This window comes from Haematobia irritans, chromosome 1 (genome assembly GCF_050003625.1).
Source record: "Haematobia irritans isolate KBUSLIRL chromosome 1, ASM5000362v1, whole genome shotgun sequence".
NCBI lineage: Eukaryota > Metazoa > Arthropoda > Insecta > Diptera > Muscidae > Haematobia > Haematobia irritans.
Window position 1 is genome coordinate 76520260 of NC_134397.1, and position 278501 is coordinate 76798760.

A 278501-nucleotide genomic window follows, 5' to 3' on the forward strand; every position below is an offset into this window, starting at 1 on the left:
AGGCGGCGTTTTCGTGAGTCGCTAATCGTTGTTTTTTTCTCTTCTCTCGCGAACGTTGTGAACATAGCCGTTTGACGTCGCTGCTATCGGCGACTGCTCTGCTATTAATTTTCTTTCGGTGAGATGATGCGTTTGGTGAGGTCGATTAGATTCAATGGGGAGGTGTGTTTAGACGAGCGCCACAGCTTTTGTTAAATCAGAATAGTAATTTTATGTTATTTTCTGTGTCGGTTTGTTTCAATATTTTCGTATATATTTCTAGTTTTCCTATTTTCTCATTCAAAGTGTTCGGTTCGAAAAGAAAAACCAGCGGCGAAAAATCGACGGAGGTGTTTTAAAATTGTTTTATAACATTGAAAACGGGCTCGATATTTCTGGAAAACAAAATAATAAATAAAAACCAATTTATTTATTTGAAAAAAAAGTAAAAAAGTGAAAAGGTAGTTGCAGATTTTAGTTCATTGCAAAAAAAATGTTTTTCTTACCATCCACTTTCGGAAAATTGTGATTTCTCACTTTATATTTTCTCGCATACTTATATATATGAATTTATTGTGAAAAATAAATGTAAAAGATTTGTGTTGTTGTTGTTGTTGTTGATATTGAACTTTTAATAAGGTGTAGTTTGAAACACAAACAGAATATTTATTTTAAGAATCTGTCATGATATTTTTATTTCGAAGTAAACACACCCCAAAAAAAAAATTTATAACCATTTGTTCTACGAAATTTTCCGGATAATAGAATTCGAATTCCCATATGTCTGCCTACACTATTAACTAAAAGTGTTCTCTGATAAAAAGAATAAGTGAAATAGACCAAGTGTGTGAGTAAAACCGAAAAATATATTTAATAGGATTTACCTTTAAGCAAAACTGAGTAACCACATGACATTCCTTTAGCATTACCTGGAATCACAATATTAAACTCGTAAAATTACCAAACCTAAGATACTGGTATAAGTAAAATTCCTTTAACATTATATCGAGCAAACACATCGAAAAAATTCCGTCGTTAAACTAATGCTAAATTTAACTTATTTTTATTGCAAAAAAAAATTGGTTACATTTTATTTTTTTTTGTATCAATTAACTTTTTAATTGACTTGATTGACTCAATGCTTCTATTTTGATTAAAAGACAAATAATATCAATTAATTTTTTAATTCGAACAGTTTTCAACTGCATTCAACTTTTTAATTGGGAATATTTTGGTGATATTTTTTTCTGTGTGTGGAGTACAATTTAGTTCAATTTTCTTTCGCACGGCGTAGTTTATTCTTGCTATAAAACAGTTTACTTTTTCTGCGCAAAGTTTTACTACTCTCAGCATTAGCAAAAAATGTGATAATTGAGTATGTTCTTGGTTTCCCTTCAAAAAGATTTTTGCCAGTGGTACCAAACCTCCCAAGTTTTTCAGCTAAAAAATTAATTTGACTTTGTTTCACGTCGAAAAAATTATTTGAAGTTGCCTGTCGAATTCACATATGTATGTTACATATACGCCACAAATTTGTTTTTATATACAATTTTGGGAAAAATTTGTAAAGCAATGCGAGGAAATGTATTTTCTACAATTTGCATCTTATATACTGAATTGTAAAGTATTTATAAAAAACCATACTCGTAAAATAGTTCTTATATGTTATCACTTATATTTTATTTACTTTAGAAAGTGTTCCGGACCTAGCTACAATTTGCAAGGACCAAGTCAGTGCGAACTGGATTTAAGGTCGTTATAAAAAAATGTTGATTTTTTACTAAAATCTGTTGAAAATCTATGAGTTCATATCGGCCCACAAATTCATGTCCTGCTCTAATTTATCGAAGGAGAGCTTTCTATCGTATTTCAAACGAAAGAAAATTGATTTTAGTTCCTCTATGTCGAAAGGCAAGTTACTTTACATTTTGTTGTCGAGTAGAAAACGACCGAATACAAAATGTGCTAAGAAAAAAGTAAAAACATTGTTAACATTTGAATGAATTCTCAGGCCAAAATTTTGAAAATACTCATTGTTGATAACCAATATATTCTCATACAAACGAGACGAACTTTCAAAAATACAAAAACGGAAATTGATTTGTATTCGAGTGACTGTTTTTCTTTCGGCTGGGTTTTCGTTTGATATTCAGGAGCAGTACTTCTTTAAAAAAATTAAAAAATAGTTTTGTCCATATACATACATTTTTTTTATCGATTGCGAAATCTTTGCACAGTTCATTATGTTATACTTGACAGAATCTTCGTTTGGTCGAAGCAGGAATCGAACCCACTACCTTGTGTTTGGTTAGCATGCCCGCCTTGCATACACAAGGTCGTGGGTTCGATTCCTGCTTCGACCAAATACCAAAAAGTTTTTCATCGGTGGATTATCCCACCTCAGTAATGATGGTGACATTTCTGAGGGTTTCAAAACTTCCCTAAGTGGTTTCACTGCAATGTGGAACGCCGTCCGAACTCGGCTATAAAAAGGAGGTCCCTTGACATTGAGCTTAACATGGAATCGGGCAGCACTCAGTGATAAGAGAGAAGTTCACCAATGTGGTATCACAATGGACTGAATAGTTTAAGTGAGCCTGATACATCGGGCTGCCACCTAACCTAACCTATGGTCCCAAAATACCTCTAGATTTCCCATTTCAGGCAAATCGGATAGTAAATACAGTTTCTAGAAGCCCAAGAAGTAAAATCGGGAGATCGGTCTATATGGAGGCTATACCAAAACATGGACCGATACACCCCATTTTCGACACACCTCTTTAAGGTCCAAAAATACTGCCAGATTTTCAATTTCAGGCAAATCGGATAGAAAATACAGTTTATAGAAGCCCAAGAATAAAAATCGGGAGATCGGTCTATATGGAGGCTATTCCAAAACATGGACCGATACGGACCATTTTCGACACTCCTTTTTATGGTCCTGAAGTACTTCTAGATTTTCAATTTCAGGCAAATTGGATAAAAACTACGGTTTTTAATAAGCTCAAGACTCCAAATCGGGAAGTCGGTTTTTATGGGGACTATATCAAAACTTGGACCGATGGGCACCATTTTTGGCACACCTTTTTATGGTCCTAAAGTACCTCTAGATTTTCAATTTCAGGCAAATTGTATAAAAACTACGGTTTTTATAAGCTCAAGACCCCAAATCGGGAAGTCGGTTTATATGGGGACTATATCAAAGCTTGGACCGATATATCCCATCTTCGAACTTGATCTGCCTGCAAACAAAAAACACATCCGTGCCAAATTTCAGGACGATAGCGCTATTATTCAAGGCTGTAGCGTGATTACAACAGACAGACGGACATGCTTATATCGTCTTAGAATTTCTCCCTGATCAAGAATATATATACTTTATATAGTCGGAAATCGATATTTCGATGTGTTAGACACGGAATGACAAACTTAGTATACCCCCATCGCCATTCTATGGTGGTGGGTATAAAAATGAGACCCACATAGGGTTTCAAAATTTGGCTCATCACCTGGTTAATATCTCGGCTCTAAACATACAAAATTTCATCGAAATTTTGGACAAAGGAAATTCCCTTTTCTTACAAAGTATTTTCTTTAAGGCAAGTAAATTCGAATTTATATCTTTATTTGCTTTTAAAGAAAATAAATTAGCGCCAAAGGAAAACTTTGCTTGTTTAATTCCTAAGAAAAGAAAACACTTCTTTCGGATTTTATCAGATCTCAAAAAAAGAAGAGATTGTGATCATTTTATCGGTTAAATCGGCAGTGCACTGAAAGAAAGCTTACCCGGTTCCAAAGATTTTGTCTTTACGATTTTGGTATTGATTTCCAGCCAAAAAAAATCGGTGAAATGAAGAATGGATACATTTAAAACACAATAATATTTTAAATTTAAGATTTGCATACCTGATACTAGCAAACAAATTATGCTACGTTTCTAGTAAAAACGTCTTTAAAATAAAGTGTTGAAGAGTGAATTCTTCGGAATTATTAAAGCCAAATTGACCATAGTCAAACATAGTTCATGTAATAATATCAATTTTGAAGTCACTAAATCAAAATCACTAAACAATAAGAACAAAATGACTTCATTGAAAAGTTGACGTTTTTAGGAGGAAAAATACCTAAAAACGATCTCTCTTGTTATACCCTGCGCCACACTGTGGAACAGGGTATTATAAGTTAGTGCATATGTTTGCAACACCCAGAAGGAGACGAGTTAGACACATGGTGTCTTTGGCAAAAATGCTCAGGGTGGGCTCTTGAGTCGATATAGCGATGTCCGTCTGTCCGTGAACACATTTTTGTAATCAAAGTCTAGGTCGCAGTTTTAGTCCAATCGACTTCAAATTTGGCACAAGTATGTGCTTTGGCTCAGAATAGATCCCTATTGATTTTGGAAGAAATCGGTTCAGATTTAGATATAGCTCCCATATATATCTATCGCCCGATATGGACTAATACGGTCCCAGAAGCCAGAGTTTTACCCCAATTTGGTTGAAACTTTGCACTAGGAGTACAATTAGTAGTGTAGTCAAGTGTGCCAAATTTTATTGAAATCGGTTTAGATTTAGATATAGCTCCCATATATATCGTTCGCCCGATTTACACTCATATGACCACAGAGGCCAATTTTTTGCTCCGATGTAGTTGAAATTTTGCACAGGGAGTAGAATTTGAATTGTAGCTATGCGTGTCAAATTTGGTTGAAATCGGTTCAGATTTAGATATAGCTCCCATATATATGTTTTTCTGATTTCGACAAAAATGGTCAAAATTCCAGCATTTTCCTTGTAAAATCGCCACTACTTAGTCGAAAAGTTGTAAAAATGACTCTAATTTTCCTAAACTTCTAATACATATATATATCGAGCGATAAATCATAAATAAACTTTTGCGAAGTTTCCTTAAAATTGCTTCAGATTTAAATGTTTCCCATATTTTTTACTAACATTGTGTTCCACCCTAGTGCATTAGCCGACTTAAATTTTGAGTCTATAGATTTTGTAGAAGTCTATCGAATTCTGTCCAGATCGAGTAGTATTTAAATGTATGTATTTGGGACAAACCTTTATATATAGCCCCCCAACACATTTGACGGATGTGATATGGTATCGAAAATTTAGATCTACAAAGTGGTGCAGGGTATAATATAGTCGGCCCAGCCCGACATTAGACTTTCCTTACTTGTTTTGAAATAAATGATGGATTTCTCCAACTAACCATTATAAAGAAACGATGTACTCAACATTTCACACAACTCGAAATGCTGTTGCCACTTGAACGAATCAAGATATGTAAAATTGAATGGAATTATTTCCACATAATATTCTCGAAATTTATCAGAATTGGTCGATGTTTATTAAATAACATATAGTGTTCTGGTAAAATTACATTAATCAATTATGAGTAAAATTTATGTTGCAAACACACATTTAAAACATATTTGTGAAAAAATTTAAAGAGTAAAAAGCCCTTGACCAAAATTCGACAAAAAAAATTGTTGCATATATTCACTATATGTAAAATATAAAAAATGAGGAAAATGTTTTTTGATGTTCGCATTATTTGGTCTACATAGCAATGGTGTCATTCACCAAATGACTGTGGTTGGTTGTGTCCACGCGAACATTTCAAACACTACTCAAGTAGTGTAATTTTAACATTTTCGTTTTCTTATACGTATTCATTTCCTTCTAGTTTACGTGGGTTTCGAAGTGGTGCAGCGCCATTACGATGCCGCATTTCGTTTATTACAAAAATTTTAAATGTCAAAATTTCGAAACTATGAAAGCATTGTATTTCAATGTGATCGAATGCGGGCCATATTTAAGTGGCAATACGGAATAAATGCAAATATAAACCATTGTAGATGGCCGAAATAGTGCCTTTTGTACCTGTAGTTTAGGCTAAGTTGTAGTGTGAGCCTGATTTTCTTCGATACTACACAAAGTTTTCTTTTGTTGCTACAAAAGTTTCTTTAAACGCATATGAAAAAAGATTACAACGCTTAGCATAAATTCGGGGTTATTTGTTTTTAAAGAAAATACTTTGTTTGTCCAAAATTTCGTTACGGAGGAATGTGTTTTTTTCCATCCAGAATATACCAATTTAACCCACCGAATAGGGCTCCTCTGGTAAACCAACCTAATTGTTTTAAACACCATAACAGATGTAAGTTAGTCAACATGGTCCAATTCCCTATTTCTTGCAATATACGCCTAAATTCCTTTTACGCTGATAAGGAATGTCATAGTTCCGAAACGATCGTCCATTTATCCATCTTGCAGTCTAAAGGGCTTTGCCCAAATCAATTTGGAAAACATACTTTTCGTCTGTTCGTCGAGTTACTCTTGTAGTTTATCAACGCATGGCTTTAAGTTGAAATCAAAATAATAATGTTTTTAGGAATTTATATATTTATTTACGAAACATTTTCGTTTAAATTACGAAGAAGTTTCATTGAAGTTGAAAATTTTTCGGTTGCGACATAAAATTGTCTTTAATAAAGTTTTTGAGTGTATTTCTTTATTAATGTCTACACCCATAGAGGGAATATGATCACCCCAAACATGTTTCAAGAGCAAAGTGTTATTTTTGGACGATGAACATGGAGCATGTTTGTCGCACCCGTTCTATGTTTTCAAAAATTATGTATCTGGTTTGGGAGCCACCGTGGTGCAATGGTTAGCATGCCCGCCTTGCATACACAAGGTCGTGGGTTCGATTCCTACTTCGACCGAACACCAAAAAGTTTTTCAGCGGTGGATTATCCCACCTCAGTAATGCTGGTGACATTTCTGAGGGTTTCAAAGCTTCTTTAAGTGGTTTCACTGCAATGTGGAACGCCGTTCGAACTCGGCTATAAAAAGGAGGTCCCTTGTCATTGAGCTTAACATGGAATCGGACAGCACTCAGTGATAAGAGAGAAGTTCACCAATGTGGTATCACATTGGACTGAATAGTCTAAGTGAGCCTGATATATCGGGCTGCCACCTAACCTAAACCTAATGTATATGGTTTCGGTAACTATGTAAATATTCCGTTCGTTTATTGAAAAGTTTCTTGGAATGTAAAACAATGACACATTTCGTACTTTTATCGATTATTCCCCCTTATTTTACGAAGAGAATTCTTTCGGTGTAGGTATCACTACAATTGTGAGGGTGTTCAAGCGTTATTATGTTCGTGAGCGGTATCATTTTCGTGAGTGTATTTTTCCGAATTTTACTACAGTCTTGAAGAAATTATTTTCATGACTCATGCTCACTCTCGACATTTGGTTGGTTAATCACGCTCACTCCCGCCATATCCATCAGCGTGACTCCTCTGCACATGATGATCAGAAACATGGTTGGGTCCATCTTGAACTTCGTATGACACTAAAGACATTTTTGCAATTTTGAACTCCAATTTTTTCTTTCAAACTACAAAATTTTATTTAACAAGTGAAAAAATTTAATTATGTCAAATAAATTTTCTTAAATTTGTCGAAAAATATGTATTAGCTAAAATTTTCAAAAACTAATCTAAATTTTCTAAAATTAACCAAAATATTTCTTCCTGGTGGGTTCACTGTTTTTTCAGTGTAGTGAATGATCACGGAAGAAGTACACGACCTGTCACACCATGTTAAAGTATCAAATTTAATTATATAAAATTTTCATCGAGTTCGGGGAGAATGCATATTGCCACTATACACGCAAAAAAATAATTGTTTTCCTCTTAAACAAAATTGTATACAAACAAGCATCGTTTGCCATTTGTTTTTCACCGTAAGAAAGTTTGTTTTGAAGAAAATTATAGCATTTTTGTAATAAACGTTGACTCTTTTACAGTATGTGAAAACTAAGGACAAGAACAAAAATATTTTTAAAAATAAATTTTGTAACAAAGAATGTTTTTTGGTGATAAAGGTTTGACCTTTTCGAAGAAATTCAATAAAATGTAACAAGATCGACGTTTGCGATGCCCGTCTTTCTTTTATTTGCTTTAAAATTTATTTCACAAATACAAAATACATGGTTTTCAAAAAAATCAAATATTATAAATAAAATCCATGCATATATTTTTTCTGTGTGCACTTCATATTAAAATTTTTTGTGTAAGCTTTATGTTGCAAAATTTAAAGATAAACAAAAAACATGAAGAGGATCACACAGGAGAAATAAAACAAAAAATAATTAATATTATATTCTCATAAATTACTTTTTTTTGGGGTTATTATTGTAAAATAACATAAACTATTGAAAAAATCGAAAATGTATGATCGCATCGACAATTGGTATGACCACAGCCAATTTCTCACCTCCTTCCTTTGTTGTTGCTGATTCAAAAAAGAGATGTAGGAATAGAAATAGCGTTGAACAACGGCTATAGCAATTTTTTCAAATGGCATCAACCTGAAACATATTTGAAATATGTTCGATGTCTTTGTACCCAATTGACCAAGAACTAGTACAAACCGGCCGGATCTTGATAGGTTATGTGCAAATGTTGTTTATTTATGTCAATGTACTTATTTATACTCTTAATCTCTCATTCTGTAGTACATATAAAACAAATATGACCAAATTTTATTCTAATGAATCTTTATTAGGGATGTCATTTGGGATATCATGTAATCACGGGATTAATAAGTAGAATCCACTATTTAAGTAAATCTGTATATCCTTAACATATTAACTTTTTAGTACAAAATATTATGTGTTGGTAGTTAAATTTTATTATTTTTTTTCGAAATTTTCCACAGCCCATTAAAATGTTCGTTGTCCCAAGAATGTCTCAAAAACTTTATACATTAAACGTGGGTTCTTTTCTGACTTTAAGTCTTTAATAAGACACATTTTGAAGTTTCATAGTAAAAATTTAATACAGTAGTATGTAATATCGAACATCTTTTCGGAATCTTCCGAACATTTTTATATGCAAAATTACATTATTTCCGTTTCCAAAAAAAAAAACTTTTTGCTGTTCGATCGAAGCAGGGATTGAGCCCACAAGCCTTTGTATGCAATGCAGGCAAGCTAACCCTTGATACACGGTGGCCAACTAAAGGTATGTTTTTGGTAGGTAAAGTTTATTTACATGGGCTCGTGAGCGCCCAAAACTGCCCAAAACGATGTAAATATAATCGTATTATGTGTTGCTTGTACGTTAATGGCTACAGCGATAATTCATGACAATGACAGCTAAGTAGACTGTGGATAGTGGCTTACAAACTCCGTTCAATTCTCAGTCCAGGCGAAAGGTACAATTAAAAAAAAACAACAACAAATAATGTCTTCCACATTGTTTGTACTTCAGAAAAAAAAAACTTGTGGAAGTGGAAAAATGTGAGGGAAGATGCTATATTATTAGCCAGAAAAAAAAAAATTTTTTCAGTTAGTTTTTATGAAATTGTTTTTACATCCTGCAAAAGAATCGACATTTATCACAAAAAATATATACAATTTCTTCCAAATAAATCTCTTTAAAGCGAAAAGTAAATGGGAAACGTTTGTCTAAAAGAAAGAATTATTTTTGCATGTAAGATCAAGTAAATAAACTTTTTTTCAGAAAAATACGTCTTCAATGCTGCAAAAATTGTATTCGAAATATCTGCGCTTACGACAATATTTTTTTCAGTCTGTTTAATTAACTCAAAATGAAGACAAGAAAAAAAACAAAATTTCCTAAAACTTGTACATTTTACCAAAAAAAAGCTTCCATCATGAACTTCCTACGGCGTAAAGACATTTCTGCAATTATATTTTTTTTTGTTTAATTAAAGCCGCTCATCATCGATCGTCCAATAGTATAAGTTCCTGTAAATCAAATTTTCCTTAATTTACATAAGCCTATGAATGGTTCATAAGAATATTCTTTAAATTACCTTTGATTTTGAATCATTGGTATAAAGATAAAAAACTGCAAATACGGCTTAATAGGGATGTTGTACAAGCCAAAAATAGAAGTTTGGAAAACGGGTGCAACAAACATTTATCGTTTGTTATAGTTTTTTTTTTAACACCCCGTCGATTTCGTTTATATAAGGCGCTGTTCTTTTCTGAAGAACTAATGACTTTACGTTGTAAATATGAGACATATTCGCATTTCGTAGTAAAAATTTAACAAATTACAATGCAATGACACACATCGTAAATCTACCCTCTCAACATTTTACAAAATGTTTAGGAATATATTGAAAAATTGCATTATTTCCGATTTTTTTCTACCCAAAAGTTGTATCGTATTTAAACAACGAAGCATCCGATGTTACCAATTAAAGTTGTTTGTTGTCTTTAAACGAAGTTTCTTTAAATGCATTTTGTGTGTGCATTACACACTAGTTTATTGATAGATCTATTTGTGTGTTGAGCTACATGGCCCAGTATAGTGTATGTGTGTGTTGGGGCAAAAGTTAAAATTTAAATATAATTTATGAAATCTTATATTTGCTTCTACATTCCTTTGAATTACAGAAGAGTAAGTGGTGAGAGCTAAATAAATCACGTGGGAGTGAGAGAGATATAGGGAAGATACGATTAGCCAGAAAATTAAAAGGCTAATTTTAAGCTAGTATTTATGAAAATGTTTTTACATACTATAAACGACGTAAACGTTTATCGTAATATAAGATACTTACTGAATAAAAAGAATTCCAACCCATTTTCGTTAGTCTACAATTTGGTTTGGGAGGAAACTATTTTTATGCGCGCAAAGCATGACTGTTTTAACCGTGCATTATTACATTCTTATTATTTTTGGAAATCGTACGATATTGTTCTGTTGGTTTAGTTTATATTGAACTTATGTTATTTATACTCATCATTGAATTTTCTACCCACGTTTAGTTCATAAAATTTTTAAGACCTACTTGAGATAAGAAAAAAAAAATTAAATTAAACTAAACTAAAACCAAATATGCTTTTGCAATAAAAATAAGTTAAATTTAGAATCAATTTAAAGATGGGCTTTCTGGGTATTTGAGAAAATCAAAATTTTTTGATACAAGTAAACTTTTCCTATGAATAATGTAATTACCTTCTGACATCAGGCAATACTTTTTTTGGGTGTATTTAGGAACGAAAGAGTTTAGTATCTATACGAAAAAATATCACTATATTTTAATCAGCACTTCAAATTCGTATCAAATGCATCAAGACCCCTCCCGCCAATGCGATAAAAGCTATTCCCATAACATCTGTAAGAGACTACAACCCACCAAAAAGTAATCACAATCCGAATTATAAAGTGGAATATTTATTGACTTTATTTTTGCGGGAGGTCTACTTGCTGCTTATCAGTATCAGATGGATTCAATTTGGGAATAGTCAGAGTGATATGATGAGGAACACAAACGTATTGCTGTCAAAATGATTAGTATCAATTAGCACTACCCCGGAGGAAGGTTCATATTATTCGACAAAGATATAGTGTGAATGTGAATTTTGAATAGTATTATTATCATACGTACATACATATATGAACTGTTTTTTAAGACAAGTGAAATTCAAAAGGACATAAAGATTTTTTGTTATTTATTTTTGAATAATTGTGTTTGGCAAAGATTTTAAAGGAAATCTACACCCTTAGAAAAAATACTTTCTTCCGGCACGAAATTTTTGGAGAAGTGAAATTCACCTTTGTTATAAATTATTTTCTTTAAGAGCAAATAAAATTTTGAATAATTGTGTTTGGCAAAGATTTTAAAAGAAATCTACACCCTTAGAAAAAATATTTTCTTCCGGCACGAAATTTTTGGAGAAGTGAAATTCACCTTTGTTATAAATGATTTTCAAGCGGTGCACTAATTGTTTTTAATCTTTTTTATTTGCTTTGAAAGAAAAAAGTTAGTGTCAAAAGAAATCTTCGTTTGCCTGAAATTTTGCTCCTCCGAAAAGAAAGTGTAAATTTCGATTTTTTCTAAAATCAAAACGTTAAGATATAACATCATTTAATGAAGCCATAAAAGTTTATTTGATAAGACTATCTAAATTTGTTTTTATTGAGACGTTGCTGATACAATTACATACACTGAAAGAATAGTTTTCTTTTTTAGTTATTTGTGTGTTTGCCAAGCTTTATGATAACAAACAGGGTAGATTCCACCAAGTGCACGCAGAGAAGGAATATGATCACCCCAACCATGTTCCAAGAGCAAAATGTTACTTATGTATCTGATGTCGGAAAGCATATTATGTTTGACGAGAAAAGAATATTTTTGCGACAAAAATGCTATATGGTCGCTGTGAAAAGGTAACATGGTGCTCTTGAAACATGTTGGAGGTGATCATATTCCTTCTCTGCACTGTTAGAAAAATATGTTTTTCATATGTTCCGATATAAACAAAATGTGTTTCGGGCACGATTTTAAACCACAATATATTTAAGTGCGAACATGTAATTTTCCTAAACTAACACTAAATGTTTGGGACATCTATGTTAATATGTTAGAATATATTATGTTTGGGGCATGAATGTTTCATAAAAATCATATGTGTGAATACAAACATATATAAATTTACAAATTTCAACTAAACATACATATGTTGTGATATTTTATTCAAAGCGACAGAGAGAGTATAGAGAGAAATAGAGATGGAAACCGGGAGAGTTGACGAAAGATATCAATATAACAAAGCAAAAGAGTCAAAAGAGAACAATTTCTGTGAAACCGCTTGTATGTTGTTTCGGAAAACTGTTTTATGATAAGGCCAAAAATTTGATATGTTTAAGTCTAAATATTATTTAATTTGAATAAAGAGAATATACATTCTGAACCAAGAGAATAGACATTTGAAAAACAAACAGCTTATGTTTTCGCCTTGAGAGCAGCATTTTATGTATGTGTGGACATGTGTTTTGTTTATCATTTTGGCATTATGGGCACAATTTTTTTCTTGGTTCGTTAAAAGAAATCAGGGGTCTTCATAAAAATAACGAAAGGGCACTATACTCTTTTTAGAGTTGGGACGGTAAAATGAAATAAGGAGGAAATAGTGAAAAATTACACAGTAAAATGTAAAAAAACAAAGTTTAGTTTCTCTTTATTAAAAAGTAGTCCACGAGGAGTTGACGGACACCATCAAATATAAAAGCGGGCATTAAGTTCGACTTTTACAGCTAAAACAATTTAAAAAGTTTATTTTCTTTAAAATGAATTATTAAAGAAAAATAAAAGGAATTTTAGAGCGATGGTGTTAAATGCTAGTAAAAAACTGTTCACTCCTAAATAAATTTATGTTTATATTATAAAATTATGTATGTATGTTTATACTCGACTCCACGTTCTTCTTTTGTTAGTTTTTGAATTCCTTCCAAATTTTAAAGTTTTGTACAAAAACAGTTTTTTATTACAAGATTGTTATTTTTGCAATAAAAAATAATATTTTATCCAAAAATCATTCAATTTCGTTTATATCAAGCACTGTTACTGACTATAAATCTTTAATAACGCACATTTCGATGTTTCATTTAAAAAAATTAATATAGTATAAATGTAAATGTGTAAATTAAAAAAAAAAAAAAAATGTTCGGTCGGGGCAGGGATTGAACCCACGACCCTTTGCATGCAAGGCAGACATGCTAACCACTGCTCCACGTGGCAAATAAATGTATGTTTCTGTTAAATAATGTTATGTTTGCATGGGCTCGTGGGCGCTGCAAACTATGCTATATAAATGTAACTTAAAACGATAATTATCTACTGGTGACTATAACAGGTACGTAGCCCAGTGGATAGTGTGTTGGCTTACAAACTGTATGGTCCTCGGTTCGATTCTCCGTGCAGGCGAAAGGTAAAATTTAAAAAATTTATAAAAGTGAATAATTTCTTCAACATTATTTGTATTACAGAGAAAGGTGCCAATAACTAAAAAAATTCGTGGAAGTGAAAATTACGAGTATGTTAGGGAATGAGCACAATCGTGTTTGGGAAAAATTCTTCCAAGCATATAATATTTTTGGCTCAAAATGCTTCCAAACATGTAATATGTTCACATAAAACAAACATATTAATGTTTCGGCAGTATGCAATAATATATGTGCTTCCTGCAAAATATGTTTGGAACATATGTTAAAGAAGCGATTTTTTTTGAGGGTGTGGGTGTGTTAGAAATTGAAGTGACTGAATATGTTATATGATGTTGTTGATTCCAATGCCAAAATAAATGTGTGGAAATAAACGAAATTTCAGATGTCAGTCTATCTGGTACACTCAAAAAAAAAAAAAAAAAAAGATTACTTAGATCCAAAGACTTTAACCCTTAAGGATTTTGGTATTGATTCCGAGCCAAAGATGCTGCTTCTTTAAAATAAGGGAGCTATCTAGTAGAGGTGTGGGCGTGAGTAATATTTTACTCACGACGGTCAAATCTTACTCACGCACATTCACACACGATATTGTTTGGTAGGACTCACGCACACTCACGAAAAGAAACTTTGTACTCACGCATAATCACGCACGAAAATGTCGTGACTCACGAAAAATATCGTAACTCATGAGAAATTTCGTGACTCATGAATAATTTTATGAGTAATTTACTGTATCGGTGTGTCTGAAAACATGAGCATGATTAAAACCAAGAGCGTTATTAAACTCTTACCATCCCATGTGTCACTAAAATTGAAAATGAATTCAACTCGTAAACGTTTTATGTCCGTGGGCGGGATTATTTTCGTGAGCGTATTTTTCTGAAATTCGGTACTCACGCACACTCACGAAGAAATTATTTTCATGACTCACGCTCACGAACGACATTTGGCTTGTTAATCACACTCACGTCTTTGCCATCAGCGTGACTCACGAATCGCGCGTTATTCACGAAAATTTTCGGGAGTCACGGCATTTTCGTTTTATGCCCTTTACAGACTATCAGTTATTCCGGACGACAGTGCTCGTGTCGAACATATCCCATATATTGTGCACATTATAAGTTAAGTCCGAAGGCATAATCGATACTGCTGCATGTTTATGGGATCGATAACACATTTACCGATTATTTAGTTATCGCCGACAAGTCGTATCGATCCGACACACCGTAAGATTCTTTACAAACACCGACATTCCGTCCGGAATTACAGATAGTCTGTAAAGCGCATTACGTGCACATCTCTACTATCTAGACTTAACCCTCTAATGCCCAAGCCCGCCTATAGGCGGGCTTTATTTAATAAGGAAGCTTTTAGTAAAACACACCTTAAGACAAAAAAAATAGGCAAAATAAAAAGAAATATTATTTGAAACTATTCAAGAGGCTTTGCAGCATATGCTGAATTTTACGGTATTAATTTTTCTTGCTTAGTTCTCTTGCTTTTGTGTCGTTAACATTGAAAATGTAATCAGCTGGCAAACAAATTGGGGCATTAGAGGGTTAAATCTACACCCTCACAAAAAATCGCTTCTGTAACATATACTCCCAAACATATTTTGCTTCAAGCATATACATTTTTGGGTATTGCCCAAACATTTATATGTTTGTTCTCTTCCAATATATAATATGTTTGAAAGCATATTGGTCTAAACAATATATGTTTGGGTAGTCTAAGTTCCAAACATTTTGTATTTTTGCATCCAAATTCAATAATGTTGTCTTCTGAAAAACAATATGTTATTATGTGAACATATAATATGTTTGGAAGCATTTTGCACCCGAAAATATTATATGCTTAAAAAAAATTTTGAGCACAATATTGTTTTGTGCTCAAAATTTTATTTATTTATTTATATATTTACAATCATAATTAATTATGAAAATAAACAGGTAATATAGGTGCTAACAACATAGGTTTTCGACCTGAATGCTCAACATTTTGTTTCTGCCTAATTGTATATTCCCCCACATCTTTCTCACTTCCACGAGATTTTTTAGTTCTTAGCACCTTTTTCTGTAATACAAACATTGTAGAAGAAATTATTCAATTTTATGATTTTTATTTTATTTTAATTTTACCTTTTGCCGGACGGGGATTCGAACAGCGGACCACACAGTTTGTAAGGATCAAAGAAGTAGCTGATCAATTGCCCAAGGAAAAATAAAATGTTAATTTTGTAATAACAAGCAACAACCACCAACTTAATTCAATATCGCTCCCTGTTAAATAGCGCTCCAACACGCAAAGAAAAAAAACGTTTGGAAAACGTGTACCGAAAACGTTTTTCTTTTGTTAGAGTTTTTTGAATTGCTTCGAAAATTTTACTCTTTTATCACCAAAAAAATTCGTTTGTTACAAAATTTTTATTTTTTCAATAAAAAAAGTTATTTTTGAAATAACAACACAGTCCATTTCGTTTATATCAAACACTGTTCTTTTCTGACTTTAGGTCTTTAATAAGACACATTTTACAGTTCAAAATTTAATATAGTACGATGTAATGTTGAACATTTTTTCGGAATCTTCCGAATATATCTGGAATATATGTAAAAAAAAACAAAAGCAAAAAAAAACTTTGGCCGAAGCAGGGATCGAACCCACGACCCTTGGCATGAGAGTCGGACGTAGCTACCACTGCTCCACGGTGCCAAACTAAATGTTTGTTTCTGTTAAATAAACTTTGTTTATTCGGTTCGTGGGCGCCGCAAGCTATGCTATATAAATATAACTTATATGGATATTTATCTATTGATGACCATAACAGGTACATAGCTCAGTGGTTAGTGTGTTGGCTTACAATGTGCATGGTCCGCGGTTCGATTCTCCGTCCAGGCGAAAGGTAAAAAAAATTTTAAAAATGTATAAAATCGTATAATTTCTTCTACATTGTTGGTATTACAGGAAAAGGTGTTAAGAACTAAATATCCTCGTGGATGTGAGAAAGATGTGAGGGACAATGCAATTAGCAAGAAAATAATGTTTTTTTGAGCTAGTCTTTATGAAATTGTTTTTACATCCTGGAAAAGAATAAACGTTTATCACAAAAAGTATATACTTTTCTTCCAAATACACTTCCTTACAGCGAAAAGCAAATGAGAAACGAACTTTGTTTGTCTAAAATTTCGTTTGGGAGGAAAGAATTATTTTTTTGCGTGAAGCTACTAAACACATATATGTTTATAGGCTATTTCTAAATTAATATATGTTTGCATTCAAGCATATTATATTTACAAACATTTTATGTCCCAAACATAATATGTTCTAACATATTAACATGTATGTCCCAAACATGTTATGCTAGTTTATGAACATTATATGCTTGCACTCAAAAATATTGTGTTTAAAAATTTGCGTTCCAAACATATAATGTTTATAGCCAAACATATGAAAAACAGTCTTTTTCAACCGTGTAGACTACCAGCCAAATTAAATAAGGTTAGGTTAGTTCCTTTCTACAAAGGGATTAATATTAACATAAGATATATTAAATATTTCATATAAAAAAAAAAATAAAATAAAAAGAAATAATAATAAAACTAATAAAAATATATTATTAATATTTAATTAGAGTAAATAAAGTTAAATTAAATTGGTTGTCGACATTCTCGTTGAAAAAAAGACTATGACAAGTTGTTTTCGACTAGAGGTGTGCGCGTAACACGAAATTTTCGTGACACGCGTGAACCACGTGAGTTGTGAATGAGGCGTGAGAAATAAAATCGGTTCGCGAATGTGCGTGAATAAAATTTCTGCAAAATCACGTTCACGAAAAAAAATCGTATGTTAACTGAAATTAATTTAGCTGCTGAACTCGTATTATATTTTTGAATTTTGTTACCTTTGCTCACTCCCATTTGAAAAATGTTGTGAGTCTCGTGAATTAGTCGTGATTCACGTGGATTGTCGTGAATCGTGCGCGAGCGTGAGTCTTTAAAAGCAGTTCGTGCGTGAGTACTGGTTCTCATTTCGTGAATGTGGGTGAATGTGATTGGATACCACACGAATAGTGCGTGAATAAACATTTTTCTTCGTGAATGTGCGTGAGTATGAGTGAAATTTCGCTCACGGGCACACCTCTATTTTCGACCCCTCCTAATATCTATAAATGCAATTAGTACACAATTACTTTGTTTACCTAAAAAGTTCATATACCTCTTTTTTGGATGTTTTGCAGTTTACACTATCATGTTAATAACACCAACATTGTTTACATTCTATATTAACAGCTAAATTTGGGCATAGTGAGAGAGGGAGTGGAAGAGAGTGAGAGAAAGACAAAGGCCATTGTTTGAAGCGATCGATTGGATAGCAATAGTAAACCGTTTACATTGATCGATTAAATCATGTTACATAGCCCAAAGCCAGTGAAGAAGGTACCTCTTCATCTACAGGTAAGTTCTCTATAGTGGAAATCGATTTTAAGTCTATTAACTATCCAATATTGTCATTTGCAGAGTGCCCAAAATCGAATCTACATAAAAAATGGACAGGTCGTTAATCATGATGGAACATTTAAGGCTGATGTTTACATTGAAGACGGTATCATTAAGTAAGTTTATCTTCTTCTAATTTTCCATATGTTTTATGCTTTTGTTTATTTGTATGAAACAAAAACAATTAAAAAGCCGGTTATGAATTGTGCCGGTCCGAAGTTCTTATAACAACAATTAATTTAAATAAATAGACGGCACATAGAATATCACTGGAAAAAAGTGTAAGTGCAAAGATGTTGTCTTTACAGTAATGATTTCGTATTGATCTCGGGACAAAGAAGCGGTAAATTGAAGAAATGATACCTTTAAAACGCAATTCTCTTTTAAATATGAGTTTTACGTACATGATTCTAGGAAAAAAAATAATTTATTCGTGTTTTAGCTTTCTTCTTCCTGTACTATCACTCGATTTGAAGTAAAAATTATGTGATGTTTCAAGTGAAAAACGTCCTTAAAGCCAAGTTGACCTTAGTCAAACAAAATATTCTTTCATGAAAAGATACCTAGATTTAAGTCGAATCATTTAATTATAAGGACAAAATGATTTAATTGAACTTTCAAAAATACAAGAACCCAAATTAATTCGATTGGCTGGTTTTCTTTCGAATGGCTTTTCGTACAATTTGCAGGACCGAGTCTTATATTTAAAAATTTTCTAAAATTGTTTTATTAATATTTTAAAACCTTTACTCAAAAGTTATTTGTGAACTGAAACTTTTGGAATAGAAATAGCCCCCGGGTAACATCTGAATCCAATTCCTTACGATCAGTCAAGGGAAACTCACTCATATATGATATCAAAGTGTCCTACGGAGTACTGGGGAATGGACGAGTGAGAAGAAAGTAAATCGTGGACTCGGAGAATTACAACCCAGCAAAAAATTTTGAAGTTCTTCCAAAGGCACAACTTTAAAAGCACTTCCAGAAGATGCACTCCCAATGATGTTCTTTATTTTAACTACCCAGGAAGTTCTTTTAATTCAATTTTTTATAACTTGGTTTTTTCATACTTTTAATGGGTAATTTTAACTTTTTTGTTCCAAATATGTTAAAAACAGAGTAAGAATTCATAAAATGGTACAAATCATTTAAATTTTGTCGAAAAAATGCTACATCCAATCTGAAAAAATTGTGCATTTTTGAAAATATTTCAGATCAAACGTTTCCGACAACCGTTAGAATCCATTAAAAATTATAAAAAAATTATAAAAATTATTTATTTGACAAAATATCACAGAATTTTTTAATTTACATCCAAAACATTGAATTCTGATCACACCTAAAGAAGTGATGCAAATTCAGTGCAACGGCTGTTGAAATGGAGGACTTCAGTCCTATGACAAGCCCATGTTAAATTCATCGCTTCTGCGTCAATTTTGCACCACTTCCGGATCCAAAAAGAACATTTTCATTACTTTTTTGGTGGCGCTTTTTTTGCTGGGAAGTTATATAATGTTAAAATCGTAGGATTTCCACGGTTAAATCTATCTCTCTAAGTGGCCTCAAAAGCCCTTTTGGCGAGTTCACAAAATACAAAGGAGTTATATTGGACTAGAGGCGGGACTATAACCTTAATATTGAAGAATGAACGAGAAAAGCAATAGCGAATTATCATACGGGATTCACAGCCTTTAATTATATTGACCACACAATTAGCTGCTACAATGGCAATAGGGTTATACAAGGTATCGCTGTACCTGGAATAAAGACATGGGCACAACGGGGTACTCAAAATACTGTCAGATCTGCCAAATATATTGGTTTACATATTGTTGAAAATCCCTTTTCTAAAAGTGCGGATAGTGCATAGTACACATGACACTCTCCAATCTTTGGAGTCTGTGCTCCTCGACTCGAATAAGACCATAATCTCTCAACAATATGGTTGCGCCGTTCACAGGGACATACAAGGAAAATACATATTACAGAAGAAATTCAATGGTTACAACGCCACCATTTACTCTAAGCTTAACGTCATTTATACCTCCTAATAACAGGTTGGCTGATAAGTCCCCGGTCTAATAAAGAAAAACACATTTTTTTGGTCAAAATTCGTTTTTATTATTCAACATAGTTCCCTTCAAAAGCGATACAACGATTATAACGACCTTCCAATTTTTTTATACCATTTTGGTAGTACTCCTTCGGTTTTGCCTCAAAATATGTCTCATTTTCGGCGATCACCCCTTCATTGCAGCCAAATATTTACCCTGCGATCATCCTTTTCAGGTCTGAGAACAAAAAAAAGTCGCTGGGGCCAGATCTGAAGAATACGATGGGTGGGCAAGCAATTCGAAGCCCAATTCATGAATTTTTGCCATCGTTCTCAATGACTTGTTGCACGGTGCGTTGTCTTGGTGGAACAACACTTTTTTCTTCTTCATATGGGGCCGTTTTGCCGCGATTTCGACCTTTAAACGCTCCAATAACGCCATATAATAATCACTGTTTATGGTTTTAACCTTCTCGAGGTGATCGATAAAAATTATTCCATGCGCATCCCAAAAAACAGAGGCCATTACTTTTCCAGCGGACTTTTGAGTCTTTCCACGCTTCGGGGACCTGAAAAATGTAAACTTAAGCCACCAAGTAGGGTTTTTAAATCTTATTGGTTCTACAGAGAACCTATAATTGTGTGGTAAACGATAAGGTGGTATCAAAATGAACAGAATCCATCACTATCACCATAACCAAACGGGCTGATTAACCGGTGGGCAACATCAGCTATTTCGAATATACGAATTCGCAAAGCCAAAAATTTTCTTCATTCATAAAGTACAAAAATTTATACATATTTCGAAATTTTAAGACATTTTAACGGGCGAAAAATTTTAATAAATACGTGGCGTACTTTACGAGTTTTTTTGGCTATACAAATTAATTCTTTTTGCTAATTCCTAAACCAGAACCTGGCGGAAAGACTTTTCGTGACCGAAACGCAATGCGTGTCCGACATAGAAATGCCAAATTTAGCCTCTTACATTGATTATTGTAACATATTTCCAATCCAGATTTGTTGGTCCCGCATCTGAAATCAATATCCCTGGCGGAGTTCGCATAATCGATGCTGCTGGACGTATGGTAATACCAGGTGGTATAGATCCTCATACTCATTTTCAATTGAAATTTGGTGGTGCAGTATCAGTTGATGATTTCTACCATGGAACTAAAGCTGCCATTGCCGGTGGCACTACAACCATAAGTAAGATTCCAACTATTTTAAATTACGGATCAATTCTTATATAGCTTTTTTGCCCCACAGTTGATTTTGTTTTACCGGATAAGGGTGAGTCTATGATCGATGCATATCACAGATGGCGCTCTTGGGCTGATCCTAAGGTTTGCTGCGATTATGCTTTGCATGTTGGTGTTACATGGTGGTCCAAGTTGGTATCCGATGAAATGAAAATCCTATGCCAGGATCTGGGTATCAACTCGTACAAAATGTTTATGGCCTATAAGGGTCTATATCAGTTAAATGATTCGGATCTGTTGGATAGTTTTGAACGTATACGTGAACTAGGTGCCGTAGCCCAGGTGAAAATATTAAGAGAACCTGGCGAGATGGAATGTTCTATTAAATTTACATGTTTGTATTTTAGGTCCATGCGGAAAATGGTGATATAATTGCCAAAAATGTTGGCAAACTTTTGTCGGCAGGTATTAATGGACCCGAAGGTCATGAGCTTTCACGTCAAGAAGAAGTAGAAGCCGAAGCTGTCCATCGAGCTTGTATTTTGGCTCACCAGGTAAAGATTTAGAGAGTACTCAGAGAAAAATCTAATTTTATTTTGTTTCCAGGTTGACTGTCCTTTATATGTGGTGCATGTTATGAGTAAATCTGCCGGCATTGAATTGGCCCGAGCCCGCCAACGTTATAAGAATCGTGGAATTTTTGGTGAAACTTTGGCTGCTGCCTTGGGTACTGATGGTACCCATTGCCATAACAAATGTTTCCATCATGCAGCGGCCCATGTTCTTAGTCCTCCTTTGAGACCAGACCCCACCACACCTGAATTTATGATGAAATTATTGGCCAAGTATGTTATTCTGTTTCTCGGAAGTTCAGTTCCATTATGGTTTCTAATGCTTACACATTTATCCACAGTGATGACCTCCAAACCACTGGTAGTGACAATTGCACCTTCAATAAGGAACACAAAGAACTTGGCAAGGGAAATTTCACAAAAATCCCAAATGGTGTCAACGGTGTTGAAGACCGTATGTCTGTGTGCTGGGAAAAGGGTGTACATGCTGGCATCCTAGATCCATGTCGTTTTGTCGCTGTCACCAGTACCAATTCAGCGAAAATTTTCAATCTCTATCCTCAGAAGGGTCGAATTGCTGTTGGTTCTGATGCCGATGTCGTTATCTGGAATCCTAATACGACAAGAACCATTTCCAAGGATACCCATCATCATCGATGTGATTTCAATATATTCGAGGGTATGGTATGCCATGGTGTCCCCGAAATAGTATTAGTACGTGGTCGTGTGTGCGTTGAAGATGGTAATGTACGTGTTGCTGAAGGTTTTGGTCGTTTCCTAAATACGCCCGTACGCCCACCTTTCGTCTATGATGCCATGGATGGTAAAGTTCCCACCACCGAGGAGAGTAATGGAAACGCCAATGATGTGAACGGAAATATGAAAAATTTGACCATAGAAACTTTGGATAATGAAGTCACTTATCAAAAGCCCATTGCTCATACTTTACTAAGTACAGCCAATGTTCCGAAAAGCGAAGCTGGTCCACATAGTCCCACAGGACTTGCTCATGTTGAAGGTGCCCGGAATATGCAAGAGTCCACATTCTCGATAAGTCGTAAGTGAATGAAACTCAAAAATCTGTCATTCCAACTAACATTCCCCTATGTCTGTTCCTTATGTATTGCTTTACTAAATTAATTGAAATAAAGTGCTGCTATCATAGACCACAACGGAGTTGTTGTCTCTATGTGAATTGTGTTTCAGACTATCAATCATAGAAGATCTATACAGACGTGTCTTCAAATTTATTTATAAATATTATTAGCATTGCCGTTAATTCTTTATTATGCTCTATCCAAATATGCATGCAAAAACAACAATAATTCTTTCCTCCCAACGAAATTTTAGACAAAAGAGTACACCGATTGCCATTTGCTTTTCGCCGTTAAAATGTGGGTTTGGAGAAAAATTTTGTGATAAATGTTGCTGATGTAAAAACAGGATGTGCAAATAATTTAATAAAGACTCAGAGAAACATTTCCACTTTCTCTTCGGTAATACAAACAATGTAGAAGAAAGTATTTGATTTTATACATTTTTTGAAATGTAAATTTTGTCCAGACGAAGAAGCAAACCACGGACCATACGTTTTGTGGCCAAAACCGCTATCCTCTGGGCCAAATAGTTCTTATTATCATCAACACACAAATAGCGCGATAGCCATGATCAAACTAGTAACGCATGCCATCAAGCAATTCTATTTATAGACCCGATTATTGAGCACACACAAGCAGATTTAAAGTAGCTTCATTTAAAGAAATTAAACTAGGTAAGTTACAAAGCTAACATGGTGCAATGGTCCGCCTTGTATACAAAGAGTCATGGGATTAATCCCAGTTTCGATCAAACATCAATAAATGTTCCAGTTCAATTCCGCTGACATTCTGAGTGTTTCGAAGCTTCTCCAAATAGTTTCATCGCAATGTGAAACGTGTGAGTGTCAAATTTTTTTCCAAGAGCCTTTGCGAAATATCTGGATACCGTTTTTGTAAGACGTTCTTATCGTGATGTAATATATCCAGTTTGTTTTAAAAATGTTTGCTGGTTTGACGCCAGTTACGAATTTTTTGGGCTGTCACAATATCTAACCTAACCTAAGTTTCGAATGTCAGATCCTCCTTTTATTACGATGTACAAATTCCAACATTTGCGTAGTACAAAAACAAAAAGGGTGTATTTTTAGTTAGCAGAGAATGTTCCACATTTCACAAAAAATAATGTTCTGTTTCAATCACGAAATTAATTGATTCAATTAATTTTTTTAATTGAAATGTTCAATCACGAAAATGATAGTATCAATCACAGTTTTAATTGGGCGTAAAAAATATTTGATTAAATATTAATTGATTTGAAAATTTTTAATTTTTTCATTGATTCAATTGAAAATTTAATTGATGTCAATGGTAAAAATCAATAAATTTTATAATCGTTACAATCAAAAATTCAATTGATGTCAATTGAACAACTTAATCGGTTTTTTAAATTGATTCAATTCATTATTTACATAAAATTTTTAATTAAATCATTTAAACAACTAACGGAGTTCTGCAATCACCATCGATTAATTTTTTTAAAATTAAATTGTTAGTTGGAACCATTAATTCTTTAATAAAAACCGTGAAAATTGTCACTCATTTTCTTAACCAACTTTGTGTTGTTAGTTTGATTTAAAAAATGATTGTATCAATTAACTAATTAAAGACGTAAATATTTTCAATCACTTTCTTAATTGACTATGTGTTTTTATTTTCATTAAAAAGTTAACTATATCAATTAGTTTTTTTAATTAGAAATTTAAAAAAAAAATTCAATCATTGACCTAATTGACTTAATGTTTCTAGTTTGATTAAGGAGTTACTTGTATCAATTAACTTTCTAATTGGAAATATTTTGGTGATATTTTTGTCTGTGTTCATGGTACTACGTTAAGTTTTTACCTTAAAATTTGTCACATTTGCGGCATAAACCACTCGTTTTACAGAAAAGAACAGTGATTGATATAAAAGAAATCCACTATGATTTTGCAAAAGAAAATGTGATCTTAGTACTAGGCTTAAGTTAGAAATGTATGACAGATTATGCAACCTAAATTTTAGGACACATTATTAAGGAACATTTTCTTTAAAATAAATAAATTTTAATTAACTTTCCAATAGTCTTTGCCAGGGCTGTGGAGTTGAGCCAATTTTGCTCGACTCCGACTCCAGCATTTTTTTTTATAAATGTTTAAGCAGTTTCGCAAAAATGCATTTATGATTCATCAGTCGATAGATATAACTGGTTGGCTGATAAGTCCCCGGTCTGACACATAGATGGCGTCGCTAGTATTAAATGCATATTATTTTTATATAGTACCCACCTTCAAATGATTCGTGTCAAAATTTGACGTCTGTAAGTCAATTAGTTTGTGAGATAGAGCGTCTTTTGTGAAGCAACTTTTGTTATTGTGAAAAAAATGGAAAAACAGGAATTTCGTGTTTTGATAAAATACTGTTTTCTGAAGGGAAAAAATACGGTGAAAGCAAAAACTTGGCTTGATAATGAGTTCTAATGAGACTCCTGAGTCCAATCGACAGTAATGTCCTCTGTTTTTTTTGGATGGGCATGGAATAATTTTTATCGATTATCTTGAGAAGGGAATAGTATTATATGGCGTTATTGGAGCGTTTGAAGGTCGAAATCGCTGCAAAACGGCCCCATATGAAGAAGAAAAAAGTGTTGTTCCACCAAGACAACACACCGTGCCACAAGTCATTGAGAACGATGGCAAAAATTCATGAATTGGGCTTCGAATTGCTTCCCCACCCATCGTATTCTCCAGATCTGGCCCCCAGCGACTTTTTCTTGTTCTCAGACCTCAAAAGGATGATCGCAGGGAAAAAATTTGGCTGCAATGAAGAGGTGATCACCGAAACTGAGGCCTATTTTGAGGCAAAACCGAAGGAGTACTACCAAAATAGTATCAAAAAATTGGAAGGTCGTTATAATCGTTGTTTCGCTCTTAGAGGGAACTATGTTGAATAATAAAAACGAATTTTTACAAAAAAAATGTGTTTTTCTTTGATACACCGGGGACTTATCAGCCAACCTGTTATATATGGGAGCTATATCTAAATCTGATCCGATTTCAATAAAATTTTGCACGCTTGACTATAGTACTAATTGTTCTTCTTGTGGAAAATTTTTCTGGGGCAATATAAGTCCATATCGGGCGAAATATATATATATATATATATATATATATATATATATATATATATATATATATATATATATATATATATATATATATATATATATATATATATAATATAAATATATATATATATATATATATATATATATATATATATATATATATATATATATATATATATATATATATATATATATATATAATATATATATATATATATATATATATATATATATATATATATATATATATATATATATATATATATATATATATATATATATATATATATATATATATATATATACATATATACATACATATATACATACATATATACACACACATATATATATATATATATATATATATATATATATATATATATATATATATATATATATATATATATATATATATATATATATATATATATATATATATATATATATATATATATATATATATATATATATATATATATATATATATATATATATATATATATATATATACAGTAGAATTCGGTTATAGCGACCGCCAAGGGACCGAAATTATACGTCGTTATATCCAAATAAGTGTACACAATATTTTTAAGTTTTTTTTATCATGTTTATTCATATTTATTGAGATTGGAAATAGTTTAGAATTTTGGTTTGTTTTCTATTTACAAGAACTTATTTTAATAATTTACTTTCAATAATTTGAACGGAACTATATAAACTCTCTGATATATCAGAACCCCCAAATCGTAAATACTGTTTTAATGTGTGCCCCGCACTCAAGGTTTCTGTCCTAGTTGGAATTTTGATTGGCTCATCTTCGTCAACTGGTTCATTATCGCTGTGAGTTTCATCATTTTCTTTTGTGTTCTCCACTATTTCTCTCAATGAAGGCTCTTCTGATGTCACGACGTTTTCATCGACATTTACGAACTCATCCCAAACTGGTTTGAATATTTCTTCTTTGTCATTTGCACCTCTGTTTGGGATAGTCGAAAACAAATTCTGTGATTCCCCGCAGTATATGTTTCTTAATTTAGTATTGGCTGACGACAAAAAATGGAATGAAAAAAATAAAAATTAGTAAACAGAACTTACATCGTCGTTATAACCGAATATCCATTCCAAAGCAGACGTGCAATTGGTCGTTAAAAGCAGATGGTCGCTAGAACCGGAGTCGTTCTAAGCGAATGCTTGTGCATGTACAAACTATTAAGAACCAAACTTGCTTTGAAAATCTGTCGTTATAAACGGATGGTCGTCATAACCGGGGTCGCTATAAATGAATTCTACTGTATATATATGTATATATATATATATATATATATATATATATATAATATATATATATATATATATATATATATATATATATATACATTTATTGATGTGGTGCCGGTGTAATATAGAGATAGAAATTTCTTAAGCGAATAAATCGAAGAACATAAACACAAATGGTAATGTTGACATTAAAATTGTATGTTGTACTGCGAGATATGGTTTCTAAATAAAATGAGCGTTTGCATGCAAATTTGTAATTGATTCAAAATTATACACCCTTACTATATATGAAGAAGTGTATGTAGGTTAGATTAGGTGGCAGCCCGATATTATCAGGCTCACACACACACACTCACACACACACACACACATATATATATATATATATATATATATATATATATATATATATATATATATATATATATATATATATATATATATATATATATATATATATATATATATATATATATATATATATATATATATATATATATATATATATATATATATATATATATATATATATATATATGGGAGTTATATCTAAATCTGAACCGATTTCTTCCAAAATCAATAGGGTTCTATTCTGAGCCAAAACACATACTTGTGCCAAATTTGAAGTCGATTGGACTAAAACTGCGATCTAGACTTTGATTACAAAATGTGTTCACGGACAAACGGACATGGCTATATCGACTCAGGAGCCCACCCTGAGCATTTTTGCCAAAGACACCATGTGTCTATCTCGTCTCCTTCTGGGTGTTGCAAACATATGCACTAACTTATAATACCCTGTTCCACAGTGTGGCGCAGGGTATAAAAACAAATAAGAAAGTCTGAAGTCGGGCGTGCCAACTATAATATACCCTGCACAACTTTATATTTAGATCTACATTTCAACAAAATCTAAAATCCTTCAAATTTGTTGAGTGCTTTATATAAAGGTTTATGTTCCCATTAACCAACATTTAAAACTGACCTGATTTGGACAATATTTTGTAAGACTTCTACAAAATCTTGTAGGGTATAAATGTGGGAAATGTTTATAAATTTTTAGGCAATTTCGCTAAAATGCATTTATGATTCATCAGTCGATAGATATGTGTTACAGGTATAGTGCTTTATCATTTTTACAAGTTTTCGAGTTAGCAGTGGCCGTCAGTAAGAAATAAATTGTTGGGAAAATTTACTATAGAAATAAAATTTTGAGAAAATTTTCTATAGAAATAAAATTTTGAGAAAATTTTCTATAGAAATAAAATTTTGAGAAAATTTTCTATAGAAATAAAATTTTGACAACATTTTCTATAGAAATAAAATTTTGAGAAAATTATCAATGGAAATAAAATTTTGAGAAAATTAACAATGGAAATAACATTTTGACAAAATTGTCTATAGAAATAAAATTTTGACTAAAATATTTATAGAAATAAAATTTTGAAAAAAATTTATATAGTAAATAAAATTTTGCAAAATTTCCTATAGAAATAAAATTTTGACAAAATTTTCTATAGAAATAAAATTTTGACAAAAATATCTATACACTCAAAAAAAGTGAACACACTATTTCACTAAAGCCAATTTAACTATATTTTAGTTCATGAACGTATTATATTTGGTGAAAGTTTCATTTACTCTAAAAATTTTTTGCGTACGTTAGTTAAATGAACTAAAAGGCGGGAAAAAATTATACACAAGTTAAGGATAGAGATTTACTAAATTCGTATTTGTTATAAAATAGTTCATTATTTCTTCAAATTTGTAAATTTTACTACAAAAGCGTCTATCATGAACTTCGTATGTCACTAAAGACATTTTTGCAATTTTGAACTCCAATATTTTCCTTCAAACTACACAATTTTCTTTAAAAAGTGAAAAAAAATATTTATGTCTAATAAACTTTCTTGAATTTGTCGAAAAATATTTACTTATTTTTGTGATATCGGCGTGATGCCAGCGCTTGTAATACTGTTTAGTTAAAAATTTCTAAAAATATTCAAAATTTTCTAAAATTAATCAAAAGTTTTCTTACTGGTGGGTTCACTGTTTTTTCAGTGTAGAAATAAAATTGTGACAAAATTTTTTATAGAAAAAATTATGTTGGTAGGCAATGCCTACTAGGCATTAAAATGGATCGATTCAGCCGATCTGCTAGTCTAACATTCTAGGAAACATAAAATAATCTCCGTAATTGGAAGTTGCTTTTCATTTACAGCCATATCGTACATTGATCGAATGAGTAACGCAATGGTAACTAATTTGCGTAAAAACTTGTTTAGCTTTAAAAATGTGAAGTGTTTTAAAAAATTTAGTTTAGCCGGAGTCGAGCAAAATTTGTACACCTCCGATTCCAGCAAAATCTTCACACTCCGACTCCACAGCCCTGGCCTTTCCTTTAAAAATGTTTTTCATTAAATTTACAATACATGATCTTAAGCCCAGTTTTAAGTTTTTTGAAAGTTTTTGAAAGTACCAATATACATAACTGCATTGCCGACATATAACATGAACTTTCATTAGAGGCGTATACCGACTTATGGAATCCATCACTATCTTCTAGTAGAGCCTAACGAAGCTGCACTGAAAAAATTGTTGACCAAACTTTTTTTTTTTAAATAATGAAATTTTAATTAAATTAAAGTTTATAATCTTTGCTTTAAAAATTCTTTTTTTTTTAATTTAGGACACAAATTATGGAAATTTGTGTCCCTCCGTTAATGTCATATGTCTTTGAACTAAGAAAAACTTTCTTTAAAGTAAAGAAAAACATTTTTAATTTAAAGAAATCATCTTTAAATTAGCTGATATATTGAATCTTTAGATTTAAGATAAAAAACTTCAAATATAGACTAATGGTGTTTTCTTTTCTGAAAAAAGTGCTTTGCCTTCATTTTGTCTGCACAGAATGTGCATTTTTAAAATGTTGCCAGCAACTTAAAAAAATGCTTTAATTTCAGCGAGCAGAAAATTATTCAAAGGAGAAGAATTCGAAGCCTTTTTGCGCTTTTGACTCTTGTTTTTAGAAAAGAACCTAAAAGTGCGCATTTTTTTTTTCAAGAAATTAAAACACCATAAGACTTATTTTGAGAATTTTGCATCATTAGTTTAAAGTTTTTTTTTTTTTTAATTAAGAAAACAGTTTTCACTTCGAAGTATCTGTTATAATTTGGATTTTTAAACAGTCATTTGTTTGTACCAGAATAGCTTATTATGAGATGTGTATCGTAATTTTAACTTTATTTATCCTAGATTTAAAGGTCCCTCAAAAATGTCTCTATTTTAAAGAAGTCGCATTTTTGGCTCGGAATCAATACAAAAATTCTTACTGGAAGGTCAAAATCTTTGAATTCAAGTAAACTTTTCTTGAGTGTACATAAATATAATAAAAAAATAAAAAAAAAACAAATTAATTTTCTGTGTATTGCTTTCTCATAAAGCCTATAATTTAAATAAACATATTTATAAACTACATTTGTCATTAAAATTTAGCCAGCGGAAAAAGTCGTAATTACTACTACATTTTTCGTTACTGCAGTGAATTTTCTATTTAACAACGAAGCATTTCATACTATCAATGAACATTCTAATTTCCTTAATAAAAAATTATTTTTCATGTTAGCCTGGTACTGAAACAGGCGATTAACGTCCAAATGCATTATATCTTAATTTACAAATTAATCTAATTTGTCCATATAGCTCGAATAATAATTAATTGTAAATTAATATTTAATACAAAATTTTCATGTCATTGAAAAAACTTACTTTCTATGAAATCAATTATATGAAAATTTTCTTTCTGTGTATTTGGTCTGGGTAACTCAGGTCTACCGAATACACCCAGGTGTAGACTATCCAGCGGACAGAACTTTTTACAATTTTATTACAAATTTGTGGAGGTATCAATAAAAATGAAAAACTTTTTTTGTTATTAGTTTCTGGTTTTATTGAACATTTCCGATAATTGGTTCTTAATTGTTGGATTATTTATAATTTATAGACTAATATGACTATGGGTTGCATTGTCATATATCTGGGCAATAGATAATAAATAAAATAATTATAGATGGCCATTTGATATCATTGGGTGTTTATGAATAACACTTGTTAATCGATTAAGTTTTTTTTTGATAAGCGTACTTTCATGAGAATTTCAATGCATCAACATATTTCGCAGTGATGTGCATGAATGGTAATTTAAATTCTATTATTATAAACATTATAAATATTGTATTTCGGATCGAAACTTTTTTTTTTTGTTTAACTACAGCTATAATTTATCCGTCGTTACATCAATTCTTACTGCGAACAGTGAAGTGAAATTTCTGTTTACATACAGATAAGACTGTCTTCATGAATCTGTAATCAACGTATAGATCGATTTTAACACCCACGGAATATTCGCTGAAAAAAGCTATGTAAATCCCTTGAAATCTTGTTTTTGAGAAGGTCTAACAATAACAAAAATAAAAAATAATAATCTCGTACAAAATTTAACTAAAAGTGTTTTTGCAGGAAGACCATCATGAAGATATTGCCAAAAATAATCTACCAAAATTTGAAGAAAATTTTGCCACAAATTAACCAAATTAAAAAAAAAGTCAAATAAATTTTTCCAATCAATGTATGATCAATGTATGATTCTAACAGGTTGGCTGATAAGTCCCCGGTCTAACAAAGAAAAACACATTTTTTTGTCAAAATTCGTTTTTATTATTCAACATAGTTCCCTTCAAGAGCGATATTACTATTATAACGACCTTCCAATTTTTTGATACCATTTTGGTAGTACTTCTTCGGTTTTGCCTCAAAACAGGCCTCAGTTTCGGCGATCACCTCTTCATTGCAGCCAATTTTTTTTCCCTGTGAGCATCCTTTTGAGGTCTGAGAACAAGAAAAAGTCGCTGGGGCCAGATCTGGAGAATACGGTGGGTGGGGAAGTAATTCGAAGCTCAATTCATGAATTTTTGCCATCGTTCTCAATGACTTGTGGCACGGTGCGTTGTCTTGGTGGAACAACACTTTTTTCTCTTCATATGGGGCCGTTTTGCCGTGATTTCGGCCTTCAAACGCTTCAATAACGCCATAAAATATTCACTGTTGATGGTTTTTCCCTACTCAAGATAATCGCAGAAAATTATTCCATGCGCATCCCAAAAAACCGAGGCCATTACTTTGCCAGCGGACTTTTGAGTCTTTCCACGCTTCGGAGACGGTTGAGCGGTCGCTGTCCACTCAGCCAACTGTCGATTGGACTCAGGAGTGTAGTGATGGAGCCATGTTTCATCCATTGTCACATATCGACGGAAAAACTCGGGTGTATTACAGCTGCAAACACCGCTCAGAATCATCAACACGTTGTTGTTTTTGGTCAAATGTGAGCTCGCGCGGCACCCATTTTGCACAGAGCTTTCGCATATCCAAATATTGATGAATGATGTGACCAACACGTTCCTTTGATATCTTTAAGGCCTCTGCTATCTCGATCAACTTCATTTTACGGTCATTCAAAATCATTTTGTGAATTTTTTTATGTTTTCGTCGGTAACCTCCGCTTTCGGGCGTCCACTGCGTTCACCGTCCTCCGTGCTCATTTCACCACGCTTGAATTTTGCATACCAATCAATTATTTTTGATTTCCCTGGGGCAGAGTCCGGAAACTCATTATCAAGCCAAGTTGTTGCTTCCACCGTATTTTTTCCCTTCAGAAAACAGTATTTTATCAAAATACGAAATTCTTTTTTTCCCATTTTTTCACAATAACAAAAGTTGTATTTCTATTTAAAATTTTGTCAAAATGTTATTTCTATTGAACATTTTGGTAACATTTTATTTCTATAGAAAAAATTTCTAAAAGTTTATTTCTATAGAGAATTGAAGTACCTCTTTGTTGAAGAGGAATGTTTTGCAAAATTTACCAAAACGTCAAGAATTCCACCAATCTACCAAACAGTAAAAATCTACCATTTTGGTAGAATTCTACCAGTGTTGGCAACCGTGGTTGCATTGCCAAGTATTTTCCGGTATGGAGTTCTTGTTAAAAATTCCTGTTGCATGCTAATAATACACACTGCAAACAAAACATGCCCGGTTCCAAAGATTTTTACTTTGACAATGTTGGTATTGATTCCGAGCCAAAGAAGCGCAGAATACAAGTAAGGATACTTTTAAGACACAATTCGCTTTTAAATTTGGGTTTTGTGTACTTGCTTCTAGGAAGCAAATTTTAAGTTTTTGTTTTTCTAGCTTTTTTCTTTTCATATGCTATCAAAGTCTTTTAAAAACGAGTTAATGACAAATTTATTTTCCAAATTCAGACTCGACTTCCAGTACAAATTATTATATGTTTCAAGTAAAAAAACGTATTTAAAAGAAAGTGTTGAAAAACATGTCCTATTTTTGAACGATTTTTTGCTTTGTAGTCAAGATGCAACAACAAATTTAAAGACAATTTCATTAATTTTAAAGATTTTCTGAATTATTGAAGTCAAGTTGACCTTTCCCCAGAAAGTTTTTCTTTCATGTTATGATACCCATTTTTAAGTCAAGTCACTTACGTATAAGGACAGTACGACTTCATTGAAAAGTTTATCGACTTTTGTACAAGGAAAAAACTTTATATAGAGAAATGTGTCTTCTACACGGATGAAAAAGACTGTTTTTCATATGTTTGGCTATAAACATTATATGTTTGGAACACAAATTTTTAAACACAATATTTTTGAGTGCAAGCATATAATGTTCATAAACTAGCATAACATGTTTGGGACATATATGTTAATATGTTAGAACATATTATGTTTGGGACATAAAATGTTTGTAAATATAATATGCTTGGATGCAAACATATATTAATTTAGAAATAGCCTATAAACATATATGTGTTTAGTAGCTTGGAGCGCTATTTAACAGGGAGAGATATTGAATTAAGTTGGTGGTTGTTGCTTGTTATTACAAAATTAACATTTTATTTTTCCTTGGGCAATTGATCAGCTACTTCTTTGATCCTTACAAACTGTGTGGTCCGCTGTTCGAATCCCCGTCCGGCAAAAGGTAAAATTAAAATAAAATAAAAATCATAAAATTGAATAATTTCTTCTACAATGTTTGTATTACAGAAAAAGGTGCTAAGAACTAAAAAATCTCGTGGAAGTGAGAAAGATGTGGGGGAATATACAATTAGACAGAAACAAAATGTTGAGCATTCAGGTCGAAAACCTATGTTGCTAGCACCTATATTACCTGTTTATTTTCATAATTCATTATGATTGTAAATATATAAATAAATAAATAAAATTTTGAGCACAATATTGTTTGGGAGAATTTTTTTAAGCATATAATATTTTTGGGTGCAAAATGCTTCCAAACATATTATATGTTCACATAATAACATATTGTTTTTTAGAAGACAACATTATTGAATTTGGATGCAAAAATACAAAATGTTTGGAACTTAGACTACCCAAACATATGTTGTTTAGACCAATATGCCTTCAAACATATTATATATTGGTAGAGATCAAACATGTAAATGTTTGGGCAATACCCAAAAATGTATATGCTTGAAGCAAAATATGTTTGGGAGTATATGTTACAGAAGCGATTTTTTGTGAGCGTGTATGCATTCGTATTTTAAGGACATGAAATCTTTGGCCTCACGACAATATTTTTTTCAGTGTAGTTTTGGGATATTTGTATTTCTTACGGGAGTCAAATGTGTACAATCGATAACACAGCTTCACTGAACTCTCGTTAGAAAATATAGCATTGCTATTTCCTTAGATTAACGCTTAGGTCGTTGTTATCGATGGTATGTATTTTCTCCCATAAGAAATATATGACAAAACTGAAGTATTGGTATGCAACAAGACTTTGGTCTGTTTTGTTAAAATTTTTTCAATAAGAAACACATGACAAAACTGAATTATTGACATGAAATCATAATTTTCGATAAACGAGAATGTTGGGCTTTAGGCAACCATGTATATTTCTTATTAGCGAAAATGCAAGTCGATAACGATGTGCTAAACATTTTTTATTAGCAATAAATATCTTATGGAGAAGAGAAAATTATATGACATGTAACCAATATTGCAGATAACTGCAACGTGTGTTCCAAGTATAATTAATTCAAATACAATATGGGATAAACAGCGTCTGTGCTACACCGAAAGAATTCTCTTCGTTAATTTTACGAAGAATTCTTCATTAACTATTCTTCCTGAATTCTTCATTAAAATAACGAAATTTTCATTCATTTTCGTAAATTTTACGAAGACCATTTTACGAATATACGAAACTTCTACGAAACATTCTACATTAACTTTTCTTCGTAAAAAGTTCGTACTTTTAACGAAACTTTCTTCATATTTCATGAATTTTGTGAAGAAGTTTTTACGAATATTTTACGAAACATTCTGCGTTAAAATTTCTTCATAAAAAGTACGAAACATTTTCTTTGAAATAACGAAGAAGTTTCATTGAAGTTGTAAAATTTCCGTTCGCGGCATTAAATTGTCTTTTATAATGTGCTTGAGTGTATTCCTTTATTCTATTTTTTATGCAAGTCTACGCTACTTCTCATTTGGGTGATAGCGCGCTATGAATAAAAGTGAAGCAATAAAACTAAAAATTATTCAAAAACTTAAGGTGTAAAGTAGTGATGTCATTTTTCACACTTGCAACTACAACCAAATGCACTTTCGACTATAATTTTTTTTTCTAAAAGTTCGAACATTTTTCAGAAAAAAGTACGAAAGTTTTTCATAAAAAGTACGAACATTTTTCATAAAAACTACGAAAATTTTTCATAAAAAGTACGAAACGTTTTCATAAAAAGAACGAAATTGTTTCATAAAAAGTACGAAGATTTTTCATAAAAAGTACGAATTTGTTTCTTACAAACTACGAAAATTTTGGAAGAACTTTTCTTCGTAAAAAGTACGAAATATTTCGTACTTTTAATGAAAAGTTTCTTTGGTTGTAAAACAATGACAAATTTCGTACTTTTAACGAAATTTTTCGTTCTTTTTACGAAGAAAATTCTTTCGGTGTAGTTCTACGTTTATAACTACTACTGCCATCTACATATATGTATCAGGTTGATTTGTTTTTGGACCACCTGCATGGACGAAAAATACTGTTTTTCATATGTTTGAGTGTAAAAATTATATGTTTGGAACTCAAATTTTTTAACACAATATTTTAAAGTGCAAGCATATAATGTTCATAAACTAGCATAACACGTTTGGGACATATGATAATATGTTAGAACATATTATGTTTGGGACATACAATTTTTGCTTGGATGCAAACATATATTAATTTAGAAATAGCCTGTAACATATATCTGTTTAAAAAGAGAGACCTAGAGAGTATGCTGCAAGTAAAAGAATGGAAGTAACCAATTGACACCCTAAAAATATATATACACAAAAGAAAATTTCATTAATTTTTTTTCTACTAGTGTATAACTAAGGTGAAACATAATATGTTTGAACAATACAAACAATATTTTGTTTGGACCCATCCTGAAATATATATGCTTGAAGCTGAATGTGTTAGGGGTATATATTACAGAAGCAATTTTTTGAGGGTGTGTGTTTGAAACAATTAATTATTATCTTCACTGAAAAAAAAGCATGCCCGGTTCCAAAGACTTTGTCTTTACTTTAACAATTTTGGGAGCCACCGTGGTGCAATGGTTAGCATGCCCGCCTTGCATACACAACGTCGTGGGTTCGATTCCTGCTACGACCGTACACCAAAAAGTTTTTCAACGGTGGATTATCCCACCTCAGTAATGCTGGTGACATTTCTGAGGGTTTCAAAGTAGAGGTGTGCACGTGACACGAAATTGTCGTGACTCACGAAAATTTTCGTGATTCGTGCGTGAGTCGTGAGTCACGCTCATGACAACAGCGTGAGTGTGCGTGAGCGTGATTAACAAACCAAAATGTCGTGCGTGAGCGTGAGTCACGAAAATAATATCTTCGTGAGTGTGCGTGAGTAACGAATTACACTCACGAAAATATTCCTGTTCACCAACATAAAACGCTTAAGATTTAAATTCAATTACAATTTTAGTGACACCTGGGATGTTAAGAGTTTAAAAACACTCTCGATTTTAATAATGCTCATGTTTTCAGACACTTCGGTAAGGTAAATTAATCATAAAATTATTCGTGAGTCACGAAATTTTTCGTGAGTCACGATATTTTTCGTGAGTCACGGTATTTTTCGTGAGTCATGAAGTTTTCGTGCGTGAGTACAAATTTTCTTTTCGTGAGTGTGCGTGAGCGTGAGTCCTACTAAGAAATATCGTGCGTGAGTGTGCGTGAGTATGATTTTTAAATCGTGAGTGTGCGTGAGCGTGAGTAAACTATTACTCACGTGCACACCTCTATTTCAAAGCTTCTCTAAGTGGTTTCACTGGAATGTGGAACGCCGTTCGGACTCGGCTATAAAAAGGAGGTCCCTTGTCATTGAGCTTAACGTGGAATCGGGCAGCACTCAGTGATAAGAGAGAAGTTCACCACTGTGGTATCACAATGGACTGAATAGTCTAAGTGAGCCTGATACATCGGGCTGCCACATAACCTAACCTAACCTTAACAATTTAGGTATTGATTCCGAGCCAAAGAAGCAGAGAATACACATAAGGATATTTTTAAGACACAATTCTCTTTTAAGTTTAGGTTTTGTGTACTTGCTTCTAGGAAACAAATTTTAATTTTTCGTTTTTTCAGCTTTTTTTCTTCATATACTACCAAAGCCCTTTAAAAACGAGTTAACAACAACTTTATTTTCCAAATTCTGACTCGACTTCTAGAAGAAATTATGCTATGTTTCAAGTACAAAATGTCTTTAGAATAAAGTGTTGAAAAACATGTCCTATTTTTGAACGATATTTTGCTTTGTAGTAAAGATCGAAAAAGGCAACAAATTCAAAGACAATTTCATTCATTTTAAAGAATTTTTCTGAATTATTAAAGTCAAGTTGACATAACCCCAAAAAATATTTCTTTCATGTTATGATATCCATTTTTTTAGTCAAATCACTTATTTATAAGGACAATGCGACTTTATTGAAAAGTTTATCGACTTTTGGAAAAGGAAAAAACTCAATATTACACTCAAAAAAAGTTTACTTGGATCCAAAGATTTTTACCTTACCTTAAAGATTTTGGTATTGATTCCGAGCCAAAGATGCGGCTTCTTTAAAATAAAGAATTTTTTTGGCGCATTTATCGAATTTTCATTCTATTTTTTCTGTATATTAATAAAACTATTCACGTTCAAACAAGTGCCAGTTTAAAAATTCAAATTATAACGGATACTTCAACGTTAAAAATGTTTTCTTAATTCCAAAAAAAAAAAAAAAAACGTTAAACCAAAGACGCTAAATCCTCAAAACAAGTCTTAGACTATATTTGAAGCATTTTTATTTATCTAAAGTTTCAATATTTCAGTTAATTTAAGGACAACTTCTTTAAATCAAAAATGTGTTTCTTTACTTTAAGGAAATTGGCCTTAGTTCAATTCAATTTGCAATTCAATTTGCAAAATTTGTGTCCTAAATTTAATGAAAAAAATTTTGAAGCAAAGATTATAAACTTTATTTTAATTAAAATTTCATTGTTTTAAAGATATTTGTCCTTAATATTTGGTAAATTTCGCATCCTTCGCATCTTTAATATCACGTAAATATCCTTTTCAGTATAGAAAAATGCGCCTTCTATGCTAAGCAAAATTTGCATTCGTATTTTAAAGACATGAAATCTTTGGCCTCGCGACAATATTTTGTTCCGTGTTTAAACCTTAAACTTTATATATTAAATTTTATATTTCATGCAGTCTATTGTGATAATAATTTCTCTTTTATCTTTACAGAGGAAATGGACAAAAATGGACCTCGCTCATCAATAAAAGTACATAACCCTCCAGGAGGAAAATCATCTGGTTTCTGGTGAATGTTATTCACGCGAATAAAATTCATTATTTTATGTCTTTTTGTGAATTCAACTCATTTCTCATTGATTCTAATTTATAATTTGTATTATGTATTTTTTCCTAAGTTATTTATTTATTTTAAATTTTTACATCAATCAAAGTTTTGTATTAAACAAATAATAGGATATACGATGCTTTCTTAAAAATAAGAACCAAATTTGCAAATAAATATATATTTATTTAATTGAAGTTCATCTTCTACGTTTGGAATAAATTTTATGGCCTTATTTAACTATCATAAAATTGACAATATCTACCATCAAATGTATAACCTCACATCGACATCGACAAGTTGTTCAAAGTAGAATAAAATCATAATTTCTTTTGGCAAATTTTATTATAACTTGGTGAGTAATGATCCAAAGCAACAATTAAAAAATTTTTCTTCAAAATAAATTATTAAATAAAAGTTACCGTGAAAATATGGCTGTTTTAGCGCACTAAATAATGTGATGTTAATACCGGCGTTTATAGTCGAATTAATCATCAAATTTAAAAATGATTTTATTAATATTGGAGATTTACTACTAGTTTTTTAGAAAAAAAATTACCTCAGTTGAATAAAATTGTCTATTATGTAAAGTCATCAATTTTAAAGTCGAATCTCCTAAATCTACAAACAAAACGCCTTCATTGAAAAGTTTGTCGCCTTTTGGTCAACGATATAACATTTGTTTTGTGAGAAAAATGCTTCATCTACACAGAAAAAAGTAATCTGTTTTACAGGAAAAATAAACTACCTCGTGTAACAATTGAACTAAATTGTATTCTAATTTTGGATATTTTCATAAAATAACGACATATTACGGTTATTTTTAAGAGTTCTTTCTACACCCTCACAAAAAATCGCTTCTGTAACATATACTCCCAAACATATTTTGCTTCAAGCATATACATTTTTGGGTATTGCCCAAACATTTATATGTTTGATCTCTACCATTATATAATATGTTTGAAAGCATATTGGTCTAAACAATATATGTTTGGGTAGTCTAAGTTCCAAACATTTTGTATTTTTGCATCCAAATTCAATAATGTTGTCTTCAAAAAAACAATATGTTATTATGTGACCATATAATATGTTTGGAAGCATTTTGCACCCAAAAATATTATATGCTTAAAAAAAATTCTCCCAAACAATATTGTGCTCAAAATTTTATTTATTTATTTATATATTTACAATCATAATGAATTATGAAAATAAACAGGTAATATAGGTGCTAACAACATAGGTTTTCGACCTGAATGCTCAAAATTTTGTTTCTGCCCAATTGTATATTCCCCGACATCTTTCTCACTTCCACGAGATTTTTTAGTTCTTAGCCCCTTTTTCTGTAATACAAACATTGTATAATAAATTATTCAGTTTGTAAGGATCAAAGAAGTAGCTGATCAATTGCCCAAGGAAAAATAAAATGTTAATTTTGTAATAACAAGCAACAACCACCAACTTAATTCAATATCGCTCCCTGATAAATAGCGCTCCAAGCTACCAAACACATATATGTTTATAGGCTATTTCTAAATTATTATATGTTTGCATCCAAGCATATTATATTTACAAACATTTTATGTCCCAAACATAATATGTTCTAACATATTAACATATATGTCCCAAACATGTTATGCTAGTTTATGAACATTATATGCTTGCACTCAAAAATATTGTGTTTAAAAATTTGTGTTCCAAACATATAATGTTTATAGCCAAACATATGAAAAACAGTCTTTTTCATCCGTGTACACGTAATCCAAAAAAGATTTGTTGTCCTTAAGTTATGAGTACCAGTTTTGCTTAGCATAGAAGACGCATTTCTCTAATATAAAGGGTTTTTCCTAGTCTAAAAGTCGATAAACATGTCAATGAAGTCGTTTTGTCTTTCTAGTTAAGTGATTCGACTTAAAAATTAGTATCTTTACCTGAAAGAAAATTTTGTTGGACTAAGGTCAACTAGACTTCTGAAATATTTTTCAAAATAAATGGAATCGCACTGAAAAAATACTTGACCTAATAAAATGCAGAACAAAAAAGTATATACGGCCGTAAGTTCGGTCAGGCCGAAGCTTATGTACCCGCCACCATGGATTGCGTAGAAACTTCTACGAAAGACTGTCATCCACAATCGAAGTACTTGGGTTGTGGTATCTTAAAACCTCTTAACATCGTTTTCTAAATTGTGAGTTAGTCCATACGTGGTATATATGATTAGACAAAAAAGGTATGTATAGGTAAGTCTACAAATAATTACGAATCGATATGGACTTTTGCACGGCACGTAGAGAGCCAGAATTGAAATATGGGGGTCGCTTATATGGGGGCTATAAACAATTATGAACTTGATATGGACCAATTTTTGTGTGATTGGGGATCGATTTATCTGAGGGCTATATATAACTATAGAACGATATGGACCTAAGCATGGTTGTAAACGGCCATATACTAGCACAATGTACCAAATTTCAACTCACTCGGATGAAATTTGCTCCTCCAAGAGGCTCCAAAACCAAATCTCGGGATCGGTTTATATGGGGGCTATATATAATTATGGACTGATATGGACCACTTTTGGCATGGTTGTTAAATATCACATATTACCACCACGTAGCAAATTTCAACCAGATCGGATGAATTTTGCTTCTCCAAAAGGCACCGAAGGTCAAATCTGGGGATCGGTTTATATGGGGGCTATATATAATTATGGGTTGATATGAACCAATTCCTGCATTGTTATTGGATACCATATACTAACATCACGTACCAAATTTCAACCGAATCGGACGAATTTTGGTCTTCCAAGAGGCTCCGGAGGTAAAATCTGGTGATCGGTTTATATGGGGGCTATATATAATTATAGACCGATGTAGACCAATTTTTGCATGGTCATTAGAGAGCATATACTAACACCATGCACCAATTTTCAGCCCGATCGGATGAAATTTGGTCCTCTTAGATGCTCCGAAAGCCAAATCGGGGGATCGGTTTATATGGAGGCTATATATAATTATGGACCGATGTAGACCAATTTTTGCATGGTTGTTAGAGACCATGTACCAAATTTTAGCCGGATCGGATGAAATTTGCTTCCCTTAGAGACTCCGCAAGCCAAATCGGGGGATCGGTTTATATGGGGGTTACATATAATTAAAGACCGATGTGGACCAATTTTTGCATGGTTGTTAGAGACCATATACTAACACCATGTACCAAATTTCAGCCGGATTGGATGAAATTTGCTTCTCTTAGAGGCTCCGCAAGCCAAATCGGGGGATCGGTTTATATGGGGGCTATATATAATTGTAGACCGATGTGGACCAATTTTTCCATGGTTGTTAGAGACCATCTACTAACACCATGTACCAAATTTCAGCCGAATCGGATGAAATTTGCTTCTCTTAGAGGCTTCGCAAGCCAAATTTGGGGGTCCATTTATATGGGGGCTATACGTAAAAGTGGACAGATATGCCCCATTTGCAATACCATCCGACCTACATCAATAACGACTACTTGTGCCAAGTTTCAAGTCGATAGCTTGTTTCGTTCGGAAGTTAGCGTGATTTCAACAGACGGACATGCTCAGATCGACTCATAATTTCACTACGACCCAGAATATACATATTTTCTGGGATCTTAGAACAATATTTCGATATGTTATAAACGGAATGACAAAGTTAATATACTCTCAATTATATCGATATTAAAATTGTCTACCGTATTAAAACTTTTGGCCAGTGGAAGCTTTCATCATTCACTATCCTGGTATGGTATGGTACGGTAATTGATTTACCACAATCTCTTGGATATCGCTCTTACCTGTGCACTTTTTATATAATTTTTATACCATACACCAAAAAAAGGGGCGCTAAAGCCAACTGAACTTTATTTTAGTTTATGAAGACTAGTTGTTTTTAGTTAGATTTTGCACAATATGAGCAAATGTTCTTTATTTGAACAATTTTAACTTTAATGACGTGAACTTAAACAAGAAAAAAGTTGTATACAAATATGTTATAGTGCACAATTTTACTAAAAAATAAATTAGTTCATATTTTCCTAAAATGACAGAAGTTTGCTTAAAATTAGTAAATTTTACTAAATTTTTACCTGTCTTGAACTTCGTATAGCGCTAAAGACATTTTAACAATTTTTAAATCCAATTTTTTCTTTCAACATATGAAATTTTCTTAACAACCAGAAAAAAATTAATTATTTTGAATAAATTTTCTTCAATTTGACAAAACTTATAAACTTATTTGTAACATGTTGCAATTAGAAAACTATTTTAGTTAAAATTTTCTAAAATAAACCTACATTTTCTTCCATGGTAGGTTCACTTGTGTACAATGGGGGGTATATTAACTTTATCATTCTGTTTGTAACACATCGACATATTGCTCTAAGACCCCATATACACTGAAAAACAGTGAACTCACCAGGAAGAAAAATTTTGGTTAATTTTAGAAAAATTTGATTATTTTTAGAAAATTTTAACTAAACAGTATTACAAACGCTGACATCATGCCAATATCACAAAAGTAAGTAAATATTTTTCGACAAATTCAAGAAAATTTATTATAACATACATAATTAGTTTTTTTTTTCACTTGCTAAAGAAAATTTTGTAGTTTGAAGGAAAGGAGTTCAAAATTGCAAGAAAAATTCAAAATTGCAAGAAAAATTGCCATATGAAGTTCAATATGGGCGCATTTGTAGTAAAATTTACAAATTTAAAGAAATAATGAACTATTTCGTGAGAAGTACGAATTTAGTAAATATTTATGCTTCATTTGGGTATAATTTTTCCCGTGTTTTAGTTCATTTAACTAACGTACGTAAAAAATTATTAGAGTAAATAAAACATTCTCCAAAAATAATAATAACATGAAGTAAAATAAAGTTAAATTGGCTTTAGTGAAATAGAGGGTTCACTTTGTTTTGAGTGTAGTAAATATAAATTCCAGGTCGTGGTGAAAGTCGATCTAGTGATGTCCGTCTGTGGGACTTACGTTATCTTTCGAACAAGCTATCGACTTGAAACAAGCTATCGGCACAAGTAATTGTTATTGATGTAGGTAAGATGGTATTGCAAATGGACCATATCGGACCATTTTGCTTACGGATCCTCTTGGAGGAGCAAATTTCATTCGATCAGTTTGAAATTTGGCACGTGACGTTAGTATATGACCTCCAATACCCATGGAAAAATTGATTCATATTGGCCCACAATTATTTATAGGCTCCATATAAACCGATGCCTTCTACTCTTGGAGGATCCACCATGGTGCAATGGTTAGCATGCCCGCCTTGCATACACAAGGTCGTGGGTTCGATTCCTGCTTCGACCGAACACCAAAAAGTTTTTCAGCGGTGGATTATCCCACTTCAGTAATGCTGGTGACATTTCTGATGGTTTCAAAGCTTCTCTAAGTGGTTTCACTGCAATGTGGAACGCCGTTCGGACTCGGCTATAAAAAGGAGGTCCCTTGTCATTGAGCTTAACATGGAATCGGGCAGCACTCAATGATAAGAGAGAAGTTCACCAATGTGGTATCACAATGGACTGAATAGTCTAAGTGAGTCTGATACATCGGGCTGCCACCTAACCTAACCTAACCTACTCTTGGAGGAGAAAATTTCATCCGACTCAGTTGAAATTGTGTACGTTGTGTAAGTATCTGGTATCAAAAGGCAAAAATTGGTACATATCGGTCCATAATTATATATAGCTCCAAGACTTTAACTTCAGGCTATCTAATTACCGAGTAAAAATTGGTTCATATCAAAATTATTTGTAGACTCCGATCAAGGATTAAAGAGGCGTATATACGTATTTAATATGCCTTTTTTGACTAACATAGTCTCCATATGGACTAACTAACGATTTCGAAGATGATGTGAGGAAGTGTTCCACAACACACGTAATTCGATTGTGGATTACAGCCTTTAGTAGAAGTTTCTACGTAATTCATGGTGGAGGGTACATACCCAGCAAAAACTCTCATTACCCGGTAATCTTGTAGGTAAGCCTATTTAAAAATTAATAACCACTTATTAATTGGCATCGCTTCGGATTACATTTACATACGCATGTCCTAGAAGGAAAGTACTTCTCCCTAGGCATACTTTCGGCCATAAAATAAGTAGTGCATTTATTCGTAGATACACCAAAGCTTGCAAAATAGCCACTTATTGTCTCAGGCAACCAAATCTCAAAAAATATTGATTTCTATCGCCGATTACAATGGATCAAAATATGGCGAGTGATGCTGTAATAGGAGAACTACTTGAATAGAAACGAATATTGTATAAATAAACACAAAAATCTAATAAATAATCTCAATAAGATTACACGCAAATTAATTTTACACTTAAAATAGAAATAAATGTAGGTTGTTTAAGGGAGTTGGATTCGTGAAATACGTTATAATATATCCAATAGCCAATTCACATAAGGTACGAAATCTACTAAAAGTGGATTTTAAGTCTCTTTTTTATAAGGCAAATGTCATTTGAAATTTAGTTTAAGCGCATTTCGGAAGTGTAATGTGAATGAGGTATAAGAAAGCATTTATTTAAAACATAATATGATAACGTCATTAAACACAATTATTATGAAATATTTGTGATAAAAATTTCTTAACGGAAAATTTTTCAGAATTACCGTTACATTACAATTTCTTTTTGATTTTTATGTAAGTGCTCGATTATTTGAATAACTATACCTAATGGTACCATCATTTATTCTATTTTATTAATTCGTTAACTACAACTGCCTAAAAATTTGAGAATAACAATTCGAAAATTACCGAGAAGTATTTATTTTTGTCATTACAAGTTAGTCATTATAACTCGCCGCAATGTAATACAATGTGTAATGACAGCTTTACTCCTGGTAATGTCAATTGTAATGAGATGTGGTTACCTAGTTTTTGCTGGGAAAGATTCGGCATGGCGAACTTACGGCAGTTTATACTTGTTTTTTTTACTTTTATTCGAGTTGCATTAGTCCAAAATATTCAAAATATGTTCATTGTATGTAAATTTATTACAAATTTGCAACAATTCAAGCTACTACTCCTATATGGCGAAAATGATGTAAAAAACAAAAAAAGGTTTTGCGATAGCAATTTACCAATTGAAAAAATTTTCGATCAATAAAACTCGATATCGACTCTCGTGATCCGAAAATTTTTGATTTCGAGCAATAATTCTCGATAACGAATACCGTGATTAGCTCCCAGGTACACGGACGTAAAAATTTTGGTGTAAAATTTATATGTTTGGAACTCAATTTTTTTTAATACAGGTTTTTTAAGTGCAAGCATATAATGTTCATAAACTACCATAACATGTTTGGGACATATATGTTAATATGTTAGAGCATATTATGTTTGGGACATAACATTTTTGTAAATATTGAAAAAATTTTCGATCAATAAAACTCGAGATCGACTCTCGTGATCCGAAAATTTTTGATTTCGATCAATAATTCTCGATAACGAATACCGTGATTAGCCCCCAGGTACACGGACGTAAAAATTTTGGTGTAAAATTTATATGTTTGGAACTCAAATTTTTTAACATAGTATTTTTAAGTGCAAGCATATAATGTTCATAAACTTCCATAACATGTTTGGGACATATATATTAATATGTTAGAGCATATTATGTTTGGGATATAACATTTTTATAAATATAATATGTTTGGATGCAAACATATATTAATTTAGAAATAGCCAATGAACATATATGTGTTTAGAAAGAGAGACCTACAGATTATGCTGCAAGTAAAAAAATTGAAGTAACCAATTGACACCTTAAAAATACACAAGGAATATTTCATTAACACTTTTTTCTACCAGTGTATGCCTAAGGTGAAACATAATATATTTGAACAATACAAACAATATTTTGTTTGGACCAATCCTGAAAATATATATGTCTGAAGCAAAATGTGTTTGGGGTATATGTTACAGAAGCGATTTTTTTTTTGAGGGTGTAGAAAGTAGACGTGTGCGCGTGAGTGAAATTTCACGCAGATTCAAAAAATGAAAACCAGTACTCACGCACGAACTACTTATAAAGACTCACTTTCACGCACGATTTACGACAATTCACCTGATTCACAACAATTTCACGAGACCCACAGCATTTTTTAACTGGCAGTGAGCAAAGGTAACGAAATTGAAAAATAGAATATAGTTCGACAGCTAAATTAATTTCAGTTAACATATGAGTAAAAATAAATCTTGATTTCTTTTTTGTGAGCGTGATTTTACGAACCGATTTTACTTCTCATGCACGACATATTTCTTTTAGTCCCATTCACGAGAGTTGATTTGGATTTTGTTCACGACTCACGTGATTCACGCGTGTCACGAAAATTTCGTGTTACGCGAACACCTCTAGTAGAAAGTCAAGTTAAAGTGGATTTTGCCAGTGTAATGTCAATGCCGTATTAATTTGGGATTTTATTTATAACAAAGAATGTCGTTTGTAATATTCGGGGCACCCTTTGGTGGCATATATTGGAAATTCTCATCTCTAACGCTGGTCTAGACATATCCCATTTGAGCCATAGAGTTCCTTATTCTTGAGGTCTTTAGAATGGATTTATTGAAGCACCTTATTCCTGACTTAGTGTGCCAAATCATTGATTTCAAAAACGTTTTATTTGAGAATCGATAATATTTCACTATAAGTCTAATTAAATATAAATTGAAAAAAAAAAAACAATATTACAAAAACATCCACTATGTACACACAAAGAAAAAATACTTTTCTCGGTAACGAAATTCTAGACAAACGAAATTCCCCTTAGTTAAATAGTATTTTCGAATAAGACCGAAAGTATTGCAACGATTGTCTATAATATTTTTGCTTTCAAAGACACATTTTTTGCATTAAAAGAAAACTTTGTCTAAAATTTCGTTTCTCAGAAAAGCAAACCCTTCTTTCAGTGCATTATGTTTTGAAAATTGCTCTTTTCCTCTAGGTACTGCTTAAGCATTGGAGATGTCGTTGATAGGTGTCCAACCAATCCTCAACATATTTCTTTTTAGCTTGCAAAGTGCAATGCATGGTATCCTTTTGATAGTCTTCATTCTCGCTCAATTCAACCACAAGGGATGAAGCATTAAAGTGCATTGTCACAGATGTTTTGGCTGCTTGTAAAGTCTAAAGGAAAATATAAAAATAAGTAATGGCTCGATGGTTTGATATGTGGTTGTTAAATACACATACCGTCGTGGAGTAGCACTGCAAAAACCCTTGAGAATCGGGGATATCATTACAGCTTCTCATATTATCACACATATCCTCAGCAGCTTTTGCCAATATTAATTTTTCAAACTCAACATCAATATCCATTCGTAATCGCTTGATTCTGGATCTCAAAGCTGCCTCTGCTCCTCCGCAAGCTAAATGGGAATTTTTGTAAGTCAATGCATTGCTATGCTGCTCCTTAGTATAGCTGTCAAAACATTCCAAGTTCACTCGTGAAATTTCAGATCCTTGCGTCCATACCAGCAAAAAAGAAAAGATGAGGTAATTTCTTCCAGTAAATAGAATATCCATTGGAAACGTTGTGTCTGAACGAAAGATTACCCATGGAATGATACTTTTATGTGTTGTTATTAAATCGAATAATGTCGCTGAAATGGTTTTATTAATTTATTATTAAATCGCTTCATTACCGAGTATCTTATCGTCAATAGGCCGGCGATAGTGTAAAACTATGATTGTTTTGATGAATTTAATCGGCTGACAGAGGATTGGAATTTTGCACACATTAATGACATTCTCTTTTTGGTGGTATTGTCAGTTAAAAACTGTCTAGATAAAGAATGTTTAGAAAATATCGGGTGCCTAGCACAATAATTGTGGATATCTTTTTCTTATAATCTAAATACAAATTTTTTATAAAGTGGTAAATATACAAAGAATAACGTCTGTGTAGAGTAGAGGTGTGAGCATGAGATAAATTCTCAATCACTCTCACGATAGGGTTGCAAAAGATTAAAACCGAATTTGGAAATTTTCGGTTATTTGTCGAAGAGAAACAAAAGAACCATCATCTTTTCGCTGTAAAAAAGTTTATTTGAAAGAAGTATAGACTATGTATTGACTATGATAAATGTCTTATGTCTTTTAGAGGATGTACACTGAAGAAAATATTGTCGTGAGGTCAAAGATTTCATGTCTTTACGAGGGCAGTTTAGAAACTTCTTAGCCTAGCACAAAAAGCGCGGTTTAAACAGAAAAAAGTTAAGTGTTTTGGAAACTTCCATCTCTGTTATGAACACATATTAAATTTTGTTTTGATCTGGCAACTGCTCCATACAGAAACATGTGTTCAAAACAGACGTATCCGCAATTTTTTTACAATGGAAAAATTAGAAATGAGCACTGTCATTAAATATTTACATAAAAAAGGTTTATCGGGACAAAAAATTCATAATGGTTATGGTGAATGTGTTAGGTGAAAGTGCTCCTTCATATGCAACAGTAAAAAATTGGGTTGCTGAATTTAAACGTGGTCGTACAAGCATTGAAGATGAACCACGTAGCGGACGTTCAAAAACAGCAACAACAACAGAAATTGTAGCCAAAGTGCATGATATGGTATTAAATGATCGACGAATAAAAGTGCGTGAAATTGCTAATATCATGGGCATCTCAAATGGTACATGTAATTTTGCATGAAGAACTACAGATGAAAAAGCTTTCGGCAAGATGGGTGCCGCATTTGTTAACAGTCGATCAAAAACGCATGAGAATGAACATTTCTCAAGCTTGTTTGGATCGTTTTAAGAGAAATAAAATGGATTTCATATCTGTTGATGAGACATGGATCCACCACAATGCTCCAGAGACAAAAGAACAGTCCAAACAATGGACTGAAGCTGGAGGAAGTGCCCCAAAATAAGGCAAAAACAATTCAATCGGCTGGTAAGGTTATGGCAACGGTTTTTTGGGACTTCAAAGGTATTTTATTGATTGACTATCTGCAAAAGGGTAAAACAATAAATGATCAATTAAATGTACAAATTCGAGAATTTTTTCTCGCAGTTATGGACTCAATATAGTCCATAACGTCAGTCCAACTCATTATTGCATCCAGTCTCAAAGTTATTCCTTGATAGATTATTTTCTAGTGAGCAATAAGGGCTTGGTTACAAAAAACTGTCAATTTTCTTTTCCTTCTCTAATCTCGCATCATGCGGCAATACTGCTGTCATACCGTATCAGAAGGATTACTATGACATCCGAAATAATTTTTCGGGATTATTCTAATATTAACATCGAGGGTTATTTGCGGGATCTTAGAATCTCTGATTTCTCCTCCATCTACAGTACAAACGATTGCAACGCACAAATAGAGGTTTTCAATGACATCGTCCTTCAGGCATATGATAGATATGTGCCCAAGAGGATTATACGGTTTGGGAGAAACACACAACGTCATGGGGGGCAACAGAAACTGGGTAGACAAGGATTGCATTAGAAGCGCCCGTGAGATGCGTGACCTTGCATACAGGTCTTACTTGAAAAAAAAATGTTCGACTAGCTGGAGAATATTCTGCAAGTATAGAAATCGACTGAAAAGCATCATGAGAAGAGAGAAGATTAGACACTTCCATAATTTATTTTGCGCGACATCGCCTAGGGACATGTGGGCAGAACTTAGAAGGCTGGGTTACAGTAACGATAGACATGTTAATGTGGACGTGGATGTTAACTCTATTAATGATTTCTTCATAATGCCGGAGCTAAACAATCCACCCACCATTCTTTACCATACTAGCAGCAATGACCCATTTGAGGGGTTCTCTTTTAGTTGTCTTAGTGAGATGGACGTATGGTCAGCTTTTTATCGGAACAAATCTAACGCCGTAGGAGATGATGGTATCCCACTAAAGTTCGTTAAGGTTGTTTTTCCTGCGATTTCCTCGCATTTGACGCATATATTTAATACAATTCTTATGACTACAACCTTTCCTAGAGGATGGTCTATCGCCAGAGTTATTCCTAAAGTTAAATGCCCGAAGGATAATTCAGATTACCGACCAATAAGTATACTACCAACCTTGTCAAAAGTTCTTGAGATCTTGGTAAATGAACAAATTTCAGACTACTTCGCACAAAAGGCTTTTCTGAACGGCAACCAATCTGGGTTTAGGAAGGGCCACAGTACAACCACGATGATGGTGAATACCGTTGGTAGTATAAGGAAGAAGATGGATGAAGGGAGACGTGTTGCATTGATTAGCTTAGATTTTAGTGGGACTTTCGAATCAATTAGTCATGAGGTGCTACTGAACAAGTTGTTTTCGAAGTACAAGTTTTCTTTCGGAGCATGTCGGCTGATTGAATCCCTTCTTAATGGGAGAACTCAATATATTTGGAACAATAATAGTTCTTCTTCTACACGAAGAGTACATAGAGGAGTTCCGCAGGGTTCCATTCTTGGACCTCTGCTATTTTCTCTATACATGAATGATATTTTTGAAAATATTCACTTTATGGGCAGAACTTAGAAGGCTGGGTTACAGTGACGATAGACATGTTAATGTGGACGTGGATGTTAACTCTATTAATGATTTCTTCATAATGCCGGAGCTAAACAATCCACCCACCATTCTTTACCATACTAGCAGCAATGACCCATTTGAGGGGTTCTCTTTTAGTTGTCTTAGTGAGATGGACGTATGGTCAGCTTTTTATCGGAACAAATCTAACGCCGTAGGTGATGATGGTATCCCACTGAAGTTCGTTAAGGTTGTTTTTCCTGCGATTTCCTCGCATTTGACGAACATATTTAATACAATTCTTATGACTTCAACCTTTCCTAGAGGATGGTCTATCGCCAGAGTTATTCCTAAAGTTAAATGCCCGAAGGATAATTCAGATTACCGACCAATAAGTATACTACCAACTTTGTCAAAAGTTCTTGAGATCTTGGTAAATTAACAAATTTCAGACTACTTCGCACAAAAGGCTTTTCTGAACGGCAACCAATCTGGGTTTAGGAAGGGCCACAGTACAACCACGATGATGGTGAATACCGTTGATAGTATAAGGAAGAATATGGATGAAGGGAGCCGTGTTGCATTGATTAGCTTAGATTTTAGTAGAGCTTTCGACTCAATTAGTCATGAGGAGCTACTGAACAAGTTGTTTTCGAGGTACAAGTTTTCTTTCGGAGCATGTCGGCTGATTGAATCCTTTCTTAATAGGAGAACTCAATATATTTGGAACAATAATAGTTCTTCTTCTACACGAAGAGTACATAGAGGAGTTCCGCAGGGTTCCATTCTTGGACCTCTGCTATTTTCTATATACATGAATGATATTTTTGAAATTATTCACTTTATGGAACCTCACCTGTATGCAGACGATCTGCAGTTGATTGCAAATGATAGAACAGCTCCAGGGTTTAATTTCAATGGTAACGTTAATACCGAATTGGATATAATAGGAGGATGGTGCAACCGAAATTTTATAACGTTGAACTCTGCGAAGTCGAAATGTAACATTTAACACCGGCCGGGATAGGCAAATAAATTTCACTGTCAACAACATTGCCATCCAGAATGTTACCTCTATTATGGTCTTGGGACCTTATACCGGCTAGACTTAGAGCATATGCGTGGATACCTGCAAACCCTTCTGACCCTGAATCTATTTTAAATAGACTGAAACAATGCAATCCAGATCTTCCAACAGCTGATTGGAAGGTTGGTAGTTTGGATGAAGTGGATGGACCAAGACGTCATGCAGTGTTTATATTGAACACTCAGGGTCGTGTATGTTATGGCTTTCGTTATATCCAAATGAAGGTGTATAAAAACGATCAGCTAAAGGATTCAGAAATGGGCAAGCCTCTGTCTGAATCAGAAGTAAGCGGATCCTCTTGCGAAGTCGAAGGAGATACCAAAGTTGAAGACATGGATAGATACCGTATGCGTGAGGAAGACAGTACTTAGTTTCCTATTTTGAATTTGGCAGCTCACAGAGGACACGCTCTTTGATTGTTCCACCATTTCGCACTCTAGATATGCAACGTTCATTCCAAATTCGAGCTATACGAATCTGGAACATCCGTATAAATTATGAACACAGAGAGTTTTCGTGGTCATGTAGTAAATTCAAAGAACTTATAAACTCTTATCTCTAGCCCTATTTCTGATTCTCGCGTGCTAATCATTATTTAATAAAACTTTAATATCATGTTCGTGTTCATATTTAAGTTTATTGAATTATATTTTAATAGAATATTATATATTTTATATATATTATTTTAATAGAAATTAGGATATTTGTAAGTCTCATATTTTGTATGCTATGTAATCTGGATTATGAAAGTAAATAAATAAATGAAATGAAAAACGTCCTGGCTTACAACACAAAAAAATAATTTTTCATCAAGACAACGCACCAGCGCACAAAATTGTTTTAACAATGGCTAAAATCAACGAATTAAAGTACGAGTTGCTTGATCCCCCACCTTATTCTCCTGATTTAGCTCCCAGTGACTTTTACTTGTTCCCAAATCTAAAAAAATTCCTTGCTTGCAAGCGTTTTACCTCAAATGAAGATGCAATTACAGTTGTAAACCACTATTTTGAAGACCTTGATGAAAACTATTTCAATCAAGGGATATCATTGCTAGAAAAGCGTTGGACTAAGTGTATTGACGTTTCAGGAGATTATATTGAAAAATAAAAATATTTTTGAAAAACTAACTATTCTCTTTCATTGATAGGCTAAGAAGTTTCCGAACCGCCCTCGTATAGAATGAAAATTCGACAAATGAGATCTCTGTCCTAACTTAAATTTTATTGATCCTGAAAGGCTTAGTGCCACGATAGCCACTTATGGTTTTCCAGTCAAATATAAAGCAATCACACTATCACTCTTGAACCCCATCACAAATGACTTTATTTCTGAATATCTATAGCATTCAGATGTCTAAATTCCAAAGTACGCTAAGTCTAAAAATGAATTTAATAGGAAACAAGTTCAAAGTGTTTTTTTTTTGAAATTTCTCAAAAAACGTATAAGATAGAAATTCCCTTATTTTCGGTTTTAAAATCATATTTTTTTATAATTTTTTTTTGTATGTACGAACTCAAAATAGTGATAATAGAACATGGCTAAAAATGACTTAGACCACTTTAGACCGAACAAAGCTTTTTGCCGTTTTTGGATTGGACATTTTTTAAAACTTTAGTCACAGTCTAAGTACAATATAAACCATAACTTTTGATAGAAATGTCCAATAAATTCGAACTTTGCACAGGATGCAATTCCCATCAAAAACATCCAACTTCATCAAAACATCCCAACTCCATCAAAACTTGCTAAGTCGACTTCGCGTACTCTGGAATGAGGGCATCGATTTGCGATGGAGTTCAAGAAATGCGCTTGCAAGCCTGTAAACAATAAAATAAACTGTCACTGGAATAAATCTGTCAGTTGTCAGACTAGCTGTTTAGACATAATAACAAACCTTAGTTGGTTGCAATACATATCAGCCACCCTGTATATGTAGTGAACGTAAATGAAACGAACCTTGTGCAAGCACAGTAGAAGTTAGAGGCAAGGGCCTTAACTCCCAATTTTATTATAAACATACTTTGCCTTTGTACTATGCCATATATCTACTGCTTAGTTCTTAAAATATTTCCTCCATTTTAATTTAGTGTAAGATTCACTGTCAGACTAGCGACTTTTCACAACTTGCCGGTGGCGCAAGGTGTTCACTCACTACGGTTGGTATGGCAACTGCTACGCAAAAAGAAATGTTATTGCCATGGACACCATCGAAAGGACAATAAAACCCCCATATTGTACAAAACACTTTAGGGAATAAAACATTAGCGAGTGAAATACCATCGAAATGCTACATCAAGGAATAATTTTGCGAGAAGGACATATAACACGAACGATTTACAATTTGGTAGGAAAACCGTCTATAAGATTGCAATTATTATTAATTAAATGATTAATTCCCCTGTATTTTATATTTATCCCCATAGATTAAGGATAAACGCTATGAGGATGTCATTGAATGCATTATTAATTTGGGTGAGGCAGCAAATACCCGAGCCGGTTTATCCACCCTGGGCTATTGTTATTATCATGCCCAGAAATATGAGGAGGCCGCAACTTGTTATGAACAACTTTGTAATTTAATGCCGAAAATAGCCAAATATAAGTGAGTCCAAATACACAGAAAAACAAAGCAGTAGAAATCTAATCCAATTCTCCTTTCCTAGATTCTACTATGCTCAATCGCTGTATCAGGCTGGCATTTTTGGTGATGCCTTAAAGATATTGAAACAAATCGGTGATAATGCAGAGCTTAAGGAACAATGTCTGCAACTTCAAAGTGCTATACTCTATTCCAGTGAAGATTTTGCTGGTGCTCAAAGTGTTCTTAATCAACGCACTGGAGGCACTGCCGAAACTCTCAATGATGAAGGTTGCCTCCTCTATCAAGCCGATCAGTTTGATAACGCGGTGCAACGTTTCAATACTGCTCTTCAAGTTGGTGGCTTCAATCCTCTGATTGCTTACAATTTGGCTTTATCTCATTTTCGAAAGAAGGAAAAAAGCCAAGCCATTGACTATACGGGTAAGTTTCTATTGATTCTGCAAGAAAGTGGACCTGAGATATTTTGGTTCATCCCCAAAGAAGCGCCGTTGTAGAGAAGGACAACACTTTTGTTTCTTAGTGCCAACCTTACTCTCCAAAATACAACAGGCGCATAGGTCCGATAGATTGCGATGGCCAGTGTGCGGTAGAATTGAAGCAAGAAATTTCCTCCTTAAACCATTTTTGGTTGATGCGTGCTGAGTCCTTTTGTCTACCCAGGTATTCAATGCTACACCGAAAAAAAATATTGTCGTGAGGCCAAAGATTTCATGTCTTTAATATTCGAATTGCTTAGCATACAAGATGCATTTCTCTGATATGTAGAGTTTTTTCCTTTTCCAAAAGTCGATAAATTTTTCATTGACGTCGTTTTGTCCAGATAGTTAAGAGATTCTACTCGAAATGTGTATCTTAACATGAAAGAAAATTCCGTTCGACTAAGGCCAACTTGACTTTAATAATTCTGAAAAATTCTTTAGAACTTATGAAATCGTCTTTAAGTTTCTTGACTTTTGGTATCTTCACTACAAAGTAAATAAGGGTTCAAAAATAGGAGATGTTTTTCAACAATTAATTTTAAAGGCTTTTTTATACCCTCCACCATAAGATGGGGGGTATATTAACTTTGTCATTCCGTTTGTAACACATCGAAATATTGCTCTAAGACCCCATAAAGTATATATATTTATTATGGGTCGTGGTGAAATTCTGAGTCGATCTAAGCATGTCCGTCCGTCCGTCCGTCGGTCCGTCTGTTGAAATCACGCTAACTTCCGAACGAAACAAGCTATCGGCTTGAAACTTGGCACAAGTAGTTGTTATTGTTGTAGGTCGGATGGTATTGTAAATGGACCATATCGGACCACTTTTACGTATAGCCCCCATATAAACCGATCCCCAGATTTGGCTTGCGGAGCCTCTAAGAGAAGCAAATTTTATCCGATCCGGCTGAAATTTGGTACATGGTATATGGTCTCTAAAAACTATCTAGAAATTGGTCCACACCGGTCCATAATTATATATAGCCCCCATATAAACCGATCCTCCGATTTGGCTTTCGGAGCCTCTAAGAGAAGCAAATTTCATCCGATCCAGCTGAAATTTGGTACTTGGTGTTAGTACATGATCTCTAACAACCATGCAAAAATTGGTCCATATCGGTCCATAATTATATATAGCCCTCATATAAACCGATCCCCGGATTTGACCTCCGGAGCCTCATGGATGAGCAAAATTCATCCGATTCGGTTGAAATTTGGTACGTGGTGTTAGTATATGGTCTCTAACAACCACGCAAAAATTGGTCCATGACGGTCTTAATTATATATAACCCCCATTTAAACCGACCCCCCAGATTTGACCTCTGGAGCTATTGGAGGAGCAAAATTCATTCGATCCGGTTGAAATTTGGTACGTGGGGAAATTTGGTACATTGCGCTAGTATATGGTCGCTAACAATCAAGCCAAAATTGGTCCATATCGGTCTATAGTTATATATAGCCGATCCTCAAAAATAATATACAAAAATTGTATTTCTATAGAAAATTTTGTCAAAATTTCATTACTATACAAAATTTTATCAAAATTTTATTTCTATAGAAAATTTTGTCAAAATTTTATTTCTATAGAAAATTGTGTCAAACTGAATTTTTTACGTATTTAATGAGCCTTTTTTTAATGTTTAATGTATACCCCGTATGGACTAACTTACAATTGAGAAGACGGTGTTAAGAAGTTTTAAGATACCTTGTCATCGGCAAGTGTTACCGCAACCCAATTAATTCGATTGTGGATGACAGTCTTTAGTACAAGTTTCTATGCAATCCATGGTGGAGAGTACATAAGATTCGGCCTGGGCGAACTTACGGCCGTATATACTTGTTACTTGATACCTAGCTTAATTTCTTCTTGAAGTCGAGTATGCATTTGGAAATTTAAGATGTCGGTAACACGTTTTAAAGAATTTTAATAGCACATGAAGAAAACATTTTTTGTTACTATAACGAATTTTCGGTTAATCAACGTAACGTTTCGTACTATTAACGAATATTTTCATTGTATTAATGAAAATGTTTCGTTAAATCAATGACAAATTTTCGTTGGCTTTTTTCGGTGTGTCTTTAGGATATTTGCCCGATAATATTCGGCATTTATTTTGACCCCATGTCTAACTATTTTTGTGCATCGGTGAGCTTTTGCTCTTTCTGGAACTTTATGGCTTTAGTCCTTTTTCAATGTGTGTTTTATCCGTTCTCACGATAGGTTCAGCTCACGAGTAAATTTTGTTTGATCAAATCTGGCCTTCACTTTCGGGGTCATTTCTGGTAGTAAGCGGAGAATTGAAGTAAAGACTCTTTTAAGACACAATTCTCTTTTAAATGTTAGTTTTGCGTACTTGATTCTAGGAAATGTTGATTCATACGCTTTTTCAGCTTTTTTCTTTATATGCAATCGAAATACATTACAAACGTATTAACGACAACTTAAATTTCCAAATTCAGAATCGACTTCAAGTAGAATGTATGCTATGTTTCAAGTAAAAAAATTTCAAGAATTTTTCAGAATTATTAATGTCAAGTTGATCTTGGTCAAACAAACTATTCTTTCATGTAAAGATACCCATTTCTAAGTCGAGTCAATTCTAAGGGCGACTTCATTGTTTATCGACCTTTGGACAAGTAAAACAACTTTATATTAGAGTTGTTTAACTTCTTCCGTAGTTAAACTAACAGTAAATTTAACTTATTTTTATTGGAAAAAAATTAGTTGCTATTTTATTTTATTATTTTTTTTATTTTATTTTATTATTTTTTTTTATTTTATTTTATTATTTTTTTCGAAATTTTCCACAGCTTAATGAAATTTTACTTTTTTTAAGTATGTTTCAAAAATTTATGAACTAAACGTGGTTATAAAGTTCAATGAACGTACACATAAGTTCAATATGAACTAAAGCAAAAGAAGATTTTCGTACGATTCTCAAAAGTAGTAAGAATGAACTACTGTATGGTTAAAATTGTCATGGTTTGGCGCCAATGATTTTTTTCTTTACTTTTAGTTAATTTTTTCTTATATGAGTGGATGTAATTTGGTGAACTGCAGTTAAAAAGTACAACAGTGCATTAAAATTTCCCGGTTTTAACAACGCTATGTGGAAATCTCAAAATGTGGAGTAAAATTTAGTTCAATTTTTGTGCGAGATAGTTCATTCTTCCTATAAAACAGTCTACTTTTTTACGGTGTTCTATGTTAAGCAAAAGTCACATTTGTATTTTAAGAACATAAACTCTTTGACCTTATGGCAAAATTTTTTTAGTGTAATCACTTGGAACTTAAGTGGATTTGGTATTATTCAAATGTTCACAAATTTGACTTTTGATTGCTTAAAAAAATTATTTTTGTTTTCTGACAAAATTTTAGGCCAATTACATTTTTATACCCTGCGCCACACTATGGAACAGGGTATTATAAGTTAGTGCATATGTTTGCAACACCCAGAAGGAGACGAGATAGATACATGGTGTCTTTGGCAATAATGCTCAGGGACGGTCCCTGAGTCGATCTAATCATGTCCGTCTGTCCGTCCGTCCGTCTGTCTGTCTGTGAACACATTTTTGTGATCAAAGTCTAGGTCGTAGTTTATGTCCAATCGCCATCAAATTTGGCACAAGTTCCTGTTTTTGGTCAGAATAGAACCCTATTGATTTTGGAAGAAATCGGTTTAGATTTAGATATAGCTCCCATATACACCCAGAAAAAAGTGCCTTCGAAACTAAAGGAAAAATTCTTCATCAATATAGTTTATCCATTTTATTTCCATTAAGGTAAATTTTTGTGAGAAATAATAAAATTTACTCGTTTCAGTAAAAAAATCCTAAACTGTAAGCAGTTAGGAATAGTTCATTAACTAGAATAAGGCATGGAATTTTACTAATACTGTTTTCTTCGCTGGGTATAAGAATTTACTACTGAACAAGAAAATTTTATTCACCGATAACAAAGCATTCGTAAAAATAAACAAAATCCGAACTAAAACCAAGTTTCCTCAAAATTAGTAAAATTTCTTATAAAATGATAATTGCGACTTCCTTTATAATAGAAAGTTTTTCATACATACGAACAACACTTGGCATAGAAAAATATTTTAGTTCATTCGTACTAAGAAGTATGCAATCCTTTCAAATCTTAAGGAAACACACTTGTTAGAATATATGAAATTTTCCTATTGGGAGTGGTCGATATGTTTGCGCGTGGGTTGTTTTTTTAGTTGGAATCGCGTTGTTTTGGTATACGGAGAGATTGTTAAAAAATAATATGGTAAAATAATATAATAAGTAACAAATAAAATATATAAAATAATTATTATTTTAAATTAGTGAGAAAAATGTTCGTTTTTTGAAAATAAATCTATCAATGTTCGTGATGGTGTATAAAGAAAGAAAACACCAGCAGAATAACAACCCTTTCATTTGTCTTCATTTTGGAATCTTCAATTATCAGGTAATATTCAGTGACGCTAACCTTTTGTAACAAAAATGGTTTATGATTTTTTTATATTTGTAGGTATTGAAATTGTAAAAGGAGGACAAAATCGTTACGCAGCAACTTATTAAAAGTGAAAGGTACAAGAAGAAGAAAAAATGCGTTTTGCAGTTGATGACATTACATGGAAATTGGAAATAGTGGAATAATAAACTAATATTTTAAGGCCAGTCGATGCTGTTGATTCTTAATAAATATATTCAATATATTAATAAAACATGTCTTTTATTGAAGATAAAATTGCTTATATAAATAAATAAAATTGTATTTAAAAACGAAAGTAAGCAGTTCTAATTATGAAGTAAAAGTTTTACCACAAATATGTAAGATTTGTCCAAATGAATGAAAAAATTTCAATAAACTCATTCCATATATGAATTCAAATCAGTTAATTTTTTTCATTCTGTAGCATAGTGGTAAATAAATATAGGAAAATGTTAACTAATATATGGAATGCATTATACCTAATTTCTACGAAAATCACATCGTTCAAACAAATAAAAATGTCTTTGGCGCTATACGAAGTTCAACTTTCTTCACAGTAAGTTCATTTTAACTTAAAGAAGGGGTCACTTTTTTCTGGGTGTATATCTTTCGCCCGATATGCACTTATATGAACCCAGAGTTTTACTCTGATTTGCTTCAAATTTTGCACAAACATAACACTTGGTCGTATAGTCAAGTGTGCAAAATTTGATTGAAATCTGTTCAGATTTAGATATAGCTCCCATATATATCTTTCGCCCAATATGGACTTATATGGCCCCAGAAGCCAGATTTTTGGGCGAATTTGGTTGAAATTTTGCACTAGGAGTACAATTAGTAGTGCAATTTAGTATTGAAATCGGTTCAGATTTAGATATAGGTCCCATATATATCTTTCGCCCGATATGGACTAATATGGTTCTAATAGCCAGAGTTTTGGCCCAATTTGGTTGAAATTTTGCACAGGTAGTAGAATTATCATTGTAGCTATGCGTGCCAAATTTGATTGAAATCGGTTCAGATTTATATAGCTCCCATATATAGCTTTCGCCCGATATGCACCTCTATAGACCCAGAAGCCAGAGTTTTATCCCGATTAGCTTGAAATTTTGCACAAGGAGTACAATTTGTAGTATAGTCATGTGTGCCAAATTTGATTGAAATCGGTTCAGATTTAGATATAGCTTACATATATATGTTTTTCTGATTTCGACAAAAATGGTCAAAATACCAACATTTTCCTTGTTAAATCGCCACTGCTTAGTCGAAATGTTGTAAAAATGACTCTAATTTTCCTAAACTTCTAATACATATATATCGAGCGATAAATCATAAATAAACTTTTGCGAAGTTTCCTTAAAATTGCTTCAGATTTAAATGTTTCCCATATTTTTTTACTATGTTAACATTGTGTTCCACCCTAGTGCATTAGCCAATTTAAATTTTGAGTCTATAGATTTTGTAGAAGTCTATCAAATTCTGTCCAAATCGAGTGATATTTAAATGTATGTATTTGGGACACACCTTTATATATAGCACCCAACATATTTGACGGATGTGATATGGTATCAACAATTTAGATCTACAAAGTGGTGCAGGGTATAATATAGTCGGCCCCGCCCGACTTTACTTACTTGTTTTTTACTATCATAGTGTACCATCCCAGGGCATTAGCCGACTTAAATTTTAAGTCAGATTTAAATCTATGTATTTGGGACAAAAACCTTTATATATAGCACCCAACACATTTGATGGATTTGATATAGTATCGAAAATGTGGATTTCCCGTTATAACGGGAAAACGTTAAAAACTTTTTCTGATGTTTGACGAGCACTTTACCTTTGTTCGTTATGTATTTGAAATATTTTAATATTGTTTATTTTCTTGCAGCTGAAATCGTGGAACGAGGCATCAGAAATCATCCCGAGTTGGGGATTGGCGCTCAAATTGACACCGATGGTAGTGCACGAAGTGTTGGAAATCCAATTACTATGGCTCTTTCTGGCATAACGCAGGCATTGAATTTGAAAGCCGCCATTGAATATAATGATGGAAATGGTTAGTTGCAAATTAGATTTAAAATTTGTTTATAATACATTGACCTATATTAATAAGTAATGGTTAGCTGTTTTATATAATTTTAATAATATGAATCGCATTCACGAGTTATTCAACTAAAAACTTTTACGGTCATTTTCATGTAGCTCCGTTACGCTTTAACTGGCAGTTAACAGAAAGAAAAATGGAAATATTTTTTCTCCGGTTAACTTTAACTGAAAAATTTTCAGCAGTTAAGTTTCTAACTGGCATATTGAATATATACGCAAGATGGCATATATGTAGATATCACGGTTTAAAAGTTCGTTAGCTAAAGTAACACTAACGGAGCTTCATGAAAATGGGGGTTACACATAGAAATGAGAGTGAACACGCAAAAAAAAAACATTCCTCCCAAACGAATTTTTAAACACACAAATATCGTTTCCCATTGGCTTTTCGCTGTAACGAAGTTTGTTTAAAAGAAACGATGATTCTTTTAGAGCATTTTAAATTTATTTTTTTGGTTAATTGTATCTTCCCTCACATCTTTCTCATTTCCACAAGTTTTAGCTCTTAGCACCTGTAATACAAACAATGTGTAACAAATTATTTGATTTTATATACATTTGTTTTTATACCCACCACCATAGAATGGTGACGGGGGTATAATAAGTTTGTCATTCCGTTTGCAACACATCGAAATATCGATTTCCGACTATATAAAGTATATATATATTCTTGATCAGGGAAAATTCTAAGACGATTTAACCATGTCCGTCTGTTGTAATCACGCTACAGTCTTCAATAATGAAGCAATCGTGCTGAAATTTTGCAGACAGGTCAAGTTCGAAGATGGACTATATCGGTCCAGGTTTTGATATAGTCACCACATAAACCCCGATTTGGAGTCTTGGGCTTATGAGATCGTAGTTTTTATCCAATTCGCCTGAAATTGGAAATCTTGAGGTATTTTAGGAGGTGTGCTAAAGTTGGTGAGTATCGGTCCATGTTTTGGTATAGCCCCTATATAGACCGATCTCCCGATTTTACTTCTTGGTCTTATAAAACTCGTAATATTTTTCCAATTTGCCTCAAATTGAAAATCTAGAGGTATTTTAGGACCATAGAAAGGTGTGCCGAAAATGATGAATATAGATCCATGTTTTGGTATAGTCCCCATATAGACCGATCTCCCGATTTTTCATCTTGGGCTTATAAAATCGTAGTAGTTTTTTCCAATTTGCCTCAAATTAAAAATCTAGAGGTATTATAGGACCATAAAGAAGCGTGATGAGTATCGGTCCATGTTTTGGTATAGTCCCCATATAGACCGATCTCCCGATTTTACTTCTTGGGCTTCTTGAAACTGCATTTACTATTCGATTTGGCTGATATTGGAAACCTACAGGTATTTTAGGACCAAGAAGAGGTGTGCTGAAAATGATGAATATAGGTCCAAGTTTTGATATAGCCCCCATATAGACCGATCTGTAGATTTTACTTCTTGGGCTTATAGAAACCGTAGCTTTTATCCAATTTGCCTGAAATTGAAAATCTAGAGGTATCTTAGGACTACAAAGAGGTGTGCCAAAAATGATGAGTATCGGTCCATGTTTTGGTATAGCCCACATTTAGACCGATCTCCCGATTTTACTTCTTGGGCTTATAAAATTCGTAGTATTTTGTCCAATTTGCCTCAAATTGAAAATCTAGAGGTATTATAGAACTATAAAGAAGCGCGCCGAAAATGGTGAGTATCGGTCAATGTTTTAGTATAGCCCGATCTCTCGATTTTACTTTTTGGGCTTATAGAAACTGTATTTTTTATCTGATTTGCCTGAAATTGTAAATATACTGGTATTTTAGAATTAAAAAAAGTGTATGGGATTTAGTCTATACGGTCCATTTGGTAAAGCCTCCATATAGGCCGATTTCACTTCTTGAGGGTATAGAAGGCGCACTGATCATGAAAATTGCTTGAAACTGAATGTAAAATGTTTAGATTTTACTTCTCGTAATCATTTAAATAATGGGGTTGAAAATCTACAGATTTCAGATTTCAAATCAAGGCGTAATTTCATCATTATCTTGCACACTTACAAGAGATGTTAATGATTTCTCTAAAACTCAAACCAAAATGGTTCTTATAAATCCAGAAAATTGTATAGTCTTCATAGGTAAAATCTTTGAATTTATCTTCGTGAAGTGTACTGGTTGAACTGCTCTGCTGGGGAGAATATCTCTCATCAAACCCTCCTGAAATTTCAAAGGAATTTATAATATTTGATTCATGGTAGTGGGTATTTAAGATTCGGCCCGACCGAATACAGGTTGAAGGGATTGCTATAGATTGAAAACTGAATGGAAGGGAAGACTGAAAAGATTCACGTTCAAGTTGTATTTACTACATAGATTTAAGAAGTTCTTTAAATAAAGTTTCTTTATATCGTTTTGTGTTTGCCCAAAAAGTGGACTATAAGTATAATTGCTTGACTGTTGGCGTTACTTGTGCGTTTATGACAATAAGAGTTGCATAACCTAGTGGTCCGGTTCGATTCTCCGGACGGATTTCTTCAACATTGTTTGTATTACAGAAAAAGTGCTAAGAACTATCTAAACGTCGTAGAAGTGAGAAATATGTGAGGGAAGATGCAACTATCAAGAAAATCAAAACAATTTTTTTTTTGATTTAGTCGTTATAAAATTATTTTCACATTCTGTAAAAGAATCAACGTTTATCACAAACAAATTCCCTTACAGTGACAAGCAAATAGTAAGCAATGTTTATTTTTCTAAAATTTCGTTTGGGAGAAACGAATTATTGCTTTGTGTGTAGACATCGCTCACCTGTTGAACTTCGAGTTGCTGAAAAATGGGACAATATAGCTATGTTATTGATGAATAAAAATATAAATACATTTTGAAAAAAAAAAAAATAAATAAATAAACGATTATTTGCAAGTCTATGCGATTTGCATAATATTTGTTATAGAGGAGCTTTTTGTGTTGGATAATTTTTGCAATTGCAGCATTATTACACTCATACAGTTCCTGCCGACTATAGCTGTTTCCTATATGTTTAATATAATTTGTTCGTACGTTTCCTCCTTTCAGTTGATTCGGCCCGAGATGCTTTGTTGGATTTGCCACCAAGAGCTGAAAGTGAATTGGATCCAGTGACATTACATAATATGGCTTTGACAGATCCCCAGGGTCCGGTAGCAGGATTAAGGAAATTAGCTTTCCTCCTTGATTTAGGACCTCCATCGTGTCCCCGAGAAACATTTGCCAATATTTTGCTTATCTGTTGTAAACATGAAATGTATGATACAGCAGCAGATATTCTAGCCGAACATACGGATTTGACATACAAATATCTATCACAGGTAAATGGAGACAATGATCCAATCTGACCCAACTATTTATCGACTTGGTTTTTCACTTAGTACCTCTATGAATTATTGGATGCCTTAATAACTGCTCAAGCTTCGGCAGAGTCAGCAGAAAAGAAATTGGGAACCTTGGCCTCCAGTTTGGCTGGCAAATTACGTAGCCTGGCTGCCAAAGTACAAGAAGTCAGATCGACTACAGACCAGAATGCTTTAAGGACAGCTTTAAAGGATTATGAGAATGCTTTAGAATTGTAAATGTTTCTCAGCGAAGAGTTAATGGAGAATTATCAGTTAATCAAATTTTGCCTTAATTCATCTTTCAGATATTTACCCGTTGTTATGGCTAGGGCTTGGATATCCTGGCGGGATGATGATTTTGTAGGAGCCGAAAGGGAATTTCGTTCTAGTGCAGAATTTTGTTCGGAAAATCCTGTATGGCGTTTAAATGCTGGACATGTACTCTTTATGCAGGGTGACAAATACAAAGAGGCTGCAGCTTTCTATGAGCCCATAGTTAGGCAACATGGAGATGATGTAAGAAAATCCAATACCGCTTGATAAAATCGATTTCACAATTTTTCTTTCAGATCATGACCGTCTCAGCAGCTGTCTTGGCTAATTTATGTGTTTCCTACATTATGACCTTTCAAAATGAAGAAGCTGAGGAATTAATGCGCAAAGTTGAAAAGGCCGAGGAACTCAAGGGCAACATGGGCAAGCAATATCATCACTTGTGTATTGTCAATTTGGTGGTTGGCACTTTGTATTGTGCTAAATCGAATTATGAATTCGGTCTATCACGTATTGCTCATGCCTTGGAAAATGGTTCGGGAGCCCGTCTATATGCCGATACTTGGTTACATGTCAAGCGTTGTATATTGGGTCTATTGACGGGCATGGCTAAACAGAATATCATTTTGGCTTATCCTTCGGTTCATGAAGTAATGAGTTTCCTCAAGTCCTGTGAAAGTAAGTAAAAAAATGTTTTAACTGCAAGCGAAAATGACCCTTGCGCGTCAAATGACCCTTGATTACAGACGGGACTCACGCCAGCTACGCTGTTATCAATCACTGATCTAACTTTGACCAAAACTGCGCTGTTCTGTCGTGGGAGTTATATTTCTTTCGGTGCTATGGGCGGTGTTCGAACTCGGAGAACAGGATTAGTTTCTCACTACTTCATCTGTTGATCTAGAGGCTCTCCTTTGTAAAGCTTTAAGATATGGACCAATTTTTGCATGGTTGTTATAGACCATATATTAACACCACATACCAAAGTTCAACCGGATCGAATGAATTTTGCTCCTCAAAGAGGCTCCGGAGTTCAAATCTGGGGATCGGTTTATATGGGGGCTATATATAATTATGGACTGATATGGACAAATTTTTGAATGTTTGTTAGAGACTATATACTAATACCATGTACCAAAATTTCAGCCGGATCGGATGAAATTTGCTTCTCTTAGAGGATCCGCAAACCAAATCTGGGAATCGGTTTATATGGGGGCTATATATAAATATGGACCAATTTTTACATGGTTGTTAGAGACCATATACTAACACCACGTACCAAATTTCAACCGGATCGGATGAATTTTGCTCCTCTAAGAGGCTCCGGAGTTCAAATCTGGGGATCGGTTTATATGGGGGCTATATAAAATTATGGACCGATATGGACCAATTTTTGCATGGTTGTTAGAGACCATATACTTATACCATGTACCAAATTTTAGCCGTATCGGATGAAATTTGCTTCTCTTTGAGGCTTCGCAAGCCAAATCTGGGGATCGGTTTATATGGGGGCTATATATAATTATGGACCGATATGGACCAATTTTTGCTTGGATGTTACCAACACCATATACCAACACCATGTGCCAAATTTCAGTCGGATCGGATGAAATTTGCTTCTCTTTGAGGCTCAACAAGCCAAATCGGGGGATCGGTTTACATGGGGGCTATATATAATTATTGACCGATATGGACCAATTTTTGCATGAGTGTTAGAGACCATATACCAACACCATGTACCAAATTTCAGCCGGATCGGATGAAATATGCTTCTCTTATAGGCTCTGCAAGCCAAATTTGGGGGTCCGTTTATATGGGGGCTATACGTAGAAGTGGACCGATATGGCCCACTTGCAATACCATCCGACCTACATCAATAACAACTACTTGTGCCAAGTTTCAAGTCGATAGCTTGTTTCGTTCGGAAGTTAGCGTGATTTCAACAGACGGACGGACGGACGGACGGACATGCTCAGATCGACTCAGAATTTCACCACGACCCAGAATATATATACTTTATGGGGTCTTAGAGCAATATTTCGATGTGTTACAAACGGAATGACAAAGTTAATATACCCCCCATCCTATGGTGGAGGGTATAATTAGAGGAATCTTAGGTTAGGTTAGGTGGCAGCCCTATGTATCAGGCTCACTTAGTCTATTCAGTCCATTGTGATACCACATTGGTGAACTTCTCTCTTATCACTGAGTGCTGCCCGATTCCATGTTAAGCTCAATGACAAGGGACCTCCTTTTTATAGCCGAGTCCGAACGGCGTTCCACATATATAATATATATAATTATGGGACGATATGGACCAATTTGTTCATGGTGGTTAGAGTCCATTTATTGGTGTAATGTACAAAATTTCAACCGGATCAGATGAAATTTGCACTTCCAAGAGGCTCTGCAATCCTAATCTGGCGACCCGAATATATGGGGGCTATATATAAATATGGGCCGATACGGACCAAGTTTTGCGCGGTGCTTAGACATTACATACCAAATTTCAACCAGATCGGATAAAATTTACTTCTCCAGGAGGCTCAAGAAGTAAAATCTGGAGATCGGTTTAAATGGGGTCGAACGCAGTTTGGTGTTAGGTTAGGTCAGGTTAGGTGGCAGCCCGATGTATCAGGCTCACTTAGACTATTCACTCCATTCTGATACCACATTGGTGAATTTCTCTCTTATCACTGAGTGCTGTGCGATTCCATGTTAAGCTCAATGACAAGGGACCTCCTTTTTATAGCCGAGTCCGAACGGCGTTCCACATTACAGTGAAACCACTTAGAGAAGCTTTGAAACCCTCAGAAATGTCACCAGCATTACTAAGGTGGGATAATCCACCGCTGAAAAATTATTTGGTGTTCGGTCGAAGCAGGAATCGAACCCACGACCTTGTGTATACAAGGCGGGCATGCTAACCATTGCACCACGGTGGCTCCCGTGTTAATGCATCTTGAACCGAAATTCCATTAAACTTTTTATTGAATTGAAATGTATTGAAGTGAAATGTGTTGAACTGAAATTGTATATTTCTATAAAAATTAGCTATAGTTTGTAAAGCAATGAATTAAGAACAATACAACACTGAATTAAGATTTTTGTAATGACGAGTGGCAACTCCTTTTATCTTTTTTATCCGCTCTTATTTTATGAGAAGGTTCCTGTCATGTGAAACAGGATATCTCTTCCTTCTTGCCGCTTGACTGTCAACCAGATCACATCGTTGCCTCTCGTCGCTCATAAGAATCTCTCTCATCTCTCAACCATAATAAATGTGACACGAATTCACACCTGTTTTAATTTGGGTTGCCAGGAGTATTTCGTCGAAGCAAATTGGGGTATTTGCTAGAGTTCCCAACTTTAACCTCTGTTATTTATTGGAACTTAAGTTCCATTCACCTACCAAGCACTGGTGTATTCATGAACCTAAGTTCATTCTTGTTGCAAAACATTCGTTGTCTTGACGAACCTTAGTTCACCTCTAAATCTCGCCAATAGGCATATTACACAAAGATAAGTAAGTTCTTCAGGGGGCTATATGTAATTATGGATCGATATGGACTAACTTTTGCACGGTTATGTAATAATTTTGCACGGCAATACATTCGGTGTCTTGACGAACCTTAGTTCACCTCTAAATTCGCCAATAGGCATATTACACAAAGATAAGTAAGTTCTTCAGGGGTAATATGTAATCATGGACCGATATGGACTAACTTTTGCACGGTTATGTACTGTTGTCGTTGTTGTAACAGTTTATTGTGATTTCATCCATTTTTATGTTATACGCCTTGGTACTTCAGCTTGTGGCCAGATCGAGGAACTCTGCGACTAAGGTGGGGTGCGTCCAGAGTGACCTGGCGGTAAGTCGGGTTGTTTTAGCTGGACAAGAGAAAATATGGCGCGTGTCGTGTGGCCCTTGGTTGCAAATTGGACATACGTCAGCTACGCTGCTATCAATCACTGATAAATTGGAATTGAGGCGGCTGCACTTGCCTGATCTTAACTGGGCTAAAACTACCCTAGTCTGCCGTGGGAGGTCTCTTTCCACCGGTGCTATGGGCGGTGGACGGATTCCGAGAACAGGATTAACCTTGTAGATTCTCACCGCTTCAGCTACAGTATCCTCATGAATCCTGTTCAAACCAGCCTGGTACGCTGCTTGATCTGGAGGTTCTCTTTTGTAGCGCTGGATCTCGCGCTCTAGATTATGTATATCAAGCCTTACGTTCCTGGGTGATGGTTGTGCATGCATGAGATGGTGGTTTGGATGATTACTGCGATAACAACCCAGGAGATACTGCTTTGACAACATGTAGTTGTACTAATTTTGCACGGTTATGTACTAATTTTGCACGGCTGTTATGTTGACATCTCGTATCTAATTTGATGAAATTTGCTTATCCAGGAGGCTCAAGTAAAACCTGGTGAACGGGGGCTAATTATGGCCATATATTGACGTCATGCACAAAATTTCAACAGGATCAGATGAAATTTGCACTACCAAGAGGCTCCGCATCTGGGTATCCGTATCTATGGGGGGCTATATATAAATATGGGCCGATACGGACCAATTTTTTCATGGCGCTTAGAGGTCATATATTAATATCAAGTACCAACCGGATCGCATAAAATTTTCTTCTCAAAGAGGCTTCGCAATCTAAATCTGGGGATCGGTTTATACGCGGGCTATATATAATTATGGAGCACCATATACCAAATTTCAACCGGATCGGATTAAGTTTGCTCCTACAAGAGGATCCGCAAGTCAAATCCGGGGATTGGTTTATATGAGGGCTATACCGATATGGCCCATTTGCAATACTAAACTACTTTTTCCAAGCTTCAAGTTGATAGCTTGTTTGATTCGGAAGTTAGCGTGATTCCAACAGACGGACGAACAGACGGAAATCGCTAGATAGACTCAGAATTTCACCACGACCCAGAATATATACTTTATACGGTCTGAGATCAGCATTTCGATGTGTTACAAACGGAATGGCAAAGTTAATATACCACACATCCTATGGTGGAGGGTAGTTAGCGTGATTCCAACAGACGGAAATCGCTAGATCGACTCAGAATTTCACCACGACCCAGAATATATACTTTATGGGGTCTGGGACCAGCATTTCGATGTGTTACAAACGGAATGGGAAAGTTAATATACCACCCATCCTATGGTGGAGGGTATAAAAACATAACTGACGAAAAAACGATTTTTGACTCAATCCGTCGATTGGGGACCCAATTTTTGAAATGCTGATCAGTCAAGTCAGGCCATACGCCATCGATGGCAATAAGTGGTAATCAGTAAAAGCAATGTCTGGAGTGTAGGACTCTCCATTAATTTGATTAAATATTCAGAATACTAGTATCCAGTAGTCAAAGATCATATTACTCTATCACACCGATAGAGTAATATGATCCTTGTTTTTTTTTTTGTTTATTCACTTTCATTTATACCTCAAATGCTCAACAATTTATCCCTCCCTATCATTTCAGTCAACGGCATTTTTACACCAGCTAACATTTACAGTGCATCAGATGAAGTACCAGAACATCCATTGACCATAGGCTTGGAGGCACGTAAACTTCGACTCTTGTTGCTCAAACTAAGTGAATACGAGAATGAATAAAAACAAAATACTTAATTACATTATTAAATTGTTTATTGAATTTGAATATGAATTTTACATTATACACTACACTTTCGTTTAACAAAAAAATAAGGGAGTAACAATATTGTAAGACGAAGAAAAAAGGTATATAATTTTTGTTTTTGTATAATAAAATGCAATTAGTAGTGATATCAAGTATCAATGAATGTACGTAGGGTGGGGGTATGAATGTTATATTTTTATTTGAATATAAAAAAAGTATAAGAAAAAAAAACTAGATGAAAATTTATTGAGTGTGGAGTGGTGGTATTAAGTATGCGCAATGGTATGATTTGTATTGCCATGATGGCTGCACAAAGAGTTGTACAGCCACCACATATATGAGTGGATGCCAGGGTGAGACTGTTTTAAGAGGATTATCAGAGATTTTCATATTTTGCAAATAATTACCATAACCATCATCATGATGTTGGTGTTGGTATTTGTGAATTTATTTCACTTTCGCATTTTAATCGTTTGTAAGTAATCGTAATGTGTAAAATAACAAATTAATGTCACACTTGCATATATCTCTGGGGGATTAGTGTTTGGTTCATGGAAAATATGAAGAGTATATAGGGTTTGTATGCTTGTATGTAAGAATGAATAATGCACCATATTTGTAAATGTATATATCGTTATTGTGTGTATTTCGTTTTGATCAATTCTGGGGTTGACAAACATTTTCGTGTTGCGTTTGTGTGTAGATGGTGTATAATCATTTTTTTTTTTGTTTGGACCCAAGTATCTCATTAATCATCGGCTAGTACTGCACTACTGGCCATTTCGCTGACGCCACATGTATTATCACCACGATACACACGATAATAGCCCTGTTCACCCCATTTGCTGCCCCAAGAGTTCTTGATAATCCAATAGGGCAATGTTTTGTTAAACATTGGATAATCGGAGACACCATACCCTACAATTAGGACACCATGATCGAGATTTTTACGAGAGCATAATGGATGCCATGGATGGGAGACACCACCGCGATAGAATTGCATGGCATTAGCATTGATACCTAATTGGGGGAGGGACAAATCGATTAGCTAGAATAGATTCAAATTTGCATTAAATTAAATTAGCTTACCTATCGAGATGGGTCCATTAGCAATTAACCATTGAGCCATGGCAGTTTCGTTTTTGGGTAAATCAACGTGACCTTTTACTTTAACGTGGATTTTTGATTTATTGAAGCGGCATTGTTCTTTGCGTGCATGATAGGGATATTCATTTTCAAGTTCTAAACCTCCAATTTTCTCAATAGCACTGGAAAGAAAGAATATTAAAAAAATTACATCGAGCGACCATCAAATTATTTAAAAATTGTTTTTTTTTTCTCCTATCTGTAATTCAGCCGACAATACCAAGTATTTCAAAGCGTACCAATTTCGATTAAAAGAAATAGTGCAATTTTTTAAGGGAGGGATTTGGGATGCCTCACATTGTCTTAAGTGGGTCACACATAGTGTGACAAAACGTTAGGATTTGGTTCAATCGCAGTTTTGTCCGTACACCAAAAATTTTTCAATGGCAGTTTATAAGTGGGATGGCTCCCCACCCAGATTATAAGACTCGTGTGACACGAATTTTCCATGACTCAGGTAAATTTCTGTTATTCATGCATGAATCGTGAGACACGTATAATGTTAATACCATAAGCTTGAGATAGGGGTAGCATTCATTGATGAGACAGATGTTCACCATATGTGGAATCCTAGAAGAGCTAAGGTCCGCTATGCGCAGTCGACTGTATGCTATCCTACATCATAAGACAAATTTTGTACCGTTTAAAATTTTGTTCTAATGGTTTTTCGACTTTTCCGAAGTATTCGGAATGCTCTTCGTAAATTGCTATTGTATTCTAGAACACTCATAAGAAAAATTCTGCTAACGTCTGGTTTAAACAATAGCAATTCACAAAATTTTTAATTTTCAAAATGTTACCCGAAGGACTTTCAAAACCACAAATAGTTTTTTTATGTCTTCCAAACCACACTAATAGACCTAATCGTGAACGGACGGTGACAAATGAAACAAAGGAAACGTTCGCAAAAAATCAAAACAGAATGTTCACGATTTCGTCCAAGGGCGTTCACGATTTCATGAGCCACCGTGGAGCAATGGTTAGCTTGCCCGCCTTGCATACACAAGGTCGTGGGTTCGATTCGTGCTTCGACCGAACACCAAAAAGTTTTTCAGCTGTGGATTATCCCACCTCAGTAATGCTGGTGACATTTCTGAGGGATTCAAAGCTTCTCTAAGTGGTTACACTGCAATGTGGAACGCCGTTCGGACTCGGCTATAAAAATGAGGTCCCTTGTCATTGAGCTTAACATGGAATCGGGCAGAACTCAATGATAAGAGAGAAGTTCCCCAATGTGGTATCACAATGGATTGAATAGTCTATGTGAGCCTGATACATCGGGCTGCCACCTAACCTAACCATGAACGGCATTTGCCTTTGGCCATGAGAAGTCTTAATGTAATCATTAGACGTTGTTATAGCAACTCCCCCGGTGGTGCAATGTGGTAATGTTAACGCGTATGGTGCAGACAACACAGGTTCGAGTCACGGCAGGGGAAATCGTTTGTTTTTTTTTTTATTTTTCGGATCACGAACTCTGGTTATTGTTTTGACAACGCATGGTATAATTTTTGACAACGCATGATGCTATGAGAGCTCCTAGATTCCTTTTTTGTTTGTATCTGCCTAAACTATAATTATTTTAGTGTAAACGAGTTTACAAAAATATCAGACAATATTTGATATTTCAGCAAACAGCGACTGCTTTCATTTTTTAAGAATAAGTTTTTTTTTTTTTTTTTTGCAAATTTGAGGAGTCTCCGTATGTCTCTAAATAACTATAAAATTCCAAAAATACTTTAGACATGTTTACTTACTCATAAGCATTATCGGGCAAACCACCATTACAAGCTGAATCCGTTGTATCACAATCTAATAATTCCTGCTCGGAATATTGTTCCAGCTTACCAGTCCTGACAGCATGCAAACCTTCGACATTGCCGGTAACACTGAAAGCCCAGCAAGAGCCACATTGACCTTGATTTTTAACCTGAAACAAAAAAGAAGTGATTACTCATAGCATGAAGTTAGTACACTGAGATAATTTTTTTCATATTCCAGTTCTGCAATATTCTTAAAATCCTCTATATGCGATTACTAAACATTGTGACAAATACGAGACATAATGGGAATGAATTGCCTTCATTGTGTAACAGTGGCTGCTAGATTAAATCTTCTGTTTGTTTAAGCCAAACTAAAACTTGTTTTAGGGTTCTAAAAAATAGCAGACAAAGTTTGCTATTTTAAGAAACAATGACGTCTTTCCTTTTTTCAGCAGACATCTGCTGTGTTTACAACAAATTTCTTGTGTTTTAATATACCCGGCTGATGAGTCCTTCTCTGTAGCTGGTCAAATCCCTTTGCCTCCACCCCGCCATGGTCCGGATCATGGTGTGTACGCTGTCCCTACGTCATGGGGACGAGGTCCTCACGGTCGGAAGGGGCGGGGAAGTCGGCGATGGGACCGTTCGAAAAAAAAAAAAACAAAGTTCGTAGAGTTTTGCATTAGAGTTATTTTGCAACGATTAATTTTGTTATTTAACCAAGTGTATATATTCATTTGAAAGGGAGTTTTCTCTTCTACAAAACTCTTTTTTTAAATTAAATCGTTCGTAATTTTTCAAGATAAAAATCCGTATATCCATGAGGCAAAAGAATCGGGTTTCTGCTTTTTCATCGGACTAAGTGTCGAGAGTACGAAGAATGGTTCACGAACTTCAATATTACGGCTTTGACTTTGAAGCCTTGAAGCGGACGACATGAAGAATTCAACGAAGACAATATAATCGGGGCCAACAAAATTACATTAGTGCAATAACAATCTCCCGCCACCTTCAATCGATTGGCATGGATGCCTCTTTATGAGAAAAAAATCTACGAACTTATGTTACGACTGAATATCTTTTTTTAATTTTAACAAAATAAAAGATTGTACAAAAAGACTTATTAGGGAGGTACAAAATTCTACTTACAGGACTTATGACACCCTTTTCTCTCCAATCGAATTCTTTAGGCAATTCAATGTCTGGAATTTCAGCTTTAGGGGTTAAAGCAGCCTTGGCCTCATCTCGTTGCCACATGCCGGTACGTTGTTTATATTCGGTACTGGTCAAATCAGCAAATTCAGTGATACCATATTTGGCACTGCCTATATGGAAAGAAATTATATTTGAAATAAACTCAACATTTGCAGTGATTTCACTAAATACATACCACGCTCATTTGCATTCAAATCCTGAATTATTTTTAAATTTTGCTTGAAAATTCTCATACGCATTTGTCTTTCCATGGTGGTGTGATAACGACGCTTATATTTAATTTGGAATTTTGAGAAAAGATGTTCGACTTTATTCAAACTATGATGATTTTGTTTCTTGTGTGTCTTCTTTTCGGCATATTCCAATGAACGACTGTAGCGTTTTTTTACCAATTGTTTTTTGGGACAATTAACGGTAACCTCATTGCCATCGGGAAGCCATGATCTACTCCAAATCTGAACTTCACATCGATGTTCTTCGCCATCGGAATCTAAAAGATCACAATCGATTTTGGTTAAAGTTCCAGAAACTATTTGCCTGCTGGCCTTGTGGACTTTGGAGACTCTGAGAAATAAAAACAAGATTTTCATTAAACGAATTTAGCTTGTAGGAAATGGTGTAGAGTTGTCATACTTATAGGTGGGTGTATCACCACCGGCTATTTTTTCCAAAGATGTTGTAAGTACTTCTTTGGCTTCATCATTATCGAGGCTAGTGGTACCGCCAACAAGATTGGCACTACGTTTGGCACGAATCATTGGCTCCTCTTCAACCTGAAAATAAGAAAAAATGCAAAGCGTTAATAATCTCGATAAATTTTGAAAAGTCCTATCAACGGTAATTAATGGTTATTTTAAACTATATAAAATATTTTCTAATATCTATAAACTACATTAGAAACCCCTTTTGTTTTTAATTATGACACTAAACATACTCGTATTAACCATAACTCTCCAAGAAAAAAGGAAAGTGTTTATAATCTCGATAAATTTTGAAAAGTCCTATCAACGGTAATTAATGGTGTTTTAAACTAGATAACATATTTTCTAATATCTATAAAATACATTAGATAGCCTTTTTAATTATGCCACTAAACATATTCAAACCATAACTCTCCAGGGTATTCATTTTAAGCGTACCACATTGTCAAGCACCATTTAGTACTTATCTAGCTTAATGGTTAGATCTATATTTATAGAACGTATTCCATTTTCCTTGTGGACATTATTGAGCAATGCGGTATTGTGGCAGGTTTGTTGCCTCATTAGTTATATTAGAAAACGTTCATTACATAAATCACATGAAAAGGGTTTCCATCCAGTTTTTATCTAAAAATATCCCCATTCCACTAGAGTGGTGGAATATATTTTCAGTCTAATGACAGTCTTAATTGCCACTGCTTTTGTGTTGTGATTGCGATGTATCCGTACATAAGGGAGCACATATTGCCATTTTATAAAAGGTGACAAAAAACGGTGAATAAAGTTTAATCAGTGAATTATTTCGTTTTATAGTCGTCACATACGAGGTAGACATCCCAAAGGACACAAGGAGTTTTAAAAATGCAAAGGATTGTCACTTTCTATGCTTTAATTCCACATAAAGGGATTTGAGAGGCAGAAATCCACCGAAAACTTGTGCTATAAGACTTTTGGAAGACTACGTTAAAAAATATCTACATAGTACACTCAAAGAAATTTATTAGAAGGCATCTGCTAAAACAGCAAAAAGTCTACTAAAAAACAGTGAACCCGCCAGGAAGAAAAATTTTGGATAATTATAGAAAATTTAGTTTATTTTTAGAAAATTTTAACTAAATAGTATTACAAACGCTGACATCTCGCAGATATTACAAAAATAACATAAGTAAATATAATGATATCCTTTTTTTGAAAAGTTCGAAAACTAAGCTTTTCAAATATAATTTTTAAAAACATGTTTTTTTATTTTATTTTGAATGTGCAAAAATATGAGAAATAATTTTGTTTTCCACGCATTGAATTCAGCTTCATACACTGAAAAAACAGCATGCCTGGTTCCGAAGATTTAGTTTTACACTAATGATTTGGGCATTGATTTCGAGCTAATGAAGCGGTGAACTATAGTAAGGATATTTTTAAGACACAATTATCTTTCAAATTAAAAAAAAAATGAAAAATTTGAACTTATTAGTTTTGTCTGTTTTTGTTTGTTTTCTTCATATTCTATCAAAATCCTTTAACCCTTTCACAACCGATGTCCACTTAGAATGACATTCGAAAAAGACACAAAATTCTATTTTCCAACTTAGTTTCGATTCATTTCTCGATGTTGTTTTAAAGTAGATGCTTTAATCTAAATAAGCTTTAAATATTTTCCATATTGGTGAGCACTAAAATACATTTTTATAAACTTCTTTAACAATAAACGAAAAATATGAACATTTGAGACAATTTTTCTACTGTATGTCTCTAGCAAATGGGCATTTATACAAAAATTATAGCTGATACTTTTTCGGGATTTTTTGTATTTTTTCTCACACTTTGAAAGATATTATAGGCCAAATAGCGCTTCTTTTCGTAAGGCCATTTGGTTACAATTCAAAAATCAAGTTTTCAGAACAAGCTCATATAGCTCTTGAAGAAAATGAGGTAGGATCTCAAAATGACAATTTTTCTTTTACATGCTGTTAGTACTAGTAAAAATACATGAAAAATTAAAATTTTTAACTTTAGGTTTATTTCGGTAGTGAAAGGGTTAAAACCATGTTAACTACAGCTAATATTTCCAAATTCAGACTAGACTTTAAGTAGAAATTAGGCTATGCTTCAAGTAAAAAACTCATTTAAAATAAAATGTTGAAAAATATGTCCTACTTTTGAACGCTGTTTTGCTTTTTTGTCAAGATGCAAAACGACAACAAATTTAAAGGCTTTTACATAAATTTTGAAGATGTTTTCACTAGAATTAAAGCCAAGTTGACCTTAGTCAAAGATACCCATTTTTAAATCGAATCACATAACTATAAAGACAAAACGACTTCATTGAAAAGTTTATTGACATTTGGACAAGGAAAAAAACTATATATCAGAAAAACGCGTCTTGATTCAACAAATTTCAATAGTATCAATTAATGTTTTAATTGACTTTCAATTAATTTTTTAATTGACTTTCAATTAATTGACTTTCAATTAATTGACTTTCAATTAATTTTTTAATTGATACTATAATTACTGTGGTTGAAGACATTTCACTTAAAAACACTAGTTTACACTGAAAATGTACACTTGAGAGTCGACGTTTCTTATGTATTTTGATCTGCTGAATTCGAAAAAAATGTTAAAAAATTTTTTATGGAACAGTTTTTGAGATATTCCGTTATTTTTAGTTTTTCGCTCTTTTTTCACTAAACAAATTATATCTCGAGTTAGAAATGTCCGATTATATCGTTGTTGTCCGATTATATCGTTACTTAAACGAAAGGAATTAAGATGACGAATAATCGTGTATAATTGGATCTGTGAGAAGTTAAGTGGTTCAAAAAACTAAAAATAATGAGATATCTCAAAAATTTTCCATAATTTTTTTTTTTAATTTTTTTCGAATTAAGCAGATCAAAATACATAAGAAAAGTTGCCTCTCATCAAGTGTACATGAAAATTTTTTTTTGTAAACTAGTGTAATTAATTGGATCAATTAATTTCGTGATTGAAGACAAAATATATTTTTTTGTATGCAGTCTTAGAAAGTACTCTATAGCCGCAAAAAAGAATAGAAAATAAAAAAAAATATAAATAAAAAATAGTGAAAATAAAATTAAAAATTTCACTCCCACGGGGATTTGAACCTATCCCTATTGACATTTTCACTTCCATGGAAAATGTTTTGAGAAGGTTTTGGAAATTACCACAATATTCACTTTTTTGAATGAAAAAAACATATTTCTACAAATATGTATAAAAATTATGTAAAGCATAAAACAGAATTTCTAGAAAAAATATTTTATAAAAAAATTTCCCGCTGGTGAGATTTGAACCTGTGATCATTATTTTTTCATTCATACTAATAAAGAACATCTCGAGAAGTAGTTAGAATGTTATACCTTGGTGTCATATCACAAACATTTGAATTGACGTTTCGACGAAAAACATTTTTTGTTCGTTTTTATACCCACCCCTAGAGGTGTGCACGTGAGTAATAGTTTACTCACGCTCACGCACACTCACGACTGAAAAATCATACAAACGCACATTCACGCACGATATTTTTTGGTAGGACTCACGCTCACGCACACTCACGACAAGAAAATTTGTACTCACGCGCACTCTCGCACGAAAACGTCGTGACTCACGAAAAATACCGTGACTCACGAAAAATATCGCGACTCACGAAAAATATCGTGACTCACGAATAATTTTATGATTAATTTGCCTTACCGAAGTGTCTGAAAACATGAGCATTATTAAAATCGAGAGTGCTATTAAACTCTTAACATCCCAGGTGTCACTAAAATTGTAATTGAATTTAACTCTTAAGGGTTTTGTGCTGGTGAGCACTCACGAAGATATTATTTTCGTGACTCACGCTCATGCACGACATTTTGGTTTTTTAATCACGCTCACGCACACTCACGCTGTTGTCATGAGCGTGACTCACTACTCAGGAACGAATCACGAAAATTTTCGTGAGTCACGACAATTTCGTGTCACGTGCACACCTCTACCCACCACCATAGAATGGTGATGGGGGTATAATAAGTTTGTCATTCCGTTTGTAACACATCGAAATATCGATTCCCGACTATATAAAGTATATATATATATTCTTGATCAGGGAGAAATTCTAAGACGATATAACCAGTCCGTCAGTCTGTCTGTCCGTCTGTATGTATGTGTGTTGTAATCACGCTACAGCCTTCAATAATGGAGATATCGTCCTGCAATTTGGCACAGATTCGTGTTTTGTTTGCAGGCAGGCCAAGTTCGAAGATGGGCTATATCGGTCCAAGTTTTGATATAGTTCCATATAAACCGACTATCCGATTTGGGGTCTTGGGCTTATAAAAACCGTAGTTTTTATCCAATTTGCCTGAAATTTAAAATCTAGAGGTATTTGAGGACCGTAAAAAGGTGTGCCGAGATGGTGCCCATCGGTCCATGTTTTAGTATAGCCCCCATATAGACAGATCTCCCGATTTTACTTCTTGGGCTTATAGAATCTGTACTTTTTATCCAATTTGCCTGAAATTGGATATCTAGAGGTATTCTAGGACCATTAAGAGGTGTGCCGAAAATGGTGATTATCGGACCATGTTTTTATATAGCCCCCATATAGACCGATCTCCCGATATTACTTCTTGGGCTTCTAGAATCCGTAGTTTTTATCCAATTTGCCTGAAATAGATATCTACAAGTATTCTAGGGTCATAAAGAGATGTGCCGAAAATGGTAAGTGACGGTCTATGTTTTGATGTAGCCCCCATATAGACCGATCTCCCGATTTTACTTCTTGGGCTTCTATAATACGTAGTTTTTATCCAATTTGCCTGAAATTGGAAATCTAGAGGTATTCTAGGACTATCAAGAGGTGTACCGAAAATGGTGAGTACCGGTCCATGTTTTGATATAGCACCCATTAGACCGATCTCCCAATTTAACTCCTAGGGTTTCTAGAAATTTTAGTTTTTATCCCATTTGCCACAAATTTTAAATATACTGGGATTTTAGACCCACAAAAAAGTGTATAATCACATATCATAAATATTAAATAGTTTTTATCGGTCCATTTGGTAAAGCCTCCATATAGACCGATTTCAGATCTTGAGGGTACAGAAGGTACACTGATCATGAAATTTGCTTGAAAGTGAATGTAGAATTTCCAGATTTTACTTCTCGTAATCATTTAAATAATTGTGGTAAAAATCTACAGATTTTAGATTTCAAATCAAAACGTTATTGTATCATTTTTTTGCACACTTACAAGAGATGTTTATGATTCATCTAAAATTCAAACAAAAAATGGTTCTTATAAATCCAGAATCTGATCTAGTCTGCATATGTAAAATCTTTGCATTTATCTTGGGGAAGCGTACTGCTTGAACTGATCTGCTTGGGAAAATATTGGCATCAAACCCCCCTGAAATTTTCATAGGAAACTATTATATTTGATTCATGGTGGTGGGTATTTAAGATTCGGCGCGGCCGAACTTATTTGTTTTTTCAATTTCTTCATCCGAATGAACTTCAAAGGCAAAATTCATTGGAGATGATCTAAGTTTGTTCCACTTCCGGACCACAAGTTGGGAATCCAAACTACTTTTTTGGAAGCTCTTTTTTGCTGGGTAATAATTTTTTCTTTATTTAAATTCTTTAGTGACTGAAAGACTTCTGCCGTATGCTATTTTTTGTTTTGAATTATGTGAAACGGATTCAAAACCATCTCTTCATATGGATCCAAGACAACTTTTTGTTCAGTGTACCTATAATATGCGATGTTTATTTATACAATTATAAACAGTTGATAGAGTTTATCTAAAAACAGGCTCATCAAACGTGGAGATACATTTGTATTTTCAGCTAAAACAGTAAATGATTACTTTATATTCTAACCTCCTAAATTAAGGCATTGTTTGGGCTTTCTATGCACAGAAATTCTTCGAAAATTCCCATCTTTTGCCTCCGCAATTCGGTAACATTAACACGCTTATTTCATTATAAACCAAATAACTAAATGGGATGATATGATGGCGGGTGGAGTAGGAAGAGAATGGAATGGCGGCATGTAATGAAAAATCATTGCCTGGCTTAAGGTTTAATTAAAATAATCAGGTTATCATGTAAAAGTTTACCCTCTGCCCCAAGGCATCTTTATTTCATTCTTCCTTGTTTGTTGCTGTCGTCGCTTGAGCTTGGAAGAGCAAAATACTGACTCCTGCACTCCTTTTATGAGTGTGTGTGAGGGTGTTTGTGTGTGTGTGGTAGTAAGTCATTGTCATCGTCCTCATCGTCACCCATAGCTATTGTTGCAATGAATTTTGTACACCAAAACAGCAACAACGATAGACGAGATGGCGGAAGGACGGACATACGGTTCAAAGGACAAAACGGACGGACATGGTGTTCCAATACAAAACGAATATGCAGGAAAACGACACAAACGACAAATGACAAAAACGTACGCAACAAAGTCAAGCGACGACGAACAATTGAATGGCTGGTAGACGAACAGAAAAAATGGCATACAGAAGTCGACAGGACAACGTATCAAACGGAAGAACATTTCAAAACGAAGAAAAAAAATATTCGCAGGAAAAAGTCACATTCAGCCGTGCAGACCCCCCACACACATGATAACCTGAACCTCATATTAATACGGTCACCACACAGAGAATACGTTAGATGATGTCGAAGACACGCTTGTGGTATTAGAGTGCTAATGAAAACATTTTTGGGCCCTCAAAAACCATATGCCTATCATACACTTACAAAAATAAAAGCATTGATTTGAACTCAAAGATTTGGTCCTTGGCTCCCAAGATATTTATCTTATTATTTTTGCTTTATTTACCTAACATATGAGTTTCGTGCAAGCTAACAACCAGTTGATTTTGTTACACCCAAAATACTTTGAAACACAAAAATACTTTGAAGAAAAACCTAATATTAAATCTATTATTAAATTTTCAATTTTCTTTTTGGTATATATAATAAAGGGTGATACGGTCAAAATTTGGTCAAGGGAAAACGCGTGTAAATCGGTGAAATCTTTTATTTAAAAGATCAAATTAAATTTCTTTTTCAAGTTCAATTAGTATAAAATTCAGGAAAAATATTCAGTTAGGCTTTCGCCAGTTTTTTTGGTCTTCTTTAGGTTCCGCTTGACGATAGCCTAGTATTTCTCAATTTAGCGGAGCTCTGGCGTGTTGGGAGGGTTCTTGTCCTTGGGAACCACCTGCACGTACCACTCCATGGCCTTTTTACCGTAATGGCAAGATGCCAAATCCGGCAAAACAGTACGGAACAACCGTGTTTCTTCAGGAAAGGCAGCAGACGTTTATTCAAATACTCTTTCACGTAAATTTCTTGGTTGACAGTCCCGGAAGCTATGAAAATGCTGCTATGAAAAGCTATGAAATTGCTGCTTGCCAGCTTTGCGTGCGAGTAGCTCGGATTTTCGCGATGCGCGAGCAAAATTTTGATACGCTGCTCTTCTTGCCTGGACGGCATTTTGACAACTGAAGAGTGAATTCTAAAAAATTTTCTTGAATTTGTTGAAAAATGTTTAGTTATTTTTGTGATATTGTCGTGATATCAGTTTAGTTAAAATTTTCTAAGAATAATTTAAATGTTCTAAAATTAACCAAATTTTTTCTTCCTGGTGGGTTCACTGTTTTTTTCAGTGTGCCAGTTTAAAAATCCAAATTATAACGGATACTTCAAAAACGTGATTCCAAAAACAAACCTTAAACCAAAAATTCTAAATTCTCAAAATAATTTTTTACCTATATTTGAAGCATTTTTATCTTAAATCTAAAGATTCAATATTTATGTTAATTTAACAACGATTTCATTAAATCAAAAATGTGTTTCTTTACTTTAAGAAAATTTTGCCTTAGTTCAAAGACATACGATTTTAACGGAGGGACGCAAATTTCCAAAATTTGTTTCCTAAATTTAATAACAACTATTTTTGAAACAAAGATTATAAACTTATTTTAATTAAAATTTCATTGTTTTAATGTCATTGATATTTTGTAAATTGCTCAACCTAAAATTTAGGTTACGTTATCTTTAATATTATGTAAATATTTTTTTCTGTGAAATTTAAAGGAAAAATTGAAGTTCAAAAATTATTCAAATAAGGAACATTTACTCATAATGAGCAAAATTTAACTAAAATCAACAAATTTTCATGAACTAAACAGAAGTTATGTTGGCATTAGCGCCCCCTTTATTGAGTGAAGATTATGTCTTTAACTTAAAACTATTATTCTTTACAATTAGATACAAAGATCCTTTAAATTTTGTGAAACAAAGGTTTTGCAATAAATTTAGAAAACCTTCTTTTAAAATTGGTTTCCTAAGATTTACGTTGCATATACAGTGCGAGTCAAAGAGGGGATATTTTAAGAAACCAATCGATTTGGTTAAATCAAGTTTTTGTATACTAAAAACAAGGATATTTAGTTTAGTTATGAAGTTTCCCGTTTTCTTATCAGAATCTTCAATAAAAAATGTCTTTGAAGTTTTTAACCAAAAATGGTTTTGTTTACCTTAATGACAATCCGCCTCAAAGACATCTAACTTTATTTCAAGGACAGAAACTTTAAAGACGATTATCCGAAGTTTAACGTAAAAATTCCTGGCAAAAAATCGTGGCCAAAAAAAGCAATTAAAATGTTTTTGGTTTTTTTTTTGTTTTTCCGCCTAATTGTACATATTTCTCGAGGGTCTTTTACATAGGGCCTCATGGAATACAATTCAAGTTGTTTCTCTTCCAACTAATGGTATCTGAAGTATAATTGTACTAAAAATGAAATGTTCAACGTTGCCATGGCTCAGTTTTGGTTTTACAGGATCGAATGCAAACACATTTTTAAATGTGAAATGTGTTAGCCAAAGACGAAACACTCAACATCCATCACCGATTTGTCCTTTATGCCATGATGTGATGAACACAAATGTGATACTGCTACCAGCGCTGATGGTATTGATGACAAAAGTCCTGATGACGATGATGCAGATGCCGATGACGATGAGGATAATAATAAACCAACCATTAAAAAGGATTTAGGTGGATAGATGTATATCTGTACATTGCAAGATGACATTAACATCAAAGATCTAAATGACAGAGCTGGCGAAATGTACAAAAAGAAAAAAAAAACGTCATGGATTGAAATTATTTGTAGATTAGAAACTGGAGAAAATATATTTCAATCCATCCATAACGTTGTTAACTAAATTGAAAATCAAAACCTCTAAAAGCCATAGATTTCAACTCGGAACATATGTTTTTTATACCCTGCGCCACACTGTGGAACAGGGTATTATAAGTTAATGCATATGTTTGCAACACCCAGAAGGAGACGAGATAGACACATGGTGTCTTTGGCAAAAATGCTCAGAGTGGTCTCCTGAGTCGATATAGCCATGTCCATCTGTCCGTGAACACATTTTTGTAATCAAAGTCTAGGTCGCAGTTTTAGTCCAATCGACTTCAAATTTGGCACAAGTCTGTGTTTTGGTTTAGAATAGAACCCTATTGATTTTGGAAGAAATCGGTTCAGATTTAGATATTGCTCCCATATATATTTCGCCCGATATGGACTTATATGGTCCCAGAAGCCGGAGTTTTACCCTAATTTGATTGAAATTTTGCACTAGGAGTACAATTAGTAGTGTAGTCAAGTATGGCATATTTTATTGAAATCGGTACAGATTTAGATATAGCTCCCATATATATCGTTCGCCCGATTTACACTTATATGGCCACAGTGGCCAATCTTTTACTCCGATTTAATTGAAATTTTGCACAGGGAGTAGATTTAGCATTGTAGCTATGCGTGCCAAATTTGGTTGAAATCGGTTCAGATTTAGATACAGCTCCCATATATAGCTTTCGCCCGATTTACACTCATATGACCACAGAGGCCAATTTTTTGCTCCGATTTAGTTGAAATTTTGCACAGGGAGTAGAATTAGCATTGTAGCTATGCGTGCCAAATTTGGTTGAAATCGGTCCAGATTTAGATATAGCTCCCATATATATGTTTTTCTGATTTCGACAAAAATGGTCGAGCGATAAATCATAAATAAACTTTTGCGAAGTTTCATTAAAATTGCTTCATATTTAAATGTTTCCAATATTTTTTTACTAACATTGTGTTCCACCCTAGTGCATTAGCCAACATAAATTTTGAGTCTATAGATTTTGTAGAAGTCTATCAAATTCTGTCCAGATCGAGTGATATTTAAATGTATGTATTTGGGACAAACCTTTATATGTAGCCCCCAACACATTTGACGGATGTGATATGGTATCGAACATTTAGATCTATGGCACTAGATTTATGGCATTATTGCCACGCAAAAAGAAAATTAAAACGTTTGGAAAACGGGTATCGCAAACGATGTCTTTTGTTACAGATTTGTCCCAAATGAAAACATCTTACATCCTCCACACGGTGGGTATACTAACTTTGTCATTCCGTTTCTAACTCATCGAAATATTGGTCTCATAAAGAATATCTATTCTGAGTCGAGGAAAAATTCTGAGTCGGTCTAACGATGTCCGTGCGTCAGTTGAAATCACTGAGACATTGTTGATGACCTCAAACGAGCGACACGCAGTGGAATAACATACAGACCTGTCAGAACACTGCCCTTAGAACTGCAACAGGATGTCTCCGCAGTACACCCCTGGATCGACACAATTACATGTTGTCAAAGCAGTATCTCTTGGGTTGGTATCGCAGCAGTCATCCAAATCACCATCTTGTGTATAGACAACCTCCACCCAGAAATGTAAGGTTTGATCTTCACCTTCTAGAGCGCGAGATCCAGCGTTTTAAAAGAGAGCCTCTAGATCAGGCAGCATACCAGACAGGTCTGAACAGGATTCATGAGGATACTGTAGCTGAAGCGGTGAGAAGCTATAAGGTTAATCCTGTTCTCGGAGTCCGACTACAGCCCATAGCACCGGAGGAGAGGTAGTTTTGGCCCAACTAAGATCAGGAAAGTGATGCCGCCTCAATTCCTACTTATCAGTGATTGATAGCGACGTAGCTGACGTGTGTCCCGTATGTAATCAAGGGCAACGTGACAACTGTTACAACAACAACAACAACTGAGACTTGGTACAAGAAGTTGTTATATAGGTCGGATGGTATTGCAAATGAGCCATATCGGACCACTTTTAGGTCAGTTGCGACTTTAGACCTTTCTTATTTGTCGTTTGCCATGGCTCAACAATATAACATATGGTTGATTTATTACATGACAATATTTTATTCTAATGAAATACATTTTTTTGGCAACATTGAACATAAAATTTAAAGATCCCAGCAAAAAATAATTGTAAATTTGGAAGCAGTAAAACATAGTGTCCATACTGTAGTCACTACTTTTCCTCGCAACATTTTCAGTGCCGAATACAGCGTTTCATTCTACACATATAAGACGAACGACGTACTTAGAATATGTAAATAATGGTGGTGCTGAAATTAGCGCAGCTGAGTTGCACTAGGGTAAGCGGGTGCTTCGTCTCTCGCTTAGAAGATTGCACTCCTGTAAAGAAGAGTTGTTTGTGTATTTTATCACGACTTTTTGTGAACTATGTTATGTGGCAAGTTACGATTTCATGTTCTCCACATCCATATTTTGTGCTTCTGAAAGCGTTTAAATTCATACGTAGAAGAAGCGCATTTAAGTGGGACATTTCATTATAAATTCATCGATGAATTCCTTACAAGGGCAAGTGCTGCTTGACTTTTTTTTCATTTTCAAAGCTGCTGAAAATTCAGCAGGTCTTTTGCTGGGATATACATGCTTTAAAGTGATCTTTTTACTAACAAAACACTTTTTTAGAATTAGCATTAATTTTTGCATTTTTATATTGTGTTTAGCATTTTTTAGCATTATTTTAATCCTGATTAAGCTGCACAATTCTTTTAGATTTGGTCACACTGAGTAGAACATATCATCCATTGTTATTTATATTCACATATTTGTAATTTTACACTTAATCTTCGATTACTTAGCCATACATAACTAAGAGTATCTCGACTTATTTGGTCTTAGTTCTGATAAATCCTTAAATCCTGAATTTGCATATCTTCCATGTATAATCTCTGAAAATGGAAGCATCACTTTCTATAAAAACTGCTTACTGATACAAATATCCTTGAGAATACAGGACAATTCATTGGTTTACACTCCACTTGGGTTAGTTGTTCCAGCCGCTAGTAAATTCCTTACAGCGAATACTTACTGATGGAACTTTATTAGTGGTAGGTGGAAACAGAGACAAAAATCAGAAATCTGGTTCATTATTGTGTCGAAGAGAAAGAGAGATAGAGCGAGAGAATCAGAGGATATATTGCTATACACTAACATATGCACATACATAAATTTTTATTGTTCCTTTATCAGGCAACAACCACCACCACAACCAGCAGCAGCAGAATCATTTTCCGCTTTTGGCTTAAGGAAACTTTCCAACTATTTTAGCTACATCTTAAATGACAAGTTTCCTTGCCAAAAATGAATTATTCAAGACCCATAACCCATGGTGGCGGGGTCTGTGGGTGTTAAGTGTTGCACGGATAGTGGTATTACGGTTCGCTGCCAAGGTGGCAAGAAGTCATTAAACGATTCCTACAAAAATTGTTTACGTATCTAAGCCATCAAGTGAATGAATGGATGGATGGATGGCTGGTTGAGAATACTTTAATGGGAGCTTCGAAGTAAGAAAACTTGCAACTTTTTGGGGACGAACAAACAAATGTAACACCGTGTACTTAAGTGCTTACATTCAAAGGATCATAGCGAATAAATTAAAAATCATATTGTTTGTGCTTTTCACTCCTACTCGAGGACTATGAACCTCGAAAGGATGCACGACGAGGAATTCCATCTAAAATCGTCCATTCGAACATTATCACGTTTTATTATTTTTCAACGGCAACTGACACAAGAATATTTGTATCTGTGCCAATGGTGTGGCGATTGGGGGTGAGCGTAGTAGAGAGTTTTCATTGTGGCAACGAAAGGATTGGTGAACTCATACTCTTCAGGGATTTCACTGCACATGATTGAATTTAAAAATTGAGGATTAACACAATTAAGCATTTGCATAATCAAAACGGCTACCATGACGACAGAGAATAGATGAGGGAATGATGTTGTCTATAACTCCAGCACGTTCGTAATTTGATACAATTTAAAATAAATTTCCGTTCCCAGTATTACTTAGTCTAGGAAAGTCTAAGAGTTGATGAAGAGAATAAATGAAAATCATTAGCTTCAATTAATTTTAAAAGGGTATATTTTTGGGAATCGCAAATTCCAAATAAAATAAGTGAATGCAGAGAAAACAAGTATATAAGGCCGAAAGTTGGGCCAGGTCGAATTTTATGCGCTAACAATTTCCAATGGCAAGGTATCTTAACACTTCTTAATATTGTCTTCTAAATTGTAAGCTAGTCTTATGGAATTTATGCACTGGCCCGGTTCCAAAGATTTTGTATTTACATTAATGATTTTCGTATTGATTCTGAGCCAAAGAAGTCGGTAATTGAAGTAAGAATACATTTGAGGCAAAATATTCTCTTTTAAGATTGCGAACTTTGCCGCTTGTATCTTCATATGCTACATTAAAAGCGTATTAAAGACAGTTCAAATTTCCAAATTCAGACTCGACTTCATGTAGAAATTATGCTACGTTTCAAGTAAAAATCGTCTTTAAATTAACGTGTTGGAAGACATGTCCTATTTTTGGACACTTATTTGCTTTGTAGTAAATATGCAAAAAGGCAAAAAATTGAAGACAATTTCATTAATTTTGACGAATTATTCAGAATTATTAAAGCAAAGTTGACCTCAGTCAAACAAAATTTTCTTTTATGTTAAGATATTCGAATCATTAGTTAAGTGATAAGGACAAAACGACTTTTGGACAAGGGAAAAAACTTTATATCAGAGCAATGCGTCTTCTATGCTAAGCAAAATTCGCATTCGTATTTTAAGGACATGAAATCTTTGGTCTCAGGACAATATTTTTGCAGTGTGTTAGATACAAAAAAATACAGGCAAAATTATTATATAAGTCACTAAAGTTCTTGAACGGTTTATATAGTCTATATAAAATTAGGAACCGATATGAATCCATTTTCGCATGGTAGTTAGAAGGCCGAATTTCAACCGTATCGGATGAAATTTGTTGCTCCATTAGGCTGCAGAAGTCAAATCTTGGGGTCGGCTTAAATGGGGACTATGTGTAATTATGAAGCGATTTGGAGCAATTTTCGCATTGTTGTTGAAAAGATATTTTGACATCATCAAATTTCAAACGGATCGGATAAAAGTTACTCCTTCAAAAGGTTCCGAAAGTCAAGTATTGACCAGTTTTTGCATGGTTGTTAGACGCCATATTAACGTCACATACGTCACATTTTACCGAATCCTCCAAGAGAGGAAGTCAAATCTGCAAATCGAAGTTTTCTCTTTCAAGAGGTTCTGGTAGTCAAATCAGCGCGTCCGTTTATATTAGGCCTATACCCAAACGTGGTTCGATATGGGTCATATGGGCAATACCATCCGACCTCATAACAGTTACTTGTGTAAGTTTCAAGTCAATAGCTCGTTTCGTTCGGAAGCTAGCGTAATTTTAACAAACGAGCCGCCATCGCTAGATCGACTGAGAATTTCAACCGTAGAAAATTTCTTTAAAATTGGTATAAATTTCGTGCACCACTGTAAAATAAATGAACTTACTGACGGTAAAACTGTCTTATGGACCAGATCATGTCCATTTTCACTACTATTTAAGAAAAATGATCATTAATTTTTATAAAATTGAACGGACTGGTATGAAAATATAATTTGTAATATATGTATATTTACTGGCACGAAAAACTGACGAAATTTTTGTAATTTTAAACTGTATCAGAGTATACTACTTTAAGTATGAACTGCAAAAGAGTTAAAAATAGTAATTATTACGAGATTTTCATAAAATTCTTGAAATTTGAACTAACTGGATAGAAGTGCGATTAACTAAATTGAAGTTTAAAACTTGTCATAAATTACGAGCTATTCTCTTTTCTGTGTAGGATGGAATTCTATACAAAGAAATGGAAACAAATCAATTCGTTATTTTCTTTACACAGAAAAAAATATCACCAAAATATTCCCAATTAAAAAGTTGATTGAAGTTGAAAACTTTTACAATTAAAAAATTAATTGATACAATTAAACTTTTAATCGAACTAGAAAAATTAAGTCAATGATTGACATTTTTTAAATTTTCAATTAAAAAATTAATTGATACAATTAACTTTTTAATCAAACTCGGAAGAGTAAGACACTTAATTTTAGATATATTTTTTTTAAACCTTAATTAAAAGAAATTGAAACTATGCATTTTTAAATCAAACTAAAAAATATTAAAAATAGTTATAGAAACTCATTGAAATATACTATAGCGAATAAAATTAGTTCCGTTTTTAATTAAAGAATTAATTTAATTTTGCAATCAACATCCATTAAAATTTTCATTGAATCAATTAAAAAATTAATTGAAATTTGCTATTGAAATCAATTAATTTTTTAATCAAAAAATTTGTTGATATCCAATTAAATCTGTGATTGCTACTATAATTTTCATGATTGAAGACATTTCAATTAAAAAATTAATTGGATCAATTAATTTTGTGATTGAATCTGAAAAAAAAAATTTTTTGTGTGTACAAAGAAGGTTTGCGTTCAACCAATGTAACTTCGGGATCCACCGTGGTGCAATGGTTAGCGTGCCCGCCTTGCATACACAAGGTCGTGGGTTCGATTCTTGCTTCGACCGAACACCAAAAAGTTTTTCAGTAGTGGATTATCCCACTTCAGTAATGCTGGTGACATTTCTGAGGGTTTCAAAGCTTCTCTAAGTGGTTTCACTGCAATGTGGAACGCCCTTCGGACTCGGCTATAAAAAGGAGGTCCTTGTCATTGAGCTTAACATGGAATCGGGAAGTACTGCCCGCCTTGCATACACAAGGTCGTGGGTTCCGAACACCAAAAAGTTTTTTAGCGGTGGATTCTCCCACGTCAGTAATGCTGGTGATATTTCTGAGGGTTTCAAAGCTTCTCTAAGTATTTTAACTGCAATGTGGAACGCCGTTCGGACTCGGCTATAAAAAGGAGGTCCCTTGTCATTGAGCTTAACATGGAATCGGGCAGCATTCACATATTCAGTCCATTGTGATACCACCAATGTGGTATCACAATGGACTGAATATGTGAGTCTGATACATCGGGTTGTTACCTAACCTAACCTCAATCTGACGTTGAGTCACAAGTTATACCAGTTGTCGTACAACATCAATGATTTCCGAAAAAAACACTGATTCTGGACAGGCTTCACGAAATTCATCTTGGAATGAACTACGACCTCGTTTTAATTAACCATTCCATCGATGAATACATTTTCGTTCTTATGCGGAAGTCAAAAAATGAATCGATTCACGGATTGATTCAAAAGACGAGTGGTTCTTTCGCCGCGATTGAAAATTCGTCGACTGTTAAATTTTTTTATTTATAAATTCTCAAACATTTGAAGTGAAAGTGAACCCACCATGAAGGAAAATGTAGATTTATTTTAGAAAACATTAACCAAAATGTTGTACTAATTGCAACATAATACAAATAAGTTAAATAAGTCAAATTGAAGAAAATTTATTAAAAACAACATTTGCATAACACTCTTTTCCGCTATAACTAAAAAAAATCTTTATTTTTTTTCCTGGGTGTAGAGTATATTCTTTTCTATTATTCCCAAAAATATTTTCGATGTAAATTGCTTAATTGTAGAACACAAATTCCAATTTCAATCATTGAAATAGTTGGTTATTTTGTAATATTTGTTCAAACATTCAATTACTACGCTATTTTCCTTATTTGAACAAATTTTCTCTTTTTGCCAGCCAGGTACCGAAGAATCGTTGATAATGACCAAATACCAGAATAAAATTTCATCAATACCTATATAGGATGGTTGCTCCACTCCATTAACACATCACCACAGTTTGCTGCACTCTCAATTAGTTTCAATAAGCCATCGACAGCGGTTTGCTATGTGTAAAGGACAAAATATTTTCATGGTTTTGAGTTCCAAGAATGTCAAACACAATCCAGCCCTAATTGTTAGGAATAATTGACAAATGGTTGGTTGTTCAAACTAGTGAAAATGGTGGAAACACTTTTTGGATTGTTAGTTTTTCATCGATTGGTATTTGAAAAATTACCAAACCAAATTCAGACTGCAGACTCACATTTCTTTTTGTTATTTCAAAAAAAAAAAATTGGAATTTCTATTTCTCCCTGACCCCCGTTCGTAGATGGAAAATCAATTGTAAAGGCATACCGAAGTTAAATGCATAAATCCTGCTTTAATCAATATTCTGATGAATAATAAAAGGCTTATATATACAAAGAGGATTACTATTAGATTTATCTATAGATTGAAGAAACTATGAAGATATTCTTAATTTGTATTTAAATTTTATTGTCTATTTATATACAATTTAAAAAGTGTTCACTTGTTTAAGTGCATCCGAATGATTGCAACTTTATAAAAAAAAAATTAAAATTCGTGCACAGACAAAAATGGGTTGTCCTATATTTCGGTGAAAAAATATCTATTTGGGACTTAACATTGTAAAACATTATTTTTAAGTTCAATCATTTTTATTTGATGCCAAAGAATTTTTTCAAAAGTAAACTTTGTCTAACAAAACAGAAATAATGTAGTTTTTCAGTATATTTCAAAGTTTTTCGTACCAAAAGGTGTGTAGAGAATACAGAAAAAAATTCACGAAATTGATTCCAATTAAAATCTTAATTGAGTTTTAAAAAACATTCATTTAAAAATTTAATTGATTCAACAAATTTTTTAATTGAAACAAAAATCAATCACAAAAATGAATAGTATCAATTGATTTTTTTGATTGAATCAATTAATTCTTTAATTGATACTATTTCATTTCTGTGATTGAAGACATTTTAATTAAAAATTAATTTGATCAATTAATTTCGTAATTGAGTGTACAAGTTACTATTGAAATAAAAATTATTAAAGTCAAGGAAACTTTTTCAAAACATAATAATTCCATGAACTAAAATAGAATTAAATTGGTTTTAGTGTCATATAGGGTTCAATTTTTTGAGTGAAGGAAAGTAATTTTTTTTTTTTTGGGATATTGAATTTTCTTAAATATAACATGTGTAGGCTCTCAAGTTGTTCTAGCAAAAACACATGCACTTTGCATAACGCAGAAAATGCCGTAGTGCAAACAACGAGTATGTATACAAAGGTACCGTTAGAAATTTACAGATAAACAGGTTCTAAATGCCTTATAAATCAATTTCGTAGATATGAATAACGATGTGCATGTGGTTTCGATCGGACATCATGACAACACAGCAAAAACTATTTAGTGTTGTGTAGGGTGACCTATTGACTTTTTAAAATCTCTGTAACTTTTTTGTTTATGAATTTAAGTAAATACTTCAAAAGCAAAAGTTTCATATTTTGTTAAGATCTGTATAATGGTTATTAGAAATGGGCGTCATAGGGGTATACGAAGCGAAATAAAAAAATTAAAAATCAAATTTGACGTTGGAGTCAAAAATGACCAATGCACGAAATATAGCCCCTGATCAACCACGAACAACGATATGCGTTTCTTTTCGATCGGACTTCAAATGACGACACAGCACAATAAATTGTATTTCGGGGGGTCGTAGGGTGCACGAAAAAAAAGTTTTGGTGTTCTGAAATTGTCTTCGTGTATGCTACAAAACTGGGGGGTGACCGCATCAACTTTTTTTCGTGACCCTATCTAGTAAACATATATTAATTTAAAATTTTCTTGAAAACATTGCATATGTTTGATGGGAACGATTTAGGACTGCGACGCTTCACGATTAGTTTGGGGAGGCGAGAAGACATGTCAATTCTCTGATAAGGCATGCTAAATCGGCATATTTTTCGAATCGATTTCGGTTCGCCTTGGGAACGAAAGGGTCATTAGGGATTTTAGGGATATAGGTAAATGTGATAGAAAGGAGTGTCGCATGGACCCAAATGTTGTGAACGATGCATTTGTGAACTTGCCATCTGTTTCAGTTGACACGGAATTTTACAGCGACTTGTCTATGCACTCATCGACTTTGGATGTCACGAACTCATTCGAGTTTAGCAAAGTGACACAATATGATGTTCTTCGTGCCTTCACTCAGGTGATGTCGGATTCGATGGGATACGACTATATAGATCCCAAATTTGTGAGAATTTTGTTACCACTGATGTTGCCCTATGTCACCCACGCTTTCAATTCTATTTTGACAAGAAGTACTTTCCCCAGTCCTTGGAAACGTGCTAAGGTCATACCCATACCTAAGGGTGAATCGGAGTTTCGGCCAATATCACTGCTTCCCTTTTTCCAAGGTGTTCGAGAGACTTTTGAATAGGCTAATGCAAGAATTTCTGAATCGATATTCCCTTTTATCCTCGAGGCAATCGGGGTTTCGTTCGGGCCACAGCTGCATAAGTGTTCTGGCTGATGTGTGTGAGTCTTTGAGATCTAATCGAGATGAGGGGAAAGTTAATTTGCTGGTGCTGATAGACCATTCGAAGGCGTTTAATTCGGTGGATCATTCCCTTTTATGTTTGAAGCTAAGGAACTTTTTTAATTTTCCGGTCAGTTCGGTACGTCCTCTGTATTCCTACCTCGTTGACAGGAAACAATCGGTATACACGGCTATTGGTACTTCGGATCCCTTAATTAATTCATCCCCTTAGGTGTACCGCAGGGCTCAACTCTTGGTCCTCTCCTTTTTTCTCCTCCTCTATATATAAATGATTGCCACATGTTTTGAGATATAGCAGGTTACAGATGTACGCTGATGACGTACAATATATATGAGCAGCGATATCCGTTCTTTGAGCGCCGGTATAGACATGATCAATGACGACCTCCTTTCTGTGAACAACTGGGCTACAAGAAATCGATTTCTCCTGAATCCAAGAAAGTCCAACTTCCTAGTGACACATGGACGTGGTATTCAGGTTCCTAACGACATTGAGGTTAAGATTGACGGACAACAGGTGGAAATTGTTTCCACGGCCAAGAATCTTGGTGTAGTATTGAATGGCAACTTGTCTTGGGGGGATCACATAAACTACATTGTTGGTCAGGCATTTGCAAAATTAAGAACCTTATGGCACACACAACGCTTTACTCCGCTCAAGTCAAGAGTTATCTTAGCGAAGAGTTATGTCTTGCCAGGATTGTTGTATGGAAGTGAACTATTTTCGGGTTGCGATGCCGGAAGCAGACGGCATCGCAACGATTACAATTACAATAATATCGTGAGATACGTTTATGCACTGAAAAAATATTGTCGTGAAGTCAAAGATTTCATGTCTTTAAAATACGAATGCAAATTTTGCTTAGCATAGAAGACGCATTTCTCTAATATAAAGTTTTTTTTCCTTGTCCAAAAGTCGATAAAATTTTCAATGAAGTCGTATTGTCCTTATAATTAAGTGATTTGACTTAAAAATGGGTATCATAACATGAAAGAAAAAACGTTTGGGCTAAGGCCAACTTGACTTTAATAATTCAGAAAAATTCTTTAAATTTAATGAAATTGTCTTTAAATTTGTTGTCTTTTTGCATCTTGACTATAAAGCAAAAAATCGTTCAAATATAGGACATGTTTTTCAAAACTTTATTTTAAATAAGTTTTTTACTTGAAACATAGAATAATTTCTACTGGAAGTCGAGTCTTAATTTGGAAAATAAAGTTGTTGTTAACTCGTTTTGAAAGGACTTTGATAGCATATGAAGAAAAAAGCTGAAAAAGAGAATTGTGTCTTAAAAGTATCCCTACTTGTATTCTCCGCTTCTTTGGCTCGGAATCAATACCAAATTTTTTAAAGTAGACAAAATCTTTGGAACTGGGCATGCTTTTTTTTCAGTGAGGATTGAGGCGCTTTGACCATATCACCAGATACAGGGAACTTCTTTATGGTGTATCATTCGATAACTTGTTGAGAATCTGACAATTTTTTTTCTTCATAGAGTTATTTATACGCGTGAACCTAGGTACTTATATGAGAGGCTTCGCTTTGCGAGATCTAACAGGGATAAGAAATTAGTTCCTTTGCGGCATCGAAGTCTGGTTTCAACTTGGCATTTCTTTACACATGCGATGGAATGTACTCCCTCATAACATACAACGAAACAGCAACACATTAGAATTCAAAAACATGTTATTTTCTCATTATTTAAATCTATTATCAAACTAATCTTAACAGCATATGCTATATTTTCTTTCCATTTTGTCTTAAATTAATACATTCACTTTATAATTATTTTTGTCTATTGTTTCCTTTAAATTATAATATTTTCTCTTAATTCTTTAATTGTATTTTTAGATTTTGTTTTTGCTTTTCTTTATTTATTTGAACCTATCGTAACTTTTCACTAAATTACTAAGAGGAAATACCTTTTAACCAAAATTCATGTACAGTAAATATAAGTCGTAATTTGTGTAGGATAAATAAATAAATAAATATGTTTGAGTGTAGAAATTATATGTTTGGAACTCAAAATTTTAGCACATTATTTTAAGTGCAATCATATAAAGTTCATAAACTACCCAGCAAAAAAATTTGGAAGTTGACGACGCTTGATTTGTGGTTTCCAATCAGTGCACCATTTTGGTAAATAAACATGATCATTTTGTTTCTTCACAAACCGCACAATTTGGAATGGCTTCTCTACCACTGCGGCGTGGATTTCGATAAAACTAGCCTTTACTTTTCGGATAATGTTTGGTGTGGTTGCCGTTTTTCCGTCTACGTTTCGAGCGCGAAGCAACACGGTCAGTATCACGATAACGAGCAATGGTATGAAAAACTAAAGATTTACATTTAAATCCTAGGGGGAGCTCCAAATCCAACTTTCTTTCTGTAAAGACTCAACACAAGGGAGTTTGTATTTCTCTCCACCGCTCATAATAATAAACATTCTTCAAACTCTCAACTTTATATCAAATATAAAATTAATAATATAAAAATGTTTAATTGCAACATTTTTCGTCACTAAATACACATACCATTTGTGCGGCATTACGAGCCATGTACCAGATGTCACTGACGATGGTATGTCACCCATTTCCTCTGGCGGCTATTTTAGTGAGTGACAACAAATAAATGCCAAGGATAAGTTTAATACGACAATTTCTGCAACAACATTCCCTGTACAAATAATGGCGAAGGACTTGAAGTGGAAGGGGATGGGGAGCAACAATTAGTTTAAACATTGTTGAGGGAATAGAAAATATGTCGCAAATTCAAAAAATATTTAAGTTATCATCTTTGTACGCAAAGAAAGGCCCATTTACGTGGATGGGTATTCCCTTCCACGTAAACTCAACAATGTTTCATGTAAAAACAAGAACGACTAAATAATTTCTTAATTAAAACTGGAATTTTTTCTGGGAGGGGGTTAAGAAGATTGTGCACGCACATTGGGCGCCACAGCTGGCTACTTATTTACTCAATCACTCTATCTCTCTTACCGCTCTCAAATCAAGTTGCTCGAGCATTGAAAGGATTTGTGCTGTTTCCGTTTAAACAGATATCATCCCAGCCATATCTACTACGACCATGGACGTGGTAACATGGGAAGGGAGCAAAACATTTTGATATCAGCATCATACGCTAAATCATTCTTTCGTTTAAAAATTTGAAATTAGTTTGAAACCTATGACGTGTTTTTGTTTGCGGTAAAAACGTTTTAAAGAAACATTTTTTCTTTAAGTCGAACTAATATAAAAATTTCTTTAATTTTTCCCAATTTCTTTTTACAGGAATCGACGACGAAGCATCTTGAAAACTTATTTTTGAACCCTTTTTCTGAATAGTTTAAAGTATAAAATATCAATTTTTTTAACGATTCTCTTTTCAAATTATGAGTTTCAAGCTTTACATTAAAAAGAAATAACAAACACCATTTTTAAATCAAAGTTTACAATCTTATAAAAAGTTTTCAAAAGGTATTTCTTTTTTTTACAAGGGCATTATCCATTATTCATTATACGTAAATTAAAAGTTGAAGTGTCATAATATTTCCTCCAGTGCGCTCTAATATTCCTACCCTTTGCACACAATCCGTTTATTTCAGGAAGATGCTGTTTGCCAATTAGATCCAATTCGGTACAATTTCTCTTACATGTTACTCCGAATCATGCGAATCAATACCAGTTTCAGAGTAAACGTTAAGAATCCTTTTGTATTCGAACATTCGTTTAAAAAATATACGTTTAGCACTCAAATTGTTAGCACATCATTTTTAAGTGAAAGCTTATAATGTTAATAAACTAGTCTAACATGTTTGGGATATATATGTTATATGTTAGAACATATTATGTTTGGCACATCACATCTTCTTAAATATAATATATATTAATTAAGAATTTTCGTATAAACATATATATGTTTTGGAAACATCAGATAGTGCAAGAGAGAATAGAGAAAAAAGATAAAGATGGCGACGAATATAGATAACGAAAGACATCAACGTAAGACAGTAAGAAAATAAATGGTGCTCTGCTTGAGAGACACATATTTTATGTTGATAAATGAGCACTCAAAAAAAAGTTTACTTGGATCCAAAGATTTTGACCTTCCCTTAAGGATTTTGGTATTGATTCCAAGCCAAAGATGCGGCTTCTTTAAAATAAAGAAATTTTTTAGGGACCTATCTGGCTTTAAATCTAGGACTAATAAAATTCAAATTAGGAAACAGATCTCATTTATCAAATTTTCATTCTCTTTTCGCGGTTTATTAATAACAAATGAGTAGCAAACAAATGCCAGTTTAAAAATCCAAATTCTAACGTATACTTCAAAGTAAACAAGTATATACGTAAGTTCGGCCAGGCCGAATCTTATGTACCCTCCACCATGGATTGCGAAGAAACTTCTACGAAAGACACCCATCCATAATCGAATTACTTGGTTTGTGGTATCTTAAAACTTCTTAACATCGTTTTCTAAATTGTGAGTTAGTCCATACGTGGTATATATGTATTAGACAAAAAAGGTATGTATAGGTAAGTCTACAAATAATTATGAATCGATATGGACTTTTGCACGGTACGTAGAGAGCCAGAATTGAAATATGGGGGTCGCTTATATGGGGGCTATATACAATTATGAACTTGATATGGACCAATTATCATATACTACCACCACGTACCAAATTTCAACCAGATCGAATGAATTTTGCTTCTCCAAAAGGCACCAGAGGTCAAGTCTGGGGATCGGTTTATATGGGGGCTATATATAATTATGGACTGATGTGAACCAATTCCTGCATGGTTGTTGGATACCATATACTAACATCACGTACCAAATTTCAACCAAATTGGATGAATTTTGCTCTTCCAAGGGGCTCCGGAAGCCAAATCTGGGGATCGGTTTATATGGGGCCTATGTATAATTATTGACCGATTTCGACCAATTTATGGATAGGTGTTTGAGGCCACATATTAACACCACGTACCAAATTTCAACTGAATCAGATGAATTTTGGTCTTCCAAGAGGCTCCGGAGGTTAAATCTGGTAATCGGTTTATATGGGGGCTATATATAATTATGGACCGATGTGGACCAATTTTTGCATGGTTGTTGGAGACCATATACTAACACCATGTACCAAATTTCAGCCGGATCGAATGAAATTTGCTTCTCTTAGAGGCTCCGCAAGCCAAATCGGAGGATCGGTTTATATGGGGGCTATATGTAATTATGGGCCGATGTGGACCAATTTTTGCATGGTTGTTAGAGACCATGTACTAACACCATGTACCAAACTTCAACCGGATCGGATGAAATTTGCTTCTCTTAGAAGCTCCGCAAGCCAAATTTGGGGGTCCGTTTATATGGGGGCTATACGTAAAAGTGGACCGATATGGCCCATTTACAATACCATCCGACCTACATCAATAACAACTACTTGTGCCATGTTTCAAGTCGATAGCTTGTTTCATTCGAAAGTTAGCGTGATTTCAACAGACGGACGGACGGACGGGCATGCTCAAATCGAGTCAGAATTTCACCACGACCCAGAATATATATACTTTATGGGGTCTTAGAGCAATATTTCGATGTGTTGCAAACGGAATGACAAATATACCCCCATCCTATGGAGGGTATAAAAAGGTTTTCTTAATTCCAAAAGAACTTTAATCCAAAGACGCTAAATCCTCAAAATAAGTCTTAGCCTATATTTGAAGCGTTTTTATCTTAAATCTAAAGTTTCAATATTTCAGTAAAAGTTTCAATATTTCAAATTTCATTATTTTAAAGAAATGTGACCTTAATATTTTGTAAATTTCGCATCCTAACATTTAGGTAAATATTTTTTTCAGTGAGCTTGCATTCATCAACATCAAAAATTGTAAATGCTTAAATCTAAACATTAATCAATTTACACATTAAATTGCGTATTCGGAACTCTAAAAAGGATATGCTTGGGGTAAAACATAAAATAGGTTTGCACAACAAACAACTTTTTGTTCGGTTTATTGTTTTCAGTTTGCTACCATTTCTAAACCGCCGTCTTGCAAATTTATTCCAGCTTTCCCCATCAGCTTTCTTTTAATCCGATCTATAGAGATGCAGGGTTAGAAGAGCTTGTACACATCCATCCATAATTCTACACATCCATCCATAATAATCAAATTCAGGTTGCTATCATTTCTAAACCGTCGTCTTGCAGATTTATTTCAGTGATAGTTCATTTCATTGTTAACAAGCATTTTGAACCATTGCATTCAGAAATATAGTTATTGGTGAAGGAATTCTAGCTTGACAGTGTGATTGCTTTGTATTGGGCATTTAAATGTGAATAAATCTTTTCTATTTAGTATCTTTTGTCTCTAGTACCTTGGCATCGCGGCCAAACAGTTGACGAGAAAAAAAACGGTAACAACAGTAGAATACGTCTGAAAAGTGTAGGCCAGATTTGATCGAAATCCACGCCACAGTGGCAAAAAAAAACTTACTCGTGATTTAAACATATCTCGGAAACGGATGCGACAAATATTCAAAAATAAGCCATTGAAGTACCAAAAAGTGAAAGAGCTTACCGATACACAAAAAATTAGCCTGGACAGAAACAAGGAATTGCTTCGCTTCAACGAAGGGGACCAGTTAACTAATCTGGTTTTCGCCAATAAGCAGCCATTCCTAATAGATTAGTTTGTGAACAAACAAAATGATCGGGTTTACTGTCAACGATGTCAGCTGAAAATTTCGACCTACGATTGGCCACCAGAACACAAGCGCCGCTGATGGTAATGGTGTGGACCACCGTAACGACCAATGGTCGACCCCCCACTCGTATTAATCGACTGTGGGGTCAAAATAAATGCCGAATATTATGGGTCCTAAAATCACACCCTCAAAAAAAAATCGCTTCTGTAACATCCAAACAAAATATTGTTTGTATTTTTCAAACATATTATGTTTAACCTTAGGGCATACAGTGGTAGAAAAAAATTTTAATGAAATTTTCTTTGTGTGGATATAGTTTTAAGGCGCCAATTGGTTACTTCCATTATTTTACTTGCAACATACTCTCTAGATCTCTCTTTCTAAACACACTATTTCCACATTAATATATGTTTCCATCTAAGCATATTATATTTACAATCATTTTATGTCCCAAACATAATATGTTCTAACATATATGTTCCAAACATGTTATGATAGTTTATGAACATTATATGCTTGCAATTAAAAATATTGTGTTAAAAAATGTGTGTTCCAAACATATAATTTTTACATCCCAACATATGAAAAACAGTCTTTTTCGTCCGTGAAGTATTGAAGCCCTGGGCAGACAAACATTAAGGTTGCAGATCATGGACATTCCAAATAAAATAGGTAAATGGAACACGTCAAAGAATAATTGCTTAACCCTGGACAGTCAGTCCTTCGTCAGAATGTCGACGCGTAATTTCATTTTGGATTTAAAATGCATTTTAGTCGATTGGAAAATGATAAATTTAAGTTATACTGATTCAATCATTTTATGCATTTTTGTTGTATACTAATTAAAAACAAATTCTATAAGAAAATAAACTCAATTTTGGTTCTCATTTTTGTTCACGATGCAAATTATAGCGTCTTGAAATAAGCCGTAGTCAAAATGACGCAGGATGACGTTAGCGTACAAAAAATAAGGATGACTTTCCATGGTTAAAAAGATGGATCCTTAATTCATTTCCGCACAACGCTACAACATCTCCGATTCTCAGTGTGGAGAGTGAGTGTCGACCAAGATGGAGCTTCTCCAGGAATGGCCCTTTCGTCTGATGGCTTTGTAGGCCGTTTGAAGGCCATAATTCTTGCCAAAGGCAACATATAGCGCTTTACTTATTATACCCCCACCACCATAGAATGGTGATGGGGGTATAATAAGTTTTTTTTTATTTTCAATTTACACTCCATCGTTCCGGGGGTCGCAGCTTAATTTTTTACTTTTGTTTGATTCGTTCATTTTGGCGCGTGTGTATATTAAAGCATTGATTGGCATGTTGCTATTTAATAGGAACATTGGTTCCATCTAAGGATCTTCACAAAACACAAAAAAATCTTTTAGGATACAGCCATTGCAAATTTGAGTTTAGTTACATTCTTAAATTATCCATATCATTCTTTATTATTTTTTCTATCTATTTGAAGAAAATTCAACTAAATTTTCCATATTTTTCGTATCTTTCATTTGACCACGAACTTCATTGCACAAAGTGAACAACCAATGTCATGTCTGTCTTTAGTAGATGACAAATATAAAAAGCCGGAACGAAAAGGAACGATGGAACGATATGAAGGAACTAGTTCCTTGGTGCAATGGTTAGCATGCCCGCCTTGCATACACAGGGTCGTGGGTACAAACCAAGTTTCGACCAAACACCAAAAAGTTTGCAGCGGTGGATTATCCCACCTCAGTAATGGTGGTGACATTTCTGAGGATTTTGAAGCTTCTCTAAGTGGTTTCACTGCAATGTGGAACGCCGTTCGGACTCGGCTATAAAAAGGAGGACCTTTGTCATTGAGCTTAACATGGAACCGGGCAGCACTCAGTGATAAGAGAGAAGTTCAACAATGTGGTATCACAATGGACTGAATAGTCTAAGTGAGCCTGATACATCGGGCTGCCACTATACCTAACCTAACCTAACTAGTTCCTTTGTACAAAAGAAACGATAAGTCCGAATCACTACGGTCAACGATTTTGCCCAAGGCTAATTACAACCCTGTATATACAAAGCATCACCTATAAGTTTTCAGCGCTGCTTTCCCCTCTCAGTAATGCTTGGTGACATTGCTGAGGATTTCAAAATAAAAAGAATCTGAGCTTAACATAGAAATGAGCATGGAGAAAAATTGAAATATTCTTCAAATGTGGATAAATCTTCATTAAAGCATTGTAAAATTTCTCTATAGGTAGTGGCTGACACTGTGACAGGGTCTTTATTATTGAGTTGTAAATAAAATTGGGCTGCACTCGTTGATTTGTGAATATTTGCCACTTGTCTTTTGGAATGATCATGAAATATACATAATTATATAAATAAATCAATAGTAAGGATTTTGCAATTGTCTTTGATTTTTGTTTTAATTGATTAGAACACTCAAATTTTTATTTGACCCTTCCGTCCCCACACTGGCGATTATCTCAGTTACGCTCATGTTCTATCACTATTTATTTACAAGTCCTTGAATGTCCTTCTCATTGCCTTTGCTTAAAGTAGGAGTAAGTTCATTATGAATACAAATAATGACCAACATGGGAGTACTTGGATGAAATTCACTTTAGTCGAATAAATATGCAACAATTCCAAGTGGCGTTTTATGACCAAAACCAACACCAATATTCATGAGACAAACAACAACCGGAATGGGAATGAAACAAGAGGATTATGTGCGTGTATGTATGAGAGAAAACTTATGTTTACCTGCTTCTGTTGCCCACCATCATCATCATCACCAGCAGCATCTACTTTACGACGAGCATTTAAAGAGTTCTCAAAATTTAAGGCACCAATGGAGAAGATGTCATCCAACCACTTTTTGTCATCCTCACTTAATTCGGGAACGCTACTATCGCTGCCGCCTTCTGAAGTGGTGGTGGTACTTTCAGTGCTAGTAGCAATGCTCGATGAGGTTATACCAACTTCATCTACAATGGTCTCAGATGTAGTTTGCTCTTCTGCTGGTTGTTGGTCCTGACCTCTAGCCTCCTCACTTGTATTGGCCACGGTAACCTCCTCCTCCTCCTCTGGCGTTGGTTGATTTTCCGTTGTGGTTGTTGTTGTTTCATCAGCAGATTTATCACCATTGCTGGGATTTTCTACAGGATTTTCATTGTGATGGATTCTAAGGTTATTGGATGAAGTACGTTTAGAACTAATAGCTGAGGGAAATATTTGATCTTCTAGACGTTTCATTTCTTCATTGGAAAGTTCATTGCGTGAACCTCCATTGAAAACGGTACTTTTCACATACTTATCATTAATCTCATTGGCCCGTGCTCCAGATTGTCCCGACATATCCTCATCTTCAGCCGCATTGCTGCTACAATTGGAATGTTGCAGTTCACGAACTTTGTCACCCCATTCGGTGCGCAACCAAGGTTTCTCCAAAATGACCAAATGGCAAACGATATCGGCATCATTATCCTTTGTGTCCATACCATTGACTGTGATTTCATATCGGACACCGTTTACAATCTCTCGGAATGCATCCACAATATTAAGGAAATTTATGGAGAGTGGCAAAAATGTCATGGCTATATTCTGTACTCCTATTAAATTGGGCGACAGATATTCACGTTCGCCTGGATTTAGGACATGTACCAGTTTTATGGGTTCCTCCGATACTGGTTGTAAATCTGCCTCGGTTTCATTCTGTGTTTATTTCGTAGTGTAATTTTGGTATAATAGAGGTGTTTTTTTTTTTGGTTCATTCCGTGAAATGGATGAAGAAGGAACATTGGTTGGATAACAATGAAATAAAACAAAGGAGATTTGATTTTTAGACAAAAGACTCACAGAAAAATAGCACATAGGCGTTAAGTATTTTGGATTAGTTGGAAGCAAAAGCAAGCGTTGGTTTGTGAAATCGCTAGTGCACGAGCAGGATGAGGCAGGTGATTAGATGTTTTTGTGAAGTTTTTGCGAGATATAAAAACATAAAATACATAACATAAATACATATACATACATTCAAAACAATTCATTTTGATTCAAATACTTTGGCTTTAGTACAATAACAAATATCATTAGTTGCATCTTCTTTTCTGCTTTTAGGTATATCATCAAAATAATCAGGTTACATTGAGCTTCAAATTCCAAATGGATTTCTCACATAATAGTTCATAATTTTCTAAAACTTTAGCAAAATTGTGTCGATATTGAACTTTGCTACAAATTTTATCCACAACATGTTTTTTTGAAATATAAAATTTGTTTAAACAACAGGAAAAAGAGGAAACTAATTTAAGAAAACAATTTTTAATCACTTTTGGTCAAAGATTTCATGTCCTTAAAATACGAAAGCCAGATCTATACTAAAGGCTGTGGAAAAGTTCATTCGCCCGAACTGAAACATGTACAGTCTAGGCATGTATATATTTGTATCTGACGTTTTCTTTTTAATGGTTCCATAGATCAAATTCTTTGATGTAATTTGTCCATAAAGCTCGAAAAATAATTAATTGTAAAATTAAAATATCATACATTTGGACGTTAATCGCCTGTTTCGGTATCAGGCTAACATGAAAAATAGAAAGCTAATTTGGCTTAGCATAGAACACGCATTTCTCGGATATGAAGTTTTTTTCCTGACATTGAAAAGAAGTCGTTTTGACTTAAAAATGGTTATCTTTACATGAAAGAAAAATTTGTTGGACTAAGATCAACTTGGCTTTAGTAATTCTGAAAAATTCAAAATTAATGAAATTGTCGATAAATTTGTTGACTTTTTGTATCTTGGCTATGACCTCCCATCAGTTGTAAAATTTTCTAGTATTCTTATGTTCGCGGATGACGTAAAGATATTTCGTTCCTATAATAATCCCGACGAACGAAGGTATCTTCAGTTCGACCTTGATAACTTTTACGATTGTTGTGAGATAAATTTAATGGAATTAAATATCTCGAAATGTAAATTGATGCGCTTTTCGAGAAGAACTGTATTCGAGCCGAGTTATTCTATTGGGACTAACGAGCTGGAAGCAGTAGATTCTTCCAAGGATCTTGGATTGCTAATGGACCAACGACTGAACTTTCGCCAACATATGTCTATGGCCATCCGTAAGGCATTTGTTACTCTCGGATTCATGAAACGTTGGAGCAAAGAATTTAGAGATTACTCAATTACCAAGATACTTTACGCTTCATTAGTACGAAGCAACCTTGAGTATGGTTCTATAATTTGGGATCCATATTATACAATCCACTCAAATAAGATTGAATCCGTCCAGAAGCAATTTCTTCTATTCTGTCTTCGACACAGAGGTTGGGATCGCCAGTCTTTACCATCGTATCAATTTCGCCTAAATCTTATAAAATTACCCTCACTACAAAGTCGTAGAACTATGTTAAATATTTCTTTCATAATGAATATAATTCAAGGTGAAATTGATTCTGAGTTTCTTCTCAACAAACTGTCATTTAACATACCTGTTAAATGTAGCAGAAATTTTGAACCGCTAAAAATTCCGTATTATAGATCAGATTATGCAAACAACGATCCGTTACGAAGGTTATGCCTTCAGTTCAATAAATATTATGCCATTATAAATCTGTCTGAGCAACGAGTTGTTCTGAAGAGAAATATTATTTTACACTTAAACCAGTAGTTATCTTTATCTTTGTTTGTACATATTAGTCTTTAAGGATTTTGTATCTATAGACTTAATAAAAAAAAGTGAACTCTCTAAAGTCAATTTAACTTTATTTTAGTTCATGAAATTATTATATTTGGAAAAAGTTTTCTTTACTCCAATAATTTTTTGCGTACGTTAGTTAAATGAACTAAAACATGGGAAAAAATTATAATAAAGATTTACTAAATTCGTACTTCTCACAAAATTGTTCATTATTTCTTTAAATTTGTAAATTTTACTACTAATGCGTTCATAATGAACTTCGTATGTCACTAAAGACATTCTTGCGATTTTGAAGTCCATTTTTTTCCTTCAAACTACAAAATTTTCTTTAACAAGTGAACAAAATTATTTATGTCTAATAAATTTTCTTGAATTTGTCGAAAAATATTTACTTATTTTAGTGATATCGGGGTGATGCCAGCGTTTGTGATACTATTTAGTTAACCCTCTAATGCCCCAATTTTTTTGCCAGCTGATTAAAATTTCAATGTTAACGACACAAAAGCAAGAAAAAATTACACGGTAAAATTCAGCATATGATGCAAAGCCTCTTGAATAGTTTCAAATAAGTTTTCTTTTTATTTTGCCCATTTTTGTTGTCTTAAGGTGTGTTTTACTAAAAGCTTCCTTATTAAATGAGCATTAGAGGGTTAAAATTTTTTAAAAATATTCAAAATTTTCTAATCGTAACAAAAACTTTCTTCCTGGTGGGCTCACTTTTTTTAAGTGTACAAAGCCAAAAATCCTTCAAAAATAATAGATGCCTTTCAACACTTTATTTTAAAGACGTTTTTCTAATATTTGCCAAACTTTTAAATGATCCCAAAGAACTTCATAGAATGTGGGAAAAAGATTGTGAATCGCTGAATGTGTTCAGGTATGTAAAAGTTGGTACCATTATAATAAATTTGATACATCCCACTTCCCGAAAAAGCAATTGCTCTACAATGACATGTTGGTACAATTTGAAATATTCTGGTCGTCTTAAAAATACTCTTGAAGCGGCAATTTATAATAATAATAATTTTGTCCAATATCAATTATGTTGTGCAGGTACTGACTAAATTACAATCAAATGGGATAAAAGTTGTTCATTTTTTTTTTAAATCTTGAATTCGATGTAAAAAAATTGTCTGATATCCACCATCTGACAATAAAACAAAACGTTTCGGAAGATCGGAAATGCAAAATACACATTCAGAATATTTAAGAAATCAAAAGGATATCGATTATCCTGAAATTGGGTTAAAAGAAATTACTTTTCTGAAGTATTTTATGAAGTATTTCTATTGACCTTTAGTTTTGATACTGAGATCATGTGGAAACGTTTCTCCATTCCGCCATTCAAATTCGAGTTTTTCATTGAAAGTCAATTCAGCTGTCAAAAGTCGACTATACGATTTGAGTCGACTTAAAAAAAAAACATTTGTTTCTCGCTGATATTTTCCAATAAATTGAAAGCATAGTTTGACCGACAAAACCATCCAATTCTGTTTTGAAATTCCAAAACTGGAAGCTACTGAAACTTTGGATTGTATTTTAGCTTTTCGAAAAACTTAATAAATAAACCACTACTCCTCATTACAAGAGCATCATTGCCAAATTACAATACATTTGGGGACATATTTCACATAAGAAATTTCGATTCCTATACACCCTGTAGATATACGATTATAGAACTAAAATCTAAAAAAAAAATGTTTATTACGACATTACTACCGTTTTTCTCGTGTCTCCGGCATAGCTATGTCACTGTCACTATAACAATGTTATCTTCTGTTTGTTCAATAATTAATTTTCAAAATACACATGAGTTAAGCCCTATTTAATTACACGATTTTCCCTCATTGATTTTCTTCATTACAAAAATCCTAGCAATTCAACAAAGTCTTCCTATCACTCGTATTGGTTGTGAAAAAATTTCATAGCAAAGGAAATCGTAAAACGAAAAAGAATTGTCCATTGAACAGTGTAAAGGATATTGGTTTATATGTGTGAGGATTAAGAAGGTTGTTATTTTAAATTGGATTTAAATGGATCTTTAGCATCTATGTTGTATGCTATTAAATTAAATATTATAGGCTAAGATTAGAGATTTTTAAATAAATATAGGATTTTCCCAAATTTTATTATTTTTAGCTTGTATGTTATGAACTCGAAGAAATTAAAAACATACACTCAGAAAATTTAACGGCGTAACTACAAGTAAATTCCATAATATTGAGTAGTTCAAAATTTTACTCACAGTTAGTTAAATTTAACTATTGATGAACAAAATTAGCTCAGTCGAAGTGAATTGAACTTACGGGCATTACCGGCAAAATGGTTAAGAACTCCCAATGAGTTCGTAAATGGACTGAAGCAAATATAATAATAGGGTATTTCTCGAACGTACGAAGAAGTTTCTCAACGTTACTGAACTTTTACTGTGCAATATTACGAAGCATGTCAATACTAACTACCATTAAGTGAATCTATTTCTAGACAATCGTTCGTCTCCGAAACATGTGCACGTGAGGTGTTTCTAAAAACAGACACACTTGACTGTATGTGTTAATGAATACATGCAGCCAAGCAACCCTGCAAACATTTTCTATCGAAAGTGTATCGAAGTAGTTTCGCCGCGGAAGATAAAACTTTCGCAGGCGATATCATCTTCTTATCGAATTAGGTTCCCCGTTCGGGAACAAATGTCCCACTACGCGATAGTGTTCTCGGGGAATCGAACCAGTGACTAAAAGTTGTTAGAAAAGCGATAGTTATTTTTTAAAAGATAAAAATGATGATCGGATGCACCGAGCATTGAACTCGGAACCTTTCGTTTTCAAGTCAGAGGCTCTCCCTCTGTGCCACCCACGCTCGTTGGTTGATAGTGGCTTTTTACACACATGTAGTCTCAGAGAGGTGCTATTGAAAAATTAGCTATGTCGATGTATGGAGTCTATATTTAGATTTTTGATCGCTGTTAGAGTCGAATTTGTTTCGAAACGGAAACACCCCACGCGATAGTTGTTTTTATTGTTGCTGTGCTTGAGATTTTACTAACAGAAAACTTCCTGGCGATCCGAAATAGTGACATCTTAGCGAAAGGCGATAAAACTATCACCCAAATGTTGGCAGGGAAGAAAAGAATAAACAAAGTCACATTTGGTTGTTGATGAGTGTAAGAGCTAAGTCGCCCAGTGGATAGTGTGTTTAGTTAGAAAACTGATGGTACGCGGTTCTATCCTCCGTCCGGACAAAATGTAAAATTTTATAAAATGATAAAAATAAATATTGGTTTAAAAACTGGTATCTCTAATGAAAGAAATTTCTATTGGACTAAGGTCAACTTAAATAAAATTAGCCTGAAAAATTCTTCAAAATTAATGAAATTGTCTTTAAATTTGTTGCCTTTTTGCGCCTTTACAACAAAGCCAAAAAACGTTCAAAAATAGACGATTTTTACTTGAAACATAGCATAATTTCTACACATAAAAATTTGTTTTTGATTCAATCACTAAATTAATTGATCCATTAATTTTTTAATTGAAATGTCTTCAATCACAGTATCCATTAATTTTTTAATTGAAATGTCTTCAATCACAGTATCATTTCTGTATCAATTAAAAAATTAATTGAAAGTCAATTAAAAAAATAATTGAAAGTCAAAAAATGAATTGATCCAATTAAAAAATTAAATGATACTATTAATTTTTGTGATTGATTTTTGTTTCAATTAAAAAATTTGTTTGAATCAATTAAATTTTTAATTGAATATATTTTAAAACTCAATTAAGACTTTAATTGGAAAAATTTTCGTGATTTTTTTTTGTGTACTTGAAGTCGAGTCTGAATTTGGAAATTTAAGTTGTCGTTAACGCGTTTTAAAATGGTTTTGATAACAAATGAAAAACATGCAGAAAAAATGAATAAATTCAAATTTGTTTCCTAGTATCAAGTACGCAAAACTCAAATTTAAAAGAGAATTGTGTCTTAAGAGTATCCCTAATTTCAATTTTCAATTTTCCCGTTCTTTGGCTCGGAATCAATGCCAAATCAATAAGACAATATGTTTAGAACCGGGCAAGTTGTTTTCAATGATACATCCAAAATTTACCTTTTCGAAATTGTACGACAAATTTTAGAATATATATAGAAAAATTACATTATTTCCGTTTTAGTTGTGCCCAAAAGTTGTATCGTTGTAAGAAACGGATTTGCTGTTTGTTTTCTTTAAACGAAGTTTCTTTAAATGCACTAGATTTTGTCTTGCACTAAGGATACCATTAAGCCACAATTCTCTTTTAACTTTTGCTTACTTGATTCTATGAAACAAACTTTAATTTTTTCGCCTTTTCAGCTTGTTTCTTCATGTGCTCTCAAAGTCCTTCAAAAACGTGTTAACGACAACATAAATTTCAAATTAAACAAGGACCCTCCACCATGGATTGCGTAGAAAGTTCTACTAAAGACTGTCATCCACAACCGAATTACTTGAGTTGTGGAAATACTAACCGATGGCAAGGTGTCTTAAAACTTCTCAACATCGTCTTCTAAATTTTAACTTGGTCCATACGGGGTATATATATTAGACAACAAAAGGCCGATTACATACGTATATAATTCAATTCTTAATCGGTATATATAGGGGAGTATATGCTATAAATAATTACGAACCGATATAAACTATTGCGTGGTAATTAGGGAGACTGAAGTGAAATATGGGGGTCGTTTTATATGGGGCCTATATACAATTATGAACCGATTTGAAGCAATTTGTGCATGGGTGTTAGGGGCCATATACTAACACAACATACAAAATTTCAACCGGATCGGATGAAATTTGCTCCTCTAAGAGGCTCCGGAGGTCAAATCCGGGGATCGGTTTCTATGGGGCCTATATATAATTATGGACCGATATGAAGCAATTTTTGCATGATTGTTAGAGACGATATACTAAGTACCAAATTTCAACCGAATCGGATGAAATTTGTTCCTCGAAGAGGCTTCGGAGGTCAAATCTGGGGATCGGTTTACATGGGGGCTATATATAATTATGGACCGATATGAAGCAATTTTTGCATGGATGTTAGAGGCCATATATAAACACCACGTACCGAATTTCAACCGGATCGGATGATCTGGGGATCGGTTTACATGGAGGCTATATATAATTATGGACCGATATGAAGCAATTTTTGTATTATTGTTAGAGACGATATACTAACACCACGTACCAAATTTCAACCGGATCAGATGAAATTTGTTCCTCCAAGGGACTTCGGAGGTCAAATCTGGGGATCGGTTTATATGGGGGCTATACGTAAACCGATATGGTCCATTTGCAATACCATCCAACATACATCAATAACAGCTATTTATGCCAAGTTTCAAGTCGATAGTTTGTTTCGTCCGGAAGTTAGCGTGATTTCCACAGACGGACGGACATAGCTAGATCGACTCAAAATTTCACCCCGACCCAGAATATATATATACTTTAGTGGGTCTTAGACCAATATTTCGATGTGTTACAAACGGAATGGCATGGTGGAGGATATAAAAACGGCTTTCAAATAAAATGTTGAAAAACATTTTATGCAAGATGCAAAAAGTCACAAAATGTAACAAGTATATACGGCCGTAAGTTCGGCCAGGCCGAAGCTTATGTACCCTCCACCATGGATTCCGTAGAAACTTATACTGAAGACTGTCATCCACAATCGAATTACTTGGGTAAATACGTATATAATTAAGTTTGACAAAATTTTCTATAGAAATAAAATTTTGACAACGTTTTCTATAGAAGTAAAATTTGGACAAAATTTTCTATAGAAATACGATTTTAACAAAATTTTCTATAGAAATAACATTTTGACAAAATTTTCTATAGAAATAAAATTTTGACAAAATTTTCAAAAGATTTAAAATTTTGCCAAAATTTTCTATAGAAATAAAATTTGACAACATTTTCTATAGGAATAAAATTTTGACAAAATTTTGTATAGAAATAAAATTTTGCTAGATTATTTTTGACTCGAATGGCAACCATGATTATGAACCGATATGGACCAATTTTTGTGTGATTGGGGATCGGCTATATATAACTATAGACCGATATGGACCAATTTTGGCATGGTTATTAGCGGCCATATACTAACACCACGTTGCAAATTTGAACCGGATCGGATGAAGTTTGCTCCTCCAAGAGGCTCCGGAGTTCAAATCTGGGGATCGGTTTATATGGAGGCTATATATAATTATGGACTGATATGGACAAATTTTTGAATGGTTCTTAGAGACCATATACCAACACCATGTACCAAATTTTAGCCGGATCGGATGAAATTTGCTTCTCTTATAGGCTCTGCAAGCCAAATTTGGGGGTCCGTTTATATGGGGGCTATACGTGAAAGTGGACCAATATGGCCCATTTGCAATACCATCCGACCTACATCAATAACAACTATTTGTGCCAAGTTTCAAGTCGATAGCTTGTTTCGTTCGGAAGTTAGCGTGATTTCAACAGACGGACGGACATGCTCAGATCGACTCAGAATTTCACCACGACCCAGAATATATATACTTTACGGGGTTTTAGAGCAATATTTCGATGTGTTACAAACGGAATGACAAAGTTAATATACCCCCCATCCTATGGTGTAGGGTATAAAAACGATTTCATTAACTTTAAAGAATTTTTCTGAACTATTCAAGCCAATTTGATCTTATTCAAATACAATTTTCATTTTACGGACATTAAATCATTGGCCTCACGACAATATTTTTTTCAATGTAATTGAAGCCCAAAACCCTCGCTATTAGGACGAGTAGCCAGTCCGTTATTATCAGTAGGAAAGTCTTTGCTACTACTTCCAAAAAGGACATTTTCATTGCTTTGTTGCCAACGCTTTTATGCTGGGTCTCAATATTGTGCAAATTGTGTACCATAAAATATAAGATATCTAATCTTTCCACTCAATATTTTTTTCAGTGTATATGAAATGTTCAATGTTGTAACTTTAGAGATTACATAAAAATTGTCGAAATATTAAAGATTCGCCAATGAAATTATGTACTTGAATACCAAAATTTAATTCAAGTCCAGAAAGCTTGTGTAAGCAGCAAAGAGTCAATAATGGGAAAACGCAAAAACAGGTTGATTTATATCACATATGGGCCAAGCAGAACTATGACATCCCAACTGTGGAACACAACATGAAATTTACACTTGTTTCTGTCTGGAGTCAGTCTCATCTTATTCGCCAAAAAAAAAAAAACACTACTCTACAGTGGCCACGGCAAACGACACTGTTGTTGATGATGATGAAATGTGGTTTAATCAACTTTTATTTGATGCATTGGCCTGGTTCATCCGTTTCTTATTAAAAATGAATGGAGATGACAACGCGTGTAATATTCATAAAAGAACACCACCATTACACTCTGCCTACGATAACTCACGACATTCAATTCATTCATGTGTAGCACTAGAGGTGACTTGAAATGAGTGGTCGTAAGAAAAAAAACGAGAAAAAAATTATTAATATATTCGATTGCGAAATAATAGAGATTATGTAACTAACATTTAGGCATAAAAAAGTTGATAGTTTATTAAGAACAAATGTCTTTAATATAAAGACATTGTATTACAATATATATTTTGTAAACTATTAAACTGAAAATTTGTTTTATTGACCTTAGGACTCTCGTCTTGGAAATATGTAGATTTTATTTACAGCAAGTAAATTTTTTTAAATATGGTGGAAGCCATTATTTCTTTAAATAAATAAAACTAGTTTGCAAAATACATTTTTTTCTGTACATTTGATGAGATGTGACTTTTCTTATGTATGTTATTTTGATCCGCTGAATTCGAAAAAAAAATTTTAATTTTTTTATGGAACAGTTTTTGAGATATCACGTTATTTTTAGATTTTTCTTTTTTCACTAAACAAATTATCCCGAATTAGAAATGTCCGATTATATCGTTGTTGATACTTACACTGAAAAAAAAGCATGCCCGGTTCCAAAGATTTTGTCTTTACTTTAAAAATGTTGGTACTGATTCCGAGCCAAAGAAGTGGAGAATACAAGTAAGGATATTTTTAAGACAGAATTCTCTTTTAAATTTGGGTTTTGTGTACTTGCTTCTAGGAAGCAAATTTAAAATTTTCGTTTTTTCAACTTTTTTCTTTTTATCCTATCAAAGTCCTTTTAAAACGAGTTAACGACAACTTTATTTTCCAAATTCAGAATCGACTTCCAGTAGAAATTATGCTATGTTTCAAGTAAAAAACCTCTTTAAAATAAAGTGTTGAAAAACATGCCCTATATTTGAACGATTTTTTGCTTTGTAGTCAAGATGCAAAAAGACAAGAAATTTAAAGACAATTTCATTAATTTTAAAGAATTTTTCTGAATTATTAAGTCAAGTTAACCATAGCCCACAATTTTTTCTTTCATGTTATGATACCCATTTTGAAGTCAAATCACTTAATTGTAAGGACGATACGACTTCATTGAAAAGTTTATCGACTTTTGGACAAGGAAAAAGAAAAATTTGCATTCTTATTTTAAAGACATGAAATATTTGATCTCACAACAATATTTTTTGCTGAATTCGAAAAAAATTTTATTTTATTTTTAATTGAACAGTTTTTGAGAATCCCGTTATTTTTAGTTTTTCGTTCTTTTTTCACTAAACAAATTATATCTCTAGTTAGAAATGTCCGATTATATCGTTGTTGACACTTAAATGAAAGGTATTGAATAATAATAATTGGATCTCAAAATATATCGATGCAAAAAGTGCAAATTTTCAAAAAATCATGTTTTACAGTGATCCTTTCCCGCTGGAAAAGTACAAACCATTGGGACTTAACTGCTGAAAATTTTTCAATTAAAGTTAATCGGAGAAATGATACACCCTCAAAAAAAATCGCTTCTGTAACATATACCTCAAACACATTTTGCTTTAAGCATATATATTTTCAGGATTAGTCCAAACAAAATATTGCTTGTATTGTTCAAACATATTATGTTTCATCTTGGGCATACACTGGTAGTAAACAATTTTAATGAAATTTTCTTTGTGTGGATTTACTTATAAGGCGCCAATTGGCTACTTCCATTACTTTACTTCCAGCATACTTTCTAGGTCTCTCTTTCTAAACACATATATGTTTATAGGCTATTTTCAAATTAATAAATGTTTGCATCTAAGCATATTATATTTACAAGCCTTTTATGTCCCAAACAAAATATGTTTTAACATATTAACATATATGTCCCAAACATGTTATGCTAGTTTATGAACATTATATGCTTGCACTTAAAAATATTGTGTTAAAAAATTTGAGTTCCAAACATATAATGTTTACACCCAAACATTTGAAAAACAGTCTTTTTCGTCCGTGTATGTGCAATTTACTTCCTCTTAACTAGCAGTTAAAACCTAACGGAATTACATGAAAATGACCGTTATTCAAAGAATTATTCTTTTAATTATTTGAGATATTGAATTTTGATTTTTGAGATATTGAAAAAAAGATTTTTCAATTAAAAAAAAAAAACTTCAAAAAAAGCAAAAACCTATTTTGAAGATTTTGCATATTTTATTTACAGTTGTTTGAATTAAGTAAACGTGTTATAATTTCGATTTTTAAACTGGCATTTATTTGCACATACTACATAAACCCCTTTATTAATTATCTCAAATTGCAAACGAAAATTCAATAAATGAGATCTGTTTCTTAAATTTAAATTTATAAAAGTAGCATCTTTGGCTGAGAATCAATACCGACGTTCTTAAGAGAAGGTCAAAATCTTTGAATTCAAGTATACCTCTATTTTCTTTTTGGTATACTTGAATTCAAAGTATACCGATTATTTGGAAGTTTCAAACAAGTCATTACTTGTAATGTACATCCAAAAATGCTCATAAACGTGAACATTTTCACAGAATGCCGGAGGGCAATAGCAGACATTATGCTTCGATCGTGTACCGTAGTGGAATGCAAAAGCATAAACAGAAACAAATTTCCTAAATTTTCCAATTAAAATTTCAATTAAAAATTTAATTGGTTCAACAAATTTTTAATTGAAATAAAAATCAATCACAGTAATTAATATTATCAATTAAGTTAATTAATTTTTTAATTGATTGATTGAATAAATTTCAATTAAAAATCAATTAAATCAATTAATCTCGTGATTGAAGACAAAACAATCAGCAACAACAACGGCTATATGGTCGCGTGAGCTATCGCTGTGATCAGAAAGAAATCACGGTCACAGTTCGCTCCTCAAAGTAATGCCAGATGTGCCAAACGTAGTGGATTACTCTCTGGCGAAACCGCTTTTCGACAAAAATTTTGAAACTCTAATTCCCAACAGTGATGCGTGGTGCATACAGATTCCGAGGAATAAACTTTACATAGATTTCTATACCGATGGTACCAAATTGGATGAACAAATGGGTTTCGGAGTATATTCTAAGGACCTGAAACTTAAAATAGCGAAAAGATTACCTATTCACTGTAGTGTTTTTCAGGCTGAAATATTTGCAATAAGAGAGGTGGGGAATCGTCTGGGAAGTAATCTTCCAACAAATGTTGGCATTAATATATACTCAGACAGTCAACCTGCAATTAAATCGTTGGAGAATCATGTTCCTTAACTCGAAAACGTCCACCGACTGCCACAAATCTCTCATCGAGATGGCTGAGCTGTACAATATTCTCCTAAAATGAGTGCCTGGCCATAGGAACATAGCAGGGAACAGTGAAGCGCATGAGTTAGCAAGACTAGGAACTACCTTACATATTCCAGGGGTTGGCTTTTTTCGTATTGCAATCTTACCCACAAAATGTCGGTGGCAGTGAGTAAGACACAAATTACCATGCGATCTTTTACATTGATACAAATGCGAGAATAAAAACACCACTAGTATATAACAATGTTCGTATGCAGTGTCTTGCAATCTTCAACCAATCGTCATCGTAACAACGCTCGGTAAGCAAAAAATGAGTGTGGCACTTAAGTGTGATTGCACTCAACAGCAACAAGTACCAGCAGTTGGCATTAGTTCAAGAGAATTGAGAGAGTACCAAATAAGAGAATACCAAACTGCTGAGATATTGGTAACCAATGTGTGTGATTGCTTTCGAGTGACCAACACTCATACTAACAAACACCAACAGTCGTCGGTTGCATTGGATATTGGTGGTTGAAATTTTACCAATTGGTGTTTTAAGATTGCAAATATTGGTGTTTACTAAATACACTGGTCGGTTGCGGTACATCGCAGCCGTTCTCTGATGGCGAATGTTGCAACGACACTACGCAAATATGGCACCATCTAAACTTAAACGCACACTACATATGCTAGTGTTCACAAGACGTGAGATATCGCTCCTGATGCTTAGTAGGCGAGTTTACAAAAACTATTGGCGCGAAGTATAATGACTTCTGCATGAGATGCCATGATGCGGAAAAAGGAAATGAATCAATTAGACACCTCTTGTGAGAATGTCCTGCATTTTATGAAAGACTTAAGCGATTTTTAGGAGCATATAGCTATAGGTTACTGGCGGACCTGGAAAACGTTAACTTAAGCAGTCTGCTAATGTTTTTGGAAAAATCAGGTTGGTTCAACAGAAGGAAACAGTTGGTTCAACGTTAAAAACTAGAAGTGCCTGTATGTAATAGGTCTTTTAGTAAATGTGGTATCACAATGGACTGAATAGTCTAAATGAGCCTGACATAAATCGGTCTGCCACTTTAACCTAACCTACAAGAAGCGTACGATGGAAAGATGTTAGAGCGTACAAACAAGCCGAATACTGGCTTAGGTGTATGTCAGCCGACATGAGACAGGACAACCTGAATTCTTTTTTCAACCTAATCTAACCTGTATGAAATATTTTGTAATTTATATTTTAAAATACAAAATATAGTCAGTGTTAAACACAAATTTCTTTACAATAAAAAAATTATAATCTTTACCAAATGAGCGGCTTCTGTAAATTAGAGACATTTTTAAGCTTTAAATCTAAGCTCTATAAAATTTAAAAATTATCTGCGATATATTAACAAATATTTTTAATTTTTTTATTTATTTTTTTTTTTTTTAATTTTTACTTCAAAGACAAGGAGCGTCGCAAATATCCCAGATTCGTGTCCTATTAGCAGATAATTGGTCCTAATAGACCAAGAATTACAGCCACTATTAATTTTTTAGTAAAAGTTTTGCAGCTGGATTTTTATGCTCTCAGTAATGCTGCGAGATGTGTTAGTTTGTCAAAGCCCTAGCAAAAAGAGCCTTCCTCATTGTTAAAAGAGCGAGGCATCTCATTGTTAAAAGAGATGTCATAATTAACTTCTTATCCGAAAAGTATTAACCTTATATGAAGAAGAAGGTGCTCATCATCCATGTCCTAAATTTAATAAAACAAAAACTAACTCTAAGATTATGAACTTTCTATTAAAATTTAAAATTTCTTTATTTATTTTAATTTATTTATTTCTCTATTTATTCTAAATGTATACTTAATATTTGTAAATTACGTGATGTCAAATGTAGGTTGAATCTCTTTTATATAAGGTCAATATTTTTCCAATGAATAATTGTTTTCATTTATGATACTCGTTTTTAAACTTTGCATCTTGTCGTTAAAAGCGTTACATGACAAATTTTTCTTAATGCAAAGAAAATTATTTTTTGATTTAAAGAAATACTATGATTTAAAAATAAAACCCCAGCAAATATATACACTGAAAAAATGTTTCCGTGATATTAAAGATTATGCAACCTAAATTTTAGGATGCGCAATTTACAAACTATTAAGGACAAATTTCTTTAAAATAATGACATTTTTATTAAAACAAAGTATATAATATTTACTTCGAAAACTTTTTTCATTAAATTTAGGACACTAAGGAAAATTTCCTTAAAATAAAGAAACATATTTTTGATTTAAAGAAATCGTTCCTATATTAACTGAATTATTGAATCTTTAGATTTAAGATAAAAACAACTTCAAATATAGGCTAAGACTTATTTTGAGGATTTAGCATCTTTGGTTTAACGTTTTTTTTCTTGGATTTAAGAAAACATTTTTACTTTGAGGTATCCGCTATAATTTCGATTTTTAAACTAACATTTGTTTGTACGTGAATAGCTTTATTAATATACCGCGAAAAGAAAATGAAAATTCGATAAATGAGATATGAATCCTAATTTTAATTTTATTGGTCCTAGATTTAAGTCTAGATAGGTCGCTAAAAAAATTTCTTTATTTTAAAGATGCCGCATCTTTGGCTACGAATCAATACCAAAGTCCTTACGAGAAGGTCAAAATCTTTGGATCCAAGTAAACTTTTTTTTTTTTTTTGAGTGTAGGCAAGGACTTAGTTTATGTATGTTGCGATGTTGAATCAATGATACTCTGCGTGTGTAAGGCGGATATTTTAATCAATACACCACAATGGAAACAATTTCTCAACATTAACTAAGTAATTAATCTTCAATTTTAGAGGGTGATTTTTAAGAGCTATAGGAATATTTTCAAAAAACAGAAATACATAAATTACAGAAAAAGGCATGAAATATTTATTTGAATTGATATTACAGTCCACATAATTGAGCACTATTTCAGACAAATGTTGACCGCGACTCAAATGCTCCATCCGTTTAGTCAAATTTTGGCATACTCCTTGCAAACATTTCGACCGGCATCTCACGAATAAATGCTTCAATGAGTCAATTGCAGCGGGCTTGTCTGCACACAAAAAAATTTTAATTGATCCAATTAATTTTTTTAATTAAAATGTCTTCAATCACAGAAATGATAGTATATATTAAAAAATTAATTGAAGGTCAATTAAAAAATTAATTGATCCAATTAAAAAAAATAATTGATACTATTAATTTTTGTGACTGATTTTTGTTTCAATTAAAAAATTTGTTGATTCAATTAAATTTTTAATTGAATATTTTTTAAAACTCTATTAAAATTTTAATTGAAAAATTTTTCGTGAAATTTTTTCTGTGTATTGAGCCAAAAATGAGCAGGCGTTGTTCGTTTGTAGGACGATTCATAGTTATAATAAAGATAATAGCTAAAAACAATCACCCTTTATAAGCCTATCACCTTTAAGACTCACATACATCGTCTTTCAGGCTTTGCCAATAAATCTCAATGGTCATAATAAAACTCCATCAATTTGATGCGGTGACAAAATTGGTGTAAATATCGATCGAATTTTTGTGTGTGTCCAGGCCAACTTCAAGTGATAAACTGTCCAAAGTCTGATTTATGTTGAACATGGAAACTCACAAAAAGTCGTCTGAGTGAGTAATTCCAGTGGTTGCAATCATTGACGGGATTTTATATTTGAAAAATTCGCACCACTTGCAGTGATGAGTTTTTGTGGTTTCCTTGATGCATTGCGACTACAATGGCCAGGCCTATACCGCAATTAAGGGATACCGCATTAAGAGATATTCTCGGGATCCCAAATACCAATAAATAACATGATTACATTCGTTAGTGTCATGTTTTTTTGGAAGGATTTTAGTAATATTTGCACACATACACAAAGACAAGAAAAAATTAAATTAAATCGAATGAGGAAAATTCGATTCGAAACCACCAATGAATGAAAATCAAGCAAATACTTCAACCATTTTTATTGGCTTTTCTGGTTTATTGGTTGAGATTTCATCCTCTGGAATCTATGCAGATGTATTGAATGTCCTGACTACCGCCCAGACACAAATCAATATCTCTTCAGACTATCAAATGTTGCCGATATATAAAAACAGAATTAAATTTATTAAAGCACTTACGTGAAGCCCCTGAAAATTTATGCCAATATAGCAAAAACAAAACGCGAAATCCACAAAAAAAATCTCAAAATCATAGTAAACAAAAATCAAATGAATTCAAAGAGGACACAGTGGTTTGGAGAAAATTGTTGTTTTCTATGAACTATATTATGCAGAAGATTGTGGAATGTTCATATTCGGAACATTAGGCTTCGATGTCAATTGCCTTTCAATAATAAGAGACTTCCATTTCATAATCGACTCCAAAAATGTAAAAAAAAATGTGTCTTATGTGATTATTATAAAACCGATTTTTGGCCTGCGACTTTCGACAATTGTTTGAGTTCTAAATCTAAATCAAATTCCTCTTTAAACTAATATTCGACGATTTTTTTAAAGCCATTATAAATATTAACTTTTCCCAACATAAAACTTCAACAATTCGATTTGATTTCGTTTTCACAGAAAAAAAAATATCACCAAAATATTTTCAATTAAATGTTGATTGAAATTTAAAATTTTTTCGATTAATAAATTAATTGATACAATTAACTTTTAAATCACGAGAGAAACATTAAGTTAATTAATTCAATGTTAATTAATTCAATTCAAATTTTCACAACAGAATTCGAAGCCTTTTCGCACTTTTGCCTGTTTTTTTTAGAAAAGAACCTAAAGAGTACATTTTCCGGGCAAAATGCAAAAAAAAGTGTGCATTTTTTAAAAGAAAAGAAAACGCCATAAGTGATGGACATTAAGAATTAATTTCAAACAACCAATTGTTAATTAAACTATAAACACTAAGTTAATTCAGAAAGTAATTGAAAATAGTAACCTTTTAATAAAAATATTAATTGAGTTTTGCAATCAACATGAATTAAATTTTTAATTAAAAAAAAATTAATTGAAATTTGCAAATGAAATCAATTAATTTTTAACGAAATATTTTTTATGTCCAATTAAAACTGTCATTGATACTATCATTTTCGTGATTGAAGACATTTCAATTAAAAAATTAATTGGATCAATTAATTTCGTGATTGAATCAGAACAAAATTTTTTTGTGTGTAGGCAAATACTTACTTGGAGGAGTTTGCATCTTTGTTTTAAAGGTTTTTGAAATATTTTTTTACTTTGAAGTATCTGTCATAATGTGGATTTTTCAACTGACTAACATCAAGAGCTTTGTTACTAAATCGCAAAACGAGAATGAAAATTCGATAAACGAGATCTGTATCCTAATTTTATAGATCCTACGTTAGTTTGTTGTGTCCCTAAAAACTGTCCTTATTTTCAAGATGCCGCATCTTTGGCTCGGAATCAATACCAATACCATACTATTTTTTATATGTTTCAGTGTAAAACTTATATGTTCGGAACTTTGGAACATTATTTTTAAATGCAAAGTTATATTCATAAACTACACTGAAAAATAATGAACCCAGCAGGAAGAAATTTTTTGGTTAATTTTAGAAAATTTTGAATACTTTTAGAAAATTTTAACTAAACAGTATCACAAACGCTGATACCACGCCGATATCACAAACATAAGTAAATATTTTTCGACAAATACAAGAAAATTTATTAGACATAATTAATTTTTTTCAATTGTTAAAGAAAATTTTGTAGTTTGAAGGAAAAAATTGGAGTTCAAAATTGCAAGAATGTCTTTAGTGACATATAAAGTTCATGATGGACGCATTTGTTGAAAAATTTACAAATTTAAAGAAATAATGAACTATTTTGTGAGAAATACGAATTTAGTAAATCTTTATGCTTAATTTGTGTATTTTTTTCAGTTTTTAGTTAATTTAACTAGCGTGCGAAAAAAATTATTAGCGAAAAGAAAACTTTATCCAAACATAATAATTCCATGAACTAAAATAAAGTTAATTTTACTTTAGTGAAGTAGAGAGTTCACTTTTTTTTTTTGAGTGCAGTAAAATATTTTTGGGACATATATATGTTTAAAAACATCAGAGAGAGAGCGAGAGATAAAAGAGAAAAAGACATATATTGTTGTGGATAAATCTGTTCGCATTCATTTGACTATGTGCCTCGCACATAACCGAAGCACACCAAACATTTTAAATGTTTAAGTCTAAACATTATTAAACTTACACATTCAATTGGGGGGAACATTAAAACTCATTTATTTAAAAAATAGAAAAATGAATTTGGGACTTTGCACAGTATAAACAATTTTATGTTTTAACAATTTCTGAAAATATATATGCTTAAAGCAGAATATGTTACAGATTCGATTTTTTATGGGTATAGGACCTGACGGTTTGGTCGATATCTTTGAAAGCAAAAAAGCAATATGAGAAATGAAGAAACCATATCAGTCTTTCTAAATGCATCGACTGTGAAATTCGGGTTACCTCGGTTTAATTGCTGATATCCCCAACATGCCAATTTCGGTCGAACAAAAAACATTTTTAGTGATAGTATATCCTCTTTAAGCAATGCTAAATGTTGAAAGGTTCTCTAAACGAAACACTGTTCTGACTCGGGTATAAAAAGAAAGACCCTTGAAACTAACCATTGAATGAATAAATAACCATGGAATAGGGCAGCGTCCTTTTTTCGACGACGAAACAAGTTTTTTCATAAAGATCAAAACATTTTAGGTTGTGACCACGTTCTTTTAACTAGAAGAAAACCATTTTTGACGAATACCATAACTTTTTAGATCGTGACCATTGTCTTTTGATTCAAACAAAATTCTTTTTATCAATCGAATAACATTTTAGATGAGGACAATTTTATTTTTCTTAGAACCATGTTCACTGAGCCAACATGGTTGCAGGTGAAAATGTTACATGGTCGCCGCAAAAATAGCTCCTATCATATTATTTTGCTCTTTGAATATGATTGTGGCAATCATGTTTCTTCTCTGCGTGTAAAGAGATGGGCTTAAACGTGGCTATACAAATTAAAGACCGTACAAACAATTTCAATATAAACTAAAACCCAAGAAAATTTTTGTACAGTTTCCAAAAGTTGTAAGAATGAATTAAAGTTTAGTAGTCATGTTTTGGCGCAAATGATTTCTGTCTTAAGTTTTATGTCATCTTCTCTTTTGTAAATGGTAGTAAAGAGTAATTCCGTAAACGGTAATTATTACACAAACGAACTTATAGATAATTTAATTATGTGTCAAAGACAAGGGCAATTTGAAAAGCTATGTCAATCCGACATTTTGTTCTTTTCTCCAGAAGATGTTCCTCCCAAAACCACTGTCAACAGATTGTCAAATTTCAACAAGGATATCCACAAACAGCAAACAGAAAAAAATCGTTATTGTTACTCTCCAACATACTACAAAGGGAACAATGAATTTCAAACGAGAAAAACATGACGATAAAATGTTAAAACAAATCAATTTATGAACATTGTTCAATGTTTAGTCAAATATTGGATTGGATATCTCGCCCATGGAGCAAGCCCAACGATATATCTGTGAGAGTACTCCTCATCACAATAACAGAAACCGGAAAAAAAAAATTTCTCCTGCTGATGATTATAATCGAGATATCGCCCAACCATTACCCCCCACAAGTGGAAGTGGCAACACATGCGAAAGAAACCGCAAGTATCCCTTCGAATCCGGGCCAACCAGAATTTACAGAGCAAAAGAAGGCAACTGCTGGTACGAGGGGAGATGATATGCTTATCGTTATCAACAACTCAAGCATTGATGTTGTTGGTGAGAACTGGTGGTGCCCATCTTCATTGTACATCATCATGGAAAAGATTCACATGCGTGAATCTCATTTACATTTTATTGGCATGGAACAGTTGATGTTGCCTAATGCCGCCGCTAGCCCAACATATCCCTCTTTCATTGGCCAACTCCCCCACATGAGGTATTTATTCGGGGGCTGTTGATGCCATAATTTACAAATTGAATGTTTTACTTAAAAATCAATGTTGGTTGAATTTTTCTTAAATATTGGGGCATGCCTAGCATGCCAAAATAAATCGATAGTCAATGGTGGTTGGACTTCTTCCATGGTCTTGTAGAGAAGCAGCGGTTACTGTGTGATTGACATCATGAAGATTGGCAGACATGAAAGGCGAAGATGTGCTAATAAATCAAGATTAAATTTATGGCCCCTTGAATAAGAACGAGCATCTTTGGTCGTCGTCGTCGTTATGTTAATGTCATCTGGGAATAAACAGAGAATATAATCTCAATATTTGTGAAGGTAATCTACTTGGAAAAAATGGCAAATGTAAAAACAAAAGGATTGAAGCAATTTGTTTTTTTTTTTTTTGTGTAGAAGAGGTCGAAGTTTTGACGTCCGTCAAAAAGGTTCGAATATAAAATCAGCATTAAATCCAAAATTCGTGCAACTTTATATCGTTCAGAAGATTATGTATGTCAACAGTTTGCAGCTATAAAGTTACATTGTTTTAATGGGTTAACCATTGGAAAACCCATATTTTATTATCGGTTAATCAACTTCTTATGTTAACTAAAATTAAATAATCGACTTTCAATAGTCAAAAAGAGTTTACTTGCATTCAAAGTGTCTAATCTTCCCTTAAGGATTTTGGTATTGATTTCGAGTCAGAGATGCTAATACCTTACAATGAAGACATTTTTAGGAAGCCACCTACACTAGAAAAATAGTGACCGCCTAATATAAAAAATTATGCAAACTAAATGTTAGGATACACAATTTATATAATATTAAGGACATATTTCTTTAAAATAAAGAAATTTTAATTTTCAAGGAAATTCATAATCTTTGATTTAGAAAGTGTTTCTTCATATTTAGGACATAAATCTTTGAAATTTTCGTCCCTCCGTTAAAGTCCTATGTCTTTGAAATAAAGAAAATCTCCCTTAAAGTAATGAAAAATATTTTTGTTGTAAAGAAGTAATCTTTCAATTAACTGAGATATTGAATCTTTGGATTCAAAAACAGGCTAATACTTTTTTGAGAATTTTGCATTTTTGTTTTAAAGTTTTTTTTTATACCCACCACCATAGAACGGTGACGGGGGTATAATAGGTTTGTCATTCCGTTTGTAACACATCGAAATATCGATTTCCGACTATATAAAGTATATATATTCTTGATCAGGGAGAAATTCTAAGACGATATAACCATGTCCGTCTGTCTGTCTGGCTGTCTGTCTGTTGTAATCACGCTAACGTCTTCAATAATGAAGCAATCGTGCTGAAATTTTGCACAAACTTGTCTTTTGTCTGCTAGATGGGCTATATCGGCCCAGGTTTTGATATAGTCCCCATATAAACCAACCTCCCGATTTGGGTTCTTGGGCTTATAGAAACCATATTTTTCATCCAATTTGCCTGAAATTGGAAATTTAGAGGTATTTTAGGACCATAAAGAGGTTTGCCAAAAATGGTGAGTATCGGTCCATGTTTTTGTATAGCCCCCATATAGACCGATCTCCAGATTTTACTTTATGGGCTTATAGAAATCTATCCAATTTGCCTAAAATTGGAAATTTAGAGGTATTGTAGAACCACAAATACGTGTGCCGAAAATGGCGTGAAGTGGTCCATGGTTTGCTATATCCCCCATATAGACCGATCTCCCGATTTTATTTCTTGGGCTTACACAAAATCGTATTTTTTAACCAATTTGCCTGAAATTTGAAATCTAGAAGTATATATACCATAAAGAGGTGTGTCGAAAACGTTGAGTATCGGTCCATGTTTTAGTATAGTCCCCATAAGACCGATCTCCCGATTTAACTCCTTGGATTTCTAGAAACCGTAGTTTTTATCCGATTTGCCTGAAATTGGAAATATACTGGTATTTTAGACTCACAAAAACGTGTATCGGATTTAGTTTTTATCCATTTGGTAAGGCCATTTATCCATTTGGTATAGACCGATTTCACTTCTTGAGGGTATAAAAGGGACACTGGTCATGAAAATTGCTTGAAACTGAAAGTAAAATTTCCAGATTTTACTTCTCGTAATCATCTAAATAATAGGGGGTAAAAGTCGACAGATCTTAGATTTCAAATCAAGGCGTTATTTCATCATTTTCTTGCATACTTACAAGAGATGTTAATGATTCCTCTAAAACTCAAACAAAAATGGTTCTTATAAATCCGGAACCTGATATAGTCTTCATAGGTAAAATCTTTAAATTTATCTTCGGAAAGTGTAGTAGTTGAAATCCCCCGTGAAATTTTAAATTACTGTTATATTTAGATTTTTAAACTAGCATTTATTTGAACATGAATACCGTATCTTAAATTTAAAACCAGATAGGTTTCTAAATGTTTTTATATTAAAGAAGCAGCTTCTTAGGTTCGGAATCAATAACAAAAATTTTACATGGAAGCTTGAATTTCAGAATTTTTTTTGAGTATTGTTGCAAATCTAGGCTCTATAAAATTAAAATTAGAATACTGATCTTATTCATTGAATATTCGCCCTCTTTTTTGCGTCTTATTAACAAATCTATTTATGTACAAAAAAATTAAATTGTAACAGATACCTCAAAGCAAAAAATGTTTTCATAATTTAAAAAAAAAACCTTGAACCAAAGATGCAAACCGTGTAAATAAATATTCGTCTATATTTGCAGTTTTTTAATGCAACGATTCTATATCTCAGTTAATTTAAGGACTTTTTCATTAATTCAAAAATGTTTTTTTTTTTTTTTAAGTTAAGGAAAATTTTCCATGCTTCAAAGACATACGTCATTTGAAGAAAACTATTTTTTTTTTTTGCAAAAATTATGAACTTTTCTAAATTTTCTTTATTTTAAAGGTATCTGTCCTCAATAAAGGTGATTTTTTATCTATATCTTTTTCGCAACACTGGATTAAACAGCATGTTTAAACATGACGCATGTTTCGTGTTTTGTTTCGCTGTCAAATATCTTCAAATTGGTCTAAAATTTAACCATGAATTGTCTTAATAACGCGATAATGCTTGCAAATGATTGCATTTTATTACCAATCTGCGTGCTCTTCTAAGAAAATTCGTCGTGTAATTCTTGCATTTTATGGTCAATTTAATCGACCCAATGAAACGGCTATTCGGGCTATTGTGACTAAATTTTGCACCAATCTTACATTGTTGGACATTAAACCACCAACGCGCTTACACACGAAAAATTTTCCACGAAATTTTTTCCAATTAAAGTCTTAATTAAGTTTTAAAAAATATTCAATTAAAAATTTAATTGATTCAACAAATGTTTTAATTGAAACAAATATCAATCACAAACATTAATAGTATCAATTAATTTTTTAATTGGATCAATTAATTTTTTTTATTGACTTTCAATTAAATTTTAATTGATACTATCATTTCTGTGATTGAAGACATTTCAATTAAAAAATTAATTGGATCAATTAATTTCGTGATTGAATCAGAAAAAAAATTTTTTGTGTGTACATATAGTGATAACTGAAGAAAATATCGCTGTTACATATCTGTGGTCACAACCCATAACAGCCTAAGTCTGTTTTTCAATATTTTCAGTACAGGAGTTTAAAGTTTTGAATCTTCACTGAAAATCAGGAGAAGGTGTTTTTTGGAATTAGGATTAATTGCCTTCCTAGAAGAGATACAAACATGAAAAATTTAGAGCAAATAAATTTAGATACGCTGAATACGATGGTGCTAATAACTCAATTGTGTCCTAACTCGAGTTAGACTGTTAAGGGTTGTGCCCACAGATATATCGGCTAGTGTTAGGTTAGGTGGCAGCCCGATGTATCAGGCTCACTTAGACTATTCAGTCCATTGTGATACCACATTGGTGAACTTTTCTCTTATCACTGAGCGCTGCCCGATTCCATGTTAAGCACAACGACAAGGGACCTCCTTTTTATAGCCGAGTCCGAAAGGCGTTCCACATTGCAGTCAAACCACTTTAGAGGCTTTGAAACCCTCAGAATGTCACCAGCATTCCTGAGGTGGGACAATCCACCGCTGAAAAACTTTTTGGTGTTCGGTCGAAGCAGGAACCCACGACCTTGTGTATGCAAGGCCGGCATGCAAACCATTGTACCACGGTGGCTCCCAGTGTTAATGATGACCATAAATCATCGATTCGTCGCCATTCGCAACAATTGGGCATCTGTTACTAAACAACGTGGAAAGAATTTAGTTCTGAAGCCTCTTAAAATACAGCTGATGCAAGAATTGCAGCCGAACGACTTCCTGCAACGCAGTATTTTTGGTGAATGGGATCTTGAAAAGTTGGCCGGTAATCCCCCTTTTTATCGAAAAATTGTGTTCAGCAACGAAACTCATTTTTGGCTCAATGGGTACGTAAATATGCAGAATTGTCGATTTTTGGGTGAAGAGCAGCCAGAATTATTGCAGAAGCCAGCAGAAAAAGTCACAGTTTTGTGCAGTTTATGGGCTGGAGGCATCATTGCACCGTACTTCTTCAACGATGATGTGAATCGTACCTATGGTGAATGGTGATCGCTACCGTAAGATGATATCCAAGTTTTTTTTTGCCAAAAATACAAAAGCTTGACTTGCATGACAAGTGATTTAAAAATGGAGTTATTTGGAGGCGAGTTCAGTGAACATTTTATTTCACGGTCGGAACCGGTCGTACGATTTAATAAATAAATAGTCTATTTTTTTATGGAGCTATAAGCTCATGTATATATAGACATGCCCGCTTCAATTAACGAATTGGAATACAACATTGAAGAATTTATTCGTGAGATACCCTTTGCAACATCTCCATAGGGTATGCTAAGAATTCTCTAAGATGATGGACCATTTGAGTCGGATTCACGGTCAACATTTGCATGAAATAATCTTCAAACATTTTATTGTACAAAAAAAAAATTCTGATTCAATCACGAAATTAATTAATCCAATTAATTTTTTAATTGAAATGTCTTCTATCACGAAAATAATAGTATCAATCACAGTTTTAACTGGGCATAGAAAAAATTCTTGATTAAAAAAATAATTGATTTCATTAGCAAATTTCAATTAATTTTTTAATTGATTCAATTAAAAATTTAATTGATGTTGATTGCAAAACTCAATTAACTTTTTAATTAAAAAACCTCAATATTTTCAATTACTTTCTGAACTGGCTTAGAGTTTTTATTTGGAATAACAAATGATTGTTTGAAATACATTTTTAATTATAAAATAAACAAATGTTCATCACTTTTTTTAAATGACTTAGTCTTTCGAATTTGATTAAAAGGTTAATTGTATCAATTAATTTTTTAATTAATAATTTTAAAATTTTCAATCATTTACTTAATTAACTTAATGTTTCTACCTTGATTAAAAAGTTAATTGTATCAATTAATTTATTAATTGAAAACATTTTCAACTTCAATTAACTTTTTAATTGGAAATATTTTGGTGATATTTTTTTATGTGTATGGACCGTACTATCGAATCAAATAAAACTTTCATACATTTTTTCTGAATTTTAAGTGTTTTTTCTTTTTGAAAAATTTTTTTCTATAGCTCTTAAAAATTCACCCTTTAAATTGGCATATTCGCTATCTCCCTTTTTACTTGTATCTTTGTTGCTGAGTTGATACCAGAATTTAATTTTTAAATGAAAGTAACAATCATAGGATCCAAGTAAACTTATTGTTGAGAGTCGATAACTCATTTATGAAGTGAACTGGCTTCCGATTCAAGAAATTCTTCTTTAAAGTTATGCAACAATTGCGTTCTTAAATTAAAGTCATATTATAATTGTAATTGCGACAATTTCAGCCTACTGATTCTGTGGATGCTTTCTTATTCTGCCTTATTATTGAATTTCTCTATGTATAACTTTCTCATAAACTCATTGTTTTATTAATAACTTTCTTTTAGACTTAATTACGTTTATATTATGAGTTTCAATGTCCATTTTGAGTAAGTAAGCTCAATATGTTTGAGACTTTGTGATTACTGTCAAACCATTGCGACATAAGGTCTACCCAATTATCTAGCAATAATTAAAAGATAGATATCCCAAAATATATACTCGTATATAAGCATGATTGGGTCCATTATCTATAAAGTATCCATGGACATGTTCTGTTTTGTGTGTTACTATATTAATTATAACGTTAAGGCTGCATTGGATTCCTTCGAACATATGTAGTACGCATAGGGAATTATTATGAACTCGTATCGACTTAATTTGATACAGATACAGAAACACATTCGCAAATACTTTACGAACATGTAATAAATTTTAGACATAAAATCGATTTTAGTATTAAGCATATAATATAAATAGGTATAAACAAATATCGTATATGTGCATACATATATATCCCAGCAAAAAATAATTATAAAATTGGAAGCACTTAAATATCAGTGTTCATACTGCAGGCACTACTATTCTGCGCAAAATTGTAAGTGCAGAATTCAGCGCTACTTCTTATAAAGGTGTAAGTAAGTTCTTCGTTTACAGCGGGCGACGCACTTTTTTTTATTGAACGCCCGACAAAAAATTTTTAAAATATGGAAGTGCTGAAATTAGCGCAAGTTCGTTGCACTAGAGTACACACAAAAAAATTTCACGAAAAATTTTCCAATTAAAATTTTAATTGAGTTTTAAAAAATATTCAATTAAAAATTTAATTGTTTCAAACAATTTTTTAATTGAACTAAAAATCAATGACAAAAATAATAGTATCAATTAATTTTTTAATTGGATCAATTAACTTTTTAATTGACCTTCAATTAATTTTTTAATTGATACTATAATTTCTGTGATTGAAGACTTTTCAATTAAAAATTAATTGGATCAATTAATTTCGTGATTGAATCAGAAAAAAAAATTTTGTGTGTAAGCGGGTGCTTCCTCCTTCGCTTACCAAGTAAGCAAGAGATTTGTGTGTGTGTGTTTTTTTTTATCACGACTTCCTACGAACGAACGATATTAGTAAAAATAAATCAGTTGATATATTGTGTTTGAAGGAGAAAGACGTATTTTGCGGACGATTGACTTAATTTTGTGTTCTCTTGTTTAGTGCATTGTTGAATTTGATTCAAGGTAAGAATAACTCTTGCGGCCAGCAACGCGGACCTGGCCAGCTAGTATAATTATAAAACACTGAACACTGTTACAAATGTGTGTTTGTTTCATAATTGTTAAAGGCAGTATATTACCGCTATCTGGTGGTACTTTAGCGCTACAATAGTTCCAATATTCGAATTTGTTATGTGCATTTTTTTAACCGCACTAAAGTTGCAACGATTTCCTCATGTAAATGTACTGCTTCTGAAAGCGCAGTATTTTATACAAAGAAGAAGCGCATTTATTTGGGACATTTCCTTATAAATTCATCAGTGAATTCCTCGCAGAGGTAAGGACTGATTGACTTTTACTTCCCTTACAAAGCTGCTGAAACTTCAACAGGTTTTTTGCTGGGATGTAGATATCCTAATAGAAAAGCTGTATATTTTTACTATATATCTGCAGCGCATGTATGATAAACTTTATAAATGGTGATTCTTTTGAGGTTAGGATTTTCATGCATTAGTATTTGACAGATCACGTGGGATTTCAGACATGGTGTCAAAGAGAAAGATGCTCAGTATGCTTTGACATTTCATCATGAATAGACTTACGATCTGCCACAACGTCGAATTTTCAGTGAATGGGCCCTAGAAAAGTTGGCAGAAAATCCGCTTTTTTATCGACAAATTTTGTTCAGCGATGCGGCTCATTTCTGGTTGAATGGCTACGTAAATAAGCAAAATTGCCGCATTTGGAGTGAAGAGCAACCAGAAGCCGTTCAAGAACTGCCCATGCATCCCGAAAAATGCACTGTTTGGTGTGGTTTGTACGCTGGTGGAATCATTGGACCGTATTTTTTCAAAGATGCTGTTGGACGCAACGTTACTGTGAATGGCGATCGCTATCGTTCGATGCTAACAAACTTTTTGTTGCCAAAAATGGAAGAACTGAACTTGGTTGACATGTGGTTTCAACAAGATGGCGCTACATGCCATACAGCTCGCGATTCTATGGCCATTTTGAGGGAAAACTTCGGAGAACAATTCATCTCAAGAAATGGACCGGTAAGTTGGCCACCAAGATCATGCGATTTGACGCCTTTAGACTATTTTTTGTGGGGCTACGTCAAGTCTAAAGTCTACAGAAATAAGCCAGCAACTATTCCAGCTTTGGAAGACAACATTTCCGAAGAAATTCGGGCTATTCCGGCCGAAATGCTCGAAAAAGTTGCCCAAAATTGGACTTTCCGAATGGACCACCTAAGACGCAGCCGCGGTCAACATTTAAATGAAATTATCTTCAAAAAGTAAATGTCATGGACCAATCTAACGTTTCAAATAAAGAACCGATGAGATTTTGCAAATTTTATGCGTTTTTAAAAAAAAAAAAGTTATCAAGCTCTTAACAAATCACCCTTTAGCAATGGAATGCATAATTGGGAAATATGATTGCTTGGAAATTTACAATAATAGGACGTAGATACTAAGCCCAAGGCGCGGCTACACTGAAACAAATATTGTCGTGAAGCCAAAGACTTCTAATATGTCCATTGACAACATCACAAACGACTGGCGTTATTAATCAACAATGACAACAAGAGCCATTCATATTAACATTCAATCAGACATGACAAACTTAACATATAAGATATTATAAGAAATTCTAACAGTAATAAGAGTAGGCTCAACCTCTCTTATACACCCTCAAAAAAAAATCGCTTCTGTAACATATACCCCAAACACATTCAAACATATATATTTTCAGGATGGGTCCAAACAAGATATTGTTTGTATTGTTCAAACATATTATGCTTCACCTTCCACTGAAAAAAAAACAGTGAACCCAACAGAAATAAAACTTTTGGTTAATTTTAGAAAATTTTGAATATTTTTAGAAATTTTTAACTAAACAATATTACAAATGCTAGCATCACGCCGATATCATAAAAATAAGTAAATATTTTTCGACAAATTCAAGAAAATTTAATAGACATAATTGATTTGTTTCCCTTGTTAAAGCAAATTTTGTAGTTTGAAAGAAAAAATTGGAGTTCAAAATTTCAAGAATGTCTTTAGTGACATACGAAGTTCATGATGGACGCATTTGTAGTAAAATTTACAAATTTAAAGAAATAATGAACTATTTTGTGAGAAATACGAATTTAGTAAATCTGTATGTTTAATTTGTGTATAATTTTTTCCCGCTTTTTAGTTCATTTAACTAACGTACGCACAAAATTATTAGAGTAAAGGAAACTTTCTGCAAACATAATAATTCCATGAACTAAAATAAAGATAAATTGGCTTTAGTGAAATAGAGAGTTCACTTGTTTTTTTTTTTTGAGTGTACACTGAAAAAAAATATTTACGTGATATTAAAGATTATACAACCTAAATTTTAGGATGCGAAATTTACAAAATATTAAGGACAAATTTCCTTAAAATAATGAAATTTTAATTACAATAAAGTTTATAATCTTTGCTACAAAATCTTTTTTCATTAAATGTAGGACACAAATTTTGTACATTTGTGTCCCTCCGTTAAAGTCGCATGTCTTTGAACTAAGGCTAATTTTCCTTAAAGTAAAGAAACACATTTTTGATTTAAAGAAATTGTTCTTAAATTAACTGAAATATTGAAACTTTAGATTTAAGATAAAAACGCTTCAAATATAGGCTAAGACTTATTTTGAGGATTTAGCGTCTTTGGTTTAAAGTTTTTTTTTTAATTAAGAAAATACTTTTTTACTTTGATTTTTACCGTTAGGTTAGGTTAGGTGGCAGCCCGATGTATCAGGCTCACTTATGTTAGACTATTCAGTCCATTGTGATACCACAATGATGAACTTCTCTCTTATCACTGAGTGCTGCCCGATTCCAATGTTAAGCCCAATGACAAGGGACTTCCTTTTTATAGCCAAGTCCGAACGGGGTTCCACATTGCAGTGAAACCACTTAGAGAAGCTTTGAAACCCTCAGAAATGTCACCAGCATTACTGAGGTGGGATAATACACGGCTGAAAAATTTTTTGGTGTTCGGTCGAAGCGGGAATCGAACCCACGACCTTGTGTATGCAAGGCGGGCATGCTAACCATTGCACCACGGTGGCACAAAAGTGTCAACGATTAAAAAGCGGCTTAACGCTAACATTGGTGAAGCGGAAAAAATCACAATTCTGATTAAATGGATTTAATTATGGGATATAGAGACATTTTCCCCACTTGTTTTTAAGAGTGACACTTTTTACAGACAATGCCACTTTCTGTGTATTTTTTAAAAATTCTCAACGTTAACACCCTTGCGAATGACAGATGTAAAGCTAATAGAGTTTTGATGAAATATAATATAAAGCATTTTTACACCCCTTTTATCGGGGAGCCTAACTAATTAAATTAAAAAATACTCTCAATTTCTTTCATTCAAAATTAGGTTTACGACTTTTGCGACATACGTTTTATGCCGTCATAAACGTATGTCGCAAAAATCACAGTTTGCGACAGGCCACCCCTAATGGCAAAGCTCCTCCCTGAGGTTTGACCCCGTTTTACATATCTGTAAATCCTTATACTAAAATCTAATATACGTCTTCAATTCGATAGTTGTGCTATATATTTCTCCACTAAGGCATCTACATAATTATAGCAACGAGGCTTAAGTAAATAATGACCGTACATAAATACATCCAGCTGCTGCATCATAGCCAACTCCACGAGCCAGCCACGTCTTTTATATGTGTCGTATTATTATCTTTCGATATAAAATAGAAACTCAATACCAAAGATTATTTGCACAGTAAAAGTCGAATAATGAAGCATTAAGTAATGCCATATAGCATTAACTTCATCCCTACAAAATCTATAGAGACAGAGGGGGAGATACAGGAAGAAGAAGATAAAGGCAATAATAAAGTCAAGTCAAATTGTGACGACTAAAATCAAGCCAATGGAATCTTAAGTCTAAATCAATTGCTTCACCAAGCACAAAAGACTTCCCAAAAAACGAGGGAAAAAGAACCGGAATAACATTTCTGCAAACATGTCGGAGGGACAATAGAAGAAAATCTGCCTAACCAGGAAAATTATTTTGCAATTTGTTTTAGTTTCCCATTTTCATGCATTTGCCGTTTTCACAAGGCCACCCAATTTGTCCTAGTAGGTGTTCCTAACAGGGTGGCAGGGATTTTTATTACACATGTTGTTGGATTCTATGGGAGGATGAAATAAGCAGAAAGCCAAGCACCAAAAAATTCTTAAATCTGTAACGAATTTAAGGCTTTTTTGGGGTATTGTAGGAATATCAACCTCCTCCCTGTAGCATTGGTGTACTTAAGCAAGGTAGATTGTGAGGTGGCAATTGGAACCTCCCCATAAGTGGATAAATGGCAACTGATGGTTGTGAATGTTTCGGTGAACATTTGATGCATTTGCTTTAGTACTATATCAATTTTAGTGCGTCATAATACACCGAAAAAAATTTGTATTTAATTCTTTGGCACATAGACAAACTGTTATGATAATTACAAGGACTGAGTGTTATCTCAGTTAATTTAAAGATTGTTTCTTTAAATCAAAAATGTTTTTCTTCACTTTAGAGAAAATTCTCGTTACTTCAATGATGACATACGATTTTAACGATGAGACGTATATTTCAAAGATTCGTGTCCTAAATATAAAGAAGAGAATTGTTAAAGCAAAGTTTATAAAATTTCTCTATTTTAAAGTTATATTGATCCTTAATATTGCTTAAATTGCGTGTCCTAAAATTAGATTGAATCATCTTACATATTAGGTCAATATTTTTTTTCGACTGAAAGCAAAGATTTAAAACTTTATTTTAAATAATTTTTTTGGTAATAAAGCAAAGATTTTAAAGAAACTTGTCCTTAATATTTTATAAATTGTGCATTCTAAAATTTAGGAAGGTCAAAGGGTGATTTATTGATTATTATAATTTATCGTTTGAACACTATTTCATCCAAATATTTGCAAAAAAGTGTCCATCCGCTTCCAGTGCACTTTTGCATTATTCTTTGTAACATTTCGACCGGCATTCGTTAAGTGGTCTGGTCTGCATTGTTACCGTTGGAAATTTTGAAAAAGTAGCAAAAAAAGTCGCATATTCAAAAACAGGTAGCATAAAAATGTCGCATAATGATAAAAAAAAGTCGCTTCCATTTTATTACAAAAAAGTTCTATAAAACAACTCAAAAACAATAAAGGAACAGTCCCTTTAACATAAAGAGATATTTTACCAACTTGTTGTAACATAAAATCCAGTAAAACGTAAACTTGCAAGAGAGTAAAAATTGAATTTTTCTCTTTGCTAAAATTAGCAGAAAGGTACGCGAACGCCTTCCAGTACGAATTTACAATCAGCCAATTTAAAAGTTTTAAATCAATTAAAATTAAAAATATCGTGCAAGTTTTTACTGGCAAAAAAAATCCCTAGCAAAAACTTGCAACTTCTCTGTTTCTCAAATGTCACATTTGATCTCTCTCTATCTCTCTCTTGCTCTCTTTTGCTGGCTTTTTGGAGTAAACGATTCCTGCTTCGACCGAACACCAAAAAGTTTTTTCAGCGGTGGATTATCCCACCTCAGTAATGCTGGTGACATTTCTGAGGGTTTCAAAGCTTCTCTAAGTGGTTTCACTGCAATGTGGAACGCCGTTCGGACTCGGCTACAAAAAGGAGGTCCCTTGTCATTGAGCTTAACATGGAATCGGGCCGCACTCAGTGATAAGAGAGAAGTTCACCAGTGTGGTATCACAATGGACTGAATAGTCTAAGTGAGCCTGATACATCGGGCTGCCACCTAACCTAACCTAACCTAACCTAACCAGAACACCGTGTAGGTTAGGTGTCCATTGTGATACTATAGGTTATTTATTATCTCTCTCTTATTAATGAATGCTTCTATAGGTAGCTCAATGACAAGTGAACTCCTTCCCAGCAAAAAAATTTGCAAGTTCTTCTAAAGGCACAACTTTAAAAGTATTTCCAAAAATGTCCTCCCAAATATGTTCTTTATTTTAACTACACAGGAAGTTCTTTTAATTCAATTTTCTACAACTCGCTTTTTCATATTTATAATGGGTAATTTTAACTTTTTTTGTTTCCAATAAGTTAAAAACTGAATAAAAATTAATAAAATCGAAAAGATTATTCAAATTTTGTCGATAGAAATGGTAAATCCATTCTAGAAAAATTGTGAATTTTTGAAAATATTTGAGGTCAAAAGTTTCAGACAAGTGGTAAAATGCATTGAAAATCATAAAAAATATAAAAATTATTTATTTGGCAAAATATAACACAATTTTTTAATTCACATCTAAAACACCGAGTTCGGATCACAACTTCAGAAGTGATGCATATTCAGTGCAACGGCTGTTGACAAGGTGGATATCCGTCCTATGACAAGCCCATGTTAAATTCATCGTTTCTGCGTCAATTTTGCACCACTTCCGGATCCACAAAGAACATTTTCACTACTTTTTTGGCGACGCTTTTTTTGCTGAGTTCAAAAGGCATTTCACATTGCGGTAAGGTACTTAAAGAAGCTTTAAAACACTCAGCATCCACCGCTGAAACACATTTTGCTGTTTGGTCGAAACTGGAATTGAATTCATGACTAAGGAGGAACAATGCACAACGGTGGCTCCCATGTAAGGTGCATGGCGATGAATTCCCATTTATAAAAATTGAACCACCCAGCAAAAAAAGAGCTTCCAAAAAAGTAGTTTGGATCTCCAATCTGTGATCCGGAAGTAGTGCAAACTTGGATCATCTCCAATGAATTATACATGGGCTTGTCATAGGACGGAAGTACTCCCTTTTTGGATCCTTTGCATTGCCCTGGAAGTTAATTTGAATGAAGAATTTTAAAAAGAGAATTTTTTTTTTCAACCAATTTCATTTTTTTCATCCATATGTTTTATTACACAATTACTTTCCTATTATCTAATTTTTACAATTTGAAAAATTTGTTCGCTCCGACCAGTGGTTGAACCTGGGTTTGCTGGCACCATAACAGAACGCCTTAGCACACTCAGCCACCAACGCCATTGAACATAAAGCGTCGAAAGGTCAATTCAAATGTTTGTAATATGATCGCAATACGACACCAAGGAATAACATTATAATTGCTTCTCGAGATGTTCTTTATTAGTATGAACGAAAAAATAAGAAACGCAGGTTCAAATCTCATCAGCGGCAATTTTTTTTTAATAAATATTTTTCTAAAAAATATTTTTTTATGTCATGCATCGTTTTTATTTTTTATTTTCAGCATATATTTTCGTATAAATATATTTTTTCCATTAAAAATCAACAAAAAAAATTAAAAATTCTCGTAATTTGCAAAACCGTCTCAAAAGAACTTCCATGGAAGCGAAAAAGTCAAACGGCACAGGTTCAAATCCCAGCGGGGATGAAATTTATTTTTTTTATATTATTTTTTTACTTTTTTATTAATTTCTATTTTTATTAGTTTTCTATTTTTTTGTAAAATTTAATTGTACAAAATTTGCACTTAAAATAACCTGATTGCTTTCTTTCTAATACTTGTCCACAAGGACTGCATCGGAAGTAGAAAAAATCATTGGGGGATCCCAAGATGTGCTTTAGAAGAAGTGTTTGTGCACTTGTCCAAAAGGACTGCATCGGAAGTGGAAAAAAATTATTGGGGGATCCCACGATGCGCTTTAGAAGAAATGTTTGTGAAGTTGTCCAAAAGGACTGCATCGGAAGTTGAAAAAACTCGATGGGCTTTAAAAGAAAGAAACGGGATGGGCTTTATAAGAAATGTTTGTGGAACAACTTCCAATTTTTTTTGCTGGGCACTTCCTCACGCACGCATTCGACTAAAGTCGCACACTTTTCATATTTTAAAAAAGTAGCACAAAAAGTCGCATGACGTCAGAAAGGTTGCAAAATGCGACTAAAGTCGCACAACGGTAACGCATTCGACTAAAGTCGCACATTTTTCATGTTTTAAAAAAGTAGCACAAAAAGTCGCATGAGTCAGAAAGGTTGCAAAATGCGACTAACGTCGCACAACGGTAACACTGCTTGTTTGTATAGACATGAGCTTTAACATAGCCCCAATGGACCCGTCCCGAACGTAAAATAAAATTTTCACTGGATTCGATTCTCTATAACTTAAGCTCTTGGCTTGATGAGTTTCCGGACTCTACCCCAGGGAAATCAACAATAATTGATTGGTATGCAAAATTCAAGCGTGGTAGCACGGAGGACGGTGAACGCAGTGGACGACCGAAAGAGGTGTTTACCGACGAAAACATCAAAACAATCCACAAAATGATTTTGAATGACCGTAAAATGAAGTTGATCGAGATAGCAGAGGCCTTAAAGATATCAAAGGAACGTGTTGGTCATATCATTCATCAATATTTGGATATGCGGAAGCTCTGTGCGAAATGGGTGCCGCGCGAGCTCACATTTGACCAAAAACAACAACGTGTTCATGATTCTGAGCGGTGTTTGCAGCAGTTAACTCGTAATACACCCGAGTTTTTCCGTCGATATGTGATAATGGATGAAACATGGCTCCATCACTACACTCCTGAGTCCAATCGACAGTCGGCTGAGTGGACAGCGACCGGTGAATCGTCTCCGAAGCGTGGAAAGACTCAAAAGTCCGCTGGCCTCTGTTTTTTGGGATGCGCATGGAATAATTTTTATCGATTATTTTGAGAAGGGAAAAACCATCAACAGTGACTATTATATGGCGTTATTATATTGAAGGTCGAAATCGCGGCAAAACGGCCCCATATGAAGAAGAAAAAAGTGTTGTTCCACCACGACAACGCACCGTGCCACAAGTCATTGAGAACGATGGCAAAAATTCATGGATTGGGCTTCGAATTGCTTCCCCACCCACCGTATTCTCCAGATCTGGCCCCAGCGACTTTTTCTTGTCCTCAAAAGGATACTCGCAGAGAAAAAATTTGGCTGCAATGAAGAGGTGATTGCCGAAACTGAGGCCTATTTTGAAGCAAAAGCGAAGGAGTACTACCAAAATGGTATCAACAAATTGGAAGGTCGTTATAAACGTTGTATCGCTCTTGAAGGGAACTATGTTGAATAATAAAAACGAATTTTGACAATAAAAATTTGTTTTTCTTTGTTAGACCGGGGACTTATCAGCCAACCTGTTAGTCTGCAAGCGTTGTTCGTTTGTAAGACGATTCATGGTTAAATTATAGACTACACTAAGATATTTCACAGTAAAACAAAACATGAAACGTGCTTCAACTGTTTAATCCAATGTTGCCAAAAAGATAATAGCTAAAAAATCACCCTTCATTTGGAGGGAATTATTGATGACTTCAAAACACTGCAATTTTCGTGTGTGTCACACCACAACTTGTTATAATGATACAGTTAGTATCCATGGACTTAAAGAGCAAAGAATTGCTGGGTCTGCACGAATTTGATGCTCACAAAGTCTGATGGGTTCAAACCCATTCAACTTTATCTAATTTCAGTAATGATGGTGATACATCTGAGAATTTCAAAGCTTTTCTAAATAGTATCCTACAGACTCGCCTATAGAAAGGATGTTGATATAAAATCTGGTAACATGCAATGGACTGAATTAGTATGGAAGAATGCACTAAACAGGCTGCTAATATAACCTAATCTAACCTAGAAACTTCATGACATATTCCACAAGCCTGCTATAAATATGTCAATTGGCATTTCTATCTGTGTATTGGACATTTACGATCAGCGTGTTTAAGCTCAAGTAATCCTACGAGAGTCTTTTGATGCTATGTCAGCCACCCAAAGTACATGGATGTTTTTATGTTCCTCAGTTCCTCCCATTCCGCCTTTGTTATTCACATGGTTGTTTTTGCCACATTCTCTTCTTACCGTGGTGCTTTGAGAAAGCAGCAATTGACATAAGCGGCTGTGGCTTATATACAATTTCTCACAAAGATGCCATTGTTCTGCTGCATTTGCAACCTGACTAATTTGGTGTTTAACTAAAGCTGGATTTGTGTGACTTAATGCCTCCCGCTTCTGTTTTTTTTTTTTTCTTTTTGCATGGAAGATTGTTGGCCGAACTGGGTCACATCATCACGTATTTGTGTTTGTCGGCATGTGAGCAAAGGATGTGTACTTCAATATCCACTAAAGTGAAATGTTGACTACAATCCTGTAGATTTTTTCCCTCATACTTTTTTCTCATTTTGTGTGGTTAACTGAAGTTTCTGTTAAAAGTTAAAATGAAATATTTTTCCTAATAGCGCAAAAAAACAACTCAAAGCTCATAGGGGAACATTATTGCTGCATATTCCACTCAAAGAGTATAGATGGAAATTTTAACACTTCCCCAAATTTTTGGTTTTAATGAAAATGTGAAGGGATGTGTGAGAAATTCTTATGGATGAGAAATATTTTTAACCACAAGTATTAAAATAAAATTCAAATTTAGTCAGAATATAATGTAGACCTTAGACCATCAGAATGGCATGTCAAACTATATCGTATCAGAAGGAAGTAATGCAGATAAGGGCTGATCGATGTTGCTGGAACTTTCCCACATTCAAAGCCACTAAGACTCAATAGTTTGGATTTTCAAAAAAAAAAAATGTTGATATTGATCAAAATATGACACGTCTTAAATCAACGATTCTACACAGAAAAACAAATTTTATGAAATTTATGCAGCACACCTATAACAGGCGACGCAATTTCTTCAACTCTTCCGTATGTATATTCCACGCTAAGTTGTTTTGTAGATTGATACTAAGACTATTTATTGACACTCACAAAGCTTCCTACAAGAAAAAATTCTATTTCAAAAAAGTAAGGAAAGTCTAAAGTCGGGCGGGGCCGACTATATTATATCCTTCACCACTATGTATAGCAGCAACAGTTTTGATACCAAATTTGTTAGGAGCTATATAAAGGTTTATATTCCCATATACAAATATTTAAAAATGAACCGATTTGAACAATTTTTTTTTAACTTTCACAAAATGTCTAGCCTCAAAATTTAAATTGGTTAATGACCGGGATGGACCACAATGTTAGTAAAAAAAATATGGGGAAATCTTCACAGAATTTTGTGTAAAATGTGGGTATTTTGGCCAAATTTGTAACAACCGGAAGAACAAATATATGGAAGCTTTATCTCAAACTCAACCAAATTAGATCAAACTTGACACACTTAAATAGCATATTAAATATATTCTCTGTGGAAGCTATCGAGACAATTGGAAGAAAATCCCATTGAAAATTGGTCTAAAATATAAAACATTTTATCATATATCCCCAACTCAAGTGTACATATATATAGGAGCTATATCTAAATCTGAACCGATTTTGGCCAAATTTTACATGCATAGCGAAAATAATAAGTCTGCTATCTCTGCTAAATTTCATCTAAATGGGAGTATAACTTTGGCCTCCGCGGTCAAATGAGTTAAAGCGGGCGAAAATATATGGGAGCTATATCTAAATCTGAACCGATTTCAACCAAATTTCGCACACTTTATAATACTATTAAACGTACTCATTGTGCAAAGTTTTAAGCAAATCAGGACAAAACTATGGCTTTTGAGGCAGTACTAGTGCAAATCGGACGAAAGATATATATGGCAAATCGGACGAAAGCTAAATCAAGAGATCAGTGTATTTGAAGTTTATATCAAACTCTTGCCGATTTCAAACAAATTTTCAATATTCTTTATGACCATAACTCCAGATTTCCAATTTCAGGACAATTCGCTACAAATTACGATGTCCAATTGCCCGTGAATTTATAAACGGATACATTTCAGGAAATTTGTATAAAAATTGAGGTGTATAGAAACTCAAGTCGTCAAATAGGGAGATCAGTCTATATTGGAGTTATATTGTAGGCCTAAAGTAGACCTAAAGAAGTTTAGATTTACATTTTAGGAAATTCGGATAAAAATGGAGGTATCTAAATGTTCAAGCGTCAAAATGTGGAATCTGTCTATACACAGAAAAAATTTTCACGAAAAATTTTCCAATTAAAGTCTTAATTGAGTTTTAAAAACTATACAATTAAAAATTTAATTGATTCAACAAATTTTTTTAATTGAAACAAAAATCAATCATAAAATTTAATAGTATCAATTAAGTTTTTAATTTGATCAATTAATAGTTTAATTGGCTTTCAATTAATTTTTTAATTGATATAATCATTTCTGTGATTTACATTTTACATTTTAGGGAATTCAGATAAAAATAGCGGTATCTAAATGCTCAAGCGTCAAAATGTGGAATCTGTCTATACACAGAAAAAATTTCCACGAAAAATTTTCCAATTAAAGTCTTAATTGAGTTTTAAAAAATATTCAATTAAAAATTGAATTGATTCAACAAATTTTTTAATTGAAACAAAAATCAATCATAAAATTTAATAGTATCAATTAATTTTTTAATTTGATCAATTAATATTTTAATTGGCTTTCAATTAATTTTTTAATTGATATAATCATTTCTGTGATGGAAGATATTTCATTAAAAAAATTAATTGGATCAATTAATTTCGTGATTGAATCAGAAAAAAAATTTTGTGGTATGGGGGGCGATACTAAAACATGGACCGATATATACCAACTTTGGCTCAGCTCTTTACGAACTGATGTCAAATTCCAAGCATGAAAATTATGGCTTGCATGCTCTCAAGAAGTCAAATTGCTAGATCGCTCTATACACAGAAAAAATATTTTTTGCCTTCAATCACGAAATTAAAGTAATTTTTAATTGAAATTTCTTCAATCACAGAAATGATGGAATCAATCACCAATGTCAATTAAAAAAAATAAAAAAAAAATAAATTAAATTAAAAAATAATTGATCCAATTAAAAAATTAATTGATGCTATTAATTTCTGTGATTGATTTTCACTTTATTCACATTTCCATGTAGCTCCGTTAGACTTTAACTGCCGATTAACACAAAGTAAATTCCAAATATGATATTTTCGGATAACTTAAACCGATAAATTTTCAGAATTTAAGTTCCTAACTGACATATAGAATGAATAGGCAAGATGACTGACACTTTATCACTTTATTCACATTTCCATGTAGCTCCGTTACAATTTAACTATCGATTAACACAAAGTAAATTCCAAATATGCTCTTTTCGGATAACTTTAACCGATAAATGTTCAACAGTTAAGTTCCTAACTGGCATATGGAATGAATAGGCACGATGGCTGACATATCCATAGCACAGTTACAAGTTCTTTAGTAAACCTAGCACTAACGACGCTTCATGAAAATTGGAATTAGTGTTTTTAGTTGGATTAAAAAATATATTGTTTCAATTAATATTTGTATTAAAAATTTTATTATTATCAATTATTCACTTAGTAGTTTGATTAAAAATTTATTTCTATTGTATTTCAATTGAAAATATGTGTGTGCTATTTTTTGTGTTTAGCGGTATCCTGCACAGAACGAAGAGTTTTCTCTTGCCGCTAAAAAAAAAAGTTTCTTCTTTAGAGTTGCATTCCTTGTCGCAAATTCGTTATTAGTTGCTTTCAAAGAAAATACTTTATATCAAAGGAGAATTTCATTCGTCCAAAATTTCGTTCCAGAGAAAAGAATTTTTTCTTTGTGTATACCTGTTATATACTGCGATCAGCTGTTTTATCCAAAGTGCAATATAACTTTTACCAACGCTGGTAATAATAAGAAGACATTGAGTAACCGACCCTCATTGTTTCTACAACAATGCCATTGTTTATTTTTATAAGTTTCGCATCGATTATATAAGAGCCCATCTTTAGTTATGCAAAGTGCCAATGTGGTTTAGCTCAAATACGATATCGATGACCAGTGTTACCAGCGCAACATTCACCAAAAGTTTCTATAACAATAGTCATCATTGTTTATAAACAATGCGTTGGGATCGTCACTATAACTTCAATAAAACTCTGACCAAATTATTTTGTTTTGTTTTTTGTTTTTCATTCAAGGTGTCATAAATAAATGAAATCAAGCAGCTTCCAAATTAAACAATGACTCAAAAAATATATCAAATAGATATCGATGAAAAACATGTGATTTTTAATAAAGACATTATGTTGGATATCCGAAAAAAAACTTTGAATAATCTAAAAACGATAATTAGTCTGTAGAGCGAGAAAGAGATTGAAGATATTTACCACTAAAGATGATGGTAATCAAAAATAAAAACCTGTCTATGGTTTGTTTATGGTTGGGTGTCACTTCCTTTAAGATTTTATTGCAAATTTCATTTCAAAACACCTATGGCTTCTTCCGTACAATTTATTGCATTTTTTAAACCAGTTTTTAACCAAAAACAGATGTATGTTCAAAAGAATTAGATTTAATAACAGCTCTCATGTGATTCGATTGCTGGCCCGCTATTTAGGGCGAAGGGGGGGCAATGATAAAATATCATCCAAAATACTTAAAAGGCGTTTTATCGATGACCTGCCTCAATACACTACGAAAACAAATGGCAACAACAAAAAAATCATTCATGAATAATAATTAAATGCATGTCGCAGAAGTTGTACTACGTACAATGAACAGCAGCCAGTCATCAACAGACATTATATTAAATATTCAACATGATGGAGAAGAAGTGCAAAAATTCACACTCATGTGATGTTGAAGATGAGCGAGCCTGCATTCGGTATTCGGTACGGACACCAATGAGTCTCAGATGACACTTTAATAAATTTATGATTTGGTTCATTTTGGACAACTTGAAGTAAATGAGAATAGGGATAAAGCGAAAATGTACACGCAGAGAAGAATGAGGTTTGTGGTTTTCATAGCTGATGAACTAAGTGGACTTTAAATTCACAGTCATAAAGCTTCGCAATAACAAGTAGTGAACATATTCTTTTTGGGATCGGGAAGTTGTGCAAAATTGGCGCAGAAGCAATAAATTTAACATGCACAGAAAAAAATATTACCAAAATATTTCTAATTAAAAACTTGATTGAAGTTAAAAAAATTTGGAATCAATAAAGTATTTGATACAATTAACTTAAGACAGTTTAAACAAGTAAGGAAAGTCTAAAGTCGGACGGGGCCGACTATACTATAATCTGCACTACTTTGTAGATCCACATTTTCCGGTATAGAAAAGTGTAAAATTGAGTATATGCGAGTTTTTTGTTTTGTTATGTTTATTTATCTCTCTGAATTCTTTACTTTTTGTTTTGTGTTTTTTGTTGTTTTATTTAGAATTGAAGAAGGAATAAAGGAAAACTAAAATTATTTCGAGTTTCTTTATTGGTGCTTTTTTATTCGTTTAGAATTGAAAAAAAAATAATTATGTACTCATTTCTGCACGCCACTGCATATAAAGGTTTTTGTCCCAAATACATGTATTTAAATCTGACTCGATCTGGAAAAAAATTGTTATACTTCTACAAAATCTATAGACTTAAAATTTAAGTCGCCTAATGCCCTGGGGTGGTACACAATGTTAGTAAAAAGCGGGGCCAACTATATTATACCTAGCACCACTTTGTAGATCCACATTTTCGATAGCATATCAAATCCATCCAATGTATTGTGTTCTATATATAGAGGTTTATGTTCCTTCTACAAAATTTATAGACTTTATATTTAAGTCGCTTAATACCTACATTGAAAAAAATATTTACCTGATATTAAAGATTACGCAACCTAAATTTTAGGATGCGAAATTTACAAAATATTAAAGACAAATTTCTTTAAAATAATGAAATTTTAATTAAAATAAAGCTTATAACCTTTGCTTCAAAAACGTTTTTTATTAAATTTAGGACACAAATTTTGTAAATTTAAGTCCCTCCGTTAAAGTCCATTGTCTTTGAACTAGGGATAATTTTCCTTAAAGTAAAGATACACATTTTTTATTTAAAGAAATTGTCCTTAAATTAACTGAAATATTGAAACATGAGATTTAAGATAAAAACTCTTTAAATATAGGATAAGATTTATTTTGAGGATTTAGCATCTTTGGTTTAAGGTTTTTTTTTTGTAATTAGAAAAACATTTTTTACTTTGAAGTATCCGTTATAATTTGGATTTTTTAACTGGCATTTGTTTGTACGTGAGTACCTTTATTAATAAACCGCGAAAAGAGAATGAAGATTTGATAAATGAGATCTGTATCCTAATTTTAATTTAATTGGGCCTAGATTTAAAGCCAGATAGTTCGCTAAAAAATTTCCTTATTCTAAAGAAGCCGCATCTTTGGCTCGGAATCAATACCAAAATCCTTAAGGGAAGGTCAAAATCTTTGGATCCAAGTAAACTTTTTATTGAGTGTAGGGGTGGAACACAATGTTAGTAAAAAATATGGGAAACATTTAAATCTGAACCAATTTTGCGGCAACTTCGCAAGAGTGTATTTATGATTTATCGGTCGATATGTATTAGAAATATAGGAAAATATAAGGCATTTTTAATAGTTTTCGAGTTAGCAGTGGCGATTTTACAAGGAAAATGTGGATATTTTGGGCACAAATCGGTAAAACATATATTATAAATAAAATTTCTTTTTCTCTGAATTTAATTTCAAATTTTATTGGGACGTATTTTATTATTTATTAAAACTTGGATGCTAAATAACTGGACCAAAGTTATAAACTACCTATCCAAATTCCCGTCCTCAGTGTTATAACATAACATGTTAACATATGTGGCATGAAATGGAATGAAGAATGCATTAAAGGTTAGGTTCTGCAGGAAGTGGAAAAATTTAACATGGAGACTGCAATAAGCTATTCGAGCTTTTACAAGCTGTCGCACACCAAAAAGGAGGAATTACAAAATATTAATTTACGTTTCAATTTAGGATTTTCATAGAATTTAAAGGGTTTGTTTTCAGTTGGATAACCATGGCGTTAGGCTTTAACTGTCTGCAAGTAAATTGAAGACATCTTCTCTCCGGTTAACTATAACTGAAAAATGTTCGAGTTGAATTGGTTAGCTAACCTTGCGCTAACGGAGCTTCATTAGATTTAACGATTCAATTTTTACGACTCTATTAAAATCTTTAAAGTATTGGGAAATTCTAATTCAAACATATGGCATGACATCGCCGCATAAGCGTAGGAAGGCCTCTGGGGAGGGGGCTTAGACCCCCCAGAAAAATTTTAGCCCCCCCCCCCCCCAGAATTTGAAAACCTATTTACGATTTTACATTTTTATAAAAATTAAACAAGTATATACTCGTACAACGCACAAAGTTCCACTAAAGACTTTCATGCACAATCGAATTAATTGGGTTGTGGTAGAAGTCTGATATTTGTGAAATAAAGCTGTGGTTGAACTTATTCTTTCATAAATTAATATCTTAATAATGCTGCAAAAAAGCGTCGCCAAAAAAGAAGTGAAAATGTTCTTTTTGGGTCTGGAAGTGGTACAAAATTGGCGGAGAAGCGATGAATGCAATATGAACTTGTCATAGAACGAATGTCCACCGTTTCAACAACCGTTGCAATGAATTTGCATTACTTCTTAAGGTGTGATCCGAATTCAGTGTTTTGAATGTGAATTAAAAATTTTGTGATATTTTCCCAAATAAATAATTTTTATACCTTTTTATTATTTTTAATGCATTCTAAAGCTTGTTTGAAACGTTTTTTCAAATATTATCGATTTTTAGCATTTTTGTGGCAAAATTTGAATAATTTGTGCCATTTTATTTATTCTTACTCTTTTTTAAACTATTTAAAAAAAGAAAACAAAAAATTACTCATTAAAATATAAAAAAAATGAAGTAAAAAAACTTCCAGTTTTTGCTGGGAAAGGTGTGGAACTACCCTACGGGAAATGGATCAACCACAGAACTGGTACAGGACTAGTCCCTAAATGTGAAAATTGCAACTAACTGGAGCACAGGTACCAGTTCTGGGATAGGTCCGTCAGTGGCAATTTGCACCAATTTCCCGTAGGTTACTTTTAGTTGATTTATTATAAATTGATTGTCGAACTATTTTGATGTCTATTTTTTTTATTCAATTTTATGAAATAAAACATTAGTTGAACCTATAAGTTCAGTCTATAACGTTTTAGCTAGGGGGGCTATAGCCCCCCCCTAGGAAAATTGTCTAGCTACGCTAATGCATCGCCGTAAGAATGTTTTTTTTTTTATTCAAAAATAAAAATCAGTGGTTTTCGAGTCGTCATCCCCCTTCCCACAATCTATTCATCCAAACAATTGCTTGAAATTTGCTAATTGTTTATAAATAATTTAATTTAAACAGACGACGTTTCAATTGTGAATGAGCAAACAAAAAATATAAGCAAACACATGAAATCCCAAAATATGACTCAAAATATTTACAAAGAATCGTTTGAAAAAACAAATAAACACCTCCCATAAATGGAATACAAATCCAGGGGGGAGGGAATGGTGTGGCAGCAATCATGTGAATAATTCCAATTGTTATTTTCTCACTTCAGAGAAGTAGAAAATTATATTTTGTTATTTTTTGTTTTGTATTTTTAGTGAAATGAAAGTCAATGATACGGAAAAAGTTTTCGTTTCTGTTTCACTCCTATGTGAATAGAGCAAAAATATTGGCAAGCCATTCTAGGTAATTCAATTACAGAGATTCATTCGTCTAGCTAAATGCTAAAGAATAAAAATTCCCACCAAGTTATGGTTTTGACAGTAGAAGTTTTCGAAGTCAGAATAACAAAAAAAAAAATTAAATTAAGCCATGGTCCTCCTATTCGTTGCTTAGATTCAATGATGTGGAAAGCAATACAAAAATTCAGAGCACATAGTAGTAGGCGAATTGGTGGTTATTGGCGACGGAAACTACGCTACAACTGAGCTGAAAATGTAGTTGTGTCACAAAAGAAAAGAAATGAAGTACTAATTATAACCTCCAAACCACAGTGGTTCCAAACCGCTTTTTTGGCAAGCTGAGATGTTTTTCTATAGGTTAGGTTAAAGTGGCAGCCCGATTAAGTTTCAGGCCCACTTAGACTATTCAGTCTATTGTGATACCACATTAACTAAAAGTACCTCTTACATATGGGCACTTCTAGTTTTAACCGCTGAACCTTCTCGATTATTTTCTTTTTTTGAACCAACCAGATTGTTCCAAAAACATTAACATTATTAATTAATTATCACCAATTTTTTTCAATTAAACACTTAATTGAATTTGGAAACGGATTCAATTAATATGTTAATTGATTCAATTAATTATTTAATCAAATCCGAATAAAACAAATTAAAAAATTATTGATATTTGATACGTTTCCAATTAAAATATTAATTGATTCAATCAATTTTTTAATCAATTCGGAAATAATTTTCAATTACAAACGTGATTGAATTTTTTCCGTTTCCAATTACACATGTGATTGATCCAATCACCTTTGTGATTGAAATTGAATAATTTTGAGCAATGGAAAGAGCGAAAAGAGTACAAGAGAATGGGTATTTATTCAACAATGTATAATGGAGAGATCAGTCTGTGGAAGTAACTCGTAACGAACGGTTGGGTTTTTGTTTTTCGCGTAAATTGAAAAACATGATTGGCGACATTCTGCCTGCTGCATTCAAAATGTGTGCATAAATATTTTCAACGCAACAACAAATCATAGCAAAGGGTTGAAATAAATAAAGTGTGCAACAACAAATGGCCACGTGGTAAAGGTTTGAAAAAATATATGAGAGAACGCATTTGAAATTACCTATGTTTGTGTTTTGTTGTATTGTAAAAATGGAAAACAGTCTACGTTTATTGAAGGTAAGAAATTGTGAAATGTGAATACCGTTTTCCATTGAAGCCTGTTTACATTAAACGGACTAAAATAATATATTTTTATTCATTTCTTTTAGTGACTAATTTTATTTCGTGAAATTGACCAATCAATCCCATCAACTCCATCATTTTATCAAATATATAATAATATGCTTGCAATAAAAAAGTGGGTACCGTATTGATCTTTTAAACTTATAAATTTTTTCACTCCTAGTTTTCTTAAAACCAAGAGCGGTATGGGTTTGTTGGAAGATTCACCTTGAAGTTGCGAAGTGGCGTTGGCATTAAATAGCATTTTTGTTTTACCTGCAGTATATCTGATATATAAACTAATGAGCTGAATTATGTAATGGTAAAAAAGTTCTTTCTTTAGGATTTAAAAATATGAAAAATATCCGAAAATAATAAAAATATGTATTTTCCATTTATATTTTTTTTTCTATTTCCAGAATTTGCAAAGTATCATCAATATAACACCAAATATTACATTGCTTTCCCATTATTTTTGTCTTTGATTGGTTCAAATTTTAATAGACAATTTCAATGTGTGGAAATTTTGGAAAAGAATTTTTAATAAAATTAAATTACCGAGCTCCTTAATACACCTTTTTATGCTAAAAGACTACAACTGCAAAAGAAGATTATAAATCTGCAACCCGGAACTAAGAATTGAACTTGATATTATATGCAGGTAATGTTTAACAAAATTAACTTTTAATTGAACAAAATTAAATTCGAATTATTCTGTTTACTTTCAGAAAAACTAATTTAGCTTACAGGCTGCTGATTTATTGGAAATCTAGGCGCATCTACATATTAGAAGCAACATGCTAACATGGTTATTATTATAAGGAAGATAATGATTTATATAATTTATTTTTTCACCCTATAGTTGTTATTGATAGTAATTGTATTTGTAAGTTATGTTAGAACAAAACACAAATGACAAGAACGCAATTTATTTGTCTATTGCATAATTCAAAAAATAATAAAATATTAAATATGTTTTATAAGAAACACATATTTTCTTTTATTTCAAATAAAACTAAATACGATTTTGGGGTCGCAATATATAAATTTTTTGATCGAAATGTATTGCCAATTTCAATTAAATATTTAATTGAATGAATCACATAGTTGATTGATTTTTGTCGCGAAATTAATTAAAATTTTAATTGATTCAATTAAAACTGTGATTGAATTTTATATTAAAAATCAATCACGTTTTTAATTGATTCAATCACACAATTAATTGATTCCGTGACAAAAGTCAATTACATTTTTAATTGAAAATCGTGTTGGTTTTCAATCAAAATGGGTGATTGATACTATCATTTTCGTGATTGAAGACATTTCAATTAAAAAAATTATTGAATCCGCGATTTTCGTGATTGAAATCAAAAAACATTTTTTTGTGTGTACGCATCATGACTGTATGAGCTAGTGGTCATTATACTTCGCGCCAATAGTTTTTGCAAAATCACCTATCAGGCAGCGACCCGTTATATCAGATATCAGGAGTGATATCTGACGCCTTGAGAACACTAGCATATCTAGTGTGCGGTTTAAGTTTAAATGGGCCATATTTGCTTGCACAGAGAAAAATATCACCAAAATATTTCCAATTAAAAAGTTAATTGAAGTTGAAAATTTTTTCAATTAATAAATTAATTGATACAATTAACTTTTTAATCATGATAGTAACATTAAGTTAATTAAGTCAATGATTGAAATTTTTAAAATGTTTAATTAAAAAATTAATTGATACAATTAACTTTTTAATCAAATTCGGAAGAATAATTCAGTTAAAAAAAGTGCTGATTTTTTTTTACTTTTTTAATTAAAAATGTATTTCAAACAATCATTTGTTAATCCAAATAAAAACTCTAAGCCAATCTAACTAAGTAATTAAAAATAGTTACCCTTTTTAATTAATAAATTAATTGCGTTTTGCAATCAACATCAATTAAATTTTTAATTGAATCAATTAAAAAATTAATTGAATTTTGCTGAAAAAATCAATTAATTTTTTAATCAAGAATTTTTTCTATGCCCAATTAAAACTGTGATTGATACTATCATTTTCGTGATTGAAGACATTTCAATTAAAAAATTAATTGGATCAATTAATTTCGTGATTGAATCAGAGAAACAATTTTTTGTGTGTGGTGTCGTTACAGCCCTTGCAATTCTCCCATCGAACATTTGCCATCTTAACAACCTTCTCACGCAGTATGAGCTTGCAGGTAGCCAGAGGCATACCAACAGATTCTAGTTACCCTGGAATATGTAAGGTAGTTCCTAGCCTTGCTAACTCATCCGCTTCGCAGTTCCCCAGTACGTTCCTATGGCCAGACACCCATATTAAGTGAATATTGTTCTGTTCAGCCATTTCATTGAGAGATTTGCGGCAGTCGATGGCCCTTTTCGAGTTAAGGAACACAGAGTCCAAGGATTTTATCGCAGGTTGACTGTCTGAGTATATATTAATGCCAACATTTGTTGGAACATTACTTCTCAGCCAATTCGCCATCTCTCTTATTGCTAATATTTCAGCCTGAAAAACACTACAGTGATAAGGTAATCTTTTTGCTATTCAAAGTTCCAGATCTTTAGAATATACTCCGAAACCCACTTGTCCATCCAATTTGCAGCCATCAGTGTAGAAATATATATAACGTTTATTCCCTGGGGTCGGTGTGCACCACGCCTCACTGTTGGAAATTATTGTCTCAAACTTTTTGTCGAAATGTTTTTCTATAAGTTTGCAAGTTTGTGGCCTCCTAGTGGGGGCTTTATCACATTCTGAACCGGTTTGGAACAAATTTGGCACACTTAACTAGAGTTTTAGATATACTCTCTATGTAAAGCATCAAGTAAATTGGACTAAAATCTCCCTACCCATATTTGGCACACTTTTCAGAATTTTCGGAGAGAAACTTTGGCCTTCTATATCTAAATCTGATCCAATTTTGGTAAAATAGTAAGAATATCAATTCTACTTCTATCTCTGGAAAACCGTTGATCTCTGTGGTTATAAGAGAATAAATCGGAACAAACATATACCATACATGGGAGGTGTAACTAAATCTGAACCGATTTCCTTTAAATTTAGCACATTTTACGATGCGACCAATTGTACTCTTTGTGCTTAATTTTACGAAACTCTGTGCCAGAAAGATATGTATGAAAGCTATATTTAAATCTGAACCTAATTTTACGAAATTTTGCACTCATAGTTACAATGTAACTATGAGAGTCACCGTCGTGCAATGGTTAGCATGCCCGCCTTGCATACACAGGGTCGTAGGCAGAGAATGAAGGCGCCGAGTCGCGCCGTCGATTTCAGTCGCCGCCGACCATTTTTGGCCAGTCGACGCCGCCGCCGAATATGTCGACTCAACTCAAATTTAGCCGCCAATTAATCAAAAATATCGATTTAAATCAGAAAAATTTATTTCTAATTGTCGTATAATTTTCCAAAATTATAAACCTTCCACCTACAATCAATCAATTTCACACTGCTACAATAATTTTGCAAAAATTTAGCTCAGAAAATTTGAATGCAATGTACAACTTTGGTTGTACAACTAATCTCATTACCATTCGAATAGCTTCAAATTGATTTTATAATGGATAATTGACCGTCGCCGAATGGACAAATTTATATCGGCTTAGCCGTCAAGCCGCCGCCGACGGAGGCAAAAATTTAATGTCAGCCGCCGTCGACAAAAATGGGTCGGCTTCACTCTCTGGTCGTGGGTTCAAACCCAGTTTCGACCAAACACCAAAACGTTTTTTCAAAAAAGATGCATAAAATAAAAGAAAACGTAGATTTTTTTGGAACACTGTAAAGAAATGAAAATAAAAATTCCTTCAAAACTTGTCCCAATTTGCCCAAACTTTGCGAATTAATAGAAAATTGTAATCACGGATTTGGCAGATAAAATAAAGTTTCGCTCTCCCGACGTGACTAACTTTCAACGTCCATATGTCACCTCGTAGACACACTAGGTACCCACGAACCCAAAACTTTTGCAAAACTAAAATTGGGTAGTTCGTAATTCAATTAAACAGATCACTGAAATAGAACTAGTTCTGCCCTAGTTCGCATCAATCTTTTTTTTTCGTTCACCATGTATGTTTAGTTTACTAAGCCACCGTGGTGCAATGGTTAGCATGCCCGCCTTGCATACACAAGGTCCTGGGTTCGATTCCTGCTACGACCGAACACCAAAAAGTTTTTCAGCGGTGGATTATCCCACCTCAGTAATGCTGGTGACATTTCTGAGGGTTTCAAAGCTTCTCTAAGTGGTTTCACTGCAATGTGGAACGCCGTTCGGACTCGGCTATAAAAAGGAGGTCCCTTGTCATTGAGCTTAACATGGAATCGGGCAGCACTCAGTGATAAGAGAGAAGTTCACCACTGTGGTATCACAATGGACTGAATAGTCTAAGTGAGCCTGATACATCGGGCTGCCACATAACCTAACCTAACCTTACTAAGCACATTGTATATGTTAAGTTTGTCATTTTATCAGTTATTTTCGGTTTCCTTGGCAATGGCGCAATTCTTAATCTTTACGCTCATATCGCTCTTTTTTTAAATAAATTGTTCGAGATGCGCCAAAGGTAATAATTCCATGATGAACTGGATAAAACCAACAAAAGAACTTGAAATGAACAGGATACTGACCGAGTGAACTAACTGACCGAACTAGTTCACTTATCGAAAAAGAGCTGACGTGAGCGATCACTGAACTAAAATGTCCGACACTATACAAAACATCTCAGTTATCACACAATCAAAAAGTTTTGTGTTTATATCTTTATCCATTCAAAAGTTGAAAAATTATTTAAAAAACAAAAAGATTAAGAATCACCATGCGCCGATGTTCTTATCCATCTAGAAGATGAATAGAAGAGCCTTTAAGCAACTTTCCCAAGTGGAGGAGAATATAAAAAAATTCTAATTACGTTCATAGTTTTAGAGGTAAACACAAAACTTTTTCCCCAACCACTAAATTAATCAAGTCAACTAATTAAATTATACTGTAATAAAATCAAACACCGTGGTGTTTGAAAATAAATTGAAATTCACTTGAAATTTAATTGAACAAACTCTACACCACATTTCAGTCTGTATTAATTTAAGTTCGGAAAAAAACAATGTCACACATTCTCCTTTTATCCGATATTCCTGTCAGGGCATAAACGTTGATAGAAAGTTAAAGACAAATTTCCTTTGTGCCATCATCAGAAGGATGCATTGTGGACAAGATGAGTGGTGTCTTCTTCCAATTCAATTTCCGTCAAAACGATTTTCTACCTCTTTCATTTGTAGTAGCTGATAAAGAACAGCCTCCTCATGCCCTCAGGTATCAATCAAAATCCTAATGAATCCCATTGACTCTGTACAGATACTGACTCAATAACAGATACTCGAGAAGAACATGTATGCCAGGAACTGATAGTATGACGACTACACAATGGAAATAATGAAACAGGATAAATGATTTTTAAAATGATAACACAGAAGAAACAAAAAAGAAAGAGTTTCGCATTGCGATAAGGCGAAAGCAACAGGAGGATTTGGTGATATCGCATAAGCGATAGGAAATTGATTTTGAAAATTATCTTTTGGATATGTAAATATGGAGGGAAAGAGCAGGCTTTGCTCCTCTATTAGCACCCACTATATCTACCAGTTTTTTCATGTTTCATTTAACTTCATGTCTCATTCTGGATATTAAGAAATAAATGGAAGAAAATGTGAAAAGGAGTGAAGTAAATGAAGAGACAACAGGAAATCACTACTCCTGTCTATTAGCGGGAACAGTTTCCACATTCTAAGTTTTGCACGATATTGTGGATCATACACTGAAAAAAATGTAGCTTATTTCCTCAGAAATTATCAAAGTTCGGCAGCCATGTATATGTTTGGTGATAAAACAATATTTTTGCCACAAAAAAGTTTTGCGTTCAGGAAGAAAAATTCTTTAAAAATGAACAAAAAGAAACAAACTGCAACTTCGCCTGAAATGGTTTGGTAAGTAAATATTCCGTGAAACGAAAATATTACGCAAAACGAAGGGACATCGCAATGGAAATGTTTTTTTTTTTATAGATCAGCGTGTGATGCGAAATCGGATCAGAAGCAATTCGGAAGTCATCTCTTTCGGTAATGATGTTCCCTGCGGGAAATTGATGAAAATTGCAGCTATCGGACTTATGACAGGACCAGTACCAATGTTCCAGTTTGTCACAATTTTTTTCATATAGTTTATTGATTCTTTATTTTCGTCATAATACAGTCTTAATGGATCTAATCACTTACACGAACGTTTAAAAAATGTTTCGGTGTAAAAATTGTATGTTTCGAACTCAAATTTTTAACATATTATTTTTAAGTGCAAGCATATAATGTTCATAAAGTAGTATAACATGTTTGAGACATAGAACATATTATGTTTGCGACATAACATTCTTTTTTTAATATAATATGTGTGAATGCAAACATATATTAATTTAGAAATTGCCTATAACCATATATGTGTTTAGAAAGAGAAACCGAGAGAGTATAAAGATAAACTAAAGAGGGCGAATTAGAGAGATAACGAAAGATATAAACACAGGCTAAAAGTCCAATATGAAGGAATATGTAAAACGTAAATGTTCGTTGACTTGTATACTTTGTTTATAAATAAATATATGGAGTATAACATTCAAATACATTAAAAACCTATTTTTTCTATCCGTAATCCAACACAAGGAAAGGTTAATTGCATTTTGTTGCAATAACGTGGAGGTAAACCATCGGCGCCTTAAAAATATATGTCTAAGGCGAAACATAATATGTTTAAACAATATTTTGTTTGGGCAAAACCTGAAAATATATGTGCTTGAAGCAGAATGTGTTTGGGAGTATATGTTACAGAATCGATTTTTTGAGGGTGCAATACAATCATTGTAATAATCTATTGCTCAACACAGTCCAAAAGGTTTTCAACAGGCCGAATGACTAAAAAAATATTCTTTGTGGAGTGGTATTTCCAAATTCTTATTGGGGAAATGGATGGGATGTTATAAAATATTGGTACTTCAGTTTTGCAGCTGCCTTTAATCTTGTATTATTTTCTTATTCAATGGCATTTATATTTTTTATCTGAAAATGTTATAAGGACCTAAAAAGGATAGATACAACATGTTATGGTCTTGGGGTGTTTTTCTGGACAAGGTATTGGCCCGATTCATAGACTCGAGTGTATTATATTGTCGGAGGACTTCTAAACCGTTTTGTCCGATCGGGCATATCGGGAAGTGCCGTCTGCTTGGATTTTTAGCACGATCATTACCCCAAGCACACGTCTAAGATCGTAAACCAATGGATTTCCGAAGAAAAATTGTGTGTACTTGACTGGCATGACCTAAATCTCATTGAGAACCTTCGAGAAATGATAAAACGACAAATTGGAAATATATTTTTTTAAACCCTGATGATTTCTATCCGAACCACAACCAAAGGATATCATTGACCATTAAGTCCGGCCAATGCACAGAAGTCGTAAAACGACATGGCTGTAGTGTCAACTATTAACATTTAACGTTAAAAGTAAAAAATTCTTAATTTTATTAAATATATGGGACACTTATTATTATATATTGTTATTGATGTAGTTGTTATTGATGTAGGTCGGATGGTATTGCAAATGGGCCATATCGGTTCACTTTTACGTATAGTCCCCATATAAAGGAACCCCAGATGTGGCTTGCGAAGCCTCTAAAAGAAGCATATTTCACTCGATCCAGCTGAAATTGGGTACATGGTGTTGGTATAGGGTCTCTAACAATCATGCCAGAATTGGCCCACATCGGTTCATAATTATATATAGCCCCCATATAAACCGATCCCCAGATTTGGCTTGCGGAGCCTCTAAGAGAACCAAATTTCATCCGATCCGGTTGAAATTTGGTACGTGGTGTTAGTTTATGGTCTCTAACAACCATGCCAGAATTGGTCCATATCGGTCCATAATTATATATAGCGCTTATATAAACCGATCCCCAGATTTGACCTCCGGAGCCTCTTGAAGGAGCAAAATTCATCCGATCCGGTTGAAATTTGGAACATTTCGCTAGTATATGGCCGATAACAACCATGCCAAAATTGGCCCGTATCGATCTATATTATATATAGCCCCCAAATAAACCGATCCCGAATCACAGAAAAATCACGGTGGCAATCTAGCCAAAAATAATCTACCAAAATTTTATTGCCGTAGAAAATTTGGTCAAAATTTTATATTTCTATAGAAAATTTTGTCAACATTTTATTTGTTTAGGAAATTTGTCACAATATAATTCTTTTTTTTTTTTTCTTTTCAATATATAGAAAATTTTGTCACAATTTTATTTCTATACAAAATTTTGTCAGAATTTTATTTTTGTAGAAAATGTTGTCAAAATGTTAGAAAATTTATGAAGCATTTAATAGTTGGAGAGGAATATTTTGCAAAGTCTTCCAAAAAATCAGGAAATTTTACCAATCTACCAAATAGTACAAAATCTACCATTTTTGGTAGACTCGTGTCCATAATTGTATATAGCCCCCATAAAAAGCGACCCCCATATTTCATTTCTGTTTTTTTTTTCGAGCCTTTTGCGCCATTTTTAATACCATTTTTACATTTTTGTGTCACTTATTTGTCATACTGTGCAACTTTTTATTTACAATCATTTATACTGTAATATTTTTATACCCACCACCATAGAATGGTGATGGGGGTATAAGTTTGTCATTCCGTTTGTAACACATCGAAATATCGATTTCCGACTATATAAAGTATATATATTCTTGATCAGGGAGAAATTCTAAGACGATATAACGATGTCCGTCTGTCTGTCTGTCTGTCTGTCTGTCTGTCTGTCTGTCTGTCTGTCTGGCTGTCTGTCTGTTGTAATCACGCTACAATCTTCAATAATGAAGCAATCGTGCTGAAATTTTGCACAAACTCGTCTTTTATCTGCAGGCAGGTCAAGTTCGAAGATAGGCTATATCGGTCCAGGTTTTGATATAGTCCCCATATAAACCGACCTCCCGATTTGGGGTCTTGGGCTTGTAGAAATCGTAGTTTTTATCCAATTTACCTGAAATTTGAAATCTAGAGGTATTTTATGACCATAAAGAGGTGTGCCAAAAATGGTGAGTATCGGTCCATGCTTTGGTATAGCCCTCATATAGACCGATCTGCCGATTTTAATTCTTGGGCTTATAGAAACCACAGTTTTTATTCAATTTACCTGAAATTGGAAATCTAGAGGTATTGTAGGACCACAAATACGTGTACCAAAAATTGTGAGTATCGGACAATATTTTGGTATAGCCCCCATATAGACCGATATCCCGATTTTATTTCTTGGGCTTATAGAAACCGCAGTTTTTATACAATTTACCTGAAATTGGAAATCGAGAGGTACTTTAGAACCGAAAAGAGATGTGCCAAAAATGGTGAGCATCGGTCCATGTTTTTGTATGGTCCCCATATAAACCGACCTCCCGATTTGGGGTCTTGGGCTTATAGAAACCGTAGTTTTTATCCAATTTGCCTGAAATTGAAAATCTAGAGGTACTTGAGGACCATCAAAAGGAGTACCGAAAATGGTCCGTATCGGTCCATGTTTTGGTATAGGCCCCATATAGACCGATCTCCCGATTTTACATCTTGGGTTTATAGAATCCGTAGTTTATATACAATTTGCCTGAAATTGGTGAGTATCGGTCCATATTTTAGTATAGCCCCCATAAGAACGATCTCCCGATTTAAGTCCTTGGGTTTCTAGAAACCGTAGTTTTTATCCGATTTGCCTGAAATTGTAAATATTCTGGTATTTTAGGCTCACAAAAACGTGCATCGGATTAAGTTTTTATCGGTCCATTTGGTAATGCCGCCATATAGACCGACTTCACTTCTTGAGGGTATAGAAGGCGCACTGATCATGAAAATTGCTTGAAACTCAATGTAAAATTTCCAGATTTTACTTCTCGGGTGAAAATCTACAGATTTAAGATTTCAAATCAAGACGTTATTTTATAATTTTCTTGCACACTTACAAGAAAAAATGGTTCTTATAAATCCAGAATCTGATATAGTCCTCATAGGCGAAATCTTTAAATTTATCTTCGGGAAGTGTCCTCAAGTTCTCAAGCCCTCCTGAAATTTCAAAGGAAACCCTAATATTTGGTTCATGGTGGTGGGTATTTAAGATTCGGCCCGGCCGAACTTACTGCTGTATATACTTGTTGTTTATACATTTTGATCCCAAATACAATTGAGATTACGGATATGATTGGCATCTTAATAGATAATGCAAAGTTTACCAGTCGAACACTATATTTGTGAAAAATTTCCGTTATAATACATAAGGTTTTCAGTTGATAAAGATTCAGACTAGAAGTATGCAGAGAAATTTTATATAAGCTGGTTAATATTAAATTTCAAGGGATGGTTTTTTAATTAAGAAATAATTTTTGGGTTAGTGAGGATCTAAATTAAAAAAAGGTTATTTCACAATTCTACAGTGAAAAAAAGCATGCCCGTTTCTAAAGATTTCGTCTTTACACTAATGATGTTGGTATTGATTCCGATTCAAAGAAGAAGAATTGAAGTAAGGATACATTTAAAATTCGCATTTGTATTTTTTTTTCAACGGACCTCTAAGTAAAGGTCAACATATTGGAATCATGATTGCCACAGTTGGTAGAATTCTAACAAACGTGGTGGATTTTTTACTGTTTGGTAGATTGGTAAAATTCTTAATGTTTTGCAAAATATTCCTCTCCAACTAAGGGGTACTTCATAAATTTCCTATAGAAATAAAATTTTGACAAAATTTTCTGTAGAAATATATTTTAGCAAAATCTTTTACCAAAATAAAATTTTGACAAAATTTTCTATAGAAATAAAATTTGGCAAAATCTTCTATAGAAATAAAATTTTGACAAAAATGTCCATAGAAATAAAATTTTGAATTTTTGGCATTAAATTTTCCTGGTTTTAACAACGCTTTGCGGAAATGTGGAGTATAATTTAGTTTAATTTTTGCGCTAGGTATTTCATTCTTGCTATAAAAGACTTTACTTTTTTCTGTGTAGATTTTCTTCTCTTTGAGATTTTTAACACTAAGTAGCTTTCTTTGCAAGAGCCTTTTGTTGGGGAAAATAATGCAAAGCTCCAGCAAATTGTTACATGAACTATCTTAGGTCCTGTCTTAGATCCATTTAAACTGACACGTTGGTATGACAACCTTCCATTTTCCACTCTTTACTATCACATATATCCAAACAAGAAATTCCACGACCTTTTCAATACGAAATCCATTTCGAAGATTGTTATGAGTTTATGTGCAATCACGAAATATCATCCATCGCATGTTCATAATAATTGAAAGTGACTCTGTAAATAAAGCAAATCCGAGACATACCTAAGATGGAGTTACACGGAAGCTAACATTTCAAAGAGTACTTGTGCGAAATGTTACAGAATCTAAATCTGAGAATGCTCAACGAAAACAAAAACACGGAGAGTGCAATATAAAAAGCCATTTTCCAGCATTCACATCACTTCAATGCGTTGGTGGATAGAAGAGCTAAAAACAACAAGAACAAATACATCAAAGGAAGTGAAATTGTATGGCATGTTACGTCATGTCCGCGAATTTCGTTTCGATTTTTGTCGTCCCAGTTATTATTAATAGCTGCTCCAACACTTACTCAAATGAAAACGAATATCCACCATGGTGGATTAAAAAACAAAAAGGAAAACCACCAGACATGTTCAAATATGTCAAAAGCAAATACTCCAGAACACTTTATACGACTTCTTTTTACACTGTGGCATCACATATAAGTTCACCAACAATATTCCAATATTGTTAACTGTTTCCACGACTTTGTAAAGGACAAAGTTTTCGACAATTGCTGTGCTGCTACTATTGGTCAATTGCATTTTTATTAGCAATCTATCATACACCCGATTGAAGTATTAAATGTTAAAATTATATGTGATCCATTAGAGGCAGCGGTGCCAACTCTGACGATTTTTCGTCATTTTGACGATTTTTGATGGTAAATTTGGCCTGCGACGATTTGACGACGATTTTAGGCAATGTAGTTATGAGTTGATGATTTTTAAATGTTACCCTCAAGTGGTTCCTTTTAACGTTTTTTCCAAGTAACGTAGCAGTAAGTTGACGATTTTTCATAAGTTGCAATATAAACAAACATTTTTTAATCTCAATACTATGACAATTTGTATCTAGCTTACTCTCAGCTACATTCGTCTCCAATGTAGACAGCATTTTCAAAGCAGTCAATATAAATAAAAATAATATTCTGAATATCTTTGAAACTTCAACTTTACAAGGTATTTTTTGTCCAAAAACTGTTTTAATGAAGCTCCATTAGTGCTTCAGTAGCTAACGAAACGCACTATGGACATATCTGTCATATATTCCATAAATGTTGAAAATTTGTCAGTTAAAATTAAACGGAAAAAAATATTTGCAATTTACTTTCTGTTAACTGGCATTTAAAGACACATGAAAATGGCCGTTAAAGAAAATAGTTTAATTTGCTCTTAAATCGTTGTTTTCGACGGTTTTATGACTGACGATCTTTTGACGAATTTCATGTGACGACCTGACGATTTTGACGAAAAATATTTTAAAAATTGACGATTTTCAGCCCAAAACAGTTGGCACCACTGATTGGAGGGAATGAATTAAATGCCGTCATTTCAGAGTTACCGCTTAAAATTTCGCAAAATGTATAATTTCTCATAAAAATGTTTTACATTAGAATTGAATAAATGGCATATAAACCCTACTGGTGGGTCCTGGGATTGCTCCAGGACCGGTACAGGGCTAGTCCCTGTTTTGTTCAAAACGTACGAAAGGGAGCGGCCACTTTAACATGGATTTGTCATTGATGGGGTAAATTTACACTTTAGAACACGACTTAGACTCATTGCAAATGATCAGTGTAATAGGACCACCCCATAGATAGGTCCCACACAGAAAAAATATTTTTTGTCTCCAATCACCCAATTAAATTCTAATTGAAATTTCTTCAACCACAGAAATGATAGTATCAATCACTAACAGCAATTAAAAATTAATTGATTCAATTAAAAATTTTATTGATACTATTAATTTCTATGATTGATTTTTGTTTCAATTAAAAAATTTGTTGAACCAATTAAATTTTTACATTTAAAATTTTTTTAGAAAGCAATTAAAAATTTTAGTGATATAACAAATTAGCTTTTGAATACTAACAAATTAGCTTTCTAAAAAAAAATTTCGTGTTGTTGCATTACTATGTAACAAAACGAAATAAAAATTAGATTAAGGGGCTTGTAAGTTATATGAAAAGATGATGTACAGTGGGAGAAAAGATGATTCAACTTGTAAGAGGAAATTTCCCAAATGTTTTCTCCATAAGGAGTTAGCATAAAGGGCCCAAAATTGAGTCATCTCTCCCAGCCAGATCTATACTAAAGGCTGTGGAAAGGTTCATTCGCCCGAACCGAAACATGTACAGTCCAGGCGTGTATAGATTTGTATCTGGCGTTTTCTTTTCAATGGCTCTATTGACCATGTTCCTTAATCTATATCTATCCATAAAGCTCGAAAAATAATTGTATAATTAGATAAAAAAAATTTTTACTTTGAAGTATCTGTTATAATTTTGAATTTTAAGCTGGCATTTGTTTATTAACTTATTGCAAAAAGAAAATGAAAATTCTATAAATGAGATCTGTATCCTAAATTTAATATTATTAATCATAGATTTAAAGCTAGACAGGTCCCTAAAAGATATCTTTGAGGACACCAATATTTGGGTCCCTAAAATTATCACCCTCAGCGAAGTAAGGCAAATTTTAAAATTTGATAAATAAGATCTGAATTTTAATTTTATAGATCTTAGATTTATAGCTACATAACTTGCAGAAGCTTTGGTTCTGAAGTATAACAATATTCTTAAAGGAAAATCAAAATTTTTGAATACAAGTAATTTTTGTTTGTTTTGAATGACACGTCTTGCTGGAAATTTTCTGGATGGATTTTTATCAAAACAAATCTTTAACGCTATTGTTTCCTTTAGCTACATAAAGCCATCCAACTGATGTTGTGGTGCAGTTATGAAGACTTACCACAAAATATTTGTACTTATACGACGCTATCATATCAAAATGAATTCGACGAGTGCTTTTTATTAACTTCGATGATTTCCCTCCTCTAATATCAACAAAAAATATTGCATTTTTTGTAATGATGAAACATTTTTTGTGAAGAATTCATTGCAAATAAACCAAAATGATGATGATGATGATTAAAAATCCAATTCTTTTGCAGGGATAAAGATTCTTATGTCGACCTATTTTGCAATTAAATGAAAATATTTCAAGTGAAAAATCAATTCTCATAGCACAACAATTACATCAACAGAAACTAATGCAGAGGTTGAAGTGCAATCATTAAATAATGGAGGGACCTGATGAACAGGCAATAGCAAATAGAAATTCTTAGATATAACAAAACAAACGAGAAGGATTTAGAAACCGATGTTAATAAAATTCTCTAAGAAAGTAAACAGCAGACAAATAAAAGAATTCCAAAAGCAAAAAAGTTCCAAGTAAATGTTTTATATTCAGCACAATATCAGGAGAGGAAAAACTAAAAATAAAAAATAATTAAATTAAGGTACATAATTATGGCCTTAAATATTTTCTTCTTTAAATTTGGGGCACGATTCATTTTGATTCCCTCCGTTAAATCCATACGTCTTTGAAGTAAAAAATAAACTTTTCCTTAAAGTAAATGAAAATAGGATATTGAATCTTCTGATTAAAGATAAAAAACTCCACATAGGCTAAGACTTGATTTGAGGGTTTTGCATTTTTGATTAAAAGTGTTTTTTTGCAATTCAAAAAACAAAGCTTATTTTGTGGTATCTATTATAATTGTGGGATTTTTAACTGGCTTTTGTTTATATAGGAATAGCTTTGTTAATATATCGTAAAAAGAGAATGAAAATTCAATAAATGTAGTTATTTTAATTTTATGGAACCTACACATTTTTATACCTTCCACCATAGGATGGGAAGTATATTAACTTTGCCATTCCATTCGTAACACATCAAAATATTGCTCTATGAACCTATTAAGTATATATATTCTGGGTCGTGGTGAAATTCTGAGTCGATCTAAGCATGTCTGTCCGTCCGTCCATCTGTTGAAATCACGCTAACTTCCGAACGAAGTCTCTAACAACCGTACAAAAATTGGTCCACATCGGTTCATAATTATATATAGCCCCTATATAAACCGATCCCCAGATTTGGCTTGCGGAGCCTCTAAGATGGTACGTGATGTTGGTATATGGTCTCTAACAACCATGCAAAAATTGGTCCATATCGGTTCATAATTCCATCATGAACTTCGTATGTCACTAAAGACATTTTTGCAATTTTGAACTCCAAGTTTTTCCTTCAAACTACAAAATTTTCTTTAACAAGTAAAAAAATTTAGTTATGTATAACAAATTTTCTTGAATTTGTCGAAAAATATTTACTTATTTTTATGACATCGGCGTGATGCCAACGTTTATCATACTGTTTAGTTTTTCTAAAATTAACCGAAAGATTTCTTCCTGGTGGGTTCATTGTTTTTTCAGTGCATAATTTTATATAGCCCCCATAAAGAGCGACCCCGATATTTCAATTCTGGCTCTATAATTACCGCACAAAATTTCATATCGGTTCGTAATTATTTCTTCCCTATATATACCGGCCAAGAACTGAATATATACGTATTTAATCGACCTTTCTTATGTCTACTATATATCCCGCATGGACTAACTTACAATTTAGAAGATGATGTTAAGAAGTTTTAAGATGCCTTGCCATCGGCCGCAATCCAAGTAATTTAATTGTGGATGACCGTCTTTAGTAAAAGTTTCTACGCAATCCAAGGTGGAGGGTACATAAGATTCTGCCTGGCCGAACTTACGGCCGTATATATTTACTTGTTTTCCAATTCAAATGTTAATAGAATTTTAAAAAATATTCCATTAAAAATTTAATTGGTTCAAAAAATTTTAATTTTTTAATTAAAAGAAACATAACAAAAATCAATTGTATCAACTGTTTATTAAATTGGAACAATTAATTGTTGTTGTTTTTGATCTCAGCTTAAAGCCATGCATTGACTAAACTACAAGTGTAGCTTAACCAACAGAGGAAAAGTATGCTTGTCAAATTTATTTGGGCAAAGCCCTATAGACTGCAAGATGGTTGGATGTACAGCTGTTTCGGAATTACCACATTCCTCATCAGCATCCTCTACTTGCAGCAAAACTATCAACCAATTATCAGAATAAATTCGGGTAATTCACTCAACCCAAAGTGAACTACACTTGAACCTCCCGAAAAAGGGTTTGATAGTCGGCTACTGGAGGTTCAAGTGTAGTTCACTTTGGGTTGAGTGAATTACCCGAATTTATTCTGATAATTGGTTGATAGTTTTGCTGCAAGTAGAGGATGCTGATGAGGAATGTGGTAATTCCGAAACAGCTGTACATCCAACCATCTTGCAGTCTATAGGGCTTTGCCCAAATAAATTTGACAAGCATACTTTTCCTCTGTTGGTTAAGCTACACTTGTAGTTTAGTCAATGCATGGCTTTAAGCTGAGATCAAAAACAACAACAACGATTGAAGAGAAGCCAACAATAACAAACAAAACGAAGGAACAATTAATTTTTTAATTGACTTTGTTGATTGATACAACTAATTGCGTTGCACAAAATTATCCTGACTTAGGAAAAATTATTGAAGCAGAGATTATTAAATTTATTTTAATTAAAATTTCATTATTTTAAAGTAATGTTTCCTTAATATTTTGTAAATTACGCATTCTGAAATTTAGTTTGCGTAATCTTCAATATCACGCAAATATTTGTTTCAGTGTAGGAAAATATTTTGTTTAATTTCTAGAAGGAGTCTTAAGTTTCTGTCTAAGGAAATCTTGTGAAAATATCGCCTTTCATATACAAGAAGTCAAATCGGAAGATTGGTATATAAGGGCCTAGCTCTTCTTGGATATCAATAATTATAATTTTAAGCAAATCGGATGAAAATTTCGATCCACAGCCTCAAGAAGTTAAATCAGAAGATTGGTCTATATGGGGGCTATATCGAAACTTGAACCGATATATACCAAATTTGCCGCTGCTCTTTATGAACCTGAAATTCCTACATATTTCGAAGTTCAAGCTAATCGAAAAATTGCGGCTTTCATACCCTCAAAAAGTCAAATCGGTCTATATGGGCGCTATATCGAAACATGGACTAATTGGCAAAATTGGCATAGCTCTTTGAAAACCTAAAATACCTCTAGATTTGAAATTTCAAGTAAATCGGAGAAAAATTGCTGCTCTCATGCCATCAAAAATTCAAATCGGGAGATGTGGACGCTATTTCATAACATGGATCGATATATATACCAAATTTAGAGCAGATCTTTATGGTTCTAAAATACCATTGGGTTTAAAATTACAAGCAAATCTGTGATACAGCTTCCATGCCTTCAAGAAGTCAAATCGGGAAATCGGTCTATATGGAGACTATATCACAACACGGAATGATATATACCAAATTTTCCACAGCTCTTTATGGCTCTAAGATACCACTGAATTTCAAATTTCAGGCAAATTTTAATGAAAATTGCGACTTTCATGTCGTCAAGAAGTCAAATCGCGGAATCGGTCTATATGGGGACTGTAGGGAGCCACCGTGGTACAATGGTTGGCATGCCCGCCTTGCATACACAAGGTCGTGGGTTCGATTCCTGCTGCGACCGAACACCAAAAAAGTTTCTCAGCGGTGGATTATCCCACCTCAGTAATGCTGGTGACATTTCTGAGTGTTTCAAGGCTTCTCTAAGTGGTTTCACTGCAATGTGGAACGCCGTTCGGACTCGGCTATAAAAAGGAGGTCCCATGTCATTGAGCTTAACATGGAATCGGGCAGCACTCAGTGATAAGAGAGAAGTTCACCAATGTGGTATCACAATGGACTGAATAGTCTAAGTGAGCCTGATACATCGGGCTGCCACCTAACATAACCTATGGGGACTGTATCGCAATATATATAGCAAATTTAACACAGCTCTATATGGCCCTAAAATATTTCTACGTTTCCAATTTCATGAAAATCTGATAAAATTGGCTTATATGCACAAGAAGTAAAATCGGTAGATAACTTTATATGGGGGCTATATCGAAACATGGACCGATATAGCCCACTTCGCCTGCCGGCAGAAAAAAAAATAATTTGTGAAAATTTCAGCACGATAGCTTCATTATTGAAGACTGTAGCGTGATTACAGGCAGACAAATTTTTAATACTAAAAATACAAAAAGTTGACATTTCGAAACTTAAATCTAAAACTAGAACTTTGTCAGCTTTTCAGGACTTGTAGTTTTTCAAGTTTGAGTTCATCTATACAGAAATCATATTTCTCTAATTGATGCAATATGACATGCCGAAGTTCAAGTGCAATAATCAAATAAAGGAGGGAAAATAGAGCCTTTTTCAACAATAAAATTTTCCCAAAAGATTTCTCCGCGCAATATTCACACACATTGCCAAAAACTTTATTCATATAATCTGGCCATACTAATCCTCGTAGCATTTAAAAATCTTCAATTGAGAAAAAGTACAATAGAAAACTAAATACGAATTAAATGAAGCTTAAATTAAAAACGATAAGTGCCTGTGGTGCACAACTATGGGATGGATATGGGGTACGATGAGTTGATGCCACACATCGCACTACACTAGCGCAGTAGGAGCTTTTCTTTTAGTTTGCTTGTAGCAGCAACCACAACTACAATAGCATAAAATTTTCATAGTCGTCGTCATCATTGAATGAATGAATTAAGCCAAGATAACGACAGAGTGAAATGAATTTGCTGCAAATGCAAAACAATGATTGCCTTAGCAACGTCTACAGGAACATGGCTGACTTTGTCTATGAATTTCATAGAACGGAGTATTTTTAAGAGATGACGTTGCGGGTGGTAGCGGTGGTGTCGTTGTTCTATTGCATGGATAGTCATGGAAATAATCTTAAAAAATATGTGCCACAGAAGCTTTAACTATCCAAGTTTTGCAATGATAAGAAGAAGGCCGGCCGCTTGAATATGATAAAAAAACATAATAATAAAAACATGTAGCAAATATTAAGGGGGGTCCATTTCTCCATTGAAACAAATATTGACCTAATGTGAAAGATTATGCACCCCAAATTTCAGGACACGCAATTTACACAATATTAGGCCAAATTAAATAAATAAATTTTAATAAAAAGAATGTTCATAGTCTTGGCTTTAAAAATTGTTTTCTTCGAATTTTTGTAATTTTCATCCCTCCAATAAAGTCGTAGGTCTTTGAAGTAAGGCATTTTTTCTTCCCTTAAAGTTAAAAAAAAATTGGTTTCAATAAATAAGCTTAAAATTCAATGTGATATTGAATCTTTGGATTAAAGATAAAAATCTTCAAATATAGACTAAAACCTATTTGGAGGATTTTACACCTTTGTTTTGAATTTATGAAGAAAATCAATTTTGATCCGTTTTATACAAATTAAGTAAAATCCAAAATCGCACAAAAAGTTTACTGACAAAAGTACTTTGACAAAAGTTAAATCCAATTACTAACCTCTAGGAAAATGTTGAACTTACTATGGGTACATGCTCCTTTAGCGACATACGAAGTTCAATATTAACACTGGTTAGTTAAAAATAACTCGCTAATGGGTTCACTCTTCTTTGAGTGTGGTATCGGGCAGCACTCAGTGATAAGAGAGAAGTTCACCACTGTGGTATCACTATGGACTGAATAGTCTAAGTGAGCATGATACATCCGGCTGCCACCTAAACTAACCTAACCTTAAAGGCCTGTATTAGGTTCGCATTATCGCGTTAAAATATCCATTTTTTCACGGTTACTTTTCTTTAAAAATTATTTTTTTAGAAAATGAAGAATATGGCATTTGACTTTCTTTAAGGGTTTTGGTATTAATTCCGAGCCAAAGATTCGACTAATAAGGACAATTTTAGGGATCTATTTAAATCTGGGATCAATGCAATTAAAATTAGGATACAGATCTCATATATAGAATTTCCATCCTTTTTTTTGCAATATATTTATAAAGCTATAAATTAAATTCCAGTTAAAATTATAACAGATAGTTTATCCACAGAAAAAATTTACGAAAATTTCTCCAATTAAAATCTTAATTGAGTTTTAAAAAATATTCAATTAAAAATTTAATTGATTCAACAAGACTTTTTATTTGAAACAAAAATCAATCACAAAAATTAATAGTACCAATTAATTTTTTAATTGACTTTCAATTAATTTTTTTGATTGAGTTTTAAAAAATATTCAATTAAAAATTTAATTGATTCAACAAGATTTTTTTATTTGAAACAAAAATCAATCACAAAAATTAATAGTACCAATTAATTTTTTAATTGACTTTCAATTAATTTTTTTGATTGATACTATCATTTCTATGATTGAAGATATTTCAATTAAAACTTAATTCGATCAATTAATTTCGTGATTGAAGACAAAAAATATTTTTTGTGTGTCTTCATCTTCAAAATAAGTCTTAGCCTATAAATGCTCGTATTTGTAGCGTTCTCATCTTAAATCTAAAGATTCTATATATTAGTGAAGTTAAAGACGATTACTATATATTAAAAATGTTTTTTCTGTTATACTTTTAAAGAAAATGTTCCTTGGTTCAAGGGCATACAACTTTAACGGAAGGATGCAAATTTACAAGATTCGTGACCTAAATTTAACGAAAAAAATCTTTAAAACAAAGATTATAAATGTTCTTTTAATTAAAATTTCATTATTTTAAAGAATATTTTTATCCGTGTGGATTGAACTTTTTAACAATTTTTACCTCCAATATTTCGTTCAAAATATGAAATTTTCCTAAACAACCGAAAAAAATATTATTTGTAATAAATTTTACAAAAAGTAATTACTTTTTTTATTATGTTGCAATTAGTAAAAATTTTCAAAAAAAAAAATACATTTTCTTTCATGGTGTGTTCATTTTTTCTGGATAACATAGTATTTGTATTATTTAATATCTTTATTTAAATTAATTTCACTAATTTCATATATAATATTATTCAAATAATAATGTTCCCAAAAAAAAAATATTGCCATTTGCATGTCTCAATCAATAGAATCTTTATATCAAATTTTCTTTTTTTGTGATTATTAGTAATCCCTGCAAAATGAATTTTATTCCATGATTTCACATCGATTGCCAAAACTTAATAGACCAATCCCATACCCATCCTATTGAAAGAACAAAATAAAATAAATCGGTAGACTGCGTGACTTAATGTGATAAAAACAGCAAACAAAGAAATTGAAACGAATTAAATTTGTTGATACTTCCACTTCCAACTTATTTTGTTGTTCGCAAAGAATTAATGTCAATATGCATAAACATGGATACACATTGCCGGCAGTACATACATATGTACTTATAATAAAACATATATTCATACATATCTATGAACAAAAATATGATATTTGTATATTAAAATATGAAATGTTTACATATTTAACAACAACAATCGACTGAAATCAATAAAATATGGAAATATGAGAGTGCTTTTTTCACCTTTTGGTCATCGGCCATAACAATAGCACCAATGAAAAGCAATTTATAGATCTTTCTGTTAAAATTCAACAAAAACAATATTCTCCTACATTTCCTTCCGTACAAACACAGAACCGTTTTCAATGAATCAGAGACCCGTAAGCTTTTAGTACCAAAGACCAAGGTGGCTTAGATAAAATTTACATTAGAATATGAAATTAAGATATTCTGTTGTTGAGTTCGTGCACTGACTTTGAATTAGTACAACTGATTGAATTTTAAAGATGTGGGCAAGCATGTCATTATTATACAGCGTGTTTGATTCCTAAATTAGTATGAATTTGGCAATTGTTCTCGGAGAGCGCTGCGAGAATAGATTTTAAGAAAATCTAAGGGTATGATCACACTAGGCAAATATTTTACCAAAACGAGAGTCAGACTCTTTTCCTGGACGTAATTCGATATATCTGTATACGATTCTCATCATTATGTTGTATACATCCAATGTAAGCTAAATATGTTTGCTGGATTGACTGGGTCGAGGTATTCTTTCTTGTAACCGTACCGTAAATATTTAAACACCGACTCCTTCTATAGTAATTTTGCTGCTAGAGCCGTACAAAAATATGACAAAAACTCGTTATGGATCAAAAATAAAACTGTATGCCAAATTCCAAGAAAAATAGAGCAACAAAAAAAAAAGATTTACACTAACCACAAATAAAATCGGTAGATCTTTCTACATGAGGTTTAAATCAATAAAATGGATGTAAATATTAAGCATATTAGACATATTATGTATGGGTCTAAATTAACACTAAATTCCAAAAAAAAAATAAAAAAATTAAGCGATGTATTCAAATTTAATATAAAGGGTGATTTGTTAAGAGCTTGATAACTTTTTTTTAAAAAAAAACGCATAAAATTTGCAAAATCTCATCGGTTCTTTATTTGAAACGTTAGATTGGTCCATGACATTTACTTTTTGAAGATAATTTCATTTAAATGTTGACCGCGGCTGCGTCTTAGGTGGTCCATTCGGAAAGTCCAATTTTGGGCAACTTTTTCGAGCATTTCGGCCGGAATAGCCCGAATTTCTTCGGAAATGTTGTCTTCCAAAGCTGGAATAGTTGCTGGCTTATTTCTGTAGACTTTAGACTTGACGTAGCCCCACAAAAAATAGTCTAAAGGCGTCAAATCGCATGATCTTGGTGGCCAACTTACCGGTCCATTTCTTGAGATGAATTGTTCTCCGAAGTTTTCCCTCAAAATGGCCATAGAATCGCGAGCTGTGTGACATGTAGCGCCATCTTGTTGAAACCACATGTCAACCAAGTTCAGTTCTTCCATTTTTGGCAACAAAAAGTTTGTTAGCATCGAACGATAGCGATCGCCATTCACCGTAACGTTGCGTCCAACAGCATCTTTGAAAAAATACGGTCCAATGATTCCACCAGCGTACAAACCACACCAAACAGTGCATTTTTCGGGATGCATGGGCAGTTCTTGAACGGCTTCTGGTTGCTCTTCACTCCAAATGCGGCAATTTTGCTTATTTACGTAGCCATTCAACCAGAAATGAGCCTCATCGCTGAACAAAATTTGTCGATAAACACATTTCGAACCGAACACTGATTTTGGTAATAAAATTCAATGATTTGCAAGCGTTGCTCGTTAGTAAGTCTATTCATGATGAAATGTCAAAGCATACTGAGCATCTTTCTCTTTGACACCATGTCTGAAATCCCACGTGATCTGTCAAATACTAATGCATGAAAATCCTAACCTCAAAAGAATCACCCTTTAAATCATTATGGTAAAAAAAATCAAGTGAGTTCGTTGAAAATAGCAACTTCTTTCTATTATGCGGTTAACAATATGTCAAATACAACATTACCTTTAGATAGACAAACTGACCGATCCCATCATCTTAAAATTTTCTCCTACCGAGAAATCGATGTGTTACAAACAGAATAATAAACTTAATAAGGCGGATTCAACATAGCTCGAGACACTAAATTTTGTCTAAGAAATATATGCAGATAAACAAATGGAAAATAATCTCGTTTGTTGCACAGATTTTTTTCCTGAATTATTCATGAAATTAAATGAAATATTTTGTCCAAAAGGACTGCATCGGAAGTTGAAAAAAGGCGATGGGGGATTTTGGGATGGGCTTTAAAAGAAATGTTAGGTTAGGTTAGGTTATGTGGCAGCCCGATGTATCAAGCTCACTTAGACTATTCAGTCCATTGTGATACCACAGTGGTGAAAGAAATGTTTGTGGAACAACTTCCAATTATTTTTTTTGCTGGGAAGGTTATTAGGGCGCTACATATATGTTATATGGGAGGTACATCTAAATCTGAACCGATTCGGATGATATTTTGCAGGTTTGGTTGATACTACAGATAGTTACTTTGTGCTAAATTTCAGATCGGTTAATAAATAAGGCTATTATGACCACATTTTGGAAAATCGGGCGATATGGGAGCTACATCTAAATTTGAACCGATTTCCATGATTTTTGGCACACATTGTTAGTACTATAGAATATTAGAGTAAGTCAACTTTGAATAAGATCGGTTTATAAATAAGGGTTTTATGGCCAAATTGGGGAAAATCGGGCGATACATACTATATATGGGAGCTATAGCTAAATCTGAACCGATTTCGATGATTTTTTGCACATATAGTGAGTACTATAGAAGATTAGGTTTGGCTAACTTTGAGTAAGATCGGTTTATAAATAAGGGATTTATGGCCAAATTTGGCAAAATCGGTTAATACATATATATGAGAGCTATATCTAAATCTGAACCGATTTCAATGATTTTTTGCACATATAGTAGTTCTATCCAAAATTTGATTTGGCCAACATTGAATCAGATCGGTTGATAAATAAGGGACTTGTGGCCAAATTTGGAAAAATCGGGCGATACATACATATATATGGGAGCTATATCTAAATCTGAACCGATTTCGATGAAATTTGGCACACTTAAAGGGTAGTCAATTAGATTACTTTGTGACTAATTTAACGCCGTTCGGTTAGTAAATAAGCGCAGCGTGAGTGTGCGTGAGCGTGATTAACAAACCAAAATGTTGTGTGTGAGCGTGAGTCACGAAAATAATATCTTCGTGAGTGTACGTGAGTAACGAATTTCAGAAAAACACGCTCACGAAAATAATCCCTCTTACGAACATAAAATGCTTACGAGTTGAATTCACTTATAATTTTAGTGACACCTGGGATGTTAAGAGTTTAATAACACTCTCGATTTTAATAATGCTCATGTTTTCAGACACTTCGGTAAAGCAAATTAATCATAAAATTATTCGTGAGTCACGATATTTTTCGTGAGTCACGATACTTTTCGTGAGTCTCGATATTTTACGTGAGTCACGACGTTTTCGTGCGTGAGTGTGCGTGAGTACAAATTTTCTTTTCGTGAGTGTGCGTGAGTCCTAGCAAAAAGTATCGTGCGTGAGTATGATTTTTCAGTCGTGAGTGTGCGTGAGCGTGAGTAAACTATTACTATATCTAAATTTGATCCGATTTTTTCCAAATTCAATAGCATTCGTCCAAAAAAGCGCCACACACCAAATTTCACTAAAATCGGGTTATAGTTGCGACCGTGCGTTGATGGAAGGGTTGATTTTTTTCTGTTTGAGGCAGACTATTCGAGCTTTTGATTTCAATGAGAAATTTCAACTCTTCAATCATCGGACGCATTGAACGCATGGTATATAATTCTACCATAAATCGACTCAGGAGGTGATTCTGAGTCGATGGTATATATTTATTGGGTCTAAAATCAATATTTCTGGTAGGCACATTTTTTGGCAGATCAAAGTTCTTATACCCTGACCACTATGTGGTTTAGGGTATAAAATAGTTGATAAAAACGTAGTTGATTTCTTCGGCACTTTAATATAAATTTTTAATTGGTTTAATTGTTTTTTTTTTTAATGGGTTCTATTAAAAATTTAATTGATTATGATCGAAAAACTTAATTAATTTTTTAATTGAAGCTATCAGTTATTTATTGTATTATTGTTAATTTGTTTATTATTATTTTAGCTTTAGATTAAATAATTTTCTTGTAATTTGTAACCATATTGGATTTTGTTTTTAAATTTGAGTCAAAATTTAATGAACCAACATATAGTATGTATACATTATTTCCGAATAAAATGTTCAACTATATTTTGATTTGGAAAGGTTAGGATTAGATTAGAGTGGCAGCCCGATTTGATTCAGGCTCACTTAAACAATTCAGTCCATTGTGATACCACAATGTTAATTGGGATAATTAATATTTTCATTAAAAACTTATCATTTTCCTAATTTACTATATTTATACCCTGCGCCAAACTGTGGAAGGTATTACAAGTAAGAGCATATATTTGCAACACCCAGAAAGAAACGAGATAGATACATGGTGTCTTTGGCAATATTGCTCAGGCCCAATCCCTGAGTCGATAAAGTCATGCCCGTCTGTCTGTGAACACATTTTTATAATCAAAGTCTAAGTTGCAGTTTTAGCCCAATCGACTTCAAATTCGGCCCAATTTTCTGTTGTGGGTCAGAATATAACCCTATTGATTTTGGAAGAAATCGGTTGAGATTTAGACAAAGCTTCCATATATATCTTATAGTATCGTCAAGTGTGCTAAATTTGATTGAAATCGGTTCAGAGTTAGATATGGCTCCTATATATATGTTCTTCCGAAATGGGCTAATATAGCCAAAATAACCACATGTTTCATTTAAAAACGCCACGGCAAAGTCCAAAAATTATGAAACTGAATAAAATTTTCCTACACCACTAATGCATATCTATCGACCGATAAATCATAAATATACTTTTGCAAAATTGCTTAAAAATGGCTTTAGAAATAAATTTCCCTATATTTTATTTTTACAAAAATTGTACAACGTTTTAAATCAAGAGATTTTGTAGAAGTCTAAAAAATGGGAATATAAACCTTTATATATAGAACCCAATAAATTCGATGGATTTGAATTGGTATCGAAAATGTGGATCCACAAAGTGGTGCAGGGTATTATATAGTCGGCACCGCCCGATTTTATACTTTCCTTAGATATTTTTAATTTGATTGGTGATTTGGTGATAATTTTTTCTGTGATAGATGTCAACAGTTCGTAAATTTTTTAGGTTATAAAACGTTACCCTAAGTATTTTCAAGAACCAAAAATAGTTCTTTATAGACTCTGAAATACACAAATATAAAAGTACATGTCGAATGCTGTTTTTTATTATTTAATCCATTTTAATATATTTTTTTCTATCAGTGTGCATTACATTAGTATGTATTGAAATGATTCTGTTAAAATCGAAACGAAACAGAATTCAATTATAGCAAAACTGCATTGTTTTCTTTCAACAATTTTGAAAAAATAAAAAAAAATATATATTAGGAGACAATAGCCACTGCCTTAAGGGTATCTAATTCGATTAGCAATGAGTGAACGTAAAGTACTCGAATGTTGTTTTAAATTAGATGGTATACAAGTAAAACTGAAAACTCTGAAATGGACTGGCGCTTTAACGTAACCTTTACATTCCTATTTAAGAATTTAACCTACTAGTTGCGGAGTTACGATATTTAATTACCTCAAAGCGAAACATTTTCTGACCTTTACAGGTTAACATTAATATCCGAATTAATGTCAATCCGAATCATTTTCAATAATATTCCCCGACCTACACCCCACAATTTACAACATCACATGTAACAACCTATTGCAGTGCAATTATCTCGGACAAAGAGCTAAGACGAACATAATTATCACTTGCAAATGCGTTCAATGAAATTCTGAAATGTACGTGTATCTACTGACAAAACAAAGATCCAATCAACATGACTACAACAAAGCTTTATCAAAAGTAGATAACTATAACAAAGAAACGAGATATGGCTTTCATTCGCGCACCCTGCTAATATCTGAGTAAAGGAACCAAATTTTGTATTTATATTCCACAATATGAGCAAGTTGAATAGGGCATACCGATGTTCTTTAGATAGAAGGAGGAAACATAGTTTTCATTTGCCATGAAAGAAATGACTCAAAAGAAATTCATTTTGCTTTAAAAAGAACTGTTTTCCTGCTTGTGAAAAGTTCTTTGATACAAAATACGATTATCACCAACTTCAGAGAGAAAAGGATAAGATATTAATCTTAATTAACGTTGTCTTCAAGAGCATGTTTAAACATTTTTCATTAGAAAATTATTTAAAAAAAAGTATTAAAATGTTATCCTTAAGGTCCTTTATTTGATTAAATAAATTAAAAAAATAAATAAATCTATAAGGCTCAGAAGCAGTGGCCTAGAACATGATACAATTGCTTAAGTTATAGGCGTTATTACAAAAACAGAGTCCAAATACATTGAAATGTCGGCACACCTTGCAAAAGAAAATTGGAATTTTTACAGTAGAGAAGCCATATTTTTGTCTATTAGATACTGCATTTTCAGCAATAAGCTATAGGCAGCTGTTTACTATACGCCAACTTTAATAGCCCACCTATCAACTTTAATGGCCCAGGATGAATTGATATACAATTGCCTTATTTTACAATTAATTCACTGACTGCTCAGCACTACGTTATCGGCTCCACAGAAACTCGTTTTTACTATAACTTCAATATCATCTATTAGGATTTCGGAAACATTATTTGTTTTTGTTTATCATTTATTTGTCTGTTGCATATTATAACAGCTATTTCAAACCTAATTGTTCGGAACATGAGCGCGAAATATATCCACACAGTTTTTTTTTTAAGTTCATGAGCATAAAAGATGGTTTTCAACTTTGTGATTTCGGTAAGTGTTCATCCGTGTTTTATCCCCTCTCAGTAGTAGTTGGGTGATTATTATTATTATCACAACTCACTGAATGTTTGAATAAACTTTTAAATTAAATATATAGAGGGCACTCATTGATAACGGAATTCATCGTCTAAGGAAGAAAAATCCAAGTGTTTTAGATCCTTGTAGAGTTACTTTATCAGTTGCAGTTGCTAAATAAAAAATCAGAGACATGACTGTAAATACAGACCATCCATGATAATAGAAATTAATTATAACAATTTTTGATAACCTTAACTAAAGCGACTAAATTTGTTATTTCACTACGACTTTTGTTCGTGTTTTGTCGTATTTTTCAACATTTTTGGCGCTATGCGACTTTTTGAGCAACTTTTTTATATCCCTGGAATGTGCTATGCCTTGTCTCAAAATCTGGCTCCAATAAGCCCATTGTTTTCTTAGTTAAAAGGGGTAAACGCCTATGCTATATTTTTCTGGGTTATTGGCACGCAAACGAATTTCCGGCATTCCGACTTTAGTGCATATTTCGAAAACCGAAAGACTGCGAAACAAAGAAACTTTTCAATCAATGAGTTTAATATGGCCAGTAAAGAGACTTTCTCTAGAATTGCTAAATATAAGAAATACATGGCAATTTATGCTACCAAAAATATCATTACGATGATCTTATCGACTCTTAATTTTTTCGTATAGATTCCGGTATAAAGCTGCTGCGAAAATTCCAGTTACGTGTCACTAAGGTAATTTTGCAATGCATTAATTTTGAAAATTTGTAGCGTTTATAATAGATATATTTCAAGCCCGAGCTATTTTGCAGGAATTTTCTTACGATCTATATATCGATTCTACTTAGATGTTGTTCTCATAAGAATTCATTCTTTTTTTTTTTTAAATGTTATTTACAATAAAAAAATTTATACAAAAAAAAATCCCCTTCGCTCCACCCTAATATGTTGATGTATGTGCTAAATTGGGTAAAGTAAACAATAAACTTTATTCGCGGAATAAAGTAAACAAAACATCATTGCCATTTCACATTTCACTCATTCTCATATCATGTAGGCCATCAAATAGTCAATAGTCCAAGATCAATTGTATATATGATAGATAGGTATGTTTACATGATTTGAAATAATAAATTGAAATTCGTATCAAATAGATTATTAGCAGTAAAAATATTTGTTGCAGTGCTTTTCTTTGCAATTTACAAAATCCTATTTACGTAGTTTGAATAAAACTATGTGTGTGTATGAATATTTGTCTTTTTATAAAAGTTAGTGCTATTTATTATAGAAGCAATACAATAATGATAGCCTCAAGATGAGCTTAGGTAGTAGCGTTTAATTGTTCCAGCAGCGTGTTTGTTAGTATTGGTAGTACATATTCCACTTGTTGTATGATTTATATACCATCCATCATCATCATCTCATATATAATGACAAAAAAAAAGCTTTAGGTCGTTAATAGTTTTCTATTTTGTTTTGTTATTACATATTAGTGCTAAATGCTAAAATGAGATTAACAATGAATAGACTCACCTCAGCCGCTGCCGGTTCAACTTCCTGGCCATGGACACAGAGTGCAAATGTCAGGAGCGCAACAGTTGCTCCTACTGCGTAAATTCGCATGATGAAGTTTCTGTCTTTTTCTTTGTTTAAGAAATTTTTCTTATTGGAATATGACACTTAAAAAAATTTAATGTTACCGTTAATAAATGGCTCCAATATGTTTTGTTTTTTTTTTTCACTTCACTCGTATAAATTTGCTTTGTCACTAGTTTCACTGGCTATTATTGTTGTTGTTTTTTAATATACAAAACCCCGTTGCCGCACGACGTATGACAGCAACAATTAACAAATTTCTAAACAATTCCGAAATGCGAAAGACACAAATACCGAACCGACCAGTATGAGAAATAAAAAACAAGTAAAACTTTACTCATCTTTTGTCAGCTGCTCAATTTTATAGTAAGGAGTCGGTGAAATATTTAGAACGGCGTAAATATAAATATACTATTTAGCAACGGCGATAATTAGATCTCAGAGTCAGGTCAAAATGTAGCAACGCCATAATAATCTAAATCCGTTAGAATTTTTATATTTGATTCGTTGTTGTATTGGGATTGCAATTTAAAGGCCGGTATTAAGATTGCATTTTGGCGCTAAAGGTGAGTATTAAGTTCGAGTTTAGCCGCTAAAATCGCCATTTTTTCACGATTACTTTTCTCTAATAATACTTTTTAAGGAATACAAACTTTTTGAAAACTTGCTTTGGGCTATTCCCCATCAAGTTATAATAAAATCTGCAACAAATATGTATAATTTTATGCCTTTTTTTACTGTTTTAGTTTTCACTTTAGTGAAAAAAGTCGAACTTAATACCCTGCCAGCATTTCAAAGTTCCATTTCATCTTCATCGCTACCACAGAATCGTAAATGTCACTACAACCATCCTACTGTGATGGGGGGCAGCATATCATAAAGTACAAAATGTACTTCATACATGTATTTTGCCATCACTACTTTTACAAAAGCCATTTTATTTTTTGTGAAACGCCAAGCGCAACCAGCTTCTTATATTTTATTTAAATAAAAACGAAAATAAAGTTCTGAAAACATAGATTTTACGCTTAAAATTGTGAAAGGTATATTGGTGAACAATTTTTGATTTTCCAAATGGAATAAAGTGATTGTTTTTCAAATATTTTACAGACACGCTGCCTCCATCGAATAAAAACACTGGCTGATAGACGCTGCAACATGTAACTCGCTACTTGTAACTCTACCTCATCATTAATGCAAAAAATTATGTTAAATGTGATGTGATAGTGGTATAAATGTTATATTTTTAAGAATTTGTAAATAATTAATCAAATTATTAAATATCTAAACAAACGTGTTTTACTCGACCACAATGATTCTTTTACCACTATCTTAAAATGTGCTTTTTCTGATTGTTTGGAGGGTCTCTTATTGGCGTCGTTCTAAATTGATCTATAAAGGCACCTAATAATTGCACTCATGCGAAACCTTTTTGTAGTAACTTGGCGTGGTACAACTTCTCAATAGTGACGGCGCTTTTCCGACGAGTTTTTGATATCGTATATGATTGTTTTCAACGTACTGGGGATTCTCAGAAGCGCCCCCAAATTCAAAAAATGTTGGCAGGGTACCCACCTTTAAGGTGGGTACTATGTTTGTTGGCACGAAAAAAACTTCACTTAACCATTCTTTCGCGTTGAAAAATGAGAGTGTTGACAATACATTTCGAACGAAGAAAACAGCTATTTTGGAGCTATTCCACGTTTATTTCTCCGCAATTTAATTGACAACATCGCCAAATGTCATACTATTTTTTACTTATACATACGCAGCAGCTGATTGTTTACATACACGCATTCATGATAATTGTTTTGAAAAGTGTTTTTCTACCAGTTTTTGGATTGTTTTGCAAAAAAATCTCATACAGCACTGGACACTAATAATTGTTAAGAATAAAGCTCCAGCCGCTCTACCCCTGGTGTCTTACCACATTCTGCAACAGCTTTTACAACATGTGGTACATTGTCTTCTTCAGCTTTTCCAAATGGATACCGTCAATTTGTAACGCACATCAAAAAAACATATAATTCCGGTGTTATGCTAACTTTTACATCATGAGCAGCAATGGACTCATTCATCAACAAACTTAATTCGTTGGTGTCCACAATATCTACACAATCGCATTGCAATACCATGCTGTTGCCGCCTCACTAGCAATTTCAAATCCAGTGGTCACCACCACGGTTCCCACAAAGGATAATAACGCCATTTCATTTGCCAATGTTGTTACATCGGGGGGAACAACCAACTTAAGCCCATAACTCAAGTTCAAGGGTAGTTCCTAAGCCAAAGACACTGTTCCCGACTTATATTTCGTCACAAAGGGATGTTAGTGTTCTATACCAGACTCTTCGTTGACTGAAATTAATACATTGAGAAGCAATTGGCTGGTTTATTGAAGGATGTTATACTCTCCCAATGTATAAGTTCCAATAACTATTTCAGTCACGTTATGAAATTCAACCAGTGTTTTGAATTGATACAGTCGACTCCGCTTTAGCGCAATGCGCTTTACTGAAAAACCTCGGATAACTGAAATCGATCGCATTCCCCAGTTGTTTTTTCTGTCCATTTCATTTAAATTACTCCGCTTTAGTGAAACTCCGCTTAACTGAAAAAATCGGATTACTGAAAAGTTTTTTTGTGTTCAAATGAGTTTCGTCACATTAGTATGACTTCGCTTTACTGAAAATGCCACATTCTCGCTATTGAGAGAGAGTACATTTTCTTCTCCGTATTGAGAACGCTTTATTTCAAGTGAAGATGGCACTTTCAAAACAGTTTAAATCACTCTAAATCACAAATAAATGAATTCCAATTTTCCTACACAAACCTGTGACGGAATCAAACACCTTGTTTTTATTATTTTATGTACATAGCATTGGTCATAAGTTCGGTTAACTGAAATTGAGTGGATTTTTTTCCAGTTATACGGAGTCCGCTTTACTGAAACTTTTTCAGTTATCCGAAGTTCGCATTACTGGAAGTTTTTTTCAGTTATCCGTAGTCCGCTTTAGCAAAAACTTCGGATAACTGAAATTAAATGGCTGCATTTTTAACGTTTCAGTAAAGCGGAGTCGACTGTAAAATGCAAGAATGCCGCTAACTGAAATTTAAAAGCCACAACGAAATTAAATCGTTTCATTCCAGCCTATCGCAATCATTTTGGACAAATGATGAATACAAGAAAATTATTTTGCTACTTAAATAAACATTATTTAATTATTTGCTATAAACATTTATTTTGGATATAACTTTGTTCAGAAAAATTTACTAATTTTATATTAAAAAGTATAAAACGTATAAGACCACCCAATTACCTATACCCCGGTATATAAAAATAAAACAAGTTCGATTATAATTTTATTATGATTTTTTATTAATTTGTACATTTATACACTAATTAAAGACCCTAGAACACAATGTTTTCTTTTCTGGATTATCAGCTTTCTTTCATTAATATTGTTATATTTAAAAATTTTTAATTATCATTTCTCATATTTAGCTTTCATGTTGTTTCCATTAAAAATTAAAATTGCATTAACATTTCTTTTGTTCAGTTCTCATTCATTTACGCCTCTTACACACAAAAAAACGAGCTCGCTTAACAAATGGAAAAGGGAGCAATTACGAGGAGCGGTAAAATAATAAAAAAAAAAACAATTCATTTCTTTGTAAAAAATGGGTGTTGAATGTAGAAGCACTGGGTTTACAGAGATAAGACGAAATCGTTTTTAAGCATATTTTAAAAAAGAAATCTTCATCGATTACATCTGCAGTATTATGACAATTAGCTTCTTCTACTTCTTCGTGTTCTGTGCAAACATTGTTGCATAACATTAGTCAATTCTAAATTAGCAGGGGATGATGATAAATGGTGGCCTGGTTGTATCTCTACAATATGACGCTGATGGAATGCTATTGTTGCTGATGGCTGAAGCGATGATGGTACTGTTGTAATAGGCGGAGTTTCCAACGGGCACCGGTCGCCGATTGGAAACTCCTAGAAGACATTCCTTAGGGGTAAAATTTCACCCAGCCACTTCTTCGCCAGCAAAATCCAATTTAACAACATCACCTGGTAAACATTCCTCCACATCAACTTCATTCTCTGCCGTATTTATACGGTTCAATGTCATTGTAATATCTGGACCAGACTTAAGTCCCACGGTAGCTCCTGCTAAAGCCATTGTAGTGGTGGGAACAACAACATTCGATCCAGCTGCTGGTGATACTATTGTGGATGATTGTGAAACCACCATTGCATTAGTATTGCATTTGTATTACTAACGGCAGCAACAGTCGATATTGCATTTGAAGAATTAGTAATAGTGGCTAATGTTGGAGTAGTATTTGCTGCCACCCCAATGGGACCACTCACTACTTGGGCGGCCGTTGTATTTGGTTGTTGCAATACAATATTTGCGGTCACAGCCACTGTGGTCGTGGCAGGTGTTGAGGATGCTATGTTGGAGTTGTTCACTGTAGCTGATGTAGTGGCTGCAATTGTGGGTGTCAGGGATGTGAGGGCAGATGCTACTGTGGCAGAAACGGCTACAGAACCAGATGCTGTTATATATGTTATATACATATAGCACTCCGTTATTTTTATTTCGTCAATCGAATTGCATTTTTAAATAACAACGCGAACCACTTTTGTATTCTAATTTAACACAAATCATTTGAATAAATCAATTATTTCTTAATTCACATTACAAATGGCGCCATGTTTTGAAACTAACTAATCTCAACATATGGAAGGATTTAAAGCCGACCTAATTAGGGACTATGCACTTTATGTCAGTTTTTCAACTCGAAAAAAAACAAAGTACCACAAATGAAAAAATATTTCGGTAGTTTTTCGCATTTTTGGTTTTGTATGGGATTTCGCTTCGGAAACCGAGCATAGTACCTACCTTAAACTCGAACTTAATACTCACCTTAAAGGTGGATATTAAATTCGAGTTGGAAGAATGGGTATTTTAGCAATTTGTCGCGGTTATTTTTCTTTAATAATTAATAAAAAAAACGTTTTTAATTGTGGCTTTGGGTCATTCCCCATCAAGTTATAATAAAATTAGCCTAAAAAGTTATAACTTTGTTTTGCTTGTACAGATTTATTTTCGATTATAGCTCTAAACTCAAACTTAATACACATCTTGAAGGTGGGTACTATGTTCGGTTTCCGTGCCAAAAAACAGCGTTTTTCTGGGTTACTTTTGAATCAATTAACTGTAACATAATCTTTGCTTTGGATTTTTATAGTTGTCTTCTTGGTTATTTGTTGACTTTTAAGATTGTTGTGTAACCGTGTATTGCGATTTCATCCATTTTTGTTATGCGATGTAGTACGTCCAGATTAAGAAATTCGTGTCATGTGGTTCTTGGTTACAGACAGAACACACGTCAGCTACGCTGCTATCAATCACCGATTACGTGGACTTTTGATTTTAAGATTTGATGGAATATCCGAACATAATACCCATCTTAAATGAGAAAAACATACAAAAGGGTAATATTGTCCAAATTAAATGTTGTGATTTCCGTCTCGAAATATTCAAAACTTCAAAGGAGCATTTGAAATATTTATTTTTTTTTTTAATGAACTATTAAAGACTCAAACAATTAAGGACTCATTGGAAACGTTGCTATTTTAGCCCGATATTAGTTTATTAAAATATACACACATTCATATAAAGAACAACTTTAGTACATACAGAAAATAAGTCTACTATAAACTAAAATATTGAACTACAAAAATGCTCGGTCCAAACTGGACAATTCATCGGCACTATCATTTTCCAGCACTACTAAATTTGGATCCGGCTTTTTTGTTTTCTTCTCCATTGTCTTTCGTTTTGTGACATTCGATTTCGAAATATTTGGTGTACTTTTTGTACTGCGTGTAGAACAACGCGATTGAGATTTTCCGGCGGGTGTCGTGCTACCTCCATATATCTTACGCAATGTATTCAATTTTTGTGACATTCTTCCAGAATCATTGGATTTGTTACCGTCCGATACAGGTGATGATTCCGCGAAACGTTCATAATCTATGCCAGGATCTGAATGATGAAAAAGTTCACGTCTGCAACTATGACTACGCGAAGAATTCTTTTTGCGCCTGGAACGTTGATTAGTTTGACACATATGTCGACGGCCTTCCCTCTGACAAGTGTGTGTCAATTTTCCCACATTGGGACCCCAATGTGTAGGACCTTCTAGCAGAAGAGGTGCAGACTTGACACGTTGCCTCATTAGTTCAATATTGAGATCGTATTCACGTTTTTGTAAAGCTTGCTCCGCTTTTCGGGTAGCTAGGCGCAATTTTATAATTTCTTGGTGTGTTTCGCTGCAATGAAAAAAAATGTTAATTAAATCGGATTGTATGTAAAGGTGAGTATTAAGTTCGAGTTTAACGGCTAAAATTCCCATTTTTTACGGTTACTTTTCTTTAATAATTCATTAAAAACAAAGTAAACTTTTTAAATTGTTGCTTTGGATGATTCCCCATCAAGTTATAAAAAAATTTGGCCAAAAAAGGTATAATTTTATTCTTCTTTTACAGATTTATTTTCGATTTTAGCGGCTAAACTCGAACTTAATACCCATCTTAATGCGTTGAAATTGCTATTTATAATTCCTAGTATTCATTCTGTATATTGCGCTTTACAGACTATCAGTTGTTCCGGACGACAGTGCTCGTGTCGTACATATCCCATATATTGTGCACATTATAAGTTAAGTCCGAAGGCATAATCGATACTGCTGCATATTTATGGAATCGATAACACATTTACCGATTATTTAGTCATAGCCGACAAGTCGTACCGATCCGACACACTGTAAGATTCTTTACAAACACCGACATCCCGTCCGGAATAACTGATAGTCTGTAAAGCGTATATAAACGCTGTCATACATCCGACAACAATCGATAACAACGCTCACAGAATTTTCGTTAGCAGATATAGCAATGCATTGAGTTTTGACGTTTCGTTCGTCTAGAGACGAACGAAGATTTTGACTTTTAAGGATTGAATTCCGAACAAAGAAGTGGAGATTTTCAAATTTATTTTTAGTGTCAAGCTTGAAATTTAGGCTCCATAAAATTAAATTTATACTCAAAAAACGATTGACCTCATACGAAGTATTATGCCACATCAATTCTAGCCATAAGAAATGCATAGCTACTTTTACTAGAAAATGTTGATTATGACAATGTTATCGACCGTTATATTTTGTTTCGTTTGCGTACCGATAACACAGTTATATCATGTATTTCTGATAGGAGAAAAATGTAAGCAATCGATTATAACGCTTACATTTGTTACATTTACATTAAAAAAACTTAAAGCAAAGATGTGAAAACGTGAACATAATTATACTAATATTCAATCGCTCAGTTAATTTAAAAAATATTTCCTTAATTTAAAATTTATATTTCTTTTTAGTGTTATTGACTGCTTGTAGTAGCTAATATCAAATAATATACTTACTTTAATGAAAGAGATTTCCATGCTGGTGTTTTACGCACTTCCCAATCGACATGAGGTGTTTTGTCATAATATGTACAATTATTTTTTAATTCTTTGACTTTTTTCCTGGAACACTCTACTCTCAAAGTAGCAGCAAGGTTGGGTCTGGCCACTGGGTGTACGGGGGAAGGAGTCGAATGCTAAAAACAGATGCGATTATATACTGAATATTGAATGCTGTAATGCAAATATGTTTTAGGGAAAATTTTTTCATTAGTTTTACTATTAAGCCCGGCATCCAAGTATAGGGAACTGTTCGGTACCCATAAACATGCTCACTGTCAACGCCACAAGCCTCAGGCGTACATCGTGGGCAAATGTGAATTTCCAAGAGTAAATACCAATTACTACACAAGTAATTTTCCTCGCTTTTCTAATTTTCCTAATGAAAATGCCATGCAGACTTGTTCCCAATTTTCTTCCCAATAACTCTTATAAAAAAACTGTATTGCCGGCATATGAACGAAATGTCCATTGTAGTTGCATACAACTTTTTTTTCTAATATTTATTTACCTTTCCAGAATAATCCTTTTTTGACGAATCCAAGTCAAAGATTTTAAATGGGATTTTATAGTTTTCATCCTTGACTTTAGATTTACGAAATTTTTTAGTATCGTCCGTGCGTTCAGTGGAAGAATCTGTAGTAGGTGTTTCAACAACTATTTTCGGAATGTTTCTAAGAAAATAAAATAAAATAAAATACAGTGGCATGTTACGATTATCTAAACAATGTGCTCTAGCTTACCCAGGAACATCGGATTTTGCATTCACTTTAAAGTAATTACTTAGTTTGTTGGGATCATTGTAGGCATCACTGTTTCCTTTGAATGCTAATTTTTCCAAAGTTTTCGTTTTATTTCGTAGTTCTGCTAATTCCGTGGGATCGGCTACTGAATGTAAATCATTGAACGACAGGGATTTTCTCAATCTCTCACGCAGCGTGGATGTAAAGGTGCTTCGCACAGGTACTCTAGTAAATTGTTTAAACGTCGTTAGGCCGAACGTTTAATAACTTCAGACTTTACTTACTTATCACTCGCAACTTTATTGACATTTTCACTTTTCTCCTTTGGTTCTTTTGAAGAACATCGTGTAAAAGACCGAGATTCTGTTCTATTCATTGCAGATGAAGTGACAGGTCGTCTAAATTCAGATTCATAGTCTTTCAGAGTTTTTCTGAATTTTTCAACTTCATCGTCCAAATCTTTTTTCAAACTAGAAATACAAAAACATGAACATTTGAGTAGTAACTTTTATAGTATGCTTGTGTTAGGTTAGATATAGTGACAACACGTTATTACCAAATGTGACCCTGTCTATTGTGCTACCAATGTGGCAAAATTATCTCTTATCGCTGAGTGCTGCCCGATTCCGATATTTCGCTCAATGGCTAAATCCGAATCCGAACGGCGTTTCACATTAAGGTCAGTAATAGTTTGCTTTTCGCGTTGAAATTTTCGCGGTTAATTTATTAAAGTAGTTCAATATAAAGCAGATACATTAACTCAATTGATGCGCAGTTTCTTGTTCATCTAGAGTTCGGCAAGACTTTACAAGACTTTATTTCCTCTTGGTAACGCATGTGATTTTTGAGTGTACTGAAGCTTCTCTAATGCGTCTTACAGACTATAAGTTTGTAAAGAATCTTACAGTGTGTCCAATCGATACGACAATTCGTTGATGACTAAATAATCGGTAAATGTGTTATCGATCCCATAAACATGCAGCAGTATCGATTATGCCTTCGGACTTAACTTATAATGTGGCCAATATATGGGATATGTTCGACACGACCACTGTCGTCCGGATAAACTTATAGTCTGCAAGGCGCATAAAGCAATGCATTTCTTACGCGTAGCCGAAATTTCGTTAGAGGTGTATGCCTGGCTTAACGCCATAAGAAATACTGCCTTATCGGCATGCAACAGGAAATATGAGAACTGCATACTGGGCTTTGAAGCCTGTATGCATTTCTAGCAAAATATTTGCAACATATTAATAGCGGAAATATCGTTAGAGGTACACAACAGACTTTATGGCGAAAAATGGAAACTGTCAATAACTTCGGTCCAACATTCCTTGTAGGTATTAGAGATTTCGGATTTGTTAAACATAACACAATTTTTTCTATGAGTGTCCGGGCTTTAAGTTTAAGTATTTCCTTAGTTTTGTTAAACTCTTACTATGACAAATTTCTTTTAAAAGCAGATGCATGTTACCTTTTTATGTCGCAAAATTTCTCATACGTTTTGCTCTCCGTCAATGTTATAGCAGAATCTGGCACTGTGGATCTATTATTAGCTGTAGTATAATTCAAAATGCTTTCCGACTCTTGAGATTCCGATTGAGATCTACTTCGATTTTTGGATTTAGCCGATTTCTTCTTTTTCTTGCTTTTCTTCGAGTTTGTACTATGATTATTGTGCGAAGAGAATGAAGAACTGGTAGTGGTACTGGTACTGCAACGGTCATCCACTACGGTGGTTATGGTTGGGGGAAAACATGAATTTGCTGTTGTTATCTTCAATTCACGACAGGTGCTTCTTAATGTATCCAGTGTGGAATAAAATTCCTCTTCGGTTAAGTGCGTTAACTCGCCATAATCTATGGGGGAAAATATCATACAAAGAAAGATAATTAGTTCAATAAAATATTGTAAAAAATGTAAAATAGAACCTGGTATGCTGTCGTAAAACTTAGCCATGGACCTTATACCCCCACATGACCACTTAAGGTCTGTGGTGGCCGTATCACAAGTTTTCGATGCCAATGCTGTTGTCGGTGTCATGGACAAACGGCCTAAATACATTTTTGGTCTATTGTATATGGGTGCTGGACAATTATTGCACGGATCAATGGGCACTTTTAAACAAGAGTTTATAAAGGATCTTCCCGAATGTGAAGTCATTCCGTAGATTTTATTTTTCAATATTAATGAAAATACGTATTGTCCTTCCGCTGTTTCCTTCGCATTTGATTGTTTATTTGAATGGTACAATGGGTTACCAAGGTAACCCCACTAATTTGTTTACCTTTGCCAATTGACTTAATTTCATTCCCCGATAGTAGAATTTATAGTGGTGCTATTTTTGCCATTGTATCAGACAACAAGGGTTACTGTACGCACTAAAGTTTTTTTTTTTTGTTTTTTGCTATATGATGGCATGCAACACATGTGAAGAACGATATAATAGAGAACTCACGCAGATCGCAAAGTTGTGGTTACGAACACCAATTTGGTTTTTGTATACACGAAAGGATTAACAGTCAATTTGTTTGAATTAGGTGTGTGAAATGTGGAACACGCTTATACACCTTCGTTCAGTCCAAATTAACAAAATGTTTCTGTTTATGGTTTTTGGGCTCCCTTATCTTAAATACTAAATTATTTATTAGCTGCCAGAGAGATTTTTTGGTGTGAAATGCATTTTTAATCCATCCAAAGCAGAACAGTTTTAGAATGTCATATGTCCTATTTGACTTCTTTGCTAAGCGCTTTAGAAAAAATAACCAAATTCAAATTTGGTTGCATTGGGGGAATATTGAGGCATCTATATCTTGTTTGCTGCTCAATTAATGCACATGAAAACTAGATTTAAGACTCAGCGAGTAGCATGCGATGTGACCAGTTGAATTGATGAGTCGAGTATCGAGTATGGCAGGGCAAGCATGTCAGGTGGACCTAGATTACAGATGGGACACACTTTAGCCACGCTGCTGTTTATCCCGAATAAAATTTCAAGCCGCTGTAATAGAGGTCACAAGTTTAACCTGCACTACCTTTTGTTGTTGTTTTGTAGCTGTTTCAAAAAAGCAGGTGATAATTCAAAATTTCATGTTGACTTCGCACCGTCTTGCAATCATCTTTTTTCTCTTACATTGTATATCCATTTTTTTTTAATTAACTGATTCATTTAATTGATGAAAGCGAATGAGGATGGTTGAGTTTCGCTAGTAGAGGCGGTACGTGTATTTAAACAAATTTTATTTGTGATAAGAAAGCTCTTTTTGTTTTGCCTACATCTAAAGATATTTATTGGTAGATACAGCAGAAAAAATCTACTAAATCACTAAAACGGGAAATCTGTTATATTGTCTGCTATTTTTAAACGCGAACATTCTAAAATATGTTTTAATGAATAGGACATAATCTGAGTTACGAATTACCAACACGCAAAATTTTTGAACTGTCCATAACTCGTTTGCCGTTCCATATTTTGCCAAGAATTTTATGAACAAAATTCAAACAAAAATAAAAATTGTGGAAAATTTTTTCGTTTCTGAATGTTTTTAAAATTAATGCATAACAGCAAATAAAATTGTTGCATTTAAGAGCTTATATGCACATTACTGGGTAGTAACATACACAAAACTATTAAATGTATTTCTTTTAAAAAATCCTCAGATGCATATTTCAGAAATTCGTAAGGCACAAAAAACTATTCTGGGTTTTTAAAAATACTTTGGGTATCACTGATAACTAGCTTGTTTTCACGGTTACATTTTTTTAATCAATTAATTTAGAAATATAAATTATTTCGCAATCGAAGACTTGAATCTTTTCCATCCATAATTTCACAAGACTTGATAAAAATATAATCGTCTTTATGTGTTCTTTTAATTCAGTGTTTTGGTGACAAAATCGAACATAGTACTCACCTTAACACTTACCTAAGACTTTTACGAATTGTTTTTTATATGAGTGTAAATATACAATGTTTTAGATGAACTACATCTCTATTTGCAATTATTTGTAGATAAACTTTAATTGAAAAGGAACTGAATCGATTAAATATTTATTTAAACAGTTCCAATTAAAAAAATTATATATACACTCATAGAAAAAGTCTGCTAAAAACAGCAGTCGATGTCTGCTATTATATTTTTGTACTTCAGGGCCTAATGAACTACAATTTATAAAATTTTTAGGTTATCAATTTTTCCCCAAAGCATATTTAAGAACCAAAAGTAGTTTTTGGTATATTTTTGCACTGTAATGTACTTATAAGCTCCTAAATACGATCAGCAAACATTTTGTTTGCTGTTATGCCTCAATTGTATAAATATTCCGATTTTTGGTCAAATACTATAGATATTCATAAAATATTGTTTTAATTATGTTAGGATAGCTCCTAAGTTGACATTTTTATTTGTTTTAGCCAAAATAAAACATGTTTTAGTGTAATCTAGCTTCAAAAATACCAGGAAATGTTTGCTATTTCAGCAAACAGTGACTGCTGTCCCTTTTTCAGCAGACTTTCTGCTGTTTTAGCAGACTTTTATGCTGTCCCTACTAACAAATTTCTTTGGGTGTACCCTGACGTCATAGTTCAAAGTTAAGATCCCGTTTAAGAATTGTAGAATTCATCGTTTGCAAAAAATATTTGAAAGCGATTTTATATAAAGTATATTGCAAAACTTCTCACATTTTATTTTGGCAAAATTTAAACGAATATTGCTATTGAAGAACGATCTGCGAATGTTTGCTTACATGGTTTATTTTTTTTCTTACAGCGATAATCCTAAAATTCATGATTTTATATAAAATGATATAATATCCGGTAGAGTTTTGTCGAGTTTGCAACGTATATTTGCATCGAATTTGTATTTACCTTTACATGTGAAAGCATGCTGGCACATACTCTTCTCATGCCCCAAGTTTTGTTTGGTATTGAGTTCTTTTCCGGGACGGCAATGCAGAATCTTAATAGAGTGAAGCTCATTGTCAATATGATCACCCGATTTGTGTACCGCATTCGCCGTAGGCAATCTATATATCCATCTGTTAAACGTTTTCTAGGTTGTTCCTTAAAGGATTTTGTTGTATGTCGAAACCTTTTAACATTCTACAAGGTTATTTATTGTAAGATCTAGACCCTTGGTTTTGAGACTTTTGTTTACTTTTTCACGTTCTATGAGAAATGTGCAAATATTCATTCCTCGAGTTAGGAAGAGTGTATATTCTAGATCATATACTGTGAGAATTGCTATAATGTGGAATGTGCTGCCTCATGAACTAAGAATTTTCTCAGCAATTGTAGCAATGTTTTTCGTGTGAATCTAATGTCGTATCTTAACGTCGCTAGCAGTGGATAAACATGTGTTTGGGCTACCTAATTATGGGACTTTACCCCCTTTTTATCTTAATATCATAGACCTTCGTTGTTATGGCTAGCATTAGACTAAAAATAATCATTGAATATTAGATTTATTACATAATTATTTAATGCTCAGGTACTTGCTAAGAGTAATATGTTCATTGGCCTTGAAGGCTTAATATTACTTTATGATTCAATAAATAAATAAAATAAATGTTTCTTAGAAACTTTCCCCATTTAGCGAATTTCCCTACTGGGTAATGAAAAGCTTTCTGAAATATATCCATTCTCCAATGCAATCGATGATAGTGTAACACTATAGCTCAACACTATTTATACACCGTAAATCGTAAATGCCATTATTAAATAACATACTTTAAGGGCTTTTATTTTTTTAGCACTTCAGCACAACACTGAAAGATTCAAAATCATCGACTATACTAAACGTTGACTTATCATCGTCGGTCAATGGGGCATTGCCCGGCCTTGAGAGTATAACAGTTTGATAACCAGCCTGATTAGCAGCTTCAGCCTCTACGAATAAAAAGACAAATGTAAGTATTGTAAAGATACTCCATGGCTATTAATACCTTTTACGACATCTGTCAAGAAAAGAATATTCTCTGGATTTTCGCCCAAAGCTTTACTTATATTCATGTACGACTGTTTATCTTGTTTGTGGCCACTTGTGGTATCAAAATGCTCCGAAATATATGGCAACAAATCGCCCAACTCACTTTGACCAAATAACAATTTTTGAGCTTTTATACTACCGCTTGAGTAAATAGATAGTCGTAAACCTTCATCTTTCCATCGCTTAAATGCAGCAGGTACATCTGCATAGACACTGCAAAGAGAAGATATTGTCAAATATTGATGGAAATATCTAATTCTAATCTAATACTTACTGGCCTTTAATAGCACCACTGGCATAACCTTTTTCCCATACAAATCCTTGAAGTTTTTTCAATGGTCCCACCTTCAAGTCTTTATCAATGAGGTATAGAACAAAATCATTAATTGTGTCAATTCCAAATGATTCTTCTGCAAGGTGTTTATGCTCATTTCTATAGATCTCGAATTCGGGTAGCTCTAGAAGTTCTTGAACTACTTCACTTGTCTCTTTACTAATCCATGTCTGTTCAAGATATTCCTTAGTGTGTAGTTTAGCATAGGGAAAAAGTTTATCCTGAAAAAAGATTCAAACGTTGTAGAATTTGTCTCCGAAAGTAGAAACCTCCAGGAACAATTAATGAATTCAGGACCGGAGCAAGGAAGTGAGCTCCATATGGTAAGATTTCTTTTAAAAATATAATGAAAAACACCAAGAACCACATTTCTCACAAGTATGAAAATTCAAAGCACATTTATTTTGAATTGTATAGGAACAATAGGAAAATGCTGATCTGATAGAAATTAGTACACGCCTTCCAAAGTACAGAGATGACCCAGGTATTTTAATGAATTCATTTCCTAAAACACCCAGGCGCTTCCACACTTGGGAAGGGAGGCCAAGATTCACAAATTCACTAAAATGCTAAAGTTTGCTTGTAAGGATTCCATAAGTCCCATTCAATACAAGCTTCTGCAATGGTGGAATCCATGATAAGCATGCAAACTATTTAAAAACCCAAAACAACACTTTTTTGTTCTTCCATGGGAAGCATTTTTATCAACTGGAGCTTCAATTTTCTCAACAAATTTTTGCGCTCTTCTATTAAATTATGAATTAAACAATATTCCTAATGTAGTTCCATGAATATTCTATATTCTGTCATGATAAAAAAAAGCTACTTTACTTTAACAAAGCTAATAGAAGTTGTAGTCCCTTCAATATCCGTCAATATAACTTTTGCCTTGAATTCTTTAGAAGAAGACATTATTGAAATAGTCTGTAAATAGCTTGAAAACACTTTTAAATGCAATAAAAACAGATCCCAAACTGATAAGAATAACTGTTCTCAAATTTGAACATGTAAAAAAGTGTGAACAGATGATTTTTGTAAACAATCCATTTCGTAGTGTAAAAACGACATTTTGCAGGGATATCAAGGAGTGTAAATACAATCATAGCGAATGTCGGTAGTGACGAAATGTTGTTTACTTAATGCTTACATTTTTATGGTATTTAAATACCATAAAAATGTAAATTAATTTCTTTAAAAAAAAAGTTGTGGAAGGAACGATTCTAAGTGCGGTATACACCATAAATCGTAAACGACTGTTTTACTTGACCACAATAAATTTAGAAAGACGCCAATAAGAGCCCCCACAAACTATCAGAACATGTGAATTTTAAGGTAGTAGTAAAATAATCATTGTGGTCAAGTAAACACGATTGTTTACATGTTTATTAATTTGATTAAACCTTTATAAATTCTTATAAATGTAACATTTATACGACTATGACATCACATTTAACATAACTTTCTGCATTAATAAAAGAATGATGTTGTGTTACAAGTTGCAAGTTACATGTTGCAGCGTCTATCAGCCAGTGCTTTTATTCTCGATGGAGGCAGCGTGTCCGGAAAAATATTTGAAAAACTATCACTTTATTTCATTTGGAAAGTCAAAAATTGTTCACCAATATACCTTTCATAATCTTAAGGGAAATAACTATATTTTCAGCATTTCATTATCGTTTTTATTTAAATTAATTATAAAAAGCTAGTTGCGCTTGGTGTTTCATAAAATAGAAAATGGCTCTTGTAACAATAGCATCCCTGCCAACATTTTTTGAATTTGGGGGCGCTTCTGAGAATCCCCAGTACGTTGAAAACAATCATATACGATATCAAAAACTCGTCGGAAAAGCGCCGTCACTATTGAGAAGTTGTACCACGCCAAGTTACTACAAAAAGGTTTCGCATGAGTGCAATTATTAGGTGCCTTTATAGATCAATTTAGAACGACGCCAATAAGAGACCCTCCAAACAATCAGAAAAAGCACATTTTAAGATAGTGGTAAAAGAATCATTGTGGTCGAGTAAAACACGTTTGTTTAGATATTTAATAATTTGATTAATTATTTACAAATTCTTAAAAATATAACATTTATACCACTATCACATCACATTTAACATAATTTTTTGCATTAATGATGAGGTAGAGTTACAAGTAGCGAGTTACATGTTGCAGCGTCTATCAGCCAGTGTTTTCATTCGATGGAGGCAGCGTGTCTGTAAAATATTTGAAAAACAATCACTTTATTCCATTTGGAAAATCAAAAATTGTTCACCAATATACCTTTCACAATTTTAAGCGTAAAATCTATGTTTTCAGAACTTTATTTTCGTTTTTATTTAAATAAAATATAACAAGCTGGTTGCGCTTGGCGTTTCACAAAAAATAAAATGGCTTTTGTAAAAGTAGTGATGGCAAAATACATGTATGAAGTACATTTTGTACTTTATGATATGCTGCCCCCCATCACAGTAGGATGGTTGTAGTGACATTTACGAGTCTGTGGTAGCGATGAAGATGAAATGGAACTTTGAAATGCTGGCAGGGATGTACATTTCATACATTTTCATACGCTTCCCCCAATCACAGTTGGCGATTGTTGCAGTGTCACTTACGAGTCTGTGGTAGCAATGAGGATGAAATGGAACTTTGAAATACTGACAGGAAAATGTACAATCGATCACAATAACAAGCTGCAGTATTGTGCCGGTCGGACCATGGATAGGTTAAATTAGGTGCAGCCCGATATTTCAGGCTCACTTAGACTATTCAGTCCATTGTGATTCCACAGTGGTGAACTTCTCTCTTATACGGCGTTCTCACCAAGCATGTTTTGGGGTTTGAAATGTTTTCCCTTTATAAGCACTTCAAAACGAGTCGTTTTCGCCATACTAAAAAACAAGTTCAAAACACAAGTTTTCTTCCAAAACACGTCAATTTTAGAATGTGAACCCATATAATTTGGAATATACCCCTAATAACATACCCTATTCAAAATATATGTCAAAGATTATCTTAAATAACAAGATGTCTATATGCTTCCTCTTTTTTTCCAATAGACTCATGAGTTTAGGTCCATATATGTATGAGAGAGTTGGAAAAAATGGGTATGATGTTACGAATTTAAAAAAGAAAAGAAAATGAAGAATTTTCAATTTGGTTAATATGCCTATTTCTGTACTCTTTTTCATTCAACATTTATGCCAAAAGAAATTACTTCAAGTAAATTGTGTTTATTTTTATTTTGTTGGGTCTTTATTGGTACCGTATCTTTACAAATTACATTGCCATACAAGACATAATGACTAATATGGTTTATTTATAATTATATGATGATAAAAATGGCAATTTTAACGGCTAAACTGGAACTTAATACCCACCTTAAGTCATTAAATCATTAAGAGATGTCTATTATGCTCCCTAGTGTTCTTTCTGCGTTAATTTTTCTACAGTTTTTCTGAGAAAATAGGAATTTTTACTTTACAGTTTTAATTTTGGAAACACGCCCGTAGTAGCGGCCAATTCAAAATGTTTCCCTCTTTTAACTTCTTTATTTGTCAATTGTTGTTTTTTATCTCTTTTTGTTCGTGTTTTTGTCTAAACGAAAAATTTAACAGTCACAAATTATTACACATTATTGGTCCCCCGAACACAGCTATTTAGACACATGATTGCTACGAATACAATTTTAAAGAGGAATTGGAGAAAATGTTGCAAAGAAACCTTCCAACAAGCAAAATAGATAACGAACGTGTGTGATCCTAAAGTCGTGCACTTTTATCTATTCAAGAACAAGAGGCAATTTGGACATCTTGTTATAATTACAAAGTCTTTGATATATGTCAAAATATTAATTTTAAAAGTTTCATAAAAAAAAGGAATAAACAAAGGCTTTTAAGAACATGGACATGTGAAAATAACATAATTTTTTCCCTTTGCGCTTGCGGTAATTATTTGGACATACGTTGCATATATGTGAATTTCGAGTAAATGTGAATTTCTAGTTTCCAAACTAAAAAATCTCAACCCGGTGTGAACGGTGAAATATTTTTTTGAAAAACGAGTGAGGAAAACGAGTCGGTGGGAACATAGCATTATCATTGAGTGCTGCCCGATTCCATGTTTAGCTCAATGACAAGGGACTTCCTTTTTATAGCCGAGCCGTCAATTCTTAGCGTTCTGCCACAATGCAAGATTCCTTACAAAACCACAGACATTCCGTCTGGAAAAATTCACGGGCATTATCGTCTATATTTTTGAACGGCGCATAATCTGCATATCCGGAGATATGCGTATGAACGGCCCCATTGCTATCACTTCTGATGACATGTCAAGTCTCAAAAGAAGAAGACGCTATAGGACAACACATAGCTGTAAAAAGTCGGAGTATTATTAAAATGGGAGTAGAAAGTTTTTGATCACCCTTGGAAAACACCACATAGTATGCGTATTTTCATATTTGACCAAATTAAAAACTAAAATTCCAGTTAATAAATATTAAAACAATTTCTTTTGTGCGTGGACTATTATCTGTGATTTATTTATGAAGGACAGAAACCACATTTTCCTGATTTCGATGGAAATTATGGCGAGTACTGTTGCAAAATAGTTGCCCAAAGTAGAGGCACTACTACCACAATATAAATAGAAATGACCAGCAACAACGAATAAACATTTGTTAAAAAAAATAAATTGCACGTTCGAAAGCAAAAGAAACGAATGAAAACAAAAAAATTAATTTGGCTACATACCTTTTACATTTGCCCTACCCAATTCTTAATATAAATGAATTTCCTAAGGTTTCTTGTGCTGTGTTTATGTTCAATATCGTAAGGCGACTCTCCTCTTGGTGCTCAAAGAAAGTAAAATAAAGCCGGTGGTTCTCTGGGTCAGTGATAATAAAAAATATTTTAAATATCGAACGAAGTTAGAGAAACAGCTGTTTTCCTAATACCAACAGGCTCACAGTCGACCCAGTTCGCCCAACAACTGGTTTGTGGCAAAACAAAAACAATTGCCCCCCAAAAGCTCCCAAAGTCATGTAAGGCGACAACAATCGTTGCTACACCAACGACAAAGGCAACAGAGCGTAGCATGCAATTGTAACCAAACCAAATTGTACCCCCTAATTGACCGCGAGTCCCCTGTCAAGGTTATTGGCGTGACAAGCAATCGCAAGATAAGAACAACAACGGCAATAACAAAAGCGCCATAATCAAGCGGGTGGAACAGCCCTCACATACATTCTCATTTTAGTTTCTTTTTTTTCTCACACAAACGTGCTCCATCCATTCATACTATCGCGAAAAATATCCGTGGCATACGCACTACCAACACAAACACATACGCGCGAATACTCGAAACTAATACTCTCGTCTTGCAGTGATTATTGTCGCCACGAGCGAGTAGTGTAAATCGAAAAATAATTATGAGAAAGGGCAGCACAAGGACAACTTGACACTAAAAGACTTTTCGAAAAAGAAAACACAAATCAACGTTTCTTAGCGGTCAATAATGATGGATTCTCAACAAGTTCTTGTTGTACCGCCTCAGCAATCTTTGACCTCAACATCTACGTTGACACAACAGCATGCTCCTGCTGCTCCATTTCAGGCACAATGTGCAATTTGTGGCACCAAACAGAAACTATTGAGATGTGCCAAATGTAAATGCATCTACTACTGTTCAACGGATCACCAGCATAGAGATTGGCCTACACATAAGCAAGAATGTCGGCAATTGGCCAAGCAAAGACAGATCAACAACCGCCTCCAGCAATTAACCAACGGCTGTAGTGCAATGAATATCAATTCCAATTCTTTAGTTTCATCAAATTCCACAAATGCCTGCTCTTCCATGTCTATTCCTGCTTGTTCCGCCTCCGCTTCTACATCAGCTAGTTCCAATTGGCCCTTACCTTTTGATGGGACAACATCAAATTTTCAATATTCTCATAATCCTGATGGCTCCATAATATTGGGAACGAATGAAAATGAAATAATGAACAGTAAAGCTGAATCGGTGACAAGGAGTTCCAATTCTGGAGAGTTTATGGGTAATTTTGTCAATTCTTCAACTTCCGATCAAATGCATGTGATGCAAGGTGCTATATCCTCAACTGATACCAGACCAGATAATAGCCAACACCGGAATTTAGCATCGTATTATCAACCACAACAACAGCAACAGATACATGTTCCCAATCAGCAACAACAACTACAACCTGTGCCTCATTTCAGCAATTATTTGGTAAATCAACACGAGAAGAGTTCTAGCTACCAAATCGGTGCAGCTGTTGTTGGTGATAATCTTATGGAAAATGCCAAGTAAGTAAAAGTATTTTTTCTTTAAATGTGTCAATCAATAAGGGGAAATGCTTTTTTTTTATTCATGTACTTTGTGTGGTATATTGGAAAATGTATATGCTTAATAAATGGCAAAATCATTATAATATGACACACTCCCATGTTCCGATATTCGGAATCGCAAAAATTTATTTTGCTTATAACGATAAAGTCTAGATACTCTCGGACTTCAATGAAATTTCAAATTCTTCTGTTGCATTCAAAATCGCCATTTAGTAAAATATTATCGCCGTAGAGCCCAGGCCCAGTTGATCCTTTGGATTACCTCTGTTCCGATCGTGGCTGCATGACCTGTGTCAATCCATTTATTTATTCAATCTTCTTTCAGTTCGGAATGCGTAGGTTAGGTTAGGTTAGATTAGGTGGTAGCCCGATGTATCAGGCTCACTTAGACTATTCTGTCCATTGTGATACTACATTGGTGAACTTCTCTCTTATCACTGAGTGCTGCCCGATTCCATGTTAAGCTCAATGACAAGGGACCTCCTTTTTATAGCCGAGTCCGAATGGCGTTCCACATTGCAGTGAAACCACTTAGATAAGTTTTGAAACCTTCAGAAATGTCACCAGCATTACTGAGGTGGGATAATCCACCGCTGAAAAACTTTTTGGTGTTCGGTCGAAGCAGGAATCGAACCCACGACATTGTGTATGCAAGGCGGGCATGTAACACAAAGTAACAATTGTAGGAAGCTTGTGATCAGCTGCTACAAATGCAACAAACTGGTGATGATAAGTGGATCCACTACGACAATCCTTCGGTCATGCCTAAACATCGACGACAAGACCATATATCTACAGAAAGAAGATTATGGTGTTTATTTGGGGAGACCAGTTGCGTGCGGTGTAATATGGAATGCTGCAAGCGAGAGATACCATCAATGGAGCATTATATCTGAATCAATTGATGCGTTTGAACCATGTATTGCGTGATAAACAGCCACAATATTTGAAGAGACACGACAAGGTGAAGTTGCATCACGAAAACACTCGTCACATGTTGTAAAACTTTTTGTTTTGTTTCAAATAGGTTAAAAACAGAGTAAGAATTCATAAAATGGTACAAATCATTAAAATTTTGTCGAAAAACACGCTAAATCCAATCTGAAAAAATTGTGAATTTTTGAAAATATTTGAGGTCAAACGTTTGCGAAAAGCGTTAGAATCCATTAAAAAGAATAAAAAGTTATAAAAATTATTTATTTGACAAAATATGACAGAATTTTTTTATTTACATCCAAAACATTGAATTCGGATCACACCTAAAGAAGTGATGCAAATTCAGTGAAACGGCTGTTGAAATGGAGGACTTCCGTCCTACGACAAGCCCATGTTAAATACATGGATCCAAAAAGAACATTTTCATTACTTTTTTGGCGACGATTTTTTTTGCTTGGATGTTAAGCATTAAACTTTCATTTGGTTGCTTTACTACAGTTGAGGGATAAGATAAACACGGAAGATCCATTCAAATTCTTACGATGGTCATGGACAAAAACGTAACAAGAACAATTTATTATTTGATTTCTTGGTTAACATAATTTGCTGCCGACTTTACAAATTATTTTTTTTAGGGGGTACAGTCAAATAGTAAATAATTGTAATATTTTATTTACAATTAGCAAAAAAGAACACATTTTTTGTGATATGATGATTTAATAAATTACTTTATAATTTTCTATTGCACATTTCTGATGATGTTATCACGGCGAATATTTGTTTACTACTAATTAAAATTGATTATATCAATTCGAATTCATATCGACAGTAAAAATACTTGAAACATTGTTCATGCGTATGAGTGCCTAACAAAATAAATGTGCGAATATTTAATCCATTTATAAGACCATTATAATGAACTGAGTAGAAATGTTTATCAATAGACGAATATGTATCCATGTACTCATTATTATTATGAAAATATTATTTAAAATTAGTATTGAGTATTATTTATATAATTTTTAACCATATAATATTTCCAGATAAATGGTCTTCCTGTGGAAAATCGACTTTTTTAACTTTTTTTTTTTCAAATTTATGGCAATATTTATATTCCGAATTCCATTGAGAATTGTTTACCCAAAAGAGCACCCCAAATAAATTTTATACATAAAAATACCCCTAATCGTGAAAAAACTAAAATTGGCAACACTGATATACATTACCCAGAATGGCGTATCGGCATAACTGCCAATAAATTATTCGAATTACTAATATTTATCTACTTGAAAATAATCTTTGAATAAATAATGACGTGTAGTATATTTCCAGGAATAGAAGAAAAGAAAATAATATTGTTTTTCCGGGGATTCCCTAGCCCCATATGTTAACTGGATAGAAATTATCGAAAAAATTCTTTTTAAGTAAATCATTGGGAGCCACCGTGGTGCAATGGTTAGCATGCCCGCCTTGCATACACAAGGTCGTGGGTTCGATTCCTGCTTCGACCGAACACCAAAAAGTTTTTCAGCGGTGGATTATCCCACCTCAGTAATGCTGGTGGCATTTCTGGGGGTTTCAAAGCTTCTCTAAGTGGATTCGGCTATAAAAAGGAGGTCCCTTGTCATTGACCTTAACATGGAATCGGGCAGCACTCAGTGATAAGAGAGAAGTTCACCAATGTGGTATCACAATGGACTGAATAGTCTAAGTGAGGCTGATACATCGGGCTGCCACCTAACCTAAGTAAACCATTTCTTTGGGCGATACTAATTATTTATTTGATTTTGTTAAGTTGCAATTTGGTCTCCTACAATATTAGGTCATAGTGATACAAAAGTCGAAATCGTTGTTTGGACTAATTGAGTTTTTCAAAATCGTCGAAGTCGACTTTATGTAATCTTCAAATTACTAGCAAAAATCAAAAAGCCTACTTTTGTAAAAACCGAAAATTCGGAAGTAGATTTGTTCAAACTTTTTTTCAATGCTTAATAATCCTAACCTAACCGACCAGCAAAGTTTCAGCGGTGGATTACCCCCTCTCAGCAATATTGGTGATATTTCTGCCTGTTTCAAAGCTTGTCTACGTGGTTTCGCTGCAATGTGAAATGCCCTTAGGTCTTGGCTACAAAAAGGAGGTCCCTTGTCATTGAGCTAAACACAAATCGGACAGTAATCATTCATAAAAGAAAAGTTCACCACTTGTGGTCACAATCGATTGATTAGCCTACGTAAGGCTAAAACAATGGGAGTTACCTAACCTATGCTGAAACTTCAATAAATAGTTGAGATTCTGGACCTCAAAATTAGCGTAAAAGTTAAAAGTCGGTTTTTTCAAAAGTCGAAAAGTCAAAAATTCGCCTTTTCATATATCAAATGTGACCGAATTTTAGATTTCTGATCTTGTGATCAAAATTCACGGTGATATAATATGTTATGATTCTCTGTTCGACCGAATTTAGATTCTTTAGTCGTTTTTCTATCGGTTTATGAGTAATTTGTTTTTCATTTAATTTAAATTGTAAGGAATAATAAATCCGTATATGAATATTATTGTCAGCGCCACCTATATGTTACAATAAGTTATATACGAAAAAAAGAAAAAAAAACCATATAAACCTCCATAGAAATTGGCATAATTTCAAATTTTAACCAAAGTTTGCTTTCGATTGATATAAAAACCGTTTGTCAAACCTCATCAGAATCGCAATAATGCAGCGGAGAGAAATGTGACCACTGTTGCCAAATGGAAAAAGATGGACAGCCGGATTTATATGTGAAAGATAGACCATTTAGTCCTTTATTCGATGGCAAAAAAGAATATTGCAAAATATGTTTTGGAGTCTCAATTTATGGTCTGGATAAAAGTAGTGACACTGCTCATTAAGAGAAATGAGACCACTGTGGACAAATGAAACAGATTTAAGCGTTTCAATATATGACTTGTATTTAGTGGACGCACTGTTCTTCGTGTTATGTTTTTGCTGAAGATGTGGACATGAATTTAATATATGTCACAGATATTTTTTGGTATTTAATGTCTTGAGAATCATTAAGTCGGCAAAATATAAGATTTTTTGACAATCTGGACGGGATATATCGGAGCTACGCAATTTGAGTTTGAGCTCTGTTGCCAGAATTTTTCGAGATAAATCCTAAAAATTACTAAAATATATCCCCAAAAATCCCCAACCGAAATATTTTTACCCATGAAAAATCCCCAAAGAAAAATGCTTATAATAATTTTATGTATATAAATTTCATTCTAAAAAAAATAACAACAATCTCATATTATCGAATTCTTTAATAGATAAGGGATTAACAAGTCTGTCAGATGGTCAATAACACTTGCAATGAACATTTATACAAAGTTGTACTATATTTTATTGAAAACATATATAAAAAATTTCCGTAGTTTTATATTTTTGTTTTTATTTCTTCCCAATTTTATATTTTATTTTCTGATGACTAACAGTAGGAACAAAGAAAAGGGAAATTAAGCTATAACACACAAAAAAAAACTGTGAACCCACCAGGAAGGAAAATTTTGATTAGTCACGCCGATTTCATAAAAATAACCACAAGTAATAATGGAAGTGGGACACTTTTCATATTTGTTACATATTGTAAATACCCAGCAAAAAAAAGCGTCGCCAAAAAAGTAGTGAAAATGTTCTTTTTGGGTACGGAAGTGGTGCACAATTGACGCAGAAGTGATGAATTTAACATGGGCTTGTCATAGGACGGATGTTCATCATTTCAACAGCCGTTGGACTGAATTTGCATCACTTCTCAAGGTGTGATGCGAATCCAGTGTTTTGGATGTGAATTAAGACATTTTTTGATATTTTGACAAAAAAATATTTTTAAATTTTTTTATGATTTTTAATGCATTATAACGCTTGTCCGGAACGTTCGACATTAAATATTTTCAAAAATTCGCAATTTTTCTAGAAAGGATTTAAAATTTTTTCGGCAAAATTTAAATAATTTGCACTATTTTATTAATTCTTAATCTTTTTTTTTAGCTGTTTGAAGCAATAAAATTTTAAATTTCCCATGAAAAATATGAAAAATGCGAGTTATAAAAAAATTGACTCAAATGAACTTCCTTTGCAGTTAAAATAAAGAACATCTTTGGGAGGACCTTTTTGGAAGTGCTTTTAAAGTCGTGTCGTTAGAAGAACTTCCAATTTTTTTTTGCTGGGTACATATGAAGCTGTGATGGTAAACAGGAACTCGGTTTAGCCCAAGCCAAATGAATTCGTAAATATTGACGTATAAGTCTTATTGTACTTCGCTTTTACACGTTCTAAAGGGTGGTTAAAATTTCAAGTGTCGATGTTGATTTTGAATAAAACACAAACTATTTCGGAAATTATTGTAATTTTATTTTATTATGATATATTGGTATTACTCAATTATGTATGAAACAAAATATCGGCCAAATGGGCGCCGCGACCTCGGTGGCACACCTTCATCCGATGGTCCAAATTTTCGATGACGCTGAGGCATAGTGGAGGTTCTATGCCGTTAATGTGCCGAATTATCTCATCCTTTAGCTCTTGAATTGTTGCTGGCTTATCGACGTACACATTTTCTTTCAAATAACCCCAAAGAAAAAAAGTCCAACGGTGTCAAATGACATGATCAATGTCAATTGGCCGCCAACAATTGACATCGCCATTACGTCAGATAACAAGAGCCATTGTTTCGTTAGCTGTGTGGCAAGTGGCACCGTCCTGCTGAAACCACATATCGTCCACATCCATATCTTCCAATTCGGGCCATAAAAAGTTCGTTATCATCTCACGATGGCGAACACCATTCACAGTAACTGTCTGACCGGCCTCATTTTGAAAAAATACGGCCCGATGATGCCGCCAGCCCATAAACCGCACCAAACAGTTACTCTCTGTGGGTGCATTGGTTTTTCGACAATCACTCTTGGATTCTCATTCGCCCAAATGCGGCAATTCTGTTTATTGATGAATCCACTGAGGTGAAAATGTGCTTCATCACTGAAGATGATTTTCTTCGAAAATTGATCATCCACTGTTGACATTTCTTGGAACCATTTAACACGTTGTTGGATTGTGTATCTCTCCATGGTTCAAATTGAGTAAGTCTGCAATAGAGAAATGTCAAATAAAATTCGGAAAAAAAACTTGGCGTTTAGGTGTGGTTCACATTCAACATCGGCCCTTACAATTTAAACAAATTTAATACCATCTGATTAATGGTGGAAAAATCTCCAGAAAAATTCCCAAAACACGGCTTTATCCCTAGCAAAATCCGCAGATCCCTAAAGTCAAAAACAATATCCCCAACCACGAGAAAAAATCCCCAGTTTGGGGAAACATCCCCTAATCTGACAACACTGCGTAGTAGATTTAAATGAGAACGATTTCGAAGTTCTTACCTTCAAAGTCAACGCAAATTTCTATAGTCGAACTTTATATTAGTTCATTGGAATTTAATTGTTTTTGGTAAAATTTTAGTTAAATTTTGTCATATGTGATAAATATTTAATTGCTTTGCTTACTGTATGACATGAACTAAAAATGAGTAAAAAGTTTTATACTAATGAAGTATAAACTTTACTATGTTTTGACATTTACACAAAATAGTTAATATTTTTCTAAAATTAGTAAATTTTACTTAAATTGTGTCTGTGGGATTTAGCCTCCAATAGAAACTCCCTGGCTACGACTATGGTTTTAGTTCAACGATAAGAAATCTTCTACTTATCACTATCTTCGAATGTCATGTTATATAGCACTTTAAAAAGTGTGAAATACACAAAAGTATCACCTGCCTTAACAAAGGGACTAACCCTCGTTGGTAAACACTAATTTGAATACGTTGGCCACCAGATCCGCAATATGATTTGCAATACGTAAAATGTAAATATTTATATTTCCTTTCGGGGGATTGCTGCGTGTTTTTGTTTTAAAGATATCTTCCTTTTAGTGACACAAGCTCAAAAAAAATTCATCCGAAACAAAATGAATTTATCGAAAACTTGACTCATTATTCCATTGTTTTATTACTGACAAATTATACAGCTCTACGGTTATACACCCCACCTTTTCAAATATATATAAATGTCTTTCTTTTTTCTTTAATTTTTGATTTTATTTAACTGATAACAGATACGTGAGTTTGCTGGGTGAGCGATTGTCACTTTCAATTGGAAGTTTTTCAAATGAAATTTTGTTTGAATAATTTGGACTTGGTATATGGAAATACATCTGCTAATTTATGATTTGAACAAGAACAAAAAACGAGAAAACAAACAATTGAATATTTACCTTGCGATTAGATTACAATTTTTTATTCGTTTTCTTGGGTTCTTTCATATTTTAGGTTTATGAATGCATAGTCTTGGAAGGGCGGTTTCAGATCACATGCAATTCTTAAGTGTTCTAGGAAAGTACGTGCTGCCAGAATTAAACATTTTATCAGATATCTTTCACACACTTTCGAAAAGTGAGTAGTTAGCTGCTGGTAGGGAAAGTAAAAAGTAGAACGCAATTCATCAGAGTTGTGTACACAAAAGGTCATTAATATTTACTCTGGTAAATAAACGACAAACTGATTACTTGCTTCAACCACTGAAATGTAGAAATTATGGATGATTAAAAGATCTTCGAAGTGCAAATACATTAAGCTAAAGTAATTCCTATAATGTATTTATGCAATGTTTAATTATTTACGAAAGCATTTTTGGTATGTGAATCAAATAATACACCCTCAAAAAATCGCTTCTCTAACTTGTGCTACCAAACACATTCTGCTTCAAGTATATATATTTTAGCAGGATTGGTCCAAACATAATATTGTTTGCATAGTTCAAACATATTATGCTTTACCTTTAAGCATACGACGGCGGTTTGGAAACTTCTTAGCCTATCAATGAAAGGGAATAGTTAGTTTTTCAAAAATATTTTTATTTTTCAATATAATCTCCTGAAACTTCAATACACTTAGTCCAACGCTTTTCTAGCAATTCTATCCCTTGATTAAAATAGTTTTCCTCAAGGTCTTCAAAATAGTGGTTTACAACTGTAATTGCATCTTCATTTGAGGTAAAACGCTTGCCAGCAAGATTATTTTAGATTTGGGAACAAGTAAAAGTCACTGGGAGCTAAATCAGGAGAATAAGGTGGTTGGTCAAGCAACTCGTACTTTAATTCGTTGATTTTAGCCATTGTTAAAATACTCTTGTGCGCTGGTGCGTTGCGTCTTGATGAAAAATATTTTTTTTTTGTGTTGTAAGCCAAGACGTTTTTCTCGAATTTGCAATAGTACTCTGAATTTATTGTTTTACCCTTTTGCAGATAGGCGATGAAAAATGAATTAATTTTAAGAATCCTAAACGGAAAAAATCATGGATTAAAAATCGGTTTTGCATTGTTATTGACGATGAAAAATGGATTCATTTTAAGAATCCTAAACGGAAAAAATAATGCACCCAGAAAAAAGTGCCTTCGAAACTAAAGGAAAAATTTTTCATCAATATAGTTTATCCATTTTATTTCCATTAAGGTAAATTTTTGTGAGAAATAATAAAATTTACTCGTTTCAGTAAAAAAATCATAAACTGTAAGCAGTTAGGAATAGTTCATTAACTAGAATAAGGCATGGAATTTTACTCATACTATTGTCATCGTTGGGTATAAGAATTTACTACTGAACCAGAAAATTTTATTCACCGATAACAAAGCATTCGTAAAAATAAACAAAACCCGAACTAAAACCAAGTTTCCTCAAAATTAGTAAAATTTCTTATAAAATGATAATTGCGACTTCCTTTATAATAGAAAGTTTTTCATACATACGAACAACACTTGGCATAGAAAAATATTTTAGTTCATTCGTACTAAGAAGTATGCAATCCAATTAAAACTTAAGGAAACACACTTGTTAGAATATAGGAAATTTTCCTATATTTCTATTGTCTACCTGTAATCGATACCTGTCATCGCAATCGATGTGTTTGCGCGTGGGTGTAATCGATATGTTTGCGCGTGGGTTGTTTTTTTAGTTGGAATCGCGTTGTTGTGGTATACGGAAAGATTGTTAAAAAATAATATTGTAAAATAATATAATAAATAACAAATAAAATATATAAAATATTTATTATTTTAAATTAGTGAGAAAAATTTTCGTTTTTTGAAAATAAATCTATCAATGTTCGTGATGGTATATAAAGAAAGAAAACACCAGAAGAATAACAACCCTTTCATTTGTCTTCATTTTGGAATCTTCAATTATCAGGTAATATTCAGTGACGCTACCCTTTTGTAACAAAAATGGTTTATGATTTTTTATATTTGTAGGTATTGAAATTGTAAAAGGAGGACAAAATCGTTAGGCAGCAACTTATTAAAAGTGAAAAGTACAAGAAGAAGAAAAAGAGCGTTTTACATTTGATAATATCACATGGAAATTGGAAACAGCGGAATAATAAACTAATATTTCAAGGAGATTCGATGCTGTTGATTCTTAATAAATATATTCAATATATTAATAAAACATGTCTTTTATTGAAGATAAAATTGCTTATAGAAATAAATAAAATTGTATTTAAAAACGAAGGTAAGCAGTTCTAATTATGAAGTAAAAGTTTTACCACAAATGTGTAAGATTTGTCGAAATGAATGAAAAAATTTCAATAAAATCATTCCATATATGAATTCAAATTAGTTAAATTTTTTCATTCTGTAGTATAGTGGTATATAAATATAGGAAAATGTTAACTAATATATGGAATGCATTATACCTAATTTCTACGAAAATCACATCGTTCAAACAAATAAAAATGTCTTTGGCGCTATACGAAGTTCAACTTTCTTCACAATGAGTTCATTTTAACTTAAAGAATGGGTCACTTTTTTCTGGGTGTGGGTTAATCCAGGACAACCATCAACATCGACTGGAAAACCAGATCGATTCGGCGAGAAGACAATGCTGTGTGTTTATTGGGACCAGAAAGGTCTTAAAACTTGATGAAACCGTTAATACTGATCGCTGCCGACAACAAACGATCGATTTTGCAAAAAAGTGAAAACATGCACTCGGTTTTGCTCTCCACTGTCTATTTAGGAACTTTTACGAAGGATAGAGAACTAAATTATTGAAGGAACTGTTTTATTGTACTTAAGAATCATATGATAATTTAAAACCTAAAAATTTTCCCATTTGTGGTTGTTCACTTGGCCAAGGATTAGAAGAATATAACATACCACGCCACTCCTTTTTTGCACACTTTATTGTATGAGTGTTAGCATTTGTTTATCGAAATAATTCCGATGCACTTAAAAATTCGCAAATGCCAGTCACCAATAATTTCTTCGATATTATTGATTTATGAAGGCGTACACGAATGTATTTTACAATTATACACTGTTAGAAAAATATGTTTTTCATATGTTCCGATATAAACAAAATGTGTGTTCGGGCACAATTTTAAAACACAATATATTTAAGCGCAAACATGTAATGTTCCTAAACTAACACTAAATGTTTGGGACATCTATGTTAATATGTTAGAATATATTATGTTTGGGACATGAATGTTTCATAAAAATCATATGTGTGAATGCAAACATATATAAATTTACAAATTTCGACTAAACATACATATGTTGTGATATTTTATTCAAAGCGACAGAGAGAGTATAGAGAAAGAAATAGAGATGGAAACCGGGAGAGTTGACGAAAGATATCAACATAACACAGCGAGAGAATCAAAAGAGAGCGATTTCTGTGAAACCGCTTGTATGTTGTTTCGGAAAACTGTTTTATGATAAGGCCAAAAATTTGATATGCTTAAGTCTAAATATTATTTAATTTGAATAAAGAGAATGGACATTCGGAACCAAGAAAATAGACATTTGAAAAACAAACAGCATATGTTTCGACTTGAGAGCAGCATTTTATGTATGTGTGGACATGTGTTTTGTTTATCATTTTGGCATTATGGGCACAATTTTTTTCTTGGTTCGTTAAAAGAAATCAGGGGTCTTCATAAAAATAACGAAAGGGCACTATACTCTTTTTAGAGTTGGGACAGTAAAATGAAATAAGGAGGAAATAGTGAAAAATTACACAGTAAAATGTATAAAAACAAAGTTTAGTTCCTCTTAATTAATAAGTAGTCCACGAGGAGTTGACGGTCACCTTCAAATATAAAAGCGGGCATTAAGTTCGAGTTTTGCAGCTAAAACAATTTAAAAAGTTTATTTTCTTTAAAATGAATTATTAAAGAAAAATAAAAGGCATTTTAGAGCGATGGTGTTAAATGCTAGTAAAAATCTGTTCACGCCTAAATAAATGTATGTTTATATTATAAAATTATTTATGTACGTTTATACTCGACTCCACGTTCTTCTTTTGTTAGAGTTTTTGAATTCCTTCCAAATTTTAAAGTTTTGTACCAAAAACAGTTTTTTGTTACAAAATTTTTATTTTTGCAAAAAAAAAAAAATATTTCATCCAAAAATCAGTCAATTTCGTTTATATCAAGCTACTGTCTATAAATCTTTAATAACCCACATTTCGAAGTTTCATTATAAAAATTTAATATAGCATAAATATAAATGTGTAAATTAAAAAAAAAAAGTTTTCGGTCGGAGCAGGGATGGAACCCACGACCCTTTGCATGCAAGGCAGACATGCTAACCACTGCTCCACGTGGCAAACAAATGTATGTTTCTGTTAAATAATGTTATGTTTGCATGGGCTCGTGGGCGCTGCAAACTATGCTATATAAATGTAACTTATAACGATAATTATCTGCTAGTGACCATAACAGCTACGTAGCCCAGTGGATAGTGTGTTGGCTTACAAACTGTATGGTCCTCGGTTCGATTCTCCGTGCAGGCGAAAGGTAAAATTTAAAAAAATTATAAAAGTGAATAATTTCTTCAACATTATTTGTATTACAGAAAAAGGTGCCAAGAACTAAAAAATTTCGTGGAAGTGAAAATTACGAGTATGTTAGGGAATGAGCACAATCGTCTTTGGGAAAAATTCTTCCAAGCATATAATATTTTTGGGGTCAAAATGCTTCCAAACATATAATATGTTCACATAAAACAAACATATTAATGTTTCGTCAGTATCCAATAATATATGTGCTTCCTGCAAAATATGTTTGGAACATATGTTAAAGAAGCGATTTTTTTTGAGGGTGTAGAAACATTTGTTCTATATATGCATTCCTCATTGATTTACGATTACTTTCTTGGAAGTGGTTCGTAATTAAATATAATTTGATATTTTATAAAAAAAAATAAATTTGTGTGCTTTTCAATTTCAAATTTGGCTTTCCAAACATATAAAGGTAGAGAGAGAGGTATTAAGAACCAATTGTTTTAAGAACATTTGCTAAAGTTAATATCGAGCTTCGCTATGTCATCAAAGGGGTATGTTTTTGGAAGATAGTGAAAAGAAGTACTTAAAAATCTACCTTGGCATCATCCTCTGTAATCGATAGTCAAAGGGTTGAATTAAGCAACCTTGAAATCTAATCTCTTGTGGCACGCGCTCCGATTGCACAAGCGATCAACTTTGTTAGCGTTAATTTCTCCGAGAGAGTGATTTACTCAAGAGAGAGCCTTTCGACTCCATGAAGGTCAATCTGTTCGCGAGAGTAAGGTTTTTTGTGAGCACAAACATGTTTGTGTCGTTTCCCTACGGTCAACCCCAGACTAGTCTCTGGTGTGTACGGATCAGTTCAAGTTCTGGTCGACACGTATGGGACCGGCTACTTTAACATGGGTTTATATTGACAGGCAAATTTACACTTTAGTTAGACCAACCTTTAGATAGGTTCCCATGAACCGGTCTTGGACAACTTTAAAGCCAAGATTTGACTTTTAATATTGACTAATATTTCTTACTTACATTAACTAAATTTTAGTGAATAGAAATATACTCTTCTTAATTTACTTTATCAATAAATTGATTTAAATTTTTTGTATGGATTTTCATTGATACAATATGTTGGAGAAAATGTCCTTCAAAAAATGGCGTACATGACTTCCGATGAGTGCGCTTGGAGTCCAGTTAGCGTTATCTCCAATACAAATGTTTATCTTTATAATAATTGTGGGAATGACGAATATTTCGTAGTGTTTATATTTGAATCACATTTGTTTATGTTTGTATTAGTGTGGGTCGATAAGCAACCATATGATCATGAAAAATGCTTTTAGCCAAATGTATTTCTTCAAACAAATTGTGCAGACTCTCAGAATTATACAAATTGCTATGGATCGAAGTCAGATGGTTGAGATATTACACTGAAAAAAGTCGTAAACACAAAGATTTCTTGTCATTAAACACGAATGTGATTTTTACGTAGCATAGAATAGGCAATTCCATGATACTATTATTTAGTTGAACGAAAGTCGATTACTTTTCATTTGAGCCATTTTGTCCTTTGAGTTCGTTCTCAAAATGAGTATGGTTACCTAAAAGAGAATTCGTTTGAACGCAGGTCATCTTGGTTTTAATAGATCTGATATCATTTTTATTATATTCTGTCTTTTTTGCAAGGTAAACATTTTTTAAAAAATAGTATACTGTGCAAAACTAAGGAAAATCCTGTCTCAGAGATATATGTCATTTTCTACTTTATGTAGTTTATCGGCATGTCTGTCGTTGATTTGTGAAAAACTTTCAATAGGCAGTAGTAACAGGCGTGTCGATAAGATACGTTCTTTTATCAGAAGTGTATCAGATAAAAATTTTAGCTGTCAAAAAAGAAAATAAAAAAAAATATTAAAAAGGAACATAATTTTCCGCAACATGGCTAACAACAATGAATTGAAGTTGGAAAATATAACGAAATCTATAAGCAGTAACGTTATCTCCGACGAAGAGTCGGCAGTAGTTGCGGCTCCATCGGGGGCTATGTGATGAGGCATTGAGGAATTCGAAAGATTAGTCCCTATATTAAACCCATCTCGTCTGGAATCAGTTTCGTCTCGTGAATGGATTGTAAATGTGGAGCGTATTAAGCATATATTTAATTGGGACGACGAAATTCCGGTATTTTATGCAGCTTTACGTTTGGAAAAGGCAGCGTCATCATGTTTTTCGCGCATAAACGAGAGGGAACTCTCAACACACAAAAAAATTTCTTTCTGATTCAATCACGAAATTAATTGATCCAATTAATTTTTTAATTGAAATGTTTTCAATCACAGAAATGATAGTATCAATTAAAAAAATAATGGACAGTCAATTAAAAATTAATTGATCCAATTAAAAAATTAATTGATACTATTAGTTTGTGTGATTGATTTTTGTTTCAATTAAAAAATTTGTTGAATCAATTACATTTTTAATTGAATATTTTTTAAAACTCAATTAATATTTTAATTGGAAAAATTTTTGTGAAAATTTTTTCTGTGAAGGAAGAAATTCAAGAAACTACCAACCTATTTGAAAAAATATTTTTTCGAAGTGCTAGCACTCGCTAGTCTTAAGGATAAACAATAGATTAATGTCATTACTGGATATATTGCTCTAGTTAAGACGCAATTAGAGCTATTGGGTTATATCAAATCGCATTTGTCTGTTATGGAACAACAAAGAAGCCGTGGAATCGATCACGCTACAGTCTTCAATAATGCAAAAATTTCGTGCTGAAATTTTGCGCATAAACTCGCCTTTTGTCTGCAGACAGGTCAAGTAGGAAGATGGGCTATATCGGTCCAGATTTTGATATAGCCCCCATACAATCTGACCCTCCATTTTGGGTCTTAAAGGTTGAGTTACATACCATGCGTTAATGCGTCAGTTGATTGAAGATTTGAATTTTCTCTTGAAAGCAACAGCTTTGTTAGAGTGCTTCAAACTGAAAAAAAAAACAAAGATTTATCAGATTTGCCTGAATTTGAAAATTTAGACATATTTGGGGTCCATATTTTGATATAGCCCCCATATAGCCTCATCTCCTGATTTGAGTTCTTGTGCTTCTAGACAACGCAATTTATATCCGATTTGCCTGAAATTCAATTTTTTGGTATTGAGGTATTTTGGTTTCGTAAGTAGGTGTGGCGAACATGGTGTGATCCGGTACTCATTTGGATAACATATAGTCTGATCTCCCGAATTGACTTCTTGAGAGTATAGACATCCCAGTTTTTACACAGAAAAAAATTTCACGAAAAATGTTCCAATTAAAATTTTAATTGAGTTTGAAAAAATATTCAATTAAAAATTTAATTGAATCAACAAATTTTTTAATTGAAACAAAAATCAATCACAACAATTAATAGTATCAATTAATTTTTTAATTGGATCAATTAAAATTTAATTGACTTTCAATTAATTTTTAAATTGATACTATCATTTCTGTGATTGAAGACATTTCAATTAAAAAATAAATTAATTTCGTGATTGAATAAGGAAACAAATTTTTTGTGTGTATCTGATTTTCCTGAAATTCAAAATCTAGCCACCCATGTGTTAAGTCTTCGGATTTCCATGTGTTGGTATATATGTTTGCTTGGCAGAGGATTTGCCGAAACTATATCTCAAATACTGTAGATGAAATTTTGATTTTGTAATTTTGAGTTTTTGTCCTCATTACTTTAGGATATATTGGCATTTTTAACGACTGTAGATCCAGCAAAAAATGGAGCACTATTTCAGCAGGATTGTAAGGGAGGGAGGCAGTACCAACAGCTTACAAAACAACCGAATTAGCGCTGATTTTTGTGGGCGATGGTCCGATTTAGAGCAGCTTCTACATAGCGCTGATATAATTGCTCAGAAGTGATATGTAATCTTGAGTTTCCTATTTTATAGCATTGTTTGTATGAAGGATAACAGCACTACCTTTCATTCATCTATACTGCATGAATTGGTTGCAATAACGTAATCGAATGATCATATACTAGTTTGATTACTCGTTTACGTTATTGCCACCGATTCATGCAGTGTGGATGCACTGCCTACTTTATTGTATACCAAAAAGCGCAACTAAACTCTTACTGCTGAAGTATTTTTTGCTCGGACAATCTCTTAGAAATCCGTTCCAATTTGGGCATCCCAATCGAACGCGAAATGAAAAAAAACTTTTGAAACATGTCGAACAATAGATTATTCTGATAATTTTATTTCACTAAATGTGAAAATGCTTGATATTAAAATCTTAATGGATAGTTTAAAAAGATGACTTGTCCATATGAAATTATTTATTTCTTAGCTAGTTTTGCTCGCACCAAGTCCGTATCCAAAACCAAAAAAAAAGAACATCTTCATTGTTTTTTTGTGTACACACAAAAAAAATTTTTTTTCTGATTTAATCACGAAATTAATTGATCTAATTAATTTTTTAATTGAAATGTCTTCAATCACAGAAATGATCTTCTTCTTTATTTGCCTATTCGATTTTCGAATGTTGGCGACCAAAATGCAAATACAATAATATTATTACTTACCTTTATATATATAATCAAATATTGTTTATAATATTGACAAAAGTCTCTCTGTTTCTGGCTTCGCTTAGCAGATTTGCGATGTCGCGTAGGCCGGTCCACTGTTGAATGTTGTTGATCCACAGAAGTTATTTATTTATTTATTTATTTACAAAATTAGACTTATAGTATAATATAAGAATAATATTACAATAGTAGCATTGGCTACAGAGGCCATCAGCTAACTAACATAAAATTAATTGTAATTATTTTATATGATCACTTTGGATTGCGAAATGAAATTGAATATTTTGTTAATGTTTTCCTCATTAGTAGTTTTTAGCAATGACATGCCTGCATTATTTAGTGTATTCATTTGTAAGTTTACTAGTTTCCGACAGGATTCTAATATATGTTCAATACTCGCTGTATCTCCGCAGTTAGGGCAGTTATTGTCTTTATCTTTATTAATTAGGTGTTGATGCGTAGTAATACAGTGTCCCATACGAAGTCTGGAAAAAATACGGATTTTTTTCTTGTCTATGTTAGTGGGGTAGCATGGTATGATGTACTCTGGATTAGTGGCGCTGTAATGTCTATGATGGAAATTATGTTGGTTCCTCAGTTTAAGTTCATTGAGCTCTTTAATAATGTGATTTTTTAGATCGTTTTTTTCTATTAACGAGTCTGCTATTATTGGGGCTGTACAAGCAAATTTTGCAGCTTTATCAGCATGTTCATTGCCAGAAATGCCAACATGGCCCGGTATCCAGCAAAGTTTTATTTTGTTTTTATTTGTTATTAGCAGATCTCTTATTTTACTTATTGAAGTCCAGCTGGTATTCGATAGATTGTTTATGGATTTTATTGCAGAGGGAATGTCTGAAAAAATTACAGTTTTCCGTTTAATAGAGATTGCGTATTCTACGGCGAATAGTATGCCGGCGGCTTCCGCGGTGAATATTGATGAGGCACATCTTAAGTATTTTAGGCACAGAATATTTTTGTAATTATCAACTACTGCGTATGCTGTAGTCCAGTTATTTTTTGATGCATCTGTGTATAACAAAAGCCAATCATTATGTTGAGATAAAAAAGAAAGGTGCTGCTGCTTGTACATATCATTTGGTGTGTTGGTTTTTGTGAGTTTGCTCATAGACAGCTCTGTGCATTTATCTGGTAGTAGCCAAATAGGATTTTTTGGTCTATATGTAAATAGTTTGTCTTGAAAATTAACAATATTGTTGTGAACACAATCGTAAACAACTGATTGTACCTTTGGTACCCGTTTGGCGGTTAGAACTTTGTTAACATCGTCGTCAATGATTGAAGAATTCATTGACATAATTTTTGGTAGAAGTTTGTTTTTCGATGTGATAATAAAATCTTCTAGTGAAGGTAGTCCAGATTCTATATATATTATTTTAACTGGTGTTGTTCGGTAGGCATATATACTGGATCTAATGCTATCGTGGTATATTGTTTTTATATGTTGCAAAGTTTTTTTGGGGCTATTGCAAAAAAGAAAGAGACCATAGTTGATTTTGCTAAGTATTAGTGTCTTTACCAGATATGTCAGTGTATTGATGTGTGCATAGCTCTTTCCGGATAGATATTTTATTAAATTTGATCTAGATATAAGTTCTTTCTTGAGTCTTCGAATTTGTTCATTCCATCTGTAGTTTTTTTCAAAAAAGATTCCCAAAATCTTTAATTTATCAACATATGCAAATTTAACATTATTGACTGTTATATCGTTAGGTTTACAATTGTGTTTACGGCAAATGTGAAGTGTGGATGATTTTGATGGAGAAATTTTTGCTCCTGATACCTTGGACCACTCCTGTAAATCAGTTATTATACTAGAAAATACGTCATTTGTGTGATTGTTATCTTTGTTCATGCTGAGTATGTACAGGTCATCTGCGTAGAGACAATGATAAATTTTTGGGTGTTTGTTGATGATAGTGGAAATTTGGTTGAAAGCAATCTGAAATAATATTACAGAGAGCGGTGATCCTTGTGGGATGCCATTTGACAAAGGGTACTGATCTGATAGAAAGTTGTTGATTTTAACTCTAAAGGTTCTTCCCGTGAGAAAAGATTTAATAAAGTTTATTATTTTAGGTCCGATACCCCAAGATGATAAAGCATCGAGTATTATATGTATGCCAATGCGGTCGAATGCTTTTTCAAAATCAATGGATAAGATTGAAATATGGTTTCTGGTCGATAGTGCCTTCGTGACGAAGTAATCTATATGTAATAAAACATCGGTACAACCTTGATTGTTTTTGAAGGCTACCTGGTTAATCGCTATGAGCTTTCGAGTTTTCAGAAACCAAGCAAGTCGGTTGCTGATGATGCGTTCTAATAATTTTGACAAGCATGGTAGAAGAGAAATTGGCCTGTAGCCGGATATATTAGTTTTATCCTTGTTTGGTTTTGGAATTGCAGTGACGATTGCCGATTTCCAGGAATAAGGAATGGTGCCAGTGTCAAAAATTAAATTGTAAAGTGAAACAAGTTTAACTTTACAATGTGTTGATGTATTTTTTATCATGGGGTATGATATTCGATCATGTCCCGGTGATTTACTTTTTGCCTTGTTTAAAGCGATAGTGAGCTCTGTATCTGTTATGTCTGATTCGATTAGACGTGCCTGCCTGTTTGTTGGGCGATTGTGTACATTTGAAGATATAAGACGTTTCGACGATCGAAATTCTGCGCAAAAATTACTATCCAATGAAGCATTTGACCAACATTTACCGAAGTAGTTAGCAATATCTTTAGGATCATTGAGTATTTTGTTGTCGGTTTCGATTGCGGTAAATACATGGTTAGTATTTGTTCTCGAAAGCATGTTTATTTTCTTCCAGACAATAGTCAGAGGGGAATCTCTGCTAATAGTTTTTGTGAAATTGATGAAACAAAGGGTTTTAGCCCTTTTGTTTTCATATCTGAATTTGGCGTTTGCTTTTTTATATTCCAGTAGGTTTTCCATAAGGGGGTTTCTTTTGAAAAATCGATATTTTGTTGTTTTAATTTTTCTAAGAGCAGCTAGATCACGATTCCACCATGGTACTGAGGTCTTATATTTACGGTTAGATTGAGGAATGTTGCTGTTTGCAGCGTTTCGTATGGCCTTTGTGATGATGGCATTTCCCTTATTAGGATTTCTGGAGAAGTCACTGTAACGCAACGCGTCGTCTATGTGAGCTTGATAAGCCAGCCAATTAGCTTTTCCGAAATTAAATTTAGGCAGTTGCTTGATCAATGACATATTGGTGGGGGTACTAATTGTGGTTATTATGGGAAAATGGTCACTATTATACAAGTCACTGAGGGTTTGACTACATGCTAGTCCTAAAAGAGAAGCAGAACAGGTGGATATGTCAATATTAGTAAATGTATTAAATGTGGACAAGTGTGTCGGTTTTCCATCATTTAAAATGCACATATTTTTTTGGCTTAGAGCGTTCTCTATAGTTACACCTCTTGAATTGGTTTTTGTGGATCCCCAACGATTATTCCAGGAGTTGACATCGCCCACTAATACTACCGGAGTTTTTATATTCTCGAAAAGATCGATTATATCAGATATTGTGAAGTCTTCATTTGGATGAATATACACGGAGATTATTGTTACTTTTGCGTGAAGAGTGACTTCAACCGCAATGTTGAGCAATTTGGATGAGTTATTGATTAGTTTATGTGGTATGTGATTTTTAATTAAAACAGCAATACCTCCTTTGGAGGTGGTATTGAAAGGGTTATTGGATGTGTATGATATATACGGCTTAGGTGCAATAATATTTGAGGCATATGGTATGTGAGTTTCTTGTAGCGATATGAAATTCGGATTCTGATCTTTCATTAATAGTTGTAGATCCACATAATTATTGAAAAAACCTTTGATATTCCAATTAACTATTTTGAAATGGGACATATGTATATAAAAATTAGAGGAACTTAATTAGAGAAAATTTTATTCAGACATGTCAAAGTCGTCAATGGAGTCAATTTCGGGTCTACGTGATGTGATTTTTGCTGGGATGTAATTAGTAGCATTTGTGTGTGAATTAAGAGAGTTTGAGTCTTTATTCGATTGCGATAATTCTCTTATGATACTTGTTGATGTTTTTTGTGTTTTTGTAGGGCTAATGTCATTTTTCGTTTTGTTTTTGTTGCTTAGACTTTCAATTTTTGAGTTGAATTTCTTTAGCAGCTGATCAGGGGGGTTATTGGTTGCATTTATGTCTATTGTTGCATTTGTGTCAATTGTTTTTTTGGCATTTGTGGATGTTGTTGTTTCAGTGTTATTGTTTACTTTTTCTTCATTGATTGTTTTTTCACTCGGTAAAGTATTTTTTTCTTTTGGCTTAGCGGTAGTTGAGTTGTTGGGTTTTTTATTTGAAGAAAATCTCTTGTTACGTTGGGCGACAGCAGTTTCAAGTGTTTCAATGGGAATGTTGAAAGTGTCTGTTTTTGGTGTAATAAGCAAAGCTTCTTTAAAAGAGGTTTTGTTTTTTATTTGATTTCTAAGCACTTCTTTTCTTTGCTGTATTACGGGGCATTGTTTGTTGTTGGCCCGGTGGGAGTGATTGCAATTGGCACATTGTACTTTTGAACAGGGTATTGGGTCGTGTAGTAAAGATGAACATACTTCACATATGGTATTGTTTTTGCAATATTTTTTTGTGTGTCCCACTTTGAAACAGTTTTTGCATTGCATTGGGTCTGGGATATATTCCTTTACTTTGACATCTATAACACCAACTTCAACGGTTTTTGGCAATTCGTATAAATTGAAGCTAAGTATATGTAAAGGTGTATTCAGAACAACTCCATCGACATATGAAGTAATTTTCCTGCAGTCAACAACTCCTTGTTTTTTCATACCGTCAACAATTTCTTGTTCTGTACGATCAGTCAACAAATCGCAATATACAACACCTCTAATTATATTTAGAGTAGGATGTAAAACGCATTCTATGGGGCAGATACCACCTAAGTTTTTGGTTTTTAAAAAACGATTGGCTTGGGTTTCGTTTTTTGTTAGAAAGAGTAGATTTCCATCTCTTGTAAATATTGTTTTAAGTGTTGATTCGCTCGAGATTCCTTGAATGGCTTTTGAGATAAGAAATATGTTGTAGCATTTTAAAGGTTTTTCTTGTATAGTGCTTCTCATTATAACATATTTGGGGCATGGTTGATTTTTGTTTTTAGGTTGTAATAGTTGTGGATATTCCAAAGAGTTACCCAAATTAAGAGTGGTTGCTTTGTGTTTTTTCCGTTTAGGCGAATTTCCTCCTGGATCGAGTATTCCAAAGGAGTTCCCTCCTGAGGATGAATGCATTGCTCTAGTAGAATAAAGCACCTATCAATCGTTTCTATCCTTTGCTCAGGTGTAGAAAATCTGGTGATATGCGAGAGAAATAGGCTGCTGAGTTGAGAGAATTCAGTTGGGAGTATAACACCTGCAAAGAGAAAATACGACTGTTCGCGACGAAAGCTGAACTTGTACTGCAGATCCACAGAAGTTGTTTCCTCCCTCTAGTAGGCTTTCCTTCAATATTCACACGGATAATATTTTGTAGCAATTTGTATTTCTGATTTCTCATAATGTGGCCCAAATATGATGTTTTTCGTCTATTTATGGTATTCAGTAGTTCTTTATCTTTGTGTAATCGCCTTAGAACTTCATTATTTGATATGAAATGTGTCCATGATATTTTAAGGATGCGTAGGTATGTCCACATCTCGAAGGCTTCAAGTTTTTTCATATCTACAGACTTCAAGGTCCACGTTTCCACGCCATGTAGTAGGATAGACCACACATATGTTTTCATATAACGAATTTTTGTTTTTATATTTACATATGGAAATAAATTAACATACATGGCTTTGTACGTAGATGACATGTTACTCTTCAGCAACGATAAACAATTTTGTGACGAATTAAAATTGAACTTAATGAATAATTTTAAAATGAAATTTCTTGGTGAAGCGAAACGTTGTTTAGGCATGCGAATAAACAAGAATAAGGATTCAATATGTCTGGACCAAGAAGAATACATTTTGCACATGCTAAATTTCTACAAAATGGAAAATTGTAATCCTGTATCAACCCCATTTGATATAAATCAAAGGCTATCAAAAACAAATGAAGAAGACGAAACTGTAAAAAATGTTCCATACCAACAAGCCATTGGGAGCTTACTTTTCGCTGCACAATGTACTCGTCCTGATATAAGTCAGGCTGTAAATTGTTTAAGTAAATTTAACAACAATCCTTCAAAAATTCACTGGAATGCTGTGAAACGTATTTTTCGTTATTTGCAAGGAACTTCACATTATAAACTACATTTTAAATCTAAAGGCAATCATGAACTTATTTCATATTCAGATTCTGATTGGGCAAACGACTTGGAAGATCGAAGGTCAGTATCTGGATATATAAATATAATTCAAGATGGGGCAATATCTTGGGCAAGCAAGAGACAACAAAGTATAGTGTTATCAATAACGGAGGCTGAATACATGCCCAGTCAGAAAAAAACCATCGGAAAAGCGTTGTGAACGGTTGATACACGGTGGGAAAAAGCGTTGTTACAACCCCAAAATGATAACATGATTCCACGGTGTATCGATTGTAATTAACAACGTTTTCAAAGCGTCATGAAAACAATATTTTATACGCTTTTCCGATGGTTTAACGAACGCTTTGACAAACCCAAAATGATAACATCGTTATACGGTGTATCGATGGTTTTTACAACCATTAAAAAGCACTGAAAAACAACATTTCATACGTCTTTCCAATTGATTCTAGAATGCTTTAGGAGGGTTAGAATTATAATTTTACAGTACCTGAAAACCGCTATTGAAACTAAACAAAATACATTGAATATTTTATTGTTATATTTATATTAGTGTTTTACACTTTACAAAGGAACATTAGAAAACTTAATAATTAACAATTAATAGATAAAATACATAATTAAGATTAACATTGACATTTCTAATTGGTAAAAAAATTATTTTTATATGGTTATTTAATATGGTGTTCACGTTGGAAATAATAGACTCCTCCATTTTTTTAAGTTATAAAGTAAACTTCTCCGTAAACTGCAAATTTCATTCTTCAACTCATTTTTTATCTCTCCAATTTCGTCCTTAATAACCCTTAACTCTCTTCTAACTTCATCCCTGAATGAAGCTACATAGAAAGATAAAGAATAACATTTGTTGATAATGGCCTCTATTGGGCGAAATACATTTCCTTACTCTCGTCATCCTTATTTACGGAATGGGATGGCATACTGTGATCCTCCGTCTCGAATCCAAATTATCATCTATAGCATCTGTAAAGTGAAAAATGAATTAAAACAATTATATAAATTCAGGATGTACCTCTTCTGTGTATTAGCTTTTGTCGCTTTGCTTGATTCTTTCCTACGAAAGGCATCGTTCCAATGGAGTCCAACCTTTTATCAGTGTCTGTAGAAACAAATTGAAAATATAAAGAAATGAATTCTTTATTGCACGACATTTTTCTTACCTTCAGTTGTACCAAGGGTGTTAATTTTCCTTTTGTTAAGATTTTGAGATATTTTACCAATATTTATTTTTTATTTTATTTTCTTATTTCGAAGTAACGCTTGTTTTCGCCGTTATAACTGTTTCCCGTTTGTTTATGAATTGTTGTTTCTTGTACACAGTGTTGCATTTTTTCAGTGTTACCATCTCAAATTCCTAAATTATACAAAGAAAATTCCCGACACTATAGGTGAGTATTAAGTTCGAGTTTAGTCGCATTTTTTCACTAAAGTGAAAACTAAATCTTAAAAGGCATAAAATTATGCATATTTTTTGCAGATTTCATTATAACTTGATGGGGAATATTACAAAGCAAATTTTCACAAAGTTTGTATTACTTAAAATGGATTGTTAAAGAAAAGTAAGCGTGAAAAATTTGCGATTTTAGCGGCTAAACTCGAACTTAATACCCACCTTAAGCCGCTAAAATCATTTTATCACGATTACTTTTCTTTAATAATCCGTTTTAAGGAATACAAACTTTGTGAAAATTTGCTTTGGACTTTTCCCCATCAAGTTATAATAAAATTTGCAACAAATATGTATAATTTTATGCATTTTTCTTACTGATTTAGTTTTCACTTTAGCGATTTAAGCGGCTAAACTCGAAGGTAATACTCACCTTAACATGTGAAAAAAAAGTAATTATGTCTAACAAAATTTCTTCAATTAGACGATAAATAAGTACTTATATTTGGGTTTTGGCGTGATGTCAGCGTTTAGTTTAGTTAAAACTTTCTACAATTGCCTCATTTGTAAAATTAACCAAAATTGTTGTTCCTAGTGGTTTCACTGTTAATGTACATATTCACTTTATATAATAAAGCAACATTATCCTATTATAAATCAATTCATATCAACAATAATACATCCATTACTCATTAAAAACCATTGGACATTGATGGAACATGCATTTTCAACGATAATTTTATGGAAAATTTACTATTTAATAATTTGATTAGCAAGCATTGTTTCAACGTTGGCTTCCAACGCTGTTACAACGCTCAATATTTATAACCATCGTAAATTTCTGACTGGGTGGCTTTAACAAGTGCTACACAAGAAGTCATATGGATACGAACATTACAGAAGGAACTACACCCCGATTTCAATAATCTAAATCCCACAACTATTTTTTGTGACAACAGAAGTGCAGTTCATCTAGCATCCAATGAAGCTTATCACCCAAGAACAAAGCACATTGATATACGACATCATTTCATCCGGGAAAAGAGAAAATCGAATGACGTTATATTTTCTCCAATTCCATCAGATGATAAGGTTGCAGATTTTTTAACAAAACCTCTTTCCAAGAAGAAACTTAATAAATTTTGCAAATGTTTGGGATTATACTAAATACGTTTCAAGTGGGGGTGTTGAAATACTACTTTGCTTTTAAATACTTTATGTAAAAATGTAACATGAAAACATAGAGTGCATAGTTTTTTCTAATTTGTATATCGATATACATTTTTCTTCAATAAAATTATTCTGTTTGAAATACTAACACCAATATTACATCGTGACTGGTAAAAACTTTATGTTTAATGAAGGAATCCCTTGCAATTTCTAGTCTGCGTGTTATTTCCTTAGTGTGGTCCTATTCGTCATTGACTATAGCTCCAAGATATTTAAAAGTCTGAACTCTTTCCACGTTAATTTAATTTATTTTTAATGTTACTGAATTATGTGTTCACTGTTTACTGATTATCATGTATTTTGTTTTTTTGATATTAATTTTTAGGCCGTAGTTTTCGCTGCATGGGGTCAGTCTGTTTACAAGTTCTTGAAGTCAGAAATGATAGTATCAATTAAAAAATTAATTGATACAATTGATTTTTGTGATTGATTTTTATTTCAATTAAAAAATTTGTTGAATCAATTAAATTTTTAATGGAATATTTTTTTAAACTCAATTAAGACTTTAATTGAAAAAATTTTCGTGAATTTTTTTTCTGTGTACGCTCCTTTTGAGTAGTTTAATAGATTCTATAAAAATCGATAGACTTTTTTTTACCTGTGTAGTATTTTATAAACAAATTAAATGATTTTAAAAAGTGTTATTTGTTAAAATTACGATATGTGCTTATGATTTGAGAGTGAGCTGTAAATTATGTTTAGATTGATTGATTGTTTTATTTTACTTTTCAATTATCTTACAAAGATTACTTCCGACTATTGATATGGCTAGATAAAGAGAGTGGGTAAGAGTTGAATTACATGCCAGCCATTTGGACAAACAATCAGTCCCGTCACGTAGGCATAAGTTCCCATCTATTATGTTCGGGGTTATTACATTGTGCGTGTCACACAACGCATACAAGGAAGTTCATTACACTCACGCATTACACAGTACTGTTTGGAACTCATCGTTGCGGTATTTGTGCGTACGTGCAATTTCTAACGATTTTCTGCTTCTTCATGGTATTTGATATCGTTACATCTACTTACTATTTGCAATTAATTTGGAAATTTTTAGAAATAGTAATCGTAGAAGGCATATATTTACCGCTAATAGAATACGAGGGCAGTTCGGAAATTTCTTAGCTTAGCACAAAAAGCGCGGTATAAGGTTAGGTTCGGTGACAGCCCGATGTATCAGGCTCACTTAGACTATTCAGTCCACTGTGATACCACATTGGTGAACTTCTCTCTTATCACCAAGAGAGTATAAACAGAAAAAGTTAAGTGTTTTTGAAACTTCCATCTCTGTTATGAACTCATGTTGAATTTTGTTTCGATTTGGCAACTCCTTCATATAGAAACAGGTGTTCAAAAAAGACGCATCCGCAATTTTTTTACAATGGAAAAATTAGAAATGCGCGCTGTCAAAATATTTACATAAAAAAGGATTTTCGGGACAACAAATTCATAATGATATGGTGAATGTGTTAGGTGAAAGTGCTCCTTCATATGCAACAGTAAAAAGTTGGGATGTTGAATTTAAACGTGGTCGTACAAGCATTGAAGATGAACCACGTAGGTTAGGTTAGGTTAGGTTAAAGTGGCAGCCCGATTAAATTTCAGGCTCACTTAGACTATTCAGTCCATTGTGATACCACATTTAACTAAAAGTACCTATTACATATGGACACTTCTAGTCTTAACCACTGAACCTTCTCTATTATTTACTTTTGTGGAACCAACCAGATTGCTCCAAAAACATTAACAAACTGCTTAAGTTAACGTTTTCCAGGTCAGCCAGTAATCTAAAGCTATATGCTCCTAAAATTCGCTTACGCCTTACACAAAAAACAGGACACTCACACAAGAGGTGTTTAATTGATTCCTTTTCCTCCACATCATGACAGCTTATACAATAGTCATTATACTTCGCACCTATAGTTTTTGCAAATTCGCCTATCAGGCAGCGACCCGTTATAGCAGATATCAGGAGTGCTATCTGACGCCTTGAGGACACTAGCATATCTAGTGTGCGGTTTAAGTTTAAATGGGGCCATATTTGCTTGGTGTCGTTACAACCCTTGCAATTTTCCCATCGAATATTGGCCATCATAACAGCCTTCTCACGCAGTAAGAGCTTGCAGGTGGCCAGAGGCATACCAACAGATTCTAGTTCCCCTGGAATATGTAAGGTAGTTCCTAGCCTTGCTAACACATCTGCTTCCCAGTTCCCCGGTATGTTCCTATGGCCAGGCACCCATATTAGGTGAATATTGTACTGCTCAGCCATCTCGTTGAGAGATTTGCGGCAGTCTATGGCCGTTTTCGAGTTAAGGAACACAGAGTCCAAGGATTTTATTGCAGGTTGACTGTCTGAGTATATATTAATGCCAATATTTGTTGGAACATTACTTCTCAGCCAATTCACCACCTCTCTTATTGCCAATATTTCAGCCTGAAAAACACTACAGTAATTAGGTAATCTTTTCGATATTCGAATTTCCAGATCTTTAGAATATACTCCGAACCCCACTTGTCCATTCAATTTGGAGACATCAGTATAGAAATCTATATATCTTTTATTCCCCGGGGTCTGTGTACACCACGCCTCACTGTTGGGAATTAGAGTTTCAAACTTTTTGTCGAAAAGTGGTTTTGCCAGGGTATAATCCACTACGTTAGGCACATCTGGCATTATTTTGAGGACCGAACTATGACCGTACATTTTTTCCGACCACAGCGATAGCTCGCGCAACCGCACAGCCGTTGTTGCAGCTGACTGTTTGGCCAAAATGTCTAAAGGCAATAGATGTAGCATGACATTAAGGGAGTCTGTTCCTGTCTTACTAAATGCGCCTGAGATACATAAGCTCGCCATACGCTGAACTTTATCTAAACAAGTCGGTTTCTGAAGTGCCGGCCACCAGACTACAACACCATATAGCATTATAGGTCTAATTACTGCCGTGTATAGCCAATGGTCTTAGTCCCCACTTTTTCCCTATTGCCTTTTTGCACGAGTACAAAGCTACCGTGGCTTTTCTCGCCCTCTCTTCAATATTAAGCCTAAAATTCAGCTTCCTGTCCAAAATAACGCCAAGGTATTTTGCACACTCACCAAAGGGAATTTCAGTACCCCCTAAGGAAATGGGCCTAACCGTGGGAGTTTTGCGATCTTTGCAGTACATGACTAGTTCTGTCTTTGCTGGATTTACACCAAGACCATTATCTTTCGCCCATTTCTCAGTCATCCGGAGAGCTCTCTGTATAATATCTCTGATTGTGGATGGGAATTTTCCCCTGACTGCTAGCGCCACATCATCTGCGTATGCCACCACTTTTATCCTTTCTTTTTCTAGGGAAACCAGAAGGTTGTTTATAGCAACATTCCAAAGAAGAGGTGATAGAACTCCTCCTTGGGGAGTGCCTCTGTTCACATACTTTTGTATGTTTGCTTGCCCTAGTGTGGCTGAAATACGTCTCTTTATTAGAAGTTCGTCTAACAGCCTAAGTATACCTGGATCAACATTCAGAGTTGTCAGTCCATTTAATATCGAGCTCGGATGGATATTATTGAACGCCCCTTCGATGTCTAGAAACGCCACGATTGTGTATTCTTTGACAGATAGTGAGCTTTCAATAAAGCTGACTAGTTCATGCAATGCGGTCTCAGTAGACCTGCCCTTCGAGTATGCATGCTGTCGTTTCGAGAGCAAACTTGAATCCACGCTAGTTCTAAGATACATGTCTATCATCCTCTCCAGGGTCTTAAGTAGGAATGAGGATAAGCTGATTGGTCGGAAATCCTTCGCACTCGAGTGAGAGGCTTTTCCTGCTTTAGGTATGAAGACGACTTTTGTTTCCCTCCACTTTTCTGGAATATATGCTAAGTTTACACATCGTTTATATATCACCGTCAACCAGGGGATAATTCTTTCAGCTACTGCCTGTAAATCCGCCGGAGTAATTCCATCAGGTCCGGGGGATTTGAATGGTCCAAAGCTATTTAAAGTCCATTTTATTCTAGATTCCGACACAATTTCCTCGATAGGAAATGATCGCTGAGCCTCTGTTACACCGCGGGAACATGGTTCAACCGTCTGATTTCCAGGGAAGTGTGTGTCCAAAAGTACCTCGAACGCCTTCTCACTGGAGGTTGTCCAATTTCCCTCCGATGTTTTAATGAAACCTGGAGCGGTGTTAGTGGATGCTAGTACCTTCCGTAGTCTGGAAGCCTCTGATTTATTCTCAATACTGCTACAGTAATCATCCCAAGAGTTTTGTTGAGACCTTCTCAGTTCTCGTTTATATTCTCTCAGATTCATCTTGTAAGTGCCCCAATCCTCCGGAGCTCTTGTGGACTTTGCTTTGTTAAAGAGCTTCCTGCAGGATTTCCTCATATTATTTAACTCCGTAGTCCACCATGGCGGCCGATTTTTTCCCCTTGGCTTTCCTCTAGGGCAAGCAGCTTTCAGTGAAATGTTGAAGGCCTTAGTAATCCGCTCCACTGCGTGTTCGATATCTTGCACAGTGCTCATATTTGTCTCCGGCATTTCCGGTATCATCGAATTGAACGATTCCCTATACCTATTCCAATCAGCTTTCCTAACATTTGGCGGAAATATGGTCTTTGAAGTACGAACAGCCAATCTGAAACTGATGTAGCGATGATCTGAGAAGCTATGTTCCCTCAAAACTTGCCACTCAGATATCTTATCATTCAGTTCCGGAGAGGTCAACGTTACGTCCAAAACCTCTTGTCTGTTCCTGGTGACGAAGGTTGGTGCATCTCCCTTATTGCAAACTACCAGGTTAGTACGCAAAATAAACTCTATTAGCGACTCTCCCCTTGCATTAGTATCACTACTTCCCCAAATACTATGATGTGCATTTGCATCGCATCCCATAATGAGTTTTGTCTTTGTTTTTAGTGACTCCTCAACTAAGGTCTTAACGGCACAGGGTGGCATCTCCCTATTATGTCCCATGTAGACCGAGGATACCCAATAGTTGCATGTGGATATCTCTAGACTGGCTACGACAGTGTCTGCATTGCTCAATGAAGGAAGCAGAAACAAGTTTAGTTCGTTTTTAGCAATTATACATGCTCGATTTATATCGTTACCGGTATTATGCAAAAGTTTGAAAACCGGAGTGCTTAATTCACAGATCTTGTTCTTATATATGTATGGTTCTTGAATAAGAACTATATCTATGTCTCCTTTCATCAGGAGAACTTTTAAGGCAGCACAAGCGGCCTTACAATGGTGAAGATTTATCTGGAGGAACCGTAGAACCATCCAAATTTTCAACCACCGTCACATCAGCCGCTTCAATTGAGTCATCAAGGGCTTCCTCTTCACAGATCTCGGTGACTCTCGCAACAATCCGCGGTTCAGCTTTGGTGAGGCTTGAGCCTGTAGAAACTTCCCGCATATGGTTTTCGCCATAGTCTGCAGGTTTTATGTCTCCTTCGGCTTCGCTAGGAGATTTTTTCACTGCTGACTCTACCGGAGGCTTGTCCGTTTCGGAATCCTGTGGCTGATCGCTTTTGTATACCTTCATATGGATATCATGAAAGCCATAACTTACGCGTCCTTGGGTCTGGGCTAGAAGTGGCAGCGACTCTATGTTTAATATAAACACCGCATGTCGTCTTGGTCCATCCACCTCATCCAAACGACCAACCTTCCAATCGGCGGTTGGAAGATCTGGGTTACATTCTTTTAGTCTATCTAGTATTGACTCAGGATCAGGAGGGTTTGCCGGTATCCATGCATGTGCTCTAGGTTTAGCCGGTATGCCTTTTTTATCGACTAACTCCAAAGCGGCTCCTTCCCAAACTTCACCAATTAGCATCAATGCAGCTTTAAAGCAATCCATAGACCTCTGGTCTGCAAAAGCTATTAACTTATATCGTCCTTGATACCATCCAGCATCTTGCCGTCGAGGACTTGGTCCGGGAAACTTTTTTCGCACTTCTGAGTAGACACCAGACATCGCGTTCTCAATTTCCCCCCATTTTTGCCTTGGAATCATACCGTCCAATGCTCCTTTATTAATAATAGCCATCACAAGGCTGTCTTTTGCAACTGAGGCAAACGATCTTTGATCCCGTTTAGAGGATGGCAGCTCATCCGGTGATCGTTCCCTTTTTCCAGCTTCTAGAATTCCTTGAGCCCATTTTAAGGAATCGCTTTGCTTAGCCGACAACGTGCTTGGGTCGACTGATCCTAATTTCTTTAGGATAAACAAAGCATTTCTTCGTTCCTTGAATCTCTTTCGAAAGGGATTGCCTCCTTTTGATGTCGTCACCTTAGAAAAGGTTCGACTTGCCAAAGTGTCACCGCCAGTCGACCCGTCTACAGGTCGACTAATTGGGCCTGACTCTTGGTCGCTGCCCAAATTTATAACTTCAGTCGTTACCCGTCCACTGGGCCCTGAAGTTAGCAACCCAGTGGATGACTTTGAATTTCGCTGCATGGTGGTTTATTATTTCCACCACACGTGAAATTCGTAATAAGTACTTATTACGATGAAATACTCCGCTATTAGAAAACACGTCCGTTCAGTTCGACGGTTGAATAATAAAATGAACCACGTAGTGGACGTCCAAAAATAGCAACAACAACAGAAATTGTAGCCAAAGTGCATGATATGGTATTAAATCATCGACGAATACAAATGCGCGAAATTGCTAATATCATGGGCATCTCAAATGATCGAGTCCATTTAATTTTGCATGAAGAACTAACCGGTTGGCTGATAAGTCCCCGGTCTGACACATAGATGGCGTCGCTAGTATTAAATGCATATTATTTTTATATAGTACCAACCTTCAAATGATTCGTGTCAAAATTTGACGTCTGTCAATTAGTTTGTGAGATAGAGCGTCTTTTGTGAAGCAACTTTTGTTATTGTGAAAAAAAATAGAAAAAATGTTTTGATAAAATACTGTTTCCTGAAGGGGGAAAAAATACGGTGGAAGCAAAAACTTGGCTTGATAATGAGTTTCCGGACTCTGCCCCAGGGAAATCAACAATAATTGATTGGTATGCAAAATTCAAGCGTGGTGAAATGAGCACGGAGGACGGTGAACGCAGTGGTCGCCCGAAAGAGGTGGTTACCGACGAAAACATCAAAAAAATCCACAAAATTATTTTGAATGACCGTAAAGTGAAGTTGATCGAGATAGCATAGACCTTAAAGATATCAAAGGAACGTGTTGGTCATATCATTCATCAATATTTGGATATGCGGAAGCTCTGTACAAAATGGGTGCAGCGCGACCATCTCCGAAGCGTGGAAAGACTCAAAAGTCCCCTGGCAAAGTAATGGCCTCTGTTTTTTGGGATGCGCATGGAATAATTTTTATCGATTATCTTGAGAAGGGAAAAACCATCAACAGTGACTATTATATGGCGTTATTGGAGCGTTTGAAGGTCGAAATCGCGGCAAAATGGCCCCATATGAAGAAGAAAAAAGTGTTGTTCCACCAAGACAACGCACCGTGCCACAAGTCATTGAGAACGATTCATGAATTGGGCTTCGAATTGCTTCCCCATCCACCGTATTCTCCAGATCTGGCCCTCAGTGACTTTTTCTTGTTCTCAGACCTCAAAAGGATGCTCGCAGGGAAAAAATTTGGCTGCAATGAAGAGGTGACCGCCGAAACTGAGGCCTATTTTGAAGCAAAACCGAAATTGGAAGGTCGTTATAATCGTTGTATCGCTCTTTAAGTGAACTGTGTTGAATAATAAAAACGAATTTTGACAAAAAAATGTGTTTTTCTTTGTTAGACCGGGGACTTATCAGCCAACCTGTTACAGATGAAAAAACTTTCTGCAATATAGGTGCCGCATTTGTTAACAGTCGATCAAAAACGCATAAGAATGAACATTTCTCAAGCTTGTTTGGATCGTTTTAAGCGAGTTGATGAGACATGGATCCACCACTATACTCCAGAGACAAAAGAACAATCCAAACAATAGATTGAAGCTGGAGGAAGTGCCCCAAAGAAGGCAAAAACAATTCAATCGGCTGGTAAGGTTATTGCAACGGTTTTTTTGGACTTCAAAGGTATTTTATTGATTTACCATCTGCAAAAGGGTAAAACAATAAATTCAGAGTACTATTGCACCTTTTGGATCAATTAAATGTACAAATTCGAGAAAAGCGTCCTGGTTTACAACACAAAAAAATAATTTTTCATCAAGACAACGCACCAGCGCACAAGAGTGTTTTAACAATGGCTAAAATCAACGAATTAAAGTACGACTTGCTTAACCACACACCTTATTCTCCTGATTTAGCTCCCAGTGACTTTTACTTGTTCCCAAATCTAAAAAAATCCTTGCTGGCAAGCGTGTTACCTCAAATGAAGAGGCAATTACAGTTGTAAACCACATTTTGAAAACCTTGAGGAAAACTATTTTAATCAAAGGATAGAATTGCTAGAAAAGCGTTGGACTAAGTGTATTAAAGTTTCAGGAGATTATATTGAAAAACAAGTAAGGAAAGTCTAAAGTCGGGCGGGGCCGACTATATTATACCCTGCACCACTTTGTAGATCTAAATTTTCGATACCATATCATATCCGTCAAATGTGCTGAGGGCTATATATAAAGGTTTGTCCCAAATACATACATTTAAATATCACTCGATCTGGACAGAATTTGATAGACTTCTACAAAATCTACAGACTCAAAATTTAAGTCGGCACTAGGGTGGAACACAATGTTAGTAAAAATATATGGGAAACATTTAAATCTGAAGCAATTTTAAAGAAACTTCGCAAAAGTTTATTTATGATTTATCGCTCGATATATATGTATTAGAAGTTTAGGAAAATTATAGTTATTTTTACAACTTTTCGACTAAGCAGTGGCGATTTTACAAGGAAAATGTTGGTATTTTGACCATTTTTGTCGAAATCAGAAAAACATATATATGGGAGCTATATCTAAATTTGGCACGCATAGCAACAATGCTAATTCTACTCCCTGTGCAAAATTTCAACTAAATCGGAGTTAAAAATTGGCCTCTGTGGTCATATGAGTGTAAATCGGGCGAAAGCTATATATGGGAGATATATCTAAATCTGAACCGATTTCAACCAAATTTGGAACGCATAGCTACAATGCTAATTATACTCCCTGTGCAAAATTTCACCCAAATTGGGGTAAAACTCTGGCTTCTGGGACCGTATTAGTCCATATCGGGCGAAAGATATATATGGGAGCTATATCTAAATCTGAACCGATTTCAATAAAGTTTGGCACACTTGACTATAGTACTAATTGTTCTTCTTGTGCAAAATTTTAAGTAAATTAGGGTAAAACTCTGGCTTCTGGGGCCATATAAGTCTATATCGGGCGAAATATATATGGGAGCTATATCTAAATCTGAACCGATTTCTTCCAAAATCAATGGGGATCTATTCTGAGCCAAAGCACATACTTGTGCCAAATTTGTCGATTGGACTAAAACTGCGACCTAGACTTTGATTACAAAAATGTGTCCACGGACATACGGACAGACGGACATGGCTATATCGACTCAAGAGCCCACCCTGAGCATTTTTGCCAAAGACACCATGTGTCTATCTCGTCTCCTTCTGGGTGTTGCAAACATATGCACTAACTTATAATAACCTGTTCCGCAGTGTTGCGAAGGGTATAATAAAAATATTTTTGAAAAACTAACTATTCTCTTTCATTGATAGGCTAAGAAGTTTCCGAACCGCCCTCGTATATCTAATTAATATTCTTGATTTTGTCGAAAATTATTTACTTATTTTTTGTGAAATCGGCGTTAAATCTGCGTTTGTTTAGTTAAAATTTTCTAAATTGTATTTAATTTTTCTAACATTAAACAAAATTTTCCTTCCTGGTACCTGGTTCACTTTTTTTAATTGTAAGCTCTTTTTCAGTGCATGTCTGCTTATGCTTAATCAATACATAAATAAGGGAGGTTTTGCTAAATAAATTATCTGGTTTTGACCTTTCAATGAGAAAAAAGCTATCTGTACATTATATATTAACCCTCTAATGCCCCAATTTTTTTGCCAGCTGATTAAATTTTCAATGTTAACGACACGAAAGCAAGAAAACTAAACAAGGAAAATGTATAGGTAAAATTCAGTATATGCTGCAAAGCCTCTTGAACAGTATTAACTAAGTTTTCTTTTTATTTTACCCATTTTTGTTGTCTCGAGGTGTGTTTTACTAAAAGCTTCCTTATTAAATGAAGACCGCCTAAAGGCGTGTTTGGGCATTAGAGGGTTAATATATTTTGGTTACTTTAAAATGTTCCTTTTATTTACATGGGCGTTCTCAAGTTTTGCAAGAGCCCAATCTCTCAAAACAACGCCTAATTTTGGGTTTTTTCCAAGCAACCTGTTTTTAGACGTTTCCATGATTTCCACTGTATACACTGCCACTTTTTATAATCTATTATATGCTATTGTTTTCGGAATGACGATGATGCTGCCATGACATGAGAGTACTTGTTTCCTTATGCCAACATGTCATTGTACGAAATAACGTCATAGCGCTTCTGCCATCCCTGCTAATCCCCTATCAAGGTCGTCGATCACCTTTATGTGTCAGTTATGGGGTATATGAGAAAATAATACAATATATTGGTGAATGAATTCTTTCTCTTGTATGTTAGTATTAAAATGAAAGCATATGCTTGGCTCTCAAACATCAAGTGTTTGCAACTCACATTTAAATGATCGAATTCGTCTATTGCACTCTGAAAAAGGTGGTTTCTTTTCTTTTGACTCTGAACAATTTTCTTTTAAAGCAAATAAAAATGAGACGTTCCAACTTGACAAGCGTTGTTTTGGGGTTTATTTGAAAGTAAGGAAAATAACTCATAACAAAGTGGAATTTAGATTGTCTAAAATTTCGTTCCAGAGGAAAGTATTTTTGATTTGTATATTGAGTAAACAATAATTTCCCATAATAATAAAAAATCTTCCAAATTTATAAAAAAAAGTTCGGTCACAATTTTGTCGTGTTTTTTTATCGTTAAAATACGAATGTGTGTTTCGCTTAAAAATAATAGAGTTCTCTGCACGCAGAGAAGAAACATGATTGTCACAATCATATTCGAAGAGCAAAATAATATGATAGGAGCTATTTTTGCGGCAACCATGTAACATTTTCACCTGCAACCATGTTGGCTCAGTGAACATGGTTCCAAAAAAAATAAAATTGTCCTCATCTAAAATGTTATTATATTGATAAAAAGAATTTTGTTTCCATTAAAAGACAATGGTCACGAACTAAAATGTTATGGTATTAGTCAGAGTGTTTTTTCCAGTTAAAATAATATGGTCACAACCTAAAATGTTTTGATCTTTATGAAAAAAACTGTTTTCGTCGTCGAAAAAAGAACGCCACTTCAGAAAAGAAAACACAAAATTAAATTTATTTATTTTTCTCTATTTATAAACTACTTCATTGTTTATTTGTATTTATAATGTTGTGCAAACAAGCATCACATATATTTATACACTCTAGGATAGGTTAGGTTAATAATAATTCAATAATAAGTAATCATTCCATATTTGCGTCGTGCAAATGAACCAAGGCAGATATCATGTAACTGCAAATAAAAATAAATGGTACCATATTTCAAAATGCAGAACAAAAAACAGGTAAATTTCTTTCAATTACACTTTCCTTTTTTTGTGTTCACATAAAACCACGTGTCATTTCTGAATAAATAAATTAAAATAAAACACAGTAATTCCGTATTCTCCGCCCATTCCAAGAAACAATCAACACATGACTGACGCGCAAAATGAAAATCGTGTGTACCTGCTCAATGTTTTTATAAAATTATTTTCGCTGCAAAAAAATTAAATGGTCACGAAAACAATGTACATGGTCTTTATGGCCATGTAATGGTTCTTGACATGTCTATACGTAACCTATAAAAATACTTTTTTCTCTGCAAAAGAGTAAACAAAATTGAATGGTCATGTACATGATTTCCCCGACCATGTAATGGTCTCAAATTCTATCATTTAAATAATAGAACATGTTTGCGCCATTTGAGAACCATTTAAATGCTTATTGCCAACATATATTTTTCTCCGCTCGAAAATTATTTTTACAAAGACAAATACATGGTTTTCGCGACAATAACCTACTCTAGATAAGCATTAAATGGATGCGGCAACCATGTTCAAACATGTTTTTTCTGTGCGTGTGATACGAAAGTTTTTTCTTGACCACAAGTCGATAAACTTCTCAATGAAGGCGTTCTGTTTTTACACCCAGAGAAGGAATATTATCACCCCAAACATGTTTCTAGTACACAATGTTATTTTTGGATGGTGACCATGTAACGTGTTTGTCGCAACCATGTTAATATTATTCTCGGAAATTATATATTTGATTTCGGAAAGCATTTTATGTTTGACGAGAAAACAACATTTTTGCTACAAAAATGTTACATGGTTACACTCCAAAAATAACATGTTGCTCTTAAAACCTAGTTGAGGTGATCCTGTTCCTACTCTGCTTGTAGTGTTAAGAGAAATTAGACTTTAAAATCTTTACATAGAAGAAAATTCTATTGAACTGAGGGGAATATGTCGTAAAAATCTTCAGTTTTAAGGCAATCGTTTTTAAATTCTATGATTTTTTGCAGTAAAACTAAATCCCGTTCTAATATACACTCAAAAAAGTTTAGTTTAATTCAAAGATTTCGAACTTCCCATAAGGATTTTGGTATTGATTCCGAGCCATTATACTTTATAAAATCTAGTCTCTATAAATTTTAGACTAGATTTTATAAAGTATAATGGTATATTGAATGTTCATTGTCTTTTGCGATATATTAACAAAAGTATTAATATACAATTAAATATCATTAAAACATGACATAAATGATGAAAGCAAAAACCGTTTTCTTAATTTGAGATTCAAAATCCTCAAAAAAATTGTAGTCTATTTTTGAAGCTTTTTTATCTTTAATCCAAAGATTCAATATCTTAGTTAATTCAAAGATCATTTCTTTAAATCAAAAATATTTGTGTTTACTTTAAGGGAAATTTCCCTTATTTTAAACACATACGACCTTAACGAAGGAAGGAAAACTTCAAAGATTCGTGTCCTAAATTTAAAGGGGACAAATCTTAAAGTAAAATTACGAAGTTTATTTTAATTAAAATTTCTTTATTTTAAATAAATTTGTCAATAATATTAAAATTTATGTTGCGTAATCTTTCATATCAGGTCAAATTTTTTTCAGTGTAGAAGACCTCCCTGATACAATGTTTTTTTCTTGACCAAAAGTCGTTAAACTACCCAATGAAACCGGTTTTCTAAATTCGGTAGTGAAAAGTTTAAGGATTTTGGTATTGGATCTGAGTCAAAGATGTTGCTTCTATAAAATTATGACATTTTTAGGGAGCTATGTTATTTATCTACTCCCTATAAAATAAAAAATAGAATAAACAACAAATCGAATTTTCATTTTTCATTTCTTTTTGTGATATATTAACAAAGCTATTCATGTGCAAATAATTATAACTTTAATGGTCATTTTCATGTAGCTCCGTTAGGCCTTAACTGCCAGATAACAGAAAGTAAATTGCAAATATCTTCTCTCCAATTAACTTTAACAGAAAAATTTTCAGCAGTTATGTTCCTAACTGGTATATACAATACATAGGAAACATAACAGATACGTCCATAATACGGCTTAAAAGTTCGTTAGTTAACGGAGCTTCATGAAAATGAGGGTTAAAATCAAAATTATAACAGATATTTGAAAGTAAAAAATGTTTTTTTTTTTTCAATTTTAAATCAAAGATGCAAACTCGTCAAAATAAATTTTGGCCTTTATTTGAAAATGTATTGTATTTATTTCTTTTAAATGTGTTTCTTAACTTTAAGGAAAATTGGCATTATTTGAAAGACACAAATTTAACACGGAGGGACGCAAATTATAAAGATATGTCTACTAAATAAAAAAAAAAAACAATTCTTAAAGCAAAGATTATAAACTTTATATTAATTATTAAAGTATCTACTATTTTTGTTGGTTTTACTGTTTCTACTTTAAAGAAATTGTTGCATTTCGGTATAGATCCCGAGCCAAAGATGCAGCTTCTTTAAAATAAAGATAGCTATCAGACATTAAATCTAGGCTCTATAAATTTAAAATTAGGAAACAGATCTCTTTTAAAAACGTATTTTTCTTTTTGCGATAATCATGTACAATTAAATGACAGTTAAAAAATCCAAATTGAAACTGATACTTCGAAGCAAAAATGTTTTCTCAATTTCAAAAAAAAAAACGGCAAAATCCTCAAAATAGCCTATTTTTGAAGCTTTTTTATATTTAATTCAAGGATTAGTTAATTTAAAGAGCATTTCTTTAAATCAAAAATGTTTTCTTTACTATAACGAAAATTTACCTAATTCCAAAGACATGCTACTTTAAGAGAGGGACTCAAAATTTAAAGATTCCTGTACTAAATTCGAAGAAAGCAATTTTTAAAACAAAGATTATGAATTTTCTTCTAATTGAAATTTCTTCATTTTGAAGATATTGTGTAAATTGCGTATCCTAAAATTTAGGATGTATAATCGTTCATATTCGTTCAATATGTTTTTTTTTTCAGTGTACCAGGTTAATTTTAGAAATTTTGAACGAAACTATATTACAGCTTTGACACGCTTGTAGAATCCTCTAATTAACAAATTAAATTTTTTATATATATTTTTTTTCAATTTCGAAATTTTGCTCGTCGTATTCTAATGTCTTCTTTCAAATGTGCAATAACTTTCCTTAACTTTTTGAAAATCGAATAATGTAAAAACTAAACAATGAAGGTCAGACTTTTATCGCTTCAATAGAAGCTGTGAATAGGTATACGACAATTTCCGTATTGACGACTTTGAGTTCGGCTATTGACCCCCAAAGTTAGCAATTCGCTGACACAAGCGAGTGTTTGACGGCGGAGAGTCTGTGGCCTATGCTCGATTATTTTAGGTGATATTTTCGGGAGGGGTAAACGACGATATGTTGCTTCCATTTCTAACGCAGCCATCCTACCATTCACCTCCTCCCCCTGAGTTAACACAACCCCCAATCCATAATCTTTGCAAGTGGCTACGTGCCTACGTGCGCGTGAGAGTCGAGCTGGCGCTGACGTTTCCACCAATCGACCGACAGACACTTTCTGTTATTGAAGTCTTTACGGCGCAGCTATGAATGGTGCTGGAGTGACCGAATTTAATGAGCAAACAAGTGAGTAAAGGGGGCTGGTATATAGCGTCTCCCATTTGTTAGCTATGCGGAAAGAGGGGAGGCAGCGCAAATATAAACAATCCCCTGGCGGTTCTGCATTTGATTGTTGCGCTGTTAAGACATGGCAAAATCATGAGAATAAAATGTGTAAATAGCATAAAATTTATTTGTTAAACATATTTATTTCCACTGGATTCTATTTCTGGATTTTGAATTTGAGTATTTGTTGATGTGCATTGAGCATTGCTTACGGGGTTGCCATTCTTTTAAATAATTTGTGTTAAAATAGTGTTGCCACTTCAGATTAAAATTGATTTCAAAAAAGTGCTCAACATGTATCAAAACTGTAATGAATTAGGCGAATTTATTGGCAATTTTTTGTACAAAAGATGAATTTACGATTGTTAATTAGAAGTCCCCTTAATCTTCATTTGGAAAAAATATCTCTGTTTCGATAATATAATAAAATATCTGAATTTATATTGCAAAAAATCAGTTTTATCAATCGTTTTATTTTGAACCCCTTAGTAGAACCATGGACCCTCCGAATTATAGCTATCAAACACATTTGATTCATCCTGAATTTTTATTCCACATCCTTGTGGATGATATAATATTTTAAAAATATTTTTTACACTTGAACTTTGCCGTAGTGATCTTCTATAAAATGAAATACTCCCTCTGCTTTTCTTTCCCGTTTTCTTGTATTTCGAACTCTATAATGAATTTCTAAACAGTGCAATTTTCTGAGGGCGTAAATTTGACATATACGTATTCTTTCAAACAATATTCTACTACTCATACCGACAGCTCTGGGTACCGAGAATGAAGTCAGATAGAATAGGAGGACTCCCAATCGGGGAATATAAAAACAAAGAAGAGAAAATTAACGGAATTTATCATTAAACTTGAACCAATAAAAAAATCATAAATACAACGAAATAAATAAATGAATGAAATGGAAGTAAAATAAAATAAAATTCAATTCTTCGTTATTTAAATAAATTTATGAAACATTTCATAATTTGAATGAACATTTTCATTTTCTTAATGGTCTACCTTTGTAATGCAAATGAAAAATATCATTGGCTCAATTTTAATGAAATTACTATTAATTGTATTCAGTGAGACAAAAATAACTGTCAGTAAATTATTATTATTATGCAATAGACTGTGGAATAAATATTTATTTATTTATATACGATTATGTCCTGCACAACAAGAACAATATCTTATAATTAAAGTGTCGTTTAATCCGTGGGAGATCGTTTGTATACATAGTGAACAGCAGCGGTCCTAGTATTGATCCTTGTGGTACCCCTCGTGAAATTGGCCGAGGAGAAGAAACTTCATTATTAGTGTGAACACTTTGTGTCCTGTACGAGATACATAGTTGTGAATAAGCCTTGAAGAAGAGGACGAAAACTTAAAGAAATGATGTAACTTCGAACAGAGCACAGAATGATTAACTGTATCGAAGGCTTTCGAGTGATCCAATAGAACTGGACGAGTTTCCTTATTATTGTGTAATTTATCTCTTATACACGCAGAGAAGAAACATGATTGTCACAATCATATTCGAAGAGAAAAATAATATGATAGGAGCTATTTTTGCGGCGACCTACATGGTCTGCAACCTACATTTGAACCTGCAACCATGTTGGCTCAGTGAACATGGTTCTAAGAAAAATATAATTGTCCTCATCTAAAATGTTATTATATTGATAAAAAGAATTTTGTTTGAATGAAAATACAATGGTCACGATTTAAAATGTTATGGTATTCATTAAAAATATTTTTCTTCTAGTTAAAAGAACATGGTCACAACTTAAAATGTGTTGATCTTTATGAAAAAAATTTTTTCATCGTCGAAAAAAGGACGCCACTTGAGAAAAGAAAACACAAAATTAACTTTATTTATTTGTTTGTTTTTTTTTTTTTTTATAAATTAATTCATTGTTTATTTGTATTTATAATGCCGTTCAAGCAAACATCATATATTTTTACACACTTTATTTTATTTCAATTTCAACAATAAGTAATTATTCCATATTTACATCGTGCCCATCAAATGTACAAACGCAGACATCATGTAACTGCAAATAAAAAATTAATGATCCATATAGCAAAATGCAGAACAAAAAACAGGTACATTTTTTCAATTACACTTTCTTTTTTGTGTTCACATAAAACCACGTGCCACTTCTGAATAAATAAATTAAGACAAAACACAGTAAATCCGTATTCTCTGTCCATTCGAAGAAACAATCAACACAAGACTGACGTGCAAAATGAAAATCGTTTGTACCTGCTCAATGTTTTTATAAATTATTTTCAAAAAAATAATGTACATGGTCTTTATGGCCATGTAAAGGTTCTAGACATGTCTATACTTAACCTATAAAAATTCTTTTTCCCTGTAAAAAAGTCAAAAAATTGAATGGTCAGGTACATGATTTTCCCGACCATTTAATGGTCTCAAATTCTATCATTTAAATGATAGAACATGTTTGTGGTATTTGAGAACCATTCAAAAGCTTATTGCCACCATACATTTTTCTCCGCTCGAAAACTATTTTTACAAAGACAAAATACATGGTTGTCGCGGCAATTACATGCTCTAGATAAGCATTAAATGAATGCGGCAACCATGTCCAAATATGGTTTTTCTGTGCGTTTATCCTCCGTTACATTTACTAATGCTGTTGTGCAATTGTGATTTGGACGAAATCCTGACTGCACATCGGTCAATAAAGCGTTGTCTTGCAAGTGGCTGGTAATTTGCCTATGCAAAATCTTCTCAAGAACTTTGGGAAGAAATCTAAGAATCGTAATAGGGCGATATTCACCATGAGACTTAGGAATGGGTATAACCTTAGAGTGTTTCCAAGATTCAGGATATGAGCTCTCCGTAATTATCTTATTATACACGCAGAGAAGGAATATGATCACCTCAAACATGTTTCAAGAGCAAAATGTTATTTTTGTATTGTGACCATGTAACATGTTTGTCACTAAAATGTTATTTTCTCGTCAAATATAACCTGCTTGCCGAAATGATTTCCGAGAAAATAACGTGGTTGCGAAAACCATGTTACATGGTCACCACTTAAAAATAATATTTTGCTCTTAAAACATATTTGGGGTGATCATATTCCTTCTCTGGGTGTATATGGACGTGATGTATGGTAACAAAAATTGCAAAAACAAACGTATGAATCTAGGGTCTATATTATCAGTCGCAACAGCATTAGATCTGACCACTCAAAAACTTCCCTTTGGACAACGCATTAAAACTCAAATTCATTATCCTGTCGGTCATCTCTTTCAATATTAAAATGATAAAAATTTGTGTCAAGTGGAACAACTGGAGCGCTTGTGAATCTTGAGTCCATCAACATTAACGTCAATAAATCGATTATCTGCCTTCTTTCCAATACCAATATCACGTATAGTTTTCCATGTCCGCTTGGAATCTAGAGCGTCACCAAAGCAATGTCGGTAATATTCTATCTTTGCTTCCCTAATCATGTCATTTACCTATTTCATACTCGATCGAAAATCCTGTCTGAGGGCTTAAGTTCTATATCGTTTTCATCTATTGTAAGCCATGTCTCTAGCTCTAATGGCTTCCTTAATTTCATTATTGAACCGCGGCTTAGATACAGGAGAAACCTTACGTGTTCTCATTGGGACAATCAAATTCTGAAGATTGAGAATGTTACTATGAATAGACCCACTTGTTCTTGAATAGACCCGAAATTGTAAATTGCCTCCCACTCTATTCGTCGCATCTCATACTCTAGTAGTCCATGGTCTACATTTCGAAAATCTCTGTCTGTAAATATTAAAAGTAACCCCTAAAAATGTACACAATTGTTCAAATTTCAGATGGTTCTTTTTAAATAGTCTTTCGTGCCATATGGATGTAATTTTGCTCTATAAAATGTGCAAAATATATATGTTAATAACACATAAAACTTTTAGAATTTGCCATTTATTAGTGTTAAAAATTCTCCTAATTTCACGACGATAGCTGTACATTTGGCCCACACAAAAAAAATGTTCGTATAAATTTTTCAAGTCAGTGGTCCAGTATACCTCTTAAGTGTGACACTTCAAAAAATCGTTATACGTGTGTACCAGAATAGGCACTATTATGGGGTTTTCTCTTGTTGTAAAATCTGTTCACTTTTTCGCATTTTGTCCGGAATATGTCATTTTTTGGTTCTATTGTAAAAAAAGGCAACTGTTTGAAAAGGTTTCGAATTATAATTATGCCACGCTTAGAGGCAAATTGAAGTCATTTTCAGCTTTGCCGTTAAACGAGAGTGCAGCGATTGACCTGAAAGCATAGTAGAGGACGAGCAATTGAGTACTAAAAGGAAAAGGCTTCGAACCTAACCTGCCTGTGTAACAATACTGATGATTCAATACTCAAATGAATCATTGCTGTACGTGATCTAAATGTTCCTATTTCTATGTCATTAATGAAGTAAAAAGTCCAAGGGTTTGTTTTATTTTAATAACATTTACATTGGGGACTTTTAAATTGCAAATGCCGATTTTGACGATTTTTCTTGAAATGTTATTGGCACCCATTCTAGCCGAATATTGGCTTGTGGCAGTATGTGGCCGTTTTCGAGAGTTTAATGATTTGGCCGCAGATTGGTTGAATATATTTATACACTTCATCTTTCTCTTTTATTCCCAATATTGCAGTCTACATTTAGGCAATCTTTACGCCATCTTTAATTCCAAATCTTTCAAATGGATAGCCAAAGCTTACTTGCCGATTTGGAATAAGATTTATGTAATCTGTAACCCTGCATTTCAGGCGTCACTTCACTTTATACGCCTTTATATAGTGCAGAGTATACTCGTTGATACCAGTGTATCTTGTTTAAAATCCTCTTCCTCGAAATTTTGTTCTATTCAAGATTTTGATAGTAATGGCAACCCTGTGTTTGACCATGTTTGCACTTCTCAATTTTAACTCTTTTTGTTTGTATACGTGTGCTGCTTACTTAAAATACTTGTATTTATTTTGGTCGTGGATTCACACAATTTTTTAGTTACTAGTGTATACGTAGTAAAACAGAGAATAAAAATCGATTAATTAATAACTACTAGTATTGATTTGTTTGCAATGGTGATCAAAATAATAGCACATATTTAGAACCCAAAAAAAAAATCTATAATTCAGTTATTCTATTTATTTATTATTTAATTTATTATAATTACAAATTACAATGAACTTATTTATACGGGCAGCAATTAGAGGCTATCAGCCTATCTATAATTCAGTGACATTTATATTTATAATTTTATTATAAATGTAAGTAACCAATAAATAAATAAAAATCATATTTTTACATGATCCTTGCATTTAACGAGCGCAAAGATCTTTTTTAGATAGAAAAATGTATCCTGTTTACCACAGGTAAATTCAAGACAATACAGTGAAACCTCTCAAACATGCACACTTTTAAAAGACATGCCATTGTTATGCTATTCTCTTGCCCATAATTGTATTTTTAAGAGTGCTAAATATGTCTTCATATTTGCCATTATCTTTCCCACAACAAAATTGTTTACTTACACTAGCTAAGTAAAGATTACGCACATGATATGACTACACTACTAGGTACGTACACCTACAACATATGGTTTTGTAAATATGGAAGTGAGAATGTTTCTATTTAAGAACAAGAGTGCAACTAAAATTACTGCGCATGTTAATAAGTAGGCAAAAATGTCTGTATGTATGTACGTGTGTTTAGTGGCACGTCACAAGCTAATCTATCTCTCTCATTTTTGGTCTGCGAGTAACATAATGCTCAATAACAGGCACATATGTATATACACATTGGACATGGAAATGTTATTAAATGTTGTACGTAATTTTTGTACTATAATCTACATTGGATTTTAGAGTTTGATCGAAGTGGAAATTTTTAGCTATATTCGGCCGTGGACGAAGTCTATGTTGACTTTTTTAAATCTATTTTGGCAAACGCATTTGCTAAACGTTTATCGCAGTGTTTTAAACCCATAGAAAATTATTACCATACGGGCTCAAATCGATACCGTACGCTATTGATAGTTAGCCAACCCCGTATGGTACATTATCAATACCGAACGGTACAGGTGGTACGCAAATCATGAAAGTACCATACGGTATTATGAAAATACCAATATGATATTGAAAATAATACCTAAGAGGTTTTAATATTTATACCATCAAGGTATTGATGTATAAAAAGTGCGGTATTACCAAATAGTATCAAACCGGTACTGGGTTTATTACAAACCTGGTATTTATTGTGGCAATACATATTAATTTAGTAAAACAGACGAAACAAAGTGTTTTTTCTTAAATGCATTTAATAGATAACATACATACACTGAAGTGTTCTTTTCTGAGGAACGAAATTTTAGACAAACTAAGTTCTCTTTTGATGCTAAAAATTTTTGTATTGAAGTAAATAAAAATCATTAGATAAAATCGTTGCAATACTTGTCACAAATTCGGGTTTATTTGCTCTTTATAAAAATACTTTATAACAAAAGGGAATTTCGTTTGTCTATAATTTCGTTCCTGAGGAAAGTATTTTTTCTTTGGGTGTACTCATCGTTTTTTTTTCATGCAAAGTTATTCTCTAAATTCTCTGTTCCATTACAGACATTGTATGTAGGTTTTCGGTTCGTCCGAAATTCTCATTTGTCTAAACCCCGGTTTTCGGTTGTTATTTTGTTCAAAACCAGTTACCGGTTGAAATCGAAACCATAAAAATTAGTCAAAATAGTTTAAACACACAAATTTTATTAAAAAATCCAAGCAAACAGAAATAAGAATTATTTATTTGCAATAAAATGAACATTTATTTCATTTAAGAGTATTACAGTACTCTTCATCGGGGAAACCCCTATTAAGATTCTTAAAATAATTTACACTGTGAAATAAACAGAATATATAATAACATTTATTGCAAAATTCAAGCCACAGAAGTTGTTTTAATAATAAATTTCTTTGAGTGTAGGATATAATACACTTTATAAGTTTGGTTATAGTATACATGAGTTTTCTTTCCATTTGTACAATTGGTTTTTTTTTTGGGGTATTGGTACCAATTGAAGTTTTTCTCTCATCCCTGATTAACAAATGAATGTCGCTCTCTGTCTTTATATTTGGCTTTTGCTTTAAAGTATTTCAAAATACAAACACTCGATTCATTCACAACTTTATATTCGATGTTAACGGGCGATAATATAAAATAAAAGTCGCTCAAATTTATACTAAACTTAGTGAAAAAACATACCAGACACTTTACGAATAAAGATAATTTTAAAAACACTTGCCAATGTAAAATATAAAACGGTTTATAAATTACTTTATAAATAAATAAAACTTCTTTTTATAAAAGAAGCTAATAAAATATAAACATTTAAGTTAACCAATACAATAGCAGTATACAAAAATTAAACCATTAATGAATGGCAACAGAGACAAATGTGCGTACGTGATTTATGTTACAAAAAAAAGACAACATATGTAATATTGACCTCTTCAACACTTGCCCGGTGTAAATTATAATTGTAGACGAGCTACTTTTTGCCCACCCAAATTTTATCACTGGTGTTTAACTGTAACAGTCATAAATACTATTTGCTGTTGTATTTTGTCAAAAAGGTGCCGAGAGCATCTGCGAGAGTGAAAATTCTGAGAGAGATGAAATGACTGAATGAAAAACAACTTGGAGAGAACATAAGCGTTTGTGTGTGTGTATTATCATTGAATGTATTGTGAGAGTAACGAAGAGTATCTGCTGGAACCATAACAAACGATTTCTTCATCATAAATTACCTGCAAATTTGAAGTTCATGTCATATACCAGTTGCGCGTTAGCTTTCGACTATGAAAGACCGGTTGTTAATTTAACGGATAAAATAGCAAACATAAACTAAAAGAATTGACAAATAAAATACGAAAGGTTCCTATAATAAAAAAAAAACATTCATACAAATTAAGACGATAAACGTATTAAATTAAACTGTGATATAATTATATAAAATTAGTGTCCTTTTCTACTATACAACAACAAAAAATATACAGCAAATATGATTACTTCTGCCACAACAACGGATTATAATCAATTCTTCAAACGTCCAGCACTTCCTTCAAATGCAGAACAATATTTAAGGGAACAATTTGAAATCGGGTAATTATGTGCCAAAAATATATAGTATTTTTAAATTTATCTTTTCTTTGTGTCAAAAGTATTGAATGGCATTTCATAAGAAATAGATACCTCAACTTTTTGTTTTTTGTTCTCTGGCATTCTGGTTTCGCAATTGTCGCAATACATTAATCGGAAATTCTTTTCGGTAAAAGAATTGAAAATCAATATTAAGATCATGGATATGTATGACGAGTATTGGTTTGCTAAAGATTCTAAACTCTTGTGTCATTTAGTTTGTCTTTGCAAAACTTTTATAAACAAAAATGAGATAATATTTAATATAAACCATTTGCGAAAAAAAGCATGGAGTAGATAATGTATAGAAAATGAAAGCTAACTTTCTCGTTTTATAGTTTAATTTTTTTATTAAAAAATTAAAATTTAATAACATTAATCTGTTGTTAAATAAAAAATAAAATTAGAAAAACGTGTTTGTACTTTTCAAAGGCTACTTTGTTTCATAAGTAATTCTTTTATTAGTACACGCAGAAAAGGAATATGATCACCTCAAACATGTTTCAAGAGCAAAATGTTATTTTTGTATGGTGACCATGTAACATGTTTGGGAGCCACCGTGGTGCAATGGTTAGCATGCCCGCCTTGCATGCTACTGATATCAAAAGTTGGAAGCATTACGAATTTATGCCCTGTTTCTGTAAAGTTCAGGGACTGGGCATTATTCCTTTGAATTCAGAGATATTCATCTAAATACATATCACATAAATGAAATCAAATAGTCAAAATGAAAGTGAAAATGAAAATGTACGTATTAACATTTAGTTAATATCAAAATATGATTAGATGAGTATAGCCAATCCCAAAATCTATAAAAAAAAACTGGAAAAAGTAAAAAAGTTTACTTTCGCTGTTTTAATAATTTATACTCATAACAAGGAACTTCTGCAAACAATACGTGATAACAATTCGAAAAGCAGAGTGGATCGATATGTAGATCTTAAAGTGGCGAAGGCGATTTGCAATTTTTATAAGTGGCTCGTGGAAGATATTAGCTTTCATATGAGGCGAATATAGTCTTATATTAATATGAGGTTGTCAATTCTAATCACTTCTCTTTAGTAAAAAAAATTTGCAGCTGAGCCTCAATGTTGCTCACAGGAAAGTTTTACTCAGCAACCTCAGCAATAACTGGAATTAAACAATCGACTAAAATAATCAAAAAACATACATCCATTATTTGTCAATATAACAGATAGGCTTTAATTTAATTTAATTATTTAATTTAATTTAATTGGATTATACGAATTTTATTGGTATTATATGTAATTTTTAAATTAATCCATTTAGTAATATATTGTGTCCACCATAATCATCGAGATGTACAATTGCCTATAATATTTATTTTTAAAAATTAATTGTAATTTTATTTAGAGATACAGATCTTACCACAATTGTAAAATTACAACAGCCCTTATACGATTTTCCAAAAGTTCCCCTTATTAATGACACAATAGACACTCACACTATCTCAAACAATTGTCCCTACACCAAACTGTTAAAGTTATATATTTCATTGTGTCTCTGAAACTATATGGCCGATTCGTTTCAAGTAAAAAAAAAAAAAAGATCGAATAAAATCAAATCTCGTATCTAGTTTCTGAGATATAATGAAATATAATTTTTACAATTTGGTGTACGGACAATTGTTTGAGACAGTGTATGGCTTGGTGCGTACGTGAGGCCCAGACATTGACATTTTTAAAAATGTTTACGCTGAAAATCGTAAAAATGCAATAAAAAGTTTATTTTTACCATTTCTACAACCTCTAAATGTCTATAGCCACTAATGCTTTACATTTCCCTTTTTTATTTCCAGTGAACGACGATATGAGGAATTATGTCGCAATATCATCAATGATATGAATCAGTATGGCCTTTCGGTAGTAGACGATTTTCTGGGTCAAGAAAAGGGAATGCAAATTCTCAATGAAGTACTGAACATGTATTCAGCTGGAGTTTTTAGGGTAAGTCTAAAAAAACTTAAAGGAAAATTGCTAGTATTTTTTTATTAATAAATGGAAATATTTAATTTACTTTAGGATGGCCAATTGGTGAATAATTTCAAATCCGACCAAGATCTTAAGACTATACGGGGTGATAAAATCACTTGGGTGAAAGGTGTTGAACCTGGTTGTTCAAATGTTGGCTTTTTAATAAATCAAGTAAGCTTTCACAAAAATGAAATTTCATCGAATGTGATTTACTAAACTATATCTTCTCTTTTTAGATTGATGCCGTTATATGTCGAGCGAATGCCATGAGAAATAATGGCAAATTGGGAAATTATGTTATCAAGGAAAGAACCAAGGTAAGAAATACAAGGCAAAACTTCCACTTGATCTGCATACCTGGCTTAAGAATGAATTTGACTAAGTTAGATATGTTATAAAAATAACGATTTTTTTGAAAATCGGCTCATTCGACTTATGCTGTTGGCTCATATCAACTAATCGATTTTTAATGAAAATGTCGACATTAAATGAAAACGGAAATATGATGCAAATATTTCTGCAATTTCTGTTGTTTGAATTGATGTATTTTTTAGTAGACTGATTTGTAGTCTGTGTAATTTTGTTATAATTGGCCATGGGGTTTTGAAATTACAAATAAAGTATGAATATGAGTATGATGCAAATATTCCTGAGGTATCAGCAGCATTTATTTCAAAATTAAAGGCATGAATGTGTAAAACTATTCAGTTTAACCGCAGCTTAAAAAATTAAATAGTCAGTTTTTCCAAATTTTAACTAATCGACTATTCACATTTTTGAAAATCGACTCATGCTGTTGGCCAATATCAACTGATCGACTTTTAAAGAAAAATGTAAATGAATGAAAAATGCAAATATTCCTGAGGTTTCAGAAGCATTTATTTTAAAAATAAAAACAAGTGGTGAATATGAATGCGTAAAATTATCCGGTTTAACCACAGCTCAAAAAATTAAAAAGTCAAATTTTCCAAATTTTAAGAATATCGAAGACTCAAAAAGTCGACTTTTTTAAAAATAGATTAAAACTTGACAGTCGACTTTTGCAAATTAAAAAAAAAGCGAAAACTTGAAAAGTCAGTTTTTTTCAAATTTTTGAAAAGTCGAAAGTCAACATTCTGATTGTGATTACAATCCCAAGTTGGTGAAAATCCACTAATTATCCGGTTTAATCACAGCTCAAAAAAATAAAAAAGTAAAATTTTCCAAATTTTAAGAATATCGAAGTCTCGAAAAGTCGACTTAAAAAAAAAAGTTTAAAACTTGAAAGTCGACTTTTGCAAATTAAAAAAAAAATGCGAAACTTGAAAAGTCAGTTTTTTCGAATTTTTGAAAAGTCGAAAGTCAACTTTCTGATTGTGATTACAATCCCAAGTTAATGAAAATCCACTAATAAACTTTTTATAGTGTCGCGATTCGACAAATCGAACATTAATGAAAAAATCTGGAAATTGTAAAAATCGAGAATCGACTTTGCTAAATTATGAACAAATAAAAAAATTAAATTTTTATGCTCTTTAAATTTTCTATTTTGTTGCGCTAAATTACTTGGAGTTTTTTATCGTTCTTGATTCGAAAATGAGATCGTTTATGGAAAGTGGGGTTTTTTGAATTAACAATAATATTTGAAAATGTTGAATACCTAATAAGGGCAAATCTCACAGATAATTTAGGGATGTGTGGCTTGCTTTTTTTTTAATTCTGCTAATATATTTCAATTTCAACATAACCTAACCTTAGGTTAGGTTAGGTTATGTGGCAGCCCGATGTATCAGGCTCACTTAGACTATTCAGTCCATTGTGATACCACAGTGGTGAACTTCTCTCTTATCACTGAGTGCTACCCGATTCCATGTTAAGCTCAATGACAAGGGACCTCCTTTTTATAGCCGAGTCCGAACGGCGTTCCACATTCGAGTGAAACCACTTAGAAAAGCTTTTAAACCCTCAGAAATGTCACCAGCATTACTGAGGTGGGATAATCCACCGCTGAAAAACTTTTTGGTGTTCGGTCGTAGCAGGAATCGAACCCACGACCTTGTGTATGCAAGGCGGGCATGCTAACCATTGCACCACGGTGGCTGATATATTTCCTTAATAGACCAATCTCCTGTTTGTACTTCAAGACTCTTGAAGACGTACATATTATCTGAAATTCGTATCCTAGTGTTTTTAGAGTTTAGACTCTTTTTTAATGTTATGATGAAGATGATTTATATCTATCCATATTTTTATACATGTGTATTTATGCTAAATAATAACAATTGCGATTTGTAGATTCCAACTAAATTAATTATTAAAACCTCTTGAGTCTCTAGAAATCGAATCGAATGTTCCTCCAATGGTGCCCCATGTATGTGCCTTAGTAAAATCGCAAGGTAAAACAACAACAATTACTCATATTTTGTATGCATGCAATATGGCATGTTAACCGACAATGACTGAGTATGTCATATGCAATTGAAGCGAATTGAATCGATATCCCAAAAATATTACTAAAATGCGTAAAATATTCCCATTTGTCACATTCTTATGGGACTTAATCGCACTCGATAATAATGCCCATAGTCTAATTAATTTTTAATTCCTAAGATTAATATTTACTTCGCTGAACTTTATTTACCTTTAATAGGAAAAAAAAAAACAATTGCATATAGTGTGTAATCGTACATGAACAAAGTCCCACTTACCACTAGATGTACAATTCTTCACTACTAATTGCAGTGTCCATTAGGCGAATCCAAAATAAAGAAACGTCGAAGCACTTAGAAATTACGGCTTGTCTTATTTGGTGTTTGGTCCAATTTGATATAGATAGAACGCATGCACTTTATTATAAACGTTGCACCTCTATGGCTTTCTATCTTGAATTATTAAAATACCATTCCTTGAACATCAGCATTTTTGAGCTGTGGTTTACCCATCTCCCAAACTTTCAATCCAATATAAGGCCCGTGCCATGACCATGGCCATGGCACTAAATCGATAATCCCCAGGGCTGGAACAGAACTTGCGATTGGGGAGCATGGCCCTGTTTACCATTCTGGCCAGAACGTATGGAAGGAACCAGCCACATTAACAATATTTTTTTTTATCATTGACGGGATAAATTTGCCCTTTAGGACAGTTCAATCATAATCCATTTAAAATCGGCTCCATTCCAAATTAGTGTTTATTTCTTATAGTTATTTCCCTTCCATAGCATATCAATTAGGCTCTGATTTCGATTGAAAAATTATATATCATCCTTTTATAGATTATACACAAATGGTATTGACCGAATGCAAATTTAATTTTCTAGAGCAAATTTTGATACGTGACGTTTTTTATAACAAAAATTCTCACGTATATATCTTTGTGTGTTATCTCCCATCAGTGTGTCAAAATAGTAATTGTGACAGAATTTTTATTGCAAATCTTATCTTAGGAATCTTATGAATGCCTAATACATTGACTAATTTTATATATGTATATGTTATTTCTTTTTTCAGGCTATGGTTGCATGTTATCCGGGTTCTGGTTCTCATTATGTGATGCATGTTGATAACCCCAATAAAGATGGTCGTGTAATCACGGCCATTTACTATTTAAATCTCAATTGGGATTCTAGAGATAGTGGTGGCGTTTTAAGGTAAATATTTATTTTGTCGCTTAACAGACAATAGTGTTCTAATTATTATCACTACTTTGCCTTACAGAATTTTCCCGGAACAAACGAAATCCGTTGCCGATATAGAACCCAAATTTGATCGATTGATATTCTTTTGGTCAGACAAACGTAACCCACATGAAGTTCAACCTGCGCATAGGACACGTTATGCCATAACCGTATGGTATTTTGATGCAAATGAACGCGAAGCTGCCTTGAACCGTTGTAAAACCACACAAAATTCAAATACTAAATCAGCAGTAGTCACTAACAATACCACATCAGCCTCTGGTGGAAATAATGTCAGCAATATAGCTACAGCAGCTTCATCCTCCCATCCAGCATGTACTAGTTCCACAGTAAATAGTAATGAAAGCCATTGTCCAGCTAAAGAAATAAATACCTCGCTAACATCCCCATCAAATCCTTCATGTCCATCATCGGATGCACGCATCATGGCAGGAAATTCAATAAGCAATGTTAAACCTGTCCAAGTGGTTTTGCCAAATTGTTACAAATAGCAACAAACTCAAGTTGTCTCAGTTGAGAAGTATGAGTATCATCGGCATATAGTGTAGTAAATTTCTTTACCAATCATCATACGCTTACATTATAAAGCAATCCAAAGGTGCGATTGGATTTAACAAAATTGTGTTGGAAAGAAAATGCAGGCAGAGCCTACAATTATGAGTTTTGTGGACAATTCCTATCTATCACATGTACCTAAGAACCTCAAAGTCAACCGGTTATCGGATATAAAGGAATCTGTAGTCCTTAAGACTACATTAGTCAGATATTTTTTTAAAAAGACTAAATACGCTCGAACCGATTTGGCCAGTCTATGGGATAAGTCAGCTGACTAATTTCTAAAAAAGCTGATATTCTTGAATTCAAATGTAGGACAAAAGAAAAGCGGTCCATTAATAGCCTAAAACCGCAAACATTAGCCATCAATGGAACCTTACAAAAATCTTCTATATTAGTAGATTATTTATTTGTTTTGTTTATTTTCTATTCTAATTTTCTTAAGGCAATTTCATTTACATAGCTAGAAAAACAAAAGTATTAAAATATAATATATTTTACTGAAATTGTAATACCAAACAAATAGTGAGAAAATCAACTTGCAAATCAATTAGGATTTAACTTGACATTGCTAAGACTTGCCTAAGACAAACAAATGAAAAAAGAAAACACTGAAAATATTTATTTCAAATGCGGATTCAGTGCTTTGAAAATAATGCATAAAAGCTTTACATTAGTCTTCTTAATGGAATGCAAATAGATGAGCCACGCTCAAAGTTGGGAAACGCATATTTTATTTTATCTCATTAGAAAAACAACAAGAATTTTTTTTGTAATGAAATTTGTATATATAGATATGATGAAGAAGAAGAAGAAAATTGTATCATATTGTAACAAACAATTGTGTTTGCATGAAATGAGGAATTCTCACAGGGATACGGATTAATATAGCATATATCAATCACACTTCCTTTGTAACGCTTGAATTGTGTGATTGTCGGCTGTCAGTTGGAATGTTCCAAACTGACCACTGTATACTATCCTAGATTTTTGTATTATATTCTATTAAGAACTATTAGGCGAAATATTTTTATTTCAATTCCTAATATTTTGCTCATGAAAATTACGTTCTTTTGTTTTTGTTTTATAGTTTTCTTTACTATAAATGCTACTGAAACTAATCATTATTGATATAGTATACATTATAATTACATAATTTATTTTTAATAGTTGTATATACATTTAAACTAATTTCTATTATGAATAAAATAATAAATTATGAAAAATTACATGTGGTTTTTTTATGTAACTTTTAAAATTTAAGAATTAGTCTGCCGCTGTCGTTGAGATCTTTGACCTCTCTGCACTGGGTACCGGGACATTATGGAATAATATATAGTGAAGAAGCAGACGTAATGGATGTAAAACAAAGTGCACGCGGCAAAAATTACTTGCGGATGTGGACTTATGGAAAGAACGTTGGTCCTCCTTTGTGGACTGCGAGCAAACATAATTGACATAGAAAACTTATTTGGTAAATCAGATGTGATGAAATCAGCGTTACCGTTGTGCCACTTAAGTGGCAAATTTGCCACTTTTTTGGTCGGTGCCACTTTTGTGCCACTAAATGTGATACTATGTACGATTTTGCGCCACTTTTCCAATAATATATGCCACTTTTTCAAAATTTTAAAATTTAGGGGAAGTTATAAATAGATGCGTTATTCAGAAAATTGGATATTGTGTATCAACCATAAACAGATGTCGTCCGTTAATTCTTAATAAAGGGTGGTTAAAATGTCAAGGGCCGATGTTGGTTTTGAATAAAACACAAACTATTTAGGAAATTATTGTAATTTTATTTTATTATGATATATTGGTATTATTCAATTATGTATAGAACAAAATATCGGCCAAATGGGCGCCGCGACCTCGGTGGCACACCTTCATCCGATGGTCCAAATTTTCGATGACGCTGAGGCATAATGGAGGTCCGTTAATGTGCCGAATTATCTCATCCTTTAGCTCTTTAATTGTTGCTGGCTTATCGACGTACACCTTTTCTTTTAAATAACCCCAAAGAAAAAAGTCCAACGGTGTCAAATCACATGATCTTGGCGGCCAATTGACATCGCCATTACGTGAGATAACACGGCCATTGAATTTGTTGCGCAAAAGAGCCATTGTTTCGTTAGCTGTGTGGCAAGTGGCACCGTCCTGCTGAAACCACATATCGTCCACATCCATATCTTCCAATTCGGGCCATGAAAAGTTCGTTATCATCTCACGATAGCAACTGCCTGACCGGCCTCATTTTGGAAAAAATACGGCCCGATGATGCCGCCAGCCCATAAACCGCACCAAACAGTCACTCTTCGTGGGTGCATTGGTTTTTCGACAATCACTCTTGGATTCTCATTCGCCCAAATGCGGCAATTCTGTTTATTGACGAATCCACTGAGGTGAAAATGTGCCTCATCACTGAAGATGATTTTCTTCGAAAATTGATCATCCACTGTCGCCATTTCTTGGAACCATTCTGCCCATTCACGACGTCCATGGTTCAAATTGAGTAAGTCTGAAATAGAGAAATGTCACATAAAATTCGGAAAAAAACTTGGCGTTTAAGTGTGGTTCACATTCAACATCGGCCCTTACAATTTAACCACCCTTTATATGTGAGCGGCTATGATTCAATTTATGTTATGACAAATTTATTGCGGAGTTAAATATCGTTTCTATGATGATATGATAATTACGAACATGTTAAAGGTTTGTAGTGCGACCGCAAAGAATAATTGATGATGGATCCCATGAGACCTGAGTTAACAAGTTTGCAATCACTCTTGAAGACTGATTGTCCTAGTTCGGCAGACTGCAATTCTGATAAAATATATTTAACAAAAATTAAGGATTAATAAAATGGTACAAATTATTTAAATTTTGTCGAAAACAAGTATATGCGGCCGTAAGTTCGGCCAGGCCGAATCTTAAATACCCACCATCATGAATTAAATATTAGGGGTTCCTTTGAAATTTCAGGGGGGTTTGAGGACAGATCAAGCAGAGCAGTTCAACCAGTACACTTCCCGAAGATAAATTTAAAGTTTTACCTATGAAGACTATATTAGATTCTGGATTTATAAGAACCATCTTTGTTTGAGTTTTAGAGGAGTCATTAACATCTCTTGTAAGTGTGCAAGAAAATTACAAAATAACGTCTTGATTTGAAATCTTAAATCTGTAGATTTTCACCCGAGAAGTAAAATCTGGAATTTTTACCTTGAGTTTCAAGCAATTTTCATGATCGGTGCGCCTCCTATACCCTCAAGAAGTGAAATCGGTCTATATGGAGGCATTACCAAATGGACCGATAAAAACTTAATCCGATACACGGTTTTGTGAGCCTAAAATACCAGAATATTTACAATTTCAGGCAAATCGGATAAAAATTACGGTTTCTAGAAACCCAATGAGTTAAATCGGGAGATCGTTCCTATGGAAGCTATACTAAAATATGGACCGATACTCACCGTTTTCGGCACACCTCTTTATGGTCCTAAAATAATTCTTGATTTCGAATTTGCAAATCCCAAACAATAAAATCATTTCTTGCACACCTATTTATTGTCCTAAACAACCTCCGACAACTACGGTTTCTACAAACCCAAAAAGTAAAATCGGGAGATCGGTCTATATGGGTTCTATACTAAAACATTGATCGATACTTACCATTTTCGGCGTATGTCTTTATGGTCCAAAAATAATTCTACATTTCGAATTTCATGCAAATTGGATAAAAACTACGATTTATGTAATCCCAAGAAATAAAATCGGCAGATCGTTCTATATTGGGGATATACCAAAACATGAACTAATACACTCCATTTTCGGCACACCTCTTTATGGTTCTAAAATACCTCTAGATTTCCAATTTCCGGTAAATTGAATAAAAACTGCGGTTTCTAGAAGCCCAAGAAGTAAAATCGGGAGATGGGTCTATATGGGGGCTATACCAAAACATGGCCCGATACTTATATTTTTTGGCACACCTCTTTATGATCCCAAAATACCTCTAGATTTCCAATTTCAGGCGAATTGGATAAAAACTACGGTTTCTATAAGCCCAAGAAATAAAATCGGGAGATCGGTCTATATGGGGGCTTTATCAAAACATGGGCCGATACTCACCATTTTTGACACACCTCTTTATGGTCATAAAATACCTCTGGATTTCAAATTTCAGGCAAATTGGATAAAACTACGATTTCTATAAGCCCCAAATCGGGAGGTCGGTTTATATGGGGACTATATCAAACCCTGGGCCGATATGGCCCATCTTCAAACTTGACCTGCCTGCAGACAAAGGACGAGTTTGGGCAAAATTTCAGCACGATTGCTTCATTATTGAAGACTGTAGCGTGATTACAACAGACAGACAGACGGACATGGTTATATCGTCTTAGAATTTCTCCCTGATCAAAAATATATATACTTTATATAGTCGGAAATCGATATTTCGATGTGTTACAAACGGAATGACAAACTTATTATACCCCCGTCACCATTCTATGGTGGTGAGTATAAAAATGCTAAATCCATTCTAGAAAAATTGCGAATTAGTAGAAATATTTGAAGTCAAATGTTTAAATGCAAGCTTTAGAATGCATTTAAACCCATAAACAATTATTTATTTGGCAAAATATCACAACTTTTTTTAATTCACATCCAAATCACTTAATTCGGATCACACCTTAAGAAGTGATGCAAATTCAGTGCAACGGCTGTGGAAATGGTGCACTGAAAAAACAGTGTACCCACCAGGAAGAAAACTTTCGGTTATTTATTTGGCAAAATATCACAACTTTTTTTAATTCACATCCAAATCATTTAATTCGGATCACACCTTAAGAAGTGATGTAAATTCAGTGCAACGACTGTAGAAATGGTGCACTAAAAAAACAGTGAACCCACCAGGAAGAAAACTTTCGGTTAATTTTAGAAAATTTTTAATATTTGTAGAAAATTTTAACTAAACAGTATTACAAACGTTGGCATCACGCCGATGTCATAAAAACAAGTAAATATTTTTCGACAAATACAAGAAAATTTATTAGACATAACTAAGTTTTTTCACTTCCCAGCAAAAAAAACCGTCGCCAAAAAAGTAATGAAAATGTTCTTTTTGGATCCGGAAGTGGTGCAAAATTGACGCAGAAGCGATGAATTTAACATGGGCTTGTCATAGGACGGAAGTCCTCCATTTCATCGGCCGATGCACTGAATTTGCATCACTTCTTTAGGTGTGATCCGAATTCAATGTTTAGGATGTAAATTTAAAAATTCTGTGATATTTTGTCAAATAAATAATTTTTATAATTTTTTATAATTTTTAATGGATTATAACGCTTGTCGGAAGCGTTAGACCTCAAATATTTTCAAAAATTCACAATTTTTTCAGATTGGATTTAGCATTTTTTTCAACAAAATTTAAATGATTTCTACCATTTTATGAATTCTTACTCTGTTTTTAACCTCTTTGAAACAAAAAAAGTTAAAGTTACCCATTAAAAGTATGAAAAAAACAAGTTATAAAAAATTGAGTTAAAATAACTTCCTGGGTAGTTAAAATAAATAACATCATTGGGAGTGCATCTTCTGGAAGTGCTTTTAAAATTATGCCTTCCAATTTTTTTGCTGGGTTGTTAAAGAAAATTTTGTAGTTTGAAGAAAAATCTTGGAGTTCAAAATTGGAAGAATGTCTTTAGTGACATACGAAGTTCACGATGGACGTATTTTTGGTAAAATTTACAAATTTAAAGAAATTGTGAACTATTTTGTGGAAGACACGAATTTAGTTAATCTTTATGCTTCATTTGAGTATATTTTTTTCCTCGGGTTTAGTTAATTTAACTAACGTACACAAAAAAGTATTAGAGTAAAGAAAACTTTTTCCAAACATAATATTTCTATGAACTAAAATAAAGTTAAATTGGCTTTAGTGAAATAGAGAGTTCACTTTTTTTTGAGTGTGGACATCCGTCCTATGATAAGCCCATGTTAAATTTATCGCTTCTGCGCCAATTTTGCACCACTTCCGGATGCAAACATCACATTTTCACTACTTTTTTTGGCGATTTCTTTGGAGGGAAAATTCCAAAGGATTTGAAATAATTTTCGACATTCACATGAATACGGATTTCAATTTATTGCTGAGATTATTCATGGCTGTTTTGTTTGAGAATAAGAAAGATTATAAAACCCTCGTAACACATAATGGATCCGGTTGAACACAAAATGTTTTCGACAATGCGTTGCCCATTGTTTAGCACTGGATAACCTTCAAGACATTTTCAATTTTCTTCACTCTTACAATAAAATTATGTTAATGGAGAATTATTAACTTGGATCGTTCGTGATGTTAATAAACCAAAAATAAAGCGGAGAACTCTTTTAAAGGGCACGGAAGTCCCCTTACTGGCACAAAAAAGAACTCCTTTCTCTCCATTGCTTCCACACAGGTGTCCTTTGTATTTCAAACTAATCGATAACCTTGATTTTTCGCTTTGTAAGGGATGCGTATGTCTGTGGTGAGTACACGGATGAAAAAGACTGTTTTTCATATGTTTGGCTATAAACATTATATGTTTGGAACACAAATTTTTAAACACAATATTTTTGAGTGCAAGCATATAATGTTCATAAACTAGCATAACATGTTTGGGACATATATGTTAATATGTTAGAACATATTATGTTTGGGACATAAAATGTTTGTAAATATAATATGCTTGGATGCAAACATATATTAATTTAGAAATAGCCTATAAACATATATGTGTTTAGTAGCTTGGAGCGCTATTTAACAGGGAGCGATATTGAATTAAGTTGGTGGTTGTTGCTTGTTATTACAAAATTAACATTTTATTTTTCCTTGGGCAATTGATCAGCTACTTCTTTGATCCTTACAAACTGTGTGGTCCGCTGTTCGAATCCCCGTCCGGCAAAAGGTAAAATTAAAATTAAAAAAAAATCATAAAATTGAATAATTTCTTCTACAATGTTTGTATTACAGAAAAAGGTGCTAAGAACTAAAAAATCTCGTGGAAGTGAGAAAGATGTGGGGGAATATACAATTGGGCAGAAACAAAATTTTGAGCATTCAGGTCGAAAACCTATGTTGTTAGCACCTATATTACCTGTTTATTTTCATAATTCATTATGATTATAAATATTTAAATAAATAAATAAAATTTTGAGCACAATATTGTTTGGGAGATTTTTTTTAAGCATATAATATTTTTGGGTGCAAAATGCTTCCAAACATATTATATGGTCACATAATAACATATTGTTTTTGGAAGACAACATTATTGAATTTGGATGCAAAAATACAAAATGTTTGGAACTTAGACTACCCAAACATATATTGTTTAGACCAATATGCTTTCAAACATATTATATATTGGAAGAGATCAAACATATAAATGTTTGGGCAATTCCCAAAAATGTATATGCTTGAAGCAAAATATGTTTGGGAGTATATGTTAGAGAAGCGATTTTTTGTGAGGGTGTACGCAGATGTTAAATGGTTTGAAACTGTTTTGTTAATATTCTTTAAAAAATGTCAGCAATTTTTTTTAATTATGTACTGCATTCAAGTTGTAAGACCATCATTTTCTTTAAATTTCATGAGTAGTTTGTCAAGAAGAGATATCCGTCTCCTCAACATACCGAAAAATTAAGTATCCTAAATCAACTGCTGAAATAAATCAAAGAAGATTCTAAATATTTAAAAGATTTTAAAAAACAAGTAATCGAAGTTGTTTAGATTTTTCACAATTGGAGTTTTCCTTCCCCACACGCTCACAAAAAATCGCTTCTGTAACATATACTCCCAAACATATTTTGCTTCAAGCATATAGATTTTTGGGTATTGCCCAAACATTTATATGTTTGATCTCTTCCAATATATAATATGTTTGAAAGCATATTGGTCTAAACAATATATGTTTGGGTAGTCTAAGTTCCAAACATTTTGTATTTTTGCATCCAAATTCAATAATGTTGTCTTCCAAAAAACAATATGTTATTATGTGAACATATAATATGTTTGGAAGCATTTTGCACCCAAAAATATTATACGCTCAAAAAAATTCTCCCAAACAATATTGTGCTCAAAATTTTATTTATTTATTTATATATTTACAATCATAATGAATTATGAAAATAAACAGGTAATATAGGTGCTAACAACATAGGTTTTCGACCTGAATGCTCAAAATTTTGTTTCTGCCCAATTGTATATTCCCCGACATCTTTCTCACTTCTACGAGATTTTTTAGTTCTTAGCACCTTTTTCTGTAATACAAACATTGTAGAAGAAATTATTCAATTTTATGATTTTTTTTATTTTAATTTTACCTTTTGCCGGACGGGGATTCGAACAGCGGACCACACAGTTTGTAAGGATCAAAGAAGTAGCTGATCAATTGCCCAAGGAAAAATAAAATGTTAATTTTGTAATAACAAGCAACAACCACCAACTTAATTCATTCATTTCATTTCATTTCACTTTATTTATAATCATAATCAGAAGCTCAAATAAGGCCAAAATTGATTACAAAAGTTTTACATTGGTTTGACACTTAATTATAAAATATAATTTAAGCTCATCAACATCAATACTATATATAATTTTTGAATATGTTATTAATATACTATTCAAGATTCAAGAACCTAACACGAACATGGATGAATGGAAGGAAAAAGAGATTCAATATCGCTCCCTGTTAAATAGCGCTCCAAGCTACTAAACACATATATGTTTATAGGCTATTTCTAAATTAATATATGTTTGCATCCAAGCATATTATATTTACAAACATTTTATGTCCCAAACATAATATGTTCTAACATATTAACATATATGTCCCAAACATGTTATGCTAGTTTATGAACATTATATGCTTGCACTCAAAAATATTGTGTTTAAAAATTTGTGTTCCAAACATATAATGTTTATAGCCAAACATATGAAAAACAGTCTTTTTCATCCGTGCAATTAAATATCGAAAAATAAAATCAGGCTTACAAAATCTTTAAAACTAGGTACATGTAGTCTCTTTTTAATATTGAAATGTTTAAAATAAATAGCTCATATTCTCCTGGGCTGGCTAAACCTCTCAATGTCATAGATTTCATCGTTTCATCGTTTCATCTTTCTTATTTTGCGACTTGCTTGTAGTGGTTTGCTTGAAATGCAGCTCTTAAATATTTATCTGACAATTATGTAGAACTGGAAATAACGTCAGAAAATAGAAAAATTAATAATATATAATATAATAAATTCTTTAAACAGAATTTATTCATAGCCGCAAATATCTGGGCCTTCCTCCTTTAAATTAACCAGTAGTCCCTCTAGGCAATTTCTGGTTGGTTTATCTGGTTTGATAAACCATTGTTTTATTGTTCGCAAATTCCGATTTCGGTTGGTCCTATCCCCTAATGTCCACCGAACTCTCATCAGGATTAATCAGCATCCTTAAATTCGTGCAATCTAAGATACTCACTAAAATCGGTCCTCTCTAAGAAGTGTTTTCTATTTTTATACAAATTCGATTAATTTTCACTATTCTTTTAAAATTTCTTATGATCATATTACATTTTTTATAGCTGTCAAAATGTCTACCCATCAAACGCATGTGTAGACCATTTGTTAACAATGTCACCATAATAGTTGACAAAAGTGGTGACTTTGAGACACTAGACCCCAGTCTTCCTAAAGGGTACATACTTCGTTGTAGTCTAAAATGCATTAACACACATATTTTTAATTACAAAAGTTTCAATGCGTTTTCTCAAAATCTTGAAACACTGTCGTTTCGAACATGCATAAAATCAGCTGTTTTTAAGCAACCACCATATAGACCGATCTCCTGATTTTACTTCTTGGGCCTAGAATCTGTAATTTTTATTCGATTTGCCTAAAAGTGGAAATCTAGATGTATTATAGGAAGTAGCCCCCATGTAGACGAATCTCCCGATTTTACATCTTGAGCTTCTAGAAAACGTACTTTTAATCCAATTTGCCTGAAATGCGATATCTAGAGGTTTTTAGGACTATAAGTAGTTGTTCCGAATATAATGTGTATCTGTACAGATTTTGATATATTTCCTCGACCTCCGATTCGGGTTGTAGGTTAGGTTAGGTTAGGTGGCAGCCCGATGTATCAGGCTCACTTAGACTATTCAGTCCATTGTCATACCACATTGGTGAACTTCTCTCTTATCACTGTGTGCTGCCCGATTCCATGTTAAGCTCAATGACAAGGGACCTCCTTTTTATAGCCGAGTCCGAACGGCATTCCACATTGCAGTGAAACCACTTAGAGAAGCTTTGAAACCCTCAGAAATGTCACCAGCATTGCTAAGGTGGGATAATCCACCGTATCAATTTGATAGCGAATCCCATCTTCAACATTAATTCAAAAATCCTTGCAAATTGCTTGCTTTCAACAAATTTTCCAATTGGTTTGAAGCATTAAAATGAAATTTAGTTTGAAAAGTTGTTGCTAATATGTTGAGAAATTGTTGCTAAGGTGTTGTATTCTACTGTTGAGAGTAATGTCTCTTTTTTGTTGAGAACGCGATTTTCTCAACAATTTCTCAAATTGAATTCTAATCTAATTCTTTGAAAAAATGTTTGAAAACGTATTGAATATAAACATTTCTCCAATGCTTGTGTTTATTGGGTTTGGTCTTATATTAACCGTAGTTTTATCCGATTTGCTTGAAATTGTAACGGGTCTAGTTTTTATCGGTCCATTTGGAAAGGCTTTCATAAATACAAATTTCACTTCTTGAGAGCGTGGAAGGCGCACTGATCATGAAAATAACTTTAAAATTTCCAAATTTTACTTCTTCTAATCATTTGAATAATGAGGGTAAAATTCTACAAATTTCAGATTTTAAATCAAGACGTTATTTCAAATTCAAACAAAAATGATTGTCATTATTCCAGAATCTGATCTAGTCTTCATAGGTAGAATCTTTAAATTTATCTTCGAACTGATCTCCTTAGGAGAATATCTGTAATTAACCCAACCTGAAATTCTATATATTGTCAAGTAACCCGCTACGACGAAGGCCGAACTTACTGCTGTATATACTTGTTTTGTTATAAGATAGCCCAAAGTTTTTATTGGTTCAGCCATTTTGATGTTCATCTCCACCACCTTTCCTTTCACAAAAGATTGGAAAATACAATAGTTACAAGTTTGTATGTTGTATTAATTTATTTTTGTTTGTATTTATCATTTTATACATTTATTTTCATATCGGTATTTTGTTTTTGTTAATTCTTCATTAAATACACAAAGCCTGTATAGGACATATAAACAATTAATCATTATGCACTACCAATAAATAAACAATAATAATAATACATAATTAATTCATAGAGTGTATGTATATAGTATATATGCATGTATATAATTCAGTTATATGTAGGGATATATTATTTGGTTTTATGTATGTTGTATATGCATTCGATTGTAACAATTTAACATTAAATTAAATCTATGTATTTCGCTATAAATACCACTACCAAAAATTCACCAAAAATGAAACAGTTTAGGACGAATGAACAAAAAAAAAAAAATAAACAACGAAAATCGCCGCATATTTAACAAACCAGAAACGAATGTTGGGCGTGCCTGCCTCAACAACAACGTTTGTGATAGCCTTGTTTCTATTATATAAACTAGGACTTGAGGACACCAGAAATCAAAGGCCCATTAGTTCGGTGCTTTTGTAGATAATAGCATACGTATTATGATTTTTGTTGTGGAATTTTGGCATGTTTAATGTTGACCTGTCCACTGAAATCCGGTGTCCCATATAGTGTCCAGGGAATTTAATCCCGAATGTGGCTTTTCCAATTGCATTTTGTGGTCTAGAAAACATTTCTGTATATTTGCAAATGACATTTCAACAATAGTTTTTTTTTAATTTTCTGTTTTATTAATACATTACATGAATGCTTATATATGTATATATAGTTTGGACTTTCCAATCTATAATTTTATTTCATATAAAATTTTGCTTTGTATTTTTTTGTGAATTTAGCTGTGTATGTGTGTAATTGTTTTTTTTTTGTAATTTATTTCATAATTTTGTTTACGCAAAAGGGAGTTTACTTATCCAGTCTACAATTTAATTGACAGAAGTTACAATACAATATAAAAACCCAATCATTTATTCCAATTTTATTCATATTTTTTGTTTGTTTTTAATCAACAAAACTTGTGATATCATACATAAAACACTACAATTAATTATTAGTATATATTATTCATGTAATTTAATTCCTGTTTGTTTTTTTCTTATAACTGACTTTTTGTCATAACAACGTATCATAAAAAAAATTGTGCTTAAATTTTACAATTAAAATGTCGTCAACTAAATCTTAAAGTTCAAAAAATTCAAAGTATGTATATTTTAATGCGTTGTCAAAAATTAGTGAAAATATTTGTTTAGATCCAAAATAGGACGGATGTCCACAATTTCAACAATAAATTTGCATCACTTTCAGAGGTGTGACTCGAATATAGCGGTTTGGATGTGCTTTATAAAATTTTGTGATATTTTACCAATTTTTTTTTAATGATTTTTAATACATTCTAACACTTATCTGGAACGTTTGACCTCAAATTCTTTCAAAAATTGGCAATTTTTATAGAAGATATTTGGATGTTATTCCTTAAAAATATCAAAAAAGCGAGTTATTAAAATTGAAACTTGGAATTGCTTTTAAAGGTTTGTTTTTAAAACAACTTCTATATGTAAAGAATCAATAACACCGTTCTAAATAAAATCTCGTTCCAAATCTGTCTACCCATATCAAATGTATGGTTACACGGACGAAAAAAACTGTTTTTCATATGTTTGGGTGTAAAAATTATATGTTTGGAACTCACATTTTTTAACACAATATTTTTAAATGCAAACATATAATGTTCATAAACTAGCAGAACATGTTTGGGACATATATGTTAATATGTTAGAACATATTATGTTTGGGACATAAACTGTTTGTAAAATAATATGTAAATATGCTTATATGCAAACATATATTAATTTAGAAATAGCCTATAAACACCCAGCAAAAAAAGCGTGTCCAAAAAAGTAGTGAAAATATTCCTTTTGGATCCGGAAGTGGTGCAAAATTGGCACAGAAGCGATGATTTTAACATGGGTTTGTCATAGGACGGATGTGCACCATTTCGACAGCCGTGACACTGAATTTGCATCACTTTTTAAGATGTGATGCAAATCCGGTGATTTGGATGTGAATAAAGAAATTTTGTGATATTTTGACGAATAAATAATTTTTAAAATTTTTTTATGATTTTTAATGCATTACAAACAACGCTTGTCTGGAACGTTTGACATCAAATATTTTCAAAAATTCGCAATTTTTCTAGAAAGAATTTAGAATTTTTTCGGCAAAATTTAAATAATTTGCACTACTTTATTAATTTTTAATCTGTTTTTAACCCATTTGAAACAATGAAATTTTAAATTTCCCAATAAAAATATGAAAAAAGCGAGTTCTAAAAAATTGACTCAAATGAACTACCTGTGCAGTTAAAATAAAGAACATCTTTGGGAGGACATTTTTGGAAGTGCTTTTAAAGTTGTTCCTTAAGGTGAGTATTAAGTTCGAGTTTAGCCGCTAAAATCGCCATTTTTCACGATTACTTTTCTTTAATGATACTTTTTAAGGAATACAAACTTTGTGAAAACTTGCTTTGGACTATTCCCCATCAAGTTATAATAAAATCTGCAACAAATATGTATAATTTTATGCCTTTTTTTACTGATTTAGATTTCACTATAGTGAAAAAATGCGGCTAAACTCGAACTTAATACCCACCTTTAAGAAGAACTTCCAAATTTTTTTGCTGGGCATATATATGTTTAAAAAGAGAGACCTAGAGAGAATGCTGCAAGTAAAATAATGGAAGTAACCAATTGACGCCTTAAAAATATATCCACACAAAGAAAATTTCATTAAAATTTTTTTCTACCAGTGTATGCCCTAAGGTGAAACTCGATATGTTTGAACAATACAAACAATATTTTGTTTAGACCAATCCTGAAAATATGTGTTTGGGGTATATGTTACAGAAGCGATTTTTTTTGAGGGTGTAGTTTTCCATCCCAAAATATCCTTGGGAATATTTTCAATTACCGATTGCTTACATTTTTCTATAATAACTTTATTATCGACATGTAAACGAAATTTCCGCTGTAGGTGCATGCTGGGCTACCTCAAGGCATAGTTAGGAGTTAGTGTTTGTGTGGTTTATGTGTCTAATGACAATGGCGTAGTTAGAACATTTTTAAAGGTTTGTCATCACCCCCACCAAATACCATGCAGCATTTCTTCTCTTATTATAAACACAATTCTGCTATTATTACAAGCTTCGAGGCAGTCAGTCGAAGCAAAGATTAGAAATTTGAGGAAGATGAGAGATTAGCATGCGTCATACCAAATGTTGCATTTACCAGATTAGTTTAATACATGTTTGTAATCTTTTAGTTGTTTTTAGTTTTTATTTTTTAAATGAAAAATGTAATTTTCTTAATGAAACAATGTTAAATTTTAGCCGACAACAAAAAAAATACATTTTCCCCTTTATGGAAATTTATTTCGTGCTCTTAATTTCTTTTTATTTGCATTTTAATGCTATGTCAATACTTGTCGTATACGCGTTTGGTTCGAGTATTAAACTAATGTGGTAAATGGTTTGATGTGCTCAATAGCCAATCTCCCATCTTCCTCTTCTATAATCTTTGAGTCGAAGAACCCTTGTTGGCGGTGAACTACCTTAGTGGACTTCAAGCGGCACTCTGTGGGCAGGATACTACCGCATCACTTCTCAGGATAATTTTAATGTGAACACCACGTTTTCATTGTGCGCTGATGTATCTTCGGCTGTATCCAATCACAATTTTGTGGATAAACCCCCAGAAATGTTTGAATAAAGCTGAGCTTTTATATCAAGCATCATACCATACAGGTCTGAATAGTATTCATTCATACGATAACTGTACACTTGGCCCACACATCATCACCTCTTAAGTGTGACACCTCACGAAAGCGATACATGTGTACAACAAAACAAGCACGATAATCTCCAAAATATGTGAAGGAAATCGTTTGTATCCGAACATAAGACTGTTTATCTCCACAAATAAAACTAACCAACAAATTAACTATAAAAATTTATCATTGGGTGTTTTGTTTTTCTCTCCAAATTTCACACGAGCATATTATATTACTTTGCATTAAAGAGTTCTCTGCTGATGTGCTGTTCGCATAAACAAAAATAATCCTTGGTATTATGGGGGGAATCATGTCCAACTACGGAATCCCTAATACATGATGCGACATTCACAATAGAATACGAATATATTGTAATATAAATCAAAATTTTGTTGCATATTTTTAGGATGATAAAATATGCTGCAATTGAAAGCATGCATGATGACTAATAATTTATTCGTTTGCATATTGTCTTTCATAATTAAAAAATAATAATAATAATAATTTGGTTTTTGTAGAAGTGATACTATCCCTGCCAGCATTTCAAAGTTCCATTTCATCCTCATCACTACCACAGACTCGTAAGTGACACTGCAACAATCGCCAACTGTGGTAGTATTTTGCCATCGCTATTCGCATGAAAGTATTTTGCCATCACTATTTTTACAAGAGCCATTTTATATTTTGTGGAACACCAAGCACAACTAGCTTCTTATAATTTATTTAAATAAAAACGATAATGAAGTTATTTCGCTTAAAATTGTGAAAGGTATATTGGTGAACAATTTTTGACTTTCCAAATGGAATAAAATGATTATTTTTCAGATATTTTACAGACACGCCGCCTCCATTGAGAATAAAAACATTGGCTGATAGACGCTGCAACATGTAACTTGCCACTTGTAAACCAACATCATTTTATTATTAAAGAAAAAATTATGTTAAATGTGTTGTGATAGTGGTATAAATGCTATATTTATAAGAGTTTATAAATGTTTAGTTAAATTAATAAACATCTACACAATCGTGTTTTACTTGACCACAATGATTCTTTTAGAACTATCTTAAAATGCACTTTTTGTGATTGTCTGAAGGGGCTCTTATTGGCGTCGTTCTAAATTTATTAAAAAGGACACCTAATAATTGCACTCATGCGATACTTTTTTGTAATAACTTGGCGTGGTACAACTTCTCAATAGTGACGGCGCTTTTCCGAGGAGTTTTGGATATCGTATACGACTGTTTTCGACGTAGTGGGGATTCTCAGAAGCGCCCCGAAATTCAAAAAATGTTGGCAGGGATCTGACTTATTGTCATCAAAATTGATTTTCGTCTTTTACATAGATTATACTACGTTCACACTCTGCTCGAAATCTCCCTTTTTGGGGATTTGCAAATTGCCTTTGTATACAAATGCGAGACTGTATCGTTTTATCTACTTAACCACATCTCTATAATAAATTGATTTCACCACTATTTTTTCGGAATAAGTATTGTTCTTTACCAATGTAACTACGTAGACTTTTAATTTGTTAATTTAAGCACAATTTTTATTTTCTTACGGGTGTAAAGCATTTAGGGTTAATTCTCAAATCTTTCAATACATGTATATTTAATTTCTAATTTAAATTTTTTTGTTTTGATAAATTTCCACTCATACATGATAACATGAGTTTGTTTCAATGCAAAATTTTGAATTAATAAATAATTCATGTTTAGAAATAGAGTTTACGGTGTTCGTGTTGGTTTTTTTTTTTCAATTTTAATGTGGTCGTTTTGGTCTCTCATCTCAGGGCTGTGAGATGATATTTTCATTAGAAATGTCACAATGTGTTATTAAAGTTTTTATTTGTTTGCGTTGCCACGGTACAAAATGTGGTTAAATGATTATTTTTTGTTTTATATTTCCATATAGAAATTTATGTTGTGTAAATATCAACTGTGATGAATTGTGTCGTATATTGAGGAATAACAACGGCGCACCCTGTAGATACTAATAAGAAATTTATTTCATAATTATGAAAAGAGGTTCTAATTTTTATTTTTATTTTTTTTTTGAGGGGGGAGTAGGGAGGGGTCTGATATAATTGATATTTGTTGGTATATATTTTGTTGTATATATATAAAGTTGGTATATGCATATGTAGTTGATAAGATTCCGTTGGGAGTCCACTATAAAAACTACTCATGCCTTTGTACATCACCCTCTATTTGTTGAGGTCCCCCAACAAAATATAATTTCAAGCATTATTAAGTAATTTTCAATTGTGGAGGTTGTTTTCTACGTTTTTTTTTTTACAAAAAAAGTCTTTTTCATGGGAAAAGGGTATATTTTTTATACATTTTCAAAAAACAAAAAGTATTTTTTTTTATATTTAATATTTTATCTAAAGCTCAATTGTTTAATAGGTTTCCATTTTGGTTTTTAATTTCATCTAAAAACTGCTAATTTTTTCTGGTTTCTTTTAGTTTCTATTTTCTACAACATTTACAAAAATCCAAAAAATTCACATTTACGAGGAAT

At 33.2% G+C, this 278501-nt stretch overlaps 7 protein-coding genes and 2 long non-coding RNA genes across 14 annotated transcripts; 4 read left to right on the forward strand and 5 right to left on the reverse strand.

Moving 5' to 3' along the window:
* Positions 1-214: 214 nt before the first annotated feature.
* CRMP (Collapsin Response Mediator Protein) lies at positions 215-39761 on the forward strand. 4 transcript variants are annotated; one of them, XM_075290844.1, is made up of 9 exons: positions 215-440; positions 18063-18227; positions 18291-18385; positions 21341-21531; positions 21592-21866; positions 21932-22078; positions 22131-22369; positions 22438-23153; positions 39473-39761. In XM_075290844.1, exons 2-9 carry the CDS (start codon positions 18180-18182, stop codon positions 39550-39552), a joined length of 1791 nt encoding a protein of 596 aa, XP_075146959.1. In that variant the 5' UTR covers positions 215-440; positions 18063-18179; the 3' UTR covers positions 39553-39761. The 4 variants fall into 4 exon arrangements, with proteins under 4 accessions (XP_075146959.1, XP_075146962.1, XP_075146961.1 ...); XM_075290847.1 differs by lacking the exon at positions 215-440 and adding an exon at positions 745-826; XM_075290846.1 differs by lacking the exon at positions 215-440 and adding an exon at positions 11303-11398.
* An 8482-nt stretch (positions 39762-48243) lies between these two features.
* Positions 48244-49218, reverse strand: LOC142221221 (uncharacterized). Its single transcript, XM_075290852.1, has 2 exons — positions 48834-49218; positions 48244-48767 (listed from the first exon to the last, which is right to left on the reverse strand). The coding sequence occupies exons 1-2, from the start codon at positions 49164-49166 to the stop codon at positions 48582-48584; spliced, it is 519 nt and encodes a 172-aa protein (XP_075146967.1). The 5' UTR covers positions 49167-49218; the 3' UTR covers positions 48244-48581.
* Positions 49219-55306: 6088 nt separating this feature from the next.
* Positions 55307-72978, forward strand: Ttc30 (tetratricopeptide repeat domain 30). The gene is made up of 9 exons (XM_075290851.1): positions 55307-55554; positions 55634-55812; positions 55874-56232; positions 62672-62839; positions 65936-66207; positions 66268-66464; positions 66537-66747; positions 66801-67182; positions 72019-72978. Exons 1-9 carry the CDS (start codon positions 55495-55497, stop codon positions 72150-72152), a joined length of 1962 nt encoding a protein of 653 aa, XP_075146966.1. The 5' UTR covers positions 55307-55494; the 3' UTR covers positions 72153-72978.
* LOC142221222 (uncharacterized) lies at positions 60528-61012 on the forward strand. The gene is made up of 3 exons (XR_012717969.1): positions 60528-60570; positions 60630-60753; positions 60817-61012. It is a non-coding gene; the product is annotated as an uncharacterized LOC142221222 (long non-coding RNA).
* Positions 72168-185135, reverse strand: CtsF (Cathepsin F). Of its 3 annotated transcripts, XM_075290849.1 has the most exons (9): positions 184742-185134; positions 106647-107047; positions 106097-106517; positions 76935-77074; positions 76477-76865; positions 76236-76411; positions 75081-75253; positions 73267-73445; positions 72168-73197 (listed from the first exon to the last, which is right to left on the reverse strand). In XM_075290849.1, exons 1-9 carry the CDS (start codon positions 184829-184831, stop codon positions 72926-72928), a joined length of 2241 nt encoding a protein of 746 aa, XP_075146964.1. In that variant the 5' UTR covers positions 184832-185134; the 3' UTR covers positions 72168-72925. The 3 variants fall into 3 exon arrangements, with proteins under 3 accessions (XP_075146964.1, XP_075146963.1, XP_075146965.1); XM_075290848.1 differs by having other exon boundaries at positions 106097-107047; positions 184742-185135; XM_075290850.1 differs by lacking the exons at positions 106097-106517; positions 106647-107047 and having other exon boundaries at positions 184742-185132.
* Positions 185136-190455: 5320 nt separating this feature from the next.
* On the reverse strand, positions 190456-196472 carry LOC142221223 (uncharacterized). Its single transcript, XM_075290853.1, has 7 exons — positions 195020-196472; positions 194563-194947; positions 193373-193558; positions 193089-193313; positions 192857-193019; positions 192304-192482; positions 190456-191156 (listed from the first exon to the last, which is right to left on the reverse strand). The coding sequence occupies exons 1-7, from the start codon at positions 195249-195251 to the stop codon at positions 190556-190558; spliced, it is 1971 nt and encodes a 656-aa protein (XP_075146968.1). The 5' UTR covers positions 195252-196472; the 3' UTR covers positions 190456-190555.
* A 2328-nt stretch (positions 196473-198800) lies between these two features.
* On the reverse strand, positions 198801-200398 carry Enoph (enolase-phosphatase E1). The gene is made up of 4 exons (XM_075290854.1): positions 200241-200398; positions 199350-199630; positions 199032-199288; positions 198801-198975 (listed from the first exon to the last, which is right to left on the reverse strand). Exons 1-4 carry the CDS (start codon positions 200319-200321, stop codon positions 198836-198838), a joined length of 759 nt encoding a protein of 252 aa, XP_075146969.1. The 5' UTR covers positions 200322-200398; the 3' UTR covers positions 198801-198835.
* A 1038-nt stretch (positions 200399-201436) lies between these two features.
* On the reverse strand, positions 201437-201956 carry LOC142239310 (uncharacterized). The gene is made up of 2 exons (XR_012722988.1): positions 201691-201956; positions 201437-201623 (listed from the first exon to the last, which is right to left on the reverse strand). It is a non-coding gene; the product is annotated as an uncharacterized LOC142239310 (long non-coding RNA).
* Positions 201957-203827: 1871 nt separating this feature from the next.
* Hph (HIF prolyl hydroxylase) lies at positions 203828-262151 on the forward strand. Its single transcript, XM_075290855.1, has 6 exons — positions 203828-205733; positions 256517-256664; positions 256740-256862; positions 256928-257008; positions 260180-260319; positions 260387-262151. The coding sequence occupies exons 1-6, from the start codon at positions 204922-204924 to the stop codon at positions 260856-260858; spliced, it is 1776 nt and encodes a 591-aa protein (XP_075146970.1). The 5' UTR covers positions 203828-204921; the 3' UTR covers positions 260859-262151.
* The last annotated feature ends 16350 nt before the right edge of the window (positions 262152-278501 follow it).

What these genes read in the sequence shown, in the direction of transcription:
- CRMP (XM_075290844.1), top strand. Translation starts at nt 18,180, where the DNA reads ATGTTACATAGCCCAAAGCCAGTGAAGAAGGTACCTCTTCATCTACAG. An exon ending in CTTGTATTTTGGCTCACCAG is followed by an intron (nt 22,079 to 22,130) that starts GTAAAGATTTAG and finishes TTTTGTTTCCAG; the next exon opens with GTTGACTGTCCTTTATATGT. An exon ending in GTCCACATTCTCGATAAGTC is followed by an intron (nt 23,154 to 39,472) that starts GTAAGTGAATGA and finishes TTATCTTTACAG; the next exon opens with AGGAAATGGACAAAAATGGA.
- LOC142221221 (XM_075290852.1), bottom strand. Translation starts at nt 49,166, where the DNA reads ATGGATATTCTATTTACTGGAAGAAATTACCTCATCTTTTCTTTTTTG. An exon ending in TGCAGTGCTACTCCACGACG is followed by an intron (nt 48,768 to 48,833) that starts GTATGTGTATTT and finishes ATTTTCCTTTAG; the next exon opens with ACTTTACAAGCAGCCAAAAC.
- Ttc30 (XM_075290851.1), top strand. Translation starts at nt 55,495, where the DNA reads ATGCTACATCAAGGAATAATTTTGCGAGAAGGACATATAACACGAACG. An exon ending in CCGAAAATAGCCAAATATAA is followed by an intron (nt 55,813 to 55,873) that starts GTGAGTCCAAAT and finishes CTCCTTTCCTAG; the next exon opens with ATTCTACTATGCTCAATCGC. An exon ending in CATACAAATATCTATCACAG is followed by an intron (nt 66,208 to 66,267) that starts GTAAATGGAGAC and finishes TTTTTCACTTAG; the next exon opens with TACCTCTATGAATTATTGGA.
- CtsF (XM_075290848.1), bottom strand. Translation starts at nt 184,831, where the DNA reads ATGCGAATTTACGCAGTAGGAGCAACTGTTGCGCTCCTGACATTTGCA. An exon ending in GGTGATACACCCACCTATAA is followed by an intron (nt 76,866 to 76,934) that starts GTATGACAACTC and finishes TTTATTTCTCAG; the next exon opens with AGTCTCCAAAGTCCACAAGG. An exon ending in TTTGAATGCAAATGAGCGTG is followed by an intron (nt 76,412 to 76,476) that starts GTATGTATTTAG and finishes CTTTCCATATAG; the next exon opens with GCAGTGCCAAATATGGTATC.
- LOC142221223 (XM_075290853.1), bottom strand. Translation starts at nt 195,251, where the DNA reads ATGACTTCACATTCGGGAAGATCCTTTATAAACTCTTGTTTAAAAGTG. An exon ending in AATAAAGTTGCGAGTGATAA is followed by an intron (nt 193,314 to 193,372) that starts GTAAGTAAAGTC and finishes ACAATTTACTAG; the next exon opens with AGTACCTGTGCGAAGCACCT. An exon ending in AAAAGGATTATTCTGGAAAG is followed by an intron (nt 192,483 to 192,856) that starts GTAAATAAATAT and finishes ATCTGTTTTTAG; the next exon opens with CATTCGACTCCTTCCCCCGT.
- Enoph (XM_075290854.1), bottom strand. Translation starts at nt 200,321, where the DNA reads ATGTCTTCTTCTAAAGAATTCAAGGCAAAAGTTATATTGACGGATATT. An exon ending in AGTGGTGCTATTAAAGGCCA is followed by an intron (nt 199,289 to 199,349) that starts GTAAGTATTAGA and finishes TTCTCTTTGCAG; the next exon opens with TGTCTATGCAGATGTACCTG. An exon ending in CTTGACAGATGTCGTAAAAG is followed by an intron (nt 198,976 to 199,031) that starts GTATTAATAGCC and finishes TTTTATTCGTAG; the next exon opens with AGGCTGAAGCTGCTAATCAG.
- Hph (XM_075290855.1), top strand. Translation starts at nt 204,922, where the DNA reads ATGATGGATTCTCAACAAGTTCTTGTTGTACCGCCTCAGCAATCTTTG. An exon ending in AATCTTATGGAAAATGCCAA is followed by an intron (nt 205,734 to 256,516) that starts GTAAGTAAAAGT and finishes TTTTATTTCCAG; the next exon opens with TGAACGACGATATGAGGAAT. An exon ending in GATAGTGGTGGCGTTTTAAG is followed by an intron (nt 260,320 to 260,386) that starts GTAAATATTTAT and finishes TTTGCCTTACAG; the next exon opens with AATTTTCCCGGAACAAACGA.